At 41.3% G+C, this 280,021-nt stretch overlaps 3 protein-coding genes and 1 long non-coding RNA gene across 12 annotated transcripts; 3 read left to right on the top strand and 1 right to left on the bottom strand.

Annotated features, from left to right (window-relative positions):
• The first annotated feature begins 8,146 nt into the window (after positions 1-8,146).
• Positions 8,147-38,226, top strand: RSBN1 (round spermatid basic protein 1). Its single transcript, XM_028734524.2, has 7 exons — positions 8,147-8,650; positions 25,147-25,817; positions 31,233-31,370; positions 31,981-32,123; positions 33,041-33,208; positions 34,045-34,153; positions 35,580-38,226. The coding sequence occupies exons 1-7, from the start codon at positions 8,194-8,196 to the stop codon at positions 35,940-35,942; spliced, it is 2,049 nt and encodes a 682-aa protein (XP_028590357.1). The 5' UTR covers positions 8,147-8,193; the 3' UTR covers positions 35,943-38,226.
• Positions 38,227-42,970: 4,744 nt separating this feature from the next.
• Positions 42,971-69,798, top strand: PHTF1 (putative homeodomain transcription factor 1). 5 transcript variants are annotated; one of them, XM_028734519.2, is made up of 19 exons: positions 42,973-43,157; positions 43,959-44,034; positions 45,393-45,449; positions 47,299-47,368; positions 49,130-49,288; positions 51,081-51,246; positions 52,406-52,495; positions 53,491-53,629; positions 54,596-54,766; positions 56,008-56,085; positions 57,770-57,988; positions 58,948-59,076; positions 59,508-59,780; positions 61,363-61,494; positions 62,054-62,140; positions 63,312-63,467; positions 64,926-65,021; positions 65,314-65,439; positions 65,822-69,798. In XM_028734519.2, exons 2-19 carry the CDS (start codon positions 43,990-43,992, stop codon positions 65,840-65,842), a joined length of 2,214 nt encoding a protein of 737 aa, XP_028590352.1. In that variant the 5' UTR covers positions 42,973-43,157; positions 43,959-43,989; the 3' UTR covers positions 65,843-69,798. The 5 variants fall into 5 exon arrangements, with proteins under 5 accessions (XP_028590354.1, XP_028590352.1, XP_028590351.1 ...); XM_028734518.2 differs by having other exon boundaries at positions 42,973-43,163; XM_028734520.2 differs by lacking the exon at positions 42,973-43,157 and adding an exon at positions 43,174-43,275.
• Positions 67,862-181,082, bottom strand: MAGI3 (membrane associated guanylate kinase, WW and PDZ domain containing 3). 4 transcript variants are annotated; one of them, XM_077929072.1, is made up of 22 exons: positions 180,591-181,082; positions 136,646-136,762; positions 131,707-131,826; positions 128,613-128,822; positions 124,713-124,893; positions 122,903-122,982; positions 121,692-121,749; positions 115,107-115,201; positions 113,598-113,786; positions 109,558-110,166; positions 107,445-107,491; positions 103,052-103,208; positions 98,090-98,181; positions 95,753-95,945; positions 93,777-93,965; positions 89,153-89,338; positions 82,172-82,274; positions 80,089-80,191; positions 77,622-77,765; positions 75,447-75,585; positions 74,046-74,134; positions 72,749-72,888 (listed from the first exon to the last, which is right to left on the bottom strand). In XM_077929072.1, the coding sequence occupies exons 1-21, from the start codon at positions 180,925-180,927 to the stop codon at positions 74,085-74,087; spliced, it is 3,399 nt and encodes a 1,132-aa protein (XP_077785198.1). In that variant the 5' UTR covers positions 180,928-181,082; the 3' UTR covers positions 72,749-72,888; positions 74,046-74,084. The 4 variants fall into 4 exon arrangements, with proteins under 4 accessions (XP_028590350.2, XP_077785196.1, XP_077785198.1 ...); XM_077929071.1 differs by having other exon boundaries at positions 93,777-93,968; positions 180,591-181,081; XM_028734517.2 differs by lacking the exon at positions 74,046-74,134 and having other exon boundaries at positions 67,862-72,888.
• LOC114599383 (uncharacterized) lies at positions 180,670-221,750 on the top strand. Of its 2 annotated transcripts, XR_013392979.1 has the most exons (4): positions 180,670-180,795; positions 215,948-216,101; positions 217,632-217,947; positions 220,095-221,750. It is a non-coding gene; the product is annotated as an uncharacterized LOC114599383 (long non-coding RNA). The 2 variants fall into 2 exon arrangements; XR_003707297.2 differs by lacking the exon at positions 217,632-217,947.
• The last annotated feature ends 58,271 nt before the right edge of the window (positions 221,751-280,021 follow it).

The following is a 280,021-nucleotide window of genomic DNA, read 5'->3' as shown; positions in this document are numbered from 1 at the left end:
TAGTTGCTGCCTTGGAGATGAGGAAAGGGACATATTCAACCTCCCTGGATCTCCCTGACAAATGCATGGATGGACTCCAACTGCGTACTGTACAATAATGTCTATATCTTATTTGTTCTAGTGGAAACTATTTTGCTGCAGGGGTGTGAATTATTTCATTTTCTAATTGAAAGCATTTATAGAGCGCCTAATATTTTAAAAAATATCTAAGAGGTATACAACATAAAAACAATAAATAATATTGCTATGACGGCTTTTTTGGGGTTAGGCTGAATGTCTGCCCCCCCTTCTAATTCTTGGAATACCCAGGCTAGCATCCTGGTAGGGTGATAGCCTGGGTGATGGGTCACTAAGGGGAACAGCAATAATGGGTGGGGTGCCTCCCCCAATTCATGGATAGTTAGAAAGACAAAACCAGAGTTCAGAGCAGAGAGTTGGAGTGATGCAAGCAAATCAGCAAGCTGGAAAAAGAGAGAGACGGAACAGTGCTTGATTTCTGTTTGAATCCAAGGCTGCAGCTATGGGGGAAGCATTGCCCTCTTGGGGTGTTAATGCTGTGAACCCCACCATCAGAGACTCAGGTTGTGTATATATATGTAAATAATCCATATATCCTAAAGACACCACAGCCTCCGCTGTGCCTCATTCCAAGGAAACACAAACCTTGGGTAAGCACCTGGAACCTCTGGAATCTCGCACTGCTCAGACATTAGGGTGGCATGTGACAAGATGATTAAAACAAAATCAATTTAAAAATAAATAGATATTAGAAACAGTCAAGAATGAACACATTGAGGGCTTTGAACTTGCTTTTTCACTCCTGTTGCAAATATATTAGAACTAGAACTTGAAATGCTGCGTTGTTCACATATACAGTCATACCTCGGGTTGAAGTAGCTTCGGGATGAATATTTTTGGGTTGTGCTCTGCGGCAACCCAGAAGTAACAAAGCGCATTACTTCTGGGTTTTGCTGCTCGCGAATGCGCAGACGCTCAAAATGATGTCAAGTGCATGTGTGGAAGCAGTGAATCGCAACCCGCGCAGACGCAGGTTGTGTTCGCTTCAAGATGTGAACGGGGCTCCAGAACGGATCCTGTTCACATCCAGAGGTACCACTGTAATACAGAGTTTTTTTCATAAAGAAGCTGCTTGGGAGAGGGGCACTGAACATCCCCTGCTTCTATGCCAGGGGTGGGCAACCTGCAGCCCATGGGCCACAAGCAGCCCACAGGGTCGTTTAAACGGCCCCTGAGCCACCCCCAAACCAAGCCGCCCACTCAGTGAGTCCCTGCACGCTGCGCTAAACCGGCACAGCACGGAGCGGGGACTCGCTTCTGCAGCACTGGAAATTGCGCCTGGACAGACAGAGACACTGGAAATCGCATCTGCACATGCGCAGATGCGATCCGGCCCACAGAGTGATCTCTGTGGGAGTGAACTGGCTCAGGCGAGGTAAACCGTGCTGACCCCTGTTCTATGCCTTACTTCCTCATAGTCAGTTGTTCCAGCCACTTTTCTTTGTTCATGGCTCACTCCTGGTAATACAAGAAGAAAAGTAACTATGGGGAGGGAAGGTGAAGAGAGGAGAGGATCAGCACCTCTCTCCTGTGTGTTATTTCTCTTGTAAAACTAAGATATACCATTGGCTTTGTATGTAATTGGGGCGGACATGTGAATAATGGCCTGGGCACATATCTACACTATGCATTCAAAGCACACTTACATACCACTTTTGCGGTCATGGAGAATCTTGGGAACTGTGGTTTGTTAGGGGTGCTGGAAATTGTAGGTCTGTGGGAATCGGTACCCTTCTCAGGATGTTGATGTGGGCATGACCTGTTGGTTTTCAGAGATGTAAGAAAGGATGTATGCAAGTTCGATAGAGGACAACAAATTTTATGGGAGCTGCTGCATTTAAAGAGGGAGAAAAACGGAATTACACATGGGTCTTCCTAAGGGTAAAAAAATTGAATCTGCAAATGGAGTGAGGCAAAATATTCCTGCCTGATCTGCACCTCCATGCATCAGTAGAACTTCATTAATTCTCAGATCTACAAGGACGTTCTTGTGGCGTATCTCCTCTGCCAGTGTAGAATGAGTGAAAAGAAGAACTGGCCTTACACTGGAGAAGCCAGCTGTGTTTCCTCTTCTTCAGGCAGCAATAAGAGTGCAGCACACAACAAGACTGTTGCTGGGCAATCTGTTTCTAGATGGACTGGGCTGCTTCCTTCCTCTCTTTCAGTCAGCCTCTTCCTGATTTTGGAAAAGCAATAGAAAATCCTGTGGCAATCAAGGCATAATTTATGCTTCATCTATTTCAGAATAATCTTTTAATTAGGCGAATGCTAATAGGAACCATTGTAGCCAAACATTCGAACAACAGAGCGCTTGCCAACTGTTTTAGTACTCTGTGTGCAAATCTCGATTTTCCTAATTACTCAGTTCACAGATGTGTTGAATTTCTAATTTTGCCATGAAGGATTTAATTAAAAATAAACATGCTTAGCTCAGATCTTTTTTTAAAAGAAAGAAACCTGGAGTTAAGTGCAGATTTGGGAGTAATCAAACCTATTTTCTTTCCTTCTTTTTGTGGCTGTGTGAGATTGTACCAGTTTGTATTCTTTTAAGTATGTTTTCAGTTAAACAGATTAAGAAGAAAAGGTGCTGTTTCCTGTGGGTGCCCAGTACTTTTTATGGGTTCAGTATATTCCTCATTGACTAGAGGCATAAAAAGGTCTGCTGGATCAGGCCAGGGGCTCAACAGGTCCAACACTCAGACATAGGGATGGAAGGATCTGTCAGTTTCGGTTCTCTCAGTTTTTCTCCAGTCTTAAATTCAGTTCTCCACATTTTGCATCATTTTGCGATTTTAAGAAACCCTCATGAAAATTCACCAGCATTTTAGTGCAAATTTATCCGAGTAATTCCAATGCTATAAGGAGAAAAATATTTCTCCACCTCCTTTCTCCATGCATAATTTTAAACACTTCTATCATTTCTACTTGCTCTTTCCTCTAAACTAAAAAGTCCCAAGCACTATAAGCTTTCTTCAGAGGAGAGTTGCTTCATCACATCATTTGGATTGCCTTTGTCTGAACTTTTCCCAACCCTACAATATATTTTTTGAGGTGAGGCAAGAGTTGTCGCACCATTGATTTGTATAACAGTATTATGACACCAGCAATTTTATTTTCAGTACCTCTGTTAATGATACCTAGCATGGAATTTGCTTTTTTCACAGCTGCCACACACTGGGTCAATGGGTTATCATCTTAATTGAGCTATCCACTATGACCTCAAGGTATTGTTCCTAGTCAGTCACTACCAGTTCAGTCTCCATGAATGTATATATTTAACACTAAGATTGTTTTGCTCCAATGTGCACTGAAAGTTTTTTTTAAAAAGTTGTGGTACACTATGTAAACTGGATTACCTATATATGTTTGTTGACCCTCTCAGAGGACTCTAATGGATTAGTGAAAGGGACTAATTGTCATGGAAGCCATGCTGGTTCTGGTTCAAGACTTGTTCTATATACGATATACGATATCTTTATTGTCATTGTCCCATGCAGAACAATGAAATTGAAAAACTACATAAAACATTCAAAAACCCCTAAAAACTCTGAAACCCCATTTTAAAATACACTATACTATAGAGACCCCTTATGCTGCGTTTAGAACCAGAATTGCATTTGCATAGAAACTGTTTCTCAGGTGGCTAGTCCTAGTCTTTATAACCCTGTACCTTCTTCCAGAAGGCAGAAGCTGAAAGAGATCATTTCCGGTGTGCGTACTATCCTGCGCTATCTCTGCCGCTTTCTTAAGACACCTGAGAGCATAGATTTGATCTAAGGTGGGAAGAGTGCACCCAATTATTATCTCTGCAGTCTTTACAACCCTGGACAGCATTGTTTTTTCCCTGGCCGTGCCCTCCAGATGTTGCTGAACTACAGCAAGCATGGCCAATGGCAAGGGATTATGAGAGTTATAGTTCAGCAACATCTGGCAGGCCAAAATTTCCCCACACCTGTTCTATCTGCTTGGTTATTTTATCTTTAACAATACTTTCCACCAGTTTTCTCAGAACAGACATAAAACTAACAAGATTCTTTTTTAAACATTAGTGTTACATTGGCCACTTTCCAGTGAGGTATGGAGACTGATCTTAGACACAAGTTACATAGTTTGGTTAGACTATTGCAATTTCACATTTGAATTCTTTAAAAACTCTTGGGTGGATGCCAACTGGACTGCGTGATTTGCTAAGTCTTCATTTTGTCAATAAGGACTAGAACGTCATCTCTCACTGCAAACACTGAAGCACTATGCTTCAGACGAGCAGGGAGGTGGCAATTTGCACACCTATTTTAAACGATGCAAATCTAAACTTGAAAGGGAGAGAGAGAATGCCAAAGCCAAATAGCAACTTTATATCAGTTCCTTGTCTTTCAATGTGCATTTCCAGTTCAGACTACTTTTGTATTTCGTTTGGAAGGTGGGGAAGTGGCTGCTTGTCAGCCTGGGGCTGCTACAGTTTGCATAAGTACATCAAATAGCAATTAGTGGGCTTGTTTGCTTTGAAGAATTATCTCCTCTTAACACAAAAGTATTTGGGTTCATATTTGCAATATATGGAACACCTCAAACTAAATGCCTCTAAAAACCAATCCTTATGTAAAATGCAGTATGCCTAGTAACTGTGTTCCATGAATAGTGCAGTCCTAAAGATGTTTCTTGAGAGGCAAGTCCCACTTTGTTGAAAGGTGCTTAATCCCAGTTAAGCATGCATCACAGCACACCCTAACCAACTGAGTGTAGGGTTGTCTCAAATTTGTCATTTGAAAAGTTTGTCTATTTGTCAGCTACTCAAGTATTTGATACGTTTGACATTCAAGATGCAAGTCTTCAATATTTGATAGTTGACATGCTATAGTATTTGTTAAATTGTACTTTCATGTGTTTTGAATTGTTTTAATCCATGGGGTTAACCGCCTTTGATACTTAGGTTAGAAGGCAGGATAGACATATTTAAAACAAACATTATGGCTGTAGTTTCTAAAACTTTCCACCTGCTGGGAACACCTTCTTAATCAGGCTGAATTCTCAACTCAAATAATGTTTGCTTTCTGGAGTTCATTTTTTCTCGCCACAAATTCTTGAAGTATATATTATATTGGGATGGTGAACCTTCAGCCTGTGGTCCAAATGCACTTTGTGGAGGGCTCCCACCCAGTTTGCAGTTTTGCTTCTCCTTTCTTTTCCTCCCCCCTCCCCACCCAGCAAGTTCCTGGAGGGGAAGAACAGATAGCTCTGTTCCTCCATTGGAGCCTGATGCATTTCTGTGAGAGCTGCTGAAAAAGGAAAGCCAGAGAGAGGAAGAGATTTGCTCTGAGCCGTGGTGAAGTGTGGCTACCAGTCCTGCTGATCAGCACCACACAGCTCCTTCTTTCCCACTGCTCAGCTACTGCCTGCAGATCAACCCAGAAGGAAGCTTACCTGGAAGGAATGGTTTTAAACCCTTCTAGTTTTTATGTCAAATGGTTTTTGGATATGTGAATGCATACAAATCATCCTCACCTACTTTTGGCTCTGGTCTACTCACCATCACCATACACAGATGATTCCCCACCTATACTTTAGATCTAGGATTATTTGAGGAACTGTTCAACTGTTAAGTGCTTTTTCAAGAGATTTTGCTTATGTAGTTTAAGTTATTTATGAAATTTATTTTGTGTATTACTACTACTACTACTACTACTACTTTGGGTGAGACATGTTTTAAGTCAGATGTCACACTTCAGTTTGTTTTCGATTATTTTGTTTTACAAGAAGAACCATGATATCTCATCAACTGGAGACAGGTGCAAGACATATACTAAGAGGACAAAGGTTTGTTTTGAATTCTAGAATGGATCTAAGCTCACAGTCTGTTCCTAGTTACCCTAGGCTTTCCTCATTTCGGCTGTCCAATTTAATGTGTGTGTCATTTCGTTGTTGATATTATTAGAACAACGGTGAGTCTGAAATGCTGAGGCACTGAAAAACACTTGAAGATATACTAGTAGAATGGGCTCAATCTTCTGCTCACCCTTGCCTAGGGTGCATATCCAGTTCATCCGGGGCACCATTGGCCCTCACTACCACTCACTGTGATCTGCAAGTATGTCTCAGAACATACACAGCATCTTGGATGTGCCACAGCTCAGTACTTTGCATGAAGGAAGTCTCAGTTGAATCCCTGGCATCTCTAGGTAGGGATAGTAATATCCCTTGTCTGAAACCATGGAGAGCTACTGCCAGTCAGAACAGACAATACTGTGGTAGATGGACCAGTGGTCTGACTATGTATAAGGCAGCTTCCTATGCTGTATTCTATTTTGTTTGGCTTAAGTAATGCAAATTTCTTATCCTGTATGATACTGAGAGAGTAATGTGTCTAAAAAAGCATATATCCTATAAGCAGATGTACAGTTGAGTTGAATTCTATCTGCCAGACTCTCATCCTTGTACATACTGTACTGTACTCAAGTTAACAACTTTGATCTTTTATAAAATACAAAACAACAGAGCTCCCTCTAGCAGTGATTAGCTGAAATATTTGAGTGACCTAGTTTATCAGTCTGAATGCTGCTGCTGCTTCTTCATTAAGTATGAGCTGTCCAAGTTCAAATGCTTTTTGGAGTTCTCTGAAAAAGAGCTGAACTCTCTATGCTTTATGGTGGCAGAATATCTGCCATGAGGGGATTGCTAGTTAGGCAAAATAATACACCTGAGCAGAGTATTGACAGCTTCAGGATGAAGGACCTAGATTGCAGCACTTGCAGAGATAACTAGGCCAGAACTTAAAATGTGCACCAAATGCACTATTTGTTGAAACACAGCTTCCTAAACATCTGTTACCAGACACCTATATGCAGTACTAATTGCGGAGGGAAAACATTTATCTTTGCATCAAAGAGCACTTTCAAAACTCACTGGACCAATTTATATTTACAGGATCAGGAAGAAAAGGAAGCCTGGTAGTAATTACAGACAACACAAATCCTGGTTCTTTGCAAGTGCAGCTAACAGCTTAACCTTTGTGTTTTACATGGCTCTTCCAAAGTTATACCTCTTGTCTATGAAGATGAGATTGTGAAGTTGGTTTTCTTTTCAAACTTTTAAAGATTTTTTCAGTTTCAACAGCAGGCCCATGAGCTTCTCTACACTGCTGCTACTTGGGCAAAGATATACCTCTTTTCCTGAGAAATTAACATGTGTAGTATTGGGGAGAGATGTTTTTGTGTGTGGCTGCTGACTTATTGGACGAATCAGTTTTCTTTTACTGACACAAAGATCCATTTGTCCCTATCAACACTATTACCATAAAGTATCATGACTAAACCTAAAATAAACAGTATGTAGTCTGTTTACTCCAAGGTAAATTCCAACGAATTCAATAGGATTTACTCCTTTCTAAATTTTGTGCATGTCGCTTAAGATCAGATAATTAAAATAGTCTAATGTACCTTTTATTTCCTCTAGTAATTTCACAAGTTACACTTTCAAGGGCAACTTTGCCATTGTGAACACTGTAAAAATTAGTAATTAGATCTACAATTCCGTGCTCCCGAAGCTGGCTTAAAAAACCGGTAACATAAACGTACAGAAAATAATCATGACCGCTAAAATGGACCCTGCTGAAATAGAAGTCCTCTCCCTTCTTCCTGGAGTGCGGGTTAGCTGTTTACTTAACAATGATGAAATGCACTCTGTATGTGTTCAGAGACTTTATCACCAAATGCTGCTTTTTTATTTTCCGGGATTCAAACTTACAACTAAAAATAGGTTCCAAAATAACCCCTAAGCCACAGCAAAAAGCTGAACGACGACTGTCTTTCGTCCCTGGTGGCAGCAGCGACGCCGCCGCCGCCGCCGCCTCCTCCTCTCAGAAGTAAACGGACAGTCCACGTGATTAGGCCCGCACTGCGTGACTCTTTGCACGCTCCTCTCCATCAAGAACTACCCGGAGCCCAAACGAAAACTTGCTTTCCCAGCAAGCTGTGCGCATCCGAGCATGCGCTTAGTCCCCGAAAACTACAGCTCCCGGCGTGCCCGCCCGGACCACAATTCCCAGGGGGTACCAGGCGGCGCCTGCGCGGTGGCAGCTGGCGCTCGGGCCATTTAAATGTGTGTGAGGGAGACGGTGAAATGGCTGCGCAGGTCGCTGCAGTGCGCGCCGTGTCCCGGGGCGCGGAAGAGACGCCTTCGCTCCCACTTGGCGACCGGCCGGGCAGACCCAGGGGAGGGGGGAGGAAGCGGAAAGGCCCGCCGGGGGAGCTCGGAGGGTGCAAGAGGGCCAAGCTGAGCCAGCAGCCGCTCGTGGTGGGGCCCGCTCAGGCGGAGCCGCCGCCGCCGCTGCCGCCGGCCGCCGTCCCCGGCCTGTCGGCGGCGCCCTCCGTAGCGTCCACCGCAGCGGGGCTCTTCACTTTCTCCCCCCTCAGCCTCCCCGCGCAGGCCCCGCGCTGCGAGCGGCGGCATCACCACCGGCACCGGCACCGCCCGGACAGCGCCGACTGCGAGCCCGGCCGCTCCTCCGGGGGGAAGCTGCACAAGGGGAGGCGGGGAAGCTCCGGCGACGGCGCCGTCGGGCGGCCCAGCAAGCGAGGTGAGCGGCGGGGCTGGTAGGGGGCGGGCGCCCGTCGGTCCCCCTGGGTCGAGTCTCCCTTCTGGGTCGGGGTACTTGCCCGGCAGGTAGTCGCGCGCCCCACGCCCCTCGGTCTGTGGCGCCCCATGCCGGAGGTTAGCGACACCCCCCTGCTGCCTTTCAGCGCATCTGCCAGGTCAGGTTCCTGGAGGCCAGAGCGGGGGAAATGCATCGCTGTGCGTCGCTTGGCTATTAGATTCTACATGCTCAAATCCGCGGCGGGATAGTGGGCCCAGTCAAAGGCAGAGGTCGCTGCATTTGGTTCTGGCGGCGGAGGGTGCCCGTTCGAGCTGCCAGGTGGGGTGGCGGAGTTTGCTTCTTGTATACCTGTTGGAGGGCTTCACCTTCGTTTGTCAGTTGGCTAGCGACAGGCTGGCTTGCTAAGGCGCGCCTGGCCCTGTCAGAGTTCCTTCTTGCCTTTTAAATGCTTGTGCTTGTCATTCCTCAGCTGCATTTCTTCACTACGTATTTAAGTTAATCTCTTGCTTTCCTCCAGATGTTGCATAGTGATATGTTTAGTTAGCTGCCCCTTTTGTTAAGGGTTAAAGGGTGAGTTCATTCCCTCTTGACAGTGTCTTATCTTTATGCTTGCTCCTGATTTCAATTATGCAGTAGGATAGTAGCAGTGGGATTGCTCTATGCAGTGTGTTTCCTCAGTCTTGTGGAAATAGAACTTAAACAAAGATAAAAGTGAACTTTTTAAAAAGTGCTGGTGTGGCATAATGGTTAGAGTATGATCTGGGAGATCAGGGTTTGAATCCCACTCAGCCATGAAGCTCACTGGGTGACCTTGGGCTGATCATCATCTGTTAGCCTATGCTACCTCACAGGGTATGGAGGATGAAATGGGGAGGATGAGAACCATGTACACCACATTGAGCTCTTTGGAAGAAAAGCTGGTATGTAAAAAAACAACAACACACACACACACACTTAAGAAACATGGTTCTTAAGAGGACTGAACACTCATTAACCCAAGAAGTCCAACAAGTACATATATTGGTACAAAATGGCTGTTTTTGGACTAGTGTTAGTGGGGTAGGTGTCCAGAACATAATATTGCAATATTATTTTTACACTTACAAAAAGTCTTGATCTGAACATTTTTTTTTGATTCATTGAACAGTTTTTCTAGTTTTGCAACTTTTTAAAAAGTCAGTAGCTTTTAAAAAGTTTAATTAGGGATGCTGCATATTAAAGTATTACATGCTTGTTGGGAGCATAAACATGTTATTGTGCAGGCTTCTGAAACTTTCATGTGAGCACAACTGAGTCTTTTGGAATGCTTAAAGTGTATATATTTAATGTCTCTAACTCTTACAATATTTTTCCTTTTAAAAAAGAGATGAGTGGGTTTTTTAACTGCCCTGCTTCTAGATAGCTTGCCCTCTTTTAGACAGTTGGCTATTCTTCAGAAGTCTGTGGTACTAACAGTTGCATATCTAGTTTTGGAATTGCTTTAGTAGAAACTTTTGATCTCTTCAGTACATGTGATCTGCTTGTGACATGTTTGTGAGTATCTCTGAAAAATCCCTGCGTATCTAATAGAATAGTGGGGCCTAATGCTAGTAGTACAATTCTAGCGACTGAAGGTAGCCATGGTGCTGTATCACTTTAGGCAGAATTTGTTTAACATTCCTATACATGTTTACTCAGATGTATGATCCAGTTGTTCAGTAGGATTCACTTTTGTGCTTAGTATTGCAGTCTAAGGATAGCTACCAAATCTCAAACAGAAACTTGAGATTTCTAGTTTGGAATACAGCGTGGTAGTTACTAACCATATTATGACACTAATGACATATTGATAAATGAAACAGTAGCAGACCTATTATTATAGGACACTATAGTATTGTAGTGTAGTGTAATGATGACTTTTAACCTAGGCAGTTGTCAGCTATGCTGTGACATTTATTATAGACATGGAGGCAAAAACCTTCTTTGTTCTTTTTACTTGCTAATGAAGCAACACCATATTTAAGCATATAAGATTTGGATAAATGAACACTTCAACAGTAAGTCTGTTAAATATCACGATGGCAGAAGAACAATTTCACTTGATGCCTATCAGTGCTGGTATCAAGAAAATTTATTGTAGGCCTGTTCTTCAGGAGAATATTTGAGTGACCAAGATTCTTGCTATGTTAAGAACATATTATGAAGAAGATTTTGAAACTTGAAACACTTGTGTACAGTGAACAGTTAAAGAAAGTCAGTACTAATGTAAGGTAAGGCTGTTTCCATTTATTTTTCCTGTAGTGAACAGGATATAATCCACAAATTTTGCTTGCTGTATACTAGACTGAGAATATTTTAATTATTGCTCTCCTGTGATTTATTTAGTCGGACAAACCAATGTGGAATAACATCAGTAGTGAAATCCCACTTGTGGCTTGCAAGTAGTATTTGGGTAACTGTGTAAGTGCACAATTAGACCTCTTAGTTTATGTGTCAAAAGTAGCGGGGGGGGGGGGGAATGAAATTCATCACATTAGTTCCTTAGAACTCTGCTTAATGTGTTTAGAATTACCTTTCAGTGAAAAATTAGAATCCCTCATATTCACTGTGGTTAGAATGCACTTACTATGAAAAAGAAGCATTGTAATGCCTACTGAACTTAGTTGAAACTGTTATTCAGAGGACATTCTTCAGTGAAAAAGAGAGAGAAGAGCCTAATATTTTGCTCTATTGATGTGTGTTACTTAGGCCTTTGGCTGAAGAAAAACACTTCCACTTCCTTGATGACAGAGTTATATAATAAAACCTTTTTATTTTTGTACCATCACTTTGAATGCTACACACAGTCTCGCCTTTGTTTGCTAAAGATTTTTAAAGCACAGGCTCTTTTCATGCAAAGGTAATTGATCTGTAGTAGGGCTACCTTGTCCTAGTTCTGCATTTACTGATAATTATGGCTCATTCTATAATACATGGCAGCAAGCCCAAGTTGGGTGTCATGTACATTCAACAGTCCTGGCTCTTGTGTGTACCTTCATAACACACTACTTTTTATATAACCACTCAGAAACGCTTGTGGCCAATCGTAAGAATGACAAGAACTGGATTATACCAGAGGTGCAGATAGTTTCTCTTCTGAGAAGGCTAAGAAGCAGCTGTTCCTGAGCGAACAGCAGATGAAGTAGCTGGGTGCCAGAAATAATAGTGATTTCATGGCAGTACATAAGCCTTCCAAACCAATAGCTATAGTTAAAGAACATGGAAAAAGTGCTGTCAACTTCACTAGTGCAACCTTCTGTTACCTCAAAGACCAGAATATTCCCTGATGTAGGGTTTTATGAAAGTTTAGTCTTCTCTAATTTGGTGGAAATACGGTATATAGTTGGAAACCTTTTTGAGAACAGAAAAACCAGGACACTTATGTTAAGAATCAAGATGAAAGATGAGTCTGTATAGAATCCTTTCTCAAAGAGTTTGGGGTGTGGGTGTGTACCATTTATTTGTGGAATTCTAAGGTGGTGGACAGGGACACGGGTGGCGCTGTGGGTAAAACCTCAGTGCCTAGGACTTGCCGATCGCATGGTCGGCGGTTCGAATCCCCGCGGCGGGGTGCACTCCCGTCGTTCGGTCCCAGCGCCTGCCAACCTAGCAGTTCGAAAGCACCCCTGGGTGCAAGTAGATAAATAGGGACCGCTTACCAGCGGGAAGGTAAACGGTGTTCTGTGTGCTGTGCTGGCTCGCCAGATACAGCTTGTCACGCTGGCCACGTGACCCGGAAGTGTCTGCGGACAGCGCTGGCTCCCGGCCTATAGAGTGAGATGAGCGCACAACCCTAGAGTCTGTCAAGACTGGCCCGTACGGGCAGGGGTACCTTTACCTTTACCTTTTAAGGTGGTGGACCTTCTTGAGAGCAGAGGGAAGAAGAGTAGGCATGTATCAAAACTATTTGCTGTTACCTGATGCATTACAGTGGTACCTCGCAAGACGAATGCCTCGCAAGACAAAAAACTCGCTAGACGAAAGGTTTTTCCGTTTTCGATTTGCCTCGCAAGACGAATTTCCCCTATGGGCTTGCTTCGCAAGACGAAAACGTCTCGCGACTTTGTTTTCTTTGTCTAAAAACAAAGACATGTTTTGTTTATAAAGTTAATTTATTTTCCCTTCAATTTTTGAACTGCTCTTTACAGTATGTGTGACTTTAAAGAGCAGTTAATAAACTGTTGTTGTACCAAATTTGGCTTTGTTTGGACTTTTTTTGACCATAGGAACGCATTAATTGATTTTCAATGCATTCCTATGGGATTTCGTGCTTCGCAAGACGAAAAATTCGCTAGACGACAAAAATTGCGGAACGAATTAATTTCGTCTTGCGGGGTACCACTGTACTTGTAGATTACTTTTACACATAGTATGAGTCACCAGATGACCAATGAGCCACCAGATAAGGTTTCTACCATATAGTTGCCTAGTTCTGTATTACTAAAATGACAGTATAATTTTAAATGCAGTACAATGCTGAACATATTCCTGCCACACATTCTTACATGTAGTAAAAGTTCAGTAATTTACTAAATGGAGAGGTTTTCCTACATGGTTCCTTGGATGCCTATATTCATGCAACTTCATACAGTTTCCTGGAACTGGAAAAGCTTGGGCGCTATGGAATTGGTGTCTCCATGGAAGCCTGTACCAGTAGTTTGTAGTCAGTTACAGGCAGTAAAGCAGTAATGTATCAAGCACCCCTACACCTGGCTTTTTGTGATATGGGGAATAAATATATACTTATAAGATACTTGCCAAATATGGCAAACTTTGGCTGTGTATGAAATAGCTGCCATGAAGTTTGTAAAGATCAACACACTAGTGGAGTGTAGCTCAGTGGGTAGAACATATGCTTTGCATGCAAAAGGTTCCAGGTGCAAGCTCTGGCTTCTTCAAGGAGGGAATGTTCCCCGTCTGAAACCTTGAGGAGCTGCTACTAGTCGGTGTAGACAATATGGAGACCTGAATGGACCAATAGTTTGACTTTGTGTAAGGCAGATTCTAATGTCCCATCATCCTGTGACTTCAAATGCAATAGACAATATGTTCTATGGGACTAGTGAAATCCTAGATGTCTGGATTTCCTAAAACAAATAGTAACTTCTAGTAAGGTTGAAAAACTTTTCCAGTAATGTCAGAACAGTGTGTGAACACTTTTTGAACACTTTTTGAAAATGTCAGTAGTGGCTAAGTTGAACTGGTTTAAATGTAATGCTAAACCATAATGTAGTGCTACATGAATGAGTGACCATGAGTGAAGCATCAAGTTTATGTTCACCCTCCCCTCCTGCGAGACTAGGAAGACAATTTATGCTAAGTTTACTTTCAGTTTTAAATATTGGCATAGCATTATCTGCTAACATGGCTTACTACAAACAAATTGTTTGCCAGCTTCAAACCATGGACAGCACAGGAAGGGGTGGAGTGTGGGCTGAAAACTGTTCTGAAACACTTCAGCCTTGTTCACATATTGCTAAACATGGTTTAGTGTTATGGTGAATCAGTTAATTGTTCAATAAAGTTCCATTTAGGTTTTTTTAAAGCAATACTTCATTAATAATACATGACATACGAGCAGCTAAATCCAACCCACGGTGGCTTGAAAGTTAGTCCAATTTATTTAAATGAGCTTGCTTCTAAGTAGGATGTTTAAAATGGGATTTCAGTTGTGTAAGGCATAAGGCATCCTACTTAGAAGCAAACTCATTTAAATAAATAGGACCAACTTTCAAGCAACCATGGGATTTCAGTTGTGTAAGGCATAAGGCGAGACACAGGTGGCGCTGTGGTCTAAACCACAGAGCCTAGGGCTTGCCAATCAGAAGGTAGGCAGTTTGAATCCCCACGATGGGGTGAGCTCCCAGCTCCTGCTCACCTAGCAGTTTGAAAGCACGTCAAAGTGCAAGTAGATAAATAGGCACCGCTTCGGCGGGAAGGTAAATGGCATTTCCATGCACTGCTCTGGTTGGTAGAAGCAGCTTAGTCATGCTGGCCATATGACCCAGAAGCTGTCTGCGGACAAATGCCAGCTCCCTTGGCCTATAGAGCGAGATGAGCGTGCAACCCCAGAGTAATCCACGACTGGTCAGGGGTACCTTTACGTTTAAGGCATAAGGCATATCAGAGTCCTCCATTCTGTGCTAGCATTGGGAGAGCCCCACCAGTGATATTTAATGTGAAGTTTTCCATTGCTGTACTTTCTATAGAAAGCTTTCAGTTGCTAAAAATTCAGTTTGATAAGATTAGTAATGTTTTGTTAAAAACATTTGTATTTTCATTGTATTTTTTTGTGTGAGCGGCCCTTAGAGCATTTGAAGAAAGCTGGGGTAGAAAAGTAATAAATATATACAATGTCAGTCTGAGTAGTTTCAAAAGTGTAACTTTTTCAGGTGACTGTTTCTAGGATGCATGCATATAATTATGTCCACATTCAGATAACTCTTCAGATGTCCTATAATTAGTATGTTTTAATTTTTAGAAAAAAGGAAGGCATTAAAAACAAATTACTATAGGTTGTATCTAGTACTAGTGCTAATCCTACTTGGAGCAGACGTATTGAAATTAATCGACATTCCTAACTTAGGCCCATTAATTTCAGTGGGTCTACTATGAGTAGATCTTAGTTGGATATAATAGCTCAGTTGGTAGAGCACAAGATACTTAATTTCAGGGTTGTCGTTTGGGAAAAAAAAATCCTGCATTGCAGGGGGTTGGACTAGATCAGTGTTTCCCAACCTTGTGCCTCCAGCTGTTTTTGAACTACAACTCCCATCATCCCTGACTAGCAAGACCAGTGGCAAGGGATGATGGGAATTGTAGTCCAAAAACAGCTGGAGGCACAAGGTTGGGAAACACTGGACTAGATGACTCTCATGGTCTCTTCCAACTCTACAATTCTGTGATTTCTATTTCACCATTTTCCCCTCATAGAACTCAAAGTGGTATACATGGGTTTCCCATGTGGTCTTCTATCTAGACACTGATCAGACTCAGACATGTGTTGCTTCAGTATGGTAGTTGCCTCATGTGCAGTGCTAGAAATTCCTCAGGCACCAAGTGAGTTTTGTGACTGGTGTAGTGGTGTGGGTTCAGTTGTGACCATGTGGAGATCTTTGGATGCCAGGTTGGCAACTGACATCTCCGTTTGGCTTCACCCTCCAGCTTTCTTAAGCAGGTAAGCAGAAGGGCTTATTTATTGAATTTATATCTCATCTTTTTCTCCAAGGGGTACAAGGTTCACCCCCTCCTCAGTTAATCCCTACAATGACCCTGTCAGCTAAGTTAAGAGGCTGTGACTGGCCCAAGGTTACTCAGTGATCTTTATGACCAAGTGGAGATTTGAACCCTGATCTCCCAGGTCCAAGTCTCATGCTCTTACCACTACACCACACTGGCTTCCTAGAGTACTTCTGCTATGGGGCAGCTGCATAAATTAGGTAGGTAGATAATATGGAGAAAACAAAATGTAACTTACAGAATGATCTGAAATATTTTCCTTGAAGTTTGAATTTGTTTTATTCTGGATTGTTTTATTTGATTTTTAATGTGTTGTAAACTGCTTTGAGATTTTTTCTTTGAAATATAAAGCAGAATAGAAATGAAATGAATAAAAATAATAAAAAATATTCATCTCTCCCCCCATGGTGCCTAGACATTCCATTTTGTTGACTTTAGCCAAGGTTTAAGGTGCCCTTTGATGCCTAGCTTATGTGGGTAAAACCTCAGCGCCTAGGACTTGCCGATCGCATGGTCGGCGGTTCGAATCCCCGCAGCGGGGTGCGCTCCCGTCGTTTGGTCCCAGTGCCTGCCAACCTAACAGTTTGAAAGCACCCCCGGGTGCAAGTAGATAAATAGGGACCGCTTATCAGCGTGAAGGTAAACGGTGTTCCGTGTGCTGCGCTGGCTCGCCAAATGCAGCTTGTCACGCTGGCCACGTGACCCTGAAGTGTCTGCGGACAGTGCTGGCTCTCGGCCTATAGAGTGAGATGAGTGCACAACCCAAGAGTCTGGCAAGACTGGCCCGTACGGGCAGGGGTACCTTTACCTTTATATACCTTGAGTTTCTAACACTGTCAGTGAGGCTATACATTTAATGGGGATAGGTGTGTTTATAGGTTGGAAAAGTGTTAGATGCATGCTTAAACCTAAGGAACATAATACAGCCTTAGGTTTTTTTGTTTTTTAAATTGTTTTTGCATTTTACAACATTAACCATCTCCCCAACCAAACATGTGAGATAGTGGAATAATGGGTGACCAATGCACATGGTTCATGACATTCCAGGTTTTACAATATATAAAATAAAAACCAATAGTCATCTATAACAGCCAATGAAGTCTAAATTCATTAGGGAGTGCACAGATAGTTTTTCTTCCTATATGCATAAAAATGTAAAGCTGTCTGGAGAGAGTTAAACCATAAGCTTGGGTTTGAATGACGTGTCAATTCAGACTGTGATGTAGTTTAGTGCAGCAGCAGAATGAATGACCAGCGGAGAGGAGCAAAGCAGCTACAGCCTCCTTCCCAGGGCCTGCATATTTGGTGGTTTGTGCTATAGTTTAGTTTAGTGCTATTTGTGAACCAAGCCTTAGTGCTTGGTCCTCACAGGAATCCTGTAGTCAGACAGTAAGGGTAATTTATGTACTGAGCATAATGCCAAGACCATTACGAACATGGGCACACTTGTAAATCAGCCACACAATAGCTTTGTTTGCAAATAACTACCATGTGAAGCTATGGTTTGCAGTTCCCTTCTAAGCCAATAATTGTTTTTAAAATACAGTATGTTGGTGTTACGTTGGAATCCAACAGCCTTGATTAAGTTGCAGGGGCTTGTGGCAAGAGCTGATGAAAAACAAACTGAATTCTGGAGAAACAAGACATGGCTTGTGCATGAGATGATATGTTGAACAAACCATAGGTTGGCACTATGTATGAATGCAGCCAATAAGTCCACACACATGGTAATCACAGTCTGAAATAAGTAAAAAAGCATTTATTTACATTTTTTCTGAAAATCCTTTTTTCTAGGGATGATTTTGACTTGCTATGTTCAACTGGTAGTTAACAAATCCTAGTAAAAGAATCCACTGGTAAAATAGGTCAGGTTTTGTGGAAAGCTTCCTATTGATAACTATTGAAGCTTACCATCAAAGGTGAAACTTGGGGATGAAGCAAAGCACAGAGAAAATTCAGCCTACACTGTGTAGCTTCAGCAAGCTGGCATGGCTTACTGCTGGTGAAAGGGGCCAGAGACAGTCTAATTTGATGATACATTGGTGCTGATGTAGTTGGGAGTAGCAAATAAGTAGAATGCAGGTTCTGAGTCTGCATGAGATCCAGAATCTCGGCATCTCTTGTCTTAATTGCATGGGCCCTAGGATATTGCTGGGCTCCAACCTCCATCAACAATTACCATTGGCCTTGCTGGTGGTGGTCACAGGACTTGGAAGCCAACAACAATTGGACAGCTACATGAATACTTTCAGAAATAGTGCCACTCAGTGCTTCTGAGTTCCATCCTGAGCCATTGTCTCTGTGACTTTAAAACATGGGAGTCTGCCAGTTGCTAGTCAGCTTCACTGATCAATGCTGATACAAAAATATCTACCTGGATAAGCCACTACTTTTGATACCTTTTGTGTGGACCAGATGGGCTTTGAAATTGTTGAGGTTTGCTGTATACCCAAAGGCTATAATTTCAGTAGGCATCTTGAAACTTACTAGAATGATTAAAGGTAAAGGTAAAGGTACCCCTGCCCGTACGGGCCAGTCTTGACAGACTCTGGGGTTGTGCGCCCATCTCACTTAAGAGGCCGGGGGCCAGCGCTGTTCGAAGACACTTCCGGGTCACGTGGCCAGCGTGACAAGCTGCATCTGGCGAGCCAGCGCAGCACACAGAACGCCGTTTACCTTCCCGCTGGTAAGCGGTCCCTATTTATCTACTTGCACCCGAAGGTGCTTTCGAACTGCTAGGTTGGCAGGCGCTGGGACCGAACGATGGGAGCGCACCCCGCCGCGGGGATTCGAACCGCCAACCTTTCGATCGGCAAGTCCTAGGCGCTGAGGCTTTAACCCACAGCGCCACCCGCGTCCCACTAGAATGATTAGTTCACATTAATATCTAGATACAATCGCTTGTTAGCCATTTTTGCTATTAATTCTTATGATAGCACTGTACAGTACATTTCACTTTAATATAAAATATCCAAGGAGAGAGCTTAAGACTTAAAATTCTGCAATATGATGGTCTGCCTCAATTTTTAATACCTTAATTTTTCATATCTCTTGGTGGGGTAGGGGACTTCTCAATCCATTGCTGCTCAGTTGTTTAAATCTTCAGATGTCTGAATCCTAGATATTTGATCCCTTGGGTGCAGTATGATACTGTCAGTATATTTTGCTTGCTCAATTTTGTTGAAAATCCATCAGGTTACTCCCCCCCCCCAAAAAAAAAAATTGAGGTTTTTTTCCTAATTGGTATCACTTTTCTGGATCTCTTCTTTATAATTGTCTATTATATTGCAACATGTTACTTTACAAACAGTAACACCAACAAAGTAACATTACAGAGCCTTCCTCTTAAAGCAGAATAGCCTTTTGAAGGGTCTTTAAAATGCTCATTCAGCTATGAAGCATGATTTGATTTTTTTGTTGTTGTTGTTATAAGGATCCAGAATAAGCAATTTATAGGTGTGTTACAAAATAAGACATTGTTAGCTGCTGGGGCATTAAGTTGTTGGAGTATATAATTATGGCATCCTTTTTACTCAGCATTTCTGAAACCTGTCATAGCAACTTATTGAGCTTTGATCTCAGCGAGATGAATTCAGGAGGCTATTTGAGTGGTACTTGCTGTATTCAGGGACTCATTGTGATTGATGATAAATCATTCTGACTTAAGGCAGTGCAACAAATAATCAGTGGTGCCTAAAATAACTATTGTAGTTGTGTATGGTGTCTTCCTTGGTTGTGCTGGCGCTCTATATTCCCTAGCTGCTTCCTCTTGCTTACTTGCTCTCTTTCTGTCTAGCAGCTTCTCCAAATGAATCTGCACGCACACTGCACAGGGATTTGGGAATTTTATTTATTTATGAATTGACTTCAATATGCGTCAAGGCAATTTACAAACATATCACAAAAAAAGAAAAAATACTGTTTTTTTTTAAAGTACAAAAATAATTGATAGGTATAAAAACAATACAAAATGAACATCCAAGGCAGAGACTTTCTCATCCAGCTGGAAAAGCCTATTGAAAAATAGGAATAGTGGGTACCTGTCATATCTACAGGAATGAGGTTCCACAAATCAGGAGCAGCCATAAGGAAAGCCCTGCTCTCGGTTGCTGTGGAGCAAACGTCTAATATTTTGGGAACTGTGGGGGAAACTCTTCCACAGAATTCAGTGACTTACTGATTGTATAAAGGATAAGATGATTTCTAAAGTAAATTGGTCCTGAGTAGTATAGGGCCTTTTATGTTAGTACCAGTACCTTGAACTTGGTGTGGTATCAGGCAGCCACTTCAAATCATGTAAATAAAGTAGCGGTGTGTTATGCTGGTGGTAGTTTGCCCCCTCAAGCAACCTTGCTACTGTGATCTACATTAGCTGCACTCAGGGGTGCCCAAACCTTTTTGAAAGAGGGCCAGATTTGATGAAGTGAGCATGAGCTTTTTTTAGGATTGAAGTAAGTTGTTGAGCGTTTTTTAAAGATTTTACCCCAGGAGATAAACTGCCACAGGAGCTGGATTAAACCGACCAGCGGGGCGCATTTAAGCCCAATTAAGCTTTAGACCAACTTCAAGTACCGTATTTTTCGTGCCATAAGGGGGGGGGGGGATTCAAGAAAAAAAATTTATTTAAAGGGAGTGCTGAGCAGAGCCTGTATGCATCCCAGGCTCTTCTCAGCGCTCGCTTTTATGAGCCGCGTGGAGCCTGTGTGCGGCGCTTGCAGGCTTTTCCCTGAGGAGGGAGAAGGGAAAAGCCCCCAAGAGCCACACACACACTCTGCGCGGCTCTTTAAAGGGAGTACGGCTCTTGGGGGCTTTTGCGGGAGGTAGGGAAAGTGAGAGAGCCTTGCTCTGTCCCTTCCCCCACCTCCCGCAAAAGCCAAGGATAGCCACGCAAAGCCTCCCCAGGGCTTGTGGGGCTGGCAGGGGAAGCCTGGGTTTCCCCCACCCCCAGCCCCAAAGAGCAGGTCGGGGCTGGCGGGGGAAGCCTGCTCCCCCCCAGCCCCAGGGACCACACATTTGCTCCATAAGACATACAGACATTTCCCCTTAGATTTTAAGAGGAAAAAAGTGTGTCTTATGGAGTGAAAAATACGGCATATCCCCACATATGCTATTCCAATCTAATGACAACCACAGTTGTCTTACCAGCCGAAGCTGATAAACACGAACTTCTATTCACAGGTGACAGTTGTGGCACTAGTGACAGAGCTAGAACTAGGAACACCCCCAAAGCATGCACTTGCTCCTTCAGGGAAACGTGACCCAATCCAGAGCAGGAACTTACCCGCTCCTGGGGCTCAGGAACCACTCTCCTGTAGAGCCTCCATCTTGCCAGGATTTGGACTTAGTTCTCATCTAGCCCACCATTGCATCCAAGGCCTGCTCAGCCATTCTCAGTTCAGGTACTACGGAGAAATAGTTTGGTATCATCAGTATACTGGTGACACCTCGATCCTAATGACTGCTCCCAGAAGCTTCATAAAGACATTAAATAACATTGGAGACAATGCCCTGCAGCAAGAACAAGGGGGTGAGAAGAATTCATCTAATGGCATCTTCTGGAACTGTGCCAGGATATTAGATCAGGACCATTGCCGAACAGTTCCCTGATACCCATCTCCCATAAATGCTATGCTTAATAATGTCAAAAGCTGCTGGGGGATTGAACACTAGCAGCAGAGTCATGGCTTCCCTGTCCTCTTGATTAGGGTAATTAATGAAGACTTCCAAAACTGATTCAGTCCCAAACCTGGGCTCCGGATTAGAATGGGTTTAGGTAATCTGTTTTCTCCAAGAATTCTGCAGTTGCACTGCTACAACTCTTTCAAGCGCCTTGGCAAAAAAGCGGATGTTTGCAACTGAACAGTAGTTGTTGAATGCCATTCAGGCCAGGTTGGTTTTTTTCTAGAGTGGCCATACCACGATCTATGCAGGATTGCCAACTTTTGCCACTAGAAAATTCCCCAGAGTGATCATATCCTCTAACTGGCATAGGTAGTATTTTGTGCATATGAATTAACTTGTAGTATCTGGCTTGCCACACTGCTTTTCATTATTGGTGCCAATTGCTTGCATGCATTCATAGTTTCTGTTGGTGGCACATATGATCATATCGCCTGTGAGGCCACACCACTGGCTTTTTCCTCCCCATTAATGCACAGGAATTTCCCCATTCGTATAGTATAGTACTGTATAGTACTGTATAGTGGTACCTCGGGTTACATACGCTTCAGGTTACAGACTCCGCTAACCCAGAAATAGTACCTCAGGTTAAGAACTTTGCTTCAGGATGAGAATAGAAATCATGCTCTGGCGGTGCGGCAGCAGCAGGAGGCCCCATTAGCTAAAGTGGTGCTTCAGGTTAAGAACAGTTTCAGGTTAAGAACGGACCTCCAGAACGAATTAAGTACTTAACCCGAGGTACCACTGTATAGTATAGTACTGGAGGGTGTGTAAACTAAATTTCCCAGGATCATTCCATCCCATTGAGAATATGATGCATGATCCTATAGATGTCTGTTTACACAGAAGTAACAGCCATTAAATTATTCAGGCTTACTTTAGTGTACATAGGATTGTAGCATTGGTTTTATAGGTCTTATATTCTAGTAATTGGATGTTGGATTGCCACCTGGATTCACCTAATATTCTCTGGATTGTGTTCCATTTTCAAATTATGTTTATTTAAAGAACAGGATTATGAGTACCTGTCTCTTAAGGTCCAAACTAGACATGACAAGAGGTGTCTTATCTATCTTGGCAGTAAGCTCCTAATGTAGCCGCAACAGTCTATTCCTAACCACTTCTGCTCAACAATATGCCCCTTTGTAATAAACTAGACTTAATTTTAAGTAAATACATTTAGGACTGCAGCCTAAGGCTCTGATTGTCTCTCCCACAAACTTTCTAGATACTGTAACAAATATTTTCTAGATATTGTAACAATATTTTTTTGATAATTATAAAAATTATAAAAATTTGGCAATATAAGTATTAAGGGACATGCCAAGTGAAGCCGGAAGAGCTTTCCACAGTTGAGATGTCACCACTTATTAATCTCTTTCTCATGTAGCCCACCATGCCCCAGATATGGGGGCCATGGGCATAGCCATGATTTTTTTTGGGGGGGGCAGGCCTTTTGTTGGGGGGGGGCAGAACCTCAGTTTACTATGTATTTTTATTGAATTTTATTGATTTGGGGAGGGACAGCTGCCCCTCCCTGCCCCCCGGCTACGCCTATGATGGGGGCACCCAAAGAAGGGTCCTTGTTTAAGATCTCTCTCTGTGTAGCCCCTAAGGTATAATAATAATAAAAATATATTATTTGTACCCTGCCCATCTGGCTGGGTTTCCCCAGCCACTCTGGGCGGCTTCCAACAAAGATTAAAAATATATCAAAATATCACACATTAAAAACTTCCCTAAACAGGGCTGTCTTCTAAATGTCAGATAGTTGTTTATCGCTTTGACATCTGATGGGAGGGCGTTCCACAGGGCGGGCGCCACTACCGAGAAGGCCCTCTGCCTGGTTCCCTGAAGCTTTGCTTCTCGCAGTGAGGGAACCGCCAGAAGGCCCTCGGTGCTGGACCTCAGTGTCCAGGCAGAACGATGGGGGTGGAGACGCTCCTTCAGGTATCCCGATCCCAGGCTGTGAAGTGAGTTAAATGGCAAATCCATTACTTTTAATTGAGTCCACCACACTGCAATAAACAATAAGCTAACCTGGAGACTGCCAGGAGCCATTGTGCTTAATTAATTGTTTACTGTAATGCTTAGTTCTGGGTTTGCTGGTCATAGGAGGGATGAGATGCTATATAAAGTACTGAAGCACTACCCCCAGGCACTAGAAATCTTTTAGCACCACTCTACATTTTTGTGTGGGACGCGGGTGGCGCTGTGGGTAAAAGCCTCAGCGCCTAGGGCTTGCCGATCGAAAGGTCGGCGGTTCGAATCCCCGCGCGGGGTGCGCTCCCGTTGCTCGGTCCCAGCGCCTGCCAACCTAGCAGTTTGAAAGCACCCCCGGGTGCAAGTAGATAAATAGGGACCGCTTACTAGCGGGAAGGTAAACGGCGTTTCCGTGTGTGGCTGTGGCTCGCCAGAGCAGCGATGTCACGCTGGCCACGTGACCCGGAAGTGTCTGCGGACAGTGCTGGCCCCCGGCCGCTTGAGTGAGATGGGCGCACAACCCTAGAGTCTGTCAAGACTGGCCCGTACGGGCAGGGGTACCTTTACCTTTTTTTACCTTTTTGTGAGCTCCCGTTGCTCGGTCCCTGCTCCTGCCAACCTAGCAGTTTGAAAGCACGTCAAAAAGTGCAAGTAGATAAATACTCCGGCGGGAAGGTAAACGCCATTTCTGTGTGCTGCTCTGGTTTGCCAGAAGTGGCTTAGTCATGCTGGCCACATGACCTGGAAGCTGTACGCCGGCTCCCTCAGCCAATAAAGCGAGATGAGCGCTGCAACCCCAGAGTCAGTCACAACTGGACCTAATGGTCAGGTGTCCCTTTACCTTTACCTTTTGAAAGTTTACCAGTAATTGCTCATCACTTCTCAAGCTCAGCTTATTTTATCTGAATTTTCCATTATAGAACAGGCATAGGCAAACTCGGCCCTCCAAATGTTTTGGGAGACAATTCCCATCATCCCTGACTACTGGTCCTGTTAGCTAGGGATTGTGGGAGTTGTAGTCCCAGAACATCTGGAGGGCCGAGTTTGCCTATGCCTGTTATAGAATTACAGCATCAAAACAGCCCTGCTCACAATTCTCAAATAGGCTTGACATACTACTGTATAACTAACAGATAAATGTGTAAACAAATCCTTCTTGAACTGCTATGTGTTGTATAAATCACATACAGGAGCACTTAATAATGCAGAAAGTAGCTCATTTTTTTCTGTAAACCTACTGTCTTGATTTTCAAAGGTAAAGCAATGCAGTAACTCCCCCCCCCAAACTTACTGAAAATCTTTTCAGAGGTTAGTCTATTCCAGCCAAAAAAGTCTCACAGTACCTTACACTTAGGACATATTAAGTTTGCTAGTCTTGAAGGTGTCATAATATGTTCTCTTTCTGAGACCCAAATTCCCAACCTGATATATCCAAGCACTGAAAACTGTGAAGATTTTCACACTGAGTGTCCGGGAGGTGGGTCAGGGCTTTTCTTCCTAATGTTCTTGACTATTTTTATGGTGCAACAATAGAATTCTAATTTTCTTATTATTTCTAGAAAGCCGAGATGAAAATGGCAAGACCCAGAGAGCTGACAGTCTTATTGTAAAGAAAATAAAGAAAAAGAAGAAAAAGAAACACAGAGAAGATATGAGGGGGAGGCATCTGAAAATGTATAATAAAGAAGTGCAGACTGTGTGTGCTGGTCTTACCCGTATCAACAAAGAGATTTTGACTCCAGGGGAGAGTGATAACTTGGAAGAAAATAAGGAATCTTTTAGGTACCTAAAAGATGAGCAGCTGTGTCAGTTGAATTTGGGCATGCAGGAATATAGGATACCCCAGGGGGTGCAGTCTCCATTTACTACACACCAGGAGCATTCTGTTCGCAGCAGCTTCTTAAAAACAGGCACTAAATTTAGTAACTTTATTCATGAAGAGCGTCAGTCAAATGGAGGAGCTCTGGTTCTTCATGCCTACATGGATGAACTCTCATTTTTGTCTCCAGTGGAGATGGAGAGATTTGCAGAAGAGTTTCTTGCTTTGACATTCAGTGAAAATGAGAAAAATGCAGCATACTATGCTCTAGCTATAGTTCATGGGGCAGCTGCCTACTTGCCAGACTTCTTGGATTACTTTGCTTTTAATTTTCCTAACACTCCAGTCAAAATGGAAATCCTTGGCAAGAAGGATATTGAAACAACAACCATTTCAAACTTTCATGCTCAGGTAAGAGATGTCATCCTAAAGACCCAAGAGTATTGGAAACTAAGCATATCATTCACCTGAGAAACTCACAAAGGAGCGCTAGGGCAGAAACACGAACCAAAATCTAGACAATTCTGTCAGCTACTGTCTTCCAACTACCTTTCCTTCAATAACAAACCTATAACTTTGTCTGTATATAGGATGATAGTCCCTGCAATTTAAAGCCATGTAGATTTTGTGCTATCTAGGCTGCTTCTGAATGCCTTCCCACTCCAACTAGTACACAGCCTTTTTGAACCATAGTTTCCTACTTTCCCATTTCCAGCCTGTCATTGAACAAACATGAGTTATTATTATTATTGAGAATATTTCAATTGAACAAAATACACTGGAAATAATAATAAAAAAGAAGTAAAGGTGGGTGAACATATATTATATCACTATATATTCAAGCAGCTATAACTCCATACAGTGGTGCCCCGCAAGACGAATGCCTCGCAAGACGAAAAACCCGCTAGACAAAAGGGTTTTCCGTTTTTGAGTTGCTTCGCAAGACGAAAACGAGTCTTGCGATTTTTCCCCGCTCCCCCCCTTTTTCTAAGCCGCTAAGCCGCTAATAGCCTTTTAGCCGCTAAGCCGCTAAGCCTTTAATAGCCGCTAAACCGCTAATAGTGCTAAGCCGCTAATAGGGTTGCTTCACAAGACGAAAAAACCGCTAGACAAAGAGACTCGCAGAACGGATTATTTTCGTCTTGCGAGGCACCACTGTATATGCTTGTCTAGTATATAGGTATATAAATGTTATAATTATTTTATAAACACGTTCCAAATATCTTTATACTTGTCCATACAAAGTCTATAACTATAACTATAACTATAAGCAATCCATAAGTTGCAAGTGTTGCCATATCCTTAATCCATTGACTAAAAGAGGCCATAGATTTATCCTTCCAGTGCATCAGTATCAGTCTCTTGGCCATAGTAAGGGCGAGAGATGCAGGTGGCACTGTGGTCTAAACCACTGAGCCTTTTGGCTTGCTGGTTGGAAGGTTGGCAGTTCCAATCTGCATGACGGTGGTGTGCTCCTGTTGCTCTGTTCAAAAGCATACTAGTGTAAGTAGATAAATAGGTACTGCTGCAGCGGGAAGGTACATGGTGTTTCTGTGCATTCTGGCTTCTGTCACGGTGTTCCGTTGCACCAGAAGTTCCGTTGCACCAGAAGTCATGCTGGTGCCACGACCTGGAAAGCTGTTTGTGGACAAATGCTGGCTTCCTCGGCCTGAAGCAAGTTGAGTGCCGCACCCCGTAGTCACCTTTGACTGGACTTGACTGTCCAGGGATCCTTTACCTTTTTAGTAAGGGCACAAAAAATCCATTTATATTGTCTACTTGTCAAATTTCATATAGTAGGTACATAATTCAATAGAATATTTACCTCTGAAAATTCTAACCAATTCTGCACAGTCATGTTTATACAATCCAATACTTTCTCTGAAAACTTAGTAAGTCATTGTCAATGTGTTTTAAAGAAGCATTATGTTTATTACATATCAAACAACATGCTGGTTTAGACAGTCTTTTTCTATATAAACACAATGGAGTCCAGTAGATTGTAAACATTTTCTGTTGCATAAGTTATCATTTCAGATCCATAGACACCTTTACTAAGGAAGCTGAAACACTTTCCCACTATCTAGGTAATACAGGAACATCCAATTCTTTGTTCCACTCATTTTTTAAAATCTGTGTTTCGAATTGATTCATTGATAGCAAATACAGTGGTGCCCCGCAAGACGAATGCCTCGCAAGACGGAAAACCCGCTAGACGAAAGGGTTTTCCGTTTTGGAGGTTCTTCACAAAACGAATTTCCTATGTGCTTGCTTCGCAAGACGAAAATGTCTTGCGAGTTCCTGCAGGGTTTTTCCCCCTCCCCCCCTTTCCCCCAAGCCGCTAAGCCACTTATCAGCTGATCCTCTAAGCCGCTAAACAGCTGATCTGCTAAGCCGCTTAACAGCTGATCGCTAAGCCGCTAAACAGCTGATCGCTAAGCCGCTTAACAGCTGATCGCTAAGACGCTTATCAGCTGATCTGCTAAGCCACTTAACAGCTGATCCGCTAAGCCGCTTATCAGCTGATCCGCTAAGCCCGCTAAGCCGCTAATAGCGCTAAGCTGCTAATGGGCTTGCTTCGCAAGACGAAAAAACCGCAAGACGAAGAGACTCGCGGAACGGATTCTTTTCCTCTTGCGAGGCACCACTGTATCTATAAAAAGTACTTGCAGGCTTTTTAGTTTCAAAGTATTTGATCAGTTCTAATATCTCTGGTATCTCAGAAGCTGTAAAAGCTGCTGGTCCAAACCATGTGTTGCAGCTGCAAATATTTCCATTGGGCTGATAGAGTTGTCTCTTAAAAGAATGTGTAAAATTCATCTTTTTCATCTGTCAGTTGGTTCAAAGTCAGTATGCTTGCTTCTGTGCAATTTTTCCATATTACCATCTTTCCCTCAATTTTTAAAATAGGGTTTCCCCACAAAGTCAATTTAGCCATGAGTAAATTGATCAATTTTATTTTTATTAGACATTATATTCCATATTTTTCTAACTGACATAATTGTTTTGAGAGACTCCCTAGCTCTAATGTACTTTGATCCTAATGCTATATATGTATATTCTAAAATTGCCCAAGTCAGAAAATTATTATTATGGGAGCTGTAGTTCAGCAGCATATGAAGCGCCACAGGTTAACCAGCTCTGTTCTGACATTTCATTGGTTTCAGTGGAAAGTGCATATTGATCTTTTGGCACTGAAACATACAGGTTTTTAAAGTGCTTTCTAGACTGTCCAATTGCAATTGAGACAACAGGTGTTCTGGGGGGACGGACATGTGTCCCCAAATTTTCATGCTCTTTTAGGTGTGCTGGTCTAAAAGGCATGTGATATGGACCTATTTTGAACTGTCAGAAGAAGGTTTTTAGCTCAACACTAATTTTTTTTACTTTGTAACTCAGTTAAATAAACTTGTTCAAATTTCTGCAAATGCAATTAAGAAAAAGGAACAATAGGTGCATTTACTGCTATTGTTGCTGTGTGTGAACATCCATCCTGTACTGGTCATTTATTGTCCACAGCCTTGTTCAGCATCATCCAACTTCCATGTGTTCCTTCCAACAGTTCCTTCCACACTAGTACGTTTCTTGGCTTGGCTTCAAGGTTTCTCTTCCCTTTCTGAAGCTATAACCTTGGTAATATAGGTCTTAGCCTAAGTCTACGCCCTCTTAGGCTAGTCTAGAAGGATGTTTGCCAAGTACAGTGGTACCTCTGGATGCGAACGGGATCCGTTCCGGAGCCCTGTTCGCATCCTGAGCAGAACGCAACCCGCGTCTGCGCAGGTCACGATTCGCCGCTTCTGTGCATTTGTGTGACGTCATTTTGAGCGTCTGCGCCAGCGGTGAAATCCGGAAGTAACCCATTCAGTTACTTCCGGGTCGCCGGGGGACGCAACCTGAAAAGATTTAACCTGAAGCTACTTTAACCTGAGGTATGACTGTAAAGTTTTTTATTGCAGTCAATATCTTCTCTGCAAGTTTCTTGTTTTGTTTTTTTTCAAATGAAAGCTGATGTTCAGGACATTACTTAAGTATCTTGGAATTCCAGATCAGCCTCATTCGGTGGTAGGATTCCTCTACTTGCTTTAAGCTTGCCTTTTGTTTTGTTGGTTGTACACTGCCTCTGTGACTGTCTGATAAAGAATGATTAATGAACATTTAATTAAAAAAATTTTTTTTAATACTACTTGCACTCTGGTATCAATATCAGAATACAGAATGTTCAGTCTTGAGATCAATTGTGAAGGGTACATAGATGGTTAAATTATCCCTATGGGCAAAACACATGCTTGTATGCAGGGGAAAGATCCATTCTTTATTATTGCCTTTGTTCTGGAATAAACTTCAGTTAAAATGTGCATGTTTCCTTCACAACAGGTGAAAAATGTATGCGCATTTTATTTAAACATTTGAACCCAAGTGCAAAATATTACCGTATTTGCCTGAATATAAGCCTCACTTTTTCCCAAATTCCAACCATGAAAAGTTAAAGTGCGGCTTAAATTTGCGACCTTACAAAAACTGGCTTTTACGATATCGCTGCTAAAACAGTCATATGGTAAAACAGAACAGGTGTGAGTGCCTGTGGAATTTTAAGGGAGCGGCTTATATTCAGGTATTGTCTTTTTCTTCTCCCCCCCCCTTGAATTTTAAAAGTGTGGCTTATATTCAGGTGCGGCTCATATTTGGGCCAATATGGTATGTAATGCATCCCTTCCAACTCTATGATTCTGTAATTCTATATGCTTCTGAATGAAATCCAGTTTAGAGTTCAGAGCTGCTTAAATGCCACTCTGAAGGTGTAAGGGCATTGAGCTTTCACACAGATTCTTCCTTCCTTTCCCCTCTACTATACATAGTTAGAACAGCATACCTTTGGTGTTTACAATGAACTGTTAATTTACTCTACATAAAAATCTTCGGAAGATGGTGGCAGAAGAATCCATAGCGGGGAAACTTTGCAATGTGGAGGTGTCTGGAGTGGACCTCCCTTTCTGCTCGTGGTGGCGGTGGGGAGGAGACAGCAGGGGAATTCCACAATAGCCTGTACACCGAGATGCATAGGATTGCTCCCAAAGTAGCTTAAATGTTTATTTACTGCTATGCTTCATCAACCTTGTCTCTTATGATGCCAATTGGGTAGCTATCTTTCTCCATCACAGGTAAATTTAAGAAAGCCACTTTTTAGTATTTGGATACACAATTACTACTACTACTACTACTACTACTACTACTACTACTACTAAATATGTTTCCTTGACAAGAGATGACTTTAGGAAATTATTTGCTTATATGGCTTACACTAGTTTTCCACTTAGAATCCTTTTTGTTACAACATTTTGGGTGAAATACAAAAACTTGGATGTACAGATGTGTTTCAACTTTTGTTTCCTTTTCGGTATTGTTCAGGGTGGTATAATGTCAGTTCAGGGCACCTGCCTAATCAACTTGTTTTGATACCTACCAGGGGAATTTTTTCTTCAGTTCTTCTCCATTTGATTGTCACCTTTAGTTCAAATTGTTTGCATTCTTTAAGACTGTCCACGGTTCTTCAGTTTTCTCTAGATGTTTTGGTGGTTCCCTCTTGCAGGGTGGTAATGGCTCTTCCCTGCAGATGAATGCTGTATGATCTATGCTCAGAAGGGCCCAACCTGCTTTGTAACCAATTGCCTACAAAAAGAAGAAATTCACTCGCACATCCAAGTGTTTATTTCTTCACTATATTCAGTCAATTCCAGTACTCATTTAGACTTCACAATAACATAGTACACTATATCAAGTATATGCTATGGTATGGAGTAAAAACACATTTTTGCTTTATTTGTACAGGTCAGTCGAACATACTGCTGTGGAACCTACAGAGCAGGTCCGATGAGGCAGATCAGTCTTGTTGGAGCAGTAGATGAAGAAGTTGGAGACTATTTCCCAGAATTTCTTGATATGTTGGAAGAATCTCCATTTCTTCGTGTAAGAATTAACTTTATTGCATATGAGAACCTGTAACATATTATTAATCACAGAATGGTTAAGCATAATAATGAATACATGAGTCTGCCTACTACAGGACCGGGGAACTTTCCTCAGCCTGAGGCATTCCATAATGGGGCTTCTTTTGTGGGGAGGGGGTGTATATGACAGCGGTGGACATGGCCGGGGGTGAAAGGATGTGGTTCCTATCTTTTGTACAGTAGGCTTCATTCCGTGTATCAAAATTCAGAGTTGTTTTACCCCCACAAATCCAACTAAGCAAGAGATGTTACCACAGCCCAATAACACATTCTAACCAGGCAAGATCATTTGAGGAGGACTCAAAGCAGAGCTGGTGAAGGTATGTCTTGCATTCAGTCCCCACGCCTGAGGTTTCCCACTCCACCCCACTGTTTTCACATGACTGAGTGGAATATATATGACATATTTTGTGTATATATGATTATATCCATGTAGTATAATCCTGGTTTTATAAACACATCTCTCTCTCTCTGTGTGTAGGGTTCTTTTCAATAAGGAAGCTGTGCCTCTCTTCAGTAGCATTTTGTCTTGCTGACCACCTGATTTGGATTTCTTTTGCTTTATACAGATGACTTTACCTTGGGGTACTCTTTCTAGCCTCAGACTTCAATGCAGGTCACAAAGTGATGATGGCCCCATAATGTGGGTAAGACCAGGAGAACAGATGATCCCAACAGCTGATATGCCAAAGTCACCATTCAAACGGCGGAGGTAATACTCCTTAAATTTATTTTACAGGAAAGTTTTAATGCTTGCCGTACAGTTGAGTTCACAAAACTCTTTACTGATTCTGATCTCTCAGCTGATCGTATAATTAGTACCAGCTTTTCCCATACTGAAATTTAACTATGCACTGCAGAATGTAGTAATGTTCTTTTCTCTTAGTCACCTCAGTGCCATGTATTCTTAACTCCTTCAGGCAGGGACTTGCCTCTGTTTGGTAAAATGCCATGTATACTGATGGTGCCATTGTTTTGAAGTTCAAACTGTATACATTGCAGAGTATGTGGAGCTTTTAAAAACCTTTTCTTCCTCCAGGAAATGGGTAGCAGTATATTCCAGCTTAAGCGCCTAAGTACAAATTATGACATGTAATGTCCCTTAATAGCAATACAGCTGGACACACCAGCATAATATTTGTGTAGAGGTAGAGCATTACAATTCTATATCTTATTAAATGGTTGACTTTTTAAAGTGCCACCATATTAATGACTTTCTAAGCTTCTTTGGGTACTGTTAAATTGAAATATTATTAGAGGCATTTGGCTACGTTCACTGACCCCTGACCTTGCTGCACTTAAGTGTGAGGTTTGATTGGGGCTTGTAAGTGTCTTCACTTGAACACATTTTAGAAGTCTTCCTGTAATCAGGATTCCATTTTATATTTGAGTTATTAAAATCTTGAAGTGCTACAGAGGTTATGCAGAGCCCTTGATTTAAAAAACATCAGTGAGATTTGTTGCTATCATTTGTTTTTATTCTAGGTAAAACTATAAAACTGTAGCTAAATCTCTGAATATCACATGACTGCCTCTATAGTAGAGCTGGGGAAGCTTTTTTGTTTTAAGATGTCAATATCCCCACTGCATAGTTCTAACAGCCTTCTTTCTCTTCTCCCCACTTCATAGATCAATGAATGAAATAAAAAACCTCCAGTATCTACCTCGGACCAGTGAACCCCGTGAAGTTCTCTTTGAAGACAGAACAAGAGCCCATGCTGATCATGTTGGGCAAGGATTTGACTGGCAGAGTACAGCTGCTGTTGGAGTGTTGAAAGCTGTACAGTTTGGTGAATGGTAAGTGTGGTGTAGCAAGTCAGAATATGCTTGGAATTCTTTTGAGCAGATCATTCAGAAAGCTGTCTAGTACGCTGCACTAGAATATTCAGGAAAACAGAACATTTAAAAACCAACAAACCAATATTTGTCAGGAATATTTCATTTGTACTAAGCAAATTGCTATAGACCAGGGGCTCTCCAGTCTTGTCATAATAAACTACCCTGAGTTAAACTCTGAACCACCATAGAAACAAAGAGAAACTGAGTTTTTGTTTTCTGTGGACCTCTGGGGGAAATGGAGAATTCCCAGTCTACTCAGAGCCCTGCTGATCATAGCTTAGTTCGTTATAGAATTAGGGGGATTTGGGGGATTAGTGGGTCCCTGACACGGTTATACATTTAGATGGAGCAGGTCTAAATCACTGAGCCATGCCGATCAGAAGGTTGGTGGTTTGAATCCATGCAATTGGGTGAGCTCCTGTTGCTCTTTCCCAGCTTCTGCCAACCTAGCAATTCAAAAGCATACCAGTGCAAGTATATAAATAGGTACCACTGTGGCAGGAAATTAAATGGCGTTTCCGTGTGCTCTGGCACTCATCACGGTGTCCCGTTGTACCAGAAGTGGTTTAGTCATGCTGACAGCATGACCCAGAAAGCTGTCTGTGGACAAACGCTGGTTCCCTTAGCCTGAAGTGAGATGAGCGCCACACCCCATAGTCACCTTTGATTGAACTTAACATCCAGGGGTCCTTTACTTTACCTTTACCATACATTTAGATTACAAATGGGCCCCACATATAATTCTCAAGATGTCTACTAGCACATTCTCACTGGAAAAGTCTTCATTTTTCTAGGAGTGACCAGCCTCGTATAACCAAAGATGTAGTTTGTTTTCATGCTGAGGATTTCACAGATGTAGTTCAGAGGCTTCAGTTGGATCTACATGAACCTCCAGTGTCGCAGGTAGTCGGCTCATTTGTTGAAATGTATACTTTGCATGTTGCTTCAAAGCATGATGTTAGTTGCCTATCCCCCCTTACTGCTTGTATTTTCCCTGTGAAATCACATTTCCAGAATATAGTATACAGATCTGGAAAACAAACATGCCCTTTTTTAACCAGATAATGTTACGTTTTGACAAACATTTGATTGGATTGCAAGTGGAAGCACCTTAGATTGTAGTTCATTCCCCTGCCACAAGCAGGATCATACAGTTACCAGAGCCACATTGACTGTGTTGAACAGTATTGGGGACATTGCCTCAACAGTGCCTCATGCCAGTGCTTCATAGACATACCTTACCATTACATGCGGCCTTTCTTTCCACATGAAATTCCCACATATGAAATGCATATTCAGGCATTTGTTCCAAAATTTCTGTTCCACAACACTGGCCAAACCTGCACTGTCATCTGGATTTTGCAGAAGTGATGATACTGGATTCCTTTCCCTTAAGTGCAGTTTAAACTTCTGTTAAAGGTTCTACCCTGTTTGTGGACAGACATACTTTGTGTGTGTATGTCCTTGGTTCCTGCAGGTTTTTACTGACTTGTAGTGAGACATTGTGGGAATAGAACTATATGAATTTGCCCAAGCCTTAAGACTGGTATCAGAGGTCCTGCACTAGCAAAAATGCAATTGGTGGTTACTAGGGGCAGGGTCTTCTCACTCGTGGCACCATAGTTGTCATAACTCACGCAGGAGAGAATTCTACAAGTTCACTCGCTCCCCCACTTTTATATTTTGAATACTTTAAAATTACCTAAGGTACCTTAAAATTGGTTTTAATATTGTTGCATTTTTATAATTTGATTTGTCTGTATGTGTGTTCTCTTCAAAGTAAAGCACTTTGAAAAATAATTTTGAAAAGTGGGGTACAGTTTTTAAATAGTGTTGAGAACAGAAAACCCTTGAGCTAATCAAGAAGTTGTTTTGATCAGTCAAGTAAGATTATTTGTGGGAAGTTTGCATTTCCTTTTGTTTCACAGCTTCCCTGTGGTGTGGCTGTCACAAACTTATGAGTTGGAAGTTTTAACAGTTCACTATTTGCTTGAACCTAGTATAAAGTATAGATATATTAGCCATGATTAAATGCTGCATGTTTCTGAGTAGCTTTTCTCTGACAGTCATGGGGATTTCACTGTTTGCTTTTGCTACCTGAATATGTAAGCACATCTTTTAAGTTGCACCAAATGTTGTACTTGGCTCATTAGTTTAGCAGCAGCAGCTCCAATTCCAGACTGTTGGTATTTGTGCCATTTTGAGGCTTTCCCTTTTTATTGTGGCTAATAAATAACTAAAGGCTGGAGGGCAGAATATGTGCACTGCACACTAAATGCCCACTTTGGGCCTGGCATCTGGTTTACCTCTAACTTCTTTTCTCCTTCAGTGTGTTCAATGGGTCGATGAAGCTAAGCTAAACCAAATGAGGCGAGAAGGGATTCGCTATGCTAGAATCCAGCTATGTGACAATGACATCTACTTCATCCCTAGAAATGTCATTCATCAGTTCAAGACGGTGTCAGCTGTCTGCAGCTTAGCTTGGCATATAAGACTCAAACAATACCATCCTTCAGGGGAGAATTCTCAAAGTACAGAAAGCATTTCAAATATGGACACTAGCATCTGTGATGAGACTAAATCAGAAGGTGAAGATCAATGTGTGCTTGTGAAAAAGGAGTCTGAAGAAGTAGGAACAGAAGTACAGACAGCAACAGTGGCGTCACCATCATTGTTTTCATCTCTGTCGTGACTTGTTCTGCAACAAGATAAGCTGGCTCAGCCCCTTCCAGTTTTTAAACTAGAATCCGATCAGCAACACAAGCCACAGGATGGTCATATGTGCTCTCTTGTGTGATATGTACATAATCATATACATTTTTAAACGGCTTTTTAAAATTTTGATGTGAAGTTATAGTTTTATAACTGGGTTATGTTTTATTGGAGAAATCTTGCCTATAATTCTATAAAGAAAGGTGACATTCCAAAATGTCAAGCATATCTTTTTTACACAGATTATGCAAAGTTAGAGTTGTATTTTACTTCCTTAGTACAGCATGTAGTAGTGGACTACAGTTTTCTTTGTCATTCAACATCTCCACAAATGTTTTTCCCCTCCTTCAGGAACATTAAGTATTTAACATTTAGTAAATCTGATATCCCTTCGTCTATTTTATCTTTAGCTTTCAGCATAAAAGTGTTGGTTTCTGTGGAGGAGTCACACAGTGACTCTCCCATTTGATTAGTGGCTTGAATGAAAGAGAAAGCACAGCACTTTTAATGATCAATGACATTTGTGTGAGAGAGACTTTGAAAGCCTAGAGAAAGCTCAAGTTACCAGCAGTGTAGATTAATCCTAATTGCTTATCAGCACCTTCACAAAGAAGCTGATATCTGAGATTAGTTGCAGAGTGTGATCTTGTTGAATTGTAATACCTGATGTAACACTTCCCATACCTCTGCTTTTAATGTTTGTGGGAATATTACTTTTTATATCTTCCCTGACTGCAAAATGTAATACTAGTGTCAAATGAAAGTAACTGTTGGCAGTCTCCCTGAGGAAATTGTCATCTTAGAGCACTTTAAGGCTTTACAATATTCTAAGCAACTTGGTGGCTTGTTCAATTCACAGCAAGCACCTGAGGTGGAAACCATATGTTCCTTTTCATTGATGCACTTAATCCAGTAGAGTAGGCTTCACAGTATAAATTGGTTGCCTTTATTCTCAAGAATTCTATATTGCTGTTTCACAGGAAGTCTCATGTGTACTGCTATTTCCACATGTAACTCTTGGGTACCCTAGTGCTATGTTGAAAGGTTAAATGACACTCACTAGTATGTTCAGTATCGTTAGCAAGATTGTTTAGCACTCATACAATATTTCCCAATGTTAACTATAGTCAACTTTCATTCATTATTTGTATGCTGAATTACATTTATTTCTGGTACTAGAAGAGATGGGCCCTTCACATGTAGGATATAACCTTTGTTAAGGTGTAATCATAGTTGTTAATAAACAACTCCATACTTGTGGGGTAGGAGAGAGATCTGCAGCACTACATCAATGCAAGTAAGAAAGCAGCTGTGTTTATTTCAACACACCTTTATCAATCTTTTTGAAAAGAACTGCAAATATTAATCTGTTTCTAATAGCAATTACTTTGTGCAATATTATTTTGTGTAGATTATATGCATATTAGTACCTCTGCACAGAGGACAGTTTTAAACCAATAGCAAAATGATCAGAAAATATTGCAGTGATTTAGATAGAAATTGTATTACTCCTGATATATACATGTAAATGTATTGTCTTCAGTGCAGACTGAAGACAAATAGAAAATATTTCAACTTAAAATGAATTTTCAGATTGGAGTGGTGATGAATTGTTAAGTAATCTGTGTAAATAAGGTGTTAGGATGAAAACCTTTTTACAAAAGGTAATTTTTTTAATGCAGGAGTGTAGCTTTTAACAAAATTCTAGATTGACCAATACTGGTTCAGATGATAACCCCTGTGTACTCTGGCTTTTTCCACTTTTTTACTCTTGTCCAGAAGAATTTTCATAAGCTTTAATAGGCTCTGCAAAGTAAAATTCTTCACAGGCAATACAAGTTTCAGTGCATGATTTATATTTGATCAAGTCCATCTTTATTTTTGCATTTCTCTTCCATCCATTTTACTAGTCTTCCAAGCACTGATTTCCCTTTACCCATGCATTGCACATAGCTATATCAACAAATATAACACTGGTCTTTACAACTTAGCATGAAAACAGCACTGTGTATAATCACTCAGGAACTGGAATAAAAAAAAAAAGTTCTTACAGTTGAAGGGAAAACTGTTATCTCTTTGTCCCAAAATAAAATTTTGACAGAATTTAAACAAACAAATTCTAACAATGTGTACTCACAGAAACTCCATTCCCACGTAACAAAAAATAATTAATACATGGACAAACTTCTGTGACCCTTTCTAAGCTTCTAGATTGTATTCTGCCCTCTATGCAGCCAGAAGAATTTCTGCTAAGTTTGCTTTTTGTTTTTTAAAAATATGAGTTTAGCATCCTATGCTAACCAGGAATTCCAACATACAGCCAGTTGTTGAACAGCTGTAGCTGGTTCACACATGCTGATATAAGAGGAAAGTGAAACTAAATGCCAGTGAAGTCTTTCTCCTGGACATCAGGGAGGTTAAAGTGCATGAGTCTAACTTCTGCATAGGCTTTTTCCAGTACATGCACTTTGTGCATTATGCACTTACAAGCATTACGTGTGAAAGTGGCTTAAGTGGTAGTTTAGGACCAGACAGAATTAAAATGGAAACGTAAGGTGGAATTCAATGTCGCATGCACTATTGCAAATGTTCTGTCTGAGCAAGCTATTTAGCTTGTCAGATAGAATGACTCCCCTTATCTTCCCTATGTCCTGTTCTGGGGTTATTCCAGATCTCTGAGCCAATTTGGGTGGGCATGGGAGGGAAGTCTTGTTGCGCAAGCAGAAGTCTGATGAGACTTGTCAGGTGAATCCCACCTAGAGTAGACCCATTAAAATTAATGGGGTTAACTTAGTTATGTTCATGAATTTCAGTGGGTCTACTCTGAGTAAAAGTTAGTTCAATACCATTCATAAAAAGTTTTTTTGTACACATTAAATTATAGCAGTGGGCATAAAGTACAACAGAAGCTTGCTTTCAAATGGATTTATACCCTGCAAAAGGTATATGGATCAATCTTTCATGGCCTCTTATGTCTCTCTGCACCCAATGGAGATGGAGAATCTTGGAATGATGTTCTGTGCTTTTCCAGTTCAATATGTTAGTGTTGAATTATGCTGTGTTGTATGTAGTAGCATTTTGAATATATTTCAGACATTTAAAGATAATTCTTTCTGTCATGTTCACTTATCTTAATTTCATTTTAACTATATTGGTTTGGATTGAGAATTAATGCTCCCCTGGCTTCTTCTTGTGCTGGAGGAAGCAGGGTAGAGGGGGGCAGGGAGGTGATTTACACCAATGCCATCTTCCTACTGTAGCCCCCTGAAAATTTTCTCTGGAAGACAGGGAGACCCTCTGGAACAATGTGGGAGGTGGTGGAGGAAAAAATCCCCTTCTTCCTCCAGTGCTCTTTATTCTAGTTTCCTTCAGCTGTCAGAGGAACAAGTCTGGATCCAACCCATTATCTTTTCAAAATGGTTCAGAAGCACAAATTGTCATTACTTCTAAATTCTAGGGTCAAGTACCAAAGAGTTCTGTTCACACACAGAGACTTTGTTGATTTCGCTGCTGAAGCTTTGGACTGTATTCTAGATAGTCTCCAATTTCTGGGGGAATGAGGGGCTGCAGTGGGAGAACAGGCTGCTCCACACAGTGCATGTATGGCCCTCAGGATCTCTGCCTTGGTCTCCCTTTTTTAAATAAGAGACATGCCATGTAGGATTAGCATGGTGATAAATTTACCTGATTTGGGCAAAGGAAGGCTAGTTTAAACATTTGCAATAAGAACAATGACGACTACTACGAACCTGAAAAATAGGAGTGACAGATGACTGGGTTCATATTATCCAAATAACTCTTTATTTGGTGAACATATAACCTTTAGCTCTCAGAGAAATAAGGTATTTTTAGAAGTGAACTTGCAGGAAGATACTGGGAAGTAACATCTTGCATTGTTCAGAAATTTCTGATGCCAACTTAATTGATTATTGAATGCCAAGATGTGCAAATAAAATTCGCTTAACAAGAAATGCAATGTTATAAACTATAGAGCTATGTTTTACTTGGAGTAGGCCCACTGAAATTAATGAACATAACAGTAATTTCTAAGGTCTACTCTTGAGTAAAACTTAGTTACAAAGTGGAAAAGGAGTTCAAAGGCAGAATTATATTTAGATTTATTTATTACAGGTAATTTTCCAGCTGGGAAGACTTTTCTCTGTCCAATTTCTATAACTGAAAACCAGTTATTCTTTGATATATATTGTCTCAAAACTGTAAAGAATCTGCTAGCTACTAGCAGTTTCACAAATACGGTTCTTGTCTAAAGTTTCTTAATCTCTCCATGTTGAATAAATATCCCACTGTTCCTTAAGGACCAAAGAACAACATTAATTTGTGTTCAGTGAATGGTTGTATTGGGCCACTGATCCATTTAGCAAAGCAGCAAAAGTAAGATTAAGAAATAAGTGGAATAGGCATTTCACACCCCACCCCAAATATTTATGAACAAAAATATATTTTGTAAATAACTGACATGTTCTCTTCCATGAAGATGGAACATGTGCAAGGTTCTTTATATTTAAGGGACACTTACATTTATCACACAGATTTTCCCAAACAGTAAAAGGGCTCTTGTTTTGTTGGTAGTTTTCCTACATGTGAGGATGTAGCTGCTTGTCAAGAGATGGGAGAGCCTATGGATGGACATAAATGTTTTCTCATGCTGCCATTCACATGCTTGACTATATTATGAGCAGTAAGCTCTTTTCACCTGGGGCACAATCTAGCCAAGGTTAAGCACTTTTAAGTTCCTTTGATTTTTTTTTTTTTAATGGGAGATAAGCTGGACTTTCCATTGGAATCTGTGAAACTAAATGTGTTTAATGTTGGCAGGATTGCACTCTCATTTCTTTTATAAATGCCGAGTATTTATAGCCATATTGGTTGTGTTTGAAGGTTGCTATGAGTGGGGTTGCTTCAGTTCCTGAAAGCTTTGTACTGTAGATAAATTTTATGTTGGTCCAATAAACAACTTTCCAATAATGTTATGGCCTTCCATTGATATACATAATAGTTTTAGGACCCAACAGCACATGTAGTTGAGAAGGGGCTTCTCTTAATATAGCACTTTCAATTCTGTCTAAGCAAATACTTATCTTTACATGTTGTATAAAATAGATTTGTGTAGTGTTTTGTGATTAAATTCAGTTTTGATTGGCAGCCAAGATATTTTTCTGTGGTTTTAATATATCCAAGGTCTTTGCATATAGAGGATATGTACAATTGTCTGGAAGACTGTTTTTCCTTTTTCTTTTTTGGCTTTGTGTGGCCTTAGTATATTTATTGACATTTAGCAAGTGTTTTAAAGAGGTTTTTATAATAGTGTAAACTGATGGGAAAATTTTAAGCCTCTCTGTGAATAATCCTCTAACGCAGTGCATTTCTTTTAGTAGCTGACTGTACAAGCGTATCAAACTGTTAAAGTTATTTCTTTGTAAAACAAACAAATAGTACAATGGAATGCATAGATTTCCCCCCTGTAAAGTATTTTTTTAATAAACAGAAGTCTGATTTGTCCTTAATGAAAACTGCTGTTTGGCAGAAAGACTGTTAGAATATTGGGCAGGGGCAGGGATGGACTTTGATAATCTTTTGTAATATGGTGCCTTGTGTGAGCCCAAAATTTGGTGTCCCCAAGTGAATCTTCTCAGTTACAGATCTGCTCAATTTTTCTCCCCTTGGCTCAGCGCCCTGTGCAGGGGAACTTAAAACTGGTGCTAACAGGGTGGAATAAACCATTATACTTTAGAACTTATTACTGGCTGCAAATTAGTCCTGAACTAGATTGTTCCACTGACAGTCATATTGGAAACAAGCAATATGGGAGGGTAGGGTAAATACAGCTGAATCTTTCTGTGCTGAGATGTAGGTACATTTGACACATTCAATTTTTTTATATAAATCTGAAGAGCACAATGTGGGGAGGGGAAGGAATAGAATGGTCACCAGAACCTTGCAATCTTCCTATACTGTATACATTTGAATCATGACCTGTGCTATCTACACCTGCCAGTGGAGGAATGGAACTGTCCACCTGCCTCAACACTGCTAAAGAGGTGAACTTCCCAGATTACCTGCGTGCAACCCTTAAGCCAAAAGCAGTGCCAGGAACAGCATTGAGGAGCCTATATGGAACGTATAGAGCTACTGTAGGGATTGGTTTTAAAAAATCTCACGTAGTCTGATCAACTGCATTGATCAGGCGCTTATAACAGCTGTGCTTGCATGATCTTCAGAGTCCTATTTGCCGAAACGGAGATTTGTCAGAGGTGCAGCACTGGGTTAGATACGAAGTAGTCATGTAAATGCTTACAGGATGGGCTGCTTAGGGCTGTGGAACTAAGAGCCATGTGCCTATGACGCGGATATTTTCCCCGGCCGCTACATGCAAGCACCGTTTGCTTCTAAGTACAACCTAGCAGTTCGAAAGCATGTCAAAGTGCAAGTAGATAAATAGGTACTGCTCTGGCGGGAAGGTAAACAGCGTTTCCGTGCGCTGCTCTGGTTCGCCAGAAGTGACTTAGTCATGCTGGCCACATGACCCGGAAGCTGTACGCCGGCTCCCTTGGCCAGTAAAGCGAGATGAGCGCCGCAACCCCAGAGTCGGCCACAACTGGACCTAATGGTCAGGGGTCCCTTTACCTTTACAGTAAATACATTTTAAAAAAACCCATCAGAATGTCAACAGCTACAACTTTTTTGCAATTACAGAGTGGTATTTAAGTTAACAGATCAACTTTTTTTTTTATGCAGACAAGTGATGATGATGAGTAACTTACTACATCTGCATGTATAACTAATTTGTGCTGTGCACCAACAAGGAACCTGGCGGAGTCCAGATGTTGACTCCGCTTTCTTTATATCGCTCCCTACCCCCCCACCCCCACAACTGGCCAGTGCCCCACTGCCCCTCCTTTCCGCGCTGTCACGGGGCCATTCGCCCCTCTTATATTTTACGCACAACTTCGCGTTCCACCCCCACCCCGCTTCTGCTGATCCTGGATTCGGCGTTCGGCTGCCGCTGCCTTGCTGCCGACGTCCCTTTTGCCGAACGGCGAAGAGAAGATCAGCGGGGGCAGCAGCGCTCGGCTGGCGCTGCCTCGCCCTGAGCAAAGATGTCGGCTGCGGCCTTTCCCCCGATCGGTCCGGGAGCCTGGTCTCTCCCCTGGAGGCGCCGCTCCGCGTTTCCATGGTAACGGTGAGAAGCCACTGAGCGGTGGAGGGCAAGCGCTAGGCCTCGGCGGGGGGAGGACCGCGGGATTAGGGTGGAAACGGGCGGCTGCGGGCTCCTGGGGTAGGAGAGAGGCAGGGTGAGTGTGTTGCGGGGTGGGGTAAAGGGTGAGGCTCGGAGGGGCAGGAAAGGAACGGGGGGGGGATAGGGCTGGGCGTCGACGAGGTGAGGCGAAGGAGGGATGGAGAAGAGGGAAAAGGGAGCTCTGCAGCCGCGTGTGGAGAAAAGGAGTGGTTGGGTTGGCTGAAGATTGCGGCTCCCCGCGTGCAAAGGGGAAGAAAAGGCTGGGAAGGGCTGCGTCGCAACCTGATCGATTCTCAATATTGGCTCGGGAATGCGCAGCAACCTGATTGATTCTCAATATTGGCTCGGGAATGCGCAACTCAAGACCCTCCCGAGAAGACTTTTTTTTTTTTTTGCACCGGAGCATCCCTGTGCCATCACGGCGGTGATTCCTAAGCCGAATCCATCCGTAAAAGTTTTTAAGTTTTCCGTTAAAAATACAAGCAGCAGCAACCCGGGAGGATTGTGATTTAAAACGGGTTGGAAAATTAAAACAAGCTGTTGTTCTTCTAAAAGCAACACCTGCATATCGTTTATGCAACAGAAAAGATTAGAGCCACCAGCCCAGCTGGACTGTTCTTGGCTGGCCTTGAACCAAGTTGGCCAAGGGCACCGACTTCTGATGCCACCCTCAGGTTGTCTCCTGGATGATGCTTAAGATCCTAGGCTTGGATAATGAGCTCTCTTTGTTTTATTCAGGTAATTTGATTATTGATTTTGGAGATGCCAGATGGCCTCAAATGGTGAAGATGCCATTGCTTGGTACCAAAAAAAGGTCAGTCTTGAGGCTTATTTTTGTAATTACTTTCGTCCGTTGTACAGATGCATGTGGGTTTCCCCCATTCTGTAGGTTGCAATTAAAACTGTACCCGAAGAAGGGGGAGGGTTTTAAAGAATATTCATGTTTGTTTTGAACATGGTACGGCAGACTACATTTTTTGGTGCCTGCTACAAAGTTATTGTAGATCGTTTCTGTGCTTCAGGCTGCAATCCTATACATGCTTACCTAGGCATAGATTGATTTCTTAAGAAGGGTGTGTGAAAATTATTATGGACAAAGTATAATTATGTATGCATTTTCCTTGATTATCTTCTTTGATGTATGATATATTCCCCTTGAGTCATCATTTTCTTTAACTTATAAAATATTTAAAGGTTTTTGGAGGCTTTCTTCATAAGTTAGTACTATATTGTTTAAGTTTTGGAGATGGCAATACTCTCCTAAATTTCTGGAACCAGGAAAGCATTAGAATTTAACTAAGCCCCATGCTGGATGCAGCAGGGTTTCAGTTGCTGAGAATGGCTGTGTCATTAGGCAAAGGCCATTAGCATATGGGCCATTAGCAGAGGCTCTGCCAGACAGCAAGAGGGTGGGGCTTCTTCTTCTGCCTCCTTCCACTGAGAGATAGTTAGCAGAGACAAAGGCCAGAAGTGGTAGAAGGATTAGGATTATGGTTTTGCCTGATACAAATTTGAGGGAAAAGGTGTCAAATCTGTAAGCAGCAAGCTGGGACAGGGGGAAAGAGGGCCATAGTTTATTTCTGATGGGATCCACAACTGTGGTCATGGGAGAACCAGGACCCTCTTGCTGGAAGCCCCTGTATTGTAGGCTCAGGTTGTATATACAGGTGAAACTCGAAAAATTAGAATATTGTGGAAAAGTTCATTTATTTCAGTCATTCAAATTAAAAGGTGAAACTAATATATGAAATAGACTCATGACATGCAAAGCGAGATATGTCAAGCCTTTATTTGTTATAATTGTGATGATTATGGCGTACAGCTGATGAAAACCCCAAATTAACAAACACTTGTATGTGTAAATAAACTATACATCATGAAGACACCACTGTCTCTACTGTGGAAATATGAACCCTGGGTAAGTGCCTGGGCCCCTGGAATCTCACTTGTGGATATTGGGGTGGCATGGAATAAATATTAAAACATGCAGTTTGCCCCCCGCATTCCCTCAATGCTCTTCATGTCCATAGTTTTAAATAGTGGGATCCTGGGTAATAACTTGATAAATTACTTAATGTCTGTATTGTTAATATTTTGAATTTGGAGATGGAAGAATACAGGAAGCAGTTTAGTTCCCTAGACTCCTCTTTGACTAACACAACTCTTTTTCAGATTGGAGCCTATGATCAGCAGATATGGGAAAAATCTATAGAACAAACTGAGATGAAGGTAAAAATCTCTTTTGTGAAATGACAGAACTCAAAAGTACATTGCATCTTGACAAATAGATACAGATGTGAAATAAGCATGCCAAAGAGGATTGTGTAGCATGTAATATTTCCTAATTACAGTTGCCCTGATCTGATACAAGAGCTACTTGTGGTTTAGGAAGTTCTGAAGGTGCACACAAGCTTTCTAGATGGAAAGCAATGGCTTTCCAGTTCACTGCAACATTGAAGACAGCTGTGCGGATGCAGCCTCATTGCCATAAGTGATGAAGTCTGTGCCTGCTGGGAATTTGATCCCAAAGGGTCAGTGGAGCTCTAGGTTCAGATTATAGTGTTATGAGAAACTAGAAAGAAGCTGTACTATGCTGAAGAACTGGCAAACTAGGTGTGTTTCATTCTGACAGAAAGGAATCACAATAAAGGAACTGATCTGGACGAGAATGATATGAAGATTGTGACCTTTATATTAATATCTGTTTCATGGGAGTTTGCCCATTTTCTCATGGTTTTATCTTGGCCTGGCTTCTTTTGTTTTGAATAACTGTACTCTGTTAAATAACCTGTGACTGAGAGATTTGCATATCATTGATTAGCCAAAGATTGAAATTGCCTTTACTTTAGTCTTTTTGAAATACAACGGAATCATAGAATTGTAGAATTAGAAGGAACCCCAAGGGTCATCTAGTCCAACCACTGGCAAAGCAGAAATCCTGCCCACAGCATAATATTAATACACAACAAAGTACTAGCTGTAACTGTACAATTTCATAGGGTTGCCATACATCTGGAATTTCCTGGACATATCTGGAATAATTTGGTTGTTAGCAGTGTCCGGGTGGAAATTGGGAAATGTCCAGGAAAATCTGGACATAAGACAACCCATGTCAGCAGTGTAGTTTTCGCCGATTTTCCATAAAAATAGACAAAAAAAGTCAACAACTTCTCTGTCCGGATTTTCACTATTTGAAATATGGCGACCTTAAATTTCAGCTATATATGACTGTTGGCCTGAAGAGCCTAACAAAATGTATATGTGGCATATTTCCCGGGGGGGGGGGGGATCATAAGAACATAATGAAAACTGTGCTGGATCTGACCAAAGTGCCATCTAGTTCAGCATCCAGTTCTCTGAGGGGCCAACCAGATGCTCATGGAAAGCCTGCAAGCAGGACATGAGTGCATCTATTATATATTTCATATTTTTATTTATATTTCACTGCTGTTGACAGAGAGTTGTCCTTTGCACTCACAAATGCAAACTGATTCATTGAAGAACTGTATTATTTGCCTTTAGTTATTTTGCAGATTAAGCATAAATAGGCAACCTGAATTTCTTTAAGTGTTTAATTACTAGGTTTTTATCTACAGTAGTGCTGAAATTTTGCAGAAAAGTTCTGGATGGTTTTGGACATTACATGGAAGGGGATAGTAGGTTGTAAAATATGATAGGCTTGAGGTACTGTAGGAAACAGGAACTAGTGCAAGGCACAAAAAACCTCATTTCATGCCCCATGACTCCCAACCCAATGTTCTCAGGTCTGTGTACCTTTAAACATACATTTCTCTCATATTTTAATATTTTTATATAAAGGGTGAGCTTAAAAATTGCTTTTTAAAAATAAATAAAAAGCTAGATAAATAAATAACCTCATCTCAGAAGTCCTGTGACAGTACACAGCCTCTGTGCTGCATATACATGCATAAGTGTAAGGAATTCAAATACCCAGAGAACATGAATGATTATTTATAAGCCAGTATCTTTGCAAATGAGATTAGACCTAGAAGATACAAGTAGACAGCCTATTATATTCACCACAAAATCTACTCATTCTTTATGATTAAATTTATAGGGCTTCAAAAACAAACCCAAAAAGAAAGGCCGCATTCAGCCTGATCTTATAGATGTTGATTTAATCAGAGGTAGGTATTGTGTGAATAACTGCATTTGTGCTCATCATCACCATTTTACATGAGTCTGGGAGGTCAGGTAATTATTTCATCTTTTGAATAGGTATGACATTTAGTACAGTTTTAATTTTATTTATACACAAATTTCTGTCCCACCTTTCGGACTAGTGGCCAAAAAAAGCTGCTTATAATAATTAATAAAATAAAGTAAAAATAGTAAGCAAATAATAGCAGGGGAGAAATCATAAAAGCTCAACACAATCAAAAAGTGTGTTGAAATCATGATCTGATGAAAACCGAAAGGAGTGGTGGGACCAGTAGTGTAGGAAGATGCAGGCACAGTAAAAAATTAATTTTGCAGCATCTCTACACTTCTGAAGTCAATAGGACCAGTGATGAATGCAGTGCACAGGCTGGATTAGGTTGGGAGAAAATTGTCCTGTAAGTAAACTGGTCCCAAACTGTTTTCAGATTTATAAGTAATAACCAGTGGTCTGAATTGGTTCCGCAAGCCAATTGACAGCCAGTATAAATTGCTTTCTAAAGTGTATTACTCCAATCTTGTTCAAGTGACAAATAATGGCCGGGCTGCTCCATTTTGCATCAGCTGAACTTTCCAAACACTTCTCAAGGGCAATCCTATGTAGAGTGCAGTAAACTACCATAATCTAGAAGTGACAAATGCATGTGTAGCAGTGGCCAGATAGGCTTTCTCCAGGAAATGGCACTCCTAGTGCACCAGCCAAAGCTGTGCAAAAACTCTCCTAGCCCCAGCCGGTATCTTGACAATCCAGCAGCAATGCTGTGTTCAGGAGCACACTCATAAAGATCTGTTTCTTCAAGGGGTGTGAAGACCTCAACCAGAACAGACTAAACACCTAATCATATCTTTGTTTTCCTACTTACTGATAATAGCTTTGATGAAGCCTCGCTTTGTTAGCTTGCATCTATTCTGATGTAATGGAAAGGGAAATATGGGTGAAATCAGCATGTTGATGGCATGCAATCCCAGTGTGAGCTCCCACTTCATGTAGATCAGCCTTCCACAGCCCGGTGGCCTCTAGATATTTTCAATGCCCATTCCCATCAGCCCCAGCCAGCATGACCAATAGTCCGGGATGATAAGTATTGCAGTCCAAAACATTTGGAGGGTACTACATTGGAGGAAGTTAATGTAGATGTTGAATAGAGTAAGATGGAACCCTTCAGGGACCCCGTTGGCTAAGCAGGTGAACAACAGCCTGCCAATACTATATCCTGGAACCACCCTTTCAGATAGGATTAGAACTGCAGGAGAGCATTCTAAACTGTGCTAGCAGAAGAGGTTTACACTTTACATCTTGCTGTCTATAGCAGGGGCAGGGAACTTTTAAAATTTTTATTTAAGAGCTGCATTCCCATTTGGCCAACCCTCCAGGGGTTGCATGCCAATGGTCGACATGGCACATGTTCACTCTCCCAATTGCTGGAGGGTGGGTGATCTTCCTAGAGATTGCAGTGTGGGAGGGAGGGTTAACTGCAGAAATGCTACCCTTTAGCAACAATTATTCAGTTACATGAGCTTGCAGTCTGAAATGATACTTCCCTGGTGCAGGTTTCACACTTTATCTGTTTGTAAGAACTAGTCCTGAGCGGCCGTGAAGTTTTGCAAATATTTTCCTACATCCACAATTTTACACAATTTCTTGGACTGAGTAAGGGAGGAAAAAAGTCAAATGCATTTCCCCTTAATTCCCAGATAAACTACCTGTGTTTTTCATGTATGCTTTCTAGGTTCCACATTTGCCAAAGCTAAACCTGAAATCCCTTGGACATCTCTGACAAGAAAAGGGCTTGTGCGGGTTCTTTTCTTCCCCTTTTTTAGCCAGTGGTGGATACAAGTAACTTCCTGGCGTATTTTTACATGGCTGCTAGCGCTCTACCTCCTACAAGGTGAGTAAAGCTTGAGATTATGTTAGAGTAGCTTAAAGAGAAAACCAAGATGACCTATTTTAGGATGGTGTAATCAATCTGATCCATCAAATTTAACAGACCTGCTTCAGGCAAATAGTTGGAGGACGACTTTTGCAACAAAACATCAAGTCAGGAATCAGTCCTAAGTCATTCTTCACTTTTGCAGCTTGGTGGTACATTTGCTCCTTAACATTTTGGAAAAGAAGTGATTTTGAGAGAGAATCTGTCCCTGTAGCTCATCTTCACAGACTTGACCTAGTAGAAATAACAGTCTAGGATTCTTGTCTGCTCACTCTTGAGCTTGCTTTGCAACACTCTCATTTCTATCTCCCCTTCGTATCATTTCCCTTCTATTTACATTTTTTGTTTCCTTTTGTTTCCTCTTTGCCATCACTGCCCAGCTTTAAATGGACTTTGATCCAATGAGGAAGAAAGATCAAAGCTGGTCATGGGGTAACCTTATGATCGCAGAACACAAGCTTTGTTGTGTGGACTGCAACAGCACTTGATAAACACATTGTTACCTGATTTTCATCATTTATCCAGTTCTTTTCAAAGTGAGAGAAAAGTCATGCAAATAATTTTGTTGTAAATTATCCATCTTAATAATACACCAGCCATGGTGGGAATTATGAATTAGAAGGAATCTTTATTTAGTTGGGAGTCTTTTTCCTAAATATTGTCTTTGTACCAGACTCAACTCCATTCAGGGATTCCACTGATAGTAATGCTTCAGAGTGCTTATCCCAGCTAGATTAAAGGTTTAAGTAAACACTTTTGTGGAGAGCATGTTGTCAGGTATTTGCTTTTCCATTAAACAATTCCAAAGCTGTGTGCTGTTTGTTTGAGACTTAATTGAGAATATAAGCTTGTTATATTATGTGCCATGTGAATGCATATATGTTAGAACTGGCTATGATTAAATTTTAATTGCTACACAATTTGTACAGCCTGTGGTAAGATATATTAATAGATGTTTTGTGGTATAGCTAAGATTATAGGATGTGATTTCACATATAAAGTTCCTATATGGGCATTGCAAATGATTCAAGAACAATTAGGATTATATCAGGTAATTACTCCCATTTTGTTAGGAAATGATCTTACAGATTTACAAGATCTGCTATCATACCCTACATTTCAGAAACAACTAGAAGTTAAGAAGTTGGGAGAACAGGCCACATTAGAGGTATAATATAGAAACCACATTATGACCAGCTAACCAGGTGAGGGTAGCCAATGGGTCTCAAACCTTCGGTGAGTTAGGGACTTCCCCTGTATGCAAGTATTCCCACTTGAAAAGTAGTCACTGCTTTGCCTTGCAGAAGCCTTCATGTTTAGTTGGCTAGAGAGAAGCTAGTAAAGGAAGTTTTTCCCCCTTCCTTTTGAAGGATGAAACCATCCCTTTAGCAGCAGCGTGTTATCTGTTGTGTGCTCTGCCAAAATGAGCAAGTTCAGGTGTGAGAGTTTCCTAGAGAGAGCTCTTCCATGTGCTTGGACCAAGCAGGATTGGCCCCCTTTTGCATCAACTGCGGTGGGGAGAGAGATCCTGCTAAGTGCTGGCTTTGGATGTGTGAGAGAGCTCCCTGTAGATAGTCACTAGTCTTCTAAATCTTCAACCCAGTTAGATGGTTGGTATATAAATTATTATTATTAGTAGTAGTAGTCACTTGATTATGGCCCCCAGCATGAACAAAGAGGTGTTTTTATGTTGTATTACTAAAACAAAGGTTTGCCTGGCAGACAACTTACTTACATTTTTTTTCTTCAGTCATAGCAATTGTGTTGTACTACATGATGCCAGTTGTGAGTGCAAGTGAAATTATTGGACCATTGTTCCTTATGCTGCTGATGGGGACTGTACACTGTCAAATAGTATCTACACAGTTATCGAAGCCATCAGGAATTGATGGAAGCGGTGTTTGCCGGAGAAGGAGGTGAGAGAGCAAAGTCAGTAGATTGGAAAGGGTCTCAGTTTTTAAGGTGCTTGCTGGAATTAGAACATATGGTTAGGCACTACAGTGGTACCTTGGTTCACGAATGGCTTAGCTGACAAACAAATGGGCTCCTGAACGCCGCAGACCCTGAAGTAAGTGTTCCAGTTTGTGAACGTTTTTTGGAAGCTGAACATCTGACGCGGCTTCCACTTGAGTCCAGGAAGGTCCTGTAGCCAATTGGAAGCCGGGTCTTGGTTTTTGAATGGTTTTGGAAGTTGAACGGACTTCTGGAATGGATTAAGTTTGAGAACCAAGGTACCACTGTACTTAAATGTCACCTTTTGGGGTCCTTGAGTGTATGTGTTATATAAATTCTCCCTTCCATGTTGGCTGGGACTCCTAGCAGAGGTCATAGGTCGGCCTCTACACTTGTTGTGATTTGATTCCACTCTTAGAGGTTCAGTCAGAACATGATGGCATGAACTCTAGGGTGGATGGATCTGTCATTTCGTGAATGAAGCAGTGCATTTGTATTTTCAGTTCTTACTGCTATTACAGGCATTGTTGGGGATTTAGAATTCTCTTTGAACCCACCCTGCTTCCAAGTTCAATAGGACTGGGAATTGTTGGAAGAAATGAGATTGGATCATTTAGGTGAGGAGTGATGTGTACTGCGATAGGGCATATACAGACCAAACAATGTTCATCATTCCAGCCACAGTGGCATTACCAAGACTTATTGGATCTGGGAATTCCTAAGAGCACATCTTGCTCCTTTGCAAGTATTTCTTTTTAAGAACACTGGAAGGAAATCAGGTATTTTAATGGTTCCACAGAAATGCCAGATTCAGCAGTACATGGCTAGACCCTTGGTATTGTCCTAGCCATATCGATCTACTGCTGGGAGAAGACAGAGAGAGAGACAGGAAAAGACGATTTCATATATAATCAGTTCATTATGGTCACAAGGGATTATCTCCACTCATTCTCCCATGTGTTTATCTGACTACCCATGCCCACACAGCCACACACACTTAAGTTCACACTGGTAATTTTTGTCTTCCACCTATGTAATATGTGTCAAGGATTCTGCAAGGAGTGAGAGTTTGACCATCTTACAAAACTCTGATCTGTTGCTAAAACATTTTTTCTAATGTAGGAAAATGCGAAAATATGCAGGAGGCGATGGCAGCATTCCATACTCTTCCTTAGACAAACTCAGCAGATCTGAGGAGCCGTCCAGGGAGGGGTACGGTTGGTAGTGTTGGCTTGTTCCGGAGGTAGCAATTATATATATTTTTATCTAATATTTTTCTATCTGCTGTCCTTGCCTCTGTTACATCATATTCTAATTTTATGGAATGTTGTCTTTTGTAGGCGATTTAGTTGTTTTTATTTAAATGATGGAAGTTGGCCTTGCATAGGCGTGACAAGCATGACACTCAAGAGAGCGCAAATGGTTCTCCCCTACCCAGTGCTATTTTTCTAGAAAAACACCTCCTTTGTTCTCTTCTAATGGCAATGGCGCACGCCTAAGAGGTGCTGGAACTGTGCTCTGGTGAGTTCCGGCTGGAAAAAAAGCCCCACCCCTGCCTTCATACTTTGCAACCACCCTGTCAGATAGATTAGGCTGTGGCAGTCCCAAGGCCCTTCATGGCTGAGCAAGGATTGAAACCTTAATCTCCACAGTGATTGTCTGATACTCTAGCTACTGTGCTACACTATGATTTGCCTCTGAAATGGAGAGAGTTGCATTGTTTTTCGATGTCCTCTTTGGGATAAAAGATGAAGCGTTATTGAGAGGAATTATTTTTCTCCCAACTAGTTTTCAGTCAGACAGAGGAATTGTTCTGTTCATCTTTTTTAAGAGTCCTCTTTTCAGTAGATTTTAAAATAGCAATGGGAAATTTCCCTTGTACATAATTATGTCTGGCCTGCTGCCCATGCCTTCTCCAGGGGTTTGAAACTTTGGAACACTTTCTTTTAGTTCCAAGAAAAAGAAAGAAAGAAAGAAAGAAAGAAAGAAAGAAAGAAAGAAAGAAAGAAAGAAAGAAGCCAGTGAATGTGTGTGTTTATTCTTTTGATAGAAAAAGAAATGGATAATTCTGTAATCCCTCTGCCATTTCTTGATTTTATTATTATTTCTATTATTTCACGTATGGATCACTTCCTATGAAGCATCTCAACTTCACTATAAAAATGTGTAGAAAGAAGACATGCTATCTATAGCATTTCCTTCCTTAGGATTAAAAGGGGAAGACGGGTAGCGGATAAAGGGACTGAAACGGAACATAGCAGTGGCGTGAAACGCCGGATTTCCAGATCTGAGCATAGCTTGCAGCGGTCCAAGGAGGCGGTCTTACCTAGTGCAGAAAAAACCCTGGTAAGATATGATATAAGTTTGATGCTTTAGTTTTCCAGATGCAAATGTCAAATGGGTTTTGTAGGAACAATTTTATATATAAACAGTCAACAAAAAACCCAAAGGTTAATACGAATTACAAAAGATAAGTTAATTTCGTACAACACAACTTCTGTTATGACTTCCATTACATCATTATCTCTTTGAATCCTACCTTTCCTCCAAGGATCAGAGGGTGGCACATGTGGTCACAAACTTTATTCTCAAACTTTATTCTCAGAACACACCTGTAATGAGTGATGAAAGATGAAAGTCAGTTAATGACCCAATGTCACCCAGTGTGTTTCATGACCAAGCTGAGATTTAAAGCCCCTTGATGGTAGGGATACCTGCACTGCATCCAAACTCCTTCAGCATGGTAGATTACTTTGCCATGCTACCATGTAGGAAAATAGCAGTGCAGGTTCTTGTGACAGCAACTTAGCCCTCTGTCTCACAGCCTGGAGCAAATGGCAGTGCTTTTAGGAGAGTAATAACCATGCTGATAACCATATGTCGCTGAAACTAAAGTTATTGTTGCAATTCCTCTCCTTTCAGTTGTTTGCTTGTAGTGTTTAGTTGGTACTACAGTGGTACCTCTGGTTACATACTTAATTTGTTCCAGAGGTCCGTTCTTAACCTGAAACTGTTCTTAACCTGAAGCACCACTTTAGCTAATGGGGCCTCCTGCTGCTGCCGCGCCGCCAGAGCATGATTTCTGTTCTCATCCTGAAGCAAAGTTCTTAACCCGAGGTACTATTTCTGGCTTAGCGGAGTCTATAACCTGAAGAGTATGTAACCTGAAGTGTATGTAACTTGAGGTACCACTGTATTAGCAAGCAGTTTTCTACTTACTGGTAACTATTACACAGATTATGCTACATGAACACGACGAGTTCGATCTGCATGATGTTGACTAGCTTTCATTCTAACTTGTACTCTTTTCAGGTTAATGCCAGGCGCTCTGGGGTTTCTGATGAGCTGTCAAGTGAGGAGGATACAGATGCTGTGAGTCAGAACATTTTGTTGCGCAGAAGTGTAGAAGGTGCCCCTAGTGAAAATCAGAGCAGGAAACCTTCTGTTACTACTTCTGTTTCTCCAAACCAGTCAGTATCACAGGTAAGTTACAGTTTCTGTAACAGTGATTGCTGCTTTAGAGAAGTAATTACTCCACTTCCACAGACCCGGGTTGGGTGTCATCTTTGATCAGAAGCAGCAAGAAAATAAACTGTTAAATTTTATTTAAAGCCCTGGATCAAATGCTGCCACGTTGTTAAATGTATTTCAACTCCTCAGTACTTGGGGATGCCTGGAAATGAAATGAATAATGCTTATTTGGAATTGACGTAAAATGTAAGCCACTTTTTCTAGCATATTTAATGTATTAATACAGTTTGTGTTTTTGATGGACATAACAAAATATAAAATAGAATCACAGAACTGACACTGACATCTAGGATGACGACTTTCTGTTTTGGTACCCAAGGCCTTTTCTGACTCACTATCCCGGTAGACTCAGTAGTTTTGCTTGTTCTAGAGTAAACCCAGAAGGAAACATGAGTTTAATGGTGTTTAAAGAAAATAAAGCGTAAGGATTTTAGACATGAAGATAAAAATAAATCTATTAAAAAGTACTTCTTAGATAACAGTATTTTCAGATGTTAAGGATAGGAGTAAGTAGTTCAAGATTAGAGGCTTCACATTTCTAGCTATCTAAAGTTAATTTTAAAGCAAAACTCGTTTGCTGTTGATGAAAGGAAATAACTGTTCAGAAAAGTTATATAAGAAGGTCCCTCTTCTTATATAACATCAAGGTGCCTGCGGTGGCAGCAGAAAAACAGGAGGTGATGGTCTCCTAAGTGGCAGCTAGAGTTTGCAGTTGTCATAGGCTTAAGGGAAAATTTGGCTATTTAGATGACTTCATACACCTGCATTTTTAAAATTAAAAATCCCAGCTATTGGAGCCTTATGCACAAGGAAGTAATGCAAAAGTACCACTTGATATATAAATTCTGTTAGCTACTCTTGCCTTTTCATTGTACACTTCAGAAGTATGGATGGCAAGATGTACGTATCTATGGTGGCTCCCCATGGGTTTTAGAGCCCTGATTTTCCAGCATTCTACAACTCGCATAAAGACCCCACTTCACTTTCTGCAAGTTGGAAGGCAAGAAGAAATGGCAAAGTAAGGTGGTGAAGGAGTAAGATTAGGACTAAGCCCCCACCTCTGGTTATGTTTATGTAGGGGTGTGTGCAAGCACACACACACTTTGAACAAGAGAAATGGGAAGATAAGAAATAGTATGTTCATTCCCACATGTAAAAGTTCTGCACTTACTGTCTTTTGTGGTCTGAGGCAGATCAAGGAGGTCGGGAAATCTATGCAAGACTCTGACAGCATAGAGGAATCGGAACTGGACACAACAGTTCTTCATGAGGTACCAGTTTACCCAAAATTTTAGATTATTACAGTATGTCACATAAGTTGAAGAGCCTGGATGCAGATAATCACCCTTTTGAATTTGGGGTTATCTTTAGCCCTATGTGAGGAAGTAGTTGCTTATGTTTTTTTCTTAAATGACATGACCCTTTCAATGCAGCTTTAATTGGGTAGGTGATGATGGAAAATGAAATGAATAACACCTGTTTCCAGTTGAAACATACTACTTTATCTCAATGTCTGCTCCTTGCATTGTCTGAAAAGGCACATTGAGCAGTTCATAGTCAGCAGAATGTGAATAAATATGTGCTCCTTACTTGAGTATTGCATTTTTTTGCTCAATATCTCTAGGTATACCTATAGCTGACTCAAATATTCATCATGCTTTGCTATACCCAATGTGAGACTCAGAATGCATTCTTGTTGTAATGGTAAAATGTTCTTCTGTGATGTACCACTTCTATTTAAAAGCGAACAAAGAACTGGCCAGTTTATTTTTAGGAATACAAGATTCTAAGGTGTATAGCCCACTTAGTTTTGGGAGTGAAAAGGGAGATCATGACATTTTATATAGCATCAGAGTGGAGAAATGGGAGAATTTTGTTGAACTTTGAATGGCTTTTTTCATTGACTCTTCAACAGTGGGGATCTATTGTTTTCACTGCTTAAAAAATTGTTTCTACTGAGAAACTCCATTTTGTTAAAGCTCCCCACTGACAATAAAAATTCACCCCAAAATATCACACAGTGCTCTGTGACTGGTGTTCTTTGGACACTGATCTCTTGTGTTAAAGCAATATGTTGCTCTTTCCTTTCTAAAATCAAATTTATTTCTGTATGAAATAAAAATTAAATCTCTACCAATCTGGAGAAAATCTTCTTACCTGCCTTCCAGCACTGGCAAGTCATAAAAATGTTGACTTCACTGGTGCACTGGAGCTCCATTTAAAGCAGAAAACTAGCACATAAACTGGTTTATCTAACACTATTTTTTATGTTGCAAAATTAAATTCTGAGGAGGTGTAGTCTTCCTGTTCTTCTTAGCTTGTCTCTAGGGTCCTGCATTACATATTGCAGTGCTTCTGGATGAGCATAGGACACATTTGTCTATTACGTTTGTACTTTGTGGTAGTGCCCATGTCTCTGTCCCCCTGGCTTTCATTTTATCCTCACCAAAACCTTGTCAGCAGCCAGTTTGGGAAAACATGTGTTTACCAGGAAACTTGAAGAAGAGCAGGAGAGTGTTTTCAGTCACAAGTACACCACTTGAGAAGCTAGTGATTGTAGCAGTTGCCTGGTATGCATTTCTGCAATCTGTGATTGAAATGCATGCCCTTTCTTACCACTGAGAATACTTATGCTTGCTATCAGCACCCTATTCAGTGTAAGTACATGAGTTCAGCATGATTCTCTGGTCCCTGGAGGGCACGGTTATATGATTCCCTTTGCAGGGGGACTTTGTAGAAAATGCTAAGCTAGCAGACCCAGTGGAAACATATGGCAGACAATTCTAAACAGAGGAGGAATCTGTACATTTTTCTTGCTAGGAATAGGATTGGGCTTGTTTGCAGTGTTGCAGCTTAAATCAGTAAAGCATTGTACAGGGGCAGTTTGGGCCTCATTGAAGTGGCCATTTAGTGACTGGTCTCAGCTGAATCAGTTGGCATGATGTTTCCTTGTAGGAGTCCAGATCCTATCATAGTAGTGGATCTCGGAGTGGCAGTGCATCCCACAGAGACTCATCCAGCACCCGCCATGACACTGAGACAGAAGATGTGCTGTGGGATGATTTGCTTCACGGGCCTGAGTACCGCTCCTCCTACACCAGTGACAGCGAGGGAGCCAAAGGAAAAGAAGCAAAGGGAAGCAAACGTGATCTGAAGGAGGATGTTTTCCAGCAGGTCTGTAACATGTGAAGTGTTTCCCCCGTCGCTGTAAATTAAGTGAATGAAAAGCTAGAGTCAAACTGCCAAAATCTCCCCCTCAAGCAACAGGGCATGAAACTCCTTTGTCAGGAGTTTCTGTGCACAAAAGTCACTTCTCTTTGCCACTTATCTGGGAGTGTAGTTGGGTTTGTGGTTCAGTTCTGGAGTATTCCCACTCAGCAGGAAACAGAGTGTTAGCTTAGGCACATTCTGCTAGATGGCCTCAATGATACAAGGGCAGGGCTAAGGAGATTTCCATAAATGGCGTGGGAGACTTGAATCTTGGTGCATGGCAGTGATCTTTCAAGTGACAAAGTCTCAGCAATGGCTGTGGGGCATTGGAGAGTTATATTCCCTAAGCCTCCTACTAAAGAAATTCTTCAAAGTGAAAGGAGTTTTGTCAAATTGGGGAAAATTTCTGATATGTACCTGTGATATTAGCACAGTTTACATATGAAATAAATGCACTCTCTGGGAAAGCATAAGTATAAAATATTGTGTCCTTCAAGTGCTCAGAAAATGTGGTACTGTTGGTGGAAGCTATGCTGATTCAAAGCAGCAAGTGATAAAACAATTGTGTCTTTATAGCGCAAAAAAGATTTTGAGGAGACTCAGCTTATAGGGCCTCATAGATCTGGTGAAAGCTTCTTGTTCTCAGAATTACTTAGCCCTTCAACCTGCATAATGTTAAAGCCATCTGTACGTTATTATAGGCAATGATGGCATCCAAAGTGTGCAGTAAGGATAGTGCCTGGGGCCTTGAAGGGTGTTCATGCATATTCAAATAAGGTCCATCTCTTGAGCAGTGAAGTTTGACGTCTTAGTGGCAAAGTGTTTGCTAATGTGTCACTAAAGCTACTGTTTTGAAGCTATTTTTCCCCATGTTAGAGACAGATTTTCCAGAATGTGGCTCCAAGATGCGTTTTCTTCCTCAGAACCACTTGTTCTGGCTACAGAACATAAACCCAGCCTCTACCAAAGTGAGTGCCCTCATCTGGGAGGGGAATGAGTGCAAGAAGGTGGACATGTCTGTGCTGGAGATGAGTGGGATCATCATGAGCAAGGTAAGGGTTATGTCATGGTGTATTTTGGGAGGGAAAACGTGACATTTATTTTCTGTGCATTTTGGGTCAGGTTTAAGATGCTATCATTGCTTTGTACAAACAATTAAAATTGCTCCAAGTTGTCCCCCACCTTAGCAACTTCTGCTGAAACATGACAGGTGGACTGTGATATGGACACCCAAGGCTGGGGGAGACTGCAGCAGCCATTTAATTGTAAGGAGAAATGTGGTCAACAAAAGCTTACCATATATATGTGTTCATTTTCAAGGTGCCACAAGACACTGCCCCCCCCAAAAAAAACAGATTAATGCTGCTACCATTCTGGAAATTGCTATGGGGAGATTTTTTTTTTTGGGGGGGGGGGTTAACTGTTACAATGAAACATTTCTTGCAGGCTGTGAAATTTTGCTCTTGCTTTCCCTAACCAATAGGTCAATGCCTTTCAGCAAGGAGCTGGTTACCAGTGGCTGGGAAATACTGTTACCATTGGCTTAGCTTTCCTTCCATTTCTCTATCGACTCTTTCACTCCAAGACCCTGGAACAGTTATGGTCCCTTTCTCTAAAAGAACTTTTATATATCTTTTGCGGGGCTCCCACCATCCCTCCGGTCGTCGCCCTTTCGGCAATCATCTTCCTTGAGCGCCTGTGCCTCACCTGGATGTTTTTCTTCATGATGTGTGTTGCTGAGAGAACATATAATCAGGTTGGTCTGAACAATCAAGCTTTGGGGCAACTAGTAGGGCAGAAATGCCATGGCAGTGAAATGGTTGCCACTGAAAGCACCAGCATAATAATAATAATAATAATAATAATAATAATAATAATAATAATAATAATAATTTATACCCCGCCCACTCTGGGCTGCTTCCAACAAAATATTAAAATACAATAGTCTGTTAAACATTAAAAGCTTCCCTAAACAGGGCTGCCTTCAGATGTCTTCTAAAAGTCGAGTAGTTGTTTTTCTCTTTGACATCTAGTGGGAGGACATTCCACAGGGCGGGTGCCACTACTGAGAAGGTGCTTTGCCTGGTTCCCTGTAACTTGACTTCTCACAGCGAGGGAACCACCAGAAGGCCCTTGGTGCTGGACCTCAGTGTCTGGGTAGAATGATGGGGGTGGAGACGCTCCTTCAGGTATACTGGACCGAGGCTGTTTAGGGCTTTAGCACGAACACTTTGAATTGTGTTCAGAAACGTACTGGGAGCCAATGTAGTTCTTTCAAGACCGGTGTTGTGTGGTCCCTGCAGCCGCTCTCAGTCACCAGTCTAGCTGCCGCATTCTGCACTAGTTGTAGTTTCTGAGTCACCTTCAAAGGTAGTCCCACATAGAGCACATTGCAGTAGTCCAAGCAAGAGATAACTAGAGCATGCACCACTCTGGCAAGACAGTCCGCAGGCAGATAGGGTCTCAGCCTGCGTACCAGATGGAGCTGGTAAACAGCTGCCCTGGACACAGAATTGACCTGTGCCTCCATGGACAGCTGTGAGTCCAAAATGACTCCCAGGCTGCGCACCTGGTCCTTCAGGGGCAGTTACCCCATTCAGGACCAGGGAGTCCTCCACACCTGCCCGCCTCCTGTCCCCCCAAAACAGTACTTCTGTCTTGTCAGGATTCAACCTCAATCTGTTAGCCACCATCCATCCTCCAACCGCCTCCAGACACTCACACAGGACCTTCACTGCCTTCACTGGTTCTGATTTGAAAGAGAGGTAGAGCTGGGTATCATCTGCATACTGATGAACACCCAGCCCAAACCCCCTGATGATCTCTCCCAGCGGCTGCATGTAGATGTTGAAAAGCACGGGGGAGAGGACAGAACCCTGAGGCACCCCACAAGTGAGAGCCCAGGGGTCTGAACACTCATCCCCCCCCTTTCTGAATATGGCCCAGGAGGAAGGAGCGGAACCACTGTATAACAGTGCCCCCAGCTCCCAACCCCTCTAGGCTGTCCAGAATGATGTTATGGTTGATGGTCTCCTTCACTTCCTTTCTCCCAGATAGCCTCTAGTATCACAAAATGAGTGTGAAGTTACTGGGTTGCATCTTTCCCCTCTGCATGCAAGTGGCAGCTTGTGGAAAGAGTCTAAATGGATTATGTTTTCCTCCTCATTTGACACCTTGCAGTAATGTGTTTCCTAACCTGGAGAAATGTTATTGAAGGGTTCCTTAGCATATTGTTTATTAACCTGACTGCAGAAATGGTAAGAGGAGGATCTGGTTGTGAGTCCCAAGTGACAGCAAAGTGCAGTTTGTTATGACAGAAACTTACTTTTCTTTTACAGCGGTCTTTGTTTGCAAAACTTTTTAGCCATATCACTTCTGCTCGGAAAGCCAGGAAGTATGAAATCCCTCACTTTAGACTCAAGAAAGTTGAAAACATTAAGATCTGGCTATCACTCCGGTCCTACCTAAAGGTACGTCTAAAAGCATTGGCATCTCAGCCTAAACAGAAGATGCCAATTGCTACTGTATGTTTTCAAAGGAGTGAGACTAGCCCTGCCTCCTTTGTACAAAAACCATGAAAGAGCCTGCTGCCTAGGACTGTGCGGCTGTTTTCAAGTGAGTGCTTGTTCCACCAAGCACTGAGTGAGATCAGCCCCATCTCCCTTGTGGCAAAATCTAAGAAAGGACCTGCCACAAGGGATGTTGCACTTGGTGAAGAAGTCTCTTCCCGGACAGAAGGCATCAGCTGGCAATGGGCTGGTGCTTAGCAGTAATTTTTGATAGCTTTGAATTATGAGTCAGTTTTGAACTGCATTGTTTGTTGAGTTGTTTATTGCTTTATATGCTATTGTGTTTTTATGATTATGTTGATAGAAAATGTACAATTTTCTCAACAATGTTGAGCTCAAAGCAGCTCACAATAACAATAGCACTAAAATTAGCAAATGCTGAATCAAATAGAACTGTTTCTGTTGCTCTCTTTCTTGCACACTTTCCTGCTTTTATAATTCAATTTTTTTGTTGTGGCAGAGGCGAGGCCCACAGCGATCTGTCGACGTGGTTGTATCTTCCATCTTCTTATTGGCTCTTTCCATTGCTTTCATATGCTGTGCACAGGTAAGATCTCAATAATTATTTGAAGATACAATGCTGATAATCAAATTTATATATCAATACAGTACTAATCCAAGCATCTGAATTTGGGTGTACAATGCAACGTGAGGAGAGTTCCACCTCAAAGGGAAGAGTTTGAAAATTGTCCATTTAAAGAACTTGGAACTAAAAAGCTGGACCTGAATTTACTTGTTTCTTCCTCCTTTTCAAACATTTTTTCAAACAAAACTTTAAAAAATTGTAATCCAATGGGCAGGAGTCCCGTCCCCCCCAGTGATATGTAAGCTGTTCCAGAGGAATTCTTTGACTGAGTAACAGGATAAAAATAATTCTCTCTCTTTTTTAAAAAAGTAGGCTTATAGCTAAAATTCCTTTTTGATTTGGTACATTTCCTCTCCACAGAGGAGTGACCTTTATAGAGCAGGTGTGGGAAATCTCTGGCCTGTGTGCCTAATTAGGCCCAACACACATCTTGTTAGCCCAAGAGGCAGTTTCCCCCAGACCATGGCCACTTGTTGCACCCTGAAAGTTTATGTGATGTCAGGTGAGTGACAGGTGGAGACACACTTGCCTGTGAACAAGTAGGAGCTTTGCCACCCGACCCTACCCCACTTACCATTCCCCCCTCCCCCTCCCCCCTCTTTTCTTCCTAACCTAACACTGTATGTAACACTAATGTCTCACAACAAATAAAACTGATCTGTAGAAAACGCATCTTGAAAAAATAGACAATGCACGTTTTTTCGTAAACTAAGAAATCTTTAATAAAAAAATATATTTTAAAAAACACAAGTGGGAGCCTTAAAATGGCAATGCACTCCCAGTGGTGACACCAAGCCTTCCTTACCAATGTACTACCAGTCAGCTGGGATTGCTAATGCTAATAACTTCGCCATGGCGGAACACCATAGTACCAGCTCATCCTAGCAGAAAACAGAGGTTGAAGTCAGTGCCTATCAGCTCCCTGGGAACTCTGTAGTCAGTTGATCCTTCCAGGGGCTTGCAAAGAGCAGACCAGGGCTCTTTGGAAGCTCCTTTCACCTTGCAAAGTGCCCTGTTTGGTGCTTTGAAGAGCCCATAATCAGCTGATTGGTGCTTCAACTATGCAGGGCTATAGCAGCTGTTACAGCTAGTAAAGGGCAGTTTGCTGATTCTGTTGTGTTTCTTTCCACAGCTTTTAAAAGGTTACAAGACATTCTTGAATGCTGCTTACAACTGGGAATTCCTAATCTGGGAAACAGCCCTGCTTCTCTTCTTGTTGCGTTTGGCATCCCTGGGCTCTGAGACCAACAAGAAATATAGTAATATTTCAATTCTACTCACTGAGCAGGTATTTTGCCTAACACATACCCTTCTTGTGATATTAGGCTATCAAATACATAAACTAAAATTGATAACCTGGGGTCTGTTCACTAGAAATTATTTGCCACTTTCAGTTTGCCATTCATGCCTGTAAATTGTTAGAATTCCTGCTCCATGATTGCAGTCATGGGATTTTTGTCTATCACATGACAGTGTATGTTTTGATTCCACAGAGTGGGAAGTGACGAAGGCAGGATGTTTGTGTTGCTGTGTTCCGTGAAGTGGGACTATTGTCCTTTGTTCTTTTTCTCTTTGCTGTCTGATGCTAGAGAGAGAGGGAGCCATGTTGCAATGCTCCGTGTAAATAAAGTAGATTAGCCAAAATGTTGAGTTGCTGAGGTCTGTCACGCAAGTTGTGCAAACTCTGCAGATCCCTAAATGTGCCGGTGTCGGTTGGCATCGGTCGCTGTGATGTTCGGGCTGAAGCAAGCTTTTGAAGCTCCCAAACGATCGACCAGGAGGGAGAAAACATGCCACTTGGGCATGTTTCTCTGCCAGGGTCCTACTCGAGTGTAGGCTGAACTCCTGACATAAATATTCATACATCTAGATCTTTGCACAGTTCACAAGTAGTCTGTTACTTACCAACTTAAATCTATATAAAATGAATTTATTAGTTTTGAAGAACAAGCTGGTTTTCAAGCCAGGTGCTTGAAGATATTGGGGTCATTTTGTTAATGGCTACAAAGTGCCACACTTGCACATTTAAAATGTAACAAAATTTCAGCGTTTAATTTTCATCTTTCAGACCCAGTGCATGGTCTGAAGGCTCATGAGGCTACTGCCTTGCTGAAGCTAAGCAGGTCTGGGTCTTGTCAGTGCCAGGATGGGTGAGCCCTTGGGTACCAGATGTATGCTGCCTTTAGTTCTATAACAAAAGGCAGGGTATAAATGATGCTGTATCCAATTCCTTGTATTCCTGCCCCCTTTCCAAGCTACAAATCTACTTTTCCTGCTACATGGACTCTTAAAACATACCCTTCATGAAGCACCTGTCTATGCAGCCAGGATTTGTTTAGACACCTGTCTTCTAAGTCTATCATCTCCCTTTCTCTGAGGTACCCATGTTTCTGGTAGAGACTAGCTTGTCTCTCATTTTGGTGCTAGGGTGTATTGTAATTTGCTGACCCTCCTTTGGTATGCAGGCAAATGGTTGATTTTTTTTGGGGGGGGGGTAACTTCAAGCATTTTGTGGACTGCATCTAGGTGTGTGTGTGTGTGTGTTTTAAAGCTCCTTGTTGGGGCCTGTGTTTCTGCTGCTTTGCTTAGGGCAAGTATTAAGTTACTTCAGTTAATAGTGCCTAAGGCTAAGGATGGGGGAAGGAACGTTGCTTATGCTGAGCATGCCTCCTATCCCTCCTATAGGTGAAGGACAGACTTGGATCAATAAAAGATGTGGACTGTTGTTTTTTTAAATCTGTTGCAGATAAACTTATATCTTAAGATGGAGAAGAAGCCAAACAAGAAAGAACAGCTCACACTGGCGAACAACATTTTAAAACTTTCTACCAAACTCATGAAGGTGAGCAGTTCAGAACTATGTAACTCCTTGCCTAGTTAATACTTGATAAAATGATGTTTGACCATTTGAAGGGTATTTTTGTGGTGCCCATTTGGGAAGGAGCAGAGCACACACTTTGCATGAACGTCTCAGGTCCAATGCTTGGCATTTCTAGGTAGGGATGGGAAATGTTGCTGTCTGAAACCCTGAAGGGTCAGTGTGGACAGTACTGACCTAGATGGTCCACAGCGTAAAGCAACTGTCTACGTTCCTAAGCAAGACTAGCCCTTTAACTTTCCTTTTCTGATGGCAGGAGTTAGATACTCCATTTAGACTGTATGGCCTGACAATGAATCCCTTAATCTACAACATTACTCGTGTGGTGATCCTGTCTGCAGTCTCTGGTGTTATAAGTGATCTACTGGGATTCAACATTAGAGTAAGTATTGATGTGTCTGCATGCAGAGTGGCTAGTTCAGTTTGGTGTTTTTCTGTGCTCAAGTTCATACACTTCCCTTCCTATGGGCTTGGTGATGCTGCAACAGATACTGTTACCAAAGAAACCAGCAATTGGGCCTTACGATTCTGGACCTTCAGTTTGAAAACAAACCAAACCAAATCAGAGAAGGCTGCTTAGTTTAAATCATTGGTTTCTGCTTCTTCATGTGTGTAGCCTGCAAATGAACAATGATCTGACAGTTGCTTGTATATGCTTTAAAAGGCTTAGTTTTGAACTATGAAACTACTGTTTTTTAGATTGATTTTTTAAAAATTCAATTGTTAAGCTACTCTCCTGATACAATGCCTACTTAATTTTTTAGTTGTGGAAAATCAAACCGTGAGTTGAAGAAGAAAGAAGCTTGGGCCCTTGTCCAGTGCCACAAGAGTTATCAGCAGTCCTGCATGGGCTTGGAATGGCATTTGAAGGTGCTTCTCCCATTTTAGTAGTCTTCACATCTTATGTTTTTCATACATTCCATCAAGAATGTATCAGAATAAATTAATTTTATTCTCAGTGAGGCCATGGCTTGAAGAAATGGTTAAATAAACCTTAGTAAACGGGCTTCTTAGAATAAAGTTATCTGACAAACCTGCAGCTCCCATGGAGTGCAGTAGTATGAAATCATACAACAGATATTTGTTGCATAAACAAAACCACTGCATCAAGCCAGTCATTTTCCGACCTGAAAAGGCTTGCTGTTAAGTCATCTGTAAGGGGAACAGAACTTAATGCATACTACGAACATGTTAAGGGACATGTTTTTAAAATGAGGTGGCTGAGCATGGTGCTATGTTCTAAGTTCAGAGAGGTGCTTGTTTTTGGCAGAATCACCTCCTTTTGGTAGCTTGCTCTTGACCTACTTTAAAGTGCCTCCAATAAAATTTTCTTGAATGGCACTAGACTTAGCAGCAGAAGCTGCTGGAGGCCTTGCCTACTGATGTTGATTTATAAGAGAAGGAAATTATATACTCAACTTGTGGTGATGGATTTTTATCTCCAGGCATGCAGCGGTTGCTTAGGAACACACAAACAGCTCCAGAAGGTGGCTTACAGTAGGCCTGCCACACACACCAGGAGAGATGATAGTTTTTATATGATTAGCATTCTTCAAATAACTCATTATGTGAACTCAGACTGATCTGAACAAGCAAAGCAATCTCTCCATGAGAGAATACAGCAATGTTTATATGCTTCCAGAGAGAGCAGATATTCTACAGTATTTAAGAGGCAATTAGAACCAAATTTCTGCTGGGATAGATTACAACACCCATTGCTAGCATTTAGCTGCACAGAAAGTGGGTTGGACCTGAAAATTTTCCCACTGCAGGGAGCTATTGATTAAAGAACTTTACACACAATCCTTCCCAAGTAGGGTAAGTATTAGGGCTGTGGACTGCTTCACACAAGAAAATTTTCTATAGCTGTACTGATTTCCACATATGGTATACATATGGTTTACCATACATAAATATTTAGAACCTACATGGCAGCTTCTGAATGTACATGCAGCAAACACATATTTCTATGTTTTTCTATTTGTGATACTATAATTTTATTCCTGAATCCACATACAAATATGTGAAGTAACTCTAAAAGGGCTTACCAAATTATCACTGAGTGGTTGGTTGCTGTCACTAGTATGTATGGAATAGTTGAATATTTTTAAAATCAGCACTGCCTGTAGCATCTTAAGCAAGATATACTTTGTATATGATACTGTTTATACAAACAGCTTTGTATGAACTGTTTATTGTCATACAATATTCTTCAAGTCCAACTAAATGTTAGTAATCTGGATGAATAAAACAAGTAATGTAAACACTGAAGTTTTGCTATGTTCTTTTCTGATGACAACCACTGTGTTTACAGGTAAAAGGGCCATTTGTGAGAGATGTGTTGGCTGCAGGTGGAAGGTTAATTTTACATTGTGCTACAGCTGTGAGAAAAGTAAAATTAAACCTTAGAGATGTTTCTACATAAGCAGAAGCATGAACAATGCTGCTGAGCCTATGTATTTTAGAATTTTTGAACTTGTACTTCCTGCTGTTCATGATCTTTTACATCCAATCTGGAGTTATAATGTAGCAGGCGGCTAACACAGTCTGACTCTGCCCCAATAGTTTTTTGTGGCCCTGCAATCCCTCCCAACCATTTCTCTTACTCTACATAATTTGATTCTGCAATGCCAAACAATTTTGTGATCTCCAAAATTTCCCCCTTTTGAAAAATGGTCATGCCCACGTTTACAGTGTTAGCTGGGGCCAATGCAGCCCTTGGCCTGAAAAAAGTTATATACCCTTGTTCTAATGCATAAAATACTGAAGAGGTGATATTTTCATAAAGTACAGTACTCCAGAAGCCATGAACTAGAGTCTCTTTTTAATGTATCTATATAAAAAATAATGAGCGATTTACAGGTCTCTTTCTAATCAGAACCTTAGAAGTATATATAAAGGTGCTGTACAATATATAAACATTTACATCCAGTACAACCATAGGTTTCTCAACATTCCAAGGCCACATTGCTAAAGTCATTTTATGCAGTTAAGTACAGATACAAAGTCTCTGGGTAGAAGGGCTCACATCAAACAGAGGACAACAAATTAGGTCACGCCATTAAAGGTTAAATTGCATATGGATAATGATTACTTGCTGAATAATGGAGGGGGGAACCATTTTAGTTTTACTAAGTCATCTTGATATTTCTGCAGTTTTCATTCAACACTATTCTGTGACAGAGTATAAGAGAATCTTGAAGGGATGTTTCATGATGTTTGTCAAGGTATTTAAACTACATAGGCTAACTCAAGTATTAAATATTTTCACAGTAATTTTCTACAATATTTGCACATACGTCCTACAGCAACTTGAGTTCTTAAATGAGAGAACAAAAGACACTTCAAAAAACAATTTTCTTTATATTTAAGAGTTTAACCAGCTGTTAGTCTTTTAAAAAACAATTTCCTCAAGAGCTGGTTTGTCTTGGTAGCATCACACCACAGAAATGCTTAGGAAAACCAAGTCCAAATAATATAGGGCTTTTAAAAACCTCCTGTTCAAAACAGGAATTCATTTGAGCCACATTAAACTTTCAAAAACTCAGGGAAATTAATAAGCAACACAGATATTGTTGGGATGGGAAAACACCATTTAAAAATAAAAAGCACAAACCCATGTGGAACTGTAAGATACTGTAAATTCACAGCCAACATACATACACCTTGCACAAATTTTTAAAAAGGTGAACAGATGTTCTAACCTAACTTAAATGTGCATCATCACACCAGTATATGTTTCTGGCTGCCACATGAGTAAATCCATCATGAAAGTGCAGGACTATTGCACAACAGACAACCTTGCACCTTTCAATTTCCCATTCTGACCAGTGCCATCAGGCATCCTATTGAGGCTCTGATTACAGGTACGTTTATGCTTTCAACTTTTCCTTCTCAAGCATTTTCACTGTCATTGCAATGGTCAGCTTGAGAGGTGGTGGTGAGGAAAGGGCTAATCAACAGCTTTCTAGAGACCTAGTGCTTTTAAATGGGCAATTGGATGTCACTTATGTCAGTTGCTTCTGATCAAGCTAGCAGGATAAGCACAGCAACCACACAGGGATAGTCATACAAAACCAGTAACAATAGCACCAAGCAAGTACACCTCTTGAAGTATTCCAGGCTTCAGTGAAATCATATCTCACACAGACAGCATCTAAGGAATTTCATTCTTCAGCAATCAAAGTCCATTTCAAGAGTTCACAGGATTACCACTATCCTAGATATCTTCACCAATCTATTCCCCATCACACTCAAAGCATTCAGACCCAGCAGGGCTAGGTGAAAAGGGTATGTCAGCAATCGAGTTGAATGCAAAGCAATAATCTTCTGAAAGTGACATCGCTAAAGCCCTCAGTGGCAAGCCTGTAGTTACTACGACACAATGCCAACTTCAGCTGTTCTCCAGAATAAGGCTGAGCAGTATCATGCAAAAGTGAAAAGCGAACAGAAATGGTAAAACCTTGAGCAGATAGATGGGCTCTATATAGATAAATATTTCCAAACAGCAATGGGAATGACTTTTCTCTTATTCCTACTGGCTCAGGGGAAGTGCCACAGTAACAGTAGTTACTGCACATGCAAAGAACTACACATGCAAAGGAAGTAGAGAAGCTTGTCTCATTCAGTTCAACAAAGCAGTAAAACTGACTGCCAGACTGCCTAAAGTAGAGTGCAACTGATAAAAAGAAAGGGTTAATATGTCAGCAAAACAGGAATGCCACCATTAGATTTTTTTTTTTTTTTAAATGCTTGGACATTACTGTGCAAGAAAAATAGTACTGTGCATTTTTTTTCTTTAGTAGATAGGGATTTCACAAAATAGAGGGGAGAGGAAGGGAGAAGAATGTTAGCAGTAGTAGAGTTCTTAAAAGGCAATATTAACAACGTGTCCTTAATTTGCAGACATCCATTTGCCACAGTGCTGCTATGCTGGAAGGAACTTGTTTTGTCCCATCTCAAACACACACACTCCCGCTCAAAAAGCAAAACAAGCTCAAAACACTAAAGAACTTGCAGAACTTATTAACCAGACATTGCATTAAGACATTCCCAAAACGAACACACACACACACACACACACACACACACACACAGGCAATGAAAGTTCCATTACAAAACATTCTGCATGTTTGAGAAATCATCACTTATACACTATAACTAACAGAACATGTAAAAAAAGGACTGGAAGAGAAGCTAATGGATGAAGGAAAGAAAATAAGTTTGAGAAGAAAGGGGAAAGAATAAAATATGAGTTGCCTGGGTGGAACCAGAAAAAGTCTTGTTAAAAAAATAAAACTAGAGAACAAGACTTGAAAGCTGGAAGAAAGAAGTGTAATACAATTAAACAGCCTACTGGAAGAGGAAGCTCCCTGACAAAATGTGGAAATCTTTGATTTAGGGTAACATAAGGGGCATGGATCAAACTCTTTGCTGAGATGGATCAAACTCACAAAAGCTCCTCCAGAGGCTGCCAAATCCATTGCTAGAATGATGTAAAATTCAAAGTCTCCATTCTTGCAGCTTGCCATCTCCTCAAATCCCATCACTATTAACTACACGTCTGAGGTGCAAATGGGCTCCACTGTTAACATTCCTCACTATCATATTTACACTCACACAGAAGTAAGAGAGGTACGTAAAAAAATGGAAAACAAAGTAAGGTCTTCTAGTAATAGCGACAAGCAAGGACAATTCTTGAGAATTTGACTTTGGTGGATTGGTTTACTCTGCTGTGTTTTAAGATCTTGAATTCTGAGCCAAGGCAGGAAATATTCAAGTGTTTAGACGGCATTAAGCAAAAAAAACAAACAACAGATGGGAGATGCTGACAAACAGCATGGCAGTAAGCTTGAAAGCATATGCACACTCTGCATGTTTAATAACTAATGTTAAAAGTGCTTGTTAAAAAATAATAATCAGGATATAATTTCGTGGCAATCCTGAAGCCACTTACTTCAATATAATCAGGCTGAAATTAAGAGAACTGTTGTGATTTTAAAACTACTCAGCTTTCAGATTTAAATTTGTATCACATATTTTAAAGTTGGAATGGACAACTCGAACAAGGTAGTGAAGAGAGCAAATGACAAAAAAGCACATATAAAGGGGCACTGTCCTGTTTAAAGTTATTATGCTGGTATTGACAGGTTTGAGGAGGGTGGAAGAGAGCTTTGTGAAAAAAGGCATTTGGGGCATGTTTGCTCCCTGACTCCAGAGAGCCAAGAAAACCAAGCACATCTAACTTCTTGCTTGAGCAGCGAGAACTCAGAAATATTCCCTATGTAAACATGCAGCATGCTTGAGTAAATACTCATTTTTAAACTCCCCCCCCCCCCTTTTCTGTGGCAGTGGAAAATGCAGAAGATTCAACAGGATACAGTAGATAACTTGGCACAAGAACAAGAGTAGTGAGTCATGATTACACTGATAATAGGCATTAAATAATTTTGTTCATTATCTCACAATACTATCAGAAAGCCTTAGCAGTGCAACATCAGGAGCATCAGGACACCACCTTCAAAGGGACCAAAGGACAGCAGCTTTTGAAGAGTTTCATATATGCAATCCGAAAGGTCCTTCATGCAGCCTAATTTCACTTCCAATCAAATGTACTTTCTGTTCATCACAGTGTCTGAAAAAATGACAGTTTTGTGAAAAGAAAAACTGTTTTAAGTGGCCACATTAGAAACCTGATTAAAATATGTTCTAAAAAAGTTTGTCAGTCAAACCCGTTTGTCAGTCACACCTGTTGCTTTTGTGACTCTGCTTGCACTTGGTACCTTCCAAGGTCCAGGAGTTATAGCTTTCTTCACAGGAGATCTGCTCTCAGTTTTGAAAATTCCATCCTCTTTGGTTTTGTCAGCTGACTCCAGGTCATTGTCTCTGTATTTGTTCAGGACAACAGGCTCTCCTGCTTCAAGCCTAGTGTTGTTATCTCCAGAAAGTACTGAATCATCAGGAAGACCTGCCATTTTTAATTGGTTAGAGCTTTTGATTTTTTCATCTTCCAGTGTTTTCTTTCTAAGTTGATTAGCCTCAGAAAGTGGAGGAGACTGCTCCTCTGACTTGTAATGTGCTGTCTCTGGAGGGCATTTCTCATCCTTCCCAGATATGTTTTGCTTTGTGACTTCTTTTATGCCTCCTAATTTCACTTTTTCTATTGGTAGCACAGTTGTGTGCTTTTCACTAACAGGTGTTCCACTTTTAAATTCTGTTAACCTTTGCTCTGTGTTCAGATTATCTCTGCTTCTTTCTTTCTTTGGATATTTCTGGGGACTGGCAGATCTGCCTCTCTTTTCCTTGGCAGGGACTTTCCCAATATCTGCACTCTCAGTGGTTCCCGGGTGCTTGTTTTCGCGTCTTTTGGGACTTTCTGGCTGGTCTAAGCAACCCTTGGTGGTTTTTTTAGGTTCACCCATTCGAGGGCTGTTGCATGGCGCTTGATTATGGCCTTTGGAAGTACTATTGCTCAACTTTTTTGGGCTGGCTGATCTGCCTCTGCTGGTTGCATTGCCCACTGCCAACTGTGCAGTACTGTGTACCACCTTATCACCTGGACTGGAGGGGTGGTCCCGTTTGTTCACATTCTTTTGTGCAGAAGTTGCATTCTTAATCTCCAAGTGGTTTTCCATTAAAGTGCTTTTCTTTTCAGGCACAGTTTTCTTCAGTTCTTCCAGTTTCTCAGGCATCTGGACTTTCACTAAAGCTTCTTCTGGTCCTGGCAAATGAGATGCTTCAGATGTGGAAGCAGAATGTGAAGATGAGGGAAGTGGTGTCTGTTCACCGTGTGTTACACTTGAGGACGTTGGATTCGAACTATCCAGATCACCTGCATCAGAACAAGGACAAATATGCCGCTAAGCAATAAGGATGTGTTCTCGACATTTAAAGCCCTTCCAGTTTTAAGCTATGTAAAAACACAACAACTCGTACAATGAAAAACCAACTTATGTCTCTATATGGCAAGACAACAAATTAGGTTTTACAGACTGCAGGTCATGTATTCTTTCGCTAATAACTGTATTTAACAAGTGCTGCATATCCCCCATATGTGCACATCCTTCCCTGCTTTGCAAACCTGATTTCTGTGCTTGCTCAACTCTTTCACTACAACAACAAAAAACTCCAATCTACATTAACTCACTTTCCTGTTAACCACAACACTGCACGGTAGTTAAAACAAGTCTTATTATTCCTTTACATTTCAGGGTAAGAATTTCTCCCACAGGGTCTAGGGAAGTGTATGAATGGGGTTTGCAGAATGGGCTGGAGAGAGAATAAATGAAAGGGACACAAATCTTCAAAATGGTGCTGAGTATGTAGGGCACATTTAATTCAATGTAGCTTATAACAATATTCATAAGCCACCAATTCAAAAAATAATAATTCATGGTGGTATGCAATAAAACCATGAAATCATAAAATACACATTTTTAATAAAAGAAACAAACTGTCCAATGCAGCTTGATTTCAACCTTTCTCAGAGGCAAATACTATAAATGAGTAGAGAGCTTCAACAAAGCATGATGCCTTTAACCAGTTATAGTCTTTGACCCCGAGGAAAGTTGAAACTGAAATGTGCTGAGTATTTCACATCTTTCTTTAGAGTACCCTACATACCTTTGTACTGTTTTGAGGCTTTACCTCTTTTTGTTTGTTTGTATGTGTTTTCATGCTGCCCTCTGCTGTTTTTCTCAAGAGAGAGTAACCACCATAGTGCATGTTACGTAGAACAGTTGGGAAAAATCACTGATTTGGAGGATGTGCTAGGAAGGACAATGATCTCTGCTGACACATGGAAAGGCTTTGGGATTTATTTAGCTGGTAAGACTTGTGAAATGCAAGACTCCTAAAATTTATTCTTCTGCATCAGTGATAGACTACACTTAAGCAATACATGCCAAAAGAAAACTGAAAACAAGGAGAGCGAAAAACTACTGTTTGAAGCAAATAAAAAGAGGTCAATCACAAGACATGCAGATTTACCAAGTCTTTAAGGAAAGACCAAGAAAAGCACTGAAAGCTTTAATGCTGCTCAGGTTTCACGTAGGAGCACAAACTGGAAGGAGCCAAACCTGAGGGAGGAAGAGAAAAAGCCCAGGACTATATACCAAAATCACAGCACACAGCAAAAGACTTCATCAGAAATGTACGATTCACAAGCAGAGTGCAAGAGCTGGCATAGTGAGAATAAAAAGAATCACACTGTTTCTTACTGTCCTGTGTTTGCAAGACCTGCTTGAGTATGCTCCACCAAGGAAGCCTGGTAGTCACAGTGTCTTAAATAAACAGACTCTCAGGTCTCTGTGGTGGCTCTTGTATGTGTGTCTTGAGAGAGAGTGCTGAAAGATGCTGAAGTGTCCCTACCCCCCCTTAGCCACTTTCTCAAGTTCCCGTGTCTGTTTAGAATGTTTGCACCCAAAAGAGATCACCTCAATTTTCTTAGGGTTATTCAGTTAAGGGGCGAAGTCTGTTGCAAACTGCTCCACTCTTGTGGAACGTTACTTTCAGACTAATACAGCTCAATATAACCCGTTGATTGACGTCACTTTCAGAGGCTATTTGGCACAAATTCCTGTAAAGGAATGAAACAAAGGGGTCCACTCATGGGAAAATAGACTGATCTCACAAGATCCTCCGGGGGCTGAGACTTCTGTGTCTTTTATCAGTCCTTCCAAATATAGTACCCAACATGTTTCTTTTTCTCTAGTGCTGCCTTCTCTAACCAGGTAAAGTCCAGAGCTTGTAAGACTACAGTTTTCACGATCCCTGACTACTGGGCTATACTGAAGGGTGCTGGCAGTTGCAGACCATCTGGAAGGCACCACATTGGCTATGCTTGCTCTAGTGCATTTGAACATTATTTACCTTTGACTGAGGGAATTTAATGCCTCTACATTATTCATGTCAATTCCCTCTCTCTGTGTGTCTGCCTGTATCACCTCTGCAAAGACTTCAAGGACTCGTGGGTGTGGATGGCAAAGGACCTACATCACTGTTTCTCTTGGGAGATAGCTGAGGGTTGGGTGAGGAGGGAGAACAATGCCTGGGCCTTGGGGATATACCTCATTTTCCTCTAAGTGATACAGGAAGACAAGGAAGAAAAAGAGCATACAGTCAGCACAGAAGGAGCGGGAAATGGGGAAGATTATTTCTAGGCAACTAGCTGACTCTGGCAAACAAAGCTCTCATGAAACTCTGATCTGCCTTCAGGTATGAAAGCAGATATAGATGTAAGTCTGCTTGACCTTGTCTCTGGAGAAGATAGCAGAGTTAATGCTCTTCTAACACTGAAGAACAGCAGCATCTGCAACATACAGAACAGGCTAAGACAGTCACTCCCTCTCATTCATCAGATCCATAAACAGGACAGAAGTACCATATTACCATGATCTGGTATTAAGCCGGTTCCTGGTCGCAAAAGGAGGAGAACTTTATTTCCTCCAGACTGAATCAATTCAATGGCTCGGGTATGGGTGATTCCTTGGGTTGGCTCCCCATTGATCTCAACAATCTGGTCCCCAACCTGAGGAAAGAAAAGCATCCATATGAAACACAAAGGGCACTTCAAATTCTTGCCTTATACATAAGCAAATCCTGTTTTGTCGCATATTCAATTCAAAGTGGCTAACAATATTCATACTGTTATAAAATCTGCTGAACTCACAGCACCACCCATGAATAACATCCCAATTATCACCTGGAATTCCAGGTACTGACCTGCTCTCTAGATAACTTCAAAACAGCTTTACATTCTGTGAGCTGGCACCTACATATGACTGCTGAAGGACAATGCTAAAAGCCAGCCGTGGAACTGGGGGCGGAGAGAGATGGAAGGGTTGTCATTGAGGTGTGAAATGCAACCCAAGAATTACAAAGTGTATATTGCAGTGTTGTTAACTGACCAGCAGATGGCACTGTTACATACAAGGTGGAGTCATTCCACACAATGCAGGGCTGGATGGAGCCTGATACCTCAGGGAGTAAAAGGGGGAGGGAACAGGTTCCATTTAAGGTGGGGAAGCAGCATCGCATTCTAGTCATTTGGAGCAGTTTCTTGCTTGAAAAATAGAAACAACTCACAGTGCTGTGATAAACTCCCTCTAGATATTTACTGTGTGGTTGAAAAGACATTTTGAAGGAGAAAGAGTTCATTTCAGTGAGAACATTCATTTAGGAAAGAAGATCTACATTGGCAGGAAAAAGCAGGGGACAGCTCTTGAGGCTCCGATTTGTAACTGGTTTCAAGTTTGATTAGCTTATGTGTATTTTGTCCAATTACAGGCAAATTCATCACTCCCTTAGACTTCTGCAATAAAAAGTGTGGAAGCAATGCTTTAACAGCCATATACCACAAGCAGCACAGCTCCATCTAGGTTCCTATAAACAAAATATACCGTGAGCCACTAGAAACATCCTTGCAGATATAATTTTATGGTTTGCAAATTGATTCTAAAATGAAAAGTGGTATACTGCAGTAATAAAATTTACATCATTAAATTCGTTTATAGCATACATCTCAGTGAACACTGTAGAGTCTTGAGAAAGAGTCTGTTCAAAACTGCAACCAGCAGGGAAGAACTGTAAACAAAGTTTTCATTTTTCTCAGTGTTACCAGGTGACCAATGAGATTACTCTGGGCAGATGGGCTTACATAAAATGGAAAGAATTTGTTTTATTTTATTTGTTTAAAAGTATAAAGAAGAGAGTATGATCCAATGAATAGTGTGTTGGAGTTCCAGTGCCCTGGAGCTACTTTCAGAGGCTCCTGATGCACACCTTTTGTTAAAAAATGTATGCCAATATGCTAAGTGGGAATATGCTTGGTAGTAGGAAAGCCATGGCTGTTGAGGTCGAGACTCTTGAAAAAGCAGCACTGACAAAGTCATATAAGAGCTCACTCACCTGCTCATCCTCCAAAATAATATATAGCAACCTCTGTCAACATTGCCCTTCTGTTTGCCACTAATTCATGCATTTGCTCATACGCTTTTGACACCCACTTTGGCATTTGCCAACATAAGCTACTTATTATTTCACGGTAATAGAGGTTATGTCTCCCTTTTCTACTGATTCACCATTAGGTATATTAGTGTCTGGGTGCAACTGTATAAATTCAAAATTAAAGGGGGCGAGAGGAAGGCGGGAAACATGAATATGTGATTCAAGTTTGGGGCTCTAGTAAGGGATACTACTTGAGATGAAGCCCATGGCATATTTCTGGAAAAAACAAGTACACCTTTAGAGCAGGGACAGTAAAAATGGTGGCCTCCAGATGCTCCAGATACCTGGCCAACAACTGGAGGCTGCCACATGGGCTATCTTTGCTGAAGAGTCCCAGCAAATACTCTGGTAACTATTTGGGAGTTGATGCAAACAAGGTAGAGTGGCAATGACAGTACTTACTCTGTATAATAATAATAATAATAATAATAATAATAATAATAATAATAATAATAATAGGGCCTGAAACACCAAGCAAGGTCAGCCAATTTAGTCTTTAAGAATCTTGGGTGATTAAGCCCATCCCCACCCCCCCAAAAACAGCTATTAGATACTCACATGAATTCTCCCATCTTTAATGGCAGGGCCATCTTCAGCAAGCCGAAGAATAAACAACCCCATGTTATACTCCTTTCCTCCACGAAGGCTAAATCCAAAACCTCGAGGACCTCTCTCCAATTCTACAGGATAACATCCAGGGATCTGAGCAGAAAACAAAGAGCAGACTTAGGATCACATTGGAGAGAGACCTTCCTTACTATATTGTTGGCGAAAGCTTCAATTTCTTAAATTCAAAGGATGATCTAAGCAGAAATGAAGTTCACATATCAGGCAACATGTACACACACACACACACACACACACACACACACACACACACACCTTCAGCAATGCACCCAGGAAGAGCTCAGGCAGAAGCTTAAATTTCTTGACTCAGTGAGATCATGAATTTTGGGGTCTCCAACTTCTGTTCTTTACTTCTCCATACAGTGAAGAAACTGGGGAAGAAAGTGAGCCTAAGACAGATCCTGATCTCTCCTCAAGTACAAGCTCAGGGAGAAAAAGTTGACTCAGGCAGATCTTAACATAAGATTGCAAATGCAAAGTGGCTTTCCTAAAGATCATCCTGATTTTTATTTTGACTGAGAGCCAAGCCCCCATATAGGGGCTGCTGCAAAGTGCTTACCCGACTTTGGTCTCCATGCTGCAGATGTAGCATTTAAAAGTGTTTGCCCTGTATATTAGCTGATATGCATGCATATATTTGTGCCAGCATTAGCCATTGACAAGGATATGCAATATAGCTCAATTCTTATTTAGTCATATTGGGTGGAATCCAATGAAGTGCTAAGTGAACAGTCTGTCAGCAGAAGGATTTCTGCTTGTGCAACGGAACATTTCCCCCCTCTCCTCACCCCATATCCCCTACGTATATTCTAGTGTTTCTCCTAATCCTCTGGTGCAGATTTAGTAATTCCTCAACTAATTCTACATGTAGACTCTATTTACTTTAAAACTTACAAGGCCAACATAAGTTCTTCCAAAAAAGGATGCAAACGTGCTCTTTCCCATTTCTTTAGCACCAAAGTCTAGGCCAGAAACTCTGCACAACTCTATGACTCCTCTCCCCCCTTCTGTTACTTTTAGAAGTATGAGGATTTAGTGAGAAAATTATTATGAGTCCCTGGAAATACAACTATTCTAGCTTAACCAGTTAGGGATAAACTGAAGTTGCAGTGACATTTTAAGTTCTTTATCAAAAGTAGCCAAGGCTTCTACCACAGATGTAACCCAGCAAGCTTTACGCAAAGCATAGCACTCCATCCTTAAACAGACTACTAGATCTTCCAATAATATCCCAATTTCCCACTTCATATTGATTCTAGTCAGCTGAAGATTAAATGATTTAAAAAACCCTGCTAGTTTAAGTCCAGGGTTCAGACTGCCTCATGTTGGCTCAAGCTCTACAAAGCTGAGGAACGAAAAGCTAAGGTTGACAGTTTAACATAAATGATGCTGTGCAATGTCACAAATTGTGCTTTCTTACAACTTACCACCCATGCACCTACACTTTTGCTTGTTTTTTTCAGGCCCAAATCCTGATGTGGAGGATGGAGTGCCTAGGACCAGCAAACATGTCCCATGTTGTCCTAGTCCTGTATTGTCTTATGAAGCACCTGAGCCTTACTGTAATGCTAGAGGAATTCTTCTGCAAGTTGTGGTTTATTTTTAAACACTACATTTTGTTAAATGTGGCCATGCATAATTGTGGGATGCACAGCTGCAGGGTGGCTGTTTGTATGTGTTTATGGTGCCCATGGCAGTTTGTCAGGTTTCCAAATATGCCACGAAACCTATGAAGATTGGTGAACTCTGGTACCGTCAGTGTATTGCACTGCTACAGGCACTGCACATGGCAGCCACCAGGTGGCTCCTGAATTCAGAACAATACATTCTATGGGGTCTGCTTCCAAATTAGCCCATCTCCACCCTCAAAACTACCAATAGAGTTCCTGCACTTTAAATATTCCAATCAACTATGTGGAATTATGTTCTGCACAAAATGTGGCTGCTGCCTCTTTTTTCTAAGCTCTAATACATGAAGTACTTGACATTTATAAAGTTAGACGTGATGGTAACATAGAATAACAGAATCGTAGAGTTGGAAGCGACCTCGAGGTTAATCTAGTCCAACCCCTTGCAATGTAGGAATCTCAACTAAAGTATCCATGACAGATGACCATCCAACCTCTGCTTAAGAACCTCCAAGGAAGGAGAGTTCACAATCTACCAAGGGAGTCTGTTCCACTGTTGAACAGTTCTGCCAAAAAGTTCTTGTTAGATTTCCTTGGAGTTCAAAGCAAGGAGTTTCATGAATTTTGCTGCTTTTATAGCGTTTGCAGAATATCCACTGCAGTGACTGTGACACAAAGTCTTACCTATCCCTATATTTGCTATGGGAAGTTTCGGCCTCAAACAATAGATACCAGTTTAACAGAGCTGTTCTCCAGAGAAGAGTTTATACCTGAGATAGTTTGCTCCCTGTGACAGATGAAACACCTTCCGATGACGAGAAGTGCTTGAAACTGTTGCATTGTTCTTTTCCAGTATCAGCTTCTACAGCACTCCTGAAATTAAAGGAAGCAGAGGGATGTTTGTTTATTTATATAAACTGAGGCAACCCAGTCAGATGGGCAGGGTAATAATAATAATAATAATAATAATAATAATAATAATAATAATAATATAATAATAATATAATAATAATAATAATATAATAATAATAATAATAATAATAATAATAATAATAATAATAATAATTCTGGTCAATAACTAAGGTTCTCTGGGCAGCTTGAAACAAAAATGAAAACCATTAGATATAAATACATCTCTCAAGACAGATGGATACCAACAACAACAATTGTGGCCTTCAGTGGCAATGTAATCATGTCCTACATGCCACTGCTGAAATCTGAAATAGCTCTAGATGAAAACTGGAGAGCATCTATGGCGTCATCAGCTGGCAGGACAGCGGCTTTGGCAATACTGATTCTCTGCAGTGCTTTGAAGGGGATGGGGGAGAGTTTTTCCATGCTCTGCCTTTGCTTGCAAAATGCTCCCTTTAAGATCAGAGTGAGATGGGGACTTAGAGCAGGAGGGAGAGGGAGTCTTGCAAAGCCTTTTGAGGGTCTCCCCCTCTTCCCTTTTATGTCCCTAATCTTACACCAGCCTTTAATCTCCACTCATGGGTTGATGAATGGAGATTAAATCCTGCTGCCTACAGTGAGTGATCCTGTTCCCTGCTGAAAACAGGAACACGCAACCAATGTAGGGAGGTGCTGAAACCGAATGGTTCCTGGAAGCCTCCGAGTGGCCATGTTGGAGGCTTCTTAGTGACAATAGTGTTCTGCTTAAGAATCCTAACATACCGTTGTCTTTTTTTATTGCAGCTTTTGCCTGCCTCCTTCTAAATAGAGCCCTGGGGAAGGGAGGAAAGACAACAGAAAAAGCAAAGCCAGAAAGGGGGCAGGGCGCGGGGGGGGGGGGAGGGAGAAGAGGTTTTCTCTAAAATATAAAGTTGGGGGGAGGGAGACTGACAATGATTTTGAACAAAGGGGAGAGTTTGATTCAGAGAAGCAATGTGGGGGGCAGTCTGCAGAGACTGAAGAGGAATAACTGGAAGAAGAAGTTCCATCCTGGGCAGGAAAAGAACTAGAGGAGGTGTCTTGGGTTATATGGCTGACCCAGGAGACTGTCATGAGTTTCCCTGCTTTCCTAGGCATAACCCACCCAATGAAGAAAAACAAGCATGAAGCAACATACATACCATATTTTTCCATGTATCGGATGAGGTTTTTTGACTCAAAAATCACATCAAAATACTGGGGTCATCCAATACACGGATAGTGGCAAGGGGGTGGGGAGCGCCGCGCCGCCAGTCAGCTTGTTGGCAGGAGCGCGGCTTCCCCCAGTGCCGCAGCAAGCGGGGAGTGATCTGGGGGGTGTTTCCTGCCCGCAGGTACATGGGGGGGGGGGAGAAGCTGCTTGTTGGTGGGAACGCAACTTCCCCTAATGCTGCTGCATGCAGTGGGTGCTCTGTTGGTCGTTTCCTGCGTGCGGCGGCACTGGGGGAGGTTGCGCTCCTGGGAGCGCAATCTATGGAGTGTTTCCTGCCTGCAGCTGTGGGGGGGGGAGAGGCTCAACAACTTTGGGCCACCTCCCCTCATTTTCCTAAAATTGAGTCCCCCAAAATAGGGGGGTCTTCTACAAGGGGGTGTCCAATAGACGGAAAAATGTGGTACTTCATATTTTATATAACAGGGCTTGCTTCTCCAGTGCTAATTCATGCCAATTCATTTGGCCCATGATGCTGGGATCTGTGTCTCCTGGAGCAAAAAAGGTTTCCCACCCTTGGTGTAAACATAACCCTCAAGAAACCAAAGGAGAACAAGTCCTCTGCACTGGGACTAGATCAATTCCTGAGTTAAGAAAGCGTCCCAGAAAATTAACTTGTTTTGACCATAGATGGAAAAGACAAAAAGAGTTACTTTCTTGCCTCCCTTTTTTCTAAGGGGCCTAAAAATAAGAAAAGACAAAAGTATTTGTACCTGTCAGTAGGCAAAGAGCTGGCTGGCACTGTTCCCATCGGCCGATGCTGTAGGGCTGGACTCTGCTTGGCAGAGTTTGTTCCTGATGGGGGACCACGATGCTCTGATCAAGACAGAAGAGAGAGATTAGAAGTACCTTGCACATTTCGACAGTATTTAAAAAAGGAAAAAAATATGTCAAATATACTATTTTTGTGGCTTCTGGTTCTGCTCTGCCTTAATGGAGGCAATCCCCACAACAGTGGGAGATTGTTGGCGAAGGGAAAAAAAGAATGATTGAGGGTAATTATCCTTGCAAATTACCCCCAGGGACAGGGAGAACAGGTGTCACTTGCAGTTCATCTTGGTACCTGGCTCTTGTTCCGGCATGGAGGCACTGAGTATAGAAGCCTTTAGCCTGCCGAAAACCCTCCAATGCTGCCATTAGGAAGCAGAGGTTCTCCTGTTAATTAGAGCTTAATTGGACCAAAGTACAGACATGTGCTAGAAGAGATGAGATCACAAACTGTGGAACAAACCAACTGCAAGGACTTTAAGGTTTGAACTTGAGATAAGACTTCATTCGGTGCAAAAGACGGTGCAGGGAGGGAGCCTATGGTTTATTTATTTAAAGTTTTCTTCTCTACATTTATGATTCGGCAACCCTCCTCTGAATGTTAGTCCAAATTATATTTGTACAAGCGAGGTTGGAAGAAATTGGATTATAAATATAGAATATAACATCAAACGGAACTGTCTCTGTAAAAAAAGGAAAGAGGGAGGAAAGCTCTATTTTGCAGAAGGTTTATGATGGAAACTTACAGCTGACTCTTCCCCATCCTTTATTATTTACAAAGTGAACTGAATAACACAAAGAAGACTTGGAATTCAATTTAATTGGAAGTATAATTGCTCATATATCTTCAGTTGGAAGGAAGGATGAAAGGTGTCTGTGAACTGCCAAGGAACTGATAACGTTCTTTATTGAGTTATCTGCAGTTTGACAGACCACTCTTCTTCCCAGGCTGAAAAAATGGTGACAAAAGGTTATTTACAGTCATACCTCGAGTTGCGTTTGCTTCACGTTGCGTTTTTTCAGGTTACGAACATGGCAAACCTGGAAGTGTTTACTTCTGGATTTGCCGCTTTGTGCATGCGCAGGAGCGATCTGCGCACTTCCCTACATGAAAACCCCTGGATGGATCTGCTTGACTATTGGCAGGCTTAAGGACTCTGGAGGGGCTTGTCTGCAAATTTCAACTACTTATGTGAAAAGGAATAAAATAAGTTGCAGCAGTTCTTAAAATTCCGCATTATATTAAATGGAGACAAAATAGGTTCAGTTTTAACAGATCTGATTTGGACATGGATAATGAATCAAAATGGAACTGCAGAGTGGATCCAAAGCAGATCAGGCTGCCTCCAAATGCTACAGACACAAGACTAAATTTTGAATCTTAGCAGAATTGTCTGAATAAGGTCTTACTGGTGCCTCTGCCTCCAACACAGCATACACATTGATTAGATGAGGGGCGGCAAAACCCTCCAAATGTTGTTGGCAAATGCCACAGCATGGCAAATGGCTAGGGATGTTGGGCACTGGAATCCAGCAATATCTGGATTAATTTCCCTGGATTAGATGCTCACAGTAAGCCCAGCCACACTTACAAAAACAAATGCTTTCTGGAACATAAGGCGCCACTCAGAAAGGAACAAAGCATATACTAACAAAACAATCTCCCTCAGTGAAAAACCTTAAAGAACAGATTTTAGCCCAGTATGAACTGGTAAATCTTGGAAGAAGCAAAAAGGCTTGGATAACTTTTAGTCTAATGACACTAGGTGTGCCGAGTTAATGCTTTCCCTCCTTTAACGCAAATTCATTCACATCTGCAATACCTTGTGGTAAGATTAATGGCCTTAACACTATTCCTTAACACAGATTTCTACATTAGGTTCCATTTTCCCAGCCATGCAAGAAAACCCTGTAGAGTTCAGCACAGAATTGCTTGGCCTTATTACTATGAAATGCCTTGAATATCCCCGCCCCCATAAAGACAAATGTCAACATTTTCTCCTGTTTTACACTCAAGAGTTTTAATTAATAAGCACAGGTAGGGAAAAGGCCATCTGTCTGTACTCATTCCCCTCTCCACTGCTCATCCTCTTCCGCCTGCATTTCTACTTTCTACATGACTGGGGCTGACAAGCTTCTGTTTTGAGCAAAATGCTAACATAATGCTTTGTGGAGCATGAAGCACAATTTGTTTTTCTTTAAATTAAAGAGACTACGGGAACAAAAAACAGAGAAAGTTAAAAGTTGGCATTTCTAGATGCTAAAAAGAGTTTAATAGTGGGTTTTCAATTTCTACTTTAGGATGTTTCAACTAATGGAAACAACAGGGAAAAGCAAAGCCAGTAGTAGTTAGTATGCTATGGTGATGCAGGTTCAAAAGCTGTTTTTCTTTCTTTGATTATAGTCCTACTGATCAGTTAATGGATGGAGGTATAGATCATCCTTATGAAACAGAACATAAGAAGAGCCTGCTGTATCAGGCCAATGGGCCATCTGGTTCAGCATCCTGTTCTCACTGTAGCAGGACCCGTGCACAAGTCCACCCTCCTCTCCAGCAATTTATTCCTACTACTGAACCAATTCCTGATCCACAAGGTCCTCTTATTCCATGGCTGCTATGCTTACTTAGGAATCTTTGGTGAACTACCTTGTCAAAAGCGTTTTGAAAACTGAAATACACTATGTCAGGCATCCCCAACCTGCTGCCCTCCAGATGTTTTGGCCTACAACTCCCATGATCCCTAGCTAACAGGACCAGTGGTCAGGGATGATGGGAATTGTAATCCAAAACATCTGGAGGGCCGAAGGTTGGGGATGCTTGTTGGCACTCTCAAAAAACTCTAATAGGTTTGTGATATGGGACTTGCTCTTGCAGAAGCCACACTGGCTCTGCTTCAGCAAGCCTTGTTCTTCTATATGCTTGGTTATTTAATCCTTAACAATACTTTCTGCTAGTGATGTATGGAAGTGAGAGCTGGACCATAAAGAAGGCTGATCGCCGAAGAATTGATGCTTTTGAATTATGGTGCTGGAGGAGACTCTTGAGAGTCCCATGGACTGCAAGAAGATCAAACGCATCCATTCTTAAGGAAATCAGCCCTGAGTGCTCACTGGAAGGACAGATCGTGAAGCTGAGGCTCCAGTACTTTGGCCACCTCATGAGAAGAGAAGACTCCCTGGAGAAGACACTGATGCTGGGAAAGATGGAGGGCACAAGGAGAAGGGGGCGACAGAGGACGAGATGGTTGGATAGTGTTTTTGAGGTTACCAGCAGGAGTTTGACCAAACTGCAGGAGGTAGTGGAGGACAGAGGTGCCTGGCGTGCTCTGGTCCATGGGGTCACGAAGAGTCGGACACGACTAAACGACTAAACAACAACAACAATACTTTCTGCCAGTTTTACCAGGACAGATGTTAATTTAACCTGCCAATAATTTACAGGATCTCCCTGGATTCAGTTTTTAAAATTGGTGTTATGTTGGCTAGTTTGCATTTTTCAGGTATGGAGGCTGATCTTATTTTTGTTGGAAGATCAACCATTTCACAGTTGAGTTCTTTGAGAACTCTCTGGCTGCTGCCATCTGGACCTGGTGACTTGTCAGTTTTTATTTTGTCCATTAGGCCTAAAACTTCATATCTTGTCACAACTATTTGCCTCTGTTCCTCAGATTCCTTTCCTGCAAAGAAAGATGCAAAGAATTCATTCAGCTTCTCTGCAATCTATTTATCCTCCTTTAGCACACATTTGAATCTCTTGACATCCAAAGGTCCAACCACCTCCTTAGACTAGTGTTCAAGAAGTAAAAATCCAGGCGATCAGCGGCTAAACAAAAGCTATTCAGCTTTTTTGGAATTTTTTTGAGCTTTTTTATTTGTGAGATTGCTAGCAGGGCCACCGCCACCTGCCACTGCCAACTGCACTAATCCCCCAACAGGGAAGAGGCAGAGGGCCAGCTCCAAGCACTTGCTGGGCTCTGGTAACCCCAGTCCCAGCTCTTGTCATGAGTCCCTTGCTCTAGCGCTCCCAGCCCTGGCGCTACTCACAGACTTTGGGCTCCAGGTGGCCCAAATGGAGCAGGAAGGGGAAGGAGCAGTGGTGGCGGCTTCCTTAGTGGCTGCTGCCAGCCCAGGCTGGGAAAGAGCCACGCAGGCCTGGTAGTGACGCTGGTAGCATGCGGGCCTCGCACACGTTCACCTCCGGCCAAAGCGAACGCTTCCGCTTCTGGGGCACAGTTTAAAAATAAAATAAAATAAAGCTCCCCACAAACCCAGGCATTTCCTATAAAATGCAACCTCCCCCCCAGATGGGGATGTAGGTCCCCCAAAAGAGGACATGTCTGGGATTTTCGGACATAAGGCAAGCCTACCCTAGACAGTCTGCTATGAATATATTTAAAGAACCTCTTGCCATTGGTCTTAATGTTTTCAGCAATGCATTCCTCATTTTTAATTTTTTTTAGCTTTGTTTGTTTTTTTGTACTCACCACCCCACAAAGGTTTGAGTTCCTTTTTCTTTTCATTTGGACAAAACTTCTATTTTTTGAAAGAAGCCCAATAGCTTCTTCAATTCTGCTCTTTAACCACACTGGCATGAACACTAGCTCCTTCCTCAGTGATGTAGTTGTAACCACCAAATATTTTGTGATCTGGACACTTACACATATTTCAAGTACACCTACCTGAACTCAACTTTATATTAAGCAATTTTCTATAAATCATTAACTTATGTAACCCACAAGAAAGTATCCTCTGAACCATGTAGATGTCCGACCGCCTAGTCTTTATTTTGCAATCAGTTATTTTCTTCTTCTTTATGTATTCCTGGGTCCTCATTTTACCTTTAATTTTATCTGCAAAACTCCAGGGAACAGAAAATTGGGTACATCTCTAAATTTCTGCAGTTGGCTCACTTCTCAAGCATTTAGAGAAAATAGCAAATTGTGGTGGAAAAGATTCAAACCCAAAGACAAACGAGACTACCAGAGTTGTTTTAAACTGTTTTTAATGTTGTATTTTAAATTGTTGTAACCTGCCCTGGGGGCCTTAGGATGAAGGGCAGGAACAATAACAAGAAGAATCTCAATGTCATCTTCACTGAGTAACCATTCTCTCCCCTTTAATATAAAAAAAATGAAATTGGGAGTGGGGGGAAATGTGAAAGCCTTTCCTTGAAAATAATGGATGTTGTAAGTATAAAAGCCTTGACAAGTAGATAAATTATGTCTTTGATATTCTGTCACAAGTCATAACATGTGAAATCAGTGGAATCAATATTGTGGCAGGTTGGTTTTAGGTGATTATTATTCAATATTGTAGAAAGCCATCTTTCTGGCAAAATATCAATAGCAAGTTTAATTACATGCACAGGCAGTAGTCTGGAAAAAAGCATACCAGTAAACTGAGCTAAAGAAGAGCTTCTTTTCAAGTGATTAGATTTTACATATTTATACTGAGCTGTTTTGTAGGGAAAATACTATATGGGGACAATGCAACATCAGCAGATGGGATTTCAGAATAATAAAAAGTCATTTTGTTACTTAGAGGACTAGGTTGTTTTGATGTACAGTATTTTGCATCAGCCTGGCTGGTTTGAAGGGAGAAGTTAGATGTGACAGGAGGAGATTGCCACCCAATCCCTGCAAAGTGAGATGGGGAAAAATTAAAAACACAGCTCTATTCTTACCTCATTCTCTACCCCCTCCCCCAAAGTTGGACTCTATGAAGTAGCCTCTGCTAGAGTGATAAAAGTTACTTGGTGGGGACTGACAGCAGATAGGTGGTTCGTTTTCCCCTCCTACTTACCCATGTAGTACTTTAAAATCTTCCTTGCCCTGATTTTCACTCATTTTGTAAGGACTTGGCTGGGTAAATGAAAACTTTGCCAGATGCAAAGGCAAGTTTCTTTGGTGGGGAAATTTCAAGTGCAAGCGAGCACAACCCATCTAATTTCAAAATGGTGGTGGTGGGGTTAGAGGAGGGCCTTCAATGGAGATAATAAGGTTTGGGAAGACTCATGGGATAGAAAGCTCCAGGCAATCAGTCTCCAAACTGCTAGATGCTTTTTAGGTAATGGTCAAGTCCTTTGCCCCAAAATGGACTGACAACTAGTATGACCATTTAAGAACTGTGACATACGCATGCCACAGATGCTACCTGAGTCTACATGTAATACTGGTCTGGGTAGGAGCACGAAGTGATCACCACCTCCCTGGCCTACACCACCTACAAAAAGCACCTCTGTCTTAGTTGGATTGAGTTGCACTTTGATGACCCTGATCCAGTTCATTACTGACTCTGGACTATGATTCAGTATCTCCACTGTCCCGTCCCATTCTGAAGAAAAGGAGAAAGGGAGCTAGGTGTCACCAGTCTGCTAATGACATCTCAATGCAAATCCCCAAAATACTTAATTGAGCAGCTTCATGCAGATGTTGAACAGCACTGGGGATAATAAAGAACCCTGCAGGACATGTCACAGGGACCATCAGAAGTTCTTTCGTACCACTTTCTGGAATTGACTGTCCAGATAGGAATGAAACCAGTGGAATACATGACCCTTCAATCCCAAACCCATTAAATTCATTCAGATACAGTGGAACCTTGGGTTGTGGTCATAATCCATGATGGAGGCACGTCCGCAACCCGCAGCGTTGACATCCTGAAACGCCGTGTCTGGGCATGCGCGATTTGGTGCTTCTGCACAAGTGTGATTTAGTGCTTCTGCACACGTGGCGAAAACCGGAAGTAGCCTGTTCCAGTACTTCCAGGTTTCCCACAGTCCGCAACCCGAAAACACGTAACCTGAAGCGTCCGTAACATGAGGTATGACTGTAGGTAATACTGAAAGCAGCTGAAAAGATCCAGGTTGTGACCATGTGGCAGCTGAATCTTATTGTATCTAGAAAGTACAACAATAACATTCTTACCTTCTTCAGCAACAACAGTGAGTGTGACAGTGTTCCCTGCATCTTTGATTAACTGCACAATGTTTTCATGTGAGAGGTCTACGATTGACTGGCCATTCACTGCTGAAATTCTATCTCCCACTTTCAGTTTTCCACAGTGATCAGCTGGACTCCCTTCAATGACACGCCCGATTTTATGCGGAATCACTGAAGAATGAACAAAAGTCATATCAATGTCTCTACTACACACTGTTATATGGGCACTGTTATCCATTATCATTTACACAAACCACTGCATGAGCACACAATGCTCAGTCTACGAACCATGAATCTAAAAAGTCTCTACCTTCTGGAAGGATTGGGGTTATAGGCAGTGCTGGATTACCCAAAATGCAGATTAAGCATGTGGTTAGGGAACCAGCAAAGATGGGGCAAAAATGAAAAAGAGAGGGTTGGTTTTGTTGGTGTTGTTTAAATGATATTTGATATTTCAGAAAAAGACAGTTTGTGATGAACTCATTGGTCTAATGAGTGACGAAGTTCATTCAGCTATTGTGGATGAAATAAGTACTGCTGGCTGGTTCTATTTATCTGTCGACTCTACACCTGGTATTTCACCTATTGATCAGTTGTACTAAGGTATGTCTTTCACACAGATGGAAAACCTTCCCCATGTTAAAGGTTGCTTTTAGAAAGGGGTTCAAAAGCTTTCTTAGCTGCAACCATGTCGGGCACAGGAAGGGGAATGCATGTAGGGCTGGTTCAAAAGGGCCCAGTTCCAACTAGAACCCAGGGGATATTCATTGAGTCTTTAATAATTCAAGTCAATTGTTTTAATTCCAAGACCTCATAATAATATTTAAGATGCAACATCTCTGGGCCGCCCCACTCATGGGGGTCTATACAGTGCTATGTTTCCCCCTAGATATAAAACTTGAATAAGGTTTGCCATTGAATGAAGTAAGGTTCTCTTTTCTTATTCACTTGTTGGTCAACTACACAAAGGGGAGCAAGATTCCCACTGCCATGTGGTGGAAATAGGGAAACTGCCCACTGAATTTGAAATCTCCTGTCTGGCAACTTTATCTTACTAGATCTTCCCTTTAACTGCTTAACTATTATTTACTATTCTCCAGTTTTTTGGGGGTGATCTTATTAGCTCTCCAATTATTTTGTAATATATCATCAAGTGATTCTGAGGTGCCCTCCTGCTCAGCTTATGGGTCTGTGGGGGGAAATTATTAAATCTACATGCATCTGTTTATTTTGCCATTATTCTACTTTTCTGAAACCCTGAAGGTCTAAAGCAGAAAGAGACTGAATTCTGCCTAGATCCTTGCAGCTGCTCATACTCCCTCTGTGATTAGCTGCTCACACAACACTGCACATATAGGCAGTTTTTGTTATGATTCCATTCCCAAGATCCCAAGTATCCATCAATTTTTTATGCCTGCTGCTTTTTCCCACACATGTTGTTAGCACCCTGGGTGACATCTTACATACCAAGTAAACCAGAATCACTCCAAACCTTGCGTGGTAGCTGGAAGTCTGAATTGCTTTGTATAGAACTGATGCTTTATTCTAAACTATGCATCACATGAAGGAAGCAGATGGGACAGAGGTGTGCTGAGCTGTACTTAGCAAAATTACCAAATGGCATTTCAAACTATGACAGTAAATCTCATGCAGTTTCAGAAAGCCACCAGCAATTTGAGATTATCTTATTCAGGCTTGTAATTAATGAAATGGCTGTCACAAAGAAGATGACAGATATGGCTTCTAGTTTTTAACTCTATTTGATGTCTACCATGTTTTTTTTTATATTTCTTCTCAGTTTTAATCTAATTAATGTCATATTGTGGCTATAAATGAAAGAATAACGTGTCAATATAAACATACTACACATTGCAAAATCACTACTACTGTTAAGACTTTTAACTGAAGGTAACACAGAGTGGGCTAACTTTCAATTGTAAAAAAGTATCAAAGTGCAAATTGTAATGAAACGAACAATACTTTTAAAGTATTCCACAAACCCTAGGCCTGCTATTATTGTCTTTATGATGCTGAAAAAAAATGTTCTACCAAATGTTTCTACCAAAGCTCCCTATTTTCTGTGCCAAACGATACTTCTTCCATTGGGTCTGGGTTTTGGTTTTTTTACGGGGGGCACAAGAATGTTTTGCATTATGGAGCATCAGGATTACACAGAAAAAATGGCTTACTTATCAAAAACAATTTCCTTTCTGATGTGGTCTAAGCACTGATTAGGCAGCATGAAAATAGTATTTCATATTTCTAACACAGGGCACATAATCAACTCAACAGCATCAGAGGGTGACAGCTCCAGTTCTAATAGTTTCCATAGCAACTGCCTTTTAAAAAAGAGGATGACTCTCCAAGTACTGACCTAGTACCATTGCAATAGCTATTTTTTACTCTGCTCCTTGCTACTTCATGAAGTGTACTGTGAGAAAACAGTTTACATACAAATCATTCTTAAAAGCATAGTCTCAGACAAAACAATCTGAAAATAACCATTATATTCTTGCCTTTTTTTCTGTGCAACTAAGTGGGGAAAGAGTCAACTATGAAAATAATCCTAAGTGTCTCTTTCCCTCTCTCCCTCTCTCTCTCACACACTTTAAAAAATCACTCCATTAACAGCAACCAAAAGAACAGCTATTGAGAAAATAACAGAGTAGGATTTATGGTCAATGTACCCAAAAGGAATCCAGAAATGAACATTTTTAACAAAAAAGAAATTGGATGAGTTTAAACAAATCTGCAATTTCATTATCTGTATTTTGTTTTAATTTTATGAACAAATATTACTAAAACAATATTCTGGGAAATATATCGAATTTTTTGTTGTAGTTATTCATATGAGGTAGGGAAAATCTGAAGGTGTTCAGGAGAATATAGCTGAGAATTTGTTTTTAAATATATTCTTAATGAACATGAAATGAACATTTTATTGTTTTGGTACTAGAAAAATAAGGTTTCTAAATGTATTTTTGGTTGACATTTGACCAGAAAATGCTAGGCTTACCTATTCTTTTGCCTTTAACAGAAGCTTAATATTAATAAAACAGGTGAAACTATTTACATTCACTATACATCAGATCTGATCTGATCAAGTCTAAGCATATCCAACATGTTAAGATATCTACAGTCAGTTTTACTGACAAGAGCATCTTTGTTCAAGTGTCAAGTAAGGATACAAATCCACTATTGCACACATGGGCTCCAGCTTGATTGGTTTTCCTGAGTTAAGTCATATTTGTTGTTAAATGCAACACACTATGCTTTGCCCCCCAAAAAGAAACATTGCAAAAATCTTCCCTCTATCTATGTCTGAGGCACAACTAGCTTTCTGAGACTGCATTTAATTTACATAGGGTTTTAAGATGGATAACTATAAAAACAGCCAGCAAGCTAAAACAATACTAAGAACAGCAAACTGATTAAACATTTCCAAGTTAAAATGCCATGGGCCTAAGCAATTAAAATGTTTTCACCTGATAAAGAATATTCATTGGGATTGGTTTTAGGAGGACTGAACCCAGAGATGGCATTCCAAAATCAGGTGCCACAACAGAAAAGGCCAGATCATTGGTCACCACATGGATTAACTCAGTAAACTGAGATGCATGAAAAAGAGCCTTACCAAATTACCATAAAGAAGGGGGAACTCCTTGGGATACCTCAGTCCCATGCAACTGGAGCCCTGATAAGCACCTCAAATTAAGCCCAGAAAGAGACAGGAAACTAGTACAGCTTTTTCTTAAATCTAGGGAGATATGCTCTGAATAACCAGGGTCAGACAACAAGGCCAGCTGGTTGTTTTTGTACAAAATGAAGTTTTGGAGATACCTTCAAGGGGTAGCCTCTAACGCAACATGAAATAGTCAGTTATGGATATTACCACAGCATAGATGACAACAGCTATAATCATTATTTCTTTCCAGTTGACAGCACTGGTTGTACAATCACAACAAATATATTACTTCAGAGGAAATAACTTTTAGGCTGTGTATGCTACAGAACAGGGGTTGCCAACACGTTTTGACTCATGGGCCCTTTTACAAACTTGAGAAACTGCTGAGGGCTTCCTACCCATCCACTCATTGTTTTTAGGTAAGGAATGACTGTAAGGAAGGAGTGGGAAACCCTCTTCAGCCTGAGGGCCATATTCCCTTTAGGACAACCTTCTGGCAGCTGCATGTCAGTGGTGGGTGGCGTCAGAAGCAAAAGTGAGCAGAGCATTGACTGCAAATTACACCTTTGTATACCACTTTGGCTGCTTCCCCATCCTCCATTCACACCTTATCATGGTCCAGGGACACATTATGAGCAATGGAAAAACAGGCCAGGAAGATGCAATGCAGGGCTGGTGAGGGGTGTGGTCTAGAAAGAGGGGGGTGACTCTGGGGAGGAGATGTGGCATAGGAAGAGTCTCAAGGGCCATATAAAAAGGCCTGGAGGGTTGCGCTCAGCCTCTAGGCCAGAAGTTCCCCACTCTTGAGGTAAAGCCTTAAATTATTCGGGGAGTAAATGTTAAATGGTTCAGACAATGGAAGGATGCAACTCCAGCCCAACTCCCTTGATAAGCATGGCAGACAACCAATTTTTTAGTACTTACCACCAGGTGGTGGCTTGTTTTTTGAGGTAAGAATCACAAAGCCAAATCCTTCATTCTCCTTCCGTTGCAGCACAACATCATAGGCTTCTGGGAATTGCTTGGTGTGTAGCTCTACTCGGTTTAGCCTAGGAGAGCCGTTCTGCGAGGAAATGGGAACTTGGGGTGATGATTCTTCTTCTAGTTGTTTATCTACTATTGAATACCACAGAAATAGGCAGAGGAAGGAATCAGGAATGATGCTCAGTATGTAGCTAGATGTATTAACAACATTTACATGCAACCAATACATTGAAAAGGTATGTGCAGAGCAGCTAAAAGCAAAAAATGGATTCAAGAGTGCACCCCAACATATTAATATTTCAGATCATTAAACAATTAAAGAACACATGCTATGTTACAACTAACAATATAAACATTAATTATGTGTTTAGAAGTGCTTCTCCATGTTTAAATCAACACCAAACTGTGCTTGTAAGCATACTATAGTAGGCGTTGCCCCAGTTTTTAGCACAGAGAATGCCAAGAGGTTATTTTAAACAATTTTTTATTCATTTGGAAAATCATAATCAGAGCTGATATTGCATAAAGTGCTCTCCAGAAATGTAATCTTTATAAGAACAATGATCTCGTGTGCCCCTGAGTCCTGGAAACAAGGGAACTGCCAGCAAATTATTGTGCCTTTTGAATGGGTCCCATTCATGAGCAACTTAAGATTTCTTTTTCTTTAAGTAATCTCACTGAAACAATGAGCACTAGTACTGTAAAGTACATGCAGCACTGTCAAAATCTAGGCTGGTCATACAGGCTGAGGTTCAAAGACAAAAAGTGCTTTTCTTTGGTCAATCCATTCATACTTTTCAGATGGCCTCCCCACATTCTCAGTCAAACTGATCTTCTCATTCTATAAGAGAGGCTGAGAGCAGCTACCAGGTACAATATAAACCTATTTGTTACTTAACACATCCTCATTCTAAACAGGAGACAGAGAAGCTGCCTATCATCTTTCTTTTCCTTTTCTTATTGCTGATTGTTTCCATAACAGGAATCAAAACATATCATAATATTAATACATTAACAGCTTCCAGGTATTCAGAGTTGGGAGGGCAGGAACCAGCAAGATGCTGCTGAAAACCCAACTTCTGCATAATGGACTGGCCCATGACGATGGACAATATGAGCTGATCCCGCTAACCATACCACTCCCAACCTCCAATGACTTCTAGTTGTGAATTCAGTGGGAGATCAGCCTTCTGTTTCTGTTCTAAGCCATGACCCTCATCTAGAGCCATAATACCAGTTGCAACAACATAACAGTAACTGCCACCATCACCACCAGTAAGAAAAAAATACCGTTGCCATAAGGAAGGCAACAGTCCACATGGCAAATTGCTGGCATTCCTAGCCACCTCCATCAACTGGATTTCTTTTTAAAAAAAGATTTGAATGCATATACATTGCATATAGCAATATTCAGAAGTACTTCTAACGTACCAGATACAAGAATGGCTGGGTAGGCAAAGAAATAAGTGAGCTTCTCATGGGAGGTCTTTTTAAAAAACAGGCTGGAAGCTGACTAGAGGAATGCAATTCCCACTCGGGCTAGTTCAGCAAGCCCTACTACCAGTCTCTTAAATGATGTGAAGCTTCCCAAAAGCGAATCAATATTAAATATATCATATTTCTATACTGAAAGCTAATGTGGGACTACTTAAAAAAACCCTGAGTATGAATTTCTTTAAAACCTCAATTGTGGTATTAATTCTGAAGCATTAAGAATCTATTAGTATCTTACATCGATACATGGTCGTTTTTACTTCATCACTTTGATTTCTTTCTCATAAATTACATAAAATTGATCATAAGAAGAGTGGATCATCCCTGTAAGAGACATGGAAACACACTTTGGCACTAAATCACTGCCAGGACAGGAGGCAATACCAAGTGCAACAGACAGGCTTGACAGATGTGGCACATACCACCAAAGAAGATCTTTCTGCGGACAGTCAGCAGCACCTGGCCATTTCGTGCAGCACTAGTCATTAAATCCAGAACCTGCTTGTGTGATTTCCCTTTGACCAGGATACCATCAATGCATACCAGCTCATCAGCAGCACGGAGTCTACCATCTTTTTCTGCTGCACCCAGTGGGATGATGGCTCCAATGTAGATCTAACAGCAAAGCAGAAGAGTTATGCAGGATAAGGAATGCACATACATCACAATATTTAATTGTTCTGGGTTCACCCCAAAATCCCATGTTCCCACAACACTTAAGGGTGAATGCGTGTGTAATCAGTTTTAACAAAAACGAAAGCACCAGGAAAAGTAACATCTGCATCTCGCATTGCAAAACTATGTTGCCTTGAAGCACAGAAACATCAGCTGGTGCAAAATGCAACAACCTACTTTCTGTCTGGGATGTGTCACTCTAAGCACATTACACTAGTGCATTAGAGTCTTAGATAATGTAAGAATGAACTATCAAGACCTCAGCCTAGAATACCCATTCAATTTTACAATCTATGTACCATCAAGACTTCAAGAACACATAGAGATGTTCACAGTTGCTGCATCTCCATTATGGAATACCCTTTCCCTGAAAAGACTGAGTCTTGAAGCTTTCAGAAACTGTTAACGTGCTTTAAGCTAAGTTAGCTTAGATAGTGGCTATGGATAGGGAAAGACATGGTGGTCCAGTCACTACAATTGGGAGTACTACGTTTTTAACTCAGTTATCTACGCTTAATCCCATGGGATGTGGCAGAGTATGTCAAACTAAAAACAAACTTGATCAATGGGAGTTTTGATTCACAGCTCTGCTTACTTGCCTTTATCACCACTTACAACCCTAGAAATGACAGGATGAAACATGTAGTCACTCTTTCTGATGCAGAAGGGTCTTTTTATACTGAAGAAGGATCATGTGGGGTGTTCTGTGGGTGCATTATGGATTTTCTAGCTTCCCTTTCCCACTGCAGCCCCTTACACCCAATGCAAAACTGTTCCTGAGCATCAGGAGACCTTCCAGACCAGTGTCTAATGCAACGTGGAGGACAAAACAAACAACCCCAACTCCTCCCACACAAACGCACTGAAGTTATTTCTGCTCACGTACTGGGCTCTATGGATCCCGGCCCTAATGTAGGAAGCAGCCCAACAATAAGCACGTTTGGGTGTTCCCATGCAGAACAAGAGCAGGGGTGTCCAACTAGAGGAAACAAGGAATGCTTCAGAATTTGTCAAATAAAAAGGGCCAAGACTGGTAAAGTTTAGCTAAAGCATACAGATGTTGTCCTTCCACTCAGCATTTCCCTGCTCCAGCTCCACTGGTTGCCACTTGTGAGGAAAGGGGCAGTGTGGAACATAATGACTTCACTACAAGTATTTGAATGAATTCAACTTTACTGGGAGATGTGGATTGCCAACAAACAAGCCTTTAATTGAATCATGCAATTTAGCCCTTCAAGACTTCACATTCCATCTGAAATTTAAATCCATCACATTTTCAGTGTAGTTGTTAGTTGTATTAGTACTGCAATTTAATCATGACACAGCTTTTGTAATGATAATTTTTTTTATATTTTCAAAGAAAATTGGCTTTTGCAAATAAATAAACAACATGCTAATCGTTAAATATATTATGTACTTATTGTCATTTGTCTGCCTGGATAAATTATTTTCGCCTTATTCAAATTTGACCTTAGCATGTCTGTTCATATTGTTTCTCATCTATAGCTAAAGTTGATAAAAATCACCTCAGTGAGGACTGCATTGTTTTCTCAATTTCACTGCTCAGTTTTACTTGAAAAGCTATCTTCTGCCTTGTGATTGGTAAATGATAAAACTCCTTCCAGAAGTCTTTTACACACAGTGGTATAGATACCCTTCTTCTGATTGCTTCGACAAAAAATGAAAGATTTTAGGGCCTGGAAATTTGATGGCTTTCATATGGAGAAAGCCAATAGTTCTCACCCCAAATCAGCTTCAGAGGTTTAATGATGATAAAGCGAGATGAGCGCCACAACCCCAGAGTCGGCCACGACTGGACCTAATGGTCAGGGGTCCCTTTACCTTTACCAACGAATCAAGCCATAGGTAAAAGTATTTCTTTTTAAATTTTAGCCACTGATTATCAGAACTTCTGTAAAAATTCTGTTCAAGCACAGTTACACTAACATGAAAAAGAGCAAAATATCAGTGGCATAAACAAATTGCAACTGAGATACTAATAAATTAGTTACTTTATAACTGTGGATTAGCCAAAACAATATTAAGGACAAATAGGATTTACAACAGCTAATGTCTGTACTCACTGACTGATCTGGACCATCTCCTCCAAGAACACGGAAACCAAAGCCAGACTCTTGCTTTCGAAGAAAAACATCCAAATCTTTTGTATTTGGAGCTAGTTAAGATAAGATGGGGAGAGTTATGTTTGCATTGGGCCATGCTTGCACATTGCAAAAAAGCATAAGCAAAAATGAAAACTTAATCGTTTTATAGATTTTTTTGAAAAAAGAAATGCTCATTTCTGAAAGTATTTAAAATGTTAAGACACCTGCAGTATTAAATTATGAATTAGACTAACACCCCAGCTGCGGAATATACATACAAAAATATACATACTGAAAAACACTCGAGCCCCAACTAATCCACTCAGTGAACTAAACTGCCATGGGTTAAAATGGCAGCTTGGGTTAAAATGGCTGCAGACTATTTACAAATACTCTGTTAAAGCCTCAGAAAAATCAAAAGAAAAGTTCAGAATAATGTGAGTTATAAGGAGATTTGGGTAACTTTAGATTTAGGCCCTATTTAGATGTTGTTACACCCTTCAGACTGTTACCTGAGAAGAGGATGGGTGTGGGCCTTCGACTCATCTGCTTCCTCCCACTGCTCCTCTCATCATGGAGACAAGTGAATGGCCAAACAACTTTCTGGGTTCATTCGCTTCTCCCATGGTAAGATGGGACAGGGGAGGGAGTGTACAATCCTGACTCTTGCTCCCAATACTTCCCTTAGTAAAATCTGGGACGAGAACAAGACCTCAGAGAGTGTAACTATAGTAGGCTCTGGTGAAGATGATATTTGAAACAAAAAAAGATAGGTATTAGCTTATTGACGAATACTTAATTCTTTTCACAAAGTTAGTAAATGGCACTTAGGCATTCCAAAAGGTCAAAACTGGTGTTAAGGTAATTGAAACAAACTTTAGCAGTTACAAGAATCTACCTAAGAACTGCTAAGAAGCAGCTTAAAATCAAACTCTCGGGGCACGCTTTACCAACTCTCTCAAAACTTTGCCACTTAGCCAAATTATGTAGATCAAAAACAAATTTTAACAAATTTTACCGTAAGCAAATTTCTTCAGCTAGTAGGGAACAGTGTCTTGCAGCACCTTACAGACTAAAAAATGTATTATAGCACAAGCTTTTGTGGACTAGAGAAGTGAACGGTAATCCACAAAAGCTTGTGACATAATACATTTGTTAGTCTGCATTGTTTTTGCTGCAGCAAGCCAACATGGCCAACCCTCTGAAAATTCTAGTCATAAGCCAGTGATCTGGCTGCCTTTGACAAAGACTGCTTCCAGGTGACTGGGCAGATTTTTTAAAAAAAGTTCTCTGTCTTTAAATCACAAATAACTTACCTAGGTAAGTGTGGTCAAGATATGCTAGTAAACAACCGAAAGACTAGGCTTCAGATAGGACTATCTTCAAGGAAAACTTATCAAGGTTATTCACAAGCTTTCCAGAATTTACTGTCATTAAAATTATGTAATTCCTTGTAGGAATATGATACATATATTTGTATTAATCCAGGATAACTATTATTTCTGTAGCTGTCTTCATATAATTACCACACATTTTAATGGGAGTTCGTAAGGGCCAAGCCCCCGCCACGTGCGAATGTGATAAGGTGACGCCGGAGTCGCTCCAGCACATTATGTTCACTTGCCCCTTGTTCAATGTGCCACGGGCAAATTTGTTGGGATCAATCATACAGAAACTAGAGGGTACCCCACCAAAATTCCACCTTGCCCAAATCTTGCAGGATAAGGATTCCCACACGACCCTGAAAGTGGCTAGGTTCCTGGTCGCTGTCCTCTCCCAAAAGCGACGCCAAGGAGCGCTACAAGCTAATTAAGGCGTAGCATGCCTTTCCATCTTATAGTATTTATTGTTATAGTGGTGTTTTAGCGACTGTTTTTTTCTTTTCCCCACAGCACAAGCTGTCACTTATGTGTTGTTTTTACCTGTATGGGCCTATGGCCGTAATAAATATTATCTATGGGAGTTCGTACTTCCCAGCTTGTGACAGCTGAATATTCTGAGCCAGCTTCATTGAGACTTTTTCTTACACTGACTGATATTATCTCTATACATAGGGAGTGTAAAGTGGCATGAAACAAGACCATATCAATTTATGTACATCTTTTTAAATGTAAAATAACTACGATTTGAATATGGACCACTGGGAGGTCAAAGAGAATATAACGGAACCTGCTTCAGCTAGGTTGTCCCCTCCCGTGATCATCTACCACCAGCTGCCCTCTGGGAAGGAACTATGAGAGAGGCAGACAAAGATAACACCAGATGTCTATTTCTGCTCCAGTTGGACTATCCTGTGGGAAGGATCCTGAAGAGTTGTGCCTTTGTGATTTTATTATTGTATTTTTATTTTAATTATTACTGTTAACAGCAGGATATAAAATATTGTAAATCCAATGTTTCCCCATAAATATTTACAAGCTGCACTAGATAGTGGTGTTGAAGCACCACATTTCAGCTATCATTTTAATTCACAGTTTATAGTTAAAATTGGTTTTAATTGTCAAAAGAAATTTGTCTAATCACATAATAATAATAATAATAATAATAATAATAATAATAATAATAATTTATTTATACCCTGCCCATCTGGCTGCTTCCTCTGGGCGGCTTCCAGCAAAATATTAAAATACAATAATTCATCAAATATTAAAATCTTCCCTAAACAGGGAATCCTAAATCAGATGCCTTCTGATGTGAAAACACATCTTAAGGAAAGAACTGGTAGAGTTCTATAATCAAACTTCTATTGACAAAATTAGGAAAAACACTGCTGAAGATGGAATAGAAATGAGAAATCCAACAAAATCGTAATGAGTTACAAAACAGTAACTAGGTCAATGTCAGAAGCTGACTACTGATCTCCCCTACTTCACATATGAAAATCATTGCTGGCTAATAAGTTTCTGAGGGGTAGTGTTAAGATATTTGCATTAGTATCATATCTACTGAGAGAAAGAGTACAATATTAACAGCATTATGAGACACCCTTCTTCTGAAGAAGATATATGTGTCTGTGGTCAGGAAAGGTAATCGTCACATGTGTTCCAACCCTCTATAGTAAGCATAGGCAAACTCGGCCCTCCAGATATTTTGGGACTATAACTCCCATCACCCCTGACCACTGGTCCTGTTAGCTAGGGATGATGGGAGTTGTAGTCCCAAAACATCTGAAAGGCCAAGTTTGCCTATGCCTGCTCTATAGCTACCAGAGGAATAAATTTTAAGGTCAAAGCTCAGGTGGTTTAGAGAAACAGTGACTATATGGTGACCAAACTAATTTTATAATTTGTACAAAAAGAACCTTCTCTTCACTCAGTTTGTATCATATCCCTGATCTTATCTATATGCAAGGATTTTAAACTCTACTGAAATTTATTGCATATATGCTTGTGATGCATCTTGTCTTTTCTAATGTTTTAGTATGAAATTTAAAAACAGAGGCAGGCAGCCAGCCAGCCATATAATTGCATCTGTTCGTACAAGCTGTTTTAAAGCAACAATAATAAACAAAGATACAATAAAATACAAAATACACCTCTTGCTAAATTGAAATAAGTGTTTTCAAACATCTTACTTTATTATTACATAAGTTTTCACTGGCTAAAGTCCTCTTTGTCAGATGCTGAATTGCAATGTCTAGGAACTAGAAGTGAGGCACCAGAGCCTATAATAGTTTAGCTTTAGGTTCAGTTCTGTAACGCTATTACAGTGAGGGCAACATTTATTTCCTATTCCTGATGAGCTTTAGCTAGAGTGTGTTAAGACTTCTCAGCTGTTGTGGTCGGGTGGTCCAATAAGATACCTAAAGAGTCCCAGCAGGCATCTAATAGTTTAATGAGAAGTTAAGGGTCCCGGTGAAGCCAATGTTAGGATCCATCATCCTGTTTTTAACATACTGAAGCCTGGAAAATCTGCCTCCTTTTGGACCATCCATGTCTCCTCCACCACCAGGGCCAGCTTCCGCTCATAAGTCAGCTTTCTTTCCTATGACATATACTTTCTTGTCATAACTTCCTAATCACCTATACATTAGGGATGATAGTGAATCTGCAATGGGTTACTAAAAATCCACATCTAGCTTCTTCTTACTTTTCAAAGGCCTGAAGCATCTTGGCATTTTTCGCACCACTCATTGGACATTTCAATAAATGATGGGCAAAATAGCTACTTTGAAAACAAATACAAACAGAATTAAATAATGCTGCTGGTTGCTCACAGCTGCTGTCTGCTGTAACAAGATGGCTGGAGAACTTACTCAAGAAAGTTCTCCTGGCTGCAGTGTGGTCTTGGATTTCTCTGCAACACCATCTCCTCTGAATATTTTAGTACTTGTTCTAAGTTACTTTTTTCTTGTCAGTGCTAGTATTTTATTTCATTGTCTCTGGATCTCTCTCTTCAATGATTTGTTGCTTCATTGTATGAGCTCCTGCTATTTAGTTCCCTCTTCTTCCCTTTGCTTTCTTGGGCTGATTGGCAACTGCAGCCTACTTCCCCACTCACATCTTTGTTTGCTTACCTACATCTTCCACGGATCATACAATTAAACTCCTGAACTGAAAAATGTGTATGCAGTTATTGATTCAGATAAAATGGCTGTCATCTGGGTGCTTCTGGTGTTTCTCATTTGGGGACAGGGGTCTTAGGTCCTTTAAAATTTGTTTCAGTTAAATGGGGTATCTGGTGGTAAAAGCAGTGCCCTAATTTATAAAATAGGAGCTTTTGCTCAAGTGTACATGGTCAGTAAGTGACTCTGGAACTTAATCACCTGTTCTGAGAAACTATTTTACCTCTGTATTTATTGGGAGAGAAAAGCACTCTGTTAATGTTTAGAGCTACTATTTCCTACTGCACCTCCTTTTAGGACTGAGCTTGACAATTCTCAGATCAGAATGCATTTCCGGTAGCTTTGCTGCAATATGTATCTTAAGTCTATGTACTCACGTTTTTCTTCAAACAACGTTTTAGACTTCAGGTAGACTTCTGAAGGGTCTAGCTTTGGGGACGCTGACCTTAGAACACTGGGTGGAAAAGGCATGGGTTGTGGGGCTGACTCACTGATGGTCTCTTGGCTTCCTGAATTTTCTTGCTTATCTAGTTTCTGCAGAGGGTGGGGAGAGAGAAACCAGAAATATACACTTGTACAAAGTTGCAAGAATATACCAACTCGCTTAAACAAGTGGGAGAAGCAGTAATGAGCACCGTAACAACTCAGATCATAACAAGCATGCTTCAGTTAATGCTTTCTAAAAGGATTATTCCTGCTTGTGGTATTTGAAAGCATTTTCTAATGAAATGTTAATCTAGAACTGCAAGTTATTTAGTTTATGGCAGGGGTCCACAAGGTTTATCTTGCCTGGGCCGGATCGGTCCCGCAGAGATCCCTCCATGGGGCGGATCGCATGCGCGCCCGCGATTTTCAGCGTTGGTGCGTGTGCGGATGCGATTTTTGACCCTGCAGAAGTGAGTCCCCGCACTGCAGTGTGCCAGTTCAGCACAGCGGGAAAGCAGGTGGCTCAGTTCAGGGGCAGCTTGTGGGCCAGTCAAACAACCTCTGTGCACTGCTTCCGGCCCATGGGCCTTAGGTTGGTGACCCCTGGTTTATGGTCTTATCTGAAACTTCCAAGTTGTTTAGGTTATGGCCTTGATTTGAAACTTTAAATATGCATACAGTGGTACCTCGGGTTACATACTCTTCAGGTTACATACACTTCAGGTTACAGACTCTGCTAACCCAGAAATAGTACCTCAGGTTAAGAACTTTGCTTCAGGATGAGAAGAGAAATCGTGCTCCAGCGGCGTGGCCGCAGCAGGAAGCCCCATTAGCTAAAGTGGTGCTTCAGGTTAAGAACAGTTTCAGGTTAAGAATGGGCCCCTGGAACAAATTAAGTACTTAACCCAAGGTACCACTGTAGTTAACTCATGAGGTGAAAGCAGTAAAAACAGTGGAATAAAGAATGATAACTTCAGACAACATCACGTGGCCATAAGCCCCTTAAGATTCCACTTACCAATGTCCCTAAAAAATTCATCACATCAAATCTACTTCTGCTTTACTCTCTTTACATAAAACCTATGCTACAAGCTCAGAAAGTATGTGCCACTGGAGCTCACTGGATGGCATTGAGCCAGTCCCTTTATCTCAGCCTAACCTACCACACAGAGTTGTGAGAATGAAATGGCAAGTGGGGAAACCATGGGCAAAATACCAAAATAATGGGTTGCAACCCACAGAAGTTGTCCCTTTTGTGAAAGGGCTTCATTTGCACAATATAACTTCCCCTCCATCTCCTCTCCTCATGTGCCCCCAGCTTTGAATCTGCTCCAGAGGGTTGGAGGAAAACCCAGAAGGATTATGCCTGTCAAAGATTACCCTGTCCTTATCCTGTAATGTTTTGTCATGCCCTCCCCACAATAGGGGCATTTGATGCAGCATAGTTGTGAGTTAGGAAGTTCCCAAATCTCCCTTTAGCCCTGAGCTCACTATATGGCCTTAGGCAAACTGGTATTTTCTCTGCCTCAGCCCACCAACTATAATACAAGGGAAATAATAGTACTGAGCTACTTTATGAATTTATGAATTACTGAAATAACAGGTGTTAAACTGTTGCAATATTTTAAAGCATTATATAGTAAATGAAACCAGTTACAATACTGATAGCTTCTATAAGGGAAAAATATGGATTGGTTACAGTGGGTTGTAATGTTGACATTTGCATTTAACTAATCTACATGCAATCTATGGCAGTTTGTTTCTCTGTACAGTATACTTGTGTGAATAGCTGCTACAGTTGCAGGTGTTCCCCCTGAATAACAAGGGGAAATCATTCACAAGGAATTAAACAGCTGAAAGTAAAAGCCCTCTAAAATTCCTCTTCACTCTATGCAGAAGTGACAGCAAAAATGGCTGCTCCAGATCAAATGTACGTTTTCAGTGTTTCATAAAACTAGTTGATTTTAAGATGTTTGTTCTAGATTGAGACAAAGCCTGAAACGTGTCTGCAAACGAGCGCATATTCATCTGCAGAAGCATTTGAATAGATTCATGGCTGCCAAGAGAAAATCCCCGAAGGATTTTACAGTTGGAAACTTTCCACATGTTTATAAGCATAAGAATTTGCCCTTTTAAAACCAATTAGCTGACAAAGTAGATGTCACTAAGCATTCAGTTTATGTTTAGTGAAGTTAAAACTGTCTGTGCATTTTAATGCATTCCTCCAAATATTTCAAAAAGTGACCTTAGTACATCAGCTAGTGTGTTCCTGTTCTTCAGAGCTTTACTCAAATAAAATTAGTGATTCTTCTAATCATTTACTGTACATGATTTCCTAGTTTTAAAAATAGTTGCCGAACAGTATTCTTGTGCTAATAGAAAATGAACCAAATGCATTCACATAAGAGGACAAAAACATATTTTTTGTTCATTATAACTCTGAAATTACTTTTTTGAGTATGAGAGAAAAGGCCCTATCAAGTACCGTTCATGAAAGTAATCTTTCAATGCTTCTTACTCTAATTTCTGAGTAGATATAAGAAAAAAGTACATTTAATCAACCTGAAAGATATTGATTTTTGTGAAATTCAATCATACCCTTCACTGGATGAGTATTTTGCCAGGAGTGGTTAACAATAAAAAATGGAGTCATGACAATTATGAAACAACCCAGTCTCCCTACTTAAACTATACTTGAGAGGAACACTTTTTCATGTCTCATTCAGCACTTTCATTAAAAAAAGCAAAGAAAAATGTGTGCTTGTGCATGCATGCATATCCTACTGAAATCCATAAACTGACGACTAAGGCAAAGCAAATATGAAGTATGTGTTTCAACATCACATCTTATCAGTTTGCACACAAATGAGATTCAGAGACAGGTAAAAAAAACAATGAAGATTAATATACATGGTACACTGAAAGATAAAAGAAGTGCTCATAACTCTTTTTTGGATTAATCTTGGAGGGTAATCAAGCTGGATAGTGCTTGCATGAGTTATCAGACCACACTCTTCTACTAGGATGCTGACATATATTTTATATGTGTTAGGGCTGGGCGATGTTAGGTTTTCAACACTGTGATGAAATATTGTGGTTTGGCGATAAACTGTGATGTTGAAAGAAGCTGTATTGGCCCCAAATAGTGAGGGGTGAAACTGTCTCAGCTGTCACTGCAGTCTGTTTTCCCCTCAGTGCACTGGAGGCAGAGGGACTTAGGAATGGTGGTGGTTTCACCAGCAATATATTGCTGAGTGGAGCTGCCATTGCGCTCTGCCCTTCATACCGGTCCTGGGCGATATACTGATATTGCCAGGCCTAATATGTGTACCCAGAATTTTTAAAGTAAGAGTTACCACTGTGCACTGTAAAGAGTTCAAGAAGGGTTCAAAATCTCTTTTTCACGTGGCTCAGCACTAATAGTCACAAAAATTGTTTTAGCGATACAACTGTTTTAAACTTTGTCCTTACCTGTGCTAGGCCTTTTCCTATTCCCTATCTTGGAAAGGAAAACAACAAAGTAAAGGCTGTTTTCTATTGCAGAAAGGCAGCTCATTGATTCTATTCAATCTACACAGCCTTTCCTTTGCTATCATCTACTCCAATGAACAACAGAGTCTGGGAGCTACTTAATGCAGTTGAGGCAACAAGCAAAATTCATTCTCCTCTCAAATTAATACCAGAAAGTAAGCCGATGGAGGGGGATTTTTATTACACTCAGAAATTTAAGAATAAGTTGTCCTTTACAGAAGTTAAGGGAGATATATAAATAATTTCATCCAAATTTAAGAAAGACCAGTGGAGGTTAGCAGCTATTGTACAACTTAAATTTTACATCAGTCTTCCACCACAAATCCTGAGGAGAGAGAGATGTTTTTCACTGCACACCATTCTTATGTGGAAGTGAGAGCAAAACTTATACCTCAAAAGGAACCTGGAGGCAGGGCCGTCTTACCCATTGGTGCTAGGGGTGCGGGACACCCAGATGCCGGGCTTTCAGGGGCGCCAGGCCAAGAGTCCAGGGCCTGAGAGTTGAGTCCAGGGAAGAGCCCGCCTGTCGGTCGGAGCACCACAGTGGGCTCTTCTGCGGGCGGCTCTGTACTGTGAGTTTGGGGGCGACCAAGCTAGCGAGACAGTGAGGCGGCCGGCTAGCTCTGCCCTCCTGTGCACCTGGGACTGGGCAACGGGGGTGGTGGTGCCGGGCGGATCTTTGCACCCCGGCACCGCATATGCTTAAGACAGCCCTGCCTGGAGGGCTCTAAAAGAGCTAATCTGAATTATCATCAACTTACTTTATGAACAAAAAAATTGCAGTCAATTCAAACAACTCTGATCAATACTCACATTATCAATACTCACAACATTGGAACTTTTAGTAGGTGAGGAAGGGCCTAAAATAGAGAATAAATATTAATATAACCCATCACACCACTATATTCTACAGTTTTCTATATCCGGTATACTAATCTGGCGGGTTAGAACTCTGTATTCTAGAGGTCTTGTCCAAGCATTCACAAATCCACTTGTAAGCTTGCCACGGAGAAAGTGTTCTAGGTTTCTAGTGAGCAGGCCACCTATAACCTTACACATCCCTACCAAAGAGGTCTTATTTCTACTGCAGTTTTTAAGATGATAAAGAACAGCACAAGTTCTTTCCAAGAACTTGAAGATACATCCTCTGTTTTGGTTAATTTTAAATTATAGAAAAATCCGTTCTATAACTTAATTTGTTCTCCTCACAAAAAAGCCTTCTAAAAGCCTACTACTAAAATCACAATAGTTAATGAATTCTGCAGTAAATTCAGGTGTCCGGCTAGTATTATAACTTGAACCATGACAGTATAGCTCAGGTAACAAAGTAGATTCCAAAAAGAGGTCAACAGTAACATGGCTTAATTGCACTTTAGGTAGCAATTAATCCCAACTTCCTGAACATTTTGAAAAGAGACATAAGAATCAGTGAACCTACAAACAGATGGCATTATAAGCAGGTTGTTTTCAGTAAATCAGCATCTTTCAATTTGTTCCAAGAACCATGGAACAAGTTCATCTGCCCCAGACACAGTGATATAAATTAATACATATATTTTCCATTCTCACAGGGGAATTCAAAATCCTTTTATTCCAACATTTATTTTAAATGTTCTAGGTGCCTCATACAATTAAATACAATAAAAATGTGTTTATCTTCTTAGTAATCAACCATTGAGCTGAAGAGGGACAGGGAGCATATCAGCTTTCCAACAGAAAGAAAAGCTTACAGGTATAGTACAGGAAGAAAAAAGAATATTGTGCCACCTTTAATATGAACAAACTTATTAAGTTATAAGCTTTTGTAGACTAGAGTCCACTTTATTTGAAGTATCTAATGACGTGAACTGTAGTCCATGAATTTCTTAGTCTTTAAGAAGTAATGGGACTCTCAGATGTTTTTGCTGCAATACAGCTAAACCTCTGAAAAACACAATAAATAGAAATTGATATTTCCACTGGAGTGTTTCCTCTGCCTTCACCACCCACCCACCCAAAGGTGGAGGGGACAACGATCTATAGTTAACATTAGTACCTAGGCTAACCATATAACAGATGGCCAAAACATCTTGCAAAAAAGAAATTTTCCTTACCACAGGAAAAGTGAATCCTATCAGTCAGTTTTCACACTGAGGGCAATTCCAAATCTGAACTCCCCCAAAATTTGTATATAAATATATACAAGATCAATAGAGGGATTTGTATTATTTAGCCACTTTAACCAAGATCTCTTAGAGATGAAGTGACCTGGCAAGGTTAGTCATTTAATAGCCCAGCTGTACAAACTGATATCACAAATAGTATTTTATGACAATGCAGAGCCCATCAGTAAAATAAAGCCTACACTACTTATGCTTAACACTTGATTATGTGACCCTCGGCAAGGTGGAGTTAAGAAGCCAAAATAAGCAACCAGAAAGGACAGACAGTGGATCAAGACAAATGAAAGGCAAACCAGGAAACCACAAGTGAAGTTCTTATTGGGCAGCACTCAAGTATTCACCTTTCATGTATTATATCTGCAATATATTTTGGAAAGCTGTTTGTTCACTATACATTTGGACACCTCTTAAGATTGCATAATCAAATTTTTCAAATGTTGGCTCCTGAGAAGCAGGCTTTTGTCTGTGCTTGGACAACTGCACTTCATTTTCAAGGTAGAATGAACCTGTCAAAACCACACTGATTTAAACCATCAACATGTATTAAGACAGTGTACGTTGAAAAAAAGATCTTACAGTGTTTCACAATTCTTAGTATCTTTTTTAAAAAAATGAAAAGAGAGAGTATGACATTTTCTACTTTTATTATCACCCATAAATATAAAAATACACAGTGCAAAAGAGTGATAAACTTACATTTACGCCATTACATTGTGCTTAAAAGTGACAGATATTTTAAAATACATAAAAATGTCATTACCTACCTCCCCTTAGGATAAGCAGTGGCACTTCTGCTCCAACTGGAAACTGCTTCAGTACTTCTACCACCTGAAGGTGAGTTAAGTTCTGCACATTCTGATGATAAATCTCTTTAATTATATCCCCTTTCTGAAGACCATGGCACCACTGGCTATCTAAGATCATCTTCACCTTCTGCCCTACAGGGCTGTCAGCTATTGCAAATCCAAAACCTTTAGGTCCCTTGATCAGAGGAATTGTGACCAGTTCTGCTTGAGAGCATCCTGAAGAAGACACTGAGGCCCTCTGTTCGTTGAGGTCTGTGGAAGGGCCATTCAAGCGTCCATTGAGTAAGATATGCCCTGGCTTTCCATTCTGGTCCAAAACCATTGTTCCAGGTATTAACTCTTGGTTGATCATACAAGTATCACCTTTTACTATTTGCTGACCATTTAAGACAGGAGTGGCTGTAACAATATCTACAACAGGGTCCTCATTTTCATCAGGAAGAGGGTATCCACGACACAGAGTCATGTTCACATACTGGTTGACAGGAACCAATTGAAACATCTGGACAACATCAGCATGGGTATGGCCCAAGACACACGTGCCATTTATGTCCACAATGACATCACCTGTTAAAAGCAAACAGGACACTGTTAATACAAATAAACATTATTCCCATACCTTAGCATGATCAGGAGGTTAGTAATCTCTCTAACGAAAAAAACTGGAAAATACTCAAAATAATAGCGAAGAAAGATAGCATTATTTCCTTTTGCTCATTTGCAGCACAAGGCAGGATTTCTCTTTCATGTAATCTGTGTTTTGGCTCTGATAAGATCACACAGTTCTAAATATATAAAGCTTAATCTGCAGCAGACTCTTGCAATTTCAAAAGGGAATCAGTGGGTTTCAAAATGGAAGCAGTGTACATGTAAGCATATAGCTTAGTTTACTTCATACATTCTAACACAGTTCAAAAGAAATAGACTACTTCCATGTATTGTCACTGAAAAAAGTCCTACAAGTTTTTTTCCATATTAAACTTATTTCATAAATAATTTTGCCTTTTAAGAACACAAAAGCAAGTATGGAGAACCTGCATCTTTCAACTCTACACAAGAAAAATCAGATTAGTAAAGTCTGATAAATGCTATCATACCCAGTCTGATGATGGACAACTTCACAAACAGCACTCCTTGTAAGCAAGCCAGTAAACCAAATGAATTCTTACTGGCTTTTTGTATCTATGACTTATTGCAATGGAATTTCACACAATTCAGATCTAACAATCTAAGACATCTGCCCAGTAATTAGATGTGTGTGGAAGTAAGGAAAAGAGATTATAGAGACTAGAAATGAGGGCCACAACCTTCTAAACAAAATATGAAAGCAACAGCATGAAAAGGAAGAACCTGCCTGAGAAAAAAGAAAAAAGGTGTTAATGTTCAATGTGGAGAGTGACTCAAAGAGAACATTCCATAAACTGCTGTTTTTGTGGTGGTCAGAAGAGAACTCTAGGAAGGTAGTCACTCTGCTCTGAGCAAAAACAGAGAAAACCAAGCTCTCAAGCAGAAAGAGAAAAGTCTGGATCACAGATGTGAAGGTCTAAGGGGGCAGGAATGGGGTGGGGTTTCCTCATTTTTCTCCAAAGCTTTTTAAAGTTTATTTCCAAACAAATGAAAAAAAACGCATTATGGAATATTTTCTTTTACAATGAAATACATGTTTAAGGCAAGGTGTTCATATGTTTACTCTCCCCAAATGATTTCTAAAAACTATGTAGCAGGAAGACCTTTATGTAAGACTGATCAGAACATTACACAGAGGACAAGCAAGTCCTAAATTGTACAAATGAAGAGTACAACTCTCAATAGATATCTATCTCTAGAGGGCACTGTCATTGCCAGAAGAGAAGAAAGCTTTTTGGGTTGGTGGGCATATATGAAATTTTGAGAAAATTCTGAGGGTACCAGTCACAAATGATTGTCACCAAGGGTGTGGCCTAACACAAAATGGCTGCTGCTTCCGAAAGAATCAAAGAATTGTAGAGTTGGAAGGGAGTGTGAGGGCCATTTAGTCCAACCCCCTGCAAGGCAAGAATCTTTTGCCCAATGTGGGACTCAAACCCACAACCCTGAGATTAAAAATCTCATGCTCTACCAACTAAGCTATTATATCCCTCTAAGTTCTACTTAGAGTAGACACATTGAAATTAATGGACCTACGTTAGTAGTGTCCATTATTTCAAGGGGTCTACTCCAAGTAGGACTAACACTAGATACAACCTAATACAACCTGCAAGAAAAGACACAGGAACATAAAATTGTTCAAATATGAACAAATGGATTAAAAGTTTGAAAAATCTTTCTGCTTTTCCAGACACTATTAAGTCTTGGTACTTATGCCGTCTGCTCCTGGTGTGCTGCTGTAAGTTAGACAGCAAATTAGACCATAACTGAATCCAGAAAACATATTCAATAGCTACAGCCAGCCATACCATGCATAGTCAAGAAAACAAAAACTAATGACCCCTTAATGATAGATGGCAAGTATTTTTTTAAAAAAATCTTTATGGAATAGAAAAGAATACAATACACCTAAAATACATAAAAGTCAACTCACCAGAATAGCAGCTGAACAATACTGGCCAATAATAAGTGTGATATTAGAGGCAGAATGTCATATATATGCTTCTCAAAATTAGGGGTGTATGAAGAGATTATAACAAAATTAATGTTTTCGCCTTTGCACTGTGTTCTCTCCTCCCCAAACAACTTGGGAACAATCCCTCCTGGCAGGAGGAAAGGGTGATGAGGATAAAAATGCCTCTGAAATGCCCCTCCCTATCAAACAAAACAACTTGGGAACAATCAAGGAAAAGGAGCTAATAATGATGATAGTAGTACTGGTAAGTCATAATGGTAATGATGACGATGATAACGCCTCTGCCCTGCCCTGCCCATTGGGAAAAAGCCGGAAAAGGTGATGATATTGATAATAATGATGCCACACCACACCCAAGAACTTTGGAACAACCAGGAAAAAGGTGATAATGATGATGGCGATAATGATGATCATTATGCTCTACACTGGACTTCCGCCCTCCCCAAACCACTTTGGAACAAACAGGCAAGGTGGAGAGCTTAAAAGTTTTTTATGTGCCAGGTAACTCCAAGTGAGCCTGGTGCAAAAAGAGCCTTTAAGCTCTCCACCTGGCTTGGATTTATCTTGCACAATACCAACCAGCCTGCTTTCAACAATGTATGGTTAAAATCATGCAAATTAAAATAGTGTTAGATGCAACTGTACACAATCTATGGCTGTACTTACAAAATTATGACTATTCAATGAATGAACTGGTTCTAAAGATTCTGAACCTGTGTTTACCGGTCAGTTATATAGAGAGGCATTTATACATTTTTTAAAAAAGTGATTCTTATGTAATTGTGAAACAAACAAATTATCTGGAGCACTGGATGTACTTCGTAACAGAATGCACCAATGCTCAACTACTTATTTTGTGGTTCTCTATATTCATTTTAAACATGTATTAAACATCTGCAAAATGGCCAAAGACACAAAAAACCGATTAGCAAAATCTCGCACAAGAATTCCTACACCACCAGAATAGCATGCAATAAGCCTGATGTTATGTCATGCATGGCTAAGAATGTAGCAACTAAATTTAGAAAATCCTGAAGGAATCTACAGCAGCTGCAACCTACCCTGGTCTTAAACTGGAGTCCGAAGAGCCAAAAGAATAAAAGACTGAAAAGCACAAATGCTTTTAATCGTTTTAAATCTACTTTAGTCTTTTGAACAGAAGAGAGTAATGGCAGCCAACATAGCTAGATAAGGAGATGCAATACAGAAGACAGGAGCATCCTTTAAATACTTTGTTACTTCATTTTCACTGTTAATGAAACTTTTGAAACACACAGCAGCAAACTTCAACAGTACCATCACTGAATTGTCAGAACCATCTGTTTTCATAATCTTTGTATCACCATTTGTCCAAACTGCAAAATAAATATGGAGGGGGGGGGGACCCTTAATTCACCTGGTGCAATTTTGCCATCCTGTGCAGCTGGTCCATCTTTCAGTACATTCTTCACCTGCAGAAACTCATCTGGTCTGTCTCCACCAATGATTGTGAAGCCAAAGCCCATATTGCTTTTCTTCAATGATGTCCGTATGAGTGCTCCTATCAACTGGGATGGGTCTCGGGTGAAGAGAGACTTCACTGGTTCTGCAGCCAAGCAAAAGGATTCCCCATATAGTCATTCAATAATTGGGGCTGCAGCTAAAGCTAGCTAATATAGCAGTAATACACAATTTAACAAGGAAAATGACTGCAAGAATAGTCAAATAAAAGCAACGAAGGAGATGCAGGGGAAAATATAACATTTGGAATAAGATTAGAAATAAATCTTCATAGCAGAAATCAAATGTGAAGTCATAACCAATGAAATAGCAGCTCCAGTTCTTGGGGGGGGGGGGAGGGGAGCCAAGCTAAGTATGGATTTGCCTTTATCTGGTTAAAAGGATAATGTTAAGAAAGAAAAGAACGTTTTGAGTTTCATGTTAACACAAAAGACAACTGGAGATTATGACTGTTCCAGTTATCTTATGTTTGTTGCCAACAGTATGGCTAGGCCATAACTGTTTATCAAATGCTGTGATTAGAACTGAAGGCAGGAACTAGAGGACCCGAAGCCACACACTTGCTGCTCCATCTTCATCCTGTGTCCAGATAGCCAAATCACTGTCTGTCCATCCACACTATGGAGTGGCCAAGCTGATTACAACAAATGGTTTTAGGATGCCTTAAGCTCATTATGCAGCTATAAAACCACCAATTTGTTTCAACTGCAGAGATTGTTTTAAATATACAGCACAGCAATACTGTCTTATGGGGTACTAATGCACACCTATGACAATGTGTGTATAAAACATAAAGCCTTCAGATGGAGGCAGTGTCATTTGCATATTTTGCAAATTGTCAGGATGTGTGTTGAAAATGTAATTATTATTTGTCTTTAAACATTTTACACACACATCATGTCTGTAGGAAACTCAATGTAGGACAAAGCTTCTATATACAAATGGGGACCTCCAGATAATGTTGGACTCCAACAGCCCCAACTGAGGGGGGTTTAGCATGAGGGATCTTTGAATGGGAAACCAAAGGAAGCCTCAGCTTCACTTTCAAGCAGCCGTAATAGCAGCAGATGGCACATCCTGCATTCACCAACAAAAGCTTGGTGGCCTGCCTGCTAATGGCCCTTAGGTACATAGTATTGCACATAAAGTGCACTATAAGATGGAAAAAATATTAGTTTCTTATAGATAAGCTACAAAAATAAACACAAACCACTCATTGGTGAGATTAATAAAGTAGTACTTAATGGTTTGAAAATGTTTTTTTGAAATATCTGTTAAAATTAACTGACAATTCTTTCCCTGTGTGATAATGAAAGCTAACATGGCTATGTTCAACATGTAGTTCTTGATTAATTTACTGCAGATTTCAGCAGAATCTCCTAAAAGCTGCCATTGAAACCAATACCTGGATTTGAAGGGCCTCCATCCGTCTGTCCTAGCTGTTTTTTCCGTTTGGCTTCCAAAACTGGATTTTCAAACTGGGTTTTCTGGTTAATATGACTGAAAAAATATACAAGACATCAGTGAAAATTTAATTGTGAAATATTTTTCATAAAATACTTCATAAAAAGGCCCACCCAAGTGGCCCATTCCCCTATAGAACAATTATTTTTGTTTCTGGAATCAACAATGAGAAGCAAATATTGAGTATTAGCAATCATGAGCCAAAGTTAGGGTGAACTGGTCAAGCTCAGAAGAGTTTGTAATATACTAAGGCATGGAATAAGACTGTCCAAGTTTCCCTTGTGTTTGCTCTCTTCTTTAGCTATTGTTAATCAACAGCCCTAAAAAGGGGGGGGGGGGGTAATAAACGGAATACAGCACAATGTTAGTCCTTTCGCTGATGATATGGAACTTTTATTTAAAGACCCTTTAGTAGCACTACTGGAAACATTTGCTACACTTTGAAATTATGGCACTATAGCAGGGTTGCATGGGACGCGGGTGGCGCTGTGGGTAAAAGCCTCAGCGCCTAGGGCTTGCCGATCGAAAGGTCGGCGGTTCGAAGCCCCGCGGCGGGGTGCGCTCCTGCTGCTCGGTCCCAGCGCCTGCCAACCTAGCAGTTCGAAAGCACCCCCGGGTGCAAGTAGATAAATAGGGACAGCTTACTGGCGGGAAGGTAAACGACGTTCCGTGTGCTGCGCTGGCTCACCAGATGCAGCTTGTCACGCTGGCCACGTGACCCGGAAGTGTCTCCGGACAGCGCTGGCCCCTGGCCTCTTAAGTGAAATGGGCGCACAACCCCAGAGTCTGTCAAGACTGGCCCGTACGGGCAGGGGTACCTTTACCTTTACTAGCAGGGTTGCAGTTAACCATTTTTAAGTCTGACATACTTTATGTGAGAGTGAATCTGATGATGCAATATCAGATCAGACACCTATTAGGCTTCATGTTATGTCCCTGGCAGATTAAATATCTCAGAGTTTACTTAACCAATAACTTGTCACACTTAACAAGAGTCAATTCTGCTGAGTCAAATCAGGAAGAATCTTTAATCCTGGCTGAGGTTAAACCAATCATGGCTAGGGGGGACAATGCAACTGTTAAAATTTCTTTTTTGCTACGCTTCCCTTTCTTATTCCAAACCCTGCTGGTTCCAAACTTATTCCAGTTTAAGACTGGCAGTTGTTGTTAAATAGATTTATTCATGGGGGCAAGAATGAGAAATAAGGTGGATCTGCAATGTGGATCAAGAAACCAATTACATCACTGTCAAATTAGAGAAAATTTAAAATTGTTTGTAGATCACCCCTTTAGAATTGTCAATATGTGGGTGTGGGTGTCATTTATTCAGATGTAGTGGCTGTGTCTGGCAGTACATGTCTTTTTGGTTTCTGTCCATTCTAAAATAGTGTGCATTTTAGGGATGACATGGGTATTTTTTATCTTTGTTGGAAGCCGCCCAGAGTGGCTGGGGAAACCCAGCCAGATGGGCGGGGTACAAATAATAAATTATTATTATTATTATTATTATTATTATTATTATTACGACTCTCCTTCTAGCTCTATTAAGCATTTTTGATGGTCCTAATCAAGATTTATTCTACAAAGAGCTGATACTGTTCCTGATTATTGCAGCTCAGTTAGAAATAGTCTATTAGTGGATTACTCTCTTAGGTATTGTGCTTAATAACTGCTATAACTGAGTGTGGACAGTACTGATGGATGAGAAACTTATGAGTCTTGTTTAAAAAACCTCAAGGCTAAGCTAACAGAGATAAATTCACTTTTTTATTGTTTTTGTTTATTCCGTATATCAAAAGACAAAAGCAAGAATCAAGACCCTTTTGAACACATGGTCATTTATAAAAGGACACAGACATTTAACTCATACATGGCTTACATGTTTGTCTTTATTGTTTGTTATCTTAAAAGCTGTGATATAGGAAGCTGTGAAATTGTTCAGTTATATTTCCTTTTCTCTATTAGTTATTGTAATGATAAAATGTAAATAAAATGAATAAACCAATATTGACTTCAAGTTTAATATCTGCTTCTTCAGGTTTTTAAAGAAATGTAAGTTTTGACTAGGAAGCTGGCTGAATCTCATTATGATACTTTGGAAGCCTTAATGATGTAATTCAAGAGAAAACAGCTAGTGGTTTGCAAAATTCAAAGTTTACTACTTAGCAGTATCTGAATGCACAGTAAAATTATTACACTACGATAGCATCTTACACAGGGGTTTTGTTCCAAGGGTTCCACATATACATGAAAACCACATATGCCCAAACACTTGGAGTCACCCAATGACTCGTGGGTGATGGGGAGACAGAAGGAATTGCCAGTATTCCCAGAGCTTGTACACCAAGCGGGCTTTGCCCAGCAAGCATGATGGAGAGCTTAAAAGCTGTTTCTGCACCAAGTAACCCAAGCAGATTCTGCTTTGCTTGGGGAGCAAGGCCAACTCAATGTGACAGCTCTAGGAGGCCGGGAATACTCTTTCAGCAACATGGGTGGCCTCGCAAAAACATCACACAGCCAGTGCGGTGAGTGGACCTTGGAAGCAGGGTGGAGAGCTTAAAAGCTCCTTCCACACTAGGTAACGCCAAAGGGACCCAGCACAAAAGAGTTTTTAAGAGCTTCACCTTGCTTGGATTTAACTTGCACAATTTCAACCAGCTTACCTTTAATTGAGTGTGGTTGAAATCTTGCAAGTTAAATGTGCACAAGATGCAATCGTACTGTGCTGAAGAACCAATGCAGATAATTATAAGCGTCATTGACAGCAATAATAATCTTTGTCTGGAACGGTTATGGCTAGCTTTTATTGGCTTCTATTCAAGTTACTGCAGATTACAATCAATCTCTACCAGTCTGGGAATCAAGTCCCATATTTCTTAAGTAGAGGCATTTTCATGCTACTTTGTACCCGTAGCATACCACGTGCTCATTAAATATATATATAATTATCCTGACACATTAAATATATAACATTGGAAGGTATTACATCAGAACACTTCTCTGTAATTAAAGATAATAGAACTCTTGTGACCTTTTCCTGTAAGCATTCAGGTTGAGAAATCCTAGTACTTAAAAAAAAAAAAGAAGAAAAAAAACTATTGACTGCAGATGAACTATTCCAGTCATATATTTAGGAGTGTAGATCACATGCTTTCATCAGTAAAACAAATGTTATAGAAATTTAATCACAGCTTCCTCAAAAGGTGCCATGAAAGCCAAATAAATGAATAACCAGACAATGTTTTCTAGTTCCCATTTATTGCTCCCATTCATATCTCATCCTTCCTCCAAAGACCACATGGTGACAAACACACAGCAGTTCCATTTGTCCATACAACTGTGTGAGGTAGATTAAGAGAGAATGAATTGACAAAGTGAGCCTTGTGGCTGAATGTGTCCTGGAATTCATTGCCAGATGAAGAACTCAAACTCAGGATTATGTTCTGCCAAATTCTTAAATGCATACCGTGGTATATTTGAGAAGTACATAGTCAAGGCAAGAATTAAAGGTACAGCAGGTGAACTTCATGGCTAACTACAAGCTGAAACATTGATCCAGCAAGCTACACACACCCTGCCTCTTCTTTTTGAAGATAAAGTGAGCACAAGACTTAGCATGGCAAACAACAATTGTTTGTGCTCTAGGCAAGCAAATGGGCACATCTGCTAGTGGTTGGTCCTGTGGGGTTTGTTTCAATGTGCTTGGTGTCAGAGGTGCCAGTTCAGTATCCAACTTACTCTCCTTACTGATAGGAGGAACTGGCAGCCGCATAGACCCTATAGGAGGTGCCTGACTGATATCACAGGGGTGAGACATTTCTCTGATAACCTGCTTGAACCTTCACCAGAATCAAACTCCTGACTCTATTGATCACTGGCCCCCTCCGCCAGCTCTGACATTCTCAATTTCTCGTCCTTTGGGTCATCTAGTTCCAATTCCCTGATTCCCTCACCTCTTCAGGATCCGCCCATCACCTCTGTGACATCTCCACAGGGCTCATGACAGAGTGAGGACATGAAATGTAAGTCAACACTCTATCTACTCCACCATAAATTCTCTGAATCCTACAATAAAAATTAAATCTATGTCTATGTCATTGGCAGATATTGTTCATAACAGACAACTGCTGCTGTGTTACCTCTGATAGCTAGCATCAAAATAAGACACAAAATAATCTGGTCTAAAGATAGTAATTCATAACTTAAAGCTTGCTATGCTTAAAAAGGCATCAGAGTATAATCAGAGCTTTCAAAACATCCTGGGAGAGCCTATTAAAAGATCAACCTCTCCAATGTATATCTCATTTGCTGCTTACAGCCCTTGAATTCCTATGCAACATATAATATGAGTATATCCTAAATCAGAGGGAGTCGTTTGTTCTTGGGCCATGTGTGGCCAAGATCCACAATCTGACAAACACATGTCACCAAGCTTACATTTATGAAAACCCTGTATAAACAGAACTCCTTCAACTGGAAGTTGGGATTTTCAGGATTCTTCCCAGAGCAATATATTTCATGCAGATACTTGTTGAACACAACTACAGCCATGCAAAATCACACATCTTTAAAAGGCTTTTCTGCACTTATATATAGCATATCTAATAGGACTGACAGTGACAAACCTTTCTTGATTTGCATCGGTTTATTATTTCTGAATGACATTAAGAATCAAGATCAGAGTTAAACCTTATGACAAATCTATAGATTTGTCCACTAACATTTTGAAATACCTCCTAGGATAATGTTTAACAAAAAGGGTCCATTGAATGGATCCAACAAAACATGCCAGAACTGCCTCATTATTACCTGCATTCTACATTACTACATATTTGAGGAGACAGAGCACTCTGTTATGCCAATGACAGGACAAGATCAGGGAAGAGACATAGGTCAGTGGTAGAGCATCTGCCTTGCATGCAGAAGGTCCCAGGTTAAATCTCTAGCATCCTCAGGTATGGCTGGTGAATCTCCTGGCTGAAATCCTGAGAGCCACTGCCAGTCAGTGTATACCATAATGAGCTAGATGGACAATGGTTTGATTTAGCACAAGGCAGCTTTCTATGTGTATGCGCTTATATTAATAATACTAGTAGCAATTTCATTTTTGAATCACACATACACACACTCTTATCTCTCTATCATGGACAAGGGCTTGTGATATTCTCTGAAGTACAGTGCAATAATTAGTGCAATGATTCAATTTACCAAACACTAATCTTCCTCCAAAAATTGGTCTCTGCTCAAACTTTAGAACCTTCCAGACTCACATCTGCACTTCTAAACCCAGGAATTTATGGACATATTACAGAAAACACGTTTCTTTTTCCTGTATGAAATAAAGTAGCCTCTAATTATCCTGAATGCTGTTATAGAGGAGCACTTTTATAAGGAAGTCAAACTAGAGCTTGAGGAGGAAATATTAACTGTAATAAGACTAAAATGCCAGCATTTCTACATAAAACTCACAATCAATTTTCCAGAACAGATTACTTTAAAACCGGGCATTAAGTGCTGAGGAAGAGTGACCTGGGTAGTCCTAATACGTCATCTAGCTTTGATTTTTGTTTATTACTTACAGTGCAGTGGAGATATTGAATCAAGGACACAATAAAAGCATCTCACGATCTGTGCTAAAATAAGCCATGCTTTATCCAGGGTGCTTGTTGTATAACCATTGCAAGATAGTAAGGTGTAGTATTTTGTATTTAAATAGAAACATGCAGAACTATAAGGATAGTTATAAGAGATATTTAAGCTATTTTGAGAAAGATCATGTTTCAGAGAATCAAAATGTGCTTTGGAGAGTTTCAGATGTACTGAAGCAACCCTGTTATTCTTGCCTGGTTTTTCAGTGGCTTTCAATGCCAAAATCTAGGGTATTCTCCTTAACTGACTTTGCTTTTCCAATATTGCTTTTGCTATATTTTTGTAGACCATTCAGAGATATTTAAATAACAAGCAGTTTAGAAATGCCCTTAAATAAACTAAATCAAATAAACAATTTAGCCCCCACACTGGAAGTTTCCCATCTCTGTCCTATGTAGTACTATTGACAAAGTAGGGTATTTGTTAAAAAAACAAAAACAAAACAGGCACTCAGATGTGGACAGAAATCTAAGAACACACTACTGCTTCACTTGCTGTACGAATGTATGTATCTATCCACCTATGGAACACGAATGCATACTATGTATGTGCAGATGTTACTCGATTCTTCTGGGAGATACGTGGATACATTAACTAAATATTGGCCTCCTAATCATGGTTTTTAAACACAATAAAACTTAGAGAAGTTTTTAATGTTTGAAGTTTTATTCTGTTTTTAATGTTATGTTGAAAGCCACCCAGAGTGGCTGGGGAAACCCAGCCAGATGGGCGGGGTAGAAATAATAATTTATTATTATTATTTATTGTTATTGTTATTAACAAACAAAAAGCAGAACTTTGCACTTGTTTACATATCATGCCATGTTTCTCTAGGAGATCATAAAATCGAGCTATGAAGAAGCATGAGAAAACTTACTCAACGTAGTATGTTCCATACTGAGGATCTTCTATTTTCTCCCAACCATATGGAAGCTCTGTAATTGGAAAAGAACAATGGAGTTTATTAATTATAGATTATATTTACATTTAAATACCAATAGTTTGCTGTGGATTATTTATTTATTTTTGCCTAATCCACCTCCATTTATCCAATGGGATTTCGTATTGCAGATCTATTTCTCCTATTTCTTACTTGCAAATACTGAAATAACTGTGGCTGGGCATGCTGCATTTCCACACACATTTCATGGTAGGATTAAAAAAGGCTCATTCTAGAACAAAAGCAGTTCTTGTAGTCTCACTTTAAAATAATTTATCAAGACATAAGGCCACTCTCACGTACCTCCTGCCTACACATTTCACTTGTATGCCATCCTTTTACGCTAGAAAATGTTGCATTTATATGTTAATGGAGGAGGTAAACACAGCTGCTACATTACCACTTCCCTCTGATGTTGCCAAAGGTGTTCACAATCAACTAACCAGTTCTGCCTTTGCCTTCAGGACTAAGCTTGGGTTAGAAAATGCTGAAGCTCCTTTTATTGTGCCTGGATTATCTTTGTACATATCCGTAATGCCTGAGACTACACAGAACTGCAGGGATGCAGGTGGTGCTGTGGTCTAAACCACAGAGCCTAGGGCTTGCCAATCAGAAGGTCGGCAGTTTGAATCCCCACGATGGGGTGAGCTCCCATTGTTCGGTCCCAGCTCCTGTCCACCTAGCAGTTCGAAAGCATGTCAAAGTGCAAGAAGATAAATAGGTACCACTCTGGCGGGAAGGTAAACGGTGTTTCCGTGCACTGCTTTGGTTTGCCAGAAGCGGCTTAGTCATGCTGGCCACATGACCCGGAAGCTGTCTCGGCCTATACAGCAAGATGAGCACCACAACTCTAGAGTCATCCGCAACTGGACCTAACAGTCAGGGGTACCTTTACCATTACCCACAACTGCATCAATGCTCTGAAGCCCAGGTTTTTCACAGCCTTCTCTTATTACAAACTACACTAGGATGATTAGTTAGAACCAAGTTGCTAGATAGTTTTAATTTGTGGGTAAGATAACTTTTCTGACAAATTATATTCAAATGTGCAGTTTACTTGTATGGGCATTAAAACCAATGGTACTTTTGCAATTTCAACCAGAGCTGAACTGAACCCTATGTAAGAAACAAGATTCTGAGTTTCTCACCTCCATCTTCACAGTCTTCAGGAGCTTTGGCTTTTTTACAAAGGCGAGGATCCAGCCAGGTGGTAGTTTTGGTGTTGTGACTGTGGGATGCAAAGGATCTAGTTAAAGATTGTTTACAAAAGTCCCTATCACATACAGATTCTTCCCTACTACGCAGTCTAACGTGGATGTGGGTTACACAAACATGCAATCACATAGGCAATATCCCTCACAGCAAAGTGCTAACTGAGAGCAAAAGATCCAAGGCACACAGTTGCTCCATTTGTGGAACTGGAGCTTGTATGAAGATAGGTTTTGTGGAAAAAAGATTCCTAAGGAATTAATTCCCACTTATACAAATATTCCAAAATAGAAAACTAACTGCAAAACGCAACTGTGTTTTGTAATTATTTGAAAAATACCACCAGTGTTATTTGTGATGAAGAGGCCAAAGAGGGAAAATGATACATTTCGACATGTTTGAATCATGTTCTTTTGTATAGTTGTGAAGTAAGAATTCACGCAAGGAATGAAATAATAATCAGCCACAAATGGTTTCAGGTTTATGTTTCATGGTCACAGTTCATGCTGTTATTACTACAAAACAGCAGGCATCTTTTGCGTGAAGGTTAACTTAGGTTACAGTTGTCAAAAAATGCTGGTAACTTAGCATTCAATGCATGATGAATCTAGTGGTTCCATGAAACTGCGTGGGTGTATGTGTAAGTTCAGCAGAGAACGAACAGACCTACTGAAACAAAAATACACATGTCCCTTCTGGCTCTCTTGGAAACAGACATAAAAACATACTCTATTCATCTTGCTTTTAAGAACTTATACCTATGTAAAGATACATAATATCTTGTGTCATTTAAGATATGGAATGGTGCAATTTTATACCATAAAGGCCAGAAAAGATAGAGATCTATTTTTCAAAATGCAGCACTGTGTTCTCAAAATATTTACATAACTGAAGGCCGTATGGAAGATCTGGGGTGACCTTACTATCTCTAAATTGGCAGACAGGCTAATACTTGTACTAAGAAGATACAACTTTTAAGAATGAAAGCTTAAAATTATTTTTGTAGGTTTCATTGATTAACTTGTCACATATTTAAATATGGATATTTACGGAGATGCCTCCTATAAAAGGAAGCTTGTCCTGAACAATCTACATAGACCTTAAATTTTGGGAAATGCATTTTTCAAAGAGAGAGAGAAAATGTCCTTATAATAGAAAAATGCAACATAATTGCCCTTTCCTTCAAACTAACTTTTGTATTAGAACATTCCCACATTATCTCTTGGGGTATGGGCATAAAAATCCAAGTCTCCCTTAACCTAAACTGAGGGAGTGGGGCTGGATTACACAGAGGTGTCTCTTTGCCCACTTCTCCCTCTTGTCAGCCACTGAACCCATGGGCAGTCCAATGGAAGGGGCCAGTGGAAAGTCCTAAAATGAGGCTGAGCTCTCTCAGATTCTGCTGGGTCTTGAGTCAGTTTCACTGCCATCATATAATGGCATGAGGCCCAACAGGGGAATAATCACTGTGCCAGTATGCAGTGATCAACCCCTACTGGGACTAATCATTCCCCCCTACATTTGGGCTTCCATGAGTAGTAGGGTTATGGATGTGGTAGTAGCCCATCTGCTCTACAAGGCACCATCAGAAGGGGAGGAAGTCAGGATTGTGCCCTAACTTGTAAGGACTGGTAACCCTTTAACAGGCAAATTAACGGGCAAAAATAATATCCTCTTAAACAAACAAAAAACCTTCAGTCACTTCAATCAATCCTAAATTGCACACAAGTGTACCAAACTTGTACTCACTCAATGAAGTAGATCATGCCTGTGTCTGTGTATGCCATCTCCCAGTTCTTGGGTAGAGGCTCTAGGTTTTCTTCCCTTGATAAATAGTTTCTGAAATCCATCGAACTACTTGTCTGACTGTAACTAGGAACAGGCTTCATCCAGTCGGAAGAATCTGAATGTCTTTCTTTGTTTTCTACGGCTGTTTAAAAGGAAACTTGTTAGTTTCGTCATATCTTCATACTGACTTGCACACAAAGGCACCTTCTTGGCTTGGTTATAAAGCAAATGTCAAACATAAAATTCCATCCATATTGTTATCCTATGTAATTTGCTACTGCAAACTTTATATACCTGAAATCTCTATGCTGCAGATATGACCGACTAGATCTATCATTGCATTTCCTTTTACCATATAATATTTTCACTATTTATTAGAAAATGTGCATGTTCTCTCTCACATGTAACCAAACATGGTACATGATCATAATGAAGGAAATGAAGGAAATGTCAATGACTTCAGTTCTGCAATTTATCGGCTGGTACACTGAGCAAGGCCTCTGGCCCAGACTTTGGATGCTATATTCAGATGTGTGGAAGTCTGACTTTGCTCTGACTTATGCAGGAGAATATCAAAGGATTTGGTAAATTTACCCTTTAAGACAGTAAAAACTGGATGCCATGCCCTATTTGGAAATTTAACTTTTTTAATTTACTTTTAAAGATGAACAGTGCAAGCCTATAAACCAACATAGGTATTTTCAAGTATCACCTTATTTTACAAATATTTTCTCACAGGTTCCTCATTTTGCATGCCTGCAAAATCGAAGTTCCAAGGATGACTAGGCTAATCAAGATCCAGGCAGCAGATGAGAAACCAAAGCTACATGAAGACTTTGCATATCTATTTCTGCCAAGTGCTGTTCCTTTAGAAATTGTTATTCCCTCTCCCAATGTTGTTTGCCAGTGATCTGCAAACAGTTTCACATTATGTACCCATGTAAACTATAAAGTTTGTATCTGAAGCAGTGCTAACTCTCTTACTCCACTAAAATAAGGATTTTACTTGTGCAATGAAACTCCCTTCCCCATTTCCCTGCACAATCCAAACCCTTTAGAACAGATTTGGAGAAGGTGCAGGGTGTGCCTGGAGAGGGGGGGGGGATTCCATTGTGCAAGTGTAAAATATTGCACTAATGGATACTGCTCCAGGTGCCCTAGGATGCATCTCAGAACATGCATGTGGAGCAAATGGAGCAAATTTGGACTCTAAAGCTCTAGCATACCCTGAAACAATGATGCGGCATTAAATACAGAGTTTAGGATGTCTATGCTTTAATGAGTTCAGTAAATCAAGCCCCAAAGCTTTTATAGCTCAGAAGCTACATCACAATGCTACTTAAAGGTCATCTTATGCTCTTTATAATAATCTGATTCATGCAGTCACCTTGAAAATTAAAGACTAAAGACGACTTGCAAACAAAGATGCATGTGGAATGATCACTGCAAGTCACTCTAGCTATTATTTTCTGGCAGTCCTACAACTTCCAGGAGACCTACAAGGAAAAAATAAAGAGTCTCTCTCCTTGCTGAATCTAAGATCACGAGAAATGATTGGGAAAACCTCTGGGGGTGTACCTTAAAGATATGACTGCCTTACAAATAGACATGAGCAAGTCACAGAAAGCTTCTGGCTTCACAGCAACTCTGAAGGAAGACACATTTGAAGTTTTCACTTCTGCGTTTGTTTAACCATAGTCTGTCATTTCATTTGAATGGACAAACTATGATTTACATTAACTATGGATTATTTAAAACCTAAGGCTCACTGCAGCTCGTTCACATCACACTAAATTATGGTTTCCTGCATTGCAGGGGTTGATCTAGATGACCCTCAGGGTCCCTTCCAACCCTAGAGTTATATGATTCTATGAGACATGTGAGCCTCGCCGTGTTAGTAGTTTTGTATCTTGAAATTCCAAGAGAATGTCAACACAGTTCTTTTTTTCTCCAAAAAGGGGGAAAAAAGCTTGCAACCAGAAAGTTTCGCAAATTACTTTCAGTATATTAAATGAGACTTCATTCAAATGTATTTGTAGTCAAGTTCTTAACCCAAACCCTGCAACCAAGAATAATTGGTTCAATTCAGATATCATGGCCAAACATCGGACTATCAATAACATGCTGTGGGCTCACATACCATGTCAAACCATGATTACCACATATCACAGCAAAAGGTCAGACAGAGGGAACGATGTACAGACAGCTGTGGCTTGTCGGGGGGGGGGATGTGCCCTGCACCCCAGGGTCACGCGTGCAGGCAGACTGTTGCTGCCTGCTGGTGGGGAGTGCGCTCCCTCCGGACCCCACTGCCCACTCCGCGATATCCCTACAACTTTGCCCATCTTTTTAAGTAAACTCCTCAATTACAAAAGTGTTACAGCGGAACCTCAGTTCCCGAATGCCTCTATTGTTGTACGTTTCGGTTCTCGAATGCTGAAAACCCAGAAGTAAATGCTTTTGCTTTCAAATGTTTTTTGGAACCCGAATGTGCTACACAGCTTCCGCTGAGTGCAAGAAGCTCTTGCAACCAATGGGAAGCTGCGCCTCGGTTTTCAAACGTTTCAGAAGCCGAACGGGCTTCTGGAACAGATTTTGTTCCAAGAACTGATGTACCACTGTACTCACCAATGGCAGTTATAATTGTAAAGAATAAAAGTGATTACATGGTTCACAATTCTTGGAGTAAAATACTACCCCAAGTAACATGGCAGGCTGGAAACATTAAGCAATCTCAGGGTAAAACAACCAGATCCCTATTTGTTTGTTTGCTTGCTTGCTTGCAATATAATTGAGCTAAGAACAGAGTAAGAAAGGATGAAGATTTGGATCATGGGGCAAACTATGCTGTTTGGGGAAGAATCCTTTCCAAACCAGCCCTTGCCCCCGGTTGTTGTTGTTTAGTTGTTTAGTCGTGTCCGACTCTTCACGAAATTAAAGGCCTGGGCAATATATCCATATATCGCCCAGATCTGGTATGAAGAGCAGACCACAAAGATGACTTCACTCAGCGGTACATCATGGATGAAACCACCACCTCCCGAGTCCCTCTACTATCAGCGCACCGAAGGAGAAACAAGCTGCAGCTGGGCGCTGGAGGCAGAGGGACTCAGGATATATAGCTGAGTGAAACAGTCATCACACTCTGCCCTCATATCACCACAGAGGGAGAAACAAGGTCCATTAGTGAGGCGCCGATACAGCTTGTTCCTCTCTTGCTTCTGTAAACTGCTTGGCTGAGGAGTGCACCGCTGTCCTTGCTTCAGCCAAGCAGTTTTATGGACCCCCCGACCTGCCACCGGCTCGCACGAGTCAGCAGCGAGGTGGGTGCTCTGTTTGCACATCTGCCTCATCTGTCGCTGCCTTGACACGGGCGATGGTGGGCACTGGAAGAGGAGGCGCTTTGGAAGAGGCAGAAGCTGTGCACGGTGACTGGCAACTGCCTTCTTCCTTCCCACCTTCTGTCCAACAATGTGGCATACCACCATACCACAATGTTTAGCTGGCGGTATATTACAATGTTGGAAAGCAGTTACCGCCCAGCCCTACCCCCTCGTCATTTTCCCTTCATATATTTTTGGACGCTGGGCCTTTAGGAATGGGGAACATGTGATCCTCCAGATGTTGTTGGGCTCCAGCTACCATCAACTCTAGCCAGCATGACCAATGCTCAGAGACAATAGCAGTGGTAATCGAGCATCATATGGAGGGCCACAGATTCCCCACTGCTAATTTTATGTATAATTTGCCCTGAGTTGCAGGAACAGGTGAGCCTATACAAATAAAAATAAAATAGAGAAGATAAACTACAGATAAAAACACTGAATTTAAAATGATGTTTAAATATTGAAATGTACTGACCTGTGCCTCCACTACCATTAACTGCTTCCTTTTCTTCCTCCTCCTCTTCTTCAGGAAATGAACTGTCCATTTTTTGCATCTTGCTGACTGATGTGGTTCTTTTTCTTTGAGATTCTGGATCAAAATCATTATCAAAAAGCACTTGGTCTACTGGATCTGGTTGAAATGGGCTTGGCTCGGCTGGAGGTTTAGGAGTACCATAGAAATTTCCTTTTTTTGTATGTACAAGAAAGAAAACATATGAGCATTAATTAGGAATTATAATAAGGATTTCTGAGGCATTCTTTTTCAGAGGTACCTCATTCAGCATTAATTGCCAAATTTTAACTTCAGCACTAGTCTAAAGCTCAGCTAATTTATATTTAATTAATATAATTTGCTTGAATACATTCTCAGTTTAGGATGTTAACCAAGGTTTTTGTGGGGGTATTATAAGCTCTACAATTACTTACATACAATATTCAAAAAAAGACTCTTTGTATCCTTAAAAATCATGACATGAATTAGAAACAATAATCTGAAATAAAAAATGTAAGTCTTAATAAGCTTCTGTGTATCAAGTTTTTCAGACATGTTTTCATAATGGTCACTTTACAGGCATGCTTGATGCTGGTGTACACCATTGCTTTCCGCAGGAAATTGTGTGGATGACATACTCCCGATTTTGAACACCTATATATCACCTTGGCATCCTAAATGGGCCAGAGCTCCCTGATGTGTATTTACAGAGATCTAAAGGAGATGTATATGTCACACACTTTTTGTATTTGCTATGGGACTCTATACAGTTAGACAAGCATAGTGAGGCAATCTTGACCTCTACACATGAAGTGGAGTGATACCCTCACTTTAAATATAGAAAGATTGTACCCACTGGAGTCCCCATGGTTGATGGGGTTTGCTTATATGTGGCTGTGAATGGATCAATGGGGCAGTGTGCGTGTATGTGAGAGGAGGGTAGTGAACATGCTCTATTTTGACTGTGGTCCTGCCCACTGTTGGCTTGAGGGTCCCTGACAGGTTACCTCCAAAGGAATGTGGGCCTCCAGGGGAAAAGCACTCCCCACCCTTGTTCTAATAGAAGCCCCTCCCTAATACACTTAAAAGCTAGAGGTAGACTATAAGCTTCCATTGTCTATGTGCTTAATTCTCTAAGTACTTGTGTGTTTCTATAGAATACAGAGATTAAGTAGCATATTCTACTTTGCATGAAGTCACCATGAATGGTGATATACTATAATTTTCAAACATACCAACAGAGTAAGTATGAAACCAAAAGTGGTTGCTCTATATGGGCCTTCTAAAAAAGAAGGGACTTGTTATTTTACTTTGTATTCACTAATGCCCCAGAATGAGACCTGCAAGAGCAACAATGAAAATGAAAACCAATTTCATTTTAACACACAGCACATGATAATTAACTGATCTGGAACAATCTGCAATTTTTGGCAAAGGGAAGTCAAGAGCAAATTTATTTTTATGGAGAAATATGTAACAGCAATTTACACAAAGGCGATATTACACTGCTGGAAGTTTAGTCCCATGTTTTCAAATGGCAGCATGTTCTCCAAATAAAGCTATTAGCTGAATATTGAATTACACCTAAAAATACTTCTGTTTTAATATGCTGCCTCACTTGAGGGATTCCGGCAGTATTTTCCAATAAAACAAGTGCTCTGGAACAAAAATTTAAACAAACTGCTTTTCAGTCCTTAATTAATCATATGATTTGAATATGGGAACCTTGTGTAATACAGAAGAGATTGCCAGGACTCCAGCTACGTTTTGAAACTAAGCATTTGCCCTTGCAAAATATTTTAGAAATCCATACCAAATGTCATTATCAGCTTATGCTGGCAAGGCAAAATGGTGCTGGCAAGGCAGAGAAAGTTAATGTTTTGGCAAATGCTGTTACCTGATTAGAAACTGTCATTTAGAAAAATGTTGAAAAGGAAGCCAATTTATGAAGCTTATCAGTATAAATATTTACACAAAATCAGTGTCTTAAATTTAGAGGATTCTTTAAACATTTAAGAGCTTAAATGGCAGTTTAAGAGTTTAAGACCAGTTTTCAAATTATGTGTAACTGCTCTATTTGTGCATATGCAAATACACCGCACTCATTAAGCAAAACAAAAAATCAAGAGTGTACACTCAGTTGCTGCATTCATATTATATCTCGGCTTAATAAACAAGATATGAACAAGCCTTGTGCTGGGCTCACAATTACCTTCCTTCCTTTCTCAGCCTGATATATGGAGATCTTCAATTATCACTATTTTCCCATTATGTCCAAACAGGGAAACTATGGTTACCTGTTTCAGAATAAATCAGATCTTAAACCAACTTCAGAAACATGGCTTAAGATCCTGGCATGTTCCAAATCTTGGAGTTGTAGCTTCCCAGTTTGCACATAACAGGTAACCGTGGTTAATTGAAGACACAGGAGCAAAAGTCTCATGTGTCTCTCATTCAAACCAGGCCAGTGAACATGCTAAAAAACTGAGAAGCCCCTTTTAAACCACATGCTAGATTTTGTTCTCACTGACATTTAGGATTAGAGTATTTTCCTAACAATGCAACAATATACTTTGTCATTTCTGGGTGCCTGGCTGTAGCATTCTCTGTCTTCACATTAGGAAAGTCAGCACCACATTTTAGCAGATCTGCCCTATTCTTAATAGTGATGCAGAAAAGCATCATTGAATGACAGTAGTGCTCATGGCTAAGAGCAAGAGCAGTGTACCATTATATTTGTCATTTACAGAGGTGCCTGCAAGCACAGGAGAGAGGGATTGGTACCAATCACCCTGTAGAAATCTAGACTCTCATACCATGTTTTCTCCTTGGAAACTAGAGAATTAAACTTATTTAAGGGGACGGAACCTTGTTTTTAATAATCTAAATTAACAGTACTTTTTAAAAAACAAAATTCATTCCTCTGGAATATAAAATAACTGTAATATTCAAAAGCAGCATATAAAAACAGGATTTGTCATGGAAGAATTAATCTGTAAACAAAATAATATATCATTGCATCTTACAAAATATGGGAATCAAGCTGGTGAATTGATTTTAAGTTTTTTTAACATACCATCATATGTTCCACTTTCTAGCAAGGCTCCACTTTCTTCTAGTGCCTTAAATTGTTCAACAGGTATAAAATTATAGTCCACCCCAGGGACCTCCCCATCTCTGGGAGCTCTTGTAGTGCCTAGGGGAAAGAAAGAAGGAAGAACAGCTGTAAAATTTCCTAGCACTGTTGGTTTACAAAACACTCGGCTTGTACCAGAACTTGACACAAAAAAAATTATGCTGCATACAAGGCTGTCGCCTCAGCAAGATCATAATCAGAAAATTCTCATTCAAAAGCACTCTAGTTTGTGGAACTAGGGCAATAAATTATGTAGCATTAATATATTTTAACAAAAGAACCAACATGATTTTATGCAATCTACTGCTATGAAATGCATGCATGCGTGCATTAAAAAATGGCTATTTGAATATTCTTTCACATTTTAGCACTAATGCACTTTTCTCTCTCCAAGCTCTCCCTTGAGAACGGGGATTGCCAACTCCTTTAGCCTAGGGGGCCATACACATTTGAATTCAGCTGCTGGTGCACTGAAGGGATAACAGAGTTTGGAATTTGCAATTGACTACTATCAGCTAAGCTTTTGAATGAGTTTTAAAACAGTTTTTATATAACTGAAAGTAAAAAACCCAAAGATTCTGAGCACAGTAGCCTGGTTTGCGTTTCACAGTAAACCATAGTTACAAACTATGGCTTGCCATATCTGAGAAACAGGCTGGTGCACACTGCTTAAATTGTGCCCATCCCACTCCTTCCTTTATCGACTGGGGAAGAAACAAATGACAGCATTAGTTTAGCATTACATGTGAACTAGGACTTGTATTTTGTTTCTCTTGAAACGAATCATGAAAGGAAGTGCCACAGGATGGGAGTGATTTTAGCAACTCCTCCTTCACGGTAAGCCGTGAAAAGTTTGTAATATGGTTTAACATTGTTTAGGAACCGGCCTATTGGAATTATATAATTTTATTGCTGGTGCATCCAGTTACATCCCATCACACTTTTTGCTGTGAACAAATTTAGCATTTCTGACTGCAGGAGCTTTTGATGTCATGCTTTAGAGCAAGGGCAAAAGTACCTCAAATTTCAGTTTCAGTTATGTTGCCCCCTATAGCTGGAAGTCTCTTCCAAGCCTGTCATTACTTTCCTCTTGTTTATGTGCAGTGCTGTATTGGCTACATAAGCAATAGCAGTCACGCCTGACCAATATTTAGGAAATTATAAGCATTAACATGTTAGGACATTATATTTCAGCATAAATTATTTGTGTAATTAAAAGTAAAATGTAAACATCTGATTAAAATCTTATTGCCATCTATTTAGGGAAATTAACCTATTTGGAAAGGTGTAAGTATCGAAGTTGGACTCAGGTGGCGCTGTGGGTTAAACCACAGAGCCTAGGACTTGCCAATCAGGAGGTCAGTGGTACGAATCCCCGCGACAGGGTGAGCTCCCGTTGCTCGGTCCCTGCTCCTGCCAACCTAGCAGTTCGAAAGCATGTCAAAGTGCAAGTAGATAAATAGGTACCGCTCCGGCGGGAAGGTAAACGGCGTTTCCATGCGCTGCTCTGGTTTGCCAGAAGTGGCTTAGTCATGCTGGCCACATGACCCAGAAGCTGTACGCCGGTTCCCTCGGCCAATAAAGCGAGATGAGCGCCGCAACCCCAGAGTCGGCCACGAATGGACCTAATGGTCAGGGGCCCCTTTACCTTTTTAAGTATCAAAAACACTGAGGTTACCTATATCACTTATAAGACCGACCAACTCTTATTCAGGTGCTTTGTCACTTTTGTAAAAATGACTTTATAGGGAAGTATGGGTTGTTGGTTTTTTGTAGTGGTATAACAGAGTCTGATGGTAAGCATTTGTGGGAGATAGTCACTCCTTGGCAATTGAAAGCTACCCCAGGAATATCTGGCTGAATGGGAATTGGGACAAGGACAAAGGGCGAAGATATAGTAAACTTTTTTTTAAAGAGCACACAAAGGAAAGGAAGTGATGAACAAGGATATGAAGGAGACCAAAAAACAAAGGAAGACAAAAAATTCTCCATGGAAAGCAAAAAGATCTGTGCTAACCAGCTGGAGGGAGGAGGAACCTGCAGGAAGAGGAGGCAAAAGGCTTTGAAGACCCTGCCTATCACATCCAGAGGGAGATATCACCCTGTTCACTGAATGTCCTCCAGCTCAATCCAGTAAATAGCAATTTTATAACAAGGGTGGATTAAAAAAAGATTTTCTGTTATATAAACTGATAGGCAGTAATTCCAATACAATTTATTACCTCAATAATATTGCAGTTTGGGCAAAATTGACTTTCCTTTCGTGTTTTGTCATGTTTCTCACCTGCATCTATTAAATAAGTCTTTTGATCTACTGAGATTTCTGAACTGAGGGGAAGTATTTGAAGAACAAACTTAAACACAGCCTCAAGCTTTTTTTTCAGTTCAATGAACTAATTCAAGACATTCAAATAGTTTAAAGTTAGGCTTCCAAAACACAGAAGATTCAAAATATTACTTTGAGGCCAATATACATTTAGTTTACTCAGACAATAGCATTTTTCAGCAGATTTTTTGTGTTGTTAATACAAAGGAGTACTAATTAATGTTGGTTGATTTCAATCTTTATTGTTTAATAACTTTAAGTAAAAGATACCAAAGTTTAAGAGAGAAAAATTAAGATACTAGGTGAGATTCAATGCTTGTCATACTCACGAGTAGATGCACTGAAATCAATGGATGATTAAAGACCACGACTTACAGTGGTGCCTCACAAGACGAAATTAATTCGTTCCGCAAGTTTTTTCTTCTTGCGAGTTTTTCGTCTTGCGAAGCACGGTTTCCCATAGGAATGCATTGAAAATCAATTAATGCGTTCCTATGGAAACCGCCTTCAGACCAGGTCCGGGGACAGTCTGTCCCCCGACCTCTTCTGAAGGCTGGGGGGGGGGGACAAGGGCTTTTCTTCCCACCCCCAGCATTTTAAACTTCTCCGCTGTCTGGGGCGATCTTAAAATGCTGGCGGGCGGCATTTTAAAATCGCCCAGGACAGCGGAGGACTTCTCCGCTGTCCGGGGTGATTTAAAAGCCCCTGGGAAGGCAGGCAGGGGGGACAAAGACTTTTGCCCCCCGCTAGCCTTCAGAAGAGGTCCTGGACCTCTTCTGAAGGCCGGCGGGGGGCAAAAGTCTTTGCTCCCCCCTGCCTGCCTTCCCGGGAGAGCGGAGAAAGGCAGCGCGTTTCTCCGCTCTCCCGGGAAGGCAGGCAGGGGGGAGCAAAGACTTTCGCCCCCCGCCCGCCTTCAGAAGAGGTCTTGGACCTCTTCTGAAGGCGGGCGGGGGGGGCGAAAGTCTTTGCTCCCCCCCGCCTGCCTTCAAAAGCCATCCGCGATAGCGGGAAGCACTTCCTTGCTATCCCGGACTGCTTTTAAAATGCTGGCGGTGGGCAGCAAAGCCTTTCGGCCCCCGCCGGCCTTCCTGGACCTCTTCTGAAGGCCGGAGGGGGGGAAAGGCTTTGCTCCCCACCGCCAGCATTTAAAAGAGGTCCCCGGAGATTTTCCTATGGGCTTTCTTCTTGCGAAGCAAGCCCATAAGGAAATTCGTCTTGCGAAGCAACTCACAAACGGAAAACCCTTTCGTCTTGCGGGTTTTCCGTCTTGCGAGGCATTCGTCTTGCGGGGCACCACTGTAAATGGATATCACCCACTATCTAAATAGTATTTGGCTCTGTGTAGAGCAAGCAAAATCTATGCAGGTCCTGATGACATTCTTTAAAGACATGTCTGGGAGAGACATATATCTTATTTGGAGGAAGTATTAAAAATGTAGTATTTTGGAAATTAATATTGGAACTTCATATGAATACCATTCCATATGACCTGTTGGCAGGTTTTTTATGTTGTTGCTTTGCAAGATTCATGGTATTATTAAATATTTTAGAAATAATTACCCATCTCATGACAGGAAGGATTGCCTTAACCTATAAATGGGGGAAATCCTGGCTTGCCAGTAGAAAATGAAAAGTCTCAGGAGTTTTAGAAACCACATTCATGAGCAAGTTAACCAATATTAACGTCAGAGAATAATCTCTTTAAAAATTGTGCATGGTGGGGTATTGATACAAACTCATAGATTATTAGGCACTATGAAGGAGACTTACGTAGTGATTTTATTGTTTTATATTAGATGTCCATAATATTACATTCATTTTGATTTTTTCCTCCTTAATGTATTAATGATTTGTGAAAGTCTAAAAAATAAATTAAAAAACAAAACTTGCTACCAACAGAGCATAAACAAAAAAAAGTGTCTACATAGCTACAAAAATAAACTAAGGTCAAGTTTCTTGTGTTTACTATAATCTATTATAATGAAGAACTGTTAATCTATTAATCAAGTTAATCAAGTTTCTTGTGTTTACTATAATCTATTACAATGAAGATCTATTACAATGAAGAAATGCTGATTAAGAAAGATGCAAGTATGAAAATCGTGTGATCTAATATAGCATATGGTTCTTCTTGTTATTAACACTGGTTTGTTATTTTACACACACAGAAAGTCTAAGAATTGCATAATAAATGGTTTAATAAGAAAAGACTAATAAAGAAATAGGTGAGATAGAAAACCAAGATACTTCAGCATTGCAGATAAATAAGCCCATCTCTCAAACTTGGCTCACAGGAAGCGGCAGAGATAAAGATCCAGCTTTTTATATGTAATATATTTTATAATTTTCAATGTCTTAAAAAATGGAAACAGGTTCAGGAAGAGATGGTATACATATATCTTAAAACAAATAAACCTATTACCTTTTCATTTCATTTCATACTGTTGAATAAGATGGCTGCGGCCTATACATTTGGTATGTATTCTTTATGGAGTTCATTTCAGATATTGAATGTTTAACAAAATAGTTATGTCGGTACGTTAAAACACTTACATGGGATTGTTCTTAAGTAGAGATTATCTCTGATCACCTGCTGTAGTTTATGATCAATTGAACCTTTCTGGAACTGCAGACTTAGATAGTGACGCAAATCTTTGTTGATGACTTTGCCTGTAAGACAAGAACAGAGCATCTTAGAATACCATAATCTGTAATTGTACTAATGAATTACATTAAAACACCAAGGACCCATAATTTATAAGAAAACGCTTCTCAGATAGAAGAGACTTTGAACAAAATAAATGGAAACACCAATACTTTCAATGTTGGTGCAACCAACCATGCTTTTGCAGATATCAATAGCCATACTCCCTGTGGCAGATGGGGAACCCGTGGCCCTCAAAATTCCCATCTTCTATATAAAACAGCTGTAGAGGACAGACAGAATAGAAGGAAGAGTTCCCCTAGCAACAAACTGTATTGGGAAAATTTTGATGTCTAACATTTTACAATTTCTTATGTGCTGTGGGCTGCCCAGAATGGCAGGGGAGACCCAACCAGATGGGCGGGGTATAAATGATAAAATCGTCATCGTCGTCGTCATTCCTTCAGCCATCTGTTGTTCCCAAACATGGAAACAGGTTCAGATTTGAATGATTGTCTCAAACAAATGCGGCAATGGATGGAGCCTAGCCCATCTATCTATCTATCTATCTATCTATCTATCTATCTATCTATCTATCTATCTATCTATCTATCATCTCCATCTATCTATCTATCTATCTATCTATCTATCTATCTATCTATCTATCATCTCTCTCATAGTGGAAGTAAACCAAGTGCCTGCTAAAATAATAAAAAATGTAAGTATTTCAACAAAAGACAGAGATTTTCTTATGTTTACTGGCTACTAAAAGACTGATTTGTCAACATTTGTTCAAGTGGTTCATCCATCTCCTTGTCAGATATACAAATTTGTTACAGTTCAGTATTAGGACATTTTGCTAGGGCATATGCAGCTTTGTAAACAGTTCAACTGTGTGTGTACAAAATAAAACATGGAGGTACAGGTTGATTTGCAGCATATTCCCTATTCTTACAAACTAAAAAAGGGAACTGCGGTAGAATATTCTATACTCTCAAAATAAATAAATAAATAAATAAAACCAACCCAAACCCTGTGGATAGAAAAATCAATTTCCAAGTGTTCTGCTTCGTAGGGTGCAGCCATTTTCTAAGGATAATTCAGGAACAACAAAAGCTGTTACAATAAAACCCTGAAGGGAAACAGAAGAAAAGCAGACAAGACAGCGAAGGGAAACAAAACATCTGAAAGCAGCTTGAGAACAGTAAAATAATTAGCTGCTTCAGGGACTTTAAACAAGGTTTAGTGCTTAGTCTTATATAAGAATATTTTCTGTCTTTTCTATACAGTCCATTTTAGCTGTATTTGCAAATAAAGCTACACAATGAAGTGTTGTTTAGTAGGTTATACCATGCATGATCTGTGTGGTAGTGCATACAGCTTGGTTACCAGATGTCCCCGGATTTACAAATCAGTCCCCATACAAAGTCCATGGAAGTTGAAAAGTGTCCCCGGATTCATTGGGGGGGGGGGGACAAACACCTGGTAACCTTAGCATACAGCCCAAAAAACTCTTGCTTTGATCCTCACTTGAATGAGTATAAACAAACCATGACAGAGAAATCTTAGTGTGATGTTCAAACTTGGTATCAAGTTTTTTTACTATAATAAACTAAAGTGGTTAAACAAGAAAAGCCCATGATTTAAGGCATCATGCTAAGACTTCTACTCAGATTGTGTCCCTACGCATGCAAGGTAGAACTTCTGTGTTAAGTTGTGGGTGAACATATCAGATGACAAAGCGATTCTTCAAACAGCTCTTGTTTATTCACAGGCCAGAACAGAACTGAACTGAAGGGTTCAGCCAGCCTGCTTATATAGAGCTCCACTAAAATGCAACAGTAACCATTTTCTGTAACTATCCAATCACTGAACATCACTTTCGATCCCTTATTTGCATATGTGGACCTGAACTATCTACAGTATCCCCTGCTGGTCCAGGGTGAGAACTTCAATACATAACAAGAAGTGCTTGGACTGTGTGTACCAGCATGCAGCTATTATTTATTTATTTGTTTGTTTGTTTGTTTGTTTGTTTGTTTGTTTGTTTGTTTGTTTGGCTAGCTAGCCACCCTATATCCAAAGGTCTCAGGGCAGTTCACATAAAATATAAAATACCTACAAAATACAATGGCTTACTAAACCAAACATTATCGCTTGGTGTTAAGTCCTAACTGGATAATAATAACCAGAGTCAGTGTGGTGTAGTGGCTTGAGTGTGCTATGTCAAGTTTAATCTTAGCGAGAGGAAATAATGCACATTTTCATAATTTAGCGCTGAGGTGACTAACCTTACTAACCTTTTCAGCCCCCAAACTGTGCTTCCGTTTGGTAAACCATGCAAGGGACACATGCCAGCAGCTGGTGTGGCCAAAATTGAGCACAGTGACTCAACTCTCTCTCAAACACCCACATAGATAACATTGTAATATCTAGTCTGGAGGTAACAGAATCAGAAACAACAGCCCAAAGCCCTAGGAAAGAAAACTTTTTTAAAAGCCACTCTTAACAACTGCCACCATCATACAGAGAAAGTGATGAATAGAGAACTTCCCGTCCATGTACCTGCTCTTTCACGGGGAATGTAAACCTATCCAGAACGTAGTCTACAGATCTGAAGGGCAACACACGCTGTCCTCAGCCAGAAGGCCAAGGGGCAACCTTGTCCCATCCATTAGTCAGAGAGGGAGTAACTGCAGGAAGCTTCCTTTGTCCCTCCTGGCTAGATTTAAGAATTTTGTAACTAAAAGAATGAATGCAGTGCCTGAGTTTGCTTTTTCCCTTCTTCCTTTTGTGCTGTGTTTTTTTTTTAATTAGGTTTTAAGCCTGAGGGCAGGGATCATCTTATTTTTTATTATTGTAAGCCACTATGGGAGACTTTTTTTGGTGAAGAATATAAAAATTTCATCATACCCCATATAGCATTTTAAATCCATATTAGCAACCTAATAAAAACGTTCACATTAAGATTTCCCTAAGATGGAAAACATTCTATGTGCCTTCAGTAGCAGGAACAGCCTTTGTAGCTGGTCCAAAGTATTATTTTTTTAATCCACAAAAAGTTCATCTGCCTTAATGATATTAACTCAGATTCTTATAAGCATTTGTAGCAAATGGATCCAGGATAGAACTCCTATGCAAAGTGACTCTTTCATTTCGGAGCATCCAGATGACTCCAGCACTGTCTCTTTTATAAAGAGCCATCACAGTTCAGCGCCTTGGACATGACTCAAATTGGGTGGGAATTTACAAAGATTCTGAAGAAAGAAAAAAGTTAACAAATCAGGAGCTACATAGCCTCAATCAATACTGCTGCTTCTAAAGCAATTGCTGCAGTTTGCTATGCCACAACACTCCTGGTTTTCATAGAATTATTTTTTTAAAAGACATTTAAGGTTTTTTAAATGCACAGCTTTTTAATTCCTTATCACTTTTAGAATGGTAAAACATTTTATTTTGGCAATCCATGCCAAAACCTTGCAGAAAACAGGTTTTTTTTGGTCATCTTTGCTTTGTATAAACACAACTCAGAGCACATATGCTACCAAGTCCATTCAATTATGCACCAGTTGCCTTTATGTAATGACAAGCTAAATGCTGAATAACAACCATATTGTGAGAAGTAGGTCGCACAAAGTCATTATCCTGAGTTTAGATGCAGGAAATAGGCTTGTTTTGAATCTCTTATCAAAATATTAATTAAAAAGGTGTTTAGATTAATGTATTTCAAGAATTAAGAGAAGAAAAGGTCAAAGTTCTCCTTTATTTGACAACTACTACAACTCTAGTTCTACTTTACGAAATTAGCATGTGAAGGCTCTGAGCATGCCCTGTTGAAGCAAAGCTACAGTATTTGACAGTGAGGGAGCATGCTACAATGCTGACAGTTGAGTGTGAATTAGACCTTTGCCAGGATTCAAAGACAGGAAAAACTACTTTTCAACAGCAATCAGTCCAAAACACCCATTATCAAGTGGATCTTACTTTGCCAAACTATTAACTAAAGAGGACATAAACTATGTTTCATTAAAATCCAAGTTCCAAAAAATATGTTTTTGTGTACAAAATATAGATAGAAAAGGCTGGTTTGGACACAGTAGCAAATCACAACTTATTATTACATTAATGAGCTGCGAGTAGCCTTGGATTTGTGCCCACCCCCTTCTAGTGTGGCTACGAAGATGAGAACGAAAGCTTTAGTTTACATTTTAGATTAACATTTTAGATACATTTTAGATTTAGTTTTCTGTGTCTATCAGCCTAGACAAACTAAGGTTAATTTTAACTATGGTTAGTGGAAACAAGCCAACTTCAAACTATTATTCCTAGTAACCCGTAGTTAAGATTAACTGCAGCTTGTTCAAGTTTAGATGAGGCAGAAGGCTGTCATCTTCTTGAATTAGTGCCAGAGAGAGGAGAACAGGATGGAACTCATTCTCATGGCACTAAGCAAGGGAAGAAGAACTCTCTATTCCAGTGGCCACATCCCCTCTCCCCTGGTCACAGTCTTCACTGGCTCTGCTTTGCACCCCCGTTTTCTGTTTTCATCTGGCTGGAATGTGTACAGTAAAGCCTCCAGATTCCCTGAATGGAGGGTGGGGGGACGTGTAAAAACTACTACAGAAAGGTAAAATTTATGTTCACTGCTCTGCCCACTTTTGTCTCTGGGACCTACCCACCGGCGCATTGCTCCTGGAAGCCTGCCCAGAAGGGAATGTGGCTCTAGGGCTCAAAAAGGTTCCCAATGCATGTGGTACAGGAGAGGGCAGGAAGGCAGCTGTCCCCCCAAATCAAGTAAATAAATAAAATTTAATTAACTGACCAATCATGTCGCAGATAGCGCAGTTCTTCCTCCCCTAACATTGATCCTGCCCCCCTAATATAAATCCTGGCTACACCCACAGATGGATCTAAAGATTCACTTCAAGCTACAGAGGAAAAACTCATTCAATCAGGAAGATGAGAATCTCTGAATCCAAGCACTATAGTCCAGTAGCTAAAATGTATATTGTTTGGACAAATCCACACATATATATAATGAAGAAATCTTCAGCACAAACAGAAAAAGGAGATCTGTGGGGCTCATTGGTGGAAGATGTGGAATTATCAAGAATGTTATCATTTAAGTCTAAACGAGACCTAATCAAGAATTTTATCAGCTAACTTTATAGGGGAATTTCCATCACAAACTTTGACTCAATGTGTGCCGTGTTCCCTTTTCAACCTGCCCTTTGCCATTCATTAATAGTTCTGCATTGAATTGTTAAATGTTTTATTTAGGGAGTCTAAAAGCCAAACAAAGTGTGATGCAAGGTTAACATTGCCCACAGTTTGTTTGTTTGTTTGTTTTTAATTATAGCACCTGCCAGGGGAGAGGAATCAAATCAAAACAACGGTGCTGGGTGAGGAGGAGACCCTTTTGCATTCATTAGTCTCTGAGAAAATATCCTACTGTCAAAGTTGCTTACAGATATCAAGCAACTATTCTTACATCTCCCACATGATACAAAAAGGAATTTTGAGTGGTGGCTGCAAATCAGGGATACCGTATGGGGAAAGGGGTTAATTCACCCCCCAGTGCCACAGTCTCAATACAATGCCCTTCCTAAATAGTTACTATTTATATCTTTTAAAGTCACAGGCAATTCTTGTAAGGTATCTCCTACACCAGGGGTTGGCAAGGCTTATCTTGCCTGGGTCGGATCGGTCCCCCGGAGATCCCTCCGTGGGCTGGATCGCACGCATCTGCAGTGCATGACTCCCCGCACCGTGCTGCGCCGGTTTAGCGCAGTGCGTGAGCAGGCAACTCAGTTCGGGGGCAGCTTGTAGGCTGGTCAAACGACCTCCGTGGGCTGCTTCCGGCCCATGGGCCTTAGGTTGCTGACCCCTGTCCTACACCATATCTAGTTGCATCCTAAGTACTATCAGAGCATGAAAAAGCTCAAGCAAATAGAAGTCACACATCCATTATGAATCTTTAATTCATGCAGACTGAGGACTCTCAAGTTAGTAAAATTAAGAAGAAGATGCCATACATAACTAGATAATTGCATATTTATTAACTGCAAATTTATTAGCTTCATGAAACTTTGCAATCAGAAATATTTTCCGTTTACTAAAGATTTGTTTATAAGGAGCATACTGCACAACCACCCTTGACAGAGAAGCGCGTCACAACTATGCTTGACGAACTAAATACATTGTTAAAACCTGACACCACTGCTGTTGCTTATGTCTTAAGAACATAAGAAATACAATACTGTCAGATCAATGTCATTTATCAATGCATTCTCTTTCAGGATGACCCCTTCAGGTGCTTTACAAAAGGTGCAAGAAGCGCAGCCATAGACTATTATATAAATGTCTTACCCTTGTGCCACACGTAAATTATGTATTGATCCTTTCACTTTTAACTGCCACAGAATGTAAGACTATAGTAGCTATACATTTTCATTCTTCACTCACCTTGACCCATTTCCAATTTCACTAAACAAATCCTAAAAAGCCTTAACTAAAAAAAAGACAGCTGAACCCTTAAGTAGTACTTAAGGGGCTACAAGCACCTACTCTGATGCGTAGGCGACTTTCTTCTCCCATTTAGCATAGTCTGGCACTTAATACCAGTTTCTTACTTTTTAAGTTTCCCCTAGAAATGGAATTTACTGCACAAGAAGCTAGGGCAAGCAGTTTCAATTAAGAAATAAATTGTCAGGTTTTTCTCTCCCCGTCCTTTCATTATACTGGTAGAATTAATTAATCTACCAATGTTAGATCAGAGTTAGCATCACAGTAGAGTTACAGGGAAGTTGCTCCAAATGACCTTCAGAACCCAACATCAAAACACAACCAAAGTTATGCTAGCGTAAACACTAATCAGGATTTAAACAGATTCATGCACATTTAAAACAGATTTCAGCTATAGAAAATTTCTATGAAACTGGGAGTATGAGTTTGGTTTACTACTCTGGTTTAGAATCATAGAGTTAAAACTAGAGAATTGGATTCAAAAGTGATCAGCCAACTTTATTAAATTCCTTCATCAGCAAGGGGTGGACTAGAACCCCTGTGCTATTGTACCGTGTAGACAACAAAGGCTAATATAACACTAAATCAAACCCTGGCTTAGCTGGGGTCCCTTGGGAGCCAGTGCATTCACATTAAGCCATGGTTTGGTGAGTGTGAGATGCAACTGTGGCCAATGAGGTGTTCAACTTAATATACAACTGTAGGCAAAAAAGCCAACATTGACTTATTAAGAGTTACAGAATACTTGAATATCAGCAACGATTGCAAATGTAGCAGCTATTAAAAATAAAAACCCCAAAAACCCAACTGGCTGATAAGAACCAGGCAGAAGAAATGAATGAGTAAAAAGACACCAACCAAACAGTGTCTTTCAAATTAGCAGTGTTGTTATATAGAGAGATAATCTGTTTTAAATTTCATATTTCATATTATTTGCAAGGAAGCAATTGGATCAGAAGGGCAAATTCAAGCTCTCAAATCAATCAACTCTGGACTCAACTCAAAATCAGCTTGCTGACTGCCAACCCTCCTTGCAAATTCCCTCATGTTTCTCAAGTACACTTGCCAATGTGGGTAGGGAGACTGGTGGGGTAGAAATCTGGTTGGCTTTTACAGAAGCACTGTAGGTCTATTCTATTAATGTTTCATAAATATTTCCTCCCTGACAATCTGAAGTCTGCAGCAAGCTCCTCTGTGGTTAGGAGATGGCAAGTGTAAGTAAAGGAAGTAAGGGAACAAAGAAAGGATTGATACCCAGCTACAACAGAGTGCCTCAATTACTGAAAAACAGTGGCAGAGTACCTTTTCCTGGCAGCCTGGACAAATGGCAGTGGGAATTGTGTCCTACTTTCACCTCCAATATAGACAATAATATCACCATACAGTTATTAAGTGAAAAGAAGTTTCCATTATATATAATTATAAAACAGGAAAAGAAGAAGACTCCCTAAGGCAGTAACACAAACATATTAGAGGCAAAGAAAATAAGTGACATTCAATAAATTACATTAAAAAAAGGCTTGAGGAGAAATTTTGCCTGGTGTCCAAAGTCCACCAGGCAGATTGTCCTTAGAAGGAGGTTCCATAATCTGGGCATATCACAGAATAGTCCTTCTGTCCAGTCATCACCTGACCTCTGCAGGAAAGGACATCCACAGAAATTTCTCATGCCAATGTCACCCCCTAAGCAACCTTGTACAAAAAGAGGTACCTGGTCCCAGCTGGCTGCTTTCCCAGATCCAGAGTAGGCAGTCTCTTTTGCAGTTCCAACTCTTTTGCTACATCATGATCCTTCCTCTGAACACAGTGTGTACATACATTCACCAGCTGCTATGTACACATTCCTAAATACTCCTTTAGGACACACAGTACAACCATTTTCACCTTCCTTTCTGGAAGAGATACTTCAAATAAGTTTGCCATGGAAGTGGGAAGCTACTCAATCTCATAAGGATCTCAGAAACCATCTCATTACCATCATCTGTTAAGAACTTAAAATAATAGCTAAGTGAATTCCCTGCATAATATGATCCTTTCAGAGCAGTTTTCCTTGTCATGGCTGAAACAGATACCTCAAAACTGTCTAACCCTAAGGATGAGTTTGTACAAAGATGGACTCTTTAGTTTCTTTCCATAATTTGTATTCTACATTGGTGAAAATTTGTATTAACTCACTAATTTAAACATCCACAATTAGAAATGAATAGTTGTTCCTACTCCTTACCTGTGCTTCTCTCAGAGAATTCTGAAGGGGAAAGCAGCCTATGTTTTTTTAATGCTTGTATTTTGTCACTGTGTGCACTACAGTGGCATCTAGTGGTTATAACAGACTTTCCAAAGTGGAAGAATATCATTCTGAAGTGTTTCCCCCCAGTGGGAGGTGGCGCAGAGGATGTGTAATTATGTGGATTCACTGGGTGACCTTGGAGATAAATGCTTAGAAGCAGAGCTCACAAATATAAGCGCCTCAAACCACACAACTGGCCACCAGTTTACATATATTACGTAAACTCATTATGAAGTTCAGGTAGGTAGAATATAAATTTAGAGAACTGGGCGTAACACTGCAACTACCCCTCTGGATTCCCCCCCCCCCCCCGGCCGCCATTTATATCAATTATTTTATTTTATATTTCTCCAAAAGAGCAGCTCAATACACAACAAACACAAAAGCAAAATACATTGATGATTAGAAACATGTAGAAGCTAACTCATAGATTGTTGTTAAAGAATTAAGCAAAGTAATTTAAGTAAATAAAACAAAAGGATTTCATTTGAACATAAAAATGGACTGAGAAAGTTGTTTGCTACCTATTATTAACTTCTGTATCACAATAATAATAATTTTCAGTAAGGTGTCCTGAAAAAGAGTCCAGGCTACCATCCACAAAATCCTTCCTCTCCTCTTAGAAACTCTCAAATTATCATCATTCTCCTTGCTTTTGTCTTCAACACCTCCTAGGTTGTGGGTCCTCATCAGTACTCAACTGGCAGTCTCCCTAGATGCAGACAATTTTCATTGCAGAAGGTAAGGAAACGTCTAGGTTTCCTCTGAAAAAGAGGACTATTTAGTTGCTAGGCAACAATAAAGTGCTTTCTCTCAGGGCTGAATAAGCTGTTAATAACTAAAGTGAAGTGTACTGGAATTTGTGGGGAAGAAACAGTTTGCTGGTGGTGACATGAAAGCTTCTAAAGAAGAGGTGGCTAAGCTGTGGTCCTCCAGATGCTTCCATCAGCCCCAGATAGCATGTCCAATGACCAGGGATGGGCAGTATAATTTGGCAACATCTGGAGGGCCACAGGTTAGCCATCCTTGTTCTAAATGATAGTGCTTTGGAATTGTTTAGCACAGTTTGTATCTGGTTAGGTGCACATTTCTCAAAAGATCCAGACAGAGTTGATCACTAAGAGATATACTGATTATTATTATTTTTTAACTTTCCTAAACATAGCAGTAGCAAAACTTTACAAAAACTTTAGTTGTAATACATGGTTGGATGCCTAATGGCAGTTCTAATGGTATTTTCTTTCATCCTCTGTACTGCTGCCTTAGGCACACACAGCTTGCGCCCATAAATATTTTATTGTGATGGAAATGTGTTAAAATTCACTCTTTGCCAAAGCACCCTAGAGGAAACAAAACAAAAAAACCCTCCCAAACCTATTTGCATTTCAGTCACTGCAAATCAATGCAATATAAGCTCTAGAATAGAGCATCCCAAATCTGTGGACCACCAGTGGTTCATGAGCTTCATTCAGGTGGTTCGTGGCATTTCCTCATTAAATATTCATATTTAATTTTAATTATATTTTACTGCTTGTATTGTATTGTATTACAATTTGAATTCTATGGAATGCACAGTGTAATGTGAGAAAATACAATATATAAAAAATGAAAGAAGCAATAAAATGCAATTAAAAATCACATATTGCACAATGCAACGCAATTGCTATAACAGGCAGAAAAATCATAAAGCAGACCTCCAAGATCATCAGTTATTTTCAAGTGGTCCAGAAACAGTTTGGGAGCCAGTGCTCTAGAAGACTGGATTTCAAACAGTCTTTGGATTTGAGCAGCTCAGATTCAAGCAGTTATCAGTCTTCTACTATATTCTATTTTGCTTTGGTTCAACATCATTTGATAAAATTTCCCTAAAGGCTTTTGAATTACAGAACCCCATTCCTATTAAAAGCATACTATACTTAATTTGAAGTCTACCCTGCCCCCGCAAAAAGAAAAGAAAAATCACTGGCAGGAGTGGACTGGGAGGGGAAAGCTCAAGGGAAAAAATAGTAGAGATTTCACACACAAATATCCATATTAAGCAAAATTGGTCCTACACAATCTGTGTATTTCTCAGATTGTTTAAGGCTGCTTCTTATGGCAGTCAAAGTTCATCTGGGTCAACTTTCCTGGTGTTGCAAATAGCAGCAGCAAGGGAGAGGGCATAATTTTCCTCTGATAAAGCAAATAGCAGCAGGGGCCAGTTTTCATATGGAAAATAGTGCTGGGGAAAAGGTTTAACCTCCCTCAGTACTCCTGCCCCAAGCTCATATATCTGCTGGATAAAGCTGGACAGAGGAACACCTCTGCTCCATATAAACCCCCTCCAGCGTGGCAGATTGGGGTTTTTGATTGCTCTGTAAACTTGTTCCAGTGCTACACACACACACACACACACACACACACAGAGACACACTGCGCATAGATTGAAAACAGTTGTTCCTGCTCAAAGTTAAATAGTGAGTCATAAATTAAAAGTTGAATTAGTCATTTGACCAAGCACATGCCAGTTCTTGTATAATAATACAAACTGTAATTCATACAAAGTGGCAGTTTGATCAGACAGGGTAGATTATATTCTGTATGGAAGCTCACTTCCAATTTACATAAACATTTAAACACAAATAAGAAAATATTTGGCACAGAAGTGAATTGGTTGTAGTAGGCATCTATACTGCACTTGTATGCTACTTTCACTGGGACTTTTTTCTTTCCTAAATTATTCAGTATTCAAACTAAAATTCTGTTTTGAGGATAAAATGCTGCAACGTTTTGGATATCAGTCATTAAGAAATTTACACTTACTCAGTTCCAGTTAAAGGATGCTTGATGAAAAAAATACCACTGAAAGTTCAGCTTAGGATGCTGCACACAAATGTTGCAGTTTTTACTATGCTTACAGTGAGACTAAAGGTGCTGACCTTTAAAGCCCTAAATGGCCTTGGCCCAGTATACCTTGAGGAGAGTCTCCACCCCCCATCGTTCAGCCTGGACACTGAGGTCCAGCGCCGAGGGCCTTCTGGCAGTTCCCTCACTGCGAGGTTACAGGGAACCAGGCAGAGGGCCTTCTCAGTGGCGCCTGCCCTGTGGAACGCCCTCCCATCAGATGTGAAGGAAATAAGCAACTACCTGACTTTTAGAAGACATCTGAAGGCAACCCTTTATCGGGAAATTTTTAATGTCTAATTTTTACAATTTTTAATGTGCTGTAAGCTGCCCAGAGTGGCTGGGGAAACCGAGCCAGATGAGCGGGGTATAAATAATAAAATTATTATTGTTATTATCATCACTATTATTATAAGCAATACTGTGCATCTTTATTACTAAAATATACAACGGAAGCATTTCTATAATTTTTTTGTAAATATGAACATGATCCTCTCTTTGAATTTTTCTGGAACTTTCTTCACGTGAGCATATCTAAACGATACAGAAAGTACAGTGTCTTTTTCAGAAGCAAATCATAGCATGCCAAATATACTTCAAAAACATGTTATCTTAAAGTTGGTTGGGACAGTCAAGACACCCTGGTATTGCTAAACTTCCAGATAGCACTTTTAAGAATTAAATCTAGTATTTTCCAGGAATTCAAAATGTCCACAGGTGTCATCACAGAGCAAAGAGCAAAATTCCCAAAGCTTGTAAATTATGACTCTAATTTGATATGGGCTTGGCTTCAGACTTATTAATGTATGAGCTTTGAGTTTCCTGAAACTGAGTGAGACAAGGATTTGCATCAGCTTGCTTGAATTCAGAGAGGATCTACACTTAGTAGTAGCCTGTAAAACCTTCTCCTAAAGGAGAACCCAGAGCCAGGTTTTGAAAATTGTTTAGTTAACTTTTGGTAGTGGACACAAAATTCAACATTAATGGCAATCCAAAGTGGGGGGCCTTCTTTCTAAACACATCTATACGCCCAAAACACTATTTTACAAAGAACCTCTCATCCACTACAAGTGAGGAAGGAAATAATCTCTCCTACTTTAAGGTATTTTAAAAATATGTAATAAAAAAACTAGTTAAAGAGCATCTCAGTGAGAACACTCACATCTGATGCAGAAGTTTTCTCAAAGATGTTAGGGATAGACAGAAGAGAAGCTATGCTGGAAGGTGCACAACCCATCCATCAGAGCAGGTGCAGGTAAGCCTTCACTAGATGAGAGGTATACCAATGTTGCCTTCTTGGCTAAATAATTTAAGTCCCTAGAACTTAACTGTGAGACTACACAGAGATCACAAATAAAAATTATGGTCAAGAAAGCAAACAGATGTTACAATACTGCATGAAAGCTTGCCAGGGACATTTGACTTCTTCAAATACAAAATAAATAAAGCCAGGCCTGCAGAACCATTTCTACCTTAAGATGAGGCAGTTGTAACTGTATTCTGAAGAACAGATGGAAAGTAATATTCAGTCAGTAGCATGGTGACCAGCATTTTCTGCTATGGGAAAGCAATTCAAAATATTCAGAGAAAGATAGAATGACTTCATAAACACTTCCCCACCCTTTCCCTGCGCTAATGTACAAGCCAAGTTTCATTACTTCCAAGAATGGTCTTGCCCCTGACAATTAAGATGAAATAGTTCAATCCCCATTTGCAGTCTATACAATCCAGACAGAGGTTTACCATCACATCTGCAATTACCAAGATCTTAGATTTAGCCTGAACAGAGTACAGAATGAGAAATAGCAGACACCACTTTCCCATGATATACATATTGACAAAGCCGAGGCTTTCAGATTGTGTTAAAAAGCCCCAGAAAAACTCAAGATAAACATTTCATACCACTTTTTCTGAGGCAAACTAGTTTACTTAAAAACAAAGTTTGAGAATCTCATTCAACATAACAAAAGGAGCCAGCCAGGCTTTGGCAAGCAAGATGAGCCTTCTTGGGAACCCTTCCTTTTCCACATCTGGATGAAGCCTGGGATATATTTTGGCTCTGTGTCTCACAAACCCTGCAAGGTGACCTGAGGAGGAGGGATGGGGCTTGTTTATAATATTGGGAAGAACTGCCCTTCCATTCAAAGCTACAGCACAAGATCGAGAATGGGATCCCTGCTCATTGGGTGAGGGGGGATCCTGCTGACAACCAACTTTTGGTTTGCTAGCAAGGCCGGCCAAAATTTAAAACATGATTCAAAGATACAAGAAAAATACCATTAACTTAAAAATGAATTTTAAAAACACCAGCAAATGTAGTAGCCCAAGAAAAAGTATTCAAGTCTATTGAGATTATCACCAAAAAGATTGGGAGAGCATGACACACACTTTATTAGAAGTTTTTATGAAAGGAAAAAACTATTGACATATATTCCAGATATAATATCTACTCCACTGACAAAACAAAGAACCAGATACAAAATAATGGCAGTTGTCATAATCAACCTACTTATTACATATTACATTTTAATCTCACTCATGTTATCTACACAATCAGCCCCAAGCAACTCAAGGCTTCATGACAGGAACAGGATTTGATTTTTGATGGGTACTAGTATTTTGTAAGGCATTATGGGAACTTGTGGATGGATGGGGTATACCTTTCTGTAAATATGACAAGGTATAAACAGAGGACTAATTCTTTTACTCAGGACATCAGCAGCATTCAATATCCTCAACCATGGTATCCTCCTGGACCAGCTGTTTGGATGGGAGCTGGTGGCCCTGTACTTTAGAGGTTATGTTCCAATATGCATGAATGTTCAGAGAGAGTGGTCCCCATGGATCTGTGCTATGGAGTCCTTTGGGCACTAGCTTGCTCCTAATGATTTTAGCACCTACCTGAAACTAGTGGTCATTAGGAGATTTGGAGCAGCATGTCACCAGTATGCTAACAATATTCTCTGTAACATCCAAATCACTCAGTGGCCAAGAGTGGTCCCTCCCCCCCACCAAAAAGAAATTGAACTGGTATACAAGCTACAGCTGTTCTTGGGGAAAATAGCAGCGCCACAGTGATGCAGGCTTTGGTAACTTTAAAACTGGACTATTACAATGTGCTTTACATGGGGCTACTCTTGAGGTTTCCTGCCAACCTAGCAGTTTGAAAGCACATCAAAGTGCAAGTAGATAAATAAGTACCGCTCCAGCGGGAACGGTGTTTCGTGTGCTGTTCTGGTTTGCCAGAAGCGGCTTAGTCATGCTGGCCACATGATCCGGAAGCTGTACGCCAGCTCCCTCGGCCAGTAAAGCGAGATGAACGCCGCAACCCCAGAGTCGGTCACGACTGGACCTAATGGTCAGGGGTCCTTTTACCTTTACCTTTTATTCTTGAGGTTGGTTCAGAAACTCCAGCTTCTCCACCTGCTGAAAACATTTGTTTCTGCAAGTGTTTTTAGACAATTAATTTGATTCCATATAGGTCAGTTGTTCTGTATTTTACAATTCTATAATTTTATATTACTTTATTGTATGCTGCATTGGTATTATTTTATGATGGCAGTTTGTGTGTGTTCTTATACATAGAATAAAAAAAATCCACTTCCATGCCATTTATGTCGCTGACTACAAAACAGTGAATACCAGCTCTGCCGCTGGTAACTTCTGACCTGATGGCAGAGAGCAACCCTCCTCAGCCACAAGCTCTTGGGTTGGGGCGGTGTCTAGAGGCTCCTGTTGAGTTACTGGTTTTACTGCCGCTGTTATTGGTTTCACTGCCCCAACTGTTTGAAATTGTTTTTAAACAGCTTTTAATTTGTCAGTTTAAATTTTTGGTTATTTTCATGGAAGACAATTTTACTGGCTATGAGTGATCACCAAAGACAACAACTTGGTGCTGCATCAGGGTAAACTTTAGGGTCAGGGAGGGGGAATTTGGTTTTCTTGTTCTTGTTTTTATTATGTATTTTGTGTTTTTATCTTATATTTTTATGTTGTGAAGTGCCCTGAGATCTATGAATGAGGGTTGATATACAAATTAATTAATTATGCATCTGTATTGTGCTCTACAAAGCAAAGGGTGTTAGCCCTCACACTGGGCTTTTGCAGAAGGTGCAAACAGGAAACAAAGAGAAACACCTGTTTTCCTCTCTTCTTCACCATGGAGGAACATGTTGTCTTTCCCACATGTAGGGCTACAGCCTCAAGGCTTATGGAAATAAAATTCCCCCCAAACACTAAAAAGATTGTAGCATATATTCTAAAAGTTTCTTTTAGATTTTACATTTTAAAGGGAAATGGATGCCAACAGATGCTCATTTTTTTATTCTAATCCTAAGTTCAACTGAGCTAAGAGAAAAATGAAGGCTTTGGGTGAAAATGCAGACAAATAGTGCCAGCAGTGGTAAATATGATGACGTTTTATTGAATTTTATAACTAGGGACGCTAACATAAATGACTATCAGTCACACAAAACATGTAGGCGTACTGTTTTGTACTGCATTGCTACAATAGCAAGGTTAAACATTAAATGGCTCTTGCCCTTTCATTTCCTCATAGCTACATTAGAAGCTAGACAAATCACCCTCATTTAGCAGTTAAGCACATGTATGGGTTTTTTTTATACACATCACACATCAAAACATCAACCACATTGCTAACAATAACAAATAAACATAAGAGCATAAAAGGGAACCTCAAATAAACACAATTTTTATCTTACATGGTTAAAAATTTCTATGGCAGTCCCTCTGACCTCAGTATGACTAACATAATCAGCACTTTGCCCACACAGATGTTTGACTTTATGTTTGCTGCCAATGTTCTGAAGCTCAGAAAATTCTTTTTATTTCCCCATGCTGTGCTTATTGTGTTACATGTGTGCCTGACTGCCAAAAACTGTTAACTAAGCAGTTGTTAGTACACTGCTGGGTACTACAGTGATACAACATCTGTTTTCCAACATCTCTCATTTTTAAAATCCATCATATTTGCGAAGTAACCTGAATAGATGTGATGGGACAGAGGAACACCACAGAGAATAAGAAAAGGACCCAATGTATAATTTTTCTAGGAATATTAGAGTTTTCTAGATAGAACATCACTTGAATTGGGCAATGGCTTCAGCTGTTTTAGCAAAACCCATTTGCATTTTGGCTATTTCTGGCTTTGTCGTTGTGGGAGAAGCTCCCCAGTCTCTTCACTTTTCCTCAAAGCTCCAAGAACTCTCAGACAGAACTCCCACTACAGACCCCTGTGGATACCAACCTTTTATGAAAAGAATGCTAAAATATCTGTCTGTCATGAGTATGAAAACCAAATCATATTAGACATGGTTTGCCATTTAAAATTCACAATACTGCATTAAAAAGAAAATGATGTTCACAGTTCTCATCTGTAAATGGAAAGAGACTATTTCTGTAAAGGCATCAGTCTTTGCCTTGCCTAAGCTGGCAAAAGGCAGCAAATACATACATGATTAGTTAAGAATTACAGAAGTCAGTTCACTGTCCAAAACTGGGTTCCGATGTTCAGGGGAGCAGATGGTAGACTAATATTGCTTCCAGGTATATGTTATTTCCAGAACAAAGAACTTGGAAGCAAGGAGAAAGGGGAAATTCACTCTACAGTTAGCCATTTTGAACTCGAAAAACTCACTTGAATTTCCTGGGAAAGACATTCTAATATTCAGATCAGCAGTATCCATACTGACCACTGCACACATTGATTTTCCAGCCCATGACAAAAAACCCAACAGCCCAGTGATCAGCATCATCTGCCCTATAATTTTCAAAGCCTTGTATGAATAAGGAGGTCTTAGTCTGCTAATGGAAGGATGACAAAGAGGGAGCCCACAATATGGGCTTTCTCTCATGTCACAAGCAACTGTGCTTCTGATGCTGACTGGACCAAAAGAAGGTACTCACCTGCAGCGGCGTAGCTAGCTGCTCGGGTGCCGGATGTGGCCCGCGCATCCTGCAGCAGGGAGTGAGGCAAGCCAGCCATGGGGGCAGGGCACGCTGCGTGGAGCCTCTCCACCGCCTCCCCCTCAGCTGTAGGTCAGCTGAGGGAGAGGCGGAGGGCAGACACAAGCCCCACACTGCAGTTTCAGGCAGTGCGGAACCTGCAGGTGCCCAAGCCACCACGTCACTCCCAGGAGAGACGCGTGGCTCGGGCACGCTGCAGGCCCCACGTTAAGTGCTGGCGCCCAGTGCCAGCCACGTTTTGTTACGCTTGTTGACTGAACTACAAAGTTTATTGAGCCCAATTTATTATTGTTTTTAAAAACTCATATTTTTGTCATTTTGTCACTCCCCTCAGTGATGACACCCAGGGTGGCCGGAACCCCCCTTTCTCCACCACTGCTCACCTGAGGGTTTTAGTACAGTGGTACCTCGCAAGATGAATGCCTCGCAAGACAAAAAACTCGCAAGACGAAAGGGTTTTTGGTTTTTTGAGTTGCTTCGCAAGACGATTTTCCCTATGGGCTTGCTTCGCAAGACGGAAACGTCTTGCAAGTTTGTTTCCTTTTTCTTAACTCCGTTAATACAGTTGCGACTTGACTTTGAGGATCAACTCATAGAACGCGGTGTGGTAGCCTTTTTTGAGGTTTTTGAAGACTTTGGTGATTTTTTAAGCTTTTCCAAAACTTTCCCGACACCGTGCTTCGCAAGACGAAAAAAATCGCAAGACGACAAAACTCGCAGAACGAATTAATTTCGTCTTGCGAGGCACCACTGTACCTGGGCAGAATTATATAGGGCAGTGGTTCCCAAACTCTTTTCTTTGGACCAGACTTTCAGAATAAAAAATTGCTTATGCCACACTGATTTTTTTATTGATAAGAAATATACTGGAAAACAAAAAGAAACAACTCCTAGCAGTGCTTGATTTTGCAAAGATATCTATCAATATTCTGCAAATAATTTTTTTATTGACTATACTATACTATACTATACTATACTATACTATACTATACTATACTACATGAAATGTTTCTTTGATTGTCCTTGAATCTTGCTGCCAGACATGCCATCCTCTCCTGCCACACCAGTGTGGCATACCATACCTTTTGGAAGCCACTGGTATATGAGAATATATTTTGTGTAACCTGGGCCCAAGCTACTTTTTGTCCAGAGTAAAAAAACAACAGCATGTGTATGTCTGAAAACGTACGGTACATAGAAATCTGGAAACCTTGGTCAATAGTCCTCAGAAAAAATAGTTCACTACTTAATTACAACTATAAGTGACCAGTGTCACAAATTATAGGTGGTGGAAAAAATGGTTAACTCTTTACTGTACCATAGGACATGGTTCCAAAAGTTGATACAAATAAATGTGCTCAAGACTCAAATTTCAGGTAGTTCCAATCCTACTTAGATGATCGTTTCCAGAGGGTGATGTTTGGGTACTGCTGTTTAGCCCTGTAGAACCTTCAATGTGGAGTTCCTCAGGGTTTGATTTTGTGCTGTTTAACACACAGCTGTTCTTTTCCTTTAAATCTGCAGGTGTGGCAGTGGATACAGCACACTGTTGTCTTGCCTCAGTAATGGACTGGATGAGAGCCAATAAATGGAAGCTCATTCCAAATAAAACTGAGGCACTGTTAGTGGGTGGTTCCCTAGGCCGGGTGGCTAGACTGGAGGTTGCCTGCTCTTGATGGGGTTATACTCTCTCTGAAATACTCTGGGGATACTTCTGGATTAATTGCTGTCGCTTGATGCTCAAATGACCTTGGCGGTGCGTAGTGCCTTTCATTAGCTTTGACTGGTGGCACAAGTGTACCTATATCTGGATAAGGATAGCATAACTTTTGTCATCAATGTTCTCGTCACCTTTAGGTAAGGTTACTACAATGTGTAGCAGGCTACCTCTGAAGATGGTTCAGAAACTTCAGCTGCTGCAGAATTCAGTGACCAGGTTACTCCCTGGGGCAAATTGCATTAAGCATATTATACCGGTCCTGGTCTGACTGCACTGGCTGCCAATTACCGTAGTTTCCAGGACCAATTAAAAAATTTGGTTTTGATCTATAAAGCCATAATAATTAATAATAATAATAATAATAATAATAATAATAATAATAATAATAATAATTTATTACTTATACCCCAACCATCTAGCCGGGCCTCCCCAACCACTCTGGGCAGCTTCCAATAGGGTATTAAAAATACGATAAAACATCGAACACTAAACAGGGCTGCCTTCAGATGTCTTCTAAAAGTCAGATAATTGTTTATTTCCTTGACATCAAGGGGAAGGGCTTTCCACAGGGCGGACACTACTACCAAGAAGGCCCTCTGCCTGGTGGTAGTAATAATAATAATAATAATAATAATAATAATAATAATAATAATAATTTATTATTTGTACCCCGCCCATCTGGCTGGGTTTCCCAAGCCACTCTGGGCGGTTTCCACAAAGACCAAAAATACACTAATATGTCATACATTAAAAACTTCCCTTGCTCAAGACCACAATGCCTCAAGGAATGCCTCTCCCTATATGAACTAACCTGGACCCTGTGATTATAATCTGAGGCAATTATCATCTGAGCCCCTTCTTTGTGTGCCACCTCTGTGAGGAGTCCGAAGGGTGGCAACACAGGAATGGCCTTTTCCTGTGGGCTCCCCATTTATGGAATTCTCTCCTTAGGGAGGCTCATTTGGCACCTCTGTTACATATCTTTATTTGCCAGGCAAAAACATTCCTCTTCTCCCATGGCCTTTTAAACTGGAAGGGGAGTTATTATTTGTGCTTCTTACTTTGCTGTTTTTTTGTTTTTTGGAGGGGGCTTGTATTGTAAACTGCCCTGTGTTCCTTGGAGGAAGGGTGTTATAGAAATTTATTTATTTATTTATTAAATGTACAGATTGAGTAAATTGCTGGATAAGCCAGATGGCTGAAGGGAAATCCCGCTGGCTACAGATAAGTGTGGAAATTGAAGAACTTGATTATGAACCTGGGAAGCTGCCTTATAGTGAGGTCCATGTAGCTCAGTATTGTTTATACTGATGGCAGCAACTCTTGACAAATTCAGACCTACCTGGAAATGCCAGGGAATGAACCTAGGGTTTTCTTCATGAAAGCCAAATATTCTATCATGAGCTACAGAGCCTTCTCTTCTGCACACAAAACATATTTAGATACCTCAATGTTTGATTGTGTTTTATGCTATGTGATTGATTGATTGATTGATTGATTAAAAACTCAGTATTTAAATATATTAAATGAATAATTTTTAGAAGCCTGGAGGATATCTGAAGTCAATAGTAGGATATTTTCCAAACAATATTAACAGTATTATGCAGGAATAATAGAAATATTTTTCTCCAAAGTAATTATCTCTATTGTGCTTCCATTTCATGAAAAGAACAACACACATCTCAGTTGATTACCTCAATTTATCATCATTGCAGAACAAATGCTACTTTCATAGCAAATTATGGGAGCTTCTCTATGGTAGTCAAGAGCTACATTTAAAGCAGAACTGAATGAAGGGTATCACTATTGCACTTAAAAGTGACAATTTGATCTTTTTTTTTGGGGGGGGGGGGGAGAACAAGACGTCCAAAGCTATTTGAAATGGAAATGTCAATAATTTACTTTGGTTGTTTCCCTACTAGAGCTCTTTAGCAATGCTGAGGAATTGCTTTTCCATAATTAACTAATAGTGATATCAAAAGAGGTTCCATAAAGCCCTTAATACAGTCCTATAATGCCTGGGGTATATGAGCTGTAGTCCAAAACCTTTGGAAGGCATCAGGTTCAGGAATGCTGATTTAGGGCATCAAAACCTAAGCAAAAATAGTAATGCCCAAAGAATCCCTTATCTACTGCATACCGATTAACATATGGCAAGGTTTGTTCATCTCTTAATGCTCTTGAGGATCTATCAGTAAAATAATAATCTCAGGAAAAACTGGCAGACAAAATCTCTCTACGAAGTCAGCACTAAAACATATTCTGCTTGTTTGTATGTCAGACAAATATATTACTAAAATAGCCGGGTTTTGTGGTACCTTAAAAGCTAACAAATATTTTAGAGAACTAGCTTTCATTGACCTGAGTCTTTGGCATCTGGTGAATTCATCCCTGGATTGTAAAAGCTTTTATGTCTTGAAATATTTGCAGCAGAACAAAATGTTAATGTTTTTGCTTTAAAAAAGATTAAAATAGTTACTGTAATTTAAAATAAATAAATAAATAGAATATATCCTGTTTCATCATATAAGCTTAACAGCCCTGCTGGTAAACAGTGTTTTGAAATAGACACAGTGTATTTTTACTGGACAAGGAATACTGTATAAAACTAACCTGTACAGAATTTGTATGATGTATTATGAGCTAAAGAGGAAGATACTTTGTTCACCTCCCCTTCAGGAGAGCCAAAGAATGCCTATTCACTTCTGATAGTGAAATATTTTTTTACATTCTGAAGCATATCTTGTGTTGTTCCCTTAACACTCCTTTGGAGCTGTAACTATGGTCTTTTCAAAAGTTACAAATACCTGCAGGACTTTAAAGAACACAATTTATGGAACTGGACAGCAGTAGTCTATATATTTTCAGCACAAACCAATCCTATACATACATATGCAGCATGTAGCCCTTTAAGTGCATTGTAAGCTGGTTAAGTGGCTCACCCACTAATATCAGCTTTAGCAGGATGACTTTTCTAATGCACAGAGCTTAACATCCAGTTGGGGATTCAGATTCTGATTAAGGTAAAGTTCAGGCTCCCTGGAATATTTAGGGTAAGGAGAAAAGGGAAAGACCATTGCAAGATTTGCATACATTTTAACCAGTCAAAATTTAATAAGATGATTGTGTCTCTTTTTTCATAACCACATCTCTAAGTTAGACTCAAACATTTAAAGGGATTTTTTGGCTGCTAAACTCGAAATCATGCACAAGAATGTCATGTATTCACTGCCATATGTGAATGTGACATAAGGTAGACATAACATAACACAACATACTAAAATCACTTTGTCACTGATATTTTGATAAACATCTAGTGATTCAGCAGAGCTGATATATTTTGGCACCTTCGTTGTATAAAAAATACTTATCGTTACCCTAACTATGAGAAAAAATAAATCCACTGGATTAGGTATTTTGTAAACAAGCTCTATTTACAGAAGCCTGCATTTCACAGAGATTTGCACATTTTAATTATGTACACCCAGCCACTCATTGAAGATACAAATGGCTGACCTTCAGTAGGAATGCAGCAACACCCTCCTGGAATGGAGAATAACAATAAACAATTTAGTCCCAAAGTACCATAAGGACCACTTGATTCCTTAGGCTCAGCCTCAATCACTGAGCGCTTCTGATGCAGCACTTTTAGTAGCTCCACATACCCCTAAAATTCATCTGGCCTGTACTAGGGGTTGAACTTTTAGTGTGACAGACCTTGCTCTTTGGAACTCCTTGCCAATAAAGGTCATTCCTGCTCATTTTTAGATGTCTTTTAAAACCCAGTCAGGGCTTTGGAACCCAAAATCCTTTGCCAACTACCTTCCACTGGTATCTACTGCAAGTAGGTAAGGAAATGGAACATGACATATGTTTGTAGTTGAATTCTCTACACAAAGGCGAAGAGAAGTCTCTTCACTAATGAGTTTACAACCTAATCTCACTGAAAGATAGATCAGTAAAATTGTATAATAGGGTTTTATCTTTTCACTAGTATGTCTGATGAGCTATTTTCTTCCAAATTATTTAGATCAATAAAAAAATGAAACAAGCTATTAAGCATGATTCTACTGGATTAAAATGGGACTCTGCTCCTCTCTTATATAACAGGATTTATAAATTCCTCTAAAGTACATGCATTAGGAGGAAATTACTTTGTGCAAACCTAAAACTTTAGGGTTAGGCTATTTCCCAATAGCGCTCCAGTTTTAGAGGAAATCAACTGGATGTTAATCCTCTTGGCTTTAATAACTTGCACCACTGATGTCTGATTCAGTTTTTCAGTTATTCTTCTTCTAGGAGAGAGTTCACTGTAACTCTTATATTCACAAAAACAAGATATTCTATGTTCCAATATATGCAATCTCAAAGCTAGGTAAAAACATTTAACTGAAAAACCCCTCCTTGTGTAATATTATTACAGATAGAGTGTGTGAGTTTAACATGCAAAATATTATTTCAGTGACTGATCATTGGATATAAAATCACCTAAAAATGATAGCTATATTATGCTTTCCAACTATTTAGGTATTTTAAACACCTGTTTATTTTAAAAAATATAAAAGAAAACACCATCTCTACTCAGAGACTCTGGATCAGCAAATCCTGCCTAAAATGTAGAGGTGGAGTACCTCTAGAGCAAATTCTGTACTTAGCTTGAGGGAATTAGAGTTAGCACTTTCCATAGATGTATTAGATATCAGTAGAATTACTTTTCAGTTGTCGCAAGGGAGCTCTGTACAAAGAAAGTATGAGAACTCCCACTCTACTAATTACACTGGGTAAAAGTAGGCCTCTCTATGTAAATGAAGAACCAATTTGATAATTTCTAAGATATTAATATTTACATTCAGTCATAGGGAATACGAACAGATAAGAAAGGGGGAGAAATAATAAGAAATTGCATAAGAGAGCTCTATGAGGATGGGAAAGAGACTTTCATGAAGGTAGAACAGATTGGGATGCCACAGTGCACCATGAGCGGGCATTTTGAAGTAATAATGGATTTCCAAGTGAAATCATGTTTCTGGATTACTTTAAATCTTTAATTAGAGTCTGTGGTGGTCAAGATAACAGTTCTGGTTGATTTAAGGGTTTATATGAGATCATCAGAAATAAAGTTTATTTTGGAAATTTAAAAAATCACTTTCAGAAGAAAAAGTGAAATCACTTTCTAATGGGTGCAGAAATCGGCAAGTGTTCATGAACTGAAATTTAATAGGTATGAGCAGCAACGCAGAATCAGATTTTTTAATTTTTTTATCATTACTAGTTGTATCTAATTCATTGTTAATTGTGATATTTTAATCTCCTCCATGAATTAATTTGCCTTATTTGAATAGAATGAACTGGTTAAACAATTCAAAGAGAGTTAGGATGAGCTGACATCTGTTTTAATAGATCCAAATGTCAATTTTTCATTGTTAATGGTAAAACATGTCTCTCCCATCTCGGTCTCTACAGCCACAGCAGGCACTGTAACCTTCCAACAGTTTTAATTCACCCCACCTCCAAAGGTACACTACTCCATTGTCTCCAAAGACAGACATGCCAACTGTAAATGATCCAGCTCCCTCCCCCCTCCCTCACATTTGCTGGTCCTGAGAGGAGGACCAGGCTGGATCTATACACAAGGGGGGGAAATGCTATAAATAAGTCAGAAATTAGATCATTTTAACAAAATAAAATAAAACGCTATGGGAAATCGCATATAAAACTTTCCTGCCCTCTGGCATCATCTGATGTTGCATGTTTATAGCACATTCAAATGGTTTCTTTACTAATGTAGCTGAGTCCCTAGTCTCCTACTTTAGGCGGCAGGCTAACTTTTTCTTTTTTTAAAAAAAATAGTTTTTATTGCAGGATTTTCATAGACAACAACATCTCTGTTCTCAGTTCACAGAATCCTTTCTATAGGTCAGTTACATTCAGTGTGAGACACTGCTGTCATAGACATTGTGAGGTTGCTGTGGGGAGGGTTTTTACAGGTCTGAGAACACATCTTCTATCAATCTACAGCTGCTTCAGTCAAAATTCCAAAAATTCATTAACCACAGAGACTTCGTTCTATCAAGTGATTAAATTATGATGAAGCTTAAGTAGGTTTTACAGTTCATCCACAACAAATTCTGCAGGAAGCAGGGCAAGTGGCCTAAAGGAACACTTGTGAAGGTGGGGCCGATGATTTCATCTTTGATAGTTGGGAGGTATCATGAATTCCCAGGGCTTCCAGATCCTGGGGAAAAGGATTAAGCACCATGCAGGTAAGGGGTAGATTCCCCATGCAACCTGTTCTTTGATAGGGCTCTGAGCTCAGACTAGCAGTTAAAGGTATTTTTAAATGCTAAGAGTTTTTGTAAAACCATTCAGTTCTTCATTTGAAATGCACAGGATTGCATTACATTACAGCTGACATTCTGGGCTGGATGTGTGCTTTTTAGTTCTGTTCTTTTTATTATTATTACTGTATTATTGTTGAAGCAGAAACTTTAAACTATGTAAGCTGCCTTGAATTTTACCCCAAAAGGCAGAGTATAAATATTTTAAAATTAAAAGAAATTAAGCAACTAGCCAGTTGTTTGTTAGCAGCCTTGTTTTTAAGCAGTAGCTTGGAAGGTATATGCAATCAGGAATTCTAGCAATGAGTGAACATGCTGGTGAAGGAAGAACAGGTTGCTCTATTTCTTTTCTCCTAGCATAATTGATTTCTGGGCTGGCAGAGGAAGGAAATAATTTTTCTCCACAATCCACCCAGACCTTCAGTGGCTACTAGGATTGGTTCAGTCCTCCACCAGTCCACTTGGTAGTTGGCTGTTTTCTACTAGCTTCCTAAGAGCCTGCTAGCACCTGTGCCCATACAGAACGCGGGGGGTGGGGGGGTTCCTCCTGTGGCCAGCATGGGAAAAGCGACTAGTAAAAGAAATGTTTTCCAGGCTAATAACTTCTGTGGCTGTATGTGTGCTTTTTTTGTATCTCAAGGATGATTTTAGGTGTGATGCAAATGCATGTTGACTTAGAATCTAGTGCTACTATGTATATCCTCAATAAAATGGGAAACAGGGAAACTTGCTTTGTTGTCTGAATAAGGGTTAAGAAAATGCTGCTTAAAATTATTCCAAAGGGCTTCTAAAATATATAAGGATTTCTGGTACAGTATGTTAGGAGAGGGGTAGGACCTCTGATAGGGGACACAACATGCTTCTTCTGGGGTAGTTTCTCCACCTTTGCTCCCCACCCTACACTCAACTCTCATCTGTGGCTCCTAGAAACTGTCAGCATACGACAGTGGCCACAGCCTGGGAAACGGCTTTGACTGGTCGGCTAAATCAGGTGAGAGTAGTCAATGGGTCTCAAACACTCAGTGAGTTATTAAAGGAAGGAAGAAGGAAGAGCCTGCTGGATTATGTTTGTGGCCCACCTAATCCAGAACATAGTCATCATGGTTTGCAGCCATTGATCCCCCATGAATTTGTCTAATCCTCTTTTAAAGCCATCTGGTGGCCATCAGTACTTCTTGTGAGAGCAAATTCCATAGTTTCATACATGAAACAGTACTTTCTTTTGTCTGTCCTGAATTTTCTAACATTCAGCTTCATTAGAGTGGGCTGTTAATTTGTGAGTGTGTTAGACAGACCACCTTAAACAAGAACAAGAAAATTCAGATATGTGCACTCTGAAAATCAAAAGCTTCCAGAATGACATATCCAGAACAATTAGCTTGTAACAACTAAAATATCCCAGCCTAGTGGTTTACCAGAAAACTATTAAAAACCAGTTGGAGTAGTTTGGTCTGTTGGGACACACATTAAAGGCTTGCATTTACAAGTTTGCTGCACCACAATTTAGTTTCACATCAATGCAGTCATCTGAAAATATTGTCAAGTACAGCAAAGTCATTTGAAAAGCAGCCAAGTCTTTGGATATATGGCAGAACACTAACACAAGCCAACCACTGAAAGCTATTGAAAGTAGTGCCCTGTAATCTGTTTTTTTCCACACTTGTCTCAAAGTGCGGCCAATAAAATGAATGTGAAATTGATTCTTTTTGAAACCCCAAGAAACTCTCAGGATCCTTTTTAATGTCTACTCAGGTGTAATGCTCACCAATTTCAATGGTACTTACTCCTAGGTAAGAGTTAAGGGTTCTATTTGTTTGTGTTACGCTTCTAAATGATATGGCTCTAAAAACTACAACACAAAAGCATGCAATACCAGGAGATCCTCTGAGGCCAGCACAACCCAAAATAAGCTGCCTGGAATCTCCAAGATGATTTCCTTTACAGAGTGCTTTAGTGCTTACAACCACAACACAACCGGAACCAACATTAAATACTAAGGGCTATTTATCATTAAATTTAGGTTATTTATAAACTGCGTTTTAGGTCCAAACCCTCCCAAGGAATCTTCCCAAACATTAACAGTATAGAAGACAAATTTAAAGCTAGAAATATAATATATACTATCAATCAACAATAGTTAAAACAAAAAATCACAAAAAATAGTTAGAATCAAAACAGCATCAAAAATATAGCAGCCCAATTGAAATCCTTGGTCAAAAGCAGCAGAAAAAAGAAGTTTTTAGGGCAAGATTAAGGGCCTGCAACAGAATTTGATACAGACTACTTCCACCTATGGGAAAGCTATTTTAATACATGAAAGGGTTTTATCCAGTGGGCAGATCCCACAGCCAGAGGGGGGAGGAGACTTTTGCTGATGCCCCCTAACCCTGCAGCCCCCAGTGCCACCTCCAAACTGCTATGGCTACGACTGGAAAAAGATACAGACATATACACAACTTCTTACAGTCCCATGCAATCTTCAGCATATTTGCTTATTTATTTATATTCATTCATATAATTTTAATGAGTCAATTAAGAACATACTCAAACTTAGCATGTATTATCTTTGCAGCAGCTTATCAACTTTCAACAGCACCTTTGTTTGAGAACATAACATTTGTTGGATTTTAATATGTTTTACACTCAGCTTTCAAGAAGCAAATCACTTGTTTGAAAAATCCTTTCCCCCATCTTACTCATATTTCAAAAAGAAATATATGAAATAACGATTCATTCTCAATAAGATGAGAAACTTGCTTTATTGTCTGCATTATATAATCTATATAAGGTTTAAGAAAATGCTACTTAAAGTTATTCCACAGGGTTTCTGTAATATATAGGGATGTCTGGTGGTGTGTTAAGAGAGGGGTAGCACCTCTGATGGGGGACACATCATGCTCCTTCCGGAGTAGTTTGTCCACCTTTGGTCTCCACCCTGCACTCAACTCTCATCTGTGGCTCTGTCAGCATATGACAGTGGCCACAGCCTGGGAAATGGCTTTGACTAGTCAGCTAAATCAGGTGAGGGTAGTCAATGGGTCTCAAAATATTCAGTGAGTTAGGGACATTCCTTGCATACGAAGACAGGCTGCAGCAGATTAGGTAGACAAGACCAATAGTGGGTGGGTCCAATCAAAAAGGTGGTTACTACACGTGCTGTAGAGAGAAATGAGGGGGCATCAACCTGGGAAGGTAGCCCACCTAGGAGAAGGAAAACTGATCCTAAACCTCCACTTCCTTGCAGCTATAAACATTCATTAGAAAGGCTTCGGGAGTAAACGCTGAGGAAAAATCCATACCCACTGCCTTGTGGGACTTGTTTGGGAGAAGAAAACACTAAGGAGTAAACCCTACACAAATCCAGAGTGGAGTCCCTAAGGTGGTTGGATGGCATTATGGAGTGTCTCCTTCCATCAACTGCTTCAGCCAAGCTGGTGCCAAATGTATTGCTCTGCTTTCCTTTGAACCACTTCAGTGAGGTCAAGAGGGGAGTCTTGTCTTCTGGGCAGCCCACGACCTCCATACACATTGCCCAAGCTTGCCCCCAAGGAAGGGGACTTCAGTGCTGCTAATGCAGCAAAAGCAACATAGGAAGCAATAGTTATGAGTTATTGGTCTCTGCAGTCACAACACGTGCAGTGATTCTCCAGCAGTTTGACTTCACCCCCCAGCGGCACACTCGATTGTCTCTTGAGACAGACGGATGCCAACAACAGAATCCTAGAGAGAAAAGGAAGGAAGCCTGGCAACAGCACGCAAATGTACCAATATATCAAATAATATTTAAGCAGTTTAGTAGAAAGTATAAGAATCCCATGTTTCGAAAGCAATTTCTCTAGTTCAACTACTAGACAGCAATGGTAACAAAATCCCCTTTCATTTAATACACACACACACTTAAAATGTGATAGAGATTATACATACATATAGATGAAGACTTTCAGAGTCTGATACTGCAGCATTTTGCTACTCTGAATGGATGAAAAAATACATTTGCATGAGAAGCCATACTTTATTTCTAAATAAAAGACCTGGTGGCCACTCTCTTTAAGTTGGCTTTGGAAGCCTTCTTAACAAGAAGAAAATTGTTACACTTCTCTGTGAACCTTTGTTCCAGCAGTCAGACAGTCAAAACAGTTGGTAATCAATCCTCTGCCCATAGGAGGAAGGCAGTCATGCCCGGGGCTGAGTGTATTCTTTGCTAAATAACAATATATAAATTGTGTGCCCGAGTATCCCACTGCCATATTATCCATTCAGATCTGCAGGAGACCTTGTTTTTAGTCCCTTTACTATTAGGACTGATGGTAAGTCAGAGCAGGGAACTTTTCACTTATAACTTTGATTAAAATCACCCCAGATCCCTTCCCTAATTTTTTTTTATAGAAGATTACTCTTTACCTGTGTGTAATTAGTATATTTAAAACATCTTAACTATGGCTATTTACAATATTCTTTGATATTTGGCTTTGTGTAGATAGTAAACAGAAGTAATATAAAAGATGGAAGTAAGAACAAATAGTCTTAGGATGGTGAGGGAGCAGAACAGATTCTATCTAAAAGTTATCTGTCAAAATGCCAGGGCTTTTTTGCAGTTATTTACCTTGGCAGAATGAAAGACATTAAAACTTTTATCTGAGAAGTCTTTTGATATGCAAGAATGTTAATTAGCACGCTAAACACAATGTGGTCTGCTTAATAAGCCTACATGGCAATGCTTCTTCTAATGGCTTCCTTTTGACTCAGAGAAATTATAGTTCACCTACTTTTTGAAAAGAGTGCATTCCAAAGTTCCTAGACCACTACAGTAAATATCCTGCTGCTTAAAAATGACAATCAGGCATTCATCAGAATGAAACAAGGCTATTTTGGAAGGGAGAGTTTATACTAGTGACAGTCTTTGAAGTGGGTTTCAAAAACAAACTAGATGCAAGTTTGTCTGTTTTTTAAAATGGTGAAATGTGGTAATAGATTTTACCACTTTCTGTAATCAAACAGCTGTGTTCTGTACCTGTTGGAATTTCCAAACTATATCTAAAGGGGAACTCAATATACAGATGATCATACTCTATTGAAATACTACAGTCTTCCAAACATTTAAAAGTCAATGGTGCTTACTTAAAGACAATGGTGAAGGATTTCTACAAGCTTCCTAGTCAAATTATATGTTCAGTGAATTAAATCTTAACAAAGTCATTTATGAACTTTCATATGGATAGATACATACACCTCTACTTATTAGAGGGGGGAAACACTAGCATATTTGACTCACATTCCTGAAAAGAAGCAAGAAACTCAAATTTGGGGTTGCCAAACATTAAGAGGCTGAAATATCAATAGCTATATTAAAGACACCCAAGCATTTGCATAAGATTTTACATGTTTATGGTCTATTCTCAAATTCCAAAGGGAGGTTTGCAATACCGTATCTGACACACTAAGGCTTTTTGTCTGCATCACCAATGTGATGGTTTATTTGCACATCAGTAAAAGGAGTGGAAATTATAGTGGGGATTCAAGATTGGGCCTTCTCAATAGTGCAACCCTAGCTATGGAATTTCCTTTCCCTAGGGGCACTGAAAGCTACATCCTTGTTAAACTTCTGTCAGCACCTTAAAACATCTGCTCTGGATCCATTCCAGTCCGGCTTCCGCGCTGGTCATGGGACCGAGACGGCTCTGGTCGCCCTAACAGATGATCTCCGCAGGCAGCTGGATCGAGGTGGGTCGGGGCTGCTGATTCTTCTAGATCTGTCAGCAGCCTTTGACATGGTCGATCATGAACTCCTGGACCACCGCCTTGCCGACGTGGGGATCCAGGGCACAGTCCTTCAATGGCTGCGCTCGTTTCTCTCTGGTCGGGGACAGAGGGTGGCGCTTGGGGGGGAATTGTCATCGCGCCACTCCTTGGTGTGTGGAGTGCCTCAGGGTGCGATTCTCTCCCCGGTGCTTTTTAACATCTTTATGCGCCCCCTCGCCCAGCTTGTCCGGAGTTTTGGGCTGGGTTGCCATCAGTATGCTGATGACACCCAACTCTATCTGTTGATGGATGGCCATCCTGACTCGGCCCCAGACACACTGACCAGATGTCTGGAAGCTGTGGCTGGATGGTTACGTGGGAGCCGGTTGAAGTTAAATCCTGCGAAGACAGAGGTCCTCTGGCTGGGGCGGGACGATATGGGATCGAGGGGGCAACTCCCATCTCTTGCGGGGGTGCAATTGGTGCCAGCACCGTCCGTTAAGAGTCTGGGTGTAATCTTCGATACCTCCCTCTCTATGGAGGCGCAGATTACAGCTATAACAAAGGCGGCATTTTTTCATCTCCGCCAAGCTAAGCAGTTGGCCCCTTATCTCTCTCGCCCTGACCTAGCCACTGTGATCCATGCGACGGTCACCTCCAGACTGGATTATTGTAACTCGCTCTACGTGGGGCTGCCCTTGAGACTGACCCAGAAACTCCAGCGGGTACAGAATGCCGCAGCGAGACTCCTTACGGGGTCCTCGCTGCGAGATCACATTCACCCGGTGCTATACCACCTGCACTGGCTCCCGGTGGAGTATAGGATCAAGTTTAAGGTGCTGGTTTTAACCTTTAAAGCCCTATACGGCCTAGGACCCTCGTACCTACGGGACCGCCTCTCCTGGTATGCCCCACAGAGAAACCTACGGTCTGTAAATAAAAACATCCTCAAGGTCCCAGGCCTCAGAGAGGTTAGGCTGGCCTCAACTAGAGCCAGGGCCTTCTCGGCTGCAGCTCCAATCTGGTGGAATGCTCTGTCACAAGAGACTAGGGCCCTGCGGGACCTGACATCTTTCCGCAGGGCCTGCAAGACAGAGTTGTTCCACCAGGCCTTTGGTCAGGGCGCAGCCTGACTCCCTCCTCTGGCAACCTGCACAGTATTTTGGTTGCCATCAATTTGATTTTAATTAATTTTTATAATGAAATATTTTAGAAGGTGTGATTATTCAACTATTTGGTTATTTGATTGTTGTTAGCCGCCCTGAGCCCAGCTTCGGCTGGGGAGGGCGGGATATAAATAAAATTTATTATTATTATTATTATTATTATTATTATTATTATTATTATTATTCACCTAAGCACATGGTAGATTTGTTTGGTCTGCTTCAATTTATGGGATTATTTTGTGCCCTATTTATATTTGTTGACATTTAATAGTGCCTTATCTGTTTTACATACTGTATTTTTAACTTTGTTGCCTGACCGTTACTGTAAACCACTTTGTGATCTTTCTGATGTGTAGTATGTAAATACTTAAAGTTAAAATAAAGATGGATTAACATTACATTACATAATGTTTGCAAAAGCATTGCATTGAAGTATTCTACTAAGGAATGCTAACAGCTGCTAAGTGGGCTGAACAGAAGTGAAAAACAAACTTTTAAAACTGCATTACCTTATTTGTTCCAGTAATCCAGACTAATATTCAGTGCAAAGTCAAACTCAAAACTGAAGGAGAGGAGTTTGACAAACATGATGAGTTCAGCTGTCTCATCTCTTACTAGAATGGAGTCCTAAGAAGCCTGCTCCACTACATAGATGATGGATTGCTATTTTTCAGTCTAAACTTTTCCCCAGCTCCTGCCTCTTTTGCATGGGGAGGAGCTAAGAATACCTGTAAACCCTAGGCTTAGAAATCAGCCTATTGTCTGCACAGTGGAGCAGACTGATTGGGAAGAATTTTTCTAGACTCCACTCCCAAAAGAGATAGGGCAGCTGACATCATCACACATCTCACCATCAGCCTGAGTTTTAACAAGTATTAAACTTGTTTATCCCAGATGAGTTATTCAACATGCTCCTTTGCCTATGGGTTCTACATTTATTTATTTAAAGATTTCTGCACCATCTAGTCTCATGGCAATTTAAATATGGTGCTGGCCAACTGTTGCAATTTGAACAAAAAATTCCTTCCTTCCTTGTCCTGTCTTCAAAAACACTAGAAACCAAAGACTTGTTTGATGGCTGTGTTTATGCTGCTAGGGATTAGAACCAAATCTGAGAAGCACAGCAGCTTGAGGCTGCAGGTGTCTGCTCAGCTGCTGCTCCCCTGAGCCCTAAGAGGCCTGTGCAGGGGAACTAATGAATGCTTCCAGACAGCATGCTTGTGAATTGCGACTGGGAGAAAAACTAGGCTGGTTTCTATGACATCATGCTAATATTCCCTGCTGCTACCACATCTTGATTGGTGTCCTCTCTGCACAGCTAGTGTGGAAGAGCAGCAGGAGTGATGCAATTAATGGGTAGCTAGGGAGGCTGTAGAAGCAGCTGCTGCCACTACACTTACTTTCTGCAACAGGGGTGAGAAACATTTTCTGGTCAAAAGATCAGAGCCTTATCTCCCCAACCTTGTAGGGCCAAGATTGATCTGTCTGAATGCCCTTTCGCAAAGAACTCTGCCTTCCTGCCCACTGGCCAACCTCACTCAGGGGTGTTAACCCTATTCTATCACAATGACTATTACATTCATTTTGAGGTTATATCCAATTCACGTACTAGGCAATATTATGCCACTCAGCTTCACCTGATTCTTTTAACTTCCTGCACACCATCCAAACATAACCCAATAACAGCCCACAATCTACAATCTTGCCTCTTGGCTGCATCCTACTTCCCCATCCCCTAACTTGCTGCTTTCTTCAACATCTTGACTGATTAAGAGTTCTGGAAAATTCAAAACTTGCCACGCTTCTGTGACACTTTGGTTGGCTCCAAAAAAAGGCGCAGTCCAACTGTGGATTTTCAAGTTTTTCTGCTTTTGATGTTGCTGCTGTAGGACAGTGTTCAACTAATTATGCCCGTATAAGCGCTTGCATAGCAGTGAGTAGCTTAACTGGAAAACAGGAAAATTCTGCCTAAATAGTCAAACTTTCAAAGGACATTTCTGAAAACTGTTGTATACAGAACTTCACCACACATTTCCTTAAACCAGAAACAGTGCAAACTGCCATACTAAGTGATTCTAACAACTCCACATTTTCACCTGACAGTGTTAATTGATAAAATGTCATATCAACAGCCCGTCTGTTATTAAAACAGCTAATTTGAAAGAGCAATTGACTACAAGAACAAAATAGACAATGTAAAGTGTTCACACTGCATTTTAACATCACAGAATTAAAAATTTAGCAAGATTTTAAAAACAATCATTAAGCTTATTTGAAAATTGGCACATTCAAATTGAATAAATTGTAGAGTTCTTTAACTCGAGATAACCTAAAATAATGTGCTGTTTTCCTGTGCCAACTACCAGAGTATAAAATGGACCAAATGCATCATAGTAATCATTTATGCGAGGGGTGAAGAACCTCTGGCCTGCCAAGCCACTTGGCACAAACCACACCTGCCTTTCCCACATCCAACATCAGATGCAGGAAACTTGAAGCCAGAGCTGAAATGTAGAAGAATCAAGCTGCATCCCACAAAGCAAAAGCATTTCTTTGGGTCATCCTATGTCATCAAGTGATTAACAAGTGGGCAGTTTCACCCACTTGTCAAATTGGTCTACAACAGGCATAGGCAACCTCGGCCCCCCAGATGTTTTGGGACGACAACTCCCATGATCCCTAGCTAACAGGACCAGTGGTCAGGGATGATGGGAATTGTAGTCCCAAAACATCTGGAGGGCCGAGTTTGCCTATGACTGGTCTACAATGTAAGGGAATTCTGGATATGGCCTGATAACCAGATCCTATTTCCCACAGCTAATTTATGCTAACAGCAAATTCATTCTAAGCATGGATACTTATGTGGCTAAAACAGCCATATCCATGTATAACAGACAAATATCCCCAGACCTGGGGGAACTCCCAACATTCAGCACTTGACTGATATTTATATAGCACCTGTAAAAAGGTAACTTAAAAAGGTTAAACTGCCAGGCTCTTTCCACAAAAGGTATTTATTGTGGGAACGGTGCTTCTCACACATTTATTTTTATTTTTTATTTTGCAGCATGCAAATGATGACACTGACATCAAAATGCTAGCCCATATTTCCCTCCATTTACTTGAAATTTACCCTTTCTTGGGGAAATCCAGTTTTTAAACAACAACAAAAACAGTTGCCAACACTCCATTTCCAATATCTAATTGACTTGTTTGCAAATTAAGTCCCTGCCTGGAAGTACCCCTAGTGTCAAAATGGTCAGGATAGCTATTTGAGAAAATGGATGCAGTTACTTATTTTAAAATTCAAGATTATGGACAATATGGTCTACTGTAACTGGGGACAAGCACACTGCAGTTCACCTTCAAACTGTAATCACCTAGAAATAAAAAGACTGCAGATATAAAATGAGTTGGTAAGAGTGCCTAAGTTATAGAATGGAGTGTACCATTTCAGATGTGAGAGTAATTAAGAGTGTGCCACCACATAAAACAGTCTTGTGCAAGCAACAACAGCAAAAACAGCTGGCAGGGTTAGAGCCTGTTTCCCAGAAGCCCTAATATTTTATGCAGAGTACTCAGAAATGCTGCCTAAACTGGTGCATTCTATTTATGCTCCCTGAGGATTCTACCCCCACATTCTACTGCATGTATAGACCACCCTGCCCTCATTGGGTAGTTTTTAAAGAATAACAGGTGTTACAGGTGTCACTGTTGCCCATACTGAGAGCTAAACTGCATGTTACATGCAAATGCATAATGGCAGCCTAACAGCCTTTATAATGGGGAAGAGCCATTTCAGGAGAATATTAGAGGAAGAGGGGTGCCTTTCCTACGCTAAATCACATCCTCTCTGTAGTTTGGCCTCAATATGCAGTACCTGATGAATCTACAAATTCACACTGCTGCTTAGGAGAGAGCAATGATTTTTCTTGAGAACAGAGGGTGCTAAAAGACAAGGAATTATCACAATCTTTCACAGATGTATTACATCAGATTGTTCTTAGCAGGCAGAACATGCTTAAAGTTAAGGCCCCTTAAGACCAGCAATCTACAGCATCGACTGCCTCAAGTTCTCCCTCCTCACATTCAGGACTCCCCACATCCATCTTTTGATCAGAGAATGTTCAGCTCTTTGGGGCTACTTCTCTCCCTCAGCAACAACTCCAGTGACTCCACTTCTTCTTCCCTGCTCTGCAGAACATAGCCCCCATGATGAACTTGCGAAGTTGTATATTTTTAATGCTGTATCTCCCCCTCAACCCCCCACACTAGGCGGCTAGGTAGACAGTGAAGTTAATGGCACTGTAGTAGCTAGGCCACGTTGCATCATACACTATTGCAGGAGAATTAATTGTTTTCTCCAGTAATACGGTCAGCCAACAGAGTCAAAGAATCTGCATAGGTTGCCTCAATTCTCCATGACTGTGTGGAGTAGAGAATTGAGTCTGCAGATAAGCCTGCTGCATGAGAACCAAGAACACTTCAGCTAACCATGTGTAACAATAAAAGGAACACCACAAGGCATGTACGTGGGTGGAACTTCCGTCCTCAAAACTGAGAAATTGGAACTCCATGACCAATCTTTAATCAAGCCATAACAACTTACTTCCTTCACAAATAATCATTACAACTAAAGAAGCCTGTCATGTGTCTGGTCTTCACAGAGCTCTTGCCAACTGTTGAGGCTAAGAAAATAGATTAAAAAGGCAAGTTGTACTGTTCTTTAGCCATCTGTAGCTCTTCATCCACAAACTGACCACTCCTGCTGCATAGCAATAATGGAGCAAGACATCACTGATATGCCTTATTTTTAAAGTGTTTTTCACTACTCATATTTAAAAAGAATAATTTAAATCAAATTCTAATAATAAGACCTCATATTTTATACGTCCACTCAAAATACATGCTCCTAGATAAAACCATGGTAAGAGCAATCTACTTCCTCGCTAAATGTTTTCTAGAAGGGGACTCCTCTTTGTGTTAGTTTATAATTTGTGATAGCCCAAAGTTTCTTTGAGCATTTGTAACACAAGTTCCCTGTATTACTGAAAATTATAATAAATAATAATAATAATAATAATAATAATAATACTTCATTTTTAACAAAAATGAAGTCTTGTGTTGGGCACTATGCTAGGGCACCTCAAATCAGGCAGTTTTCCAGTAGTGTGGATTTGGAGGGGCCCAAATCATATTCAGGGATATAAAACCCAAGTTCCTTGTAAATGTGGTCTGGGACCACCACAAGCCGAAGTGTGTTACAAGGACAAGACCAGCAAGTGTACTGATGCAACACAAAGGTCATGGAATTATATATATATTGTGTTAGAGGCATATATTATTCGGTTTTTTATTAAGACTGCTCATATAGCTCTGTATCAAACAAGTAACTGGGAACTATCAGTGTCATGCAAGAAGCTGGAATGGGAGCAAGAAAGGCAGGACACTTAGAAGGAAATTATTTAAAAAGTGGTGATGTGTGTTGAAGCTTATTGGATGCAGGTCTCTAATAAATGAAATCAAGCTCTCTTGAGTGTATGTTATAGAAAGCCCTGGCTCACATACCACATGAAGTGGTCTAAAACCAATGATGATTTAATGTGATTGGTCAGCATGTTGATGCACACTGCTCAAAAGTTACTGGAGCACTGCTCCCCAGCTGTGCCTGTACCAGAGTCTGGTTTGTTGTGTTGTCTGAATCTGGCTCCTGGTTCCTCTCCAAACAAGCCATGTACTATAAACCAAGAACAAACCTTGGTTACCACATGCACCTTTTTTAGAGAGAAACAAATCACAAACCAGGGGTCGGACAGCAGCCTCCAGCTTCTTTTGGTGTGGCAGCATCTGTGAGGAACATAGATTGTTTTAAACTATGTTGCATGTGATGTGATCTAGCCAATGATTTGCATGAATCTTCATAATATGAATGGAAACAATTTCTTCCCCCAAATGATCTAAATAGAAAGAAATGTAAAACACCCTTAATTTGTGATCAAATCTAACCACAATCTCATTTCAATAGAGCTCCTATGCAGAATCCAAAGCAACTCAATTTTAATTGAGTTCCCAGGCACCTTGGGGAATCAGGAAAGCAGTTTATGCATCATTTCCATCTTTCCAAGAAACATTCATCCACAGGACAACATTTAGTTCATATTCTCCATGCAAGGTAATAGCTAATAACAGCCTGGCTGGAATGTCACACAAGACAAATGTGGCCTAGAAACATATTCATCAACTTCCCCATCTCATCAATGTGTGAAGGTTGCAAGAGAGATAGCTCAGGGTAAAAAGAGTTCAGTGAGAGTAAAAGATTTGAACTCCACTGATCCACAGGATCACAGAAAAGGCCTTGGAATGCTTATTGTGTGGCAATAATTAGTTTTTTGCACAGGAGTCACAACATTTGCAGAACCTAGGAATACAAAGCCAAGTCAATTCCACAGCCAAAACAAATACAACTCCTCTCAACTGTACAAAATGCCATGCAGATAGACACTACCAAACAAGTAACATAGCATTGACTATAATCCTGCCTGGTGATGTTAAAAGTAAACTTCAAAAGGTTTTTTTTGCGTAGCCAATAACAGATAAAACATACTGAAGAAAGCCAGTATCGGTTTCCACAGAAAAATCTTTCTTGAGTTGCACAGAAAATGCTAAATCAGCGTGGTCCAATGCACGGCACCCCTCGGCAACATTTGACGCCCCAGCTCTGAGGCACTGGGCTTTGGGAAGGAGGCATGACGACTCTTGACAAAATCCTAGAGTTCTCCTGCCTCCTTTCCAAAGCCTAGTTAGTGCTTCCCCAGCTTTGGGAAGGAAGTAGGGGGGCTTTGGGATCCTGCCAGAGCCTTGTGCCTCCTTTCCTAAAGCCCAGCATCTTGCTTAGCTAGTTTTGGGGAAGCAGCTCAAGAGCTGGGGGAGGGGAGGGGCTCGAATTTTGGCCTCACTCCCCTGCCATGTGACAAAGCAGTGTGCAGACTGTGGGTTCCATGTCAAAGTACTCTTCTGGCCCACTTGCTATGAAATGTTGGACCACCCTGGGCTAAATTGTTTGTTAGAAAGTGCAACAAAAGGAAAAGGTATTATATGCAAGATTCTGAAAACAGCAAAAGAGGAATGTGGATAAAATGAGGGAACCTTTACCTTACCTAAAGCTTAGCTCCAGCAGTCCACATCCCCTGCTCTCCTTCTCTGAAGACATATGTTTGAAGCATATGAATCTGCTGTCCTAACCTAGCTTGGCCCTTAAGCCACCTGAATACATTTCTATACAAGTGGGTCCATCTTCTAATGCATGCTGTATATGAAGCAGGTCAGTTCATTTAGATCTCTGCTTCTCACCACCTCAAGGTTATATTGTAACCTAATCTGAGTCTCTGTCTCACTTTACCCTGTGAAGCCCATTATTTATCAAAATGTGTTCTTATGTGCCAAGAAGCTGATTGACTGATGGCAGAGTAGCAATTTGAACTTGGGTTTCCCACACCCAACCATTATATTCTACCACTGCTTCATATTTTCTGAAGTTTCACTCATTTCCACAATAAAAAGGAAAGGAGTTAGAAAACAGCCTGATTATTAGAAGAGTCTTGCCATTTATGTTCAAACTACAAAAGTCTTACAGTTAGGTTAAAATGAATACTTCACTCTCTTATACTGTATTGGAAAGCAATCAGAAGTGTCAAACAGCTACAAGAAAATCTACAGAAGGCCTCTGTAGCAAAACCAAAGCCAAACACAATTCTTACTTGGAAACAACTAAGGTTAATACTTGCAGCCCAACTTTTCCATATTCAGCCATACACTTTAACAGGAACTTATATACACATTTCTATACGCCAGTGAAAACATCTTTTTTGAAGCTGAAAAGTTAACAGTTGAAGTTACTTTGCTATTATTTCCCAAGTAAATTAATATATGTGGCAAGACAGCTATAGAAATAGATACTAACTATAAATGAAAGCACACAGGAGGTACATTTTGCCAAAATTGAGTTGTGTCACGTAACGAAAGTTCATCATAATTGTCTACTTAATATTCATATTTGTGCTGTACTAGAACAGCTATAATTAGCTTCAAATTTACAATTGTAAATCATCAGACTCTATGATTGCAAGTAACAGTGCTTAGCAATAACTTGACATTTGAAATGCATACTGGCAAGGAAGCTAAATAATTAACACAATTATTTGATATCTCCTATATATACACAAATTAACACCACCATGGCAAGATGAGACTTCCATTAGAAAAATGAAGTTGACAGAAATGCAAGACAGTCTTATGAATCACTGCAAACACTTTGCACTAGGTTCCAGGCCATACACAAATATAATTATGTAATTGCATAACTAATGCTTACTCCACTTCATGTTAGCAAAGGGTATTTTTTACATTTTGTATAAATTTCTGGTGCTGAAAGCCAGGACATTTCTACTACATGACTATAAGCTTTAACTTTCAAATTTCAATTTCTTTCATGAAGCAAGCACTCTAGGAAAAAAGCTTAGACAGATCGCTTGGGGGAGTAATAGTAATTTTATCAGTCTCCCAAGTTTTCCTTTATGTCCTCTTCTACTGAAAACTACACTATTTCACTATCAATTTACATATTGATTATGTACTGATGTACATATGCTGCCATAGATCTGAAAATGATCACCACAAATCATCTTACTTCAAGGTTAGCCTCTACTACTATATTTTGCTATGTCAAACTGAAGACAAACATAAGCAGAAAGCTTTATTTCATAAGCTATTATAAAAACTATTAAGTAAAATAATCCCATTTCCTCTGTAAGTCTTAAATAAAGAACAGAAAGCTGCACATTCTTTAAGTACAACATTAAGCATTCAAAACCACACATTAAATTCGGTATAACACGTTCAAACTTAAACAAAATAAAGAATTATCTTGTTGCCCTAGAGACACTGTTACATTCATATGTTACATTCATACTCTATTCCACACAGACAATACAAGCACTTATTTTAGATATTGTAAACTTTCTCTAATTCTAGAAAGGAGTATGTTAACTGTAAAAAACCTTGAAGTGTGAACAATGGCAAAACACAAGATGATCAGTGTAATTTATAACACTAACAGCACAGATAAGTTTTCATACCAAAACCTATGCTTGATATGTTTTGTTCCTCAGGCCAAAATATCACTGTTATGTGATGGCAAATATTCATAGGAACTATAACAGCTTGTGGGGCATAATCTGAATGCAGTCAAGTATTGCTCCCCATACAGCAGGAGGAATTTTAAGACAAAATAACACAGCTGAAAATACAGAAAAACCCATGATGAAAGGCTGTCCTAAAAACAAACTGCTAAACTCTGGCATCTGGATTTACCTTTGCTTATAAGAACTACAGTGGTACCTCTGGATATAAGAGTGCTTTAAACAGGTATGACCAGATGCGTCTTACTAAATGAACAGTCCTTTCAGAAAACTGACCAAAGGAAATCACCTTTCTTGCCTCTCTCTGCTGTTCATGTTTCTGCCATACAGAAATACTAATTTTATATGAAGAGATAGTGAACAAGCCCACAACTAGCCTAAATGATGGCTTTTAATAATGCTCATTCACTAATCTTCCCCAAGAGTAACATTAGCTTTCAGTAAACCTCAGTGCTCTATAAACTTTATTCTCTCACACAGCAATATACAAACAACTAGCTTTGCGGAGGAATCACTGGATTATGAATGCCACAGGGAAGGCTGAAACAAAAGGTTAATCACAATTTCACTCACAGATGAAAATCAGTTCAGCAATGTTAGAAATCAAATGTAAGGCTAGGAGTGTATTGTAACATGAATCTGTTCCACTGAAAAGAGCTGCAGGGTCTACATCACAGATACAACATGCAAGAACCTGTTTGCTCAAGCATGAAGAACAATTACAACAGCTCTGTCCCCCAAATATACATGCAACTAAAAGCTTCCCCTTCCATTGAGAATGAATGGCACAGAAACACAAACACATAAGAATCAGGCATTATGGCAAACTGCAGCCTATGCAATGTTTAAATAGTTATAATGATTCTTTCCTCAACATAGATTGCCAAGATAGTGCATAAAAAACCTTTATTGTTAAACACCAAGGTTACAAGTAACTATGCCAAAAGTCAAAGATTTCCTACTATTCTGCCTTTAGCAATATTGTTATTTGTAAAAGAATAATTAATCCACTGTAGTGAAAGTCAGGCACCTTGAAACTACTAGGATGACAACCATATCTAACACTGTGCAAAGCAGGAGACCTTACTGGAACAAATCACATACAAACCCAGCTAAGGTTCTTTGCTACCACAAAGCTTGCCAGCCCCTCTCCAGGTTAAAGCAGGTCTTGCAAATGGAAGCTTTTGAATAACGACACTAATACTGGGGCGGAAGGTGGATACTGGAGTAAACAGGAAGGGCCAAGTCTGCTCAGGGAAGGGATTTAGCAGATGTGTGTGGGGGGGGGGGCTTGGAGAGAGAAGATATGTCAGGGTCAGGTTTGCCTTAGTGGGAAAACAGTGGTGGAAGGCAGCTGTACAGAAGGCAAGGAATAAATAAGACACAGGGAGGCCAAATATGCCAAGGAAAAATGGGCAGGCAGAGATTAGTGCTCCAGGAAGTAGCGTAGTCGGGTGACACAGGTAGGGCGATGTGTGCCCTGAAGGGTAGGAGATATGACAGAAAGATAGCTTCGTGATAAGGCGGCAAGAGGAGCGCAGGTTAGGAAAGCTAGATGCGCCAACACGAAGGAGGAAAACATAAGTAAGGGGGGAGGAAAGGGAGAGAACGGATGGAGGAAAGCGTACTTTGGCAGAACAGGCAATGGCGAGGAGGACACTGCCCAGAGTAGAGGCTGGAGGGCGACAGGGCACTGTGTTTGGGGCGGGAGAAAAGAGCAAAAGAAAGGAAAACAGGGTGGCTGCGAGATGAACAAGGTTTGCAAAGGTGAACCTTACAATGGAGGAGACCAGGAAGGGACCTAAGGCGAGGCGGGGGGGGGGCTGTTTGAAGAGGGGCAGGTGCGCCTGGGTGGAGCCGAGGGCGGCGACTCGAGAGGCCAGGCTCTCCCTCCCACCGAGAGGTTAAAAGGGTAGGGTGGAGGGGGGGAGAGAGAAATAAAGAAGCCTCCTAACCTCCCCCCCCCCTCGCGCGCAGCGGACGTTTCTCGCGACCGACCGCCGGACGGACTGACCTGGCCGCACGGTCTTGAGGCGCACCGGCTCCCTGAAGTGGCGGATGACGGCCAGGGTGTCTCGGTGCGTGAGGCCGCTCACCGGGGTGCCGTTCACCTCCAGAAGCACGTCCCCCGGGGCGGGGGGCTTCCCCGAGAGCAGGACGGGGCCACTCCCGCCGCCGCCGCCTCCGGACTCGGCCAGCGTCGGCAGGCGGCCCCCGAGGTAAGGGAACTCTCCGCGCTCGGCGCCCCCGCGCAGGAGGTCGGGGTCCGGGCCGGGGCCGCCCCCCCAGGACACGGCGCACTCCTGCACCTTGCTCAGCCAGTGGCGCTTCCTCCGCAGCGTCTTAGACATGAGGCCACACCATGGGCGCCCCTCCGCGCGCGCGCTCTGCCCGCTCCCCGGTCCCGCCGAGCTCCCCTCGCGGCCGGCCGGCCAGCCCAACCTCCCGCGCGCGCGCCCTCGCGCCTCCTTCGGCCACCACCGGCCGCGACTGCCTCCCAACTGGCGCCCTCAGCGCGGCGGCGGCGGCGGCGGCAGGAGCACGCCCCCTCCTCCCCTTGGACACACCTCTTTCGCCTCCTCCCTTCCCCTCCCCGCCGTTGTCTTAAGCCCCGCCCGACATTCCGGGGGGTGGGGCCAAGTGGGTTGACGTCAGGAGATAAGAACTTTCAGGGACCGGGGAGAGGGGGGAGGGGTTTGCGGCAAGAACTTCGGCGGGGAAGGGGAGGCGCGAAGCAATGGAACCCTCGGCCTTGCCCCGGAGCAGCTCCGCAAACTCCGACCTGAAGCTGCTTTTCCGTCGAAGTTCGCAGTACCCGGGAAGCGTGCTTGCAATTGCGGCAGACGCGGCCGGAGCCCCTCGTGGTCTTCCTCTCCACCAGTATGCCCAGAGGGAGAAGTCGAGGTTGCTCCCGGGAGGCAGAGGCTCCTCCGCCGCGCCTCTGCCTTTCGTCTCTGCTCCCTCTGGGCATTCTGGATCGGGCCCATCCTGCCGTCTAGAGGAAGAGACCCAAGTGAACCGAGGCAGCAGTCAGAGGCAGCTGCCTTCTTGGCTTCTCCTCCAGAGCAGGCAGCCAGGCATGAAAGAACAGCAGCAAATAGTATGGTGGCACCTTAATGAATCATTAAAAAGGCATTGCAGCGTAAGCTGCAGTCTACTACTTTGTCAGGTGCATGAAGTGCTGCAACGGTGAGAATCCGGTCAGAAAAGTTTATGGGCTTCTATTTTTTTGGCGAAGTTGTGTTGTGCAGGAGATGGAGCAGTAACTTCTGAGGAACAGTGACTTCTGCTATCCTGCTCACTTCCTCTGGGCTGCAGAGGTGGGCCCAACTCCCACCACAGACCAGAGGGAGAGTCAAGGTGACTGCTCCTATAAACTGACACCCACTCAGTCCCACTTTGGGTAGGAGAGAGAAAGGAGTAGGTGCCCCTGCTGTCAGCAGTGGTGTCTTCTGCTCCAAAGTGTCAGCTACTTATGCGTGGCTGAGGGGCCCTCCCAAATTGCTGGGACCTCAACAGTTGCCTGATGCTACTGACCTCTGACCCCCCCCCCCCAGCTCTGGTGCCAAGGGAAAGTGGTTGGGCTGCTTTGAATGGTGCAGTTATAAGTCCTTGTATTTGACCTTAGCTATTTCATAAACAAATCCAAAGTACTTTTACTTGAAATTCTCACGTGCCAATGGAATTTACTGCCAAATCCATGTTCTCAGCTTTGCACACTGTGAGCCTGAGCAGATGCGTGCTTACTTGAAAATTATTCGGAGCAGAGTGGGGCTTAACCCCAAGCATGCATAGCAATTTAGCCTCTGAATATTTGCACACATAAATTGTGAAAAAAATACAGAAGGTGCTCAAAGGTACCCTGTTCCCATTAAGAACAAGGACAGTGACTTAAGCATTTAATGGGCAAAAGCCATACTACAGTAGCTTCCTTTTCATACTATATCGGATGCTTACCACGATTACAGTAAAGCCCAAAGTAGGAAGTAAGTCTCAAGATAAAGAACCATCAGAAGAGAGAGCAGAGAGCTTGAAGATGATCAAGGGTCTGGAAACCAAGCCTTATGAGGAACTGTTGAGGGAGTTGGGTATGTTTAGCCTGCAGAAGAACGGACTGAGATATGATAGTCATCTTCAAATATCTGAAAGGCTGTCACATGGAAGATGGAGCAAGCTTCTTTTCTGCTGCTCCAGAGGGCAGGACGCATACCATTGGATTCAAAGGAGATTCTAACTAATCACCAGGAATAACTTTTAAGGTAGCAGGAGTTGTTTGCCAGTGGAATAGACTTCCTTAGAAAGTGACGGACTCTCCTTCATTGGAGGTTTTTAAACCGATTGGGTGGCCACATGTCATGGATGCTTTAGCTGAGATTCCTGCATTGCAGGGGGTTGGACTAGATGATCCTTGGGGTACCTTCCAATTCTACGATTCTGTGAGAAGTAAATCTTATTTAATTATGCTGGACTTACTTGCTATGATTGCACTGCCAGTTTCTGAAACTTAACCTTTGTACATTTCTGCCCATCACCAGCTACATGTCCCCTTCGCTCCGTTTTCCGTATTAAACCAAATGCAATTCCATAAGAACCACTGTTGTGTTAACAGCTCTCTAATAAAAGTACAGATTGCAATATTTTTCTTCAGATATATTTGATTAGCATAGGAGAGAAAGAAAGGAACATAAGATGTAAGGTTTTCTGTACACACACCTCACTGCCACAACCTTCAATATTTATTTTATGAAATTGCGACTCCTTGCTTGACTGCCACAACATTTCAAGCCCATTGCCATTCCCAGGAGTGTCACAGCAACAGGCCTTTGTTTGATACCTGCACATTTTTTTATAGCAAGAAACTCAAGTCAGGCACAAAGCACATGAGAGCAGCAGGACTTGCAATACAAGACGCTAAAACCATTCCAAGTCCAGCTCTACTAATCCACCTCAGTATAACATGCCTTTGCATTAATTATTTGTTTCTTTACCTTGTTTACTCTGGCCTGCTATGGAGTAGCTTCCTATGTACAGTTTTTTCCTTGCCTGGTGCTCTCCAGCTGTTGCTGGACTCCAGCTCCCATCATCTCTGACTGTTGTTCATGCTGGCTAAGGCTGATGGGAGTTGGAGTCCAACAGGCACCTAGAGCGCACTAGATTGGAAAAGGCTGCTATGTAAATCTCCCCCAGGGAAGAGGGAAAACAGGGACAGCAAAAATCTGCTAGCAGGCTTCTTCAGAAGTGAAGTGTCTTGGTCTTGCCCCACATTCCACATCCACTTCTCAGTAGCAGCTCCTGGATTCCATAACTTTCTGCCTGTGTGCACCTAGCTCCAACTTTGGTAGTATTCAGAAGACAAAACAAAAGTTTTCCTTTTCACCCAGGCTTTTGAAAACTCTTGTTTATTGTTCAGCCTCTGTTAATTGTTTTACTTGATGCATTGATTATTTTTGTATTGAATTTTCCTGTTTTATTGTGATATAACACAACCTGGGACTTTTTGCTGAATGGTGGAAAATAAACGTATCTCATAAATAATACCTTCAAAATTGCTCCCAGGTGGCTTATTAAACAAAATGGCAATAAAAATACAATAGTAATAAAAGAAAACAAACTTTTAAGAATTGGAACAGAAAACCAGTAAAACGAACATAAAAATCTTATACAAAATGCTTATGCAGCTAAAAAAACATCTTTACATGGTACTGGCAAGATAACAATATAAGCAACAGGCAAGCCTTTCTGAAAAAGTATTCCACGATTGGTGTCCTACCACTGACAAGGCCCAGTGTATAGTTGGCATTCACCATAACCACAACAGTGAAGGTACCTGATAGGGCTCCCACAATGATCTCAGGCACGTTCACATGAAGCTAGGTAGAATTTTATGTATTGGTATTACAGGAGGTATTGCCTGAAATTAATTAGGGTTTTCAAATTTTAAATATAACTTTTCTTATGTGGACCTCCATTCCAGACATATGGCAGACACTTTTTATTAATTGGCTTTTAATGTGCAAAGTGCTTTATGAGTTTCAAGCCCCAGCGAGCACAGTGGGATTTACTTCTTGAGAAGAATACCATTCTTCTCTGCACCTTTTCACCAACACAGCCATCTTGAGAGGTGGGTCATTTGTAATTACCATTTAAAATGGGTATTTTGTGAGTGTCACTTGCTCAAAGCTACCCTACATAGTTCTCAGATTCATGATCAATAGTCACTGGGTACCATATAAGAAAGGAGTTTTGCGGTATTTTTTGTTGTCTGCTATTCAGGCCCTATTCAGTTGTACAAGGATAAACAGGCACAAGTTTTATCTTAGTTTGTTATTTAACTGGCTTGAATAAAACAAACATCCTGTATTTGGATGTAACAGAAAAACAGAATCTATGAACTGTCTCCCACTGTGTGTGGAATCAGGAAGGTTCATACCTACTTGCTTTCCGAATGCTAAATCATAATTTAGAGTTATGTCTGAACTGGATCTTAAACATGGACCCTCAATACAATATTTTACCATGACATTTCAGTTCAGCTTTAAACTGAAAAACAGAAAAAACATTTTTCAAATTTAACTAGGAAACTTTCTCAGTGGTGCTATGGACATGCATTCAATTGATTAAATTTGTACTTCAGTGTAAATGCTGGATTCTGTACTTAAAAAGGGCCATGTTTGTCTTGTAGCTTGTTATTTGCATTCGATGTGGAGTTACACTGGTACCTTGGGTTAAGTACTTAATTCGTTCCAAAGGTCCGTTCTTAACCTGAAACTGTTCTTAACCTGAAGCACCACTTTAGCTAATGGGGCCTCCTGCTGCTGCCGCGCCGCCACCATGCAATTTCTGTTCTCATCCCGAAGCAAAGTTCTTAACTTGAGGTACTATTTCTGGGTTAGCGGAGTCTGTAACCTGAAGCGTTTGTAACCTGAGGTAGCACTGTATATCTAAAGGGTTACATTACATTTGTGTCATGTTTTCTGGTTCTAGTGCTTTCATGAGAAAAGTCCATCTTATATCTCCATGGATCTAACTACTACTCTAAGACTGTGAGACTGTCCCTAGAAAGGCCTGGACACAATTTGAAGGCCAGTATCTCTCCCCATTGCCCCCGCTCAGTCAGTTCCCTTTAACACACACACACAGTGAGCATAGTGCCAATGCATCTTCTTCTGTTGGGTTTTCTATGTTATTTCCCATTCTAAAGACTGTGGGGATAAATCATCACAGCTATATGAAATGCAATTAAGAGAAAAGAACATGTTTAATCCCATATTTTAATAATTGGAGCTTTGGAGAAGGAAAATGGAAAATATAATATGAAGAATAATCAGATCTGGTGTGTGTGTGTTTGAGTGAAGCAGGGAACTAATACAAAAATTAACCATGTTATGGTTGCACCATAGATGCACACAGCAATTGGCAGATCATTAGTGTGACCTGTCAGTCACTGAAGCAGTGCTATCAAAGGGAGAGGGAAATTCCCAGCCTTAGTGGCAACCTCCAGAAGGTGATGAAGGCTGAGGCACCTCAAGTCAGTACTATGCAAGTATGCAATTACTGACAGGCTAATTACCTCTAGCCCAGGCTCTTGCAATCACCTGTGGCAGCCAGCCAATCCCCAACCATATGCTTGCCTCATAAGGGTAACCAATAAAGGTGAGGATTCATCTTCCTTCTTTGATCACTCAACGGTAGTAGCCAATGGCTTTTAATAGAAAACTCAATATTGGGCTGCTTATATAACATACAATTAAAAGACATTTTTCTCCTCGACGCATACTGGGATCTGTAGTTTAAGAGTGCTAGGAATTGCAATTCTGTGAGGGGCAGAGTATACTTCCCAGAATAATTTGGGGAGGGGGACATGTGCTTTAAATGTATCATGTGTATGCAGCCTTAAACATCAGCAGGTAAGCCTAGAGTTGAGCATGATGGGAATGGATCATCTCCTCTTCCAACAGACCCTCCCCACTCATGAACAGCCCTCAGCTTGGAGATTCCCTGAAACCAAAACAATTGGAAGTGGTCTGTTGAGTTCACTACTAAGGCTTACTCAATAGGAGCAAGAGACACAGTGTCTGTCACCACTAGTTCAACACTTAACCCAGTGATAGCTTGTCTCAGGTGATTTAATCATTGAAGAGGGGGGAGAGATGAGGGGAACCTGGAAGTAGTTGCCTAGGAACCATTCAAACATCTATTGGTTCCAGGTTTTGACAGGAAACAATAGGGGATATGTGGGTGGCTGCCTATTAATGCCTACAAATGGACTATTAACACATTTAGTTGGAAATAATTTTAAATGTCTTTTAGAAGTTTAAAATCTGACATGGCCTTTCTCTAACGGAAAACATCCCTCACTGCCTTGGATACATTTATAAAAAGGCTATTAATCTGTTTATTGTAATTGTGATTTTTAATTTGCTTTTACTTTACGTCACTCATATGACTTTAGTTAACGGTCAGCTAATAAACTGAACCAATTAATTAATAGCTAGTGTTCTATTTGGCACCTCAGCTCTTGACCATTGGGGGTCAGGAAGGAATATTTTCCTCTGTGTGGGTCCCTTCCTCAATAGTTACAATTACTGACACTATTGCTGTGTATGCATATCACCAATGCTATTTTTCTAGAAAAAGGTGCCGGAACTCACCATGAACACCTCCCTTATTCTATTCTAATGGCAATGGCACCCACCTGAGAAGGGCCAGAACTGAGTTCCAGCGAGTTCCAGCTGAAAAACTCCCTGCATATCACCATAATTAATCATAAGCCAAGAACAAACCTTCGCTTCAGATCATGGTTTATTTGGAGCAAAGCAAACCATGACCCCCAGTTCAGACATAACAATAAGCCAGGGACCCTTGTTTGTTACTTCTGTTCACTAGTGGGGAGGAGTAAAGTGGGAGGGTCTGAGCATTCACAGTAAACTATTAACTATCATTTACCACAACATATGAAGAAACCCAGTGTTGGATGGTGTGTGGTTGCAGGTTCCTTGGAAAGCCTCAGTAGGTAGGTTCTCTCTGATTGCAATTTTTGGTACTAGGAAGGAAGTTCTCCTGGGAAGGTGAGTTGGGCTGCCTTCCCTTGTAGGCATGACTAGGGTTGCTAACCTAACAGCAAAGTCAGCCTGGTTTACTCCCGTGCCTGAACAGCAGATATTAGATTAGAACATGTTTCACAGCATGGAGATGAGCACTGTCATCTGCTAATGTTTGCAAATCAAGCTGCTCTCAAAGACACTGGAGCGTTGACTGGTAGAAGTGTTAGCAACACTGCGTGGCTTGACTCATGTGTTTGAGTCATCTAGAGCTCCATAGCCATTTTCCTATTGTACAGCAACAAGTCTGCCTGTGCCTACTGCTGTCTGAGTTGAACAAGGAGATTGAAGGTTGTGTGGGAGGTGGATGGTGTTGTCGTACAACATGAGCGGGATGATAGCTTCTTTGTCCCTTCCACTCTGATTTCAGTTTGATACATGTGAATGTGAAAAATCATCTTTCAGAAAACTTCTCTTTCCCCTATTTTAAATTCTTATGATGCATCCTGCCGTTCAATTATTTAGGTCCTCTCTCCGTTACTATTTTTCGATCCAGCTCAATAACATTTTCTTTTAACGCACTTTCAGTTCTATTTCTTTTCTTAGATGTAGGACCTTTGGCTTGTGGCTGCCTGCATACATTTGCCTCTCAAGGCTGAAATAGTCAACTAGAACTCTTTTAAAAACATCATGTGTTTTAAGAATACACACAATGGTTCAGCTCAATGTATCAGGAAGGCTCAATAGCACTATTGTTTGCAAGCATAAAAGGGTGTGACATAAGATAGTTCAAACACTTGCATTCCTTTGTAGATCTCAACAGGAAGAGCAGGTAGCTGCCTTAAATCCCAAAGGAGCTGCATTCTTTGCTGTAAAACAACGATAGTTTTTGTTTCAATGACCGTCTCTTGAACTTCATGTCCCAATATTCTTGTTTTATTACACAACAATAGACTCTCCAATAACAGCTTTGAACCCTGAGCTCTTTTACATGGTTGATAAATCCAGGCAGATTTAGAAAATGTCTAATTTCTTGTTAGTTTGGAAATGGCTATAAAACCTTATCCATGACGAACTGGTACATAATGTCTTTCTGTTTTCCAAGGCACGCAATGCTTTGTACCTATGCAGTGCCTTCATTTCTTCACCTCATATAATATTGCCATAACAAGGTGCCTAAAGATTGTAATGATATTTTAATCTTGTAGTAAAATCATTTTATAAGGGCTGCTCGAAAGGAGGAAATAACAATGTTTAAAACTTGCATGGGCAGCTGGGGGGGGAAAAAAATAAATGAGTGTTTTCGGAGCGGCTGGTCACAATGAGTCAAATACATTCATGTTGTAATTCCTCCCTGAATCTATGATGTTACTCCGAAGGCGGGTTTGGCTCACTGCATTCAAGTGGATTTGGCTGGCTGCCAACAAATGTGAAAATAACTGTCACAAAAAATATATGCTTTCTTCACACCTACATGGCAGAAGTGAGAAGACTGAAATGTTGTAGTATTAAGAGTTTTGGACATTAGAGGTGCACTAGCAAGTAATTTTAGACCAGAAATCTAATACTTTACATGGAAGCTGTCATATAAAAATAAAGGAATAGTGAACTATATTCACAGAAATGTTTTTTTTTACTGCTCAGGTTTGCATATCACAGTACAGTGGTGCCACGCAAGACGAATGCCTCGCAAGACGAAAAACCCGCTAGACCAGGGGTCTGCAACCCGTGGCCCCGGAGCCGCATGTGGCTCTTTTACACCTTTGCCGCGGCTCTGGGGCGGATACTAGCGAGGGGAGGAGGCGCATTGTGCGCCCTGACATTCCCCACTGTGGCAGGCGCTGTACTGGCTGTGACGTCGCATGGGGGCAGTGCGTGGGTTAGTCACGCACCGTCCCGACGTCACCTTCCCGCCCGCCCGCCAGCTAAATTGTAAGGGGCATGTACGCTGGTCACTGCTTTGAAAGGGGGCATGTACGCTGGTCACTGTTTTGAAGGGGAGTGAAGAACACACACACACAAAAAGGTAACTGGTTAATTTAACGTTTATTTCTATGAGGAGGAGTAATTCTGAGGGGTCAAACAAAGAAATAATTAAAAAAGTGACAAAAAAGTTATTTTTATAATGACGAGTTTTGCGGCTCCCAGTTTTTTTTTCTTCGGAAACGGGTCCAAGTGGCTCTTTTTGTCTTAAAGGTTGCAGACCCCTGTGCTAGACGAAAGGGTTTTCCGTTTTTGAGTTGCTTCGCAAGACGATTTCCCCTATGGGCTTGCTTCGCAAGACGAAAACGTCTTGCGAGTCTTGCGATTTATTTTGCTTCCCCATCCCCCTTTTTCTAAGCCGCTAAGCCGCTAATAGCCTTTTAGCCGCTAAGCCGCTAAGCCTTTAATAGCCACTAAGCCGCTAAACCGCTAGTGGCGCTAATCCGCTAATAGGGTTGCTTTGCAAGACGAAAAAACCGCAAGATGAAGAGACTCGCGGAATGGATTATTTTCGTCTTGCGAGGCACCACTGTACAGTGGTACCTCAGGTTAAGTACTTAATTCGTTCCGGAGGTCCGTTCTTAATCTGAAACTGTTCTTAACCTGAAACACCACTTTAGCTAATGGGGCATCCTGCTGCTGCCGCACCGCCGGAGCCCGATTTCTGTTCTCATCCTGAAGCAAAGTTCTTAACCCGAGGTACTATTTCTGGGTTAGCGGAGTCTGTAACCTGAAGCGTATGTAACCTGAAGCGTATGTAACCCGAGGTACCACTGTAGTAGAACGAACTGCTATGGAGAGAGCAGGAGGTCAGAGAGACCCACAAAGTTTGGTCTGTCGTTTGGGCTAATCTTGGCTCGCTAGGGGATTCAATTTGCCACATGTGGCCATTTCCTCCAAACTGGTGATGTCAGCTGATGGGCCGGGGCACAGGGCTTAATCCTCCATTGGCTGTGCAATCCTGTTCCCAGTAGGGAACAGAGTTGTACAGCCTAGGCAGCAGGATTTAAGATCAGAGCAAGATTGGGGACTTAACGGGGAGAGGCCTCACAAAGGCTTTTGCAAGCTACCTCCCTCTTCCAAGTTCCCACTTCTTAGCATGTTGTCTGAACCCAGTGTCAGGCTGTTTTGCACCCCAGGCAAGGCTAACTGCTTGCACCGCCGCCCCCCACCACTGCAAAAAGTTAACAACTTCAATTTTCAAAAACAGCTGTCTTATAGAAAAAAATGAAAAGCACAAAACTTGGCACAGGAAAAATGAAATGCACCCAGCCCAACTTATGCAGCTTGGTGGCATATAACAAATATTTCCCTAATCCCAGTTAAGATCCATATTCACTACACTGTGAAGCAGAAGTGGCTAACTTTTCTTTGGTTTAAGGGCTGCATTCACCAATCCACCAGCAGCTGTATGGGGGCAGGGGCGGATGGCCAGACTCACCATTGCTAACACATGCACACCACACATACACAGGCACAGAGCCTCCCTCAATTCTTCTGGTTCACACATGTTAGCTGAGAAGGTGGTTATCAGCCCCTCCCCATAGATCAAGTGCTCAGTCTGATGACAGTGAGGGAGACATCCACCCCAGAGGTGCATCTATTGTTGGTTTTTTTAAATACTTAATTTGCCACTTCTGCCAAAGCCAGTGGGGTATTGGAAGGCCAAAGAAAATGTGTTGGAAGGTTAGCCACCCTTGCTGCAAATGAAGGCAATAGAACTAAAATGTGGATAATTATTCTGCTCTAACAATTAAACAAGGGACGCAGGTGGCGCTGTGGGTTTAACCACAGAGCCTAGGGCTTGCCGATTAGAAGGTCAGTGGTTCGAATCCCCGCCACGGGGTGAGCTCCCGTTGCCAGTCCCTGCTCCTACCAACCTAGCAGTTCGAAAGCACATCAAAGTGCAAGTAGATAAATAGGTACCGCTCTGGCGGGAAGGGAAACTGTGTTTCCGTGCGCTGCTCTGGTTCGCCACATGACCCAGAAGCTGTACGCCAGCTCCCTCAGCCAATAAAGTGAGATGAGCGCCGCAACCCCAGAGTCGGTCACGACTGGACCTAATGGTCAAGGGTCCCTTTGCCTTTACCTTTAACAGTTAAACAGGTAGGTAAACAGGCCAGAGAACAAAGTCAAGCAGGATTGCGTCGTCTCTCTGCCATTGACTAGTAACCAGAGATGATTATAAATAGCAGAAAATATTAAAAAACAGCTGAGCTACAACCATTGGTCAAGTTTTCCTTCTCTCCAGATGTCGTAGAATGCAGATTACTGAAGACTATGCTATTTCTTGGATGTCAGTTTCTTTTTGGTGGTTTCCTTTTTATTTTCTAAAATGTGCACAATACCCAATGGCCCCCAAAATAAATACCCGGTAAACAGCTCCCCCAAATCAAAGGTTTCCTTCGTTTACTGATGGTGAGCAAATACAGACTAATGGAGCAAAGGGGGCAAGCAGTTCCATAGACTTCAATCCTCTACGCAGGGAATATTTTATTTCCAGATTCCTATATTTGTTCTGATTTCTCGAAGATATACAAGGTGAAATATGATCTCCAAGATGAACCAAAACTTTCTGGTGGATTTAGCTGGAGATAATAAAGCAGTTTTGTAAAAAAAAGCACCGTAGCTTTGTAAGGCTTAGTCAGCGGATTAATTCTTGAAATATTAGGGCTAATCTGATTCACTTCTGACAAAATATGTGAGTAGATTTGACAATGTCATGAATAAGTCCTTGAAAGTGTATTCATGCTTCAGGGTCCTCAGAAATAATTCACTGATTTTTGATGTTGAACAAACTAAAAGATTTATATTGCTCACAGGTATCTTTATGGACAGCTGTCATTGCATCAGCTTAAATACTGTCTGCAAACTCATCTCCAACACAGTCCTGTACCTTGCACCTTATGCATGGTGCAATGGTTTTGGCTTCCCTCATTCCAGCTCCACTGCTGTAACAAAAACAGAATATTGTTTTGAAAACAGGCTGCCAGCATTAATCTGACTCTCTGCCATTGTTGGCAGAAGATATGCAGTCTTTCCTTCTCCTATGCTGATTTCCTTGTTTCACCTCGCAAGCATGTAAAATATCTGAGCTCATCTGAAGATAACCAGGAGGAATGTGTGCATCTTAGCTATCTGGCTACCTAATGCACTGCAGAGCGAAGAATTATGTATTTATATATTGCTAATGCGTAAAATCTCAGAGAGTTAGAGCTCCATCACACCTGAAAACAAATGTATTTAGTTGAAAGGGCAGCACAAAGAAAAATAAATTGCTGCATTCACAGTGGCTATCAGTATTCAATACATGTTCAAACTCTACTCCCAAAAATGCATTCTTTATTGGTATTATAATTAGAGGAAGATGCAGGTTCAAGTCAATAGATCTCTTCAGTAGGCAGGGAAACAGTTTGTTTACTACATAGCAGGGACAAAGGAAAAAAATCTAAAGATAGAAAATGCATCATGAGACAAAGCATCTAATGACAATGTTATGATTAGCTTTTTGAAAGGCAAGATGGGGGGAAGCTTTACAAATACAAAGTACTATTACAAAAAAAAAAAAAAAGAATCCTTTCCAAAATAAATTTCTCACACCTCTTCAGCTTCCCTAGGAGTACCATTTTTGATGTGCCCGAGTGAGAAGCATGAGAGGTGAGGAAGAAAGGAACAGGAACAAAAAGAATAGATCTTGTTAACAAGTGGAGCAGCTTCTTAACATTTGATCTGAAACATAGGGGTAGGAGCCACCTGCCTCTCTGCTCCAAGCATGTGGCTTCCCTGTGCTTTCCCCAGCTCTGTTTATAAAGTGATCCTTTATTTCCTTTTGTCTCCACTATTCTGTGACTGTATAGAAAATTATCACATGGCCTTGGTGAACATACTTCTCTGCCAACAACCCAGGGATGGAAGTTCCAATTCCTAAATGAAAGAATAGACTGTTCACCTCTGCCCAGTCTCCCTTCCCCAAGCCTGGTGCAAAGGGACTGGCCTGTTACCCAGGATCCAATCAGGTTAGGAGAGGAAGCAAGTTTATATCCTTCAGGAAAATATCTGGCTACCATTCTCATATTATTGCAACATCTCAAGTTAATCCGGTTGTCGCCCCTGGCCTATTTTCCCTCTGATAATAACCGAGATACTTTAAAGAATTCAGAGGCTGCAATTGAACGTCACACTATTACAAATGTTCTGTCTGCGCAAGCATCTGCAAGATGGAATGACCCCCCTCCCCCTTTGTGCTGCTCTGGGGGCTTCCCCAACACCCCCCTATAAATTTGGGGTGCATGGGGAGAGAAGAGAGGGCAGAAAGCCCCACTGTGCCAGCAGGGCTTGCTGGATTAATGCTGCCTGACATTTTCAATTATTTTAATTCACAATCATGTAGGGTGCCAATGCTTTTCTTCTTCTTTGCAATGCTTCTGTGCCTTTAACAGCCATGAAGCTTTCCTGATATGCAGCTGCAGTGACTGAGAAAGCTTCAGTTCCTGTATGTCTGCTTGTCATTCAGCTGTCAAAGACACAGGAGCCCAGCAAAGAAAAATGACAATAAACAAGCATTTTAAAAGGTGGAGGGAGAAAGACATCAAATATTACCCCATTCTAAATACAAGACAGAGACTATGTAATATGTGGCTTTCTGGCATATTTCTTGCATTATCTTAGTATTCCTGCTGTTAGCATCATTGGGAGATTTTTATCCAAGAGCTAGCAAAAAGCAGTGATACAGAACATAATCTGGGCCAATTCTGCTTGGTGGCAAGCTCCTATATATAGCGGAGTACGGGTCTGGGCCTTCATAATGCCCATGGTCAGTACACACACAAGTGGCAACATTTGTAGACCAGGTGTTTCCATGCAGTTGTACACGATTCAATTCTTCGGCGATCAGCCTTCTGGACCATAAAGAAGGCTGATCGCCGAAGAATTGATGCTTTTGAATTATGGTGTTGGAGGAGACTCTTGAGAGTCCCATGGACTGCAAGGAGATCAAACCTATCCATTCTTAAGGAAATCAGCCCTGAGTGCTCACTGGAAGACAGATCGTGAAGCTGAGGCTCCAATACTTTGGCCACCTCATGAGAAGAGAAGACTCCCTGGAAAAGACCCTGATGTTGGGAAAGATTGAGGGGACAAAGAGAAGGGGATGACAGAGGACGAGATGTTTGGATAGGGTTCTCGAAGCTACCAGCATGAGTTTGACCAAACTGCAGGAGGCAGTGGAAGACAGGAGTGCCTGGCATGCTCTGGTCCATGGGGTCACGAAGAGTCAGACACAACTAAATGACTAAACAACGGGATTGCAGACATAAGGCATATGAAGCATATACATATATATGCAATGTTCTGTTTTCATACAATGTGTTTTGCATATGTTCCTGAAGTCTGCACCTGTGTTTCACTTATCAAAGGAAGCTTTATTCCATCAAGCTCAGTATTGTGTACATCAACCGGCAGTAGCATGGGGCTAGGGCAGTGAGTGGGACTACACTGAGCCCAATGCTGTCATATGACGGCAGCAGATTCCAGGCTGGCTCAGGCCCTCCTCACCATCCCTGGAAAAATAATTTATAGGGCTTCCTGATGGCTCCACTGGCTGGGATCCCACTGGTGGCTTTCCACACATCTGCACATTTGGCAGGAAGCATCACTACAGAGGGAACAGCAGCCAATGAGAAGCCGGTGCAGGGATGACAGAGGGATACCTCTATCAATTTCCCCTTCCCTAGTCCTGCTGCAAAAGGGACTTTGGATTTCTCTGGATCTAACCAAATGTTAAAAGAAAATAAGGGTGCTGGAGATTTTAGCAAGAAAGCATTAAGTGCCTGCACACATTGCTCCCCTGGTGGAAATGAAGAATGTCTTTACAAAGAACATAACACAATACTATTCCAGCACTTGAAGCTCCTAAATTCATGTCAATAAAGTTCCCCATACCCAACCTCTACAATGTTTTGCTGCTACTCTGCCTATATGTTTCTGCCCACATTCCTACTGAACAATATTTGATTAACATTTCAATTTATATACTGCTTTGTTACCAGAAAGATATTCAAAACAATTGACACCAAAAGAATGTAAAAAACAACAACATAATTACCCTTTCAACATTTCATTTAAAAATAGCAGTTCAAGACAACCATTAAAAACAGTAGTATCGAAATTAGCATTCATTCAAAAAAGCCAAGCAAAACAGATGTGTTCATTGAGCAAATAATGTTCAATAAACTGAAAAGCTAGCGTAATGAGGGAGAAGGGCAGTTCAAAGCTAGACATTAAGTATTCTGTAAAGATTAGTTTTTGGAAGGGTTTTCCAGAGCAGCATATGACCCTAGCATAAATATAATTGAAGATTATAACTTTAAAATGCAAAATAAAGTAGTTTCATTGCAGAGTTGAGTGTCACATCCACAGATCCTTGCCACAGATTTCATGAACCTCAAGAGAGTTTGGAATATAAATGCAAAGTCTTAATGATGATCTGTGTCAGTTTGGGCTGACGGAGCTTCATTCTCTACAGATTCTATGTAGAAACTGACAAGACATTAGACCCCTGCATCAGCTCGTACTAACAGATACAAAAACTGCCATCTGTGAGTCTTTTAGAAACATCACTGGCATTTGGGTGCTAGTTAATATAACCAAGAATAGCATGCGTTCTGGCATATAAAGACACTTGAACATTTGTTTTCCTATTTAAAACAGCATGCATAATATTCTTACGGGGCAGTTCATAAATAACTGTTAACCATAACTTGGAATAAAAGTATGGACAATAGTTACAAGTATCCCCAAAGAGTTTTAATAAAAGTATGTAAGATTTAAAAGGTGTGAGGCAGGAGTGGAAGCCAGTGCCAGATATCGGGTGGGGTGGGCGGTTCCCCTGCACAGGGGGCACAAAACTGAGAAGATCAATAATGGGAAAAATCCATTTGAGGATGCCAAAGTTTGGCCTCACTCAGGTCACCATATTACAAAAGATTCTCTTACCTGGTGGAAGGGAAGACTATTAGTGGCCAGAAGGTGTGTCTTCATGGACACCATCCAATATAGCAGCATTTCCCAACCTTGGGCCTCCAGCTGTTTTTGAACTACAACTCCCATAATCCTCAGCTAGCAAGACCAGTGGTCAGGGATGATGGGAATTGTAGTTTGAAAACAGCTGGAGGCCCAAGGTTGGGAAACACTGCAATATAGCATTCAGAAGATGAGTTGGGGCTTCATCTAGGGAAGGCATAGGCAAACTCAGCCCCCCAATTGTTTTCGGACTACAACTCCCATGATCCCTAGCTAACAGGACCAGTGGTCAGGGATGATGGGAGTTGTAGTCCCAAAACATCTGGAGGGCCGAGTTTGCCTATGCCTGATCTAGGGACTCCCATTTAACCATCCACTGCACTCCTGCCAGTAATTTGGGAAGTGCTGCACCCACACTATCTGTCATCCATGCCAATTGTTTTTTTCTTACAAAATATTGTGTTTTGATGCATTTTCCTCCAAACCAGCTTTTATCCAAACTGAGAAAAAGAATGACCTAGCTGTGCTTTCAGCCAGTAATATGTATACAGCTTTTGTTTTTTTAGATTTAACATGTATTCCTCAGGACCTACAAAAACTTGAAATACAAGTTTGAGTGTAACAGACGCACTTTGGGGGGAGGGGTGATACACATACCACTCATTGCAAAAGAAAGGCAATTTGTCTACCCCTTCCTCTCCAACTTGTTTACTTCTTAACGCACAGGAAGCATCCTATGGAGGGAGAGGCACAGGGAGAACAAAGACTAAGAATGCTGGGACTGCCTAAAGCGGTCATTCTGCAAGATTTACTAGTGATGGAATTCCTGCACCTTAGAAACTATGTCAGAAGTGAAGTAGATACAAGACAGGACTTACAGAAGTCACAATGCCACCATTCAGGTAAAGGTAGGACCCCTGGATGGTTAAGTCCAGTCAAAGGCGACTATGGGGTGTGGTGCTCATCTCGCTTTCAGGCTGAGGGAGCTGGTGTTTGTCCACAGACAGCTTTCCTGGTCATGTAGCCAGCATGAGTAAACTGCTTCTGGTGCAACGAAACACTGTGACGGAAACCAGAGAGCATGGAAACGCCGTTTACCTTCCCACCACAGCGGTACCTATTTATCTACTTGCACTGGTATGCTTTCAAACTGCTAGGTTGGCAGGAGCTGGAACAGAGCAACAGGAGCTCACTCAGTCATGGCGATTCAAACCGCCGACCTTCTGATCGGCAAGCCCAAGAGGCTCAGTGGTTTAGACCACAGCACCACCTGCGTCCCCTTGCTGCCATTCAAATTAAGGGCCAAAAGCCTGGGTAAAAATAAAAATCTTTGCCTGGTACCTAAAAATAGATAAAGAAGGTACTAGACATGCCTCCCTGGGGAGAGCATTCCACAAGTTGAGGGCCACCACTGAAAAGGCCTGGTCTTGTGTTGCCACCTACCAAAGGATGATAAGGGAGTCAGCTGTTGATCTCAAGGTCTGGGGTCCATTCATAAAGCAAGAGGTGGCCCTTGAAGTACTGTGATCCTGAGCTGCATAGAGCTTTATAGGTCTAATGGGAGGGGTTCCTCACCCCATGCAAACCGACATGTGTGCTTCAGTCCAAAATTGGACCATAGCAGAGAGCCAATGGGTTAGGGCAGTGGTTCCCAACTGATGGTCCACAGACTCTAGGGGCTCCATGCAAACCACCCAGGAGGTCCTAGGCACCATTCACCTAACAAAAACTACTACAGAGATATCAAAATTTTGAAAAGGAGTCTATGGCTTGGCTTTTGAAAAACAGGGAGTCCGCAGCACTTAGCTAATTGGGAACCACTGGGTTAGCGCCCATGAACATCAGACCCACCCTGCTGGGTCATACCTAAGGCCCATCTAGGCTAGTGTCCTATTCTCACAGTGGCTACATAGCTTCCTATAGATGCCTGCAAGTAGGACAGCAGTGCAGCAATGCTCACAGCATTAGCACCCAAAGGGGGGCTTGCTTCTCCCATAGCCACAGCCTTGGATTCAAGCAGAAATCTGGCATGGCTCTTTCTCAGTTGCCCAGCCTGCAGTCTGCTTCTAGCTTCTTACTCACACACCTCAACTCATTTTTCCAACCACGAAACAGCCAAGGGAGGGGGACCCACCCATTTACCCTCTGGCCCTCCTTTGTTACCTTAACAACCCATACTTAGGGGTCAGTACCAAGGAACATGTCTGGCTAGTCCAGCAACTACCGTATTTTTCACTCTATAAGATGCACCAGACCATAAGACGCACCTAGTTTTTGGAGGAGGAAAACAAGAAAAAAAATATTCTGAATCTCAGAAGCCAGAACATCAAGAGGGATCATTGTGCAGCAAAAGCAGTGATCCCTCTTGCTGTTCTGGCTTCTGGGATAGCTGTGCAGCCTGCATTCACTCCATAAGACGCACGCACATTTCCCCTTACTTTTTAGGAGGGAAAAAGTGAGTCTTATAGAGCAAAAAATACGGTAGATCCTTGTTGGATCCAGGAATTAGAAGAGACTCAAGCATACTGTCTACCCCCACCCCCATATGATTAAGCTGCTGGTGTGCAGCCAATAGACTGTTCGAACTTGGGGAAACAATCTTTTTTAGTAGCCTTTAGTTAAATATATGAATGAATGTATATCCTACGGTAAAAATATTGTCTTGAAGTTTGTTGTTCCGGCACATTGCAAACATTATCCATTTCTCAATGTGTTTGTACCTGAGCTGGATCCCAGACGTCAGTTTTAAGTTCTACGGCTCATTAGCTTCTTAAACCAATCAGACACATTTGTATCCAATATGAAGTTTTGCATACTTTCACAGTGATTAACAAGTACAGTATCAACTCTAAATGAGTAATATCAGCCTCTTTCAGACAATATAACAATGTTCTTTTAAGTATCCTGTCATCTTGTAAACTGTTGTAATCATAAACAGTTCAGTCAATAAATCTGTAAGCTCTCCTGAGCCACTTTGCCAGCTTCAGTAGTGTTCACCATGCAGAGTCAGATAATAGAAATTGCAGTGACTGTTTGACATCTCCCTATCAGTGAGGCTTTGACTTGTTGTTGGGGCATGTGCTATGCCACAGCTTAAAAGAAGGAATTAAATGGCTTGTCAAAATGAATGAAGCAGAAACCCAACTATAGCCTGAGATATGTGAGTTTTTTGAAAAACGATGAACCAAACATTTTTGAAAGTGATGGTGCCAGGCAAGGTTACTGGTCAATCCTGAAAAATACACAAATAAATGTGGGCAGTGCTTTATTAAAGAGCAAGAGGTAGTCAGGGTATTAATGAAATCCGTAAGCTCCAATTCCCTCCAGTTTAGCCAAATAATTGTTCTTCTGCACCCCTTATAAAACCATCATCAAAGTGGATAATCCCAAAAAGTATGGGGATTGGGTCACTCTGCCCCCTGTAATGCAACCATGGACTGGTCTCAAGTACATTTATACATTTAATTTTAACCAAAAGAAATGCAGTTCAGTTAGTACTTGAAGTTCCGGTTGTTTGGTGACCCTTTATCTGCTTCCAACAGGCAACAACAAAATCCTAAGGATTTCAGCAAAGAAGAACAAAATCCTCATGTCTGATGGGCAGTCACCATCTGCAGTCTCAGGATACTAGAAATAAGCCAATAAGACCCTTGCTTAAAGAAGGCCTGTAGCCAGAAAAGTAAATGAGTTAGCATGCAGCTCCTTCCCTACCCCCCACCCATTCACCTCATTCCAGGAGAAATCTTCTAGATACTCTCTCGCCAAATAAAAGAACCTTTATTCATCTCACACAGCCAGTGCTGTGTTAAGCAACTAATCTACAAGTTGACTTTGCCCACCGATAATCCACGTACATTTCCACTCCAGGCATCTCTATGCTGCCAAGTTGCCTCACTTCACCTTGACATTGTGTTTTTGTTTGTTCTCATCTCTCTTTGTATTATTTTCCTTTGGACATGAGTACGATCTGTGTCTGCTTTGTTTAAACGTCTTTCGTGGGATTTCCAAAAGAGATGAAGCGGGCTGTAGTTTTAACAGCTGCACAGAAGGGAAAATTCTACCACTTGCAGCTTTCCTTTATCTCTGCAGTGTTCAGATAAGAAAATATGCATCTACTGCTAGGGATTGATGAATATGTCAATTTCAGTTTCTCTCTGTTCCTCCTTTTTTCCATCCTTTAGTTCTCCACATTTCTGCACCAATTTGCATTTTTTAAAAACAAAAATCTTAACCAAAAAAAACTATCAGTATTTTAATGCTTTGTAAAATACCCATTTTTACAGAATGCTGCCTGTACCCATTTTTACAAGCAATTTCCCCAGTGCATAAACATGCATTTCCGTATGTCATTTTCATGAATATATACAATTGTATGCAAACTTTTCTCCGATATATTAAATTTGACAGGTTCTTTTAAATCTTAGAACTAACTGCATTGCAAAACCTCCTGTAGAAGTGCATATTTCTAATGATGGATGTTTTGCAGTTTGCACATTGTTCTGGGAAGTGTGGATTCATAGAATCAGAGTTGAAAGGGACCATAAGGATCAACCCCCTGCAATTCAGGAATATGCAGCAGCCCCATACAGGGATCAAACCCGCAACCTCGGCATTAACAACATGCTCTAACCAACTGAGTTATTTCCCTGCTGTTTGACTCAAACCAAACTGAATTTTCTCCTCCATCCCTACTTACTAGAGTGCAGTGGAAAGTACAGGATACCTCCCATGATCTGGACATGGCTATCCTGCCCCCTACAAAAATCACACCATTTCAGGTTGGCAGGGGACTTCTGGATTTCAGGAGGCACAGAAGCTGCTTCACTTTGTTCATTGAAAGGAATAAACAATAATGCTTTACAGATGTCCATGGCTTCTGTGAACACATGAAAGTTAGGAAAACCATTGCAAGAGCAAGCTCTGTCACAACTTATTTGCATTCATTAGAACACAAAAGAAGAAAACTGTTGGTGACAAGGAAAAAAATAGGTATAAAAAGAGAATTCTTGGGTGTTAAGATCCAAGGTTGGGGCAAGTACTCACTGGTGAGAGAACCTCAGCAGAGATTTTAAATCACAATATACGCTCAGAAATATAGACTGTTAGACCTTTAAAATATGCCTCTCTTCCCCTATCCCCTAGTATAGAAAAATACCACAAATTTGGTAAGTTAAAACCAGTTTACTTACAAACTCTCTGAAAGTCAGATTCATGGGCTTTTCCATACAGCTGCACAAGAAGTAAAACTTGGCTTAGCTATAGTGGTGAGAGCTACTAAATTATCAGTATAGGAACTCAATAGTGGCTTGTGAGTGCCATGCAGTCTGAACTTGGAGCAGCCAGCTCAGACCTCTGCAAGAGAGCCCTTCAGCGATTTGAAAAATGCCTCCCATTTTCTCCTCTTCAAGCTAAACATACTCATGTGCTGCTTTGCGGCACAGCAAGAAAGTCTCAAACTGATTGTAAGGGAAGACAGAGCCGAGAGAAAAAGTAAGGTTCCGCGAGAGCTCCAGGAAATTGCCGCAGCGAGGAAGAAGTGGAAACTGAGCTCTTATATAGCAGCAGCCGGTGCAGCCTAATTGCTAGCAGCACCTGTGTTGCAAAATGCTTATTTACTTAAAGGAGCCCATCTTTCCCCAGGAACCTCCTATGGCAGCAGAGTAAGGAAGTCTCAGGTCTTCCTGGCTCTTCTGGAGTCCCTAAGTCAGAGGAAGGAAATGCCACATGCCCGGGCTTTCTGCCAAGCACTGGCCTGACCACCTCATAGCACTATTTCTGGTGCCCTTCCCCGTCAGCTTTGGAGTCCTAGCCTCCATTACCCAATGAAGAGGCATCTGACTCCTGGGCCCTGATACCCCAGTTCTTTGTAAGACTTGCTTCCACATTCCCAGATTTCTGCATTCTTCTGAACCTGTTCCAAATTGTTGGTATCTTTCCTAAGATGTGGCACAGACTTCATGTTACACAAAACTTTTCATCATATCGAAAGTTCATTTTGTAAAACTTGAAAAGCTGAACGTTCCTATGCAGGCATCCCCAGAATTGGGCCTCCAGCTGTTTTGGGACTACAATTCCCATCATCCCTGACCACTGTTCCTGTTAGCTAGGGATGATGGGAGTTGTAGTCCCAAAACAGCTGGAGGCCCAAGTCTGGGGATGCCTGCTATAACAGTATAAACTGTGCTCTTAAATGGTATCTCCCCATCTATTTTACACCTCTCACCTTCCTTTTTGGTTATAATTTATGCACCTGCTCCTCTCAATTCATATTATAGAAGTTCTTGTTCTAAACTTCCATGTTTAGTTTGTGGTTGCATATTTTGTGGAAATTTATCGCAGCTGGCATTTACAAGGTGTTAATAAAGTTGTGAATGTGTGACCACTAGTCATACTTCCCTTGAAAGAGCAGGTTCATCGCATTAGGATGTTCCTGCACCCATCTTTCTTGCTAGAGCCCCAAGTAACTTCTGTGGCTAAGGAGTGCCTTCAACCAGCTTTGACTGGTAAGGCAGCTACATTCCTTTCTGGACCAGGATAACCTGTGTGCTGGTAGCCTCCAGGCTGGATTAATACAATGTGCTTTATGTGGGGTTTGCCTTGCAGTTGGTCTGGAAGCTGCAGCTGGTGCAAAATGTGGCAACTTGACTGCTCAGTGGGGCAAGAAATCACCAACACACTACCTCACTGTTGAAATACTTGAAATGTCTGCCAATTAGCAACCAGGTTAAGTTCAAGGTGCTGGTTTTTGCTGCATAAAGTGCTATATATCTTGGAACCAGGAAACCTGAAAGATCTCACCCCCTTATGTACCCAATCATTATGTACACAATCAGGTTGAGGGCCTCCTACAGGTACCATCATATCAGGAAGTCTCTTCCGCACAATGTAGGAATTGGGCACTTACCTTTCGGAATTTCTTCCCCTTGAATATTTAGACAGGAACCATCACTGTTGTCTTTTCAGCACCTATTTAAGGTTGAGATCTTTCCCTGTCTGCATCTGTACTGGTATTGTTCTAAAGATGTTTGATCACATTTTGTTTGCTGCCCAGGGCTCCTTTGGGAGGAAGGGTGGGATCTAAATGTAATAAATAAACAAACAAACAAATATTTGTCCTTGCCTTACTCTAGGCAAATCCTAAGACTGTGTATTGCAGAGGGAAGAGTCCCAGCAAGCAATCTGTTCCCTCACAGGCCATGACACACGCTGTATGCAAGGATCATAATGATTAAATATGCATGAATGCCTTACCTTGCCTGCTTATGAATATTTACTGCCTAGGGTATAGACAATTCTGCAGCTACCTTGCCAAAACATTCCCCACGTTTTAACTCTTACAGCTTTCTTGATCTCCTGTGTTAATATATGCTTTTCATCAATTTAATCTCATTAGCCATGGTTCAATCTGCCAGCACTTCTCTTCCTTCTGCAGGTGTTTTTCCTTAGCAATATAAGTCCTTTCTACCACACAGCTGTAAACTTTCATTGTAGCAGTTCAGTGCCCCTTCTCATCTTCTCAGTAATATGGGTGCACGTATTTTAGTCCAACTTTGAGAATCAAGCCTTTTAAAAGATGCATTTTCAGGAACTGGATCAATCCTTTGTCAGATGTGTACCTAGGGTCCCTTGTGCTGCTGGCAAAGAGTTATACCGATCTCCCCGCCCCCCCCCCCCGCCCCGCATAACATTTATTGCATTTAATCTTACCACTACAGTGGCGTCACGTGACCACACATATATATGTCATACAATCCATTGTCTCCAGCTGTCTGCCTTCATACTGCCTTGCCATTTCTCCTACTACTCAGCTCCCAACTCTTGTCTAAACTCATAACCTTATATATATAACTGGAGACAGATTTCTGGGGTGATTTTGCACCCCTTCCTGGACCTGGCCCCCAGTGGGGGCTGGTTTTGCTAACCCCTAACTGCGCCTCTGTCCTTTGTCAATATTGCATCAATAAAAGCTGGCAGAAGCTGACAGCAGAGTCTCAGATGCAAGTCATCATAGAGTGGTTGCAGCAGGAGTCAATGTCTTTCTTTGCACTTAACATTGTCAAAGCAATATGTCTCATTGTCTCTTTAAGGGGGAAACGTAGTTGGAGAGCTTTCATTTTGCTAAATCATAGGATAAAGGCTACAGTTATCGTTATTTGCATGGATCTTCTGAACTTGGTATTCTTTTAATCTTCCTGTTCACAAAAGCAAAACAAACAAACAAACAAATCAGTCCTGTGAACCCAATCTTTTCCATCATTAGTTCCAATCTCATTTGCATTGCAGACTAATGGTGTGGTGGTCATATATGTATTAAACGAAGATAGTTCTGTCCCTGCCTCTGACAATAGACTTCTAGAAACTAAAGGACAAGCCTGCCAATTTCAGGTTTGCATACATGAATAATACACTAAATAGGAATGCTTATATTTTCCAGTCTCTGATCATCATTTCCTAAAATCCTCTTTTCCAGCTTCCTTCTCAGTGATGGCCTATTTTCCAGCAGTATCTACCTGAAGCTGGCTTGCATTTTAAGCAGTTGAGCCATGTCACTGGTTTTACATCATTAATGGGATTCAAGGAGTCTTCGGCAGACTTGTCAGGTTTCGTTGTCATATTCATAGAGATTAGGAATGGATCATGTGAACCTTTAAGTAAATGCTCATTTCTTCCCAAGAGCTGTAATCCACTACACGGTCCCGATGGGAGGCCACGTGTTCTAGTTCCTTAATGTCCCTGCCTAGAATTCATTCTGATTGTCAAGAAAATATGTGGGCAAAAGCTTTCAACAGGAGCAGCCAATGTTATGCATTCCATGTATTGATAGATTACTACTCCTGTCATCCCCAACCACTGCTCAAGCTGGCTGAGGCTGCTGGAGTTTGGAATTGGACAACATCTGGAGGGTACCATGTTGGCAGCTGCTTTGCACATTTCACACATTTCATTAAACTAAATTAAATAAACAGGACATATATGTGCATGGCTATCATAGCACTTTCACAAAAGTTACAGTGCAGGTCCGTCCAATGTATATTACAAGAGGGACATCTGAATATATGCCAAATATCAGAAATTCAGTGAAGTCAGTGAAACAAACTGGGTAATCCCAAAAATTAAAATCCAGAAGATGAAGATGCTGAATAACTTTGTACATTTGGACTTACACCATTTTCCTTCATAGAAGTCTATGGCAGTGGTTCTCAAACTTTCCCCCCACCTTGGGGCACACTTTCAGAATAAAACAAGAAGAAACAACTCATAGCAGTGCTTTATTTAGAATACGGAACACAACTATTTTGTAATACAATCATAGGACATCCAGAAAGTATACCATAAAACAATGCAGCTACATAAGAATGTGAATCCTTTCCAAAATCTAACTATAAATGAGCCTCTTATATATGTACCTTAAGTATGTATTCAAACTCAATGAGAGGTGTGAGCTTGCTTTTGCCAGGAAAGCTCATTTCCTCATCAACACAAAAAGTCTCTTTTCTTATCTTTCATATTTGTCAGAGTTGAAAATCCCTGTTCACAACAATATGCCACGGAGAACTGCAGAACAATAGTCAATGCTCTTGAAGAGAGGCATAGATACTGCTTCTGATTGTATATCCAAAAACAGTTCAGTGGCATACTCCCCTGTTTCATTTTCAAGGTGCAATCACTCAAAATGCAGAATGTTTCCTCCTCCTCATTCAATGTCAGTCCTGAACAGCTGCAATTCGCAAAGGGGTCTCTAACCCAGTCAAAATTTTATGTAGACAACAATTAGAAGTAATGATCACTCTTTCCTACTAGTGTTGCAATATGTTCCTGTATGAGGCCATACAATTCATTGCTCATCTTAAAACTTTTTACCAGTGGGAACATTTCGAGGTTATGTTGCATTGCTCTTCTACTCCAGAGCTGAAGCTTTTTAAAAATGCAGTTTGTCTCATAGCTGTCAACCTTCTCTTTTTTTGTGGGAAATCCCCTTATTCTAGCACCATTTCCTGCTGCTTCCCGCTGCTATCCCGGATTGTTAGATATCCCGTAGACTGTCCCCGAGACAGGTGAGGCTGCTGATCCCTTATTTTCAAATCTGAAAGTTGACAGCTATGGTTTGTCTGTATCTGTGAGAATATTGTCATTGCAGCCCATCCAACCAGGTAAAGATATTGGCCAAATATGCCAGCTTTGCATGCCAGTCATTGTCACCCTGTTGGTGGTACAACGTATTCTCTTCTTGTTCCAAAAACTCTCGTTATTCATTCTTCAGTTCCAACATGTGATTTAAAACTTTTCCGTGGGACAGCCACTGAACCTCAGAGTGCAGGATTGGGCATTGATACTTTGATTCCATTTCTTTGCAGAGTTGCATGTTTTTAGTGGCTTTGCTTTGATGAAATTCAGGGAGCACAGTCTGATCGAGAACCAACTTCACATCAGCTTCAAGGGTCTTAGAGATTAATGACTCTCTGCATAAAAAAACAGTGAATTGATATAACATCTGGATTTTTCTGTTTGATGAGTGCCACCAAGCTTTACACATTGCCTGTCATACATGGCACTTCATCCGTACAAATTCCAATACAAGAATCCTAGGAAATCACCCCCCCCCAAAAAAAAACAACAACCCTCAGACATGGTTTAGAAAATATATTGTCCTCTAATGTGTTTTACTTGTTTGTTGTAAAGTAGAAATTGTGTAATTCTTTCATCATTGTGGATGAATCTGACATAGGCAAGCAACTGTGCTTTTCCACTAAAGTCGGTAGCTTCACTAACTTAAATGGCAAATTTAGAATTTTTCTTCGTTTCGGAAACAGACTTCTCAATATTAGCTGATATATAACTATTCTTCTGTGAATTATATAATCAGACAAACGAATATCCATAACTTGTCACTCAGCATCACCACCAAACAACATTTTCACAATCAAGCTGCAGGCAGGCTTAATCAATTTTTCAGCTATTGTATGTGGTTTTGTCTGTTAAGCAATCAATTCAGCCGCTTGGTAAGATATAATTTGCATCTTATCTGAGACTCTTAATAGCATTTCAAAATACGACCGTTGGCATTTCTGCTCTTCCAAAGCCTTTCAAAATATTGAACATTATTGTTTGCCAGATTTCCATGTTTGACAACAAGACGTCTTTTCATCTTGTTTGGGGACATATTGGAATTGGAAAAGCTCCTCACCACAGATCAAACACATAGATTGAGGGACATTTTCATCTCCAGTCCATGTGAAACCAAAACTCAGATAGCTATCCACATATTCTTGACTAAACTTTTTTTGGGGGAAGGCTTGCTGGGGCTACTGGTGTCGAATTAGATGAGTCCTCTTCAGCACTCAGTTCAAACAGCGATTCTAGATTACAACTAGGATTGTCTTCAGTATCACCTGGAGCTCTTGCTCTCAGATTTCCATTTTCGGCAAAATAAATAAATAAATAAATAAATAATGATATTCTACCACGCTACACTGAAATGTTTAAATGTTTCTTTGATTGTCCTTGAATCTTCTCACCACACTTGCCATCCTCTCCCTGCTACACCCTTTGAGAACCACTGGTCTACGGACCAGATTTTGCAGCTAGATTTGGGATCTAGCCGTAGATTGGTCTTAGGTAGGAATGGCTAACTTGTCTCTGTCACGGGTCGCATTCCCTTGGAGATAAACTGTCAGGGACCACATGCTGCCAGTGGACAGGTTCAAAGCCAATAGTAGAGTCACAGCCACAAGTGGATGGGGTTGCAGCTTTTCTCTCTCTCTCGCTTTTGGCCATCCCCCTCTCACTCTCTTCTCTTCCCAGCAGGCCACGGAGGGAAGGAAGTTCACTCTTGCTAGGGGCTGCTTTGATAACTTACAGAGCGCTTTTTAAATTAGTGAGGGTTGCATGAAATAAGTTTGAGGGCTGCCAAATGCACACCCTGGTCTTAGGCAAACATATAAAATAGATATGAAAAACCACGACTCTGTCAAATGGATAGTCTCCTACTGATGCATATCTGCATGAAAGTGTCTCTTCTTTATGAAGCTTAGATCTTGTATGGCCCAAACCACATTTCTCTTATGGACAAAAAGAATATGGAGAATTTGTTGGTATGAGGTTTCTTCTCTCTCAAATCTATAAGTGAGGGTCATGGCCTCTGGAGCCCACCTATGGTTTTGAGGGTCCTTTGAACTTGGGAGCAGAAATATTGCTGTCCCTGTCTTCTGTCCCCGAGAAAAAAGACTTCCAAGTTATTTCAATATATTCTCATATCTTGATAGATAATCATTACTATTCATTCTTTAAAGATTTGAACCTGTTACTACCTCTGAAGCTCTTTGGACTAGTTCACATAAAAAGTTTGTCTTTGAATACAAGTAGTCCTTGGTTCTCTTTGGGCACATTGCAGATAGTAAAATATGCCCACACATTGTCCATACATGAATCAAGAAATCATTGAAATTTCTCATGTACAGTGGTACCTCGGGTTAAAGACACTTCAGGTTACAGACTCCGCTAACCCAGAAATAGTACCTCAGGTTAAGAACTTTGCTTCAGGATGAGAACAGAAATTGTGCTCCGGCGGTGCAGCAGCAGCGGGAGGCTCCATTAGCTAAAGTGGTCTTCAGGTTAACAACAGTTTCAGGTTAAGAACGCACCTCCGGAACGAATTAAGTTCTTAACCCGAGGTACCACTGTATATAGGGGAGAACCCTGCAATAAGCCCTGGTTGCCTCTTCAAGGAGTCACCACTTTCCCATTGCCACGAACTGCATATATTGAAGCCAGTGACGAAGTGGAGAAATTTCAATATCTGTTCAGCCTTTCCAAATGAGTGGTTCCAGTTGGCAGAGAATAGAAACACTGAAGGATTGAAGGCAAACTATGGTTCTAATTTGCCAATTGATTTTTTTTTTATTGCTGCAAAATAATTGCTAGTCTTTCAAGAAGAGCAAACCAAAGCAAGGGTTTGAAATGGAGCTGAGAAGATAAAAAGCGGCTGAAAATACATCAATTAGCTATTCCATTTTATTAGGAGAAAGTGTTTTATATGTAATCAATTGTTAATTTGCAACCAACACCCACTTGTATTGCTGAAACTATTTATTCCATAGCACTGTAATAGGATGAATGTTAAGTTCTATCCCCTCCAATGAGTAGCAGTATATGGCTCCTCTTATGCTGAAGAACAAACATTTGGAAGTGGCAGGGTTTTTTTTTATGGTGCTGTTTGTTTGTAATTTCATCTGAGTTATTTTGTTGGTTTCAAAGTATTTTCAAGCTGCAGCCAGTGTCTGAATCAGACAGCTGCTTCTTGCAGTAGAACATGCATGTCCTAAGGCAGTGTTTTTCAAAACTTTCTACCTTTCGGGAACTCATGCGCCACTCTCAGCAAAAGAACCCATACAAGTCTGCCATGCAATCCCTGCATGTTGCAATAGACTGTAGGGCAGATAGAAAACAGTTTTTGGCTTCATATTCACCTTCGGGGAGGGGGTGTAGCCACCTGTCCTGTTCTTACTGGGCTCCTGAGTAAACATGAGGCTTAGCAGCAGCAACACCAGTGGGGCAGCAACCATAGCAGTATCCAAGGCAAGTCCAAGGTCCAAGCAAGCAGTGTCCACCACAAAGAGTCAGACAAGGTCAGAGCAGCCCTAGGCCAGCTTTGTCATAGACAGGAGATCTAATAGTAGGCAAGTGACGGAGCTGGGGACATAGACATTGTTCCAGTAGCTCTTACAGGCCAGCACTTGGGGAGGGGGTTGAGCTAGAGCTGCTGGAACTACCACCCAACCTCATCTGGTTCCTATCAACACCCATCTCTCCAGAGGTCTCTCTGAGAGGAGGGTCTTATTTTTGAGACCTCTACTCCTGGTGAATCCTTGTTTGTAGCTGGGCACTCTTCCTGGGTTGGCAAATAAGACTCTTGGATTCTGGGTGTGGACAGCCACATTTCAGGCTCATTGTAGGCACATCTTGCTGCCTCATCCCCAGATGTAACCTGATCCAGGGCTTGGTGCAAGGTTGGGAGCACCTAGTGCACTTCTGAGGACTCCCCTTGTTGGACGTAAAATCACCCCACAGTCTCACATGCACACAGATGCATACAGGCCCCAACCTCAGCTGCTAGGTGCTCATCAAAATATCAGTCTGGGAAATGAGGAGGGCCTTAAACCTCTCCATCCACCACAAAACGTTGCCTGCTTTTATGTTTATCTTTTTGCTGCTAACACCATCATCAGTGAGGTTTCTGAGGTAAAAAAAAAAAAAAATGCAACTGGGCATTCAGAAGAGTCTCCCACACCACCCTGCTGCCGTTGGCCCACTGCCTTAAAGGAGAAGTGCAAGCTGTTTAAAATAGTGCTTTTGCAAAGCATGTTAAGGCAGCCTGCAGTGCTAAGCAGGATTCCTTCCCCATCAGTCAGTGCAACAGGAGGGCAATCCTGCTTGATCCAGGTGTGTGAGACAGCTCTCTGCAGGGAGCTCTCTCGTGCACCTGAAGCTGCTCAGTTTGGCTGAGCATGTAGTAGATAGCAACATGCCTTTGAAAGGAAAGGGAGGACCCCCTCCCTTTAGCAGTGCCTGCTGCCTACTTTGAAGTCCTGGCTTTGGGACTCCAAAGCACCAAATCCCAACCCCCACTCCTGCACTGCAGAACACCAGGGTGGCAGTGCAGTTGGACTCACATCCTCTTTGTGGGCTTCTATACACATCTGTTAGGCCACTGTGAGAACAGTATGCTGAACTTTGTGGCCCTTTATAGTCTGATACAGCAGGGCTCTTCTTGCCTTCTTATGAACCACAATTAAGCAAAGTCTTACACTTTACTGTTAAAACACACACTCCATAGTATGAACAAATTTATTCTCCAAGTGTATTGATGATCAGGACAAAATGGTTTGTTCCAATTGCATCAAGGAAATCTACTCTGATGAAAGACAATAATTTGAAGAAGGAAAAAAGATCCTTCCAGAACCAGGAAACATTGGCTTTGGGGCTGATGATTATGCACAGAACCAAACAGTAATCCTACTTGCTCAAAAATAAAAATGAAAATAAAAAAATCAGAAAGAAAACAGGGTGACAATTCCCACGCCTCCCAAATGTTTATCATGCAAAGTTTATTTTGCTTTCCTACCTGTTATTATCAAGCTTGCAAATGAATAAGCTACTTGAATACAGCTCTTAGTGCTTTTATTGCTATCTAGGGTGAAATGAAATAAATAATAACAACAACAACAACGGCATTTTAATCATGTACCTTTATAGGAAATTGTGTGACTGGGATAATTGATACCAAGAGGAATAACTATAGAACATAGCTAGCAACATTCCATTACTTTAATGATTTTTACATTTTCAACTGCAGTGAAAATGGCTTTTATATTAAACAACCTTGAAATATATATTCACTGCTCTTTTCTGAACTATTACCAATTCTGACAGTAAGAGCTGTTTGACAGTGAAATGGACTCCCTCGGAAGGTGGTGAACTCTCCTCCCTTGGAGGTTTTAAAGCAGAGTTTGGATGGTCATCTGTCATGGATGCTTTACCCTCAGGGCCACTTCTAGCACTACAAGTCTATGATTCTATGTCCCACTCAACGTATCTTCATGCATTCTAGTCACCATGTGCATGTCTGCAGCAATTACAGATTACACGCTCAGGGTAACCCATCACAATATGGGTCAAATACCAACAGTTTGTGGAACAGAACATTTTGGGAGGCCCAGCTTTTCTTAAACTTGCACCACTGTGACACCATAAGATGCAAGTTTCTTCTATTTCTCCATAGCTATTAATGGTAGATAAATGAGTCCTGTTGTCATTTGCATTTAATCACTTTACATCTGAGCAGGGGAGTACCTAGGGGTTGGCCAACTTGACCCCCACCAAGGGCCCAGGCCCGGGGGGGGGGCGCACACAAAAATTGCGCCTCTCCACTCTGGCTTGGAGTAGGAAGGAGCCTAACAGTCCCTCCACATACTCTGTGAGCTGCTCCTCTGCTCCTCTGAGTGGCTGTGCAAGGCACACAGAAAGAATCCAGTTGCTGGTGTGGGCCACTGGAAGACACTACATTGACTAGGCTAGAACATGAATCTTTAACCTAGACATGCTGGTTATCTATCAACTATCTATCTATCTATCTATCTATCTATCTATCTATCTATCTATCTATCTATCATCTTTCTATATCTGCATTCAGTCATGTGAGCCTTTGTCCACCAATAGTGGTACAACCCAGAATATAAGTTTACTATTTCAGTGAGAATTAGGCCTTCACAGTCCATGTAACAGTCATGTAAAGCAAACTGCTGGTATCGCCATATGATGAGGTACTAAGAGACTTGTGTCTATCCTAGTCCACCTGGTGAGTTTTTAAGAAAAAAAAGATGACATTTGAACCTCTCTCTTAAGTCATTACTTACTCTCAGTTTAGATCTTATTATGAAATTGTTCAGTCTTACTAACGCTGTTCTTCTCCGCTAACATGATGGAATATGACCTTAGTTTCCACCTTGTCCTTAGTCTGTGAGCAGTGTGGCATATGTATCATTGTTGAGTTCCTTCAGATCAGTTAATTCTATTAATAATTCAGTGTTTAATCATTCAATTAAATGCATCATTGTCCTCATCTAGAGGGCAAAACATAGAATATTATCCAGTTCAATTAGCATCCCAGAATATTCCTTGATAAAGGGTTTGTTGTTGTTGTTTTTTGAAGGATAAGATTTAAAGAATATATAGGCAGAAGGCTCCAAGAATATCCCCACACTTTGTAACACATAGTCATTATTTGGAAGAGCAATTATCTACTTCATTTGCTAAGGCCTTTATTGAATTTCAGAGTTCCACTGTTGTCGCTGGGACACTTACCAGTGGGGGCCAACCCAGAAGTGGATTAATAAGTTGTTTCTTCCTGCTGCTGTGGAACTAGATAAAGGGAAGGTTCAGTGAACTATAGTTACTGTAGAGGTATTGCACCATCACAAGAGGGAAGTCAAATGGTCATGAGCTGGCCTCTTGGGATGTGGCCTTCACTGCAAGAAACATGTTCTTAAATACAAAGCTTGGAGGATAACCCTTGGGAGCTCTTTCTGTATTCTGGCTGTTCTAAAGCAATTCAGCACAGAAAAGCAGCTCAAAAGTACATTGATTAAATTATTAATGTTTACTTGATGCAGCCCATTGAATAATTAGGAAAGGAATGCTTTGCTTATTTTCAGAGATACTGTCAGATTTTTTTTAACTGTGCGCTAGTACGGTGAAGAGCCCATTAGTACAGAAAGATGAGAGAGCATGTTTGTTGCCCTGATAGCTTTTCAGTCAAGCATCTCCAGGGCTGAATTGGAATACCTAGTTAACACAAGCACTTGGCAGGAATTAACCCCTTCAAGCCAAAATTCCTGCTGATGGGCATTGCTTCCATCCAGGTCCAAGCAGAAGGGGAGAGGCAATATGGAACCTGGTTGCTGCACTGGAGGCAGGTGATCTAGTCTAGAGAAGGGGTGGGCAACCCATGACCCTCCAGATGCTGCCAGACCTCACCTCCCACCACCCCTGATCAATGAGCATGCTGCTTGGGGCTGATTGATATTGGGAGTCCAATAATAACTGGAAGGCACCAGGTTCCTCTCCCTTGAACCTCAACCATACTATGGCAAGCTTCCAGTTTCCAGTACTTACTGTACATATACCTTTACTGTTAAAGTAAAGGTACAGGTAAATGGACCCCTGACCATTAGGTCCAGTCGTGACCCACTCTGGGGTTGCAGCTATCATTTCACTTTATTGTCTAAGGGAGCTTCCAGGTCATGTGGCCAGCATGACTAAGCTGCTTCTGGCGAACCAGAGCAGTGCACGGAAATGCCGTTCACCTTCCCACCAGAGCGGTACCTATTTATCTACTTGCACTTTGACGTGCTTTCGAACTGCTAAGTGGGCACGTGACTGTTAAAGTAGCTACATACAAATATAACTTGTCTTCTTGTGCCATTAATAACTGTGAAGAAGAAAGAATTTCAATGGGTGCAGCGGCTCCCCCTCATTAGATTACAGAAAACGCACCTACTCCAATTCCCTCTTTCAAAGAACAGTTGACAATTCAGGGTGATATCCAATATTAGTCATATGCTGAGCATACTCACTGCAATAAAAAGGTCTGCACTGAGCATTACTCAATTGGATATCAGCCACATAGCACAGGCTTTCCATTCATTTAGTCACCTGTTTGTGCATCATTTTGTAAGTGCAACTGCCTCCACCTCTGTAAACTTGCCTCCTTAGTACAGCCTCCAGCCATGTAATCCTTTCCAATGAGCGTATACACTCTCACCTGGAGTGCTCACCAAATGGCTCATCTTCCAGAGGATTTTTTTTCTTTACCTGTAAGTGCATCTACCGGGAAGAAACATGGAGGGAGCATAATAGTAACAACAGACTTCTAACTGCTTTCCGTGATCTTTCATTGCACCGTAATCCATCTCTATATCTGATTAATCTGCCACATCTCTTTTGGCTGCGTACTTATGTGAAATAATGCCGGAGAAGTCCACATTTGGCCCATGTTGCCTCTGAGCAGAGTGTTTGAATCCTGTTCCATTGCTGCCTGCCCTCCTCATTTCTTTCATAGCTACGTGGTGGGATCTCCTTTTGGTGTCCACACAAGCCATCTGTGGAGTAACAGTGCAGGGATTGCTAACATCAATGTGCCAATTTGCTACAGTGACCTCCTAAGTGGGAAACAACTGTAAGGCCTCTGGCAATGACTTCCACCTGTGTCTGCCACATAAAGTCTATGACTAGCAATACCCTCAGCACATTTTTGAAAAATAATGGCCTGAGCACTTAGGTCCAGATCATGGCCTCAGACATTGGTTTCATGCTTATGCTAAGACCTGTTTGTGTCAACTGAGAAGTAGCTCTGCAATGAGAGATGTCTCCTTAATTTGGTTCTCAAAAATATGCCCTATTTACAATTTGGTTTAAAAATAACCAAGCACTTGACAGATATTTTCTAGACTGCTGCCACAACAAAAATGTGTTTCATGCCTGTAAAGCAACAATGTCAAAGCAGTATTGTCGCTTCTGTTATTTGTTATCAGCATAATAGCAAAAGAACTCCTTTGGAACAAATAGAATATAATATGCATTTCCAGAGTTTTTTTTATGGTTATAAATTGCCATTCTGTGCTGGAGTCACTTGCAGTCATTAGCAAATAATGACAATATAATGATAATCTTCAATGCTCATGAATCTCGCACCAACCTTTCTGCTGAGCTTATAATTAAGATGTCAGAATTAATTTGTCTTGGAAAGCTGAGGCTTTTTTTTGTTTTTAAGAGGGGGGAGTCAAGATTGATTCCAGCTTCGTGTACAGATAACAGTCTGACTCTTCCGCATTGGCTGCAAGGATTCTCCATAGTGTGAAGAACAGTGCACTGGAGTGGAAATGAAGCTCTCTTCTCTACGTTGATAGATGTAGATGTCAATTTTTGTAAGTATAAGACGTAAGGAAGAAAATAAATCTGCTTTGCTTAAAAAGAAAACATACTTTTGCAAGCAGATAATCAGGGATACCAAGAAGCTTCCTGCTTCATCAGCTGATGCATATGTTTGTGGCAGGGTAATGCTGTATTGTCTCCTGGGTTTAGTCTTCTGTAAATAATTCCATGTCCTATATTTCTTTCTCTCTAAGATACACACTACTGTACAGAATATTGAGAATGAATAAGAGGATCTAGGTTCTGAACATATGCAACAAAAATCAGAATAACACTAACAGAAATACCCAAGCTCCGTGCTTAACTATCCTAGCTGCTTATGCCTGGTTTCTTAACTGACCAGTTTTACAATCCATCTTCTGTAATTTTATTATGGTTGATTCTTAGGTATTGCAGATGAGCTCATCCATCAAACCAATTGCCTTGAAAATTAAACCTTTTTAAAGTGCTGCTTTACAATTTGCAAAATATATCAGAATGTGACAGTGGGTATTATGGGACAAGTAAACTTCACTTAGCTTGTATTGCCCAATATAAAGAAGTTGATTGTTAAATGGGAAGGCTGTGAGGCAGGTTGGATGAGATTATTTGATTGCAAAAATCTCAAAAAATAGGAATGATAAATTCAGAGGAGGGAGAAGTTGTTCCGCTTTGTATCAATTCAGTGTTCATCTTATTTTGAAAAAAACGAGAAATTCTGTAACTCTCAGATGGCTACCTGAATTGCTGCACATATAAATTCCTTACCCATTGCCTGGTTGTATGCACCCATCACAACCACCAAATATAAATTATAATTTTTGTGTCTCACTCTCATCTTCACCATCCTTTTTGTCATAAAACAACAACATAGTTCCCCTCCCCCCAAGTCACATATGTAGGCTTAAAAATTTAACAGCTGCACATCCTGCACATGTGAGAGTTGGCATATGCAGGAATTCATAGTGGGCAGCAGGAACGTAGTGGTCATATAAATCAGACAAAAGTCAGTTTTATTGGAGGCTGTGGTCCAAATGGAAAGCAGATCACACCCTTTCTGTAGACAGCACCATATTCCATCTTCCCAATGTTTGCTACCTGTTAATTTTCAAATATTATGTGATTATTCACATGATATAAAAGCCACTACTGGAAAACCAGCAGAATCTAGTGGAAGTTTAGTGCTCATGTCCCTGTTATTTGCTTCCAGGGAAAAAATCTGTTAGCAATCCAGTTAACTTAGAAAATCATAGGCTTTTTGCATTGCAATTTCACATGACAAAATTTGGGGTGGTATTCTTCCATACAGCTTTTCCCCACTATTTAAAATTTAGCATGGCATGGTGATCAAAAGGCCACAGTTCTATAACTGCAGGTAATGTGGTGTAAAAGGAATCTTATATTTTACTGTTAATCTGCTTTATAGGTATTTTAAATTTGTTTTTAGTTCTGTTGTATGCTGCCCTGAGAAGTTGTTTTTACAGAGTCTCAAAAATGTGCTCTCCCAAGCCCACATTCTCAGCATGTTCACATTCTTCTCTCAGTGACAACTATGCTGACTTGGTCATGTCCACAGAATGGAAGATGGCAGGGTCTCCAAGGACGTGCTCTACGGGTAGCTGGCTTCTGGCACCAGGCCCATTGGCAGACCAACTATGTGTTACAAAGATGTCTGCAAATGAGACACGAGGGCTGGCAACATCAAACCCACCATGTGAGAATGTCTTGCGGATGACCTCAGTGCCTGGAGACTGAAAGTCAGGTTTGACTTCACCCCCGAAGGTGCACACTTCCATTGTCTCCTGAGAAAGACAGATGCCACCACCACCACCAACTCTTTAACAATATAATGGGGTAAAGGTAAAGGGACCCCTGACCATTAGGTCCAGTCGTGACCGACTCTGGGGTTGTGGCGCTCATCTCGCTTTACTGGCCGAGGAAGCCGGCGTACAGTTTCTGGGTCATGTGGCCAGCATGACTAAGCCGCTTCTGGCGAACCAGAGCAGCGCACGGAAACGCCGTTTACCTTCCCGCCGGAGCGGTACCTATTTATCTACTTGCACTTTGACGTGCTTTCAAACTGCTAGGTTTTCAGGAGCAGGGACCGAGCAACGGGAGCTCACCCCATTGCGGGGATTTGAACCGTGACCTTCTGATTGGCAAGTCCTAGGCTCTGTGGTTTAACCCACAGTGGTAGATTACCTGTAAATGAGACTTTCTCTCTCTCCAACTTCTAAATACTGGCTTAGCTTTCCTTCTGTTTCATTAATTTGTTACTTACAAATAATGATGCTTGCTTTTCTGAAATACACATCATTGTCATTATGACACCTCTTTCATATTACTTTTGAAAACACACTTTCCATTGCACGTCATAGTCCGCCAAGAAACCGCCACAGTCCACATTGTCACAGATGTGGCTGTCAACCATTTTTCTCCAGATGGAACTGCACTGGCCCTATAAAACTCAGCGTTATCAAGCTTAAAACACATTATTCCCTCTAGTGGATTCCAAATGCTGAAAAGCTTGTAGCAAAATTAATTAAAACAAATTATGTTTGTGGAGTAGTCAAGGATGTATACTCTCCCACCCACCCCCTTTAACAGTCAACTCACACTTAGAGATGATTCATATCTTTCCCCATTGCAGCCATATGTCTGGAGCACAACTCATTAGTACCATATGGCCAGGGGCTCCTATCGTTATAGCTGGTAACTGAGCAACATTGGGATTCAGAGCTGGGCACAATCAGGTGATACACCATCCGGATTTCTGGGTGATGCTTATGTGAGTAAAGGTTCCCACACAGTCAATATGACCATGTGGTTAAGCTTCAGTCACTCCATAATTGCAATCATGTGGTTGAATTGATGTCTCCCTCCCCTCCTGCAAATTAGCTTCCTTTCTTGAGCAATAAAGAAAACCATACTTTAAAAGTTCCTGTTGTATGTGTCATTTAGGAATTCCTGTCCATATATATTTTTTTTACCTCCGGCCCATTCTGAGATTTGAACCTCTGATTCAAATACTGAGCTCTGCAACAATTATTACTTTAGCGTTACTGGAAAGCAGAACAGCTTCCTTTTAGAACTGCTTAAATGTTGCAAGAATAAGATTTCAGAGGAACTTTAATGTGTGCTCTTTTTTTAAAAAAAAATACTTAATATCACAGAGTTCAAGATACCATTTTCTGTCTGGTTTCATGAGGTGTGCTAGGATTACCACAGCTAGGAGTCCAGGCACCTACTCAGGTTTTGTGTTTCCTTTGGAAATGAGAAACAGCAGAGACTGTAGTGTCTTTATGATATATGGTATATTTACACAAATATACAACCTGAACCTAGGATGGAGGTTCATGGCCGCAGTCATGGATTCAAACTGACAGTCCACATTGGTCTGACAACCCCACCCTCCAGCTTGCAAACTGTTTGTTTCAGCATACGTAAGGCAAAATTGCAACCCTGAAAACTCTTTGTTGTTGTTGTTTAATCGTGTCTGACTCTTCGTGACCCCATGCACCAGAGCACACCAGGCACTCCTGTCTTCCACTGCCTCCCACAGTTTGGTCAAACTCATGCTGGTAGCTTCGAGAACACTGTCCAACCATCTCATCGTCTGTCATCCCCTTCTCCTTGTGCCCTCAATCTTTCCTAACATCAGGGTCCTGAAAACTCTACTACTGGCCTTTCTTCTACTTAACTCTGACCTCAGGGAGGGCTTCACCCATTTCCCAGCTGGTACAGCCTTAGCTTTGCTAATGGCTTTCTTAATTGGCCATCACCCATCCCTTTTGTGTTATTTTAATGGCCCATCTCTCAGGTGATTACTACATCAGGAAGCCAGACTGGCTGATATTTTAACATGCAAGATTCTACCTCTGGAACCCAGAAATTAGAAGCAGAGTCCAGAAATTAGAAAGGGAGCCAGGACACCCCACAAAGATATAACAATACCATACAAAGACTGTTAAGGACTCTTCACACTGTCTTTGGTCTTCTTTATACAGATTCATGGCTGGCCTGTGAGTGCTCCAATTGGAGAACAGCCTGTCATGGGCTCTGAAGATGCTTGAACTCAGGACGAAAGGGAGAAACGTGCTAAGAGGAAGGCACACTTGGCAAACCCTCACCAGGATCAACTGTCCCCACTGTGGAAGGATGTGTGGATCCAGAACTGGCCTCCACAATCACTTACGGACCCACTGTTAAAACCTTGTTTATGGAAGACAATCTTACTCAGCGACAAGAGAGAGAGAAAAAAGTAAATACTGACCTTTCCTCACTCATCATCACATATCAAGCACAGCGAATAACTCCTTGTTCTAGGCAGCTACACAAGAAGTGACAATAACAACAAATTTCCATGATCCTGGGGGGTCTTTGTTCTTGTTCAAGCCTGGTCACTTCTACTGTAGTGCACAAGCAAGTTGCCATTTTTTAAAAAATTCAACGGGGCATGAAGGCTATTACCCATATTAGTCTAATGGGGTGTCACTAGAGTGGGGGAAACTCCAGTGCCTTTAATGGATAATAGGCTGATAAATGGAGAGTTTCCCTCATCACTGCATTTTCCTATAAGGAAAAGCCACAGCCATTTAATATGTTCTTTTTATGCATCTTTTCAAAGCAGCACTGAAGACAGGGGAAAAGGTTGTAACTTTATACAACACAACTGAAATCTGTCATTTTCCTCTCTGCATGAAGCTCTGGCACTGCCAGCGATAAGGTAGCAGGGATAGATAAGAAAGAAGATAAAGGCACAATGCAAAACCCAGTATTTCTAATTTTATGGGCAGTCTGATATAAATGCCAGTTTTCTGTTGGGAAGACTAAATTGGCTCTAATCCAAGTACTCCATCTTCAATAGGCTGCATAGGCTGCAGCCACAAAATCCATGCTTTCAGAGCACTTTATTTAATTAAAGTGGATAGTCTGAACTTACAAATGTTCTATTCTAGGAGAAACAAAATTCTAGCAGCAACCACTTAAAATGTATCTTGAATGAAAACTACTTTCAAGTATCCTTATAAGGATTGAAAATGGAACATGTAAAAAATAATAATCTTCATTACCAACCCTTCAGGTCTTCATTTTTAATCCATTTTTTTCTGCTCAACCCGGGATTTTCTGAAAATGGTATTTTGTCAACATATTTTTTTAAAAAATATAGTTTAGTTTCCAAAAGCTTGGTTACTAGAAAATGTAAAGTCACATAATTTTTGTGTGTTTTTGCAAGGTGTTTTATATATAGAGAGAGAGAGAGAGAAAGAGAATGAGTGTCTCTTATTTACAAGAGTTTTCTGGAGGTTACTATTGCAACACAATCCTAAACATATTTACTCAGAAATAAATTTCCCATTGTGTTCAGTGGGGTTTGCTCAATCTAGGATTGCAACCGAAGAGTAATCTTCATTGAACATGCTGGGACTTAATTCTGAATAAACATGCATGATACATGATCATACAATACTTATGTCAACCTTACCAATATGGAACTGTAGTTAAGCATATATGGCTTTTGCAAAGTGTTTGTATCTGAGTACGTCAATATTAAAACAAAATCCCAAATTGTAAATTTCTGGCAGAACTGGAAAATATTTGCAGTAGTTTTGGATGTGCAGAAACAATATTAAAAATGTGTTAGCTCATTTTATTTGACACTACCTGTAATGCCTCCTTTGTGCTTACTTAGGCTAAGTATATAGTATACCTTTATAGCACACTTGAAGTGCTGTAGTAAACTACAGTGCAATCTACTCAGAAGTAAATCCTAATGAATTTGATGGGAGCTTAGTCCCAGCTGAGTGGCATTAGGATTGCAGCCTTATTAAATTTTTGACAGAAATGAAATTTGAACCAGGGAATTTCCCCCCAGATCCTACCCCTACCCCTAGCCCTAGAACATGACTCAAATACGAGGGAGTGAGAGATGCTTTCCCCCCATCTCAAAATATACTGGTGAGAAGTAAGTGCCAAGGCACCAGTTGTCACCTTTTAGAATGCAGAGGAACTTCCATTTATTTTTCTCTAACATTACATCTGCCTGTAGCATATTAATATATGTAATTGTGTATACGGAAAATATATATACTATGCACACATCCATTTGGTGTGGAGAAAGTGTTGCCCAGTATTCTCCATGTCAAGCAGTTAATTTAATGTAGTGTCTGTCTCCAGAAGTTATCAGAAGGAGCCACAGTCACACCAGGTGCAAATCTCTTGAAATTTCTGTCATATGGGTGGTTTTATTGAACATGTGCTGTATAATCAATTTAAAGTGCTCTTAAAGGTGCACTACAACAGTCTTAAAGATGCAAAATTGTCTTGAAAGCATTTTTTTAAAGCCCCCCCCCATGCAACACACACACAAATGTTGCTGTAGATGCATAAGATTCCCAGTGACCGATTAAAAAGGACACACTTGACCTCACTAGCTGTTTAAAGGTCACCACTGAAGCATGCCTAAAACAACCCATTGGCAGCATGGCAGCATTGCCATTTACAGGAGCCCTGAGCAGGAACAGCTTGTTTTAATTTCTTCATTTTAAAAGACAAGAAAATAAACCCCTATATGCATTCCCACTGCTGCATTTGCTTGCTTCCTAGGCAGTGAAGGCTAGGTATATTCTAAAGGATGCTTGGGGCCAATCAAAAATTCATGTGCACTTGCTTCTCCATATGTGTTTTTATTACTAACAGATTTTTCAGCTGATACTATACCAGGGAATAAATTATTTAGCTGAACTTACTAACTTCGGCTACTTAATTTTTCCATTACAGTTACATGCTTCTGAATGGAATACCATAGCTTCCCTCTATATCTACATGTTGGCCTGTTAAAATGATGCTTTTACGTTGAAGGCAAGATGCAGAACTAGCTTTAACTCAGGTCATGGTACAGTGCAACTGCTAATCAGCCATTAAGAGTCTTGAACAGAGATGGCATGTTCATGCAATTGCTTGTTATTGGCTCCGGTAAATGTTAAGGGCTGGTCAAGTGTTACTGATGAAAAGATATGTGTTTTAATTTGATACAGTAACTCTGCCACATTTATTTTATCACATCCTATACACCCTCCCCAAACAGGTTCCCTATTCTTTTTTTTAGGAACATGGGGATAATTTTTTAATTGTCATATGTTGCATGTGGATTATTTCCTTCTATATTCCCAAATACACAATTTCTCATCTCATCTCCATGCATATATACCTATACTCAGTGCTATTTTTCTAGAAAAAGAGGTGCCAGAACTCTCCTTGAATACCTCCCTCGTTCTCTTAGAATGGCAATTCCTGTGAGTTCCCCCTGAAAAAAAGCCCTGCCTTTGCTGAAAATGGTAATTTCTATCAAAAGGTATTTTGTGGGGAGGAAGCCACTTGAGCAGTAATATTCCAGGAGGAGAAGTATTATTAAGCAACTCCAAAGCACATGTCATCATACACTGCTATAACGTTTGTATGTTGTTAACCCTCACAACAGTCTTATGAACTAGAAGTAACCTATTTGTCGTTGTATGGGTGGGAAACTGAGACTTACGGCGCTTCCATACTGTTGCTATTTTGTGATGGAATCCAATCACATACCAGCAAATTCAGGTCACACAATTAGAGTTGATTGGGAGTTATTGCACTACAAAGCCACTTCCCAAAATATTGGACTTTTTGCTATAATGAAAGTAACATGAAAATGCATGGGAAAGTTTGGGGTAACACTTGCTTGATGCACTGTTGCCTAAACTTTCTATAACAAATCCGACTGAATGTTCAATAAGCAGCTTGGAATATCCTATTCAGAGGCTCCATGCCAAAGATCCATGTCAGATCACTGCAGTGACCTGTGGCTTTTCGACACACATTGACAAAGACGGATGAACGGGTTGGCTACTCCAACAGGAAGATCTACTCACAAGTCAATGCTAGTCCTGCTCAGAGCAGACCCACTGAAGTTAATATAACTTATGTTAATTAACTTCAATAGGTCTACTCTGAGTAAGACTTCATTGAATACAACCCATTGTCCAGAAGTGGCCTTCGGATTCCTAGGCTGCATCCTGGAAATTCCCCACCACTCAGTTTCTTGCTTTTACTATTTAATTTTTTAAATTTGAAAAAAGTTTATAATATAGTTTTGTATTGTTTCTAGTCATTTTGCACTTGAGGAAGTGAAGTGGAGTCCCTAATACGGTTGGATGGCACCTTGTCCATCTGTCTCGAGAGACAATGGAGTGTGCTTCTGGGGGTGAAGTCAAACTGCTGTGATAGCAGGAACTAAGTGACTCCCGGGCGCAAGCCTGGTCAGTGTGTATGGAGGTTCTGGGCTGCCCATGCAACAAGACCCACCTCTTGGCCTTGCTGATGTGGTCCAAAAGAAAGCAGAGCAATACCTTTGACACCAGCTTGGGTGCAGGAGTTGCTGGAAGGCGGTTACAAGGTGCCATTCAAGCATCTTTGGGACTCCACTCTGGATTTGTGTAGGCTTTCCTCCTTAGCCTTTTCTTCTCCCAAAGATATGCCACAATGTGTCAGAGTTTTACTTCTCCTAGATGGGCTACCTTCCCAGGTTAATGGGCCCCATCTGTCCCTCACTTCCTTCTACAGCATGTGCAGAAAATGCCTTCTTGACCTTTGGGCCCCTATTCATCTCATCTGCTCAATCCGCCAAAGCATGTCTTTGCATGAAAGGGAAGGCCCTGAGAATGTGAGATCTATCAGCCACCCTCTCCTGGTTTAGCTGGTCAGTTGAAGCTGTTCCTGGGGTGTGGCCACTGTCACATGCTGACAGCTTCTAGGAGCCACAGGTGAGAGCTAAGTGCGGGGTGGGGACCAAAAATGGACAAACTACTCCAGAAGGAGCATGACATGTCACCCTCCGGAGGTACTACCTTTCCCCTAACACCCCATACACCCCAATTCTTACAATATTCTTAAAATAACTACCTCCTTGGATGTCATTGTATATTGTTGTTATTGTTAATATCAATGAAGCAAAATAAAAGAGTTTAAAAAAAGAATTTGCCCTTCACTGTACACATCAGTACTGAAGTCACCTGCTGTACGCTCATACTAATGGCTGGAGACCGGGCAGGGATGTCTTCAACAGATGGAACTGCCAGGTTGATTTCCCTGCCCCCCAAAAATCTGGAAGCAAGGCAGGCTTCTCACATGTACACACCTGGGATTCAGTGTGACTTAAATAAGGATACGGTGCTCAAGTTGGATTGAAACTAGCTTGGAGAGAACTGCATCAAAACACAGTATTTCACTAGAAACTACAGTATAGCGCTGGGACCCAGGTAGCTGTGTGTGTACACAGATTCAAAAATGAGCAGTGGGAATGCACTGGAACCAGAGTACAGTGGTACCTCCGGTTAATAACTTAATTCGTTCTGGAGGTCCGTTCTTAACCTGAAACTGTTTTTAACCTGAAGCACCACTTTAGCTAATGGGGCCTCCCGCTGCTGCTGCGCCGCCACCGTACGATTTCTGTTCTCATCTTGAAGCAAAGTTCTTAACCTGAGGTACTCTTTCTGGGTTAGCGGAGTCTGTAACCTGAAGCGTCTGTAACCTGAGGTACCACTGTAAACAGTAATGTGTACACAGTCATAGCCTAACTTTTCACAAGCTTTGTGCAAGCAAATCAGGGTCAATAATCAGGTCACCTGGAGGAGCGCCTACATAATTCTATCTGCTCTGTCTGACAACAGCACTTCAAGGTCTCAAGCAGTGATCTTTTCCCACTCTGCTGAGAGCACTTGTGGGCTCATCCATACTTTTGCTTCTTCCCTTTCCAAGCACAGGGCTGACCAGTTTCTTCCTTGGCCAACTCCCTTCCCAGGATAACCTGCTCTTTAGCTCCAAATCAGAGTAAACATCAATCCAGAGAAAGCCCCAATTGCCCTTTGCTCTGATTGAGTGCTAAAGGGAAGTTTCCGGGGGGGGGGGGGTAGGGGGAGCAACAGGTCAAGAGGACGTGTGGATAAGCCCCTCTGAGTGAGCATCCACAAGAGGACAGTTCTGTTACCGTGCCTCACAAGCTCATCTAATTGTGTCTTGACTTTCGCAACAGCCAGCATGACTGTGCCAGCCATCAGCTCTGGCACCGTTAATGGAGCCACCTACACCAGACACGACTAATGCAGAATCTTGGCCTCTTTGGGCATGTGTCTAAAGCTGTGGCCAAGTCTGATTTATAAAGAAAGAAACATTTATCCCCATCTACCTTCTCCACCCCACCCCCAATTTCTAGCATGTAGCAGCTGTTACTAGGACTCAAGTTTTGTCTCCACTTTACTGAGCTACTTGGAACATTTGTTACTGCCTGGGAGTGAAATAGGCACAGAGCGCCTGGTTCCAGCAATGTCATACGTGATGGGAGCATATGCATTGTTCTGCAAGAGCTCTCTTAATTGAGTTGCTCTCAAGCACTTTCTGAAACAAGGTCAAGCACTACCTCCTCAGGCCAAATAGTGTGTGGCTCAAAGCTCTGAGTCTTTGGGCTCAGCTTTGCAAAGTAAGAAAACCCTACCATTAGCTTGTCTTCCCAGTATTTTATAAGTGTTTAGGCAGGGGAAAGATTTCCCTGGGCTTAAAATACAAGAAAGTCCAATTTTTGAGAAGCTGGAGCCTGTTTTTCTACTGTGGGCAGATACCTTATCAGCATGACTTAACACTCAAGTTTAGAGAAATGGGAGCCAAATATTTTTGGATATCACACCACATCTCATCCTAGTTCGCCATTTGGTTTTTAAAAATGCTGCTGCTGCTATCATATCACCTTCTTTTGTATCTGCAGAATGTTATTCCTCCCTTCCTAGGACAGCTGAAATAGCAAGCAACTGCAGTATGCTAAGTCTATTGCATATATAGTTTAGCTGACTGCCCTTATAGCCTTTCTTTTACTGAACACTATACAGGGATTTTCATTCATAAACTCAGTAGCTGGCACTAATCAGCACTCGTCTTCTGCCCTTTCTGAGCCAGACTATAAGATGCTCTCTCTTGGTACTTTAAGATACTGATTCTATCTTTAGCCATTTTCAGAAGCTTTGCAGTAAAAACTAAGGAGCAATTTGTGCCCCTTCAGTTACTATCTGTGTCAAAACACTTTTGCAGAAGATACTGTAAGACTGCTCTATGGTGCTGTGCAGTTTCTGCTGAAATGGTCTGTGGTTGCCTTTTGGGGAAGAAGCAAAGGGGACAAATAATGTGTTTTCAACCAGGAATGGTGGTTGCCAAGTTAGGAGGATTTATTTCAGTATGTGGACAAAATCCTTTGTATCAAGTATTTAGCACTGCCTATTTATTAGGGAGGAAAGCTGAGCAGAGATGTAAATCATCAGAATGATGCCATGGTAAAACCACAGATATCCCATCTTAGTTGGACAATACAAGCTTCTTCACATCAACCTCAGGAGCAAAGGATCTCCAGCACAAATGACTATGTACAGCATAGCCCTGATTAGCTGGTGCTTCTGATATTGTGCTTCCACTTCTCTCTCCCTATCTCTCTGGAGTAGTTTTTTCAGCTTAAAAAAGGAGACTGATAGGGTTTTTGCTGAACAAGTGTTTCGTGAGTAAGCTTGCTAGCAGCACTTTAAAGGGTCTCTAAAAAGCAGACACTCCACCTGAAGCATGGAGGAAGGCCAAAGGGAGAAGAAATTTGCAGTTGATTCAGAGGTGTACAAATGACATTTTAAGAGCATTCATGTCTGTGTTTTATGTTAGAAGCAAATATAATAATATTAATATTAATAATTTATTTATTTATTTATACCCTGCCCATCTGGCTAGGTTTCCCCAGCCACTCTGGGCGGCTTCCAACAAGAGATTAAAAATACATTAAAACATCAGTCATTAAAAACTTCCCTAAACAGGGCTGCCTTCAGATGTTTTCTAAATGTCAGATAATTGTTTATTTCTTTGACATCTGATGGGAAGGCGTTCCACAGGGCAGGTGCCACTACCGAGAAGGCCCTCTGCCTGGGTCCCTGTAACTTTGCTTCTCGCAGTGAGGGAACCACCAGAAGGCCCTCGGCGCTGGACCTCAGTGTTTGACAACATTGCCAAAACACAACTCACATGTTATTTGCCCAACCTCAGTGATGCTACCTTGTGGTATTGCAAGTCAAGATCATTTTCTGATCACACAGCGAGATGCTTTTTGAGATGGGCAACCAGAACCATACAAAATATGCCATATACAGTCACACCATAAATTTACAACACAGCATTAGGATGCTGCCTGTGTTGTTATCACTCTTTCCTCAAAATCCCTCATAACTCCTAATAACCTAATAGTTACAATTCCCTGCAACCCTTATTTGAGCTGTTGCTCAAATACAGCATTTTCACCTGCTATACCTGCCCTAGGAAGCAGGACTCTAATTTTACAAGGTATCAGCCAAGAGGAAAAGTTGAGCAGTTCAATCAAGCGTGGTGACAGGAAGTAACTGTTGCTGTCTACTGCTCTGCTACCCTGGAAGACTAAAAGTTGTTTGTGGATCTGCATCTGGATCTGGCATTGTTATGCAAATTGTCTTGGTCAAGTTTAGTTAATATTCTCAGATGGTTGCTTATTTAAATGTCTAGTTCTCATGGTTGCACCAGACAGCCAACAGGCCTCTCCTATAGATGTTCTCTGTCCCTAAGACAGGCACCCCCAAACTCGGCCCTCCAGATGTTTTGCTACAGTCAGCATAGCTTAGAATAAAATGTCCAAGTTGGCAGAAAGCCTGCTCTAAGCTTTATATGACAATACTATGTGTCAGTAAGGCATTGCTTTCTTAAGGTGGATTGGTTAAGGTGGGCTGAAGTTACTAAAATTAAACAGGAACTCAAATATTTAATGCTGCAATGTGGCTCCAGATGTTTCTTTCTGTCATTAGATTTTGCAAGGTGCTGAGAATTATGACCCTTTGGAAATTATTTAGACATTCCAGTCTGCCCCACTCCACACCATAGCAGTACAAAGCTATCCTTGAAAAGGATGACTTCCAATCTTCCAAATGCACAGGGAGATTGAGTGGAATGGTGTATGAGGATGCAATGCCTGAAGGCAATTCTGAACCAATGCAATGCTTCCATGAAGGCAGCCTTCAAGCTGAGCAGCTTATTAAAGACCTATCAAGACAAAAATTAAACAGACCATTAAGCAGCACTCCAGTGGATTAGCATTGGGCTGTCTCCCTTACACTGTAGATTTCAAAAATTCCTTTGAAGTTTAGGCATTAGAAAATCACTTTCCAAACCACATAACTACGAGCCTTAGATGTTGCCTAAAAGCTCTGTGGTTGAGGCATAGCTGAGCTGACTAATCTTTTTGGATTTAATGAGGTTAATGAACGTGCATAATTTTGCATGGGAGCCGTAGGTGGCCTTTTGGTAGGAAACATGAAAACAAGCAACAATACACAGTGTTGAATGGAAGCCAGCCAATCTAGTCAGGCGAAAAGAATGGCTGGCTAGTGTCAGTCATTCTGACTGACTGATTAGTAATGTTCTTCCCTTAAAAGAGTATTTTCAGCAGCTTTATTCAAAACCCCATTAAAACAATTACAAGTCTCTGTGTAACAAGATCACACACTGAAATTCAATGAGTTCATCTTCAAACCCATTCAGCCTCAAAAGGAGGTCACATTTTAGCAAATCATGAACAAGATTAGAGGCCTACACCCAAATATTTGGCTAGGAAATTCCAATCAATACATGAAATTCAGCACGCACCAATGGCAGTCTAAGTCTCTGAGTTCCTAGGCCTATAGCCCCCAACTACCAGGTATCCCCTGGATGTCTGGCATATGAACACAATATAAATGAATTAACAATAACAATAGCAATGATAATGTACCAACAATGTAGAGCTCCTCCAGTCCCTAGGCTATATACCAAAGATTATTCAGCCCTGTCATGAGTCCCCCTGGAGTTGTCATGGCGGTGGGGTGGAGTTAGGCCCTGAGGAGTTGGAAGAGACTGGGGAATCAGATCTGCAGGACCCTGACTCCCAGGGCTCCAGCAGGATGGAGGTGGACATAAGTTTCTCCCATTGCCTTCTTTCTAGATCCCCACCCTCATCTTTTCCAACCAAGAAGCTGCGTCCAGCACCTTTCCCTGTTACACAGGTGCACCCCTGCCTTAAAGGAGGCAGCTGAGAAGAAATCTGATACTGCGCCAGCATCACCCCACCACCTCTGTTGCCTAGGACATGGTGACATCAGAGCTGGCGTGCACAAACATCATCAAGCCAGCCTAATAGGAGGAGTGCCTGCTTGCTTGCCCAGTCTCAATACTCTAAGTGCTTGCTGGACTGAATGCTATGCCTACCCCACTCTTCAAAAGGAAAGTGCAGGTGACTTGTGCCTTGCCCTGTCTTTGACTTGTCATGTAGCTGCTGATCCTTACTTGCCTTATGTACCATTCTAATCTGAAAATAAAAGTCTTTGGCAAAACCTGAGTTGTGAATTCCAGTTCCTCCATGGAAACCCAGGACACTAAGCACAGACCACCAAAACATCATATCTCTCTCTCTCTCTCTCTCTCTCTCTCTCTCTCTCTCTCTCTCTTTCTTTCTTTCTTTCTTTCTTTCATACAAATTATTAACAGGAAGGCATATACTGTAAACATTGCACAAGTCTATCAGGATGAATGCTCATTGTGTAACCGCCACACAAGCTAATCAGAACAAATGCTCAATAAGATCAGACATAGGGCTTGTCCACACTGGAGTTTACTGTGTATTGACAGTTGTTTGTGCTCCCATTTAATTCGTGTAGTCCACATGATGTTACCCTCAAACAAGAACACTCTTCATGCTTTCCCCCTGCAAATTTGGTTTTACCCAATATGGGGATAATCTGATAAATTGGGGAAAATTGAGCTCCAAACCACTCTACTCAGGGCCACAGATTACCCCTTTTGGTGTTTGGAGAGGGGTAGATCAATTGCCATTTTCTACTACTTTTCTTTCCATGCCCACTTCCTCAAAACTTTCATTTCCTTTTCAGCTGTGCATATAACTATTTCTGGTGTGCTCCTGAATGGTTCCCTTCTCCTTTTAATCCCTCATATTCACACAAAACCAGAAAACCTCACAAGCAATCCACATTAAAAATGTCTAGACCAGATATATTAGGCAGAAGTCTAAAAAGTGTATGCTTGCTTTCACTTCTTTTCCAGTGTGCTAGTAAGGATACACCAGGAGCTTAGCTTTTTCTATATATATATATTTCTTTTGATCCCTCAGATTTGAACAAAACCAGAAAACCGCACAAGTAAATTTACAACTGCCTGTGCGCTTTTGCACATTTCCTGAGCAAAAAATAGTAATAAGGTGCATGCACAGCTATCTGCACTCAGTTTTATAATTTGTATCTTTGAATTGCTGCAGGAGAAACAGAAAGTTAGATTCTTAGCAACTCTAGCTGAGTGTCTGTTTTGTTCTCCCCATAGATATACAACTTCTTTGATTTATGATCACTGCACTTTAGGCTGTCCTTGAGGTGATGGGCCCACATGAAAGGTCCCATCTTAATCTATTCTATTGGGCTGACTTTTCAGTGGAGTTCAGAAATGTTGCCTAAGCACTTTCAAGTTCATATAACTTTTCCTCGGCATCAGATTAGATATTAAAAATTCCAAAAGGACACACAGAGTGGGGAGGAAAGGGCCATTATCCTTTGAGGTGAATTTATCTGCATCTGCAACACACTTTTTAAAAAGGGAAATCGTTCGGCTTTTAGAATTTTAAACAAAACCTTGTTGATTTTCCATCGCTGTAATCTGGGGAAGGATTATCATACTAAATCAATCACTTACTGTTTTCAAGCACACTGAGAATGAGGCGAAAAAGTACATGGAATATCCGATATCTGATTCACTGCTTCCCAGGACTTATTAAAACTTGCATACGCTTCCCAGCAGAATTTTGCCTCAAGGTGGAATGAGACTTACTGATGAACATGTGATAGCCAGAGGGGGAAAAGCAACTCTATGTTGATCTCTACTTACTCTCCCACAACCCTGCCCCTCTTGCATTTTTCTTGATCTTGGCTCCAGAATTGGGGAAGGGGGGTGTATTGGGAAAGATGTCTTCCAACACCCCCACAGACAATTCTGGAGACTACAGGGAAGAAGGGGGGTGGAAGCCCCACTGCGCAAGCGGAAGTCCTTTTGTGGGAGTTCCACTGATGGGGTTTTTTAGGTGCATCTCGCCCTTAAGTCTTTTAAGGCGCTGTCTCTTCATTCATTCTGGAGGAAAGAAAAGAGAGAGTCACAACGAGACAGAGCACTTTTAATTCTGGAGCCCATTTAGCTTGACACTGTTAACAAGCTGCTTATTTATTTATTTAAAGCTCCTGTGTGTGTACTTAGACAAGCTCATTAGATACAGGCAAGACATATGGCAATAAATAAATGAATAGCTGTCTATGATAGGCCTAGAAAACAGGCAGTGCTACCTTGTCAGAGAAAAATAATGGCCAGATTGGCTTGCATTCACAAGGGACAACCCAGCATTCGGATCTTGCTTACAACCTGCTTAAGGAAGGCTACAACTGTGTACACAACATGCAGCTAAAAGCACATTTAAAGCACATGAGTTCTCCCAAGGAATCCTGGAAACTGTATTGTGCGGAAGGTGCTGGGAATTGTACCACTGTGAGTGGTACACTACATTCCCCAGGATTCTTGGTGTGTATGCATCCAAGGGATTGCTGTGCAACTCGTTGAATCTTTAGATGGCTGAGGCTCTAGGAAAGAGGCTCTGCAGCAGGAGTTCAGGCACCATGCCAAGCTGACAAAGAGGCTGATAGTGTCAAACACAATCTGATGACCCAAAAACATTTATACAAAACACAGCTGTCTGGAGACAAATGCACTGTCACAAGACAAACTGTCGGAGATCTGTAGGACCATCACATTCACTGCTGTAAATCATTGCATCCTTTCTGTGTGGCTGACGCTGTCATGCAGTTTCCAATTATCCATTTCTCTAACAATAAATTGTAGCTGATTGTCATGGTTCCCTCTATGCCTTCACCTAACAGCCTATGTCCTTTGAAAATGGCATCATTGGGCAATTAATTAGGATTTCCAGTGACCATCAAGATATAGTATAGTAGTCTTTTGGTTCCATATGAATTGCACACAATGTTAGTTTAAAAAATATTTTATGGTAATAGACCAACATTAATGTGAAACCACCCTAAATCAGGTTAACGACGAGTATTTTGGCTTGTTATAAATAAAAATCACACATGAAAAATGGGACCACATAACATAAACAGCAAGTGTTCAGTTGTCTGCCAAGCACTATTGACAGGCTGCAACTATCCTACTTATCTGCACCAAAAAGGTGTTACTCAAAATTCTGTGCAATCTATGGAAAAACCTATGCAGTACAATTAATTAAGCTTGCTCAGGGGTGTTGGAATTCCAATTCTAATGTCCACTAATCCCACCCTTCAGCACACAGTGGCCTAATCCAAGATTGGCCAGGCCCTCTGTGATGTCAGAGTAGTTGATCCAATGGCACCTAAATGAGTCACAACATCAAATGGCATCAAGAGGTCAGTTGGCAAAGATTGAGAAAGAATGTATAAGGATGAATTGTTCAATGGACAAAAAAAGAAGCACAGGAAAAAAGTAAAGGTAAAGGACCCCTGGACGGTTAAGTTCAGTCAAAGGTGACTATGGGGTGTGGCGCTCATCTTGCTTCAGGTCGAGAATGTCAGTGAACTGTTGGCCTTCCGATTGGCAAGCCCAAGAGGCTCAGTGGTCTAGACCAGTGTTTCCCAACCTTGGGCCTCCAGCTGTTTTTGGACTACAACTCCCATCATCCCTAGCTAGCAAGACCAGTGGTCAGGGATGATGGGAATTGTAGTTCAAAAACAGCTGGAGGCCCAAGGTTGGGAAACACTGGTCTAGACCACAGCTCCACCTGCATCCCCTACAGGAAAAAGTATATACAGCCTGTCATAATGATGAAGCTGTAAATAGTTGGAAAAAGAAAGAAAACTGGTAAGATGATCAAACATGATTTATCCCCTCATGTATTTAATTCCTTAAGCCAATGGTTCCCAAACTCCACCCCTCCGCATGGACCACTTGGAAATTGCTGAGCACCTTGGCAGATGATTTGTTTGTCTGTCGTAGCAACTGTAGTGTAGTGGGCTTGATGTTGTATGATTTTTAATTTGATATTTATTACGGTACTTCATTTATTTCTTATGTATTTTATTTTATTGCATTACACTGTGAATTCCATAGAATTAAAAAAGCAATACAGCATTAAAAAAATGGAACAATAAAAAATACAATTAAAAATCAGTATGAATATTTAATGCAATGGATGTGCCATCTCCTATTTTCGACCACAAATCCACAGACACTCTGTGGATCACCTGGATGAAGCATGTGGTCCACTGGTGGTCTGCAGACCAGTTTGGCAACCCCTGACTCAAACAATGCCGTATATCATAACATAGTATACTTTAGACTTTTTAAAAGGCTCTGTAGCCTAGAGCAAGCTTCCCCAACCTGATGTCGCCCAGATGCTTTGGACTATAACACCCACCAGTGGTCCCCACATACTCCCAGTCCTCTAATTTGAAGGTGTCCTCTGCTTGAATACTGTTGGGTCTAATTTGGGTTTAGTAGCACCTGGTCAGCAGACTGAGCAGGCATACAGGTCACCTGTTGCCTTCCCCATTATGGTGAGATGTTTTGTTTTTCTATTTAAATCTTAGACATTATTTCAAAACCTGCACCTATACATATAAATTACCAGTTGTGGATTTTATGCACTCTGGTGTCCTCTTTGTTTGATGCAAAACCTCCTTTTTGCCAGTGGATAAAGATGGGAAAAGCTGGCCTGTATATCATATCATTGTTCTTGTTTGAATGCCTGGTATAGTACACCCCCAAAACATGTCACCATAACATCTGTATCCATGTATCAGGCTAGCCCAAGGATAGGGAACATTTGGTTCTCCAAATGTTGCTGAACTACAACACACATCAGCACTAGCAAGCAGTAACATCTGAGGATGAAAGGTTCATTACAACTACGAAAGAGGAAAAGAACAAAGTGTGTCTGGATCCATCTGTCCACCAGCTTTTGTTTTGTCTTAGGACTGTTGCTGTAATCATACTTACTGGGATGTAAACTTTCTTGATGTCGCAGTGAACTTCTTTCATGAACAATTATGGAAGCATTCTTCAATGCCTAATGAACTAAATGGGTCTAAGTGTATAAACCTTCTCTTAAATAGAGGAATTCTCAATGAACAAAGTATTATTCTTACGATCTGAGTCACATTCATGTATTGAATGACAGCACAGAAGGGAATTAGTGAAAGGAAAAGATGGTCCAAAGACTTCTTAGCAGTCTTTGCTAAATATAACTCAACGTCAGGCAGCAGTGACATAACGAACATAGAGACTGAATGAGAAATGGTATTTGATATTTACTAGGGAAGCTGAAGTCATACACAACAGGCTGACACATAAATTCATTAGGCTGCAATTATGGTGATCAGAACTTTAGGCTGTCCAATTATTTTTTAGCAAGTGCGGATAATTAACTGCAGGTTCATGTCAAACCCTGCATGGTGCCATGAATCAGGTTCCCAGGATCAGTGGGAGAAAGTGATATTTAATCAAAGTATGTAGACACTCGCTTGAGCAGGAGACTTCATAGCAAATTAATGGGAGATCAGAGAATGCTACATCTGTTCTAGAAAAAGAAAGAAAGAAAGAAATGCATCTCTCGCCTTCGAAGTTCCAAAGTAGGAATTAGCAACTTGTTCTGCACAGAAGGTGACATAGGGAGCGGTTTAAACCTGATCTGAGGACCCCATCTATTGTTGCTCATGTTATTAGCAAAACATATTGCCATATGTGAACTCTTGGGGCAACCCAGTGAGATGGGTGGGATACAAATATAATAATGATGATGACGATGGTAAACATAATAACAATTACTGCTACTACTACTATTCTGCATATTTGTACAGATCCTGAAGCTTACGTGTTACCAGGTTGGCTGGTTATTAAAGTTATTTTGTAGTCTTACATCCTCCCCTTTTATGTAAAACACAAAAAGAGCAAGCTGATTAACAATGGGATGAGTACAGTGGTACCTCGGGTTAAGTACTTAATTCGTTCTGGAGGTCCATTCTTAACCTGAAACTGTTCTTAACCTGAAGCACCACTTTAGCTAATGGGGCCTCCTGCTGCTGCCGTGCCTCCAGAGCACGATTTCTGTTCTCATCCTGAAGCAAAGTTCTTAACCTGAAGCACTATTTCTGGGTTAGCGGAGTCTGTAACCTGAAGCGTATGTAACCTGAGGTACCACTGTATAAGAAAGCAACAGGATAACAACAGTTTAAGTTCCACCACAGATCCAAGAATTAAAAGCTATGGGGAAATTAAAAATACCTAGTACTAAAAAGATATCAAAGACAGCATCAGGTAAGGTTCCCTAGGGAGAGGATTCTACAAGTTTGGCACCACCACCAAGAAGACACTGCCACCAATCTCACCTTAAATATTTGGGGCACTTTGAAGAAGACCTTAGTGTTGGGGTGGAGAGCCAGGTGTGCATTGGGATTTAAAGTTACAAGAAGCCATATGAGAACGGATGTGCAGACTGGATGCTAATTTCTTCAGGGAAGTCAGAAAAGTTATCCATGCACCTCATTTGAAGTAGCTCCCAGTGACCACCCAGACGCCCCCTTAATGTGGAAGAGCTATATTGCTGAACAGAAGCAGCAATTAGAAAAACTGTGTAAACTGTTATTGAGGATTGCTCTGTGTATACTGAATGCAGAATAAACCAGCCCTTTACGGTTTGCAAAGGATGGAAAACGCTGCTGCAGCTATTGTGAAACCTTAAAAGTAAGCATAATGCAGAAATAAGAATATATTTTGCTACTGTGGGTTAAGGGTTCATTGGCAAAGCTACATGGGAAAGAAAAAGAAAGCTGTGTACTTTCTGGAAAGCCCTAATTAAGGATCCCCTCTTGGCTCAGACACGGTAATCACGTAGTGTGTCTGCATATTGAATGCAGGGTGGGCTGGCGCTTAGCAATCTGCAGGGATGCGCAGCTGGAATAAATGGCTGTAATTACTGTAAAATCTTAAAAGCAAAGAAAATGTTTTCCAATTAAACAAGAAGATGGTAACAAAAAAAATGTACAAAGAGCTCATTGAGCAGCGCATGGTGAGAAGGGCTCTCAGCCACAACAGACTCCGTCCTCTACAACCTACTGCTGTGTGATTAGTATTTTAGCAACATTTCGGCTCCATCTCACGACATGGATTCATGGCAGATATGCATGAGTTTTGTGGCTAAAAATGCAGAGCTTATTAGATAGGAATTCCTAATCTAATTAAAAATAAGGGCCTTTCCAGACAACAGCTTCATTGCACAATTCGGATACTCCTAAGTTAAGCACTGTGGTGAGACTGCAGTTTTCCACCCCCACCCCCACCCCCAAAATTTCAGTATTCATACACTGGGAAAATGTGATCTTCCCCCTCAACTCTAGCCCCCACTCCTGTTTAGACTAGATACCCATGGACATGAAACAGGCACACTCCTCCCCAAGGCCTGTGCCTTTTTGAAAAATTATATTCTGAAAGCTATTCTAAATTTATGTTTCTGGCTGTTTTAAAGGTGGAATGGTATCTTGCTCCACCGATTTCAGCAGCAGCCCTTAGTAGAATTTTATAATCAGAAAGGAAGGAAAAATTATGATGAATACCAACTATGTCACTCCGTACCCATAACCCCAGGCCATTCTGTGAGAGGTTTTTCCTTTAAAATAAATCCTGGCAAAGACATTTGCCCTTTTTTATTTTTATTTTTAAATTATCCCCATGTGCAGCATGCCTGCAACCTGTACAGAAAGATCACACACCCTTCCATTTCATGAGAACAGGATGTCTCTGTGACATTTTAGTACGAAGGGCCGGGCGGGGGGGGGGGGAGCACAATCCAGCCAAGGCTAAGCACTTTTAAGTCCCATTGATTCAAATGAGAGAGATTTAAGCATATAAATTAAAGACATTTAAATGCAAGTGCGTAGTTGTGGCTGGACTACATCCTTGGTTGGTTAAAGACAATCCTAGACCCAGAACAAGCCTCCTGCCAAGTCTGGCTCTCTGCTATGGGATGTCTGTGAGTTTCTTAAATTTGAAGAGTACATCCATCTTGCTCCCTGCACAAAGAAGTTCCCTGGAGTTCAGAACATGGTCACTGTTCCATTACTGTGTGACAGAAATAAAGTCAGTGTTTCTATCAAGAGAATTTAGAACAGCCAGTGTGATAAGTGGAAAATGTACTGCACAGGTACTTGAATATGAGGCAGATAAAATCAAGGGGTATCTGCAATTGTGCATTTGTTTGCTTCCAACTTTGTATCATAGAATCATAGAATCATATCATAGAGTTGGAATAGACCACAAGGGCCATCGAGTGCAACCCCCTGCCAAGCAGGAAACACCATCAGAGCACTCCTGACATATGGTTGTCAAGCCTCTGCTTAAAGACCTCCAAAGAAGGAGACTCCACCATACTCCTTGGCAGCAAATTCCACTGTCGAACAGCTCTTACTGTCAGGAAGTTCTTCCTAAAGTTTAGGTGGAATCTTCTTGTACACAGGAGCGAAAATCTGGGGAGTCAACAGTGATAATGAAGGAGCTATTTCCTAATTCTACAGGCACTACAGCATTCCAAGGTGATAAATACAGGACAAATCTGATCTCAGATTTTATACTAGTATATAAAAATGGGGTTGGGACAAAGAAGATGGGATTTGTTGGGCATGTAATTCTCTTCATCTGTGCTTGTCTTTCAAAGCACCAAGTAGCTTTCCTAAATTTCTCAGGTCACAAAGAAAATATTACAAGTGTGCAGACCCCAAAAAGTTGGTTAATCGGAGAGCCACAAGTTCTTTTGCCTGCTCTCATTAGTGACACTTGAATAAACAGTATGGTACATAAACACAAGATGATCTACCACCCGTTTTCTTGACACCCAACACAAGGCTCACTTTCTCTATGCTTTTTGCATTAGTTTAGTTAAATAACTGCCTGATGAGCACCCCCAGACCTTTTATAACTGACAGATGACTCCTGACCCAACATGTGAAAATCATTGATTTTCAAACTTTCTCCCTTCAAGAGGCCTTTTCCATACCAGCCTGCTAAGTCGCACATTGTGGAGGACATGCTCTGGATTGGAATGTGCAACTACAGTGGTACCTCGGGTTAAGAACTTTATTTGTTCTGGAGGTCCGTTCCTAACCTGAAACTGTTCTTAACCTGAGGTATTCAGGTTCTTAACCTGAGGCCTCCCACTGCTGCCGCTGCCGCACAATTTCTGTTCTCATCCTGAAGCAAAGTTCTTAACCCGAGGTACTATTTCTGGGTTAGCAGAGTCTGTAACCTGAAGCATCTGTAACCCGAGTTACCACTGTAGTTCAAACAAGGCACTGGCCAGAGGACTCTTAGGATTTAAAGTAATCCTGAGTGCACATCTTAGAATCCATACAACAATTCCTTATGGTTGCACATTGCAGGGCAAGACCAGCTATAGTGGGCAAGCTGCCATTTTGGGTGTGTTGCTTTTAGCTGTTTAAGTAGAAACTTACTACAAGATGAGTTAATGGTTAACAAACTTTATTTCTGATGATGCCTGGAAGCCTGCACAGAAACATTTCCAGTCCAACCACACCTCTGAGTCAGCTCTCCAGGAGTTGGCCTCCTGGGTCATAGCTGAGAGTGGGTGAGAGGTCAATGTGTGCCCAGAATACTGGACTAAATTCCTGTTCCCTTACAGCTTTGGCAAACTCCTGTTCAGCTTCCTTCCTGTTCCCGCTCTTCTATCTTTGGCTTTGAAATCTTTTGCTAATATATAAACTGGAAACTCTGGCAAGTGAGCCGGGGATGGTGATCTGAGAAAAGCTAAAAGTAAAGCAGCTCCTCTCAGAGCTGATGCTCAAATACATTTTCTAAGTAGCATGATTGCTGCCAATTTGTGGAAGTCTGCATCACTCTGGAAAGCATAGCTGCTTTTCTCCAAGGGGACATATGCCAGATATTTAGTTGCTGATGCATATATTATGTTGAGAAGCTTATCCACCATTACTGATCTCCCTGAGACACATGTCCATAGAATCCAGATTTCCACAGAACACAGTCTGAAAAACACTAGTGGAAAAAAGAGAGAGGAAAGTTGTATAATAAGCAGTATAACTAAGTGGAGAGAAACTCAGGAATAGGGATGGGGGGAGAAATTTGATTCTATTTGCATTTAAAGCCGAATTTATCAAATTTGCACTTACCTAAACAGTCATCCTTCAAAATTTGCACTTTTCCAAATTTTGTGATGCATTCCCCAGCAAATGTTTACAAAAATGTTTTACAAGAATATGTATGTTTACAAAAATGTTTTACAAAAATATATTAGTGATGATAACACAAAAATGCATTTTATTCGAGAAACTTATGCAAAAATGTGTACATTTGTCAAAACTGCACATAAAAACGTGTTTATTAGGAGAAATTAACATGCTTAATAATTTTCATGAGGTTTTTTTAAAAAATAAATCACAATTGCTGCAGAAATGTGAGCTGAATTTGAGATTAGAAAAATGAGAAACTGAAAGGACTGAAATTGGCAGATCCTTCCATCCCTTCTCAGTACCTTGAAGGGAAATAGACTGACTGTGCTCTCTTTGCAACTTGCCCAGAGCAGACTGGCATGTAAGTCCACAGAACTCAATAAAGATCTTAACTCTATTCCGAAGCCTGCAAGTGCTGTGTCTTAAATGAAACAGTGTACATGCATCAATCTGGAGATTTTTTTTTAAGAAGATGAAAGGAACTTCCTGGATTACAGTCTATTCATCCATCACTCTCTGGTTTGCATGGTGTGAATTTGAATACTGCTGGATTTTGTTTGTGCTTGCATCATAAAGCACCTTGGATTTGAAGTGGTGGGTTGCAGTTTCAGCTGCACAGAGGCAAGCTCGAGCATCAGTGTGACAATAATAATGTTCATTTGGGGCATCAGGTCTTTAAAAGCATTTGTATCTCTTCGTATGCTTGTCCCCTTTCCCGTTTCATACTAAAATGTTCTCTAGGCCCCTCATTTCAGGTTAACAAGGCTGTTCAATTCCGACCAGGTTGTTTAATCCCAACCATTAAATAAGGTTGGCAAAGAGAAGATAATTAATCTCAGGATGGATCAAACTGAGTGATCACTGTGTCTGGGGATAAGTGACTCTTGGTGCAGTCAGCAGCCCAGTGGCCAAGCTCTGCCAGAGCCTATTTGAGTGAGCAGAGATCTGACAGCAAGATAATCAGCAATGGCTACTTAGAACGAGGATCTCCAAAGCCCTCATTTGGCAAAAGGCAAGGGACGTCTGCATTGCATCCTAACTCACTTGTATTTTACGGAATTTTGGTTTGTGGTGCTTACAGCAGCACACATCTATAGTTGACAACAGACACTTTGGGGTATCCCAATATTGGAGGTTTAGCCTCTAAGCACATTGTAGTCACTTGGTTTGGAGTGGCCAGTAGATTTGGCGAGTTTCTGCAATGCCTGGAAAGTGTCTTTTCTCCATCCCTTCCCTTCCCTGCCTTCCCAAACATGCGGCAGAGCCAAATATTTTGGAAAGGAGCCACCAGCCTGTTTCCCTCGAACCTGCCAACAACAAGAACATTCTGACTCAGATAATTACCCAAATGTATTGTATTTTCCCTTCCTGCATTCTTGCGCGCATGTGCACGGAAAAGAAAAGGTTTTTAAGAAACTTATTTCACATTCCATTACTTGGCATCATAATGCAATGCATCGTAAATTTAAAAGCAAATTGCTTTCTACAGTGATGCAGGCTTTCCCAAATTGGCAGCAATCATACCGCTCGGAAAATGTCTTTGGGCATCAGCTCCGAGAGGAGCTGCTTTACTTTTAGCTTTACTCAGATCACTATCCCTGGCGAGCAATACTCACTTGCCAGGATTTCCAGTTTGTACTGTAGCAAAAGATTTCAAAGCCAAAAACGGAGTTGCTGGAATAGGAGGGAAGCTGAACAGGAGTTTGCCAAAGCTGTAAGGGAACAGGAATTTAATCCAATATTCTGGGCACGCTTTGACCTCTCACTCACCTTCTCTATCAAAAGTTTTTAATAAGAATATAAAAGCAACCAGGTTGGATTCTGGTCCATAAATCGCAGCATCTTGTTTCTCACGGCAGCCATATCACATAGAATTATAGAATTTTAGAGTTGGAAGGGACTATGAGGATCCTCTAGTCCAGCCTTTCTCAACCTGTGGGTCCCCAGATGTTGTTGAACTACAACTCCCATCACCCCTACCTAGCAAAGCCAGAGCTCAGGGATGATGGGAGTTGTAGTCCAACAACGTCCAACTCCCTGCAATGCAGGAATACACAGCTGTCCCATATGGGGATCAAATCTGCAACACTGGTGTTATCAGCACCATACTCTAACCAACTGAGCTATCCAGGCTCATTGACTCTGGAAAGCCCACAAGTAATGCATGACAGCAAGACTTCTCATTTGTTGATAGACATTGTTGCCTGAAGCAAAAGACAAAATGGGACATTGCACATATAGAATTTTACCAGACTGAACCTCAGTCTACAGCCTGGCCTCAGTTGTCCATGATCCAATCACCTCCTGCTGAGACTACTGTGATGCACTCTATGTAGGGCTGCCCTTGAAGGCAGTCTGGAGGCTGGCATCAGTGGAGAATGCAGCTGCGATGTTGGCAAGTTGGGCAGGCTGATGGGACCCTGTGTCACCACTCCTGAAAAGTCTGCAGTGGCTCCAAGTGAGCTACTGAGCCAAGTTAGGGTATTAATACTAGCATTCAAAGCCCTAAATCAGGCCTCCTCAACCTCAGCCCTCCAAATGTTTTTGGCCTACAACTCCCATGATCCCTAGCTAGCAGGACCAGTAGTCAGGGATGATGGGAATTGTATTCTCAAAACATCTGGAGGGCCAAGGTTGAGGAAGCCTGCCCTAAATGGCTTAGGACCCAAGTATCTAAAGGAGCAACTTCCCCAACATCAACCATCTCAGGGCTTCTGTAGGAGAGACCCTGTTGGTGGTGCAGCCTTTGGTGGTGATTCCCTATTTGTGGAAAGCCCACCCTGGTGAGATGCACCTGTCTCTCTCATTATTGCCATTCAGGATAAATTTAAAAACATTCTTGTTCACCCCAGACATTTTATGGCTGATAGAAACTGGCTGTGGCAACCATTAAATTAATAATTGTAGGGGCAAGTAACTGCTTTTACATGTTTGTAAATTGATTTAAATTCGCGTGTGTGTGTGTGTGTGTGTGTGTGTGTGTGTGTGTGTATATATACAGCTGTATATATATACAGCTCGCCCCTATACACGAAGCCAAGCCAGAGCACAACTAAATGTAGTACACCCATCTTCTCAGAAAAACTCTTCACAAAGTTCAAGAGGTCAAGACACAAAGGCTTTAGCAACTAATCCACACCTAATGACCCACCTAAGTGGTACTCAGGATATCACTCAAGAAATCACTCAAGATATCCCTCAAGCAATTAAGGAACAAAAGAAGAAAAGGCACACTAGCCTGGGAACTTCCTCTCTGCCTAGAACATTGGAGGCCACACCTCCTCAACAGTATTTATAGGAACTCAAACACTGAGATCCTGCTCTGTTCCAGTAACAAGAAGCCGAAAGCACCAGCCTGAAGATGACGAGTGAGACCTCGTCGAAACGTCGCCTAGACACCCCAACTTTTACACGGGAAGATACCCGAGGACACCAAAACCTGCATTCCTGTACCCGTGAAAATCTACGAAAGCATATATATATATATATATATATATAGTACAGTTTTGATGTTTGGCATCCTGGGCTTTTTAGGAGGAAGGGCAGGATACATGTTTAATAAAATAATTCACTCTAACACTGGAAATGGGACAACACCCTCCACTGCACTTGAGGACGGCAGGGAGCACATAGCTGTCAATGTTTCCCTTTTTTTAAGGGAAATTCCCTTATTCAGAACAGGATTCCTCACAAGAAAAGGGAAAAGTTGACAGCTATGAGGGAGCATAGGGCTGGATGCACAGCAAACATAGCTCTGTCGCCCAACAGAAGAGAAGGATCAGTTGGTTCAAAAGCAATGGCAGTAGGGTGGGGAAAGCTGTCACTGCCTCCCACTGTCGAGCATCTGTTATCTGAGGCAACTGCCTCACTCTTGCCTAATGGTAGGGCCAGCCCTGCTAGTGACTGGTATTCAGGGTTCTTCCTTTGATTCTGGAGGTTCCATCTCACCATTATAACTAACAGCCATTGATAGACCCAACTTTCATGGATTTATCCAACTCCCTCTTAAATGGGTCTACAGTGGTACCTCGGGTTACAGACACTTCAGGTTACAGACGCTTCAGGTTACAGACTCCACTAACCCAGAAATAGTACCTCGGGTTAAGAACTTTGCTTCAGGATGAGAACAGAAATTGTGCGGCAGCGGGAGGCCCCATTAGCTAAAGTGGTGCTTCAGAACAGTTTCAGGTTAAGAACGGACCTCCAGAACCAATTAAGTTCTTAACCCGAGGTACCACTGTAATTCCCTTTTGAAGTTATGGCCTCGCAAGGCAATGTGGCATGCTTCAGTGTCACAGGAAGGGGTGTTAACTTAATGGTAGAACAATTCCTTTGCATACAGGCAGTTGCGAGTTCAATCCCATGCATCTCCAAGTAGGGATGGGAAAGACTCCCTGTCTGAAACCCTAGACAGCCACTAGTAGTCAAAGTAGACCATGCTGAGCTAGATAGGCCAGTGGTCTGACTCAGTATAAAGTAGCTTTCAGTGTCCTCTATTCAGCTGCCTTATGCCCAGGACCAGAACAATACTAAGGCAAAAGACAAGATGGTGGTTCTCCTCCCCATTTCCATGTGCAGCCTGACTGAACATGCAGTTGAACACTGGTGAAGGGATAGCATCCTCCACCACACCAGAAGGTGGTAGACTGGCTTGGAGGATGCGGCACACTGGTTGGTGTGCCGAGACTGTAGGGTTGCAGTCACAGGTGTCTATACACAGCCCTAACAAAACACTCATCATGGGTGGGTATTCTCCAAACAAGACCCTCCTTCTGAAGATGAAAGGATGACATGTTGATTGTGATCTTGTATGCTAGGCTAAGTCACTAACAGGAGATGCCCTGCCAAGAGAAGAAAACAGGATTAAGAATTCTGCTCTTGCGATGCGGAAGAAATGTACTTTGGGTTTCAAAAAACTTTCCCACAGATATTTTAATCTGATGAATTGCTATTTACATGAGATGAATGAAATGCCCCAAGCTTCACATTGTGCTGCCTGAAAATGCACAAACATCAGACTGAATCTAGCTGTGATATTGCAACAGCTGATTTTTCAGACACCTGTTTCAGGGCTGACAGGTTCCCTGGTGCAGTCTGACTTTTTATTGTCTAACAAGCATTTAAAACGTGTCCCTTTCCACTCTTCTGGATGACCCCAAGGCATCTCCTGTTGTTCCCATCTCCTTAGCTTCCTGGCACTTCTCAGACTTAAATGCATTTATCTGCACAAGTCCCTTCCACAGTACAAACGCAGGGCTATGAGTCCCATGGCATTAAGTCAGAAGAAGCTACAGTTCAGATTTTGTCACAATAGGACTTTGCAGTCAAGAGTACAAGTGCCCTCACACCATCACATACAGGGCAAACAAATAGACTTTACTCTTGTATTGCAATAAACCAGCGGTGGGGAAGTTTTCGGCCTGAGGGTTGCAACCTTCTGAGGGCTACATGCTTGTGGTGGGTGGGTCCAGATGTAATAGTAGTAGGAAAAGTAAAAAGTTAAATTTTAAACTGTTATACAGTAGGCTGTTTTCTACATAGGGTCACACACTCCGCTGTAACCTCCCTCCAAACAAGCAAGAAACAATAAGAGTTCAAGGACACATTCCAGTCAGGCAAAAACACTTGGGGTGCAAGGCACAACCAGTGAGGGGGGTTGCCTGGGGAGAGCCTTAAGGTCCAGAAAAAGGGGCTTAGCACCCTGGTCTGTGGTTCCTCACCCTGCAATAAACCAGCTAGGAGTTTGCATTCTCAGCTTCCAGAACTGCTGATCAGCCTTTAGGCTGGGAGAGAAAGAGAGCGCATGCACGCAGATTTTTAGATTCGACGTGGGCACCTCCTTTCCTTCCTCTTCCTTGATTGGCCTTGTTCCTCTTAGGCAACCCAAAGAGGGGACTGGAATCGTCCATTACAGGACACACAGCTTTCACTTGTGCTTGCAGCCCACAAATTGGGGCTTGTGCCTAAGATGTGTTATATATGCTCTTCTGTGTAGTAATTCTGGTGTTTCTTTTAGGCCTTTATGTGTCTGTGTGTACTTTTTCATGATTTTAAGTGTTTTGAGTGCTGTTTTCGATAGAGTTACGTATTTAGTTTTTTGTTTTTTAAAAAACATATTCATATTGTTTGCTTTTAGTTGCATTTGTTTTAGTCTGTGCTGTGAGTTGCCTTGGGTCCTTCACTGGGAGAAAGTTGGGATATAAAGTAAAGAAATAAATATTTTCCCTACGGACTGCATTGGGCCTGAAAGAATGAAATGCTGTTTTCTATTTTGGCAGATCTGGAAAGGTCCTCCACCCCCTATTTTATAAATTCAAAATGCCTTCAGCTCTACAATGACGCACAGACATTTCCTGCTAAACTTCAATAATCCCTTACTGAACTCTTTTGTCACTTTGACTCAGCCTTTTGACTACTATGAGATGGAAGTGAAATGCTTTTGATGGGATTGATGGGATCACCTGACTTATGATGCTACTAGCTGTACCTAAAAAAGCTTTTCACCACTAACAAAGTGCATCATTTTTACTTAGTCTTGAAAAATGGGTGGGGGAATACCTTTTGGAATTCTGCTTGCCAGATGCTGAAATGTTTATTAATAGTATTTCATTTTATTTTATGCTAGACACCTTCTAGATATGGCAGTCACAGCTCTGTTTTTTAAATGGAGCTGAGATTCATTGGTGTCTTGCATTCCAAGTTCTGTCCACCACTCCTAAAGGGGCTCTCCCTTTTCCACACTGCAGCACATACTCATTTTCTTTGTTTGACAGACTTCCACTACATATTCCTTATTTGCAAAGAGGGATTAGATGTCTTGGAGGCAAGGACTATGGAAGACCTATTCAAAGCCGAGAATATAAAAAAAAGCAGTTCCAATCTAGCTGGGCTGTATGCCGACTGCATCATAACAGGATTGAATATTATTTCTCCTGCACCATTGCTGCTTTGTGATTAAATGCCATAAATATTTATGATTTATTATAGCTCCTTGGGAAGGGCTTTGCTTGTGATGGCTCATAGATCAGGGTAGCACTAAAAGAAAATAAAACTATGTAAAATTCTTTCCCAGCTGCTCATTTATAACCTACTACTACAGTTTATAGAAACCAGAAGGGAGCGACAGAAATGGAGTCATCTTGCTTCCTTTCCTTAACCTGATAAATGATGCTCCACGAAAGATGCACTTAATAGGAATCTTAGCTTCTACACATCAGTTACCACCTCCACTTGGAGTTACCGGAATAGCTCTTATTAAAAGATCCTATAGAATGGTAATCACTTGGGAAGCAATTTCGGTGAGCTCTTCTCATATATTTCAGCAACAATGTATGGGGAAATATTCCATAGGAAAGACACACAAGGGATACCCTGATTGATGATGAACTGAGATGGCAAAAAGTACATCCATGCAAGATTCCTGCATTTTGAATTACCGGTAGTTTTAGCCACAAGAAGTGCCCTGCAGGATCAGGCCAAGGGTCCAGCTAGTCCAGGCTTCTGTTCCCACAGTGGTCAACCAGATCCCTATGGGAAGCCCCTAAGCAAGACCTAAGGGCAACAGCGCTCTCTGTACCCACAATGATGAACAACTGGTATTCAGAGGAATACTGCCTCTGATACTAAAATTACCACATGGACAGCATGACTAGTAGTCATTAATGGTCTTATCCTCCATAATTATGTCTAAAGCCATTTTTAAAGCCATTCAAATGCATGGCCATATCTACAACTTGTGGCAGTGAATTATTGAAGAAGAATTTTATTTTGTGTGTCCTGAATCTTCCAGCATTCAGCTTCATCAGATATCCCCTGGTTCTTTTATTCATTCATTCATTCATTCATTCATTCATCATCATCTCAGTCAGGGTTGTGGATTTGAGCCCCAGCTTGGGCAAAAGATTCCTGCATTGCAGGGAGTTGGACCAGATGACCTCATGGTCCCTTCCAACTCTACAATTCTATGGCATCCTAACATTATTGATATCATGTTTATTTGTACTCTGCCTTTTTCCCTGTCAGAGACCCAAGGCAATTCACAGGTAAGAAAGGAGCAGCTAAAAACAGAGTAAAAAAAAATCATGAAAAAACAATTAAACACTAATAGGATTCAAACAGTATATAATATCTTATAAAAAATACTGATAATTACCATAAAAACATCAACAGCGTCAGCCCCTTCCTTTAAAAGGAACAGTATTATGGGAAAGGGAGAAAACCTCTCTAGCCACGTTCTCCACATCATGCATAATTTTACACACCTCTATCATGCCACCGAGGGACACGGGTGGCGCTGTGGGTAAAAGCCTCAGCGCCTAGGGCTTGCCGATTGAAAGGTCGGCAGTTCGAATCCCCGCGGCGGGGTGCAACCAGCACCTGCCAACCTAGCAGTTCGAAAGCACCCCCAGGTGCAAGTAGATAAATAGGGACCGCTTACTAGCGGGAAGGTAAACAGCGTTTCCGTGTGCGGCTCTGGCTCGCCAGAGCAGCGATGTCACACTGGCCACGTGACCCGGAAGTGTCTCCGGACAGCGCTGGCCCCCGGCCTCTTGAGTGAGATGGGCGCACAGCCCTAGAGTCTGTCAAGACTGGCCTGTACGGGCAAGGGTACCTTTACCTTTACCTTTATCATGCCACCACTTACTTGCCTTCCTTCCCCAAACCTAACTCCTCAAATGTTGTTACCTTTCCTCATAGAGTTGTTTCAGTTCCTTAATAATTCTGGTTGTCCCTTTCTGAACATCTTCTAACTTTATAATATCCTTTTTGAGGTGCAGTAAGCAGAATTGTACATACTGTCCCAAGTGTGATGACTTCACCAGAGATTTTTATAATGGCCTTGTGATACTGACAGTGTTATTTTCAGTCCCTATCATGAAATCCGCCTTTTCCCTTCAGATGTTCCAACCCAGCTGTAGATGTTTCCAATGCTGCTCCACCTTAATGGAGAACCTAGTAGCACCACTGGACATTCAGGAAACTGTTACCCTCTGTAATTTGAAAGGGAAGGTGTCCAAAGCATTACTGAAGGAAAATACAAGGAAAATTGGAGACACAGCACAATAAATCTCAAATACAATCACTCACAAGGGGAGTTGCACAAATACAAACTAAATTTCTGGAGAGCCTTGTGTGGGTTTCTTCCCTGCTGGAAGGCTCTGTGAAGCTATGCCAGCCTTGTTCAGGAACACTGGAAGCTAGATTTCATTTTTAAAAGAGATACCCCTGAGCTAGGCAACACTGTCGTTCCAAGAGAACCAACACATTGCTAACTAATGTATCGTGCTGCTGCATAATTCATGCCCTTTTAGCAGTGGATAAAAAACTTTGCAATTGCTAATGTGTGAGTGTTTATGAAGGCAGAGGCAGTCAGAAGAACCTGAGATTTGGTTGGCAAAATCTACTGTGAAAGAGCCAAGTTTTCCTTCTATAAGCAGATTAAAAAGTCTCTTCTCCCTCCACTCTCATATAAGTGGATGCACTTGGCACATCGTAGCTAATAGCCTAGGTTGTTCTCTCAAGGCAGATGTGCTAATTACACATCCTGGAGAATTCAAAGAAAGATGATAGAAGGTGGTGCTGGGGAGGGAAGTGCTAGAAAGTGTCATTTCCCAATTTGGCACAGCAACGCTACATTTCCTTTGAGAAACTAAAGCTTTGGATTGACATGCCTGTATATCAATAACCAGCAACAACAAAAATGAAGCGAAGCCTTGTAAAATTAGATTGTTCACCTGCTAATATGAATGGAAGCTGCGTCTCCCCAGAACTGGATAGTTTCCAGAAGAGAGATGTTAGAAGTCAGTCCTTCCTGGAGACAAGGTTGTGCTTGCAACAGTGAATAAAATGTGCCCTGCACATAGTTAGAGGAACTTGCCTTAATTGTTGCTTCACATGTTCCCAGATTAAACTGTGCCACAAAAACACAAATCCCAAAGGTCAGTGAATTCAAGAGACAACCTCGGCACCATCCACATGGGCAGAAAACCATAGAACAATGGGGGGCAACACAGGGTCGTTTGAGAACTTTGCCGCTTGTCACACAGCTTACATTATGCCTTCTACACCACACGTAATTAAGCAATGCATTTAATGTTAATTGTTTTCCTTTTACCTCACATGTCTAGGATATTTTAATTTACAGTACCTTTTAGTTAATTCTATTCATGGTATTTAATACACCATTTTCCAGGCAGGCCTCACAAAGTAGTTTATGCAAAATTGTGACAATAGGCACAGGGCACCAGCTCACACCACAGGATTTCTCCTTCCTCTCCACCCCACTGCAGCCCCCTACATGCCTCCCAAATATTCTCTGGAGGGTTGGAGGACTGTTCAAAGTAGATTTGAGGATGCACAACGGGGTGGGGGAAGGGAGGGAGAAGAAAATCCCAAAGTTCCATGTCGCGATCTGACAGATAGAATTGAATGTCACCCAGATGTTTTTAAACTCTTGCACCCAGTTTATTTCCCCCTAACAGGTTTTGTGCTGGTTTTAAACTGATACTCTTTCCTGCCAAGGAAAATGATCCAGGAAAAGGCTTTCTGCCCTAGATGGTTTTTACTGGTCTGGGAAAGCAGGAAGCATGAATTACTGAAAGAGTTAATGGGTGACATATAAATGTAATAGGCAGAAATACATTTTTCTGGTTTGCTTTCTTTGGGCACATCATTCAGTCTTGACCTAAGTCTGTACAATGGGTATATTAACATCCTATCTGATATGAGTGTCATCAGTATGACTGACCTAAAGTTGGAGCTATCTGATCCTAGACTGGGCAGGCTTTGAAACCTCCTCTGTAATAGGAAGTAGTGCCCCATGATATACTACAATACTGTTAAGGTGCTTCTACCCTATTTTCTCAAAACTACTTTGCTCTACACTTGTGCCTTCTCCATGCTGCATTAACCACCTGCTCCTTTTCAGTCTGACTGGAGCAGCACAAATTACCGCAGGACACAGTGGCCCAGTATTCTTTGCAATGCTGCAGGGGATTCTAGAGAGGCATCTCTCAGCATATTCTGGCAAACCAAGCTGGATGATCAGAGTTAAATTAAATTATGTACACTATTGCCATTTTGTTTGTGCAACCATAAACTAAACAGCAGAACCTGTGAATGTCTCATGCAATTACAATTTGAATAAGCAAGTGCAATCCACTGCAATATGCTACAAATTAATGAATTGGTTCTCAATTAGAATATAGTTATGCTTCCGGCTTGAGAAAATGGACTTTGCCAGAGGGGTGATTAAAACTGCTCTTTACTGCAGCAGTGAATATCAGATGTGCAGAAAGCTATCCTCAAATACAAACTCTACATTTCTGGAGAGCCTTGTGTGGGTTTCTTCCATGCCGGATGGCTCTGTGAGGCTATGCTTAACATGAGCCTTAAGATTATTTAACTAACTGTACAATTTAAGGTTGCACCACTAGCCTGCTGTTCTGTAATATAACTACGGCAGGGCAACAGGTGCCCTTTTCCTGAGTGCAGCCTAGGCAGGTAATACAGTGGTACTTCAACTTACAAACGCCTCAGGTTACAAACACTTCAGGTTACAAACTCTGCTAACCGGAAGAGTTACCTCGAGTTGAGTACTTTGCCCCAGGATGAGAACAGAAATCGTGTGCCGGTGGCACAGCAGCAGCAAGAGACCCCATTAGCGAAAGCACACCTCTAGTTAAGAACAGTTTCAGGTTAAGAATGGATCTCCAGAATGAATTAAGTTCGTAACTAGAGGCACCTCTCTCTCTCTCTCTCTCTCTCTCTCTCTGTGTGTGTGTGTGTGTGTGTGTGTGTAGTCATGCTATGCTGCATATCACAGTCATCCCACTGCCCAAGCAGTGTGAGATTCCAGGAGTTCCAGGTGCTTACCCAGAGTTTGTGTTTCCTTTGGAAATGAGGCACAGTGGAGAATGTGGTATCATTAGTGTATATGATTTATTTACATATACAGTGGTGCCTCGGGATGCGAATGGGATGGTGCGTCTGCGTGTGCGCGGGTTGCATTTTGCTGCTTCCGCGCATGATGTCATTTTGAGCGTCTACGCATGCGCAAGCAGCAAAACCCGGAAGTAACATGCTCTGTTACTTCCAGGTTGCCGCGGAGCGCAACCCGAAAACGCTCAACCTGAAGCACATTCAACCCGAGGTATGACTGTATATACAACCCGAGCCTATGACAGAGGAGATCACAGCATTAACACGTCAAGTGCTGATTAAATTCTAACACACCCAGCAATTTAGGGGAATCTGGCACCCACAAACCCTGGCACCCACAACTCATAACAATACATCCTACAATGTTTTCTGTTCTGTATGTAGTTTTTCAGTTGCCTTTGAAGGTGGTAAATGAAAAGCTAGATATTGGTTTGTTCAGAGTCTTAATATGGGCTGCAGGACCAGGCGGAGGGGCAGCACTACAGCTTCTCTTTGACAGAGAGTCAACACAGCAAAGCATGCTGTGAAGAGGTTTTTTAAAAAGGTCAAAACTGGTAGAATTAATCATAAGCTAAAAGGTGTTTTTTTTAAAAAATACCCATGTGTTCATCAACCTACATAATGCCTGAATTACATAACTTCAGCAAATTTTATCAAACAAATTAGTGTTAATAAATGCATATACTGTAATAAGATTTTCACTATTACAATGGGACTGGACTTCACAACTGGCTAATGGAAGCTAATGCCCGATTACTAATTTCAGCACAAAAATTACATCCTTGGTTTTATACTAGAGTTACGCAACCTACTTCTGGAAATAGCTGGTTGTGTTTATAATTTTAACTTCTACTTTGCCCTGGGGACTGCAAGTCTGTTTAAGGAATCCTATTGATATTTTAAAATCTGAGAGTTAAAGGGCAGCTTATCCCCAAGAGATATCAAGGAATGCTACCTTGAAAGGTTGAGAAATAAGAACAGACAAAGATTCTTGTACCTGCAGGAAACAGCCCAAACTAGATCTGTTACAGAATTCTAGAACTTTTCCTGGATCATCCATCTGGGATGGGTTCTGATTTACAATTTGAGATAAATCACTTCTATAACAGCTCACAGATCAAGAGTACAAATATTTGACAAATACGGTATTTAACCCAATCTGCATTAAACTTTTCTCAAATGTTTCTGGCCAGGGCAGACCGGATTTTAAAAAATAAACTAATAACCACCTCAGAACAGATAAAAACAACAGTGAAAGGTTTGGGACGGCATGAAACATCATTCCAGGAAGTGGCTTGGCTTTCTTCCTTCTTTCTGGTCCAGTAGCGTTGTGAAATGTGTTGCATCTTTGCAGCTGAGCTAGCAGCCTTCCCCAATGTGTTGTAAAATTAACTAAATGGCCTTCCGAAGCATTAAATAGAAGACAGCTTTTTGCAAATTGCCTGTAGCCCATCAAAGTGTGCGGGGCCTGGAAAAACGGATTTGCCACGCTTGGAACCAGATGTGTGAAAGAAGAATGCTGCATAGAAAACCCCAATACATTATCCAATGCCAAGATATTAAGAGATAATTTTCAAACACAGCAAAGTCCCATTAGCTGTTACTTAAAAACTGCAGCAGTATTTACCCGAGTGTTATTTTTTCTCATGAAATTTGTGACTCCAAATGGATCAAATTACAGTCACCACAATTCAGCACAATCTAGATCAGGGGTCAGCAAACTTTTTCAGCAGGGGGCCGGTCCACTGTCCCTCAGACCTTGTCGGGGGCCGGACTATATTTTGGAAAAAAAAATATGAATGAATTCCTATGGCCCACAAATAACCCAGAGATGCATTTTAAATAAAAGCACACATTCTACTCATGTAAAAATACCAGGCAGGCCCCACAAATAAGCTGGAGATGCATTGTAAATAAAAGGACACATTCTACTGATGTAAAAACACACTGTCAGTGGACTGGATTTAGAAGGTGATTGGGCCGGATCTGGCCCCCGAGCCTTAGTTTGCCTACCCATGATCTAGATGTATTAATGACATGGATGATGGTGAATATGCATCCTGTGGCAAAATGGATGCCAGAGTGGGGCATGGTTAATGTTATATTTACAACCCAACCTTCTTCTGTTATGGTACGGAAGGTGACATAGGTGTGGTTCCCAGGTGGTCTCCCATCTGTGAGCTCTATATGAGAAATGGAGCATTGTGTGCTCTTCCTCCACCTTCCACACTTCTTTGTCTTCCTCTTGCCACATAAAAAAGCATTGTGTTTCACCCAGCTGACCACCAGCTTTATGTTCTAATAATAATAACAATAATTTATTATTTATACCCCACCACCTTCCTGCAGAGGGGAAGGGTCGCGGAGAAGTCCAGTTGTACCAGGGAGTGATCTGACCACGGCACTTCTTTTGTTTCACTTTTACTTAGTGTCAGATCACCAACATCCGTAGAGGTAAACACCAGGTCTAAGGCATGTCCATGGCTATGAGTTGGGCCAAACTTATTCTGAACTCAACATCTCCCAAATACAGTGATACCTCGGGTTACATACGCTTCAGGTTACAGACTCCGCTAACCCAGAAATAGTGCTTCAGGTTAAGAACTTTGCTTCAGGATGAGAACAGAAATCAAGCTCCGGCGGTGTGGCGGCAGCAGGAGGCCCCATTAGCTAAAGTGGTGCTTCAGGTTAAGAACAGTTTCAGGTTAAGAACAGAGCTCCGGAACGAATTAAGTACTTAACCCGAGGTACCACTGTACATGATCGAACTCCAGAGGCTCACTCCATATCAGGCTCAAGAAAAAAATGTCTGATGATACTCAGGGAACAAAAGAACAAAATGATTGTGATGCAAAATAATGCCCATATGTACCACCACGAAAAACAGACCACTTGTGCTTACCCTGCTGACAGTGAGGCTGGTGCCCATTGGACCGGTAGGGTGGAAGGCAGAGAAACCATCAGTAAGTGGAGCCAGAACCAATGACAGGCAGAACCAACTAATTGTAGTTTTGTCCTCCTCTCTGCTGAATACTACCAGGGCAAAACTGAGACTAAGGAGGAAGCTAACAGGCAGTGCCACCCTCTGGAGGGGTTATAAGAAATAAGGTAGTCAGGTGGGGCTGGCTGAGGGCAGACCAAGGGTGGTGGATCAGTGCCTCATTCACCCTAATGGAGAAGCCCCTACGGCTGATGCAGTAAGGAATCATTTCCTAAAGCAATAACTGTCTTCTGCACATTATTGGGAAGAGTTTGAATGATTGAATCAAGATAGCATGGCTGAGCAACAGCCTTGCAAGGAATCTACGTGTTGGTTTTATCAGGACGGTCCTGACAAGTGTGATTTAGCACTTAACAACCCCGTTGCTACAGCAACATAGCTCATCCTTTCTGTTTGCTGAGTAACCTGAAGGGCACTGGCTTCTACAGAGTCCAATATACTCTCTGGAGGGCCCCAGCAGCTGTGAGCTTCCACAGCTGGGGAATTTATACTGCTGCTCCAGAATGCTTCAGCAGGATCACCAACTGAGTGGATTAAGGGGAGGGGGGGGGAGGCTCTCCTGCAAATCCCTTAAATTAATTGGATAGCTAAACACTTGGCACTAGTAACATTGTGTCATTCTATATACAAATTGTAGCTTAAGTTTAAAATTTTCATCTGCAAATTAAAAAAAACTAATTGAAATGTAGGCTGCTTACAAGATAAATCTTTTTTGTACTAATTATCTTAATTATAGGCTTTTAATGGCAAGTCACAGCTGAAATAAAAACATATGTAAATGGCAACTTATAATGATAGCCGCACCTGGTAGTACTTGTGCATAGTTAATAGGAACATTAATGAGTAGATCTGAGAAAAAGCATACAAATGTAGGTAGAGTCACATGAGCTGTGATGTAGCTTTAATACTAAGTCTAGATATCAGGGTTGCATTTAAACAACATTGCCAAGGTCATAATTAACAATAAACACATTGCCCATGCACCTTCTGCAGTTTTTAAAAAAGTTAGTTTCACCAACTATATCTGTTCCACTCAAGTCAATAACAGAACCAGCTTTTCTTTCCATTTTTCAAAAGGTTTCCCCACTTAAAGCTGTGAAGAGTTTGGAAATTATGACATACAAAATCTCTGCACAACAGGGGCACTGTTCTGTTTTGAATCTAGCCTCATGATTCTGATGCATCTACAAGAGATTTCTGAACACTGAGGTATCTGACTTCTCCTTTAGAACTGCAAGATGGAGAGGGCTATTGACACAATAACCCCTGAGTGCCCTGTCCACTTGAATTCTTTTCTGCTAAGTTCCAAATGCTGGAGCAGACCAGATGGCAGCTGAAGCAAAACTGAAGTGAGTACAACTGAGCATTGGTAAGAGCATAATTGTACCTACCATGTGGTGGCGGTGAAGAAAATATTACTTTGTGGCTAGCTGTCAAGGGTAGTGAAGGCCTGAAGGTAATGTCTGCATCCTCAGAAACCTGTTGTGACAAATTTGCAAAACACTTTGTGGGCAAAATTACTCCTATCCCCTATGACCTCAACACCACATTTTATGCAAATCTGGAGGTGTCCAGAGCACCATCTTGTCCTGGTTTTTGAAATCAAGTATCTGACCTACCATCAGTTCTCTTGATTCTTGCCTGGCATGACTAAAGAGGAAAAGGGTAGCCTGAATATAATGGGAGGGGGTGTCTCTCTACCCCATTGCCAAAATTGGATCACTTCCTAGTAAAGTTTGGACATTTGGTAGCAGCCCCACTTTGCAGGAGTGGGGGACCACCCTGGAGACTAATTGATTTTCCACCCTGGGGGATTTTCCAGTGGATAGAGACAGTGATTTTGTCAAAGCCTTGGTCTCACATTTTGGCCGGTGAGATGAGGAGGGCTATCAACATGATTGCTCCTCAAGATCCTCTCCAGTGTTGCACAGCTCTCGCTGTTCCTTGCAGACAACGTAGGAGGCTGGGAGATGGCTAGAGTGCAGGTGTCAAGTCACTCCGAAGTTGACTGAACACTTGTTAGGTTACATAACCAAGCACTGGTAAAGATGGGAAATAACTACTTTATGCCTCCACTGCAATCTCAAAGAGCCCTTCTGCAGAGCACTTTTAGATGGTCCAGGGCTGGTCATGGCTGGAGCTGATGCTCCCATGAGTTAGTCTGAAACATATGGAGGGCACCAGGTCTTAGGCTTATTGAGCAGATGGAACTAATCCTCATTCTGGTGTTCTAAACAGTAGCAGTCCTACAAATAGGGATAGCTATATAAATGTATGTAGGAATGAAAGAGAAGGGCAAGCTCTTGGTTTCACATATTAAATCTTTCCAAATAAAAACATTTCTATATTTCACATATATGATGATCTGAAACTTACCCCCCCCCCCCCCGATGCTAAATGGACTTCAATGAGATTTAAATCTAAGTATGTAAGTTTAAGTGTGCCACCTTAATTAAAATTCTAATTTAAGGAGCTATGCTATTTTTTCAAGCGGTTGTCGCTTCCTTTTGAACTATCATATGGATTTCAGTGATCCAGAACAACTATTCATAGGACGGCAGTGTTCTTTTCCCAGTAAGTTGAGGCTTGTTGGTTGAATTCTGGAGCAGAATTCTGGAGCAGTGCCTATCCCACTGTCACACCAGTGCTCGAGGAGAGATTCTAGTACAGGCATAGGCAACCTCGGCCCTCCAGATGTTTTTGGCCTACAACTCCCATGATCCCTAGCTAGCAGGACTAGTGGTCAGGGATGATGGGAATTGTAGTCCCAAAATCATCTGGAGGGCTGATGTTGCCTATGCCTGTTCTAGGAGGATCATTGGTGCTTGTTAGGGTCTGATACCCACATACCATAATACAAAACATGGCAAATTCCATTCCATTCAGAAAGTCACTCCCCTTCTTGCAACAGATCTCTTGAAATCTGGCTCCTCCACCTTTTGTCCTCCATGTACTCTGGACTTGGTGTGTCTTGTATTTCATTCTCTGGTTTAGCTGTCCTTATCTTCACAGTTACTTAACCACAATCTACAGAGAGCTACAGAATTCTGCCATGCTGAAAAACAGTGCTTATTGCAAACTTAGCCCTTATCTTTAGAAAAAAAGATGTACAAAAAGTGCTTGCTTGCTTTAGTCTGTTACTACTGGGTGCCAACAGATGGATACAGCATCCATCCTTCTTATGAAAGTGTGTGTGGAGCCAAGGGTACGGCCTTGAAATCTCTTTACTGATTTCTCTGCCGGAGCATCTCAAAAGAGGATTGCAATTCTCATGGCAATCTACATCACTCTGGGAGCTGGAGTTCTCTAACTGTGCAACAATTCAAGGCTTATTTTGTTTTGGGTTTTTTTGTTGTTGTTTTTTGTGGATAAGGAGACTAAAAATCTAGCAGGCTCTGACAAAGGAGGGTGGCAGGCCAGAAGTAAACAAGCTGTGGGAGCAGGATACAGGTATACTGTATATAAAAGAATCATTGGTATGGGAAGGCTAGAAGATTTTTAAGTCAGATAACAATGTGGGACATGAAGCAAATGGTTGTTGTGGGGTGTCTTTCTGTTTCGGATTCCAGCCAGCCATGCCCCTTTCCAGGATATTCCATTCCACACACATCTGTACCCGCAAAAGCTCAGCCAGCATTCCATGCCCACTGGGCATACTCAATTCTCACTGAACTGTTTTGGGGATAGCTCCCCTCCTCCCAAATATGTTTTGTTAACTCTGCAAATTTTAGGCTTCCCTCTGCTGATAAAGCTCTCTTGTGTGAGGATAAGTATCCACATATAAGTACTAGAATTGAGTGCTAGTATGTAGTATAATGGGAAGTGGGCGGCGCTGTGGGTTAAACCACAGAGCCTAGGACTTGCCAATCAGAAGGTTGGCGGTTCGAATCCCTGTGATGGGGTGAGCTCCCGTTGCTCTGTCCCAGCTCCTGCCCACCTAGCAGTTCGAAAGCACATCAAAGTGCAAGTAGATAAATAGGTACCACTCCGGTGGGAAGGTAAACGGCGTTTCCGTGCGCTGCTCTGGTTTACGAGAAGTGGCTTAGTCATGCTGGGCACATGACCCGGAAGCTGTACGCCAGCTCCCTCGGCCAATAAAGCGAGATGAGTGCCGCAACCCCAGAGTCAGCCACGACTGGACCTAATGGTCAGGGGTCCCTTTACCTTTTTATGTAGTATAATGGACTGCTATGGAGAGAGCAGGAGGTTAAAGACACTCACAAAGTTTGGTCTGTCGTGACTCTTCTAACATTCAGCTTCACTGGATGGCACCCAACAGTGCTACGAAAGAGGGAGACAAATGGTTCATTTTCTCCACACCATGCATTTAATTTTTTTACACCAACAGAAAAGCCTCAGATAATAGATATGCTACATCCACAGCATTCCCATGATCCACCAAGCTTGTAACTCTATCAAAAAAAAGAAATGAGATTCTTCTGGCATGACATGTTTTGAGGAAGCCATGCTGGACCTTGGTAATCACAGAATCCTTTTCTAAGTGCTCACAGACCATCTGTTTAATCATCTGCTCTAGGACATTTCCTGATATCAATGTCAAACTTACCAGTCATTACCTGGGTCTCTCCCCCTCCTGCCCCAAAACAGCATCTCTCCACCTTCTGAGTTCAGTCTGGGCTTGGCCTGCCTCACCTTCTCCTTGCAACTGTTGGCCACTCATTTATAATGAGGAATTTCTTGGACTTTACATTCTCGGCAGATTTAGAGTTCCAACAGATATCAGGATAGCTGAAGTCCCCTACTACCTTTCTGAATGTTTGGTAATGTGCTCTAGGCAGTGGTGTAGCATGGGGGGCCATGGAGGCTGTTTCCCAGGGCGCACAATCTGGGGAGGCGCCCCCCCACAGAGCCCCCCACCCTGCACCCTGCCAGTGGTGGGGGCTGGAGAGCATGGAGGGTGAAGATCACCCTCTTCGTGTTCTGCCCCCACCTGGCATGCCCAATCCTGACCCAGGGGCGGAGAACAGCTGCAGCACCCAGCATGCCCAGCTGCAACTCTGGAGAGCGGCTGTGGCACACCTGGCTGAGGCTACTCCTTCCCTGGGTCAAGGCTGACCTGGGGGCAGGATGCGGCTGCGGTGCCCAGTGAGCCCGGCCGAAGTTCCTCCTTCCCTAGGTCAATCCAAGGAAGGAGAGCGGTTGCGGTGCACCTGGTCAAGGCTCCTCTTTCCCTGGGTCAAGGCTGACCAGGGGTGGAGAGAGGTGTGGTGTGCAAGGAAGTTCCTGTTTTCTTGCAGCCAGATGGCAGCTCTGGCGGAGAGTGGACGGCAATGCTGCCGCCCACTCTCCTGGACTGGGGCACGCATGTGCCCCTGCACGCGTTCCGCAGCAGGCTCCCTCTGTGCCCCACCCCTTTTGGTGTCGCGCCCTGAGCGCCCAACCCAGGCGCTATTTAGATATGCTCCGCCACTGGCTCTAGGAATGCATCATCCATGTCCTGAGTCTGGCTTGGAGATCTGTAGCAGACACGCAGAGTAGGCTCCCTGTTGTTTCTATCTCCTAAAGTTTTTACCCATATACCCTGAATCTGTATTTAGCCTGCAAGTCATGGATCTCTTCACAAATGCACACATCTTTAATGCTACTCTCCCTCCCCCTTCATGTTTGATCTGCTCTTTCTGAGCAGGTTGTACCCCTCAATTTCTACATCTCATCACACTAAGTTTCAGTAATGCCGGGTAGTAAATGCTGTAACCTTTCCTCATAGGGGAGTTGCTCCAACCCCTTAATTTTGGTTGTCCTTTTCTTAGCTGTCCCCATCTCAACGATATCATTTTAAAGAACCATACACAGAATTCCAGGTGCAGTCTCAACATAGATCTGTACAATGGCATTATGATATTGACAGTCTTATTTTCAATCATTTCCCTAATGATCCTTAACACAGAATTTACCTTTTTCACAATTGTTGCACACTGGGTCAATAGCTTAATCCACCTATCTACTGTGACGGTTAGATTACTGGTCAGTCACTGCCATTTCAGAACATAGGCAAGGGAAATGCTTCTACACTTGAAATATAGGGTTGAGAGAAGGAAGGGGGAAATAATGAGAGAACATTGAAAGGGGGGGGGGGCGGAATTTGTTCGTAAGTAAATTTTAGATAGAGAAAACACAATGTCATTGAAAGACCCTATAGTTCCATGTTGATGAAGCTATTATGCCTGCCCACACCATTTGTTCTCCACGTTACAAAAGGTGAGAGCCATGTTGGTCAAGACCCATGTTGGTCAAGACATGGGGCCATGCCTTAACACACACATTATTTAGGAGAGAGCAGACCATCAGTGGATCTTCCCATGTACTCCTCCATGCACCCAGTCTATAAATGTGTAAATGTATCAAGGCTGCAATCCTATGCGCACATACTTGGGAGCAAACCCCACTGAATATGGTGGAATACAAGCATGGTGTAAGTGAACGTGGGCAGGATATGGCTGTACAGCTTCCATATGCAACTTATAACCTAGTGTATAACAGACATTTATCACCAAGCCTCTACTTTTGAGAAATGACTCTCACTTGTGTCTATTTATACCAAGAGAATTAGATGCCATAAGGCACAGATTAACTGTGGTGCAGAGGGACCGGCACAGCTTAGGTTGTGGAAATATTGGAGTCAGTTAAAGGGCACGGATGGATGCAAAGTCTGCAACAAGAGACCCTCACCCAAGCAAGGATTTGAGAGGGAGTTACTTGACAAGATGTCTCTCTGTGTTTGTGCACCCTCTTCACCCTGCAAATTTTAGCATGCAGCAGTTCTGAACCCCACACATTGAGTTCTGCATTCATCTTCAGGTAACACTGTGGAGATTTCATGGCTACAGATGGCCCATAAAAGGTTTATGCTCCTGTTTCGTGCCCATCAATCACAGACAGATTTTCTGGTTGGTAATGGGATTGCCCCAAACCTTTCTGGCACAATCTTGCACTTCAGTTGAAGTAAAAAAATAAAAATAAACCCCAGATATTTATTCTTTGATTACATTCTAAAGGCATCAAGATAGATTTCTTATGATTTCCCTTTGTTCTTCTATTATAAGCAGAACAATGTATTTTAGTAGAACGTAAGAGTAATTCACAAAGAGACTGCAGGCCATTAATATTTCAATGCCTTTCTTAAACTAGAAAAAGGACATCAGAATATTTCTATGACTTTTTTTTTTTAATTGAGAGTTTTCATATGGTAATGCTGGCTGAGACTTTCCATGAATGGTAGAATTTCTGAATAGCACCCAGAATATTGTGAATAACAACATTTCTGGACAGTGGGGTACTTTTAGAAACCTCATATTATTCACTGACATGACCTCCTTATTCAAAAAGCCCCAGGAAGGCATGAGAGCTACAGACTTCATTTTTATTTAAATATCAAAGACTGAAGTTCTCAGACAGCTGAATTCTGCACCACCAGCTATATTTCCCACTTCAATAGCTACCATGTGGTCATGTGACATACACAAATCTTGAATAAATGGAGACTATCCCATGATAGTGATACAAATACCAGATCTCTCTTATAACCTTGATCCAAAGGGGTTTCCCCCCTCAAGCAAGGAGCATGATTCCCCATGGCAGCAGGCCTGCTGAAAAACATTTTGGGCTGAGCTCTTTGCCAAAGTGGCCAGCCTTTACAGAATCACATTCAGTCCTGGTCCAGTATAGTTTGTTGCCTCCTCCCTGCAAAAAAATATCTATATACCCTGTGGTGTATTGGAGTGTTTCAAGGGATGTTGGAATGCAACTCTAGGAGGCATGCTGCTTCAGTGGAATCTCTCTGCAAAATACGGTAACTGAAAATGATCGTTTGAGTTGCTTTTGTAATTCGGCCAACCTTGTTTCCAGCCCCATACATATCCTCACCTCCTGCTTTAGGCTGTTCCAGCCAGCAGTGATGGCCAATAGCTTAGATGGCTTTAAAAGGAAGTTGGACAAATTTACAGAAGATATCTATGGCTCAATGGCTACTAGCCATTATGGTTTTCTACTACCTCCATGATCAGAAATAGCATGCCTCTAAATTCCAGTTGTTGGGGAACAACAGGAAGAGATGCTATGGTCTGCATGTCACATTTGTGGACTTCCTGAGCACATCATCCAGTTGGCCACTGTTTGAACAGAATGCTGGACCATATGGGACTTTGGTCTGTTCCACCAGGGCTCTTACATTCATTCACCGTATCTGCTTATTCAGCTGGAGACCACTATTCCTCTGTTCTCCTTCCTGCTGCTCTCAGCCCCTTGCCAATACCTGGGCTGGAGAAGTAATGGTACCTTATGAAAGGCTTCGGGAAAGCAGAGCATCATAATTTGACCATTTTAACTAATGTCCTCCTTGCAGCCATTTCCAAATTGCACAAAAGGTAAATTGTTCCAGTCAAGAAAAGATTCGAGTCATTCCCTTCTCGGGAAAAGAATACATTTGTCCGTGCAGAGGAGCCTATAGCAATAGTGCTGATGCAGATTTTGCAGAGCATAAATAAAAGGGTAATTCTTTTATGTTGTATCTTCTTCTCCTTTTTTTTATCCCAGAGAGAGGAAGGTATGAAAAGCTTTGCACACATGCTATCCATTATGTGGGATACACTGGGAACATTCATCTGCATTGAAGCAGCTCTAATGCCAAAAGAATTTCTGATGCAATCCTTTTGAAGATATATTTTAGAACAGTCATATGAACTTGTACTTAAGAATCTGTGTCCCAGGGCATCAATAGCATCTGTTGACACAGGCCATCATTCAAATCCTGGACTGCTAATGCTTTCTTTAAAAAACAACAACACCCCAGCCTGTAACCTGCCCCTCCCCCAAAACTCTGACCAAGTGGGTCTCTTTGGAAAGCAGTCCTAAATCAAAGGTGGTGGGGGAAAGGGCTTTGAGTGTTTGGGCGGTTAGTGAAAACACAAAGGCTTGCACTTCAACTGGAAGGACTCATTCTAGGTTGGAAGACAGAAACAGCAGAAGAAGGAAAGAGGAAATAGACCATGACATGTCACAAGTGAGCTGAAGGGACAGCAGGAAGGTATTGCACTGGCTCCCAACAGCATCAATCAACACTGCAACAGCTGGAGGAAAACATGCTGCCTCCATCCCCTTGACAAGTTGTTGCGGAGTAGTTTGTGTCTCCCTTAGCAACTGCTTACCTCATTTGAAAGGCCTATGTTACACATGACTATTCCTCAAATACACATATAGGTAGAATGCATGCAGTCATATCTTAGAGGAAATCACTGAACCATATATAGGAGGACAGGAAACAATATATGTATATTCAAAACACTCTCATTCATACTCTCTCTTGAAAACTGCACAGAACTGGGAGGACAATTGGACCAGTCTGGAGTTCATCTACCTGGGAGTGAGGAGGAACAGTTCCCTAAGAGTTTCAAACACATGGGCATCAACATTTGCTTGTCCTGAGGAATGGCCTTCAGCAGTGAGCCCTGTACTGCCAACACCTTGATTGTGTAGGAGTTGAACAGCAGCACTGTTGTCATTGGAGTGAAAGCAGTGAAGACAACAGATGTTGAATACTTCTTTGTACCTGGCCACCAAGAAGCACCCTAAGGAGGTACTCTAAGGACATGCTGTTTACTTCAGGGAAGGGGCAGAACGGATATGGCTTTAGAGACTGGTGGCATATTATTATAAAAACAGAACTGATCTAGAATTCTCAGCATTCAACAAAGCAAATATTACGATTTTGCAAGACCTCTGCTGCAAATTTTAATTTGGGGTTAGCCCCATGTCCACTGTAGTATCTAAGTTGGATACAATAAAGCTTCCTTATTGTGTGTGTTTGTACGCATGCATGCCACAGTGATACATGCCTTAGTTACATCCTGTTTGGATTACTGTAATGTGTTCTATGGGCAGCTAACTTTGAAAAGTGCTCAGAAACTTCAACTGGCTCAAAGAGCTGCAGCAAAAATTGCTGACTGGGGCTGGTTATAGGGAGCATATGACTCCCTTATTAGAATAGCCCCACTGGTAGTGGCTATTGGTCTGTTTCTAGGCACAATTCAAAGTGCTGGTTATGACCTATAAACCCCTACATGGCTTATGTCCAAGCTATCTGAAAGATTGTATTCCCTTGTATGAACTTGGCCAGGTTTTGAGATCTTCGGGGAGGCCCTTCTCTCGGTCCCACCACCCTCACAGGAAAAGTTAGGGGATGCAGGGGGCCTTATTGGTGGCTGCTCCCAGATTCTGGAACTCCCTCCCTGGAGAAGCTACCCTGGCTCCCTCCTTGTCCTTCTGCAGGCAGGTTCGAACAGGCTTTTGCGAATCAAATGCTTTTAATTAAAGAGCTAGTGCTGTGCTGTTTTTACTTGTATGTTTTAATTAGATTTACTTGTATGTTTTAAATAGATTTAAATAGATTATGTATATGTATATGTATATGTATATGTATATGTATATGTACCTTTCCCTTAGCTATATATGTATATAGTTTAATTCTATTAAAGTTTAATCATTTTTAATGATAGGGGTTTTTTTGTTACGTTTTAGCAAATCTAGTTTTTATCTGCAAGCTGCCTTGAGTCCCATCAGGGGGAAAGGTGGGGAATCAATCAATCAATCAATCAATCAATCAATCGTATGTATTTAATGCTGCTTGCTAGAATCCATGCAGAATTGCTGTGCATAAAGTCCAGATCACAAGACAAATACTCCAAACCTAGTTAAGCATTCCTGCAGGTCATTTATCAATGTCATGCTGAGGAAAAGAGCATCCCTCCAGCTGCTCAGTCGCTGATGCCGGCAGCCGAATCTTGTGTATGTTGAAGCAACAAGACCTTGGCTCAGAGCTGCCTGGAGCTATTAAATATCCAGTTTCCATTGTGTAGTAGTAGATGAGGGTCTGGGCAATTTAAACTGCAGAATCTTAGATATGACTGGGAATCTGGGTGTTATTTGACCTCTTGAAGTTATTAAAGAAGAAAGAGAAGGAGAAGCTTAGTACAGAAATACCTTTTGGTGAATGGAGTACATAAAATATTTCGCAGCTTAGGAAAAAGAAGCCTTCAAGCAAGAGATCTAGAGGCTGTTGTTATAAACAGCTGCACATAGTGATGATCTAATGAATTAACACAAAGGAGCAGGTGACAGGCTGACAGTACCACCAGCCCTGTCACTGTGTGTTCCTACAATAATTGTTGCAAGATCTCAAAGGCCGACATTCCAGAGGTCTCATCCTGAATTTCATAAATGTTTTTATATGTGCAGTGTCTAGTATCCTGTAGGTACTATTACTACATATTCAACCAAAAAAGACTTCTCTCTTCCATCTTTCTAACCAAATTTAAAGTCATGCTGAAAAATCGACATATGGTCATCCTTGATCCTATAATCAAATGCAATGCACGCCAGATGTTTAGTTGTGATTATCAAGGTTTCCAATTCATTATAGTGACAGAAACGTTTTGCATGAGTTGTCCTTACAGGGACATAGCAAAATTTCTTCTTGCCTATCTTTTCATGGACCTGTGACAAAGCTCCCTATCCCCACCCACTCCTCTCTTCTCTTTCTCAAACTACAAGTTCTTGAGTTTGCTGGTCTCTCTCTCTCTCTCAGTTCTAGAGGAAAGCCTGTGTCAGGACTAGATGACCCTTGGGTCCCTTCAAACTCTAAGATTCTATGATCTCACAAGATCTAGACAGCCCATGCAGCTACACCAATAAAGAGAAATAAGTCTGCTTAAACATCCTCTAGCACAAATTATTATTCAGTCTCAACTTTCGTCTTCATGCAACGATAGCCAGGAACTCCCTTGCATACAATAAATTGTACCAATTTTAACTCTCATGCTTGGGAGCCCTGAAACAGAGATGATCTTTAAAGAAATAGAATAAAAGTAAGTCATGTTCGAAGGAAATAATCCAGATTCCATGCGCATAAAGGAAATCTGCACTTAGGCTGTGTAGACATTCCTATTTATTGTGCATCCAGCACTGATTTGGGAAGTGGTGTACAAAGGACAGTAGCCACAATCTATATCTATCCTCTTTCTATCCTGTTATTTCTTATGAAATACTGTATTTTGATGTGTTTTCCCCCAAGCCAGCTTTGATCCAAATTGAGAAAAAGAAAGCCCTAGCTGCATTTTAAGTTGGGAATGTGTACTTAAAAGATTCTCCTTTCTGGTAACAATTGGGAGAAGCAGATAATGATGAACAGCAACGCAACAAGCTCTACTCCCTCTTGTCTGCTCTAGATTTTAACAACATATTTTCAAGCCTTATGTATGCTAGGAATTTGTCTCCATCCCCTACTGTCTGAAATCTGAAACACTGAAGGAAGTTCAAGACAACCTGTTCATTCTGATTTGTTTGCAGGGAGATTAGATGACTGCATCATAGCAAGTGTTATCCCACACTTCCCAGTGCATCTTCCCATCACTTTCCATCTTGCAAAAAGTCTGTTCTTTCGGGGAAGTGAGTTTGTTGTGCAAGACCTGCCAACTATAATGGCACAACCTGAATTTGCTGGAATGCGACTGAATCCCAGCCAAAAATAGTCAGTCTGGAAGAACCCTTAGAATGTTGACCTCTGTTCCTAGCACTAAATTCTGTGCTGGTGTGGAGCAATCCTGGAACACATGCAGGATTCTTCCAGATAGTTAAAGTGGGAGGCCATGTCTCATTACCTCACATTTTATGAAGGCTCAGCATGACGCCACCTGCCTTGCTTTAATCAGCCTGCATTTCCCACGCTACTGTAGAATTTTATCCCTTACCTATTTTGCAATGCATTTATTTAAAAAGGAAATGGAACAGTAGCATGAAGTCTAGAGGTGTGGGTGTTCTTTATCACTACCCCAACCCCTTTTGACGTCTGTTCCTCCTGGTTTCCACCTCATTAATTACATCCTCTTTTTGCTGCTGCTAATCTGATAGACCCCTTACTTAGAGAGTTCCAGTTGCCCAATGTCTTTGTGTGTGTTCAGCAGTCTTCAGGTTTTATTACTTGAAGAGGGGACCTAAGTAAAACAGGACTGTGCATAAACGACTTTAGCCTCATCTCCTGAGACAAAGCACCCCTCCAGCTTCTTCCTATACTCATAGGGAACTTCTGTAACAAGTAGGCTTGGGTATTAGTGGACGCTCTCTATGTGAGTTGGAGTCAATCTGATGGTCCTACCACGGTGCTAGTGCAAGGATTAGCATTAGTACAATGGGATTTCCCCTCTCTCCTCCCCCTGCATGCACCCCATACCATCCCCAAATCTGCTCCAGAGGTTTGGGGGAAGCTTTAGAACAGGTTTAGAGGGCACACAGTGAGAAGAGAGGGGAAGAACATTCCATCACGCAAGCAGAAATCCTTGCACTGAGAGAAGATTTTGTTTAGCACTACATTAAATACAACCCAATATACTTATTTGTTCTTCGGATTTTTTAAAAAAATGGGTGGGGGATGAACAAAACATGGTGACTGGTTATCGCTTCATGGAGAATTGTTATTAAAGCCAGCAACTCATTAGCACAACAGTCCACCAAATTATCAGCAACCAGCTCTAGCACTTCATTTGGATGGCAAAACAATGTATTCTTCTTCCCCAATAGGACATAACAATGACAATTGGTAGCATGAGCAGGTAGGCATATTTTGTATCTTAGTATTGAATTAGACCTTTCCAGGCTACCTTATTTATTTGCATTGTGCATTTTGGAACATGTTTTGAGTAATTAGTCAAGAATGCCAAGAGTAGAGCAGATATTTCTATATAAAGATGGGAAGGTGCTTTTCTTTACTTCAGCACTTCAACTCAAGTACAGTGGTACCTCGGGTTATAGACGCTTCAGGTTACAGACTCCGCTAACACAGAAACAGTACCTCGGGTTAAGAACTTTGCTTCAGGATGAGAACAGAAATTATGCAGCGGCAGCGCAGTGGCAGCAGGAGGAGCAGGAGGCCCCATTAGCTAAAGTGGTACCTCAGGTTAAGAACAGTTTCAGGTTACGAACGGACTTTCAGAACGAATTAAGTTCTTAACCCGAGGTACCACTGTAATCTTTGGAGATCTTCTTGTAGGGGTGGGGTGAAAAGAGAATCAGTCTCACTATGGATTCCTAAATGAACTAGCACCCAAGAATAAACACCAAAATAGAGTTTCAAGCAAAACACAGCAGGATAATTATCTACGTAAGTACCTAGTAGTTTGCCTTGCAGTTAGGAAAATTTAAAATACACAGATCATGTGTACAGAGCTCTTGTTTTGGAAAGAAACATGCACACCCTCTTTCACACACATAGACACTCTATGCTTTCTATAGGTGGTGAGAACAACCTTACAGACACTCCTTTTGCTTAGATGGGCCTGATTCAGATGATAAAGTTGTGGGAGATAACTCTCCCTCTCTCCATCATGGAGGACATGTGTAAGCTTGCTCCTGAGCTTACAGCATGTGTTTGGAACTTATACTTGCTGCTGCATGGAACATGCATGTCTGAAACACTGAATCTCTAAGTAAATCATTTTAAACTTGCTTAACAATATTATAGAATTTTGCTGTAGACACTTAGTAGAATTATATATCTTTTAGAAAATGCATTTATTCTCTCTATATAAGCTATGTATCAATGAATGGTTTGATTCTTTTATTCCTGTATTTCTATACTCTGTGAACGTCTGAACTGCTAAATTCCTGGTCTATCTCTTTCTGCATACTGCGTGCATAGCTGAAGGGCACAAATGGCTAGGATGTTTAGGCTACAGGCTGTACCCTCTTTGAGATTCCTCAAGATGTGGGAAGCTATAGGAATGCAAGGTTAAGGTTAATTCTGAAGGTCTGGTTGTCAAAGAAAATAGAAGACAAGTGGGTTAAGCATGATATCTGAAGGGCCAGAGTCTGGAGATTCACAAGCTAAACGAAGGGAAGAAGATAATGAAGGAGAGGAAGACACTTCTCACCACTTGACCTGTGCCCTCTCTTGATGTATGCATTCTATGAGATAATGAGCTATTATGATGTATGATGTTTAAAAGACCCTATAAAAGCTTTGTTAAAATGTGCCTTCAGGGCAGTTCTCCTAACTGGTGGTTCATTGAACACCTGGTTTGGGGTAGCTGTCACTATTGCTTATCTCTCAATAAATTGGGTCCCTATTGGACGCTGAGCTTGTATAGGTCTCTTGGTTGAGTTTTTCTTTAAGGTGCTTTACCCTCATTTTAGCATGAATCATTAAGAGGTGGTTTAGAAGTAAATTCTTACCACAACAATGTGTGGTCTGCTCATTGCAAGAGGTTCAGAAAGAGGTGAGCTGCTGTGTTCAGCTGAACAGGATAAATAGGTTTAAGGGACCTATATTCCTAGCACTTTACTGTCTTGCTTATTTTTGTGAGTTTAATACTCTGCTGCTGGGGCTCTGTGGGTGCAAGCCCCACATTTTGAATCCAGGCACCCAGCCAATTCTTCTGTTCTTCACTGCCACACGTGGTTCCACTGGAATTCATATATTTTCCTCTCACAAAAGGAACTACAGTGGTACCTCGGGTTACATACGCTTCAGGTTACATACGGTTCAGGTTACAGATGCCGCTAACCCAGAAATAGTGCTTCAGGTTAAGAACTTTGCTTCAGGATGAGAACAGAAATTGTGCTCCGGCGGCACGGCAGCAGCAGGAGGCCCCATTAGCTAAAGTGGTGCTTCAGGTTAAGAACAGTTTCAGGTTAAGTACGGACCTCCGGAACGAATTAAGTACTTAACCCGAGGTACCACTGTATAGTTCAAGCTCAAATCACATGATCAACATAGGCCATAGATGACTATGCCCTTTGTACGTAAAAGTCCTACCAAGGTGTCATTTACATGTCTTAGCCACAAAGTTGCCTTGGACTTAATTGTATCTGGGTAGAGTCAGAAGCTTCCTGGTGCTGTTCTGTTCTTGTTTGAGAGTTGTTTTCTGTATATCTGACTGGTGTCTTCTTAACTTTTCCATCATACAACTAAGCCCCTAATAGCTGCACTTAGCATGTGACTGTCCTCACTTCCAGACAATCTCTTTATTGAGCAATAATTTTGATTTGTTTGCACAAATTATGCAGGAAGGTTATTCAATGTCCTCTATTTAGGATTCATTATGATTTGTTTGCAGAGGGCATATGATGCTGCTTCTAGCAATTTTTATTGCACTGCTTTTCCCCATCACTTTCTGTAACAAGTGTGATATTTTTGCAAGAGGGTTTGTTGGGCAAAAGTGCCATAGCCACTTTAATTGTGCAACCCAACTTGCCAGTATGTGTTTCAATCCCATCTCCCAAACCATGACAATCTGGAAGTGCCTTTTGAGTATGTCCAGACTAGAGATTTAAATTTGTCTAACAGCCATTTCCTCTGGAATCTTGGGAATTGTCGTTCTGCAAGGGAGAAGCCTAGAGATCTCTTACATAATTTTCAAACCTGTGTCAAACTACAGTCCCCAGGATTCTTTGGGGGAAGCCATGATGGCGAAAGTGGTATAAAACCAATATACAAGTTTGGAGTTTAGATATGCTTATATAGTTGGGTGAACTGGCATGAATTACTTTGTTTTGTACATCACTAAGTACTTCATTCAGTGAAGAAACTAAAATAAAAGTTGTGAGTTTATGAAATCAATGTTTTTGGTAGCCTGCTGTTCTCCCACACCCTGGGAGATGCACTTAACTGGGGAAATGGCAGGCACTTCTCTAGTATCTGTAATGAACTAAGCAAAGAATCGTTCTATTGCTCTGAGGAGAAAATATTGAACTGCATTTAAGAAACAAAAGGAATCAATGAGGCAGTAATAGGAAGGTGGCTACAGAACACCACCCACTGAACACTCAGAAAAGTGTGGCTTCTACTTGGGCATTAAAAGTAGATATATTTCTAAACGAGTGGTGGCTAAACTGTGGCCCTCTGGAACAGGGGTCAGCAACCTTTTTCAGCCGTGGGCAGGTCCACCGTCCCTCAGACCATGTGGTGGGCCAGACTATATATTTTGGGGGGTGGGGTGAACGAATTCCTATGTCCCACAAATTAACCCAGAGATGCATTTTAAATACAATGGTACCTCAGGTTACATACGCTTCAAGTTACATACGCTTCAGGTTACAGACTCTGCTAACTCAGAAATAGTACCTCGGGTTAAGAACTTTGCTTCAGGATGAGAACAGAAATCGTGGTCCGGCGGCACGGCAGCAGCAGGAGGCCCCATTAGCTAAAGTGGTGCTACAGGTTATGAACAGTTTCAGGTTAAGTACGGAACTCAGGAACGAATTAAGAACTTAACCCGAGGCACCACTGTAAAAGGACACATTCTACTCATGTAAAAACACACGGATTCCTAGACCGTCTGCAGGCCAGATTTAGAAGGCGATTGGGCGGCATCCAGCCCACGGGCCTTAGGTTGCCTACCCCTGCTCTGGAAGGCTGTGACTGAACTACAGTTCCCACAATCCCTGCCCATTGGCCATGCAATCTGCAGCTGATGAGGGTTGTAATTCAGCAACATGTTTTTAGGTGTTTACATGTTTTAGATGTTTCATTGTTTGTGAATTTCCTGCCATGAGTAACTGGATAAATTGAATAACATCTGGAGGGCCACAGAGTAGCCACCCCTGTCCTAAAGCATGAAAACTATTTGAAATAAGCGGAAAGGCTTTGTTGTAATGGCTGCTTCTGGGTGTTTCAGCTACAGCTTATTCATTAGCCAGGCTCTTCTTCACCAAGCCAGAGCCCTTATTTAATAAGGCTTATTAGAACTAGCCTTCACTAGAACATTAGCTTCTACTTGCGACAAAGGTTCTCCATTTTAAATGACCTTTTAAGGTTCTTGCAGGAAAACAAAATCTTGAACATTGTAATAAAAGCCTAATAATTTCCAATAAAACCCAAACCCTTGCAGAGAAAATTCAACATTTCCATATTCATCTGACATAAAGCAGAATGACCCACACTGATCAGGCTGCACCTCCTCAGCTGGAGCTTTGGTAATAAATATCAAACATCTTATGTTTCCCATTGGAATACAAAGAGCTCCTCAGCTAAGGTCCTCAGCTGAGCTATTATTGTAGCTCGCTGTGAAGAACAGAAGAGATGGAGGATATGTACACATGGAGCTTATGCAGAGAGGCAGTCTGGTCGTTAGAGACCCAACAAGCGCAGAAAAGGTTTCCAGCAAAGTGAGGAGTATGAAAGTGAAAGCATAATGCAGAGAAGGAGCGCTATGAATGATTCAGCAAAAAGAAGGGTAGTCTCCAACTAACCTGTTCCATCAGTGCAAGGATTTTTGCTTGTGCAACAGAACGTCCCCTCTCATTTTCCCCTCATACTCCCCTGACCCTCCCAAAATGTTCTTCAGAGGGTTGGGAAAACATCCAGAACTGATTTAGCAGGTGCACAGGGGGAGAAGAGGGGGGGAGGGATTCCATTGCACAAGTGGAAAGCCTTGCACTGATGGGTACATTTGATATAAATAAAAATGTTTCTAATTAAGGGGTGCTGTTCACTGTTAGACCAGAAGTCTATCCCTCCTTTCAGATATTGCTGGCCTGCAACTCCCATCACCCCTAGCCATTGGCCATGTTGGCTTTGGCTGGTGGAAGTTGTAGTTCAGTAGCACCTGGAGAGTCACAGTCGGTCACCCCTGCTCTATATGCTCTCTCTCCCCCCCCCCCTCTCTCTCTCATGCACACGTTCATTAAACCATCAGCATCATAAGTGCTGCTTTCCTATAATGTGATCCAATGCTTGTGGGTAGTGTAAATAAAGCCATCACATGGGCAGAGTCCAGGCTCATTTACACAAATCTTTCTCACCTAATAGCTACTCTCCCAGGGAAGCAGTGATTGGGTGGGAAAGGCTCACATGATTGACAGCACCTGTACAGTTGCATTATTTTTATGGCATTCTGTCTACATTTGAAGAGGCCCTAATTTCATAGGGATCCTTCATTTATTTATTTTGGATATGTGTGTGTTACCCTTCAGTTAAAAACTCTCAGGGCAGAACACATCAAAGCAATACTAATGCAATGATAAATATTAAAACCAATGATAAATATTAAAACCACAGGAGCAACGAGGTGCAACAGAAGATGAAATCCAGCAAACTCACAACATGGTCATTGGGACTTACTCCCAGGTAAGTGTATATAGGACCACAGTTTCCCACAGCACTCACAGATATATGCACTTCCATCTAAAGCTTCTGGAATCTGGGTGAGGTAGGAATCTGGGTGTTCTATTGCAGTGTTGTGCTTATGAGAGCAGAGAATGTCTCACATGGGTGTGCAAGGTAGGCAGAAGGTAAGGCAAATCAGAGAACTCTTTCCCATGCTGCTGCTTTGCTTATCTCCATTTTTGCTAATGTTTAAACTAGAAACAGCCACATTCAATGTTCCATTGAATTCTGAAGTAGGGATATTGTTAATAAAAGCCCGATTCTCTCTAGCATTAATTTTAAAAAGAGGAGCACATGACTGGAAGCAGAGAAAGAGAAAAGCACATTATTTGCCCTCAAGGCTCTGAACCAAAAGCAGAAGAGAAAAAAGAAGTGTGTGTATATAGAGTGGGTGGGGGTGGGAAAACTGCTCTTGGTGGTTCCCCCCCCACTTCAAAATGAGCATTTGTGACCTGCCAACACCTTCATTCTTTCCATGCCTGTCTTGTCTCCTGCTGAAGCAAAAGCTTCTCATATAGAGTTCAACCTTTTGAAGATACGCAGCTGCCTGGATTACTATCGGAGCATCAGTAGGGCTCTCAGCAGGCTTCTCTACACCTAGATAGACTTATCTGGTCTCTGTTGCTGCAGCAATCCAAGCATCTCACGATTCTGAATGCATTTTTAATACCTCAATCCCTTTTTCATGGGCAGGCAAGTTATGATCTCTTCTGCACAGGCAGAAACTACAGCAGGGAGAAATAATCCATGGGAGCGTAGGACTCGCCTTTTCACACTTCCTCAATCTGGCAGGGAGTTCCATACCCATTCATTCAGATTTTATGGATTGCCAAATCCTGTATTTACACTGCAATCCTAATATGTATGTTTACTCAGAATATTACTCCTCAGTTCAGTGGGAGATTTACTTGCTAATAAGTGGGCATAGGATTGCAGCCTTAATTTCTTAATTAATTTCTTAAATGAGAAGATACCCTCCAGCCAGGTAGCCTATATACATCATAAATCCAGATGAAGGGGGGAACTGGCTGAGGAAATGACATCCTGCACACAGTTGGAACTATTCCAACTTTTATTGCTAATTTTTGTGTTTTGGATTTGAGCCCCTGTATAGAAAACACGGTGGTGCTGTGGGTCGGGGACGCGGGTGGCGCTGTGGGTAAAACCTCAGTGCCTAGGACTTGCTGATCATAAGGTCGGCGGTTCAAATCCCCGCGGCGGGGTGAGCTCCCGTCATTCGGTCCCAGCTCCTGCCCACCTAGCAGTTCGAAAGCACCCCTAAGTGCAAGTAGATAAATAGGTACCGCTTTATAGCGGGAAGGTAAACGGTGTTTCCGTGTGCGGCGCTGGTGCTGGCTCGCCAGCTGCAGCTTCGTCACACTGGCCACATGACCCGGAAGTGTCTTTGGACGGCGCCGGCTCCTGGCCTCTTGAGCGAGATGAGCGCACAACCCTAGAGTCGGACACGACTGGCCCGTACGGGCAGAGGTACCTTTACCTTTATAGAAAACAAATTCAGGGATTAAGCTATGAATTTAATCCTATCCCAGGAGTCTTTTTCTAGTTTCTTAGTCTCTGCTAATCCAAAGTGTCCTCTTATTTGGAAAATATGGCTTAATATGGCACATAAAAATTTACTGATTTATATACCACCCTTCATCAAAAGATTTCAGGGAGGTTCACAGAACAGACCATCCACAAAAGTTCCCCCAGAAGGAAGAGCTACAGTGTTCTGAAAACACAGCAGCTCTGAGGTTCTTGGGATAGTTGGAACCAATTTCTGTTCTGGCTGTGCGAAAATCAGGTCCTTGTCAGGATAAGGGAGTTTGTCTTCAAAATAGCATCATGTGGGCGTATAGCACGTTTAATGCCCAATGCTATAAACTGCTCAGGCAGATTAAGCCATCCCACTCACTGACCAGAATATAATCAGAGATCTAGAGTTACTCTTCCTGGCACAGACATATTGTTGGCATTCAAAAAGATGAGAGATATGGGAGCACAGGGTAAAAATAATTTATGCCAAGAAGAGGAAGAATAATGGGCAAAAGTGCCCTTACCACCTCTAATCCCACAAAATAAAATCCGCCCAGAAGTAATCAAAAACCATATTAAGCAGTTTACATGAAAACAGCATTAGCGGAGAAGAGCAGTGGATTCTAGCCATCTATCTTAATATTTCAGCTCTGAGGACAGATTCAACATCATGTGTTTTTAAGGTGCATGCCTCAAACATTTCATACCTGCGCCTTAAAAAGGTAGCAGGCATGTAAACAAAGATATTTTGAATATTATAGTTCCGCCACCCTCTGAATTTATTCCTCTGGTATCACAAAATGGGCTTTTGAAGGTGTGGGCTCTCCCCTTAAGAACTGACCCGGACCCTGTGATGATAATCTGAGGCTCTTCTTTGTGGGCCTCCTTCATGAGAGGTTCAGAGGGTGGCAGTGGTTCCCCGTTTGTGGAATGCTCTCCCCAGGGAGACTTGCCTGGCACCTTTATTACATATCTTTAGGCATCAGGTGAAAACATTTCTCTTCAACCAGACGTTTAGCTGATTAACATTCTATGGCTTTTTAAATGTGTTTGTGGGACAGTTTGTTCCATTACCTGCCAGGCAGGTGCTGTCTCTATTTTCTATGCCTATTGAAGAGCTTCCTTTTTGGGACTTCCGGTTAGCGCCATCGTCTAATGGCGGATTTCCCTTGGTGCTCCTGAGGGAGATCTGCTTCGCGGGTTCGGGTCCCGCAGCTACGGCACAGCGGGGACCCTTAAAAATCACAGGCACGAAGCCTGTGAACCGGAGACTCGGTGGGCACCTTTGCGCCCCCCCGAAGCTGCGAAAGAGCCTTTTTAAAGGCTCCGGAACGGCAGCGGGTGTGTGGCGCGGTGCTGAGAGTCGCTCGTACCCAGCCTGCGAAGTGAAGCCGCGTCGCCATGGACGGAGAGCGCTGACTTCTTCCTTCAATTGGGAACCAAAAGAAACTACTACTCGTGAGTAGGAGAAGAGCAATTTAATTGGAATACTTAATTAAATAATTGAATTCGGACACTGAGACGGGAAAGCATCAAAAGGAAGTCTGCCTTCCCGTTCTGCAGTAAGATCAAAGCAGAGGACTGGTAAGCTTTAACTTTGAAGCTCTTTTTTGGGAATAAGAGATCCATCGTGTAAGAGACTGAGACCTTCCCCCCGTGGGCAGGAGTGGGGGGAAAGAAAGACATCGACTTTGAATCCTGCCTGTTTTTTAAAGCCATTGATAATATAACGCTGTATCTTGACTCTGGAACGGACTGCCGGAGAAAGGAAGCCGGCTGTGGACTGTTGCAACAAAGTAATGAGGTGTTTCAAATTAAGAGTTATACTTTAAGTATGAAGATACACTTTCCTTGGAATTGAAAGGACTTACTGGATTGCGTTTTAAACTTGTGAAATTAACATTGTGGACCTTTGCAAGACTTGGGAGCTTGTGGGACTTTTATATTTACAAGAACATCCTCCATTTTAGAATCTTATAGACAGTAACAGATATTTTCGCCCCCTGGAGGAGAATTGGTTGGTTTCAGCAACAAGTGAAGTTTAGTCTGTTGAATTACTGGGAAAAAGAATTTGGACTGTGGGAATGACCTTGGCTGCAAGATAGTGGTATGGCAAATGATCAAAACAAAGGAGAGCCACAGGAGAAAACTTTGAGATCTGGCAAACAATATAAAATAGACACATTTATGAAAAGAAGGGCCTCTGCATCTGGTCCATCTGGAGCAAGTGCAAACCCACAGGAAAAGACAAAAGTCATGTCTGAGGAGGCACTTTCGAAAGCATTGGGCAAAATCAATGATTCTTTGGATCAGCTAAAAAAGCAAGGAGCGGAAACAAGTAAACAAGTTGCTGAAACAAATAAGACTGTTGCTGAGATATCAGGGAAAATTGACTTAAATACTAAAAGTATAATTGACTTGGGAAATAAAGTTAACACTAACACAGAATCAATTGGGAAACTACTTGAGGAAGCATCCACCACACGAAAGATTGCTGAAGAGGCGAAAGAAATTGCAACGGCTACTGACGAAAAATTTTCCCCAGTCTTCAGGAAATTGGGAGAACATGACTTGGCATTGTCCATGATTGAAATGCAAAGGAAGGAGAGGAATCTTAGGATCCGGGCAATACCTGAGAGCGAAGGAGATAACTTAGTGGACTTTTTAACAAAAGAGTTCTCCCATTTCTGGAAACAGGAACTGGAACAAGAAGAATTTAAGATAGAGAGTGCATTTAGATTGGGTGCAAGACAAAGAAAGAACAAGGTAAGAGACTGTTTGGTAACATTAAGATCTAAAGAAGAGAGAGATAAAATTTTGAACCTGCACTATCAAAGAACCCTGCGAATTGAAGATTCTTTTGTGGAAATCTTTAAAGATATCCCTAAACATATTTTGGACGCAAGAAGTCAGTACAAAGATTTAGTGATATTACTGAAGAAGAACAGCGTGCCCTTCAGGTGGGAATACCCTCAAGGCCTTTCCTTCAAGTACAAAGGGAGGAAAAGGAAAATAAAAACTGTGGAAGAGAAAGATAAGTTTCTAGAGCAACACGAAGAGGATCTCTACAAAGGGGCGGAATCAGGACAAGACTTTTCAGGAGGAGGAACCTTGGATAAAGACAAGCTACCGTTGAGAGGGACACCACCAACAGAAGAAGAAGAGCAACTCGGAGCAGTAGGAGGAAAAGAGAAATAATCCCATCATGGCTTTGCGATTGTTAAGCTGGAATTGTAACGGTCTAAACATCCCCCGAAAAAGAAAAAGCGTATTTCATATTTTGAAAAAAGAACAATTGGACTTGATATGTTTACAGGAGACACATGTGACGAGGTCACATAGAAAATTACTCACAAATAAAAGATTGGGCCAAGAATTTATTTCTTCAGACAAGGTAAAGAAAAGAGGAGTGGTGATCTATGTAAAGGAAAAATGGCAACCAAAATTAATTTTTAAAGATGATCACGGAAGATATCTAGCAGTTGAAATTCAAGTTCAAGGAGAAAAATTTCTGATTGTGGGAATCTATGCACCAAATGAGGGGAAAGTGGAATTCTACAAGAAACTTCATGAAGCTTTGATGGATTTTATGGACATAAATTTAATTTTGATGGGAGACATGAATGGAGTTGTATCTACCAATATGGACAAATCCCAAAGACAGATAATTACCAAAGAGGGAAGACTACCAAAAATCTTTTTCGAAATGACTGACAATATGGATTTAGTGGACATTTGGAGGATAAAGCACCCACTTGAAAGAGAGGGAACCTTCTTTTCTGAAGCTAAAATGACATGGACTCGAATTGACCAAATCTGGATAACTAGAGGAATGGCGCCAAAGATAAAAAAAGTGGAAATCTGCCCAAAAACCTGCTCCGA

Source organism: Podarcis muralis, chromosome 5, assembly GCF_964188315.1.
Source record: "Podarcis muralis chromosome 5, rPodMur119.hap1.1, whole genome shotgun sequence".
Classification (NCBI taxonomy): Eukaryota; Metazoa; Chordata; class Lepidosauria; order Squamata; family Lacertidae; genus Podarcis; species Podarcis muralis.
This window is presented reverse-complemented; position numbering and strand designations above follow the sequence as displayed.

Bases quoted from the DNA above. Each gene is read 5' to 3' on its own strand.
- RSBN1 (XM_028734524.2), top strand. From the start codon at position 8,194: ATGGCTGCGCAGGTCGCTGCAGTGCGCGCCGTGTCCCGGGGCGCGGAA. The intron at 25,818-31,232 runs GTAAGAGATGTC...TTATTTGTACAG, and splicing joins TTTCAAACTTTCATGCTCAG to GTCAGTCGAACATACTGCTG. The intron at 32,124-33,040 runs GTAATACTCCTT...CCCACTTCATAG, and splicing joins TCACCATTCAAACGGCGGAG to ATCAATGAATGAAATAAAAA.
- PHTF1 (XM_028734519.2), top strand. From the start codon at position 43,990: ATGGCCTCAAATGGTGAAGATGCCATTGCTTGGTACCAAAAAAAG. The intron at 47,369-49,129 runs GTAGGTATTGTG...TATGCTTTCTAG, and splicing joins AGATGTTGATTTAATCAGAG to GTTCCACATTTGCCAAAGCT. The intron at 65,440-65,821 runs GTAAGTATTGAT...TTAATTTTTTAG, and splicing joins TACTGGGATTCAACATTAGA to TTGTGGAAAATCAAACCGTG.
- MAGI3 (XM_077929070.1), bottom strand. From the start codon at position 180,927: ATGTCTAAGACGCTGCGGAGGAAGCGCCACTGGCTGAGCAAGGTGCAG. The intron at 122,983-124,712 runs GTGAGTACAAGT...TGCATCCCACAG, and splicing joins GGCATGATCTACTTCATTGA to TCACAACACCAAAACTACCA. The intron at 89,339-93,776 runs GTAAGTACTAAA...TTCATTCTTCAG, and splicing joins AAACAAGCCACCACCTGGTG to TGATTCCGCATAAAATCGGG.